Source organism: Salmo salar, chromosome ssa14 (assembly GCF_905237065.1).
Source record: "Salmo salar chromosome ssa14, Ssal_v3.1, whole genome shotgun sequence".
Taxonomy (NCBI): Eukaryota; Metazoa; Chordata; class Actinopteri; order Salmoniformes; family Salmonidae; genus Salmo; species Salmo salar.
Window position 1 is genome coordinate 70,279,709 of NC_059455.1, and position 288,358 is coordinate 70,568,066.

The 288,358-nt window shown below is 41.5% G+C and overlaps 9 protein-coding genes across 13 annotated transcripts; 7 read left to right on the forward strand and 2 right to left on the reverse strand.

Annotated features, from left to right (window-relative positions):
• The first annotated feature begins 77,260 nt into the window (after positions 1–77,260).
• Positions 77,261–120,153, forward strand: LOC106570232 (partitioning defective 6 homolog gamma). The gene is made up of 3 exons (XM_014142331.2): positions 77,261–77,686; positions 81,811–82,033; positions 117,023–120,153. Exons 1-3 carry the CDS (start codon positions 77,612–77,614, stop codon positions 118,084–118,086), a joined length of 1,362 nt encoding a protein of 453 aa, XP_013997806.1. The 5' UTR covers positions 77,261–77,611; the 3' UTR covers positions 118,087–120,153.
• A 196-nt stretch (positions 120,154–120,349) lies between these two features.
• LOC106570231 (biogenesis of lysosome-related organelles complex 1 subunit 4) lies at positions 120,350–128,752 on the forward strand. Its single transcript, XM_014142330.2, has 5 exons — positions 120,350–120,727; positions 120,883–120,954; positions 121,792–121,893; positions 122,046–122,180; positions 127,818–128,752. The coding sequence occupies exons 1-5, from the start codon at positions 120,434–120,436 to the stop codon at positions 127,911–127,913; spliced, it is 699 nt and encodes a 232-aa protein (XP_013997805.1). The 5' UTR covers positions 120,350–120,433; the 3' UTR covers positions 127,914–128,752.
• A 320-nt stretch (positions 128,753–129,072) lies between these two features.
• On the forward strand, positions 129,073–133,779 carry LOC106570230 (nuclear transport factor 2). The gene is made up of 5 exons (XM_014142329.2): positions 129,073–129,208; positions 129,755–129,875; positions 130,860–130,931; positions 131,039–131,137; positions 133,440–133,779. Exons 2-5 carry the CDS (start codon positions 129,777–129,779, stop codon positions 133,554–133,556), a joined length of 387 nt encoding a protein of 128 aa, XP_013997804.1. The 5' UTR covers positions 129,073–129,208; positions 129,755–129,776; the 3' UTR covers positions 133,557–133,779.
• Positions 133,780–136,098: 2,319 nt separating this feature from the next.
• LOC106570229 (activity-dependent neuroprotector homeobox protein 2) lies at positions 136,099–149,127 on the forward strand. 2 transcript variants are annotated; one of them, XM_014142328.2, is made up of 4 exons: positions 136,099–136,252; positions 144,615–144,736; positions 145,065–145,178; positions 145,368–149,127. In XM_014142328.2, exons 2-4 carry the CDS (start codon positions 144,629–144,631, stop codon positions 148,035–148,037), a joined length of 2,892 nt encoding a protein of 963 aa, XP_013997803.1. In that variant the 5' UTR covers positions 136,099–136,252; positions 144,615–144,628; the 3' UTR covers positions 148,038–149,127. The 2 variants fall into 2 exon arrangements, with proteins under 2 accessions (XP_013997803.1, XP_013997802.1); XM_014142327.2 differs by having other exon boundaries at positions 136,114–136,405.
• Positions 149,128–149,297: 170 nt separating this feature from the next.
• On the forward strand, positions 149,298–153,974 carry LOC106570228 (thioredoxin-like protein 4A). 2 transcript variants are annotated; one of them, XM_014142325.2, is made up of 4 exons: positions 149,298–149,441; positions 149,699–149,877; positions 152,036–152,139; positions 153,554–153,974. In XM_014142325.2, the coding sequence occupies exons 2-4, from the start codon at positions 149,725–149,727 to the stop codon at positions 153,723–153,725; spliced, it is 429 nt and encodes a 142-aa protein (XP_013997800.1). In that variant the 5' UTR covers positions 149,298–149,441; positions 149,699–149,724; the 3' UTR covers positions 153,726–153,974. The 2 variants fall into 2 exon arrangements, with proteins under 2 accessions (XP_013997800.1, XP_013997801.1); XM_014142326.2 differs by having other exon boundaries at positions 149,322–149,441; positions 149,718–149,877.
• On the forward strand, positions 149,331–168,738 carry LOC106570226 (thioredoxin-like protein 4A). 2 transcript variants are annotated; one of them, XM_045694746.1, is made up of 4 exons: positions 149,331–149,441; positions 166,959–167,137; positions 167,248–167,351; positions 168,058–168,738. In XM_045694746.1, exons 2-4 carry the CDS (start codon positions 166,985–166,987, stop codon positions 168,227–168,229), a joined length of 429 nt encoding a protein of 142 aa, XP_045550702.1. In that variant the 5' UTR covers positions 149,331–149,441; positions 166,959–166,984; the 3' UTR covers positions 168,230–168,738. The 2 variants fall into 2 exon arrangements, with proteins under 2 accessions (XP_045550702.1, XP_013997798.1); XM_014142323.2 differs by lacking the exon at positions 149,331–149,441 and adding an exon at positions 166,317–166,426 and having other exon boundaries at positions 166,958–167,137.
• Positions 168,671–170,146, reverse strand: hsbp1l1 (heat shock factor binding protein 1 like 1). Its single transcript, XM_014142324.2, has 4 exons — positions 169,928–170,146; positions 169,512–169,647; positions 169,357–169,423; positions 168,671–169,033 (listed from the first exon to the last, which is right to left on the reverse strand). The coding sequence occupies exons 2-4, from the start codon at positions 169,554–169,556 to the stop codon at positions 168,939–168,941; spliced, it is 207 nt and encodes a 68-aa protein (XP_013997799.1). The 5' UTR covers positions 169,557–169,647; positions 169,928–170,146; the 3' UTR covers positions 168,671–168,938.
• A 303-nt stretch (positions 170,147–170,449) lies between these two features.
• slc66a2 (solute carrier family 66 member 2) lies at positions 170,450–196,719 on the forward strand. 2 transcript variants are annotated; one of them, XM_014142321.2, is made up of 5 exons: positions 170,450–171,469; positions 171,760–171,893; positions 173,897–173,947; positions 179,288–179,504; positions 193,908–196,719. In XM_014142321.2, exons 1-5 carry the CDS (start codon positions 171,267–171,269, stop codon positions 194,116–194,118), a joined length of 816 nt encoding a protein of 271 aa, XP_013997796.1. In that variant the 5' UTR covers positions 170,450–171,266; the 3' UTR covers positions 194,119–196,719. The 2 variants fall into 2 exon arrangements, with proteins under 2 accessions (XP_013997796.1, XP_013997797.1); XM_014142322.2 differs by lacking the exon at positions 173,897–173,947 and having other exon boundaries at positions 170,451–171,469.
• A 4,585-nt stretch (positions 196,720–201,304) lies between these two features.
• Positions 201,305–233,771, reverse strand: kcng2 (potassium voltage-gated channel, subfamily G, member 2). Its single transcript, XM_014142320.2, has 4 exons — positions 233,275–233,771; positions 225,369–225,672; positions 224,629–225,214; positions 201,305–202,695 (listed from the first exon to the last, which is right to left on the reverse strand). Exons 2-4 carry the CDS (start codon positions 225,560–225,562, stop codon positions 201,874–201,876), a joined length of 1,602 nt encoding a protein of 533 aa, XP_013997795.1. The 5' UTR covers positions 225,563–225,672; positions 233,275–233,771; the 3' UTR covers positions 201,305–201,873.
• Between the last annotated feature and the right edge of the window lie 54,587 nt (positions 233,772–288,358).

Here is a 288,358-nt window from a genome sequence, read left to right on the forward strand (position 1 = left end):
TATATACAGTATTAACCGTGTAGAGGAGGTACATACAGTATTAACCGCGTAGAGGAGGTATATACAGTGTTAACAGAGTAGAGGAGGTATATACAGTATTAACCGTGTAGAGGAGGTATATACAGTGTTAACCGTGTAGAGGAGGTATATACAGTGTTAACCGTGTAGAGGAGGTATATATAGTATTAACCGTGTAGAGGAGGTACATACAGTGTTAACAGAGTAGAGGAGGTACATACAGTGTTAACCGTGTAGAGGAGGTATATACAGTATTAACCGTGTAGAGGAGGTACATACAGTGTTAACAGAGTAGAGGAGGTATATACAGTAATAACCGTGTAGAGGAGGTATATACAGTATTAACCGTGTAGAGGAGGTATATATAGTGTTAACCGTGTAGGGGAGGTATATACAGTGTTAAAAGAGTAGAGGAGGTATATACAGTATTAACCGTGTATAGGAGGTATATACAGTGTTAACCGTATAGCGGAGGTATATAAATTATTAACCGTGTAGAGGTATATACAGTGTTAATAGTATAGGGGAGGTATATACAGTGTTAACCGTGTAGAGGAGGTATATACAGTATTAACAGTGTAGAGGAGGTATATACAGTGTTAACCGTGTAGAGGAGGTATATACAGTGTTAACATTGTAGAGGAGGTATATACAGTATTAACCGTGTAGAGGAGGTGTATACAGTGTTAACCATGTAGATGAGGTATATACAGTATTAACCGTGTAGAGGAGGTATATACAGTGTTAACCGTGTAGAGGAGGTATATACATTATTAACCGTGTAGAGGTATATACAGTGTTAATAGTATAGAGGAGGTATATACAGTGTTAACCGCGTAGAGGAGGTATATACAGTGTTAACCATGTAGAGGAGGTACATACAGTGTTAACTGTGTAGAGGAGGTACATACAGTATTAACCGTGTAGAGGAGGTATATACAGTATTAACCGTGTAGAGGAGGTATATACAGTCTTAACCGTGTCGAGGAGGTATATATATTGTATTAACCGTGTAGAGGAGGTATATACGGTATTAACCGTGTAGAGGAGGTACATACAGTGTTAACTGTGTAGAGGGGGTACATACAGTATTAACCGTGTAGAGGAGGTATATATAGTATTAACCGTGTAGAGGAGGTATATACAGTCTTAACCGTGTAGAGGAGGTATATACAGTATTAACCGTGTAGAGGAGGTATATACGGTATTAACCGTGTAGAGGAGGTACATACAGTGTTAACCGTGTAGAGGAGGTATATACAGTATTAACCGTGTAGAGGAGGTATATACAGTGTTAACCGTGTAGAGGAGGTACATACAGTGTTTACAGAGTAGAGGAGGTACATACAGTGTTAACCGTGTAGAGGAGGTATATACAGTATTAACCTTGTAGAGGAGGTACATACAGTGTTAACAGAGTAGAGGAGGTATATACAGTATTAACCGTATAGAGGAGGTATATACAGTCTTAATCGTGTAGAGGAGGTATATACAGTATTAACCGTGTAGAGGAGGTACATACAGTATTAACCGCGTAGAGGAGGTATATACAGTGTTAACAGAGTAGAGGAGGTATATACAGTATTAACCGTGTAGAGGAGGTATATACAGTGTTAACCGTGTAGAGGAGGTATATACAGTGTTAACCGTGTAGAGGAGGTATATATAGTATTAACCGTGTAGAGGAGGTACATACAGTGTTAACAGAGTAGAGGAGGTACATACAGTGTTAACCGTGTAGAGGAGGTATATACAGTATTAACCGTGTAGAGGAGGTACATACAGTGTTAACAGAGTAGAGGAGGTATATACAGTAATAACCGTGTAGAGGAGGTATATACAGTATTAACCGTGTAGAGGAGGTATATATAGTGTTAACCGTGTAGGGGAGGTATATACAGTGTTAAAAGAGTAGAGGAGGTATATACAGTATTAACCGTGTAGAGGAGGTACATACAGTATTAACCGTGTAGAGGAGGTACATACAGTATTAACCGTTTAGAGGAGGTACATACAGTATTAACCGTGTAGAGGAGGTATATACAGTATTAACCGTGTAGAGGAGGTATATACAGTATTAACCGTGTAGAGAAGGTATATACAGTATTAACCGTGTAGAGGAGGTATATACATTATTAACCGTGTAGAGGTATATACAGTGTTAATAGTATAGAGGAGGTATATACAGTGTTAACCGTGTAGAGGAGGTATATACAGTATTAACCGAGTAGAGGAGGTACATACAGTATTAACCGTGTAGAGGAGGTATATACAGTATTAACCGTGTAGAGGAGGTACATACAGTATTAACCGTGTAGAGGAGGTGTATACAGTGTTAACCGTGTAGAGGAGGTATATACAGTATTAACCGTGTAGAGGAGGTACATACAGTATTAACCGTGTAGAGGAGGTACATACAGTATTAACAGTGTAGAGGAGGTATATACAGTGTTATCCGTGTAGAGGAGGTATATACAGTGTTAACATTGTAGAGGAGGTATATACAGTATTAACCGTGTAGAGGAGGTGTATACAGTGTTAACCATGTAGATGAGGTATATACAGTATTAACCGTGTAGAGGAGGTATATACAGTGTTAAAAGAGTAGAGGAGGTACATACAGTATTAACCGTGTATAGGAGGTATATACAGTGTTAACCGTGTAGAGGAGGGATATACATTATTAACCGTGTAGAGGTATATACAGTGTTAATAGTATAGAGGAGGTATATACAGTGTTAACCGCGTAGAGGAGGTATATACAGTGTTAACCATGTAGAGGAGGTACATACAGTGTTAACTGTGTAGAGGAGGTACATACAGTATTAACCGTGTAGAGGAGGTATATACAGTATTAACCGTGTAGAGGAGGTATATACAGTCTTAACCGTGTCGAGGAGGTATATATATTGTATTAACCGTGTAGAGGAGGTATATACGGTATTAACCGTGTAGAGGAGGTACATACAGTGTTAACTGTGTAGAGGGCGTACATACAGTATTAACCGTGTAGAGGAGGTATATATAGTATTAACCGTGTAGAGGAGGTATATACAGTCTTAACCGTGTAGAGGAGGTATATACAGTATTAACCGTGTAGAGGAGGTATATACGGTATTAACCGTGTAGAGGAGGTACATACAGTGTTAACCGTGTAGAGGAGGTATATACAGTATTAACCGTGTAGAGGAGGTATATACAGTGTTAACCGTGTAGAGGAGGTACATACAGTGTTTACAGAGTAGAGGAGGTACATACAGTGTTAACCGTGTAGAGGAGGTATATACAGTATTAACCTTGTAGAGGAGGTACATACAGTGTTAACAGAGTAGAGGAGGTATATACAGTATTAACCGTATAGAGGAGGTATATACAGTCTTAATCGTGTAGAGGAGGTATATACAGTATTAACCGTGTAGAGGAGGTACATACAGTATTAACCGCGTAGAGGAGGTATATACAGTGTTAACAGAGTAGAGGAGGTATATACAGTATTAACCGTGTAGAGGAGGTATATACAGTGTTAACCGTGTAGAGGAGGTATATACAGTGTTAACCGTGTAGAGGAGGTATATATAGTATTAACCGTGTAGAGGAGGTACATACAGTGTTAACAGAGTAGAGGAGGTACATACAGTGTTAACCGTGTAGAGGAGGTATATACAGTATTAACCGTGTAGAGGAGGTACATACAGTGTTAACAGAGTAGAGGAGGTATATACAGTAATAACCGTGTAGAGGAGGTATATACAGTATTAACCGTGTAGAGGAGGTATATATAGTGTTAACCGTGTAGGGGAGGTATATACAGTGTTAAAAGAGTAGAGGAGGTATATACAGTATTAACCGTGTAGAGGAGGTACATACAGTATTAACCGTGTAGAGGAGGTACATACAGTATTAACCGTTTAGAGGAGGTACATACAGTATTAACCGTGTAGAGGAGGTATATACAGTATTAACCGTGTAGAGGAGGTATATACAGTATTAACCGTGTAGGAAGGTATATACAGTATTAACCGTGTAGAGGAGGTATATACATTATTAACCGTGTAGAGGTATATACAGTGTTAATAGTATAGAGGAGGTATATACAGTGTTAACCGTGTAGAGGAGGTATATACAGTATTAACCGAGTAGAGGAGGTACATACAGTATTAACCGTGTAGAGGAGGTATATACAGTATTAACCGTGTAGAGGAGGTACATACAGTATTAACCGTGTAGAGGAGGTGTATACAGTGTTAACCGTGTAGAGGAGGTATATACAGTATTAACCGTGTAGAGGAGGTACATACAGTATTAACCGTGTAGAGGAGGTACATACAGTATTAACCGTTTAGAGGAGGTACATACAGTATTAACCGTGTAGAGGAGGTATATACAGTATTAAGCGTGTAGAGGAGGTATATACAGTATTAACCGTGTAGAGAAGGTATATACAGTATTAACCGTGTAGAGGAGGTATATACAGTATTAACCGTGTAGAGGAGGTATATACAGTATTAACTGTGTAGAGGAGGTATATACAGTATTAACCGTGTAGAGGAGGTATATACAGTATTAACCGTGTATAGGAGGCACATTCAGTATTATCCGTGTACAGGAGGTATATACAGTGTTAACCGTGTAGAGGAGGTATATACAGTGTTAACCGTGTAGAGGAGGTATATACAGTATTAACCGTGTATAGGAGGTATATACAGTATTAACCGTGTAGAGGAGGTATATACCGTGTTAACCGTGTAGATGAGGTATATACAGTATTAACCGTGTAGAGGAGGTATATACAGTGTTAAAAGAGTAGAGGGGGTACATACAGTATTAACCGTGTATAGGAGGTATATACAGTGTTAACCGTGTAGAGGAGGTATATACATTATTAACCGTGTAGAGGTATATACAGTGTTAATAGTATAGAGGAGGTATATACAGTGTTAACCGTGTAGAGGAGGTATATACAGTATTAACCGTGTAGAGGAGGTACATACAGTATTAACCGTGTAGAGGTGGTATATACAGTGTTAACCGTGTAGAGGAGGTATATACAGTATTAACCGTGTAGAGGAGGTACATACAGTATTAACCGTGTAGAGGAGGTACATATAGTATTAAACGTTTAGAGGAGGTACATACAATATTAACCGTGTAGAGGAGGTATATACAGTATTAACCATATAGAGGAGGTATATACAGTATTAACCGTGTAGAGGAGGTATATACAGTGTTAACCGAGAAGAGGAGGTATATACATTATTAACCGTGTATAGGAGGCACATACAGTATTAACCGTGTAGAGGAGGTATATACAGTATTAAACGTGTATAGTAGGCACTAACAGTGTTAACCGTGTAGAGGAGGTACATACAGTATTAACCGTGTAGAGGAGGTACATACAGTATTAACCGGGTAGAGGAGGTATATACAGTGTTAACCGTGTAGAGGAGGTATATACAGTGTTAACCGTGTAGAGAAGGTATATACATTATTAACCGTGTAGAGGTATATACAGTGCTAACCGTGTAGAGGAGGTATATACAGTATTAACCGTGTATAGGAGGCACAAACAGTGTTAACCGTGTAGAGGAGGTACATACAGTATTAACCGTGTAGAGGAAGTATATACAGTATTAACAGTGTAGAGGAGGTATATACATTGTTAACCGTGTAGAGGAGGTATATACAGTATTAACCGTGTAGAGGAGGTTCATACAGTATTAACCGTGTAGAGGAGGTATATACAGTGTTAACCGTGTAGAGGAGGTATATACAGTGTTAACCGTGTAGAGAAGGTATATTCAGTATTAACCGTGTAGAGGAGGTACATACAGTGTTAACAGTGTAGAGGAGGTATATACAGTATTAACCGTGTAGAGGAGGTACATACAGTATTAACCGTGTATAAGAGGCACATTCAGTATTATCCGTGTAGAGGAGGTATATACAGTATTAACCGTGTAGAGGAGGTATATACAGTGTTAAACGTGTAGAGGAGGTATATACAGTGTTAACCGTGTAGAGAAGGTATATTCAGTATTAACCGTGTAGAGGAGGTACATACAGTGTTAACCGTGTAGAGGAGGTATATACAGTATTAACCGTGTAGAGGAGGTATATACAGTATTAACCGTGTAAAGGAGGCACATTCAGTATTATCCGTGTAGAGGAGGTATATACAGTATTAACCGTGTAGAGGAGGTATATACAGTGTTAAACGTGTAGAGGAGGTATATACAGTGTTAACCGTGTAGAGGAGCTATATACAGTATTAACCGTGTAGAGGAGGTATATAGAGTATTAACCGTGTAGAGGAGGTATATACAGTATTAACCGTGTAGATGAGGTATATACAGTATTAACCGTGTAGATGAGGTATATACAGTGTTAACCGTGTAGATGAGGTATATACAGTATTAACCGTGTAGAGGAGGTATATACAGTGTTAAAAGAGTAGAGGGGGTACATACAGTATTAACCGTGTATAGGAGGTATATACAGTGTTAACCATGTAGAGGAGGTATATACATTATTAACCGTGTAGAGGTATATACAGTGTTAATAGTATAGAGGAGGTATATACAGTATTAACCGTGTAGAGGAGGTATATACAGTATTAACCGTGTAGAGGAGGTACATACAGTATTAACCGCGTAGAGGAGGTATATACAGTGTTAACAGAGTAGAGGAGGTATATACAGTATTAACCGTGTAGAGGAGGTATGTACAGTGTTAACCGTGTAGAGGAGGTATATACAGTGTTAACCGTGTAGAGGAGGTATATACAGTATTAACCGTGTAGAGGAGGTACATACAGTGTTAACCGTGTATAGGAGGTATATACAGTGTTAACCGTATAGCGGAGGTATATAAATTATTAACCGTGTAGAGGTATATACAGTATTAATCGTGTAGAGGAGGTATATACGGTATTAACCGTGTAGAGGAGGTACATACAGTGTTAACCGTGTAGAGGAGGTATATACAGTATTAACCGTGTAGAGGAGGTATATACAGTATTAACCGTGTAGAGGAGGTATGTACGGTATTAACCGCGTAGAGGAGTTATATACAGTGTTAACCGTGTAGAGGAGGTATATACGGTATTAACCGTGTAGAGGAGGTACATACAGTGTTAACTGTGTAGAGGGGGTACATACAGTATTAACCGTGTAGAGGAGGTATATACAGTATTAACCGTTTAGAGGAGGTATATACAGTCTTAACCGTGTAGAGGAGGTATATACAGTATTAATCGTGTAGAGGAGGTATATACGGTATTAACCGTGTAGAGGAGGTACATACAGTGTTAACCGTGTAGAGGAGGTATATACAGTATTAACCGTGTAGAGGAGGTATATACAGTGTTAACCGTGTAGAGGAGGTACATACAGTGTTAACAGAGTAGAGGAGGTACATACAGTGTTAACCGTGTAGAGGAGGTATATACAGTATTAACCTTGTAGAGGAGGTACATACAGTGTTAACAGAGTAGAGGAGGTATATACAGTATTAACCTTATAGAGGAGGTATATACAGTCTTAATCGTGTAGAGGAGGTATATACAGTATTAACCGTGTAGAGGAGGTACATACAGTATTAACCGCGTAGAGGAGGTATATACAGTGTTAACAGAGTAGAGGAGGTATATACAGTATTAACCGTGTAGAGGAGGTATGTACAGTGTTAACCGTGTAGAGGAGGTATATACAGTGTTAACCGTGTAGAGGAGGTATATACAGTATTAACCGTGTAGAGGAGGTACATACAGTGTTAACAGAGTAGAGGAGGTACATACAGTGTTAACCGTGTAGAGGAGGTATATACAGTATTAACCGTGTAGAGGAGGTACATACAGTGTTAACAGAGTAGAGGAGGTATATACAGTATTAACCGTGTAGAGGAGGTATATACAGTAAGTCGCTCTGGATAAGAGCGTCTGCTAAATGACTTAAATGTAAATGTAAATGTATTAACCGTGTAGAGGAGGTATATACAGTGTTAACCGTGTAGGGGAGGTATATACAGTGTTAAAAGAGTAGAGGAGGTACATACAGTATTAACCGTGTATAGGAGGTATATACAGTGTTAACCGTATAGCGGAGGTATATAAATTATTAACCGTGTAGAGGTATATACAGTGTTAATAGTATAGGGGAGGTATATACAGTGTTAACCGTGTAGAGGAGGTATATACAGTATTAACAGTGTAGAGGAGGTATATACAGTGTTAACCGTGTAGAGGAGGTTCATACAGTATTAACCGTGTAGAGGAGGTATATACAGTGTTAACCGTGTAGAGGAGGTTCATACAGTATTAACCGTGTAGAGGAGGTACATACAGTATTAACCGTGTAGAGGAAGTATATACAGTATTAACCGTGTAGAGGAGGTATATACATTGTTAACCGTGTAGAGGAGGTATATACAGTATTAACCGTGTAGAGGAGGTTAATACAGTATTAACCGTGTAGAGGAGGTATATACAGTGTTAACCGTGTAGAGGAGGTATATACAGTGTTAACCGTGTAGAGAAGGTATATTCAGTATTAACCGTGTAGAGGAGGTACATACAGTGTTAACCGTGTAGAGGAGGTATATACAGTATTAACCGTGTAGAGGAGGTACATACAGTATTAACCGTGTATAGGAGGCACATTCAGTATTATCCGTGTAGAGGAGGTATATACAGTATTAACCGTGTAGAGGAGGTATATACAGTATTAACCGTGTATAGGAGGTATATACAGTATTAACCATGTAGAGGAGGTATATACCGTGTTAACCGTGTAGATGAGGTATATACAGTATTAACCGTGTAGAGGAGGTATATACAGTGTTAAAAGAGTAGAGGGGGTACATACAGTATTAACCGTGTAGAGGAGCTATATACAGTGTTAACCGTGTAGAGGAGGTATATACATTATTAACCGTGTAGAGGTATATACAGTGTTAATAGTATTGAGGAGGTATATACAGTGTTAACCGTGTAGAGGAGGTATATACAGTATTAACCGTGTAGAGGAGGTACATACAGTATTAACCGTGTAGAGGAGGTATATACAGTGTTAACCGTGTAGAGGAGGTATATACAGTATTAACCGTGTAGAGGAGGTACATACAGTATTAACCGTGTAGAGGAGGTATATACAGTATTAACTGTGTAGAGGAGGTATATACAGTATTAACCGTGTAGAGGAGGTATATACAGTATTAACCGTGTAGAGGAGGTATATACAGTGTTAACAGTGTAGAGGAGGTATATACAGTATTAACCGTGTATAGGAGGCACATACAGTGTTAACCGTGTAGAGGAGGTATATACAGTATTAACCGTGTATAGTAGGCACTAACAGTGTTAACCGTGTAGAGGAGGTACATACAGTATTAACCGTGTAGAGGAGGTACATACAGTATTAACCGGGTAGAGGAGGTATATACATTGTTAACCGTGTAGAGGAGGTATATACAGTGTTAACCGTGTAGAGAAGGTATATACATTATTAACCGTGTAGAGGTATATACAGTGTTAACCGTGTAGAGGAGGTATATACAGTATTAACCGTGTATAGGAGGCACAAACAGTGTTAACCGTGTAGAGGAGGTACATACAGTATTAACCGTGTAGAGGAAGTATATACAGTATTAACCGTGTAGAGGAGGTATATACATTGTTAACCATGTAGAGGAGGTATATACAGTATTAACCGTGTAGAGGAGGTTCATACAGTATTAACCGTGTAGAGGAGGTATATACAGTGTTAACCGTGTAGAGGAGGTATATACAGTGTTAACCGTGTAGAGAAGGTATATTCAGTATTAACCGTGTAGAGGAGGTACATACAGTGTTAACCGTGTAGAGGAGGTATATACAGTATTAACCGTGTAGAGGAGGTACATACAGTATTAACCGTGTATAGGAGGCACATTCAGTATTATCCGTGTAGAGGAGGTATATACAGTGTTAAACGTGTAGAGGAGGTATATACAGTGTTAACCGTGTAGAGAAGGTATATTCAGTATTAACCGTGTAGAGGAGGTACATACAGTGTTAACCGTGTAGAGGAGGTATATACAGTGTTAACCGTGTAGAGGAGGTACATACAGTATTAACCGTGTATAGGAGGCACATTCAGTATTATCCGTGTAGAGAAGGTATATACAGTATTAACCGTGTAGAGGAGGTATATACAGTGTTAAACGTGTAGAGGAGGTATATACAGTGTTAACCGTGTAGAGGAGGTATATACAGTATTAACCGTGTAGAGGAGGTATATACAGTATTAACCGTGAAGAGGAGGTATATACAGTATTAACCGTGTAGAGGAGGTATATACAGTGTTAACCGTGTAGATGAGGTATATACAGTATTAACCGTGTAGAGGAGGTATATACAGTGTTAAAAGAGTAGAGGGGGTACATACATTATTAACCGTGTATATGAGGTATATACAGTGTTAACCATGTAGAGGAGGTACATACAGTGTTAACTGTGTAGAGGAGGTACATAGAGTATTAACCGTGTAGAGGAGGTATATACAGTATTAACCGTGTAGAGGAGGTATATACAGTCTTAACCGTGTAGAGGAGGTATATACAGTATTAACCGTGTAGAAGAGGTATATACGGTATTAACCGTGTAGAGGAGGTACATACAGTGTTAACTGTGTAGAGGAGGTACATACAGTATTAACCGTGTAGAGGAGGTATATACAGTATTACACGTGTAGAGGAGGTATATACAGTGTTAACCGTGTAGAGGAGGTATATACAGTGTTAACCGTGTAGAGGAGGTATATACAGTATTAACCGTGTAGAGGAGGTATATACAGTATTAACCGTGTAGAGGAGGTACATACAGTATTAACCGTGTAGAGGTATATACAGTATTAACCGTGTAGAGGAGGTACATACAGTATTAACCGTGTAGAGGAGGTATATACAGTATTAACCGTGTATTGGAGGCACATACAGTGTTAATGGTATAGACCAGGCACACATTTAACCAACAGGGGCTTTAGAATCTCATCCCATCCATCAACACTGTCCTATTTAGTCTGGGCCTGTCTTCCACCGCAGACTGTTCTGGCCCAGGCTAGGTTTTTCGCCACCTGGGGAGTGTTGTGAAAGCTTGTTGGTGTGTTTACTCGTGCATGTATGGTGTATGAGCATATGTACACCACAATATCACAAATAAAGAGAAAAACAAGGCCTTGGCATCTTCTGGACACTACTGCCATGGAAATACCCTGCGTCCTGCAATTGTGTTGTTCAGTCACCTCTGTTGTGTTTTGTCTCTCTCTCTCTGTCTGTCTGACTCTCTCTCTCTCTCTCTCTCTCTCTCTCTCTCTCTCTCTCTCTCTCTCTCTCTCTCTCTCTCTGTCTCTCTCTCTCTTTCTCTCTCTGTTTATTATCAATGAATCTGTATTAATTGGATTTGTTAATTATCTCCAGTAATAATTGTTAACTGATACCAGAGTGGTGTTCTCCTTTCACTGCTCACCTCTCTGATGCTGGGTCAATACTGAAAGACAGACTCATATTTAGATCATTCAGGGACAATAGATCAATCAGGGACAATATATCACTCAGGGACAATAGATCACTCAGGGACAATAGATTACTCAGGGACAATAGATCACTCAGGGACAATAGATCACTCAGGGACAATAGATTACTCAGGGACAATAGATCACTCAAGGACAACTCTCAAGACTCTTCTCTTATAGGGGGTCTGACTTTTAACACATTTCACAAACGTCAGTACCCCCTGAAACAAAGCCCCTGTAACCTTAGACGAGGGCAGTGTAACCTTTGTGTATCAGACACAGGTAGTTTTAATTACCCCCCACATCCTGTCTCGCCTCAGGCAGCCCCCTTCCACTCCATCTCCCCCCTAACCCAGGCAACACCCTCCACCCCATCCCCCCCACAACCCTCCCAGCCTCCAGCATCACATGGGGATTATTATGTTCTGTATTTAGCAGGCAGCAGCAGCAGGAAACAGACTGATAGGATATTCCACAACAATAGCCCCGTAATCACGTCTACTCTGCCTTAATCTGCTCCCATGTCTCAGTTTGTTCCTCTCATCATAAAGTCAAGAGTTGTTTTTCAGCCCTTGTGGGCAATTTGTTCTGCTAGCAGCCAGACAACTGCAACACAATCACCAATCAGCTTGTCTCCTCTAATAAGCACTTATCCTGCGTCAGTAAGAAGACTGGCCTTTGTTTATGTGATTGTGTTTCAGGGGGAGTCCACTGGGGAAGATGTTACACTGTTACATGTGGAGGTGGAGGTGGGGAGGTACTCAGGAGCATCTTGTCCTTTGTAATGAAGAGAAGAACTTTGCACCAAAATGTAGAGTTTCTATAGAAACAGCAAAAGAAGGGAAAGTCTATTCAATACAAAATGAATAACCCTGGAACGAAGAGAGGTTTATTCAGAGTACATTAGAATACACTGGGGGAAAACCGCTCTTCAAGCCGTTGAAGTTGACTTGTTGTCTCTTGTCCAAACGCCCGTCAGAACCATATGGAACCACACAACCTGTCATGAGGGGGAAGTAACCACGGTAACACGTACCACCTGTTTCCTTTCCGCATGGTTGAAACACTCTTTAAGCCCAAAGAAGCATGCTGTTGATCTTCAAAGAATATAGAGGCAGGACTCACACGCACAGAGAGAAATTGGCAGTGCCATGCAGGCAGAAAGGGAGACAGACAGGCAGGCGGGTAGAGAGGCAGGCAAGCACAGGCAGGTACAGGCAGGCAGACAGAGATACAGACAGACAAACAGGCAGGATTTATAGTAGTGAGACACTGTGAGCAATGACTTTATAATGAGGCCCATCAGTGTAACTAGCTACATCACAGGAAATGGGTTTCTATGTATCCTGCAGCCAGAACCTTTTCTCCAGCCAGGCAGAACATGCAGTCTGTAGAAATAGTCTTCTCTAGTAGGTCAGTTAGTCATTTGTCTAGCCACTATATGTAGATGATACCAGACGGCCATCATTCTTTGCATGGAGCTGGACAGTGAGGAAGATGGTAATGTAATGAGATCCACATGGCAGAGGACAGCCAGCCACAGAGCATGCCACCGTTCTCCTCTGACAGGCCACACTGTGAGGAAACAGCCTTAAGTAAACAGGAGAGAGAGAGAGAGAGAGAGAGAGAGAGAGAGAGAGAGAGAGAGAGAGAGAGAGAGAGAGAGAGAGAATATGCAAGGAGCTACAGATGCAGGGTCTTAATTTAACCAGCTCCTCACAGTAGGAAAATAATCCTGCAGTAACAGGAAATATGAAATATTGTGTGGATTATAATTCATGAACTATTTTGTAGGTGTTGATACATTTTAAGTTAGGGCAAATCAAGTCTGACATTTTAAAGTGGAAATTACAAACATTAGAATACTTTTAAACCTCGAATACACTACAAGTTCGTATTTCCAGCAACAACAGGGTGATCAAATTAAGATCCTACATGATGACTATCCCTAGGGAAAGTTGCACTCTGCAGTAGATGTGTCCTACATAACAAAGGGCTGGACACTTAGTCACAAGCTACTTCCTTGACCAGCCATACATCTTAGGAAACGAACCTGACTAGTAAGGCAGCAGCTCTCTAGAATAAAACGTTTTTTAATCAACACTTCTTTGAAAGGCGTTTAGGTTACCTCAGGGGAGTGGGTTACTCCCTGTCAGAACCATCCCGATCATCATTACACCTGTTCTGTTGGCTCTTGTCTCCTCAGGTGGGAGAGACTAAACTTACACCACCAGTCTCCCAAGCGTTACCGTTTTTTGTTAGAAATCATTTGGAATGATAAATGGCAAATGTATGGTAAAAGAATCATCTCAAACTATTTCTGTCTTCAAAATTGCAATTAGCACCTTATCAGATTCACTGTCCTCACAGAAGAGCCAAAGTTAGAGATTTTCGGATATTTGCAACAAAACAAATCAACACTGTTGTCAGTTATATTATGTATTCAGTTATTCCCATTTCTCTCTGTTTTGGTTGAGTGTCTGCATTTCAATATCAGCCCAGGCTGTCACTGTGATTTCAGGTGAGGTGTGGAGCTGAACACCACCCAATAACAGAGACTGGCAGGCATGCTATATCCTTTGTCCCATCAGTGAATATACTCATGTAATAGATAAGGACAAGTTCTATTATATATAAAGTGATAAAAGCCTGGTACCTGAATTATGTTTAAGAATATGCATGTTGTGACAGTCATTTCTAGCTGTTGGTGTAATGGTGGGTAGAAATCATTTGAAAGCATTTATGGATTTATATTCATTATCCTTTATTGGCTATTGAATTGAAATTATGTTTTTGTTCTCGGTTACCTTCTATCACAAAAGACTGGCGTAAGTCTACAAACACAGCCCCCCTCCTCTCTCTCTCTCTCTCTCTCTCTCTCTCTCTCTCTTCCCTCTCTCTGTTGAAATCCCTCCTATTGTTCAGTCTTTTACTCCTCCTATTCTAATTAAACATATGCAATCACCCTCAGCATCAAATTGTGACATTTCCACCCATTCATTTGCCAGAATTATTCAATTTCAGGTTTATCTGACTGTAACATCAGTGGGTGGGCTCAGCCACTCTGGTCCTCCTGTCAATCATCGGAAATCTGTGTCACTGCTTCTTTTTGATACTAATTGTTCTTTCTGTCGTAAGTCACATTTGTCTTTCATGTCTATGTATAAATTCTATTGATCGCTTTCTTGTTTGATCTTTTGAGGGAATTGAATCTGCCTTGTTGTTTTCACAGATAGCCTGGATAATGTTGAATGGTGATATTGATCAACGGACCCACTTTTCAGAGGTGAGGTGCCGTGTGTACTAGTTAATGGCTAGTGTAACCCTGGCATTAAGGTGTCTGTTGTCACCGTGCCAAAATCTTTCCCTGGTCGCCTTTTGACATATGGAGATAAATTCAGTCTGGAGAGTATTGTGCTGCTGACACACCCCCATTCAGTCCCATTGGTGTGTGTTGCAGACCGAACAGCAGGGAATGCAAATGAAACAGGCCTTCTGATTCCAACTGATAGGCAGCGGGGGAGATATTAACATCAGAAAACCTCTGTTATTGTTGGACAACATGTTTCCAACCTCGGTTTTATTTCTACCAGTTAGCCTGTTGCACTCCGATCACAATCACTACACAACAATCTTCTTCCTGTTGAAAATATGAACATTTAGCGACTGTAACTTTATTTGTTGAGGTTGTTGGGGAGAAAGAGGGATTGCTGACCTTTGACCTTAGCGGAGGGGGCTGATATGGGCTGATGGGGGAAGGGGTGGCTGACCAGAGGCCTGGAGCAGGAAGCGTAAGCTGATATCTGAACCCCCTCATTTGGGTCTGAAATAATGCTCTCCTCATTTCTATGGGTCTCCCATCCATGACGCCTCAAGGAACAAAACTCAACTATGCATCTCCAAATATTCTAGCTACAGCCATGATGACTGGATCATTCAGGTCTCTATAATCCCCAGGCTTGGTTTCTGAAGACAGGGTGAATAAGAGGGCGAATAGGATTTGTCCTGCGAGCGTGTATATGTTCAACAGGCCGGTGGCTGTTATGCGTGGCTCTAGAGTGTTTCTTTACCTCCCAGTCGACCGCTTGGTGTTTCTGTTACCATGAAGACAAGATCAGTGTAAGCTAATAGGTATACTCCTGGGTGGACATACAGCAGGACTCCACAGATGAAGGCTTGGTGAGACATGGCAGTTTCAGAAATGTAACCATTACACTGTTTCCTTTGGATTAGTAGGAGCCACGATGAGAAAACAAATCGGAGATTTTGTAAGTGAGAATAGTGACTGGTGTCTCCTTTTAACATTTTCCAGCTTAGTCTTGTTAATCGTCATACAAAGGGGAATGCATCTGCCTCGAGGAAATACAATGTGTTGTTATTTTAGACATTTTTTAGATTGGTATTTATCCCTTGTTTATCCAAGCGAGTCCCATTTGAGATAGAAATGAGCATGTTTTACCAGGAAGCCCTGTCCAAGCAGTCTCTCACGTTCAAGGCACAGCACGCCAATCTATAGTTCTGAACAACACACCATGACTTCAGGTTCAGCATCGTGACGTTAGTTGTTATGTCACTGTTCAGTGTACTGAAGGTGTGCAGTGTTCCTCCACCCCTGTAACGCTCCAGTTTTATATACACTATTAACTCCTTTACATTGTTCTCGTTGACAAGGCGTTCATTCCCTCCTATGCTGTTTGCTTTTAAGGCGTGATGTCTCCCTGCGTTAAATGGTTGAGAGGCTGAGTGGGTGAGAGGCTCTCCGCCAAGAGGATAAATACATATGGTAATATAGGTTGAATGTAAAGGACGAACAGGTTAAAGCACCTCAGTGGTTGTCCTGTAGCGTCCTGACCTCACCTTTCTATACTCTCTGTATACGTCACAGACCCAGTCAGCCCCACGAATCAATCAACCTATTACATCACTATATAATGTGTAAGCACTTCGCTATTGACTGCCTAGAATGCTGAGTTTTCCTGACTCCAGTGACAGGGCAAGATGTAGTGTGTGAGCCCAACATGCCCTGAGCCTGGCTGTTCGTTATGTATGCACACAGTCATTATTCTGAGTTTATAGTGTGTTTTATGGCACTGAGCACTGCATGTTTTATACCAGTGAATTACAGAGGTAGTAGGTCAATGATTAGGCCATACAGCTAGCTAATGGACCCACCTAGCTTTCTTACCTTAGTCACTATTGACTAGGCTGTTTTATATAGGGCAAAGTATTTGTCCACAAATGGACACAAATATGTAAATCTTGAACACTTTTTAGTTGCTTTTTTTTTTTTTAAAAGCTTACATTCTTTAAAACAGCTAGTCCACAGTATAAATGCTCGTTGAGAAGGAAAGTTTATCCCATTCACAGGGTTTTCTCTTACTTTGGTGTTCACAGGATATTCTTCTCTCGGCTCTGAGGGCACAAAGGTTGAAAGGTTTGAAAAATGATTCCTTAAAAGGGTCGGAGCATAAACACCAGCTTAGCAGGCAGGGTATGTTTTGGCTACTCAGCGAAGATGGATCATACCTCGGTTCAAAACAGATTTGTTTTATTGCATTATTCTTTGAGCGTTTTCTTGAGCCTGCCTTGAGTGACAGATGGGCTGGGTTTACACTTCTGGGACTATTCAATTGGCCCAATTGTGCCAGGCCAGCTCAATCAAGATTAGCTAAAGAGTTTGAAAGAAGACAAATGCTGTTTGAACCCAGCAGTTCTTGAGACGTATGGAGGTGAATAGAGAGCAGGCCTGATGCCATGATACCAGTCTGAGCGCCAGTGTACCTGGCACCATGACAACTGGCACAGCAAGGTGCTTAGTGAATTACAGTACTGTCAGCGAGAACATTACAAACCCCGACGCCGAGACGTGTTTCCATTCAAACACCTCCATTTATCACTCCAACAGGAGGGGGTGTGTTTTAATGGCTCTGAGAAGTCCGTTCTGTGCGTATGATTTAAGGCTAGTTACTGAGCCATCCAAGCTTTTGTCTTGTCAATGACGCCGTCCCTTTTAGAGATGTGTGCTGTAGTGTGGTCGAAAACAAGACTCTTAAATGTGACTTTCGTTTTTAGCACAGCTGATTGATTCTTTCCTGATTTTATTTCATTGCGTGGCTCTGACATTTATTGGGTAGAAACAGATCCCTATAACACACTGTAGAACTCTGGCAATTCCATAGTTCTTAAATGCACTTAATCTCATAAATTTATGAAAGACTGAGCCGGCAGCCATTTTGTATCCTACATAACAGAGCTAGTATAACAGTGAAGAGGAGAGTTCCATGGCGTTCCCATTCAAGCCTGTGGTCCACAGATGTCCAGTCAAGGATCATTAAGCCTATAGAGTCCAGCCAGCGAGCAGAGCGGTCAACTATAGCCTGCGGCTGTACGCTGACCGTGTGTCTGCAGGTGTGTGTGTGTGTGTGTGTGTGTGTGTGTGTGTGTGTGTGTGTGTGTGTGTGTGTGTGTGTGATCCACAGGTGCAGGGCCTGGTCTGGACGGAAAGGGAACATTAGCCTCGGGCCGCGGAGGCAGAGAGGCAGGAGGGGAACTGTTTCAAATGCAAATCACCTCCCAACTCCACACAAGAAACGTCCTCTATTGAAGCAGCTTGTCAGATACAGCACCCCGTGGCTTCAGTCATAGAAACACATACTGGCCGGCCACGGCCAGAGGACTGAGTGGCCCCTAGAACTACTCACCCATATCAGGGAAGAACAGGGAGCCCTTTTCTTGGAATATCAGTCATGTAATACGATGACTAATATCATCTGACCGGTGTAAAGAGCTCCCTGGGACATCCTCATGGCTGTAGACTGTGTGTGGACCTGCTTTCTGTTATAGCAGTGGTATGGTGGAAACGGGGCCGACGAGCGTGTTGGAAAGTGTCTTTATTATTAAGAGTCCCCAGAGTCAGCCTGTGGATACATAAAGACAGAAGAGATGTCGAGTTAGACGGTGTGCATACAGTCATATGACACACAAGCACAGTGTCAAGTCCGTCCGATCCCGTGTTATAGTCAGCTTCAGAACATAGGGTTACATAGACTGGTCCTTCTTCTCCCCGGCGCTGTATAACACAGTGGTCTATAGGGTCTATAAACTAACATAGAGGAGTGGGCTACATCCAATCCCCAGTCAGTCCACCCTGTGTTGTTATTTATGTCAGTCCCCTGACAGCAGTATTACCCCAGTATTACAGCAGCCTAGAAACAGAGAGAGGTCTGAGAATCAGGAGACTTTAAGAGACTTTCCCAGGGTGCACTGGCAGAAAAAGCACCATAGGGCCTGATGGACCAAGCAGATGTTTCTCATATTATAGACGCCCATAGACCGTGTCATAAAGATAGGCCTGTGTCTGAGTCACTCCAGTACACATAAGGAACTGTACATTTAGACCTAACTGAAGCCCCGCATTGAGTTTGTGCTTAGTACAATCTTATCGTTTAAAGTGACTCACAGAGCTCTGTGATTTGACGTGTTATCCATTCTGCCATGCCTTAGCTGCAGTAGTCAGATGCACAGCAGCAACACCAGACAGGCCTGACCCCTATCCCCCCCTCATATCTCCCCTCGTCATCACTGTGTTTGAGTCAGAGACACAAAACAAAGATCAGTCTGACAGGTTCTGCTGCCAGTCTCAGAGCCGTTACGGAGAGAGACTGACTCGCTCCGGAGGAAGAAAACAAAGAGGAAACGTTCAGATATTTTCTTCCTGCTTCATGAGGCCTTTCTCTACTGTCTCTTAAAGAGGAGAAAAACACAGTGGTCGTATTTGGTTTGACAGGTCAGACTGGTACTGAACATCACAGAGCTGGTAGAGTCAGTCAGTCAGTGTGTGGAATCAGGCATTGTATTTTCTTACACTCTTCAACCTCTAATGGCAGACTGAAAGCTGTGATATATACAGACTGATAACCAGCTCACAGTAACATCGGGTCAGATATTGATTGTTGTTGAGATCGTTGTTCAGACTTCCTTACTAAATCTCCTCCCAGGATTAGCAAAGAGAAAAGAACATTGGTTTCCCCTTATCAGATAAAGGCTCCTTATGGCTTTAATGAAGCAGGCCATGGTTAGATGGCTCCACATGGCTGGGTGGACTACTAATAGAGGCCTCATTGTGTTGGTCTATAAAGAGCCATAGAGTAGTTGTTCTCTGGGGTAGTCATGAGACTTCTGGATGAGCATTCCTCTACAGATATCACCAGCCCTCGTTTAGAACTCATCTAACGTGTAGATTCTCCGGAATCATCTCTAATGTGACGCCTGTCCAGGAATGGCCTCCAGACTAACAGACATCCTCTCTACGCTCAAACACAGAGCAAGTTTATAAATAACAGCTCTATTGTCTCTGTCTTCTGAGGCCTCTGCTGGTAGGGTTATCAGTCATAATTACTTGGTGCGTTAGTCACGTGGAAGGATTACTGGGTTGAAGAATAGAAGTTGGAGCTGAGACCTGCCTGTTCTGTATATCTGATCTTGTTGACTTTTCATAACGGCTGACCAGGTCCACTCATGTTCCGTCTGTGTCACTGAGCAGTCAGCGCAGACTTTCAGCATGTGCCTGAGGTAGACAGTCCAGCCTTCTGCTAGGCTTTGGGCCTCAGAGGGAATGTTCAAACAGGGTCAAGAACAAAGCTTTTTATTGCTGAACCCCAAACCCCTCTGCTGCTCCTTCAGACTGGTGTTGTTCTGAGGACGACTCTGGAGGGTGATGCTCAGGAGTCAGGTTGTCTGTTTCAACAGGCTGCCTGGGGGACAGATCCGCTCGGCTCAATTTGGACCGTGTCTCTAGATAAAGGTTATGTGGCTATTGGGGGGCTAACTGCAGCTGCACAGCCTCTCTCTGTAGAACTGAGAAAGAGAGAGCAGAGCGAGAAAAATGGAAAGAAGGAAAGAGATAGAGAGACTGCAGAGTATCTTGGCCAACATTCAGAGAAAGGAGAGATGAAGGGTGTTGGGAGGAAGAGCTGTCACAATCACTCTGCTACGCGTGAGATGACAGTTTGAGAGACGAGGCGTTGTGGTTTCTCTGAGCTAAATATAAGAACCTGGAAACTGCTTTTTGCATGGCTGTTTCTGTTGAGCATGTTTCTCTGGTCACATGCTGATGTACTGTAAGTAAATGTCACACCCATAGGCAGACATCATAGTGCTACATGACAAAAGAAGGCAACTAGTATTCTAACAAAGTTTGTGACTTTCGCCGGACCAAGAACAAAACAACATTACACAATAAACTCGTTCTGTTTTCCACTGGCATCCAGACCTGGGCAGAAAATTGTTGTATTTTGTAGTTTACTTGAGAATATCAACTTTTCAAATACAGGGTCGTCTAATATAGTTTATATAGAGTTTATATAGAGTAACTAAAAGGCAACTATTTTGAATACCTCTCAGAAAACCAAATATTATTTGAAGGTATTTGAATATATGCAAGTTATTTGAAAGAGGAAAAAAAATATTTTGATGGCTGCCAAATATTTAATAAAGAACCGAAATCTACAGCAATTAGTTGAATTAGTCTAAATATATGATCAAGCAGATGGTTGGAGGGCTCTTAGATATACATCTTCATTTAGCCTATAGCCTAGAATTAAATACATGAGGGATATGGAATCAGCTCAACATTAAAGTAGACCACTTTTGCAGCTTCAAAATGACTAACAAATACATGTTCATAATGAGTATTGCAAGGTAATACAGTAACAATTGATATCAAGTTCTTATTCATGTGTAGTAACTTTGTGATCATTACAATAGCAACATTGTTGTTACATAGGACTTTGGAAATTGCTTTATAATGGCATAATAATGGAGTTATTACATAAGTGGAATAAGAAACAGTTGCTATTCCTCTTGTGTACAGAAGCAAAGAAAAATCAGCTCATTGCTATGCAATTCAAATACAATTACCAAAACATTTTGCTCCAAAAGTAATTCCAGTTTTATTACACAGGCACAAGAACAGTTTAATGTAACATGTGTGAATACTAACTGTAATAAAATATTGCTATTAAGTGTCAAAGGAAACAAAATATCACTTGGTTTGGTTTGACTTGATTATGTACACCTGGGGCAATGGACATTTACAAAATGCTGAGATAGAAATGTATTGTGTGGATCAAATATGACTGTCAGATAGATTGGAGTAGTATACGATTAAGTATAAGAGATTGTGTGTGCTCTATTCATTATATTTCAAACTGCAGTTCCAGATACAGCACTGCCATTAGTTGAAGGCAGCCAACCCAATAGTTTCAAAAAAGTAGTTGATTTGTATTGAAATTGATTAAAAACAATATTGTATTCAAATAGTTTTAAAAATTTGAATTTTTGGGTGATCTGTATTCTAATACTTGTAGTCATCTCCAAAGTAATGATTTGTTCCCCCGGGAAAATAGTTACTTTCCACAAAGCATAGTTAAAACTATAGTTATCCCAGGTCTGCTGGCATCCCATTGACATACACAAAATAATCCTAAAAGATTCCAAAACGAATGCTGTACAGTACGAAACCTACATTTACATCTAGTTATGCTCTCTATGTATAAAAATAGCCATGCTCCTCTGGTACTTCTCACATATTAATTAAATCAAGCTCATTACCGTATCATCATTGTTCTCAGGAAACAACAAATTAGTCAGGATACATTTATTCACAATGATTAAAAAGCATCAAACATGTTGCTGTTATCGATGTCAAAGATAAAAGTAAATTCTTGTTTTTTTATTTGTTAATTCATGAAGTACAGTTCATTATGATTACAGAGAAAGCTACAGATACCAAACACATTAGAAATGTACAGTATAATCAGAACTGCCAGAACGGAATCCAAATCACCAGCGGGGAAATTAAAACAAATAGCTGTGTGTGTGTGTGTGTGTGTGTGTGTGTGTGTGTGTGTGTGTGTGTGTGTGTGTGTGTGTGTGTGTCTGTGTCTGTGTCTGTGTCTGTGTGTGTGTGTGTGTGTGTGTGTGTGTGTGTGTGTGTGTGTGTGTGTGTGTGTGTGTGTGTCTCTGTGACTGTGGGCCTGGGTCTGTTTCTGTGTGTCTGCGGGCCATGGACGAGAGACGAAGAGAGGAGAGGAAGAGAGGCACGAGATGTCCTCAACAGGGTTAGTTAGGCCCTTGAAGCCCCTCGAAATCACAAGACCTTGTCTCCTCCTCCTCCGACACATACATACGCACACAGTCACAGGAAATAAGCTGTAGGCTGCTCCTGCTGAAGGTGAGAATGTTAGATTGCCGCTCTCTAAACTCTAACATCATCTAGATGCAGAACAAAGAGCACTGGAATGTTGGTTCCTTGTTGACTGACTGACAACTTGTCCTTGTGAGTCTGTAGCAAACCATTAATAGATCATTTGGATTTGTCTGTTTATACCATTCGGCATTTAATGGATTGCTTTTAATGGAAGCTATAGTAAAATGTCATTTTTCATCCAAAAAATGGAATGTGATTTTCCCCCCCCTTAATGAAAAAGCTTAACTGTCATAATGTATAATATCATGTATGAGTTGTGCATAATGTTAAAGTCCCATCTGTTCTGCCCTGCCAAGCTGAGTGGATGGTTAAATTGTTATGTACACTGCATGGGAGATAACACTATTATAATATAATTGAAACGTTATCTGAATTCTATCTAAGATGATTATTTAAACACAATGTTTCTAATGCATGTTGAATTAGGTAATTACATGTGTTTAAGAGCCGGAGAATAGACTGGCTGAATTTTAAGTGTTTCTGCCAGAGTGTTGGGGTCAGAGTGCGCTCAGCGCTTATAGGCATATTAGCCACTTGGTTATGATAAATTATGACGGTGTTGCCATGACTACCAAACCCCTTCCCTTTCCCCCGCCCAGGCACCAAAATACTGAATTAATGAACTTGCAGATAATAGACTTACGGTAGTACTACAGATGGGATAGATGCTCTTTACTGCATCCATAGATACAATTTTTATAAAAAACTGTAAACCGGCCTTTTAAACAACCATTTAAACATCTCAGAAAATCTATTTGTGGGGGTTTTCTGCAGCTCTGTGATTCTCCTATGACTGTGTATTAAGGCTGGATTCCTCTATATCTTTCTGTCTGTATAGCATGTCTGCTGCCACTTATTCTGCAGTTATTCCCTACCAGCTGGAGGTTGATTGCGGGGTCTGGAAGACAGGGGGTCTGGGGGTCTGGAAGACCAGCGTTGTCACTCAGCCTCGTCCCCACTGAGCCCATTAAGGAAGTGTGCCGGCTGGCTGATTGGCTGTGTTAAAACGCCAGGGACCACCCTCTACTCACGCTATGCATGAGAGAGGGGGGGTGCATGTACGTGTGTGAGACTGAATACGTGTGTGTGTGTTGTGTGTGTGTGTGTGTGTGTGTGTGTGTGTGTGTGTGTGTGTGTGTGTGTGTGTGTGTGTGTGTGTGTGTGTGTGTGTGTGTGTGTGTGTGTGTGCATACGTACATGTACTCCCACTGCTCTGCATGCATGTCATGTGCTCTATGATGTTGTGATAAGCCATCATATCATTACCATATAACCAGCTCCACAGATTCATTCATGTTGTAATTGGAGATTACTGAGTTTCCTGTTATACTGTTCTAACCAAACAAGTGTCTCCTGCACAACTACCCAGGATGCTGTGGGGCAGGAGAGAGAGAGCGTGATGAGAAGTATAGAGAGTTACCAGGCTGTTTCCTCGTTGCTCTATATACCAGGGGAGTGTTGTTGTCTAATTACAGAGAGGACTGGAGCAACATGCCCACTGTTGGCCCCTGGGAAATGCTGAAGATTCTGGGTCACTCGGCGCTTAGTCATCATGATGATGACCCAATTCTGGACTTCAAACACTCTGGTGGTTGTACAGTTATTATACCCAGACACGACAACACTGTTGGTTTTGACTCTATTTGTTGGTCTGGGAGGTCGTTCCAGTTAATATATTAGCAGTGGTGTAAAGTACTTAAGTAAAAAAAAATGAAAGTACTACTTAAGTCGTTTTTTGGGCATCTGTACTTTACTATTCATATTTTTTACTTTTACATTCCTAAAAAAAATAATACATTTTTCCTGACACCCAAAAGTACTCGTTACATTTTGAATGGTTAGCAGGACAGGAACATGGTCCAATTTAAGCACTTATCAAGAGAACAACCCTGGTCATCCCTACTGCCTCTGATCGGGAGGACTCGCTAAACACAAATGCTTAGTTTGCAAATGATGTCTGTGTGTTGTAATGTGCCCCTGGCTATCCGTCAAAAAAAAGACAAGAACATTGTGCCTTCTGGTTTGTTTTATTTTTTAATTTATTTATTTATTTCACCTTTATGTAAGCAGGTAGGCAAGTTGAGAACAAGTTCTCATTTACAATTGCGACCTGGCCAAGATAAAGCAAAGCAGTTCGACACATACAACAACACAGAGTTACACATGGAGTAAAACAAACATACAGTCAATAATACAGTAGAAAAATAAGTCTACATACAATGTGAGCAAAAGAGGTGAGATAAGGGAGGTAAAGGCAAAAAAGGCCATGGTGGCAAAGTAAATACAATATAGCAAGTAAAACACTGGAATGGTAGATTTGTAGTGGAAGAAAGTGCAAAGTAGAAATAGAAATAATGGGGTGCAAAGAAGCAAAATAAATAAATAAATAAATACAGTAGAGGAAGAGGTAGTTGTTTAGGGTACATTATAGATGGGCTATGTACAGGTGCAGTGATCTGTGAGCTGCTCTGACAGCTGGTGCTTAAAACTAGTGAGGGAGATAAGTGTTTCCAGTTTCAGAGATTTTTGTAGTTCGTTCCAGTCATTGGCAGCAGAGAATTGGAAGGAGAGACGGCCAAAGGAGGAATTGGCTTTGGGGGTGACCAGAGAGATATACCTGCTGGAGCGCGTGCTACAGGTGGGTGCTGCTATGGTGACCAGTGAGCTGAGATATGGGGGGACTTTACCTAGCAGGGTCTTGTAGATGACCAGGAGCCAGTGGGTTTGGCGACGAGTATGAAGCAAGGGCCAGCCAACGAGAGCGTACAGGTCGCAGTGGTGGGTAGTATATGGGGCTTTGGTGACAAAACGGATGGCACTGTGATAGACTGCATCCAGTTTCTTGAGTAGGGTATTGGAGGCTATTTTGTAAATGACATCGCCGAAGTCGAGGATCGGTAGCATAGTCAGTTTTACGAGGGTATGTTTGGCAGCATGAGTGAAGGATGCTTTCTTGCGAAATAGGAAGCCAATTCTAGATTTAACTTTGGATTGTAGATGTTTGATGTGAGTCTGGAAGGAGAGCTTACAGTCTAACCAGACACCTAGGTATTTGTACTTGTCCACATATTCTAAGTCAGAACCGTCCAGAGTAGTGATGCTAGACGGGCGGGCAGGTGCAGGCAGCAATCGGTTGAAGAGCATGCATTTAGTTTTACTTGTATTAAAGAGCAGTTGGAGGCCACGGAAGGAGAGTTGTATGGCATTGAAGCTCGTCTGGAGGGTTGTTAACACAGTGTCCAAAGAAGGGCCAGAAGTATATAGAATGGTATTGTCTGCGTAGAGGTGGATCAGAGACTCACCAGCAGCAAGAGCGACATCATTGATGTATACAGAGAAAAGAGTTGGCCCAAGAATTGAACCCTGTGGCACCCCCATAGAGACTGCCAGAGGCCCGGACAACAGGCCATCCGATTTGACACATTGAACTCTATCAGTGAAGTAGTTGGAGAACCAGGCAAGGCAATCATTTGAGAAACCAAGGCTACTGAGTCTGCCGATGAGGATGTGGTGATTGACAGAGTCGAAAGCCTTGGCCAGATCAATGAATACGGCAGCACAGTATTGTTTCTTATCGATGAAGGTTACGATATCATTTAGGACCTAGCTCGTGGCTGATGTGCACCCATGACCAGCTCTGAAACCAGACTGCATAGCGGAGAAGGTACGGTGGGATTCAAAATGGTCGGTAATCTATTTGTTGACTTGGCTTTCGAAGACCTTAGAAAGGCAGGGTAGGATAGATATAGGTCTGTAGCAGTTTGGGTCAAGAGTGTCCCCCCTTTGAAGAGGGGGATGACCGCAGCTGCTTTCCAATCTTTGGGAATCTCAGACGACACGAAAGAGAGGTTGAACAGGCTAGTAATAGGGGTTGCAACAATTTCGGCAGATAATTTTAGAAAGAAAGGGTCCAGATTGTCTAGCCCGGCTCATTTGTAGGGGGTCCAGATTTTGCAGCTCTTTCAGAACATCAGCTGACTGGATTTGGGAGAAGGAGAAATGGGGAAGGCTTGGGCGAGTAGCTGTGGGGGGTGCAGTGCTGTTGACCATGGTAGGGGGAGCCAGGTGGAAAGCATGGCCAGCTGTAGAAAAATGCTTATTGAAATTCTCAATTATAGTGGATTTATCGGTGGTGACAGAGTTTCTTATCCTCAGTGCAGTGGGCAGCTGGGAGGAGGTGTTCTTATTCTCCATGGACTTTACAGTGTCCCAGAACTTTTTTGAGTTTGTGTTGCAGGAAGCAAATTTCTGCTTGAAAAAGTTAGCCTTGGCTTTTCTAACTGCCTGTGTATACTGGTTTCTAATTTCCTTGAAAAGTTGCATATCGCGGGGGCTGTTCGATGCTAATGCAGAACGCCACAGGATGTTTTTGTGTTGGTTAAGGGCAGTCAGGTCTGGAGAGAACCAAGGGCTATATCTGTTCCTGGTTCTAAATTTCTTAAATGGGCAGTGTAATACAGTGCATGCGGAAAGTATTCAGACCCATTCCCTTTTTTTCACATTTTGTTACGTTACAGCCTTATTCTAAAATGGATTAAATAAAACAATGTCCTCATAAATCTACCCACAATACCCCATAATGACAAAGCAAAAACAGGTTTTCAGAAAAAACTGAAATACCTTGTTTACATAACTATTCAGACCCTTTGCTATTAAACTCTAAATTGAGCTCAGGTGCATCCTGGTTTCATTGATCATCCTTGAGATGTTTCTACAACTTGATTGGAGTTCACCTGTGGTAAATTCAATTGATTGGACATGATTTGGAAAGGCACACACCTGTCTATATAAGGTCCCACAGTTGACAGTGCATGTCAGAGCAAAAACCAAGCCATGAGGACGAAGGAATTGTCCGTAGAGCTCCGAGATAGGATTGTGTGGATCTGGGAAAAGGTACCAAAACATTTCTGCAGCTTTGAAGGTCCCCAAGAACACTAGCGCTGGCCGCCCAGCCAAACTGAGCAATAGAAGGAGAAGGGCCATGGTCAGTGAGGTGACCAAGAACCCAATGGTCACTCTTGCAGAGCTCCAGAGTTCCTCTGTGGAGATGGGTGAGCCTTCCAGAAGGACAACCATCTCTGCAGCACTCCACCAATCAGGCCTTTATGTTATATAGGCAAGACGGAAGCCACTCCTCAGTAAACGGCACATGACAGCCTGCTTGGAGTTTGCCAAAAGCCACCTAAAAGACTCTCAGACCATGAGAAACAAGATTCTCTGGTCTGATGAAACCAATATTGAACTCTTTGGCCTAAATGCCAAGCGTCACGTCTGGAGGAAACCTGGCACCATCCCTATGGTGAAGCATGGTGGTGGCAGCATTATGCTGTGGGGATGTTTTTCAGTGACAGGGACTGGGAGACTAGTCAGGATCGAGGGATAGGTGAACGGAGCAAAGTACACAGAGATCCTTGATGAAAACCTGCTCCAGAGCACCCAGGACCTCAGACTGGGGGCGAAGGTTCACTTTCCAACAGGACAACTTCCCGAAGCACTCAGCTAATACAAAGCAGAAGTGGATTCAGGACACGTCTCTGAATGTCCTTGAGTGGCCCAGCCAGAGCTCGGACTTGAACCTGATCAAAAATCTCTGGAGAGACCTGAAAATAGCTGTGCAGCGACACTCCCCATCCAACCTGACAGAGATTGAGAGGATCTGCAGAGAAGAATGGGAGAAACTCTCCAAATACAGGTGTGCCAAGCTTGTAGCGTCATACCCAAGAAGACTTGAGGCTGTAATCGCTGCCAAAGGTGCTAAAAATTTGAGAAACTTGTTTTTGATTTGTCATTATGGAGTATTGTGTGTAGATTGACGAGGGGGAAATTAATTTAGAATAAGGCTGTAATGTAACAAAATGTAGATAAGGTCAAGGGGTCTGAATACTTTCCGAATGCACTTTACAAGCAATTTGAAATGATTTATACTTGTACTTTTACTTTTGATACTGAAGTATATTTTTGCAATTACATTTACTTTTGATACTTAAGTATATTTAAAACGAAATACTTTTAGACTTTTACTCAAGTAGTATTTTACTGGGTGACCTTCACTTTTACTTTAGTCATTTTCTATTAAGATATCTTTACTTTTACTCAAATATGACAATTGGGAACTTTTTCCACCACTTTATATTAGCAGTCCACCTCTAATACATGGTGTCATATGATTTGAATTATATATAATAACAACTGTAATGAATGGATATATTATTCCTAATTAGATGTGGGCCTTGGGGTGGTAGTGGGCCGTGGGTGAATGGGGACAATCACATGGTTCTGCTGATAGACTTTTATCATTCTTGTAAAGGAAGTATGAAGGATGGTCTTACATCGAGGAGAACAACTGTCCTAGTCTGGTCTAATCTGTGTTTTAGCTCCCATCGTTTGTCTCTAATGTGCTCATCTCAGTAGGGTTTGGAGAGGAGGCTGGTCTGGTGGGAGCGTGGGTGGGTGTGGGCGGGGAGAGGGTAGAGGGTAGGGGAGTTAGAGTTTTGGTCACACATCCTGTGGCAGCCCATTAAAGCTGTGGCATTTTTACAGTCTCATTCTGTTTAAATGGTCTCTAATACTAGAAGGCCAACAAACATCCCTCTACTTCCTCTGTCTGGCTCCGCCACCCCTTTGGAGTTGACAAGGCTTTTTTTTCTGAGCAGGAAACTCTTTCCCCCTCAAGAACAGGGTGAGAGTGAGAAAGGAGAAGGGAGGAGGAAGAGAAGAGAGAAGGGGGGGGTCAGTAAAGTGCATCACATTGATCATTGCTAGAGCTCAGCCTTGGGAACAGGGAGAGCAGACAGCGTTATAGTTGAGAAAACACTATTCCACTCTTCCTCTGTTAACCTTCTACTGCAGTGGGCTAAATCAGGGTCATGCAGAGTGGTTCTTGGTAGTCTTGAACTAATCTATTTTGAAACAAAAGTATACATCTCACACACATGGTTATGGACTTAAAAAACACCTGTATCATGTCAGAGATAGAGTTGAAATGTATTACATTTTGAGTTTGCATCCTAATATTACACTTTATATACATCACAGATGACTGAAATATAACAAAACTGTTTGACATAGAAACACTGTATTTTCGTAAAAATAATCATAATATGTATCTGGATTAATTATGAAATTATGAAAAATATTAATAACATTCCACCCATGAGGCCAAAGATGGCACTTTTGGTCAATGACTGCAAGAAAGAGCTATGCTCTTAGAAAACCACCAGGTCCAGAATGGCTGTCCAGGAACACCAGAGATTAGAAACCTAAACACATAAACATCTTACCAAGCTGATTTATGGGAGGAAAACAGATTACAGAGTGATGCTGTATACTGGATGAGTAGAACATCTGTCCAGGCATAGGGATTGTTTGGACCTCTGACTGTGTTCCTGGAAGACGAGGGACCGCAGTGTCACAGAAGATGAGCCAAGCTCCTCTAGGCCCACTCAGCTCCGAGGCCCACTCAGCTCCGAGGCCCACTCAGCTCCAAGGCCCACTGAGGTAGAATCAGATCCATCAGAATCAGGTCAGGCTTGTGGGGTCAGGACGCCCAGGAGGAAGGGATCAATGTTAGCTCTCTGTAGGGAGCACCAGCCATGTAGACATGTAGTCCCCAGGTCATAGTGTTTCCCACCAGGAGGGCCCAGTCAGTCCAACCACCAACCAGACCAGCGGAGCCAGCCTGGTATGAGCTCCCTGCCAGCCCCAGCAGCAGGAGACTAGACTGGGTTCAACCCAGACCCAAGACCCTTCACTGCTCTACTGCAGTCTAGACTGGACTCTACATTTATACAAGACGGTGCTGGTTTTACTTACAGTCAGGATCCAGATGCTAAGACAAAGGAGAGGTGTGTTGTGGGTGGGATGGAATGGAATGGAATGGTAGGCCTGTGGGTGAAAGGGGGGAGTAGGGGGGAAACCCCCACAGGGGAGGGAGTGCGTTGTTCGGGGTAGGGTGGGGGTGAGGATCAGCCAGGGAGACGGAGGGGGTATTGGTTTATTGACTGGCTTTACAGCTGGCAGGCTCCATATGAAAATGGATGTTCTCCAAGTGTTGATTGCACATCTGAGGGAGAGGGAAACAAAAGAAGTCCAAGAGACCCCCCCCCTCCTCATATCCCACCCTCCTCATATCCCACCCTACCAATAGCCTGAACCCCCAACATGGTCCAGAGAGCAGAGAGAGAGAGAGAGAGAGAGAGAGAGAGAGAGAGAGAGAGCAGAGAGGGAAAGAGAGAGAGAGAGAGATAGAGAGATAGAGAGAGTGATAAAGAGAGATAGAGATAGACAGAGATAAAGCCATTCTGCTCCATTAACTACATGCTAACTGCTGGATGTCCGTCTGGTCTTAAAAGTGCTCCGTGCCACGTTTCTCTAAGCAGGCAGCTCTCAAGGATCCTCTGTTCTCTTTTCACTGTTGATTTATGGAGTTTGCTTTTCTTCCATGAATTTTAATGCCGATCTGCTGTGCCGCACGTATTTGCCGTCAATATTTAAACTTCTCCAATTGCCTCTAATTTGCAGCTTGAATTTACACATTCACCCGAACTTGTTAAAATGTATTGAAAAAAATCGGACCTACATCAAATCTGAAACGAAGGAACCATTTAACACACATCTTTGAGAGGCTCTGGCTCAATGCTGAAAATGTCTGCTTGTTATTCTCTCTGATGGTAGTTTGTCTGATTACAGCTCAGCACCCGGTGAAACAACAACAAAAGAATCAGCCCCCTGAGGAGGTATCTGTCTGTCTGGAGAAGTGTTGGTGTGGAGGATCTGTGATGTGTTGTCCGAGGGCCTTTGTTTGGTTCGAGGGCCCTTTTGCCTATTGCCTCTTGCTCTGTAATCAGAGAGACCGGAGTCTGACTGGGACTCCTAACAGAGAGGCTAATGGGCAATCACCCAGAGTTACAAAACATGCAGCATCAAGGGGCTGTCTCTGTCCGTCAGTCTGTTTCTTTCTGACTCTTCTATTCTCCACCAACCTGATAATCATCCCTGATTCCTTCTCTAAAAGATAGGGACTGAGCAGGACAAAAATCTAAGAATCCATGTGTAACATCTGAAATCTTAGCTGCTATTGTCGATTACTAGGGGTTGGGTTTAGAGTTAGATTTGGGGTGATATGTGTTGTGGATAGCTGTCCAGGCAGTGAGGCGTTGTACCTTTAGCTCAGCTCTTTGTCAGCAGCTCTGTGTGTTGAGCGGTTAGATGTCAGAGGTCAGGGAGCGGTGACCCCAGTGACCCCTGGTTTTAGAAACATCACGTCCAATCAGGCCGAGGCAGAGAGGGGATCTGATTAATAAACTGTCCATTCTGCCAATCTGAGCCCTGCCTTCCCCAAAACTCTGGAGGTGAATCTAATGAACCTGTTTCTGAACGTTCACAAACTGCACCAGAGCAGTAACCACTACCCACAATATCATCTGAAGCTTTACAAGAATGATTTGTAATACTCATTATTCATGTAAAATATGTTACGATGAATCAACACTAGCTCACGTTAGCAGAGGAGGAAACAGATAGACTTAAGGACTATGCACAGGGATTTCAGTCCACGCAAGCAGCTCTATGTAGCTCCATTTGCACTGCGTTCCAAAACTTCAGCCTCACTAAAGTACGTAGAACTAGACTGTAGAGCCTTTTGGCTGTACAGCCTTGATTATAGAGGAAGCCAGGACACTGAACAAATGAGCTGTTTTACTGTCCAGTAGTTTGTGTTTAATGCCTCCCAGCTGCACACGGCTCGGTAGCCATATACTTTAATGGTCTGGTCTGCTCTGGGCCGGAGAGGTGGGGCAAGCCAGACCTGGGTTCAGATAGTATCTGAAACCTTTACAATACTTCATTTGTGTTAAAACATGTTCGTGTGGTGCAATGGAACCAATGACATAGTCCCCTAAAACCCCACCCATCTGACAGTCCAAGCAGGCTCAAGCAAACGCTCTTAGATTTGAAAGATGTCAAACCCTGTTTGAACCCAGGTGTGTCAAACGGTCTGGTGTAGGTCTGGTGGCGGCTGGGCTCAGGTATGTGGCAGGTCAGGTCCCCTAGCCGGCTATGTGGGGCTCCAGTCAGCTCCAGTCCCGGTCTCAGTAATGTAGATGTGGGGCTCAGTAACATGGGGCTCAGTCAGTAAAGCGTGGAGCAGCTTTCAGTTGGCCTCCCACTGCTTCTCGTCTGCAGGCCGGGCCGACCGCTGAGCGCCATCTGTAGACCATTAGACCCTGTCCATCTAGAAGACTGTCCATGTAGTCTACAGGACCACAACTATAGCCGCATGACGAAAAACAACGTCCCCTCAATGTCGTCCGTATCATACATTGTTTGAACAGTACACACTCCATAAACCTCATGATATTATATTAACAACACTGTATTAACAAATAAATCCCTGAAGATAAAGTGTAATCTCACCTTCGCTTGGTCAGAGTCTGGCTAGCTGTCTGACTAGCTGGCTGGTTGGCTGGCTGACTAGCTGGCTGACTGGCGCTCACTCTCCCAAGGCCACATGACTCCAGTAGGATTAAAGGTCACAGGTTTTGGGGGGCTTGGTGCAACCCCAATCAGCGCTAAATGGGGCTTTTTCAAATAGTTAAAAATATCCAGATGACGACCTTTGAACCATGTGGCTCAGTGATGTGGAAGTCCCCTCTGGGGTCGGAGGCCTGAAACACCTGTGTTATTCTGCAGGATTAGTGAGGGGTTCAGAACACAGCAGCCTCTCTTTCTCCCTTCATATCTCTCTCTCGCTTTCTCTCCTCCTCTCAATATCTCTCTCCCTTTCACAATTCCTTGCTCCCTAACTCTCTCTCCTTCCCTCTCTGTCTATCGTTTGCTCTCTCTCTCTCTCTCTCTCTCTCTCTCTCTCTCTCTGTCTCTCGTTTGCTCTCTCTCTCTGTCTCTCATTTGCTCTCTCTCTCACTCTCTGTCTCTCATTTGCTCACTGTCTCTCTCTCTCATTTGCTCTCGCTCTCTCTCTCTCTCTTTCTCTCTCATTTGCTCACTCTCTCTCTCATTTGCTCACTCTCTCTCTCATTTGCTCTCTCTCTCTCATTTGTCTCTCTCTCTCTCTCTCTCTCTCTCTCTCTCTCTCTCTCTCTCTCTCTCAATATAATAGACAATAAAGCATAATATATCTTGTCCTTTATTGAACCCTGTAGGCTATTCTGTTGGAAAGTTGGCTGTCTCTAACTCTAAGTTGTTTACATTTATTTCCAGAAAATATCATTTAACCTCAGGGTCTCAGACAGTCTCAGATAAGAGGCCAAACAAAACAATTAACAGCTCAGAACTGCCATGAAATCCTGTGGAGAAAGAGAGAGAGAGCAAGAGAGAAACAGAGAGAGAGAGAGAGAGACAGAGAGAGAGAGAGAAACAGAGAGAGAGAGAGAGAGACAGAGAGAGAGAGAAACAGAGCGAGAAAGCGTACGTGCGTACCAGAACAGTGCAGAAAGACATGCTGCTGTTTGCTGAAGTACACATATTCCAATTCAGTTTGTAATCTAAATGAATTGAGCAGAATAAGAAAGCCACAGTTACGTCAGACCTGAATAAATATTGGACCGTCTCTGTAAACATAATAAATGGAAATCAACTGATCCACATTGATTTAAGGACAGTGTATATTTTTTTTTACTGTGGACACATTTGTGTTGTTATGGTATCTGCTGACAGTCAGTCAGACAGCAACATAATACCTCTGTAATGTAAATATGATGCTGCTAATCTAGAGGATAAGGAGCTGAAATCATTCTGAGCCAATCAGGCAGGCAGAAGCTCCTAGATATATAATACCGTTAAATCTAATTGGAGTTCAGTGTTGCCGGAACAAAATCCAACGTGTGTCTCTGCATCGAGGTAATTCAATAGGAGTAAAGAGTAAACATAGATTCATTTGGGTAAAAATGATCCATTCTACATTTTTTGATAAACATTTACATAATTTTTTAATTTTTATACCAGTTTATACCAAGGCTGGGTGAAACGTGACATCCTGGCAGCGCTGAGGTGTTGTCGAGGATATCATGCCTGTTTTATCTGGGTAAACACATTTCTCCCATTTGTGTTGGCAGATGAATGGTTGTACATGATGCCAGCCCCTGTGTCTGGCAGGGTGGCACTCTGCCTACTGTAACGTCTGCCCAGTTTCAGGAGGCAAGGCTGGTCCACCATCTCTCTCTCCATCTCTCTCTCCATCTCTCTCTCCATCTCTCTCTTCATCTCTCTCTCCATCTCTCTCTCCATCTCTCTCTCCATCTCTCTCTACATCTCGCTCTCCTACCTCAGATAGTTGTGTCAGTTACTGGTCTGGGTGCCTCCATATTCATTTAAAAGACACAAAGGAAGATACAAACAGACATCATACAGGTATATAGCATCATGTCTGTCATTTCACTACTTTCATTACCTATTCAAGATAAACATTAGCTGTGATGGTTGTATGGGTACTTTTATATCCAAATTAAAATTCAATATATCAGTCCTAATGATTATTCTGACAGGACCATAGAACTGGACACGTTGCTGGTCTTAATGAAGCAAAATATTTTTCATGTAGAACTGAACTGAATGGAACTGAGTGAATCTGGAATTAGACCTGCGTTCAGCATCAGTATTCAAGGAGAACAATGTCCATCCCCCTGGCTCCCCTCCTCTCACCCCTCCTCCCCCCACGTCCCTGGGGGACTGCTCTTAAGGCCCTGGGCCTCTCCGCTGAACTCAGCTCTTTGTTGCTGAACCGGGCCCCTTCTCCTCTTCCCTCTCCTTACAGAGGTGCTCCCTCCCACCCCTCACACACACACACACCCACGCACATACTGCAACGCAGCGCTCACACACACACCATACACACACCACACACACACACACACATACAAAAGAGCCAAGACATCCATTAATTACCAGCCTATATCTTCCTCAGATGGCTGTACTGTTGGAGGTCGTTGTTTCTGGATGGAGTGGATCATTTTCACCCACATCATTTAGTTAACGAACAGCAGACCAACCTTCCACAATCTAAGACTAAACTCATATCCATAATGCTTCCAAAGCTCAACATCATTCAGCTACAGTCTTCAGGTCAAAATCACCAGTTAATAGCATCAACTAGGATGAACGCATGGTTGTAACAGTTGTTGCTCTTAGGACCACAGGACTCCCCATGGGCAAGGCTGGGCTGGGCCTGGGATGGGGCTGGGAGGGCCTGGGCCTGGGCCTGGGCCTGGGATGGGGCTGGGGCTGAGGCTGAGGCTGGAGCTGGGGCCTGGGGATGGGGCTGGGATGGGCCTGGGCCTGGGCCTGGGATGGGGCTGGGGCTGGGGCTGAGGCTGAGGCTGGGCTGGGCCTGGGCCTGGGCCTGGGATGGGGCTGGGATGGGCCTGGGCCTGGGATAGGGCTGGGGTGGGGGCTGGGGCTGAGGCTGAGGCTGGAGCTGGGCCTGGGGATGGGGCTAGGGCTGGGGCTGGGCTGGGGCCTAGGGCTGGGATGGGGCTGGGGCTGGGCTGGGCTGGGGCCTGGGGCTGGGATGGGGCTAGGGCTGGGGCTGGGCCTGGGGCTGGGATGGGGCTAGGGCTGGGGCTGGGCCTGGGGCTGGGATGGGGCTAGGACTGGGATGGAGCTCTGGGCAGGTAATAGACCACTCCTGCTCTGTGGAAAACATCTCTGGGACTGAAGCAAAATGCTAACACCACATGGCCATGCTCCTCTTAGATGTTGGATGTGCTGCTATTTGTCCTACACACCCAGGCCACCAGCCCACAAGCCACCAGCCCCCCAGCCTCAGCCCTGGTCCACACCCCACCCCACCCCAGCATCAGCCCATCCAGGCCTGCTGCCTGCTTTCTGTGGGTTCCTCTTCTTCTGGGTGGTCAACAACCCAAGATGTGATTTGGGATGAGTCATGTGTGCTCCACATTCAATCTTCAGAGCAAGGGAATAAGAGAAAGCGAGAAAGAGGGAGTTGAAGGAGGGGAGACAGATTTGCTGAAACAGTATAGAACTGTCAGACATAATTACATTAGAGAGGACCTTGTAGTGACCTTGTAGTGAGCTAGAACTTACTTCCTGATCTAGATTTCTCTGTTTCCTGCAGAAGCACATGGAAGGAAATCGTATTTTTTCTTGTAAGTTTTGCAGGCAACTTGCAGACATGGTTTAGTATTGTACTGACTTGTATCATACTGTATCATCAGACCCGTAGCCCGCGGACCACATGCCACATCAGGAGCAAGTGATCAAGTTAAGAGCTGTGTAAAAGAAAGAATCGCTGAGGCAGCGCTGCCTTCCAACAGCTCAGGGTAGCTCAGGGTAGTGAAGAGGCAGTACGATGCATTAATTCACACCAGGCACTTGGTTCAAATCCCTGAGCCAACGAAGTGGAAAACTCTGCTGCTCTGCACTTGAGAAAGGAATTTAACCCCAACAACAACTGCTCCCTGGATGTTGATTAAGGCAGCTCCCTGCACCTCTCTGATTCAGAGGGGCTAGGTTAAATGCGGAAGGCACATTTCAGTTAAAGCAGGAAGCACCAGTGACTAGATCAATAAAAAAAAGTGGTCAGATGAAGCAGGACTGTTTTGCTAGCACAGACTGGAATATGTTCTGGGATTCCTCCAATGGCATTGAGGATACACCACATCTGTCATTGGCTTCATCAATAAGTGCATCGATGACGTCGTCCCCACAGTGACCGTACGTACATACCCCAACCAGAAACCATGGATTACAGGCAGCATCCGCACTGAGCTAAAGACTAAAGCTGCTGCTTTCAAAGAGTGGGACTCTAATCCAGAAGCTTAAAAGAAATCCTGCTATGCCCTCAGATGAACCATCAAACAGGCAAAGCATCAATACAGGACTAAGATCGAGTCGTACTACACCGGCTCTGATGCTCGTCGGATGTGGCAGGGCCTGCAAACCATTACAGACTACAAAGGGAAGCACAACCGAGAGCTGAGCAGCGAGCCTACCGGACGAGCTAAACTACTTCTATGCTCGCTTCGAGGCAAATAATATTGAAACATGCACGAGAGCACCAGCTGTACCGGAAGACTGTGTGATCACCCTCTCCGCAGCCGATGTGAGTAAGACCTTTAGACAGGTCAACATTCACAAGGCCGCAGGGACAGACGGATTACCAGGACATGTACTGTGAGCATGCGCTGACCAACTAGCAAGTGTCTTCACTGACATTTTCAACCTCTCCTTGTCCGAGTCTGTAATACCGACATGTTTTAAGCAGACCACCATAGTGCCTGTGCCCAAGAACATTAAGGTAACCTGCCTAAATGACTACCAACCTGTAGCACTCACGTCTGTAGCCATGAAGTGCTTTGACAGGCTGGTCATGGCTCACATCAACACCATCATCCCAGAAACCATAGACCCACTCCAATTTGCATACCGCCCTAACAGATCCACAGATGATGCAGTCTCTATTGCACTTCACACTGCCCTTTCCCACCTGGACAAAAGGAACAGCTATGTGAGAATGCTGTTGATTGACTACAGCGTTCAACACCATAGCGCCCTCAACACTCATCAACAAGCTAAGGACCCTGGGACTAAACACCTCCCTCTGCAACTGGATCCTGGATTTCCTGACGAGCCGCCCCCAGGTGGTAAGGGTAGGTAACAACACATCCGGCACGCTGATCCTCAACACAGGGGCCCTTCAGGGGTGCGTCCTCAGCCCCCTCCTGTACTCCCTGTTCACTCATGACTGAACGTCCAGGCACAACTCCAACACCATCATTACATTTGCTGATGACACAACAGTGGTAGCCCTGATCACAGACAACAACGAGACAGCCTATAGGGAGGAGGTCAGAGAACTCTTCCTCAACGTGATCAAGACAAAGGAGATGATTGTAGACAACAGGAAAAAGAGGACTGAGCACGATCCCATTCTCATGGACGGGGCTGCAGTGGAGCAGGTTGAGAGCTTCAAGTTCCTTGGTGTCCACTTCACCAACAAACTAACATGGTCCAAGCACACCATGACAGTCGTGAAGTGGGCACGACAAAACCTATTCCCCCTCAGGAGACTGAAAATATTTGGCATGGGTCCTCAGATCCTCAAAAGGTTCTACAGCTGCACCATCGAGAACATCCTGACTGGTTGCATCACTGCCTGGTATGGCAACTGCTTGGCCTCCGACCGTAAGGCACTACAGAGGGTAGTGCGAACGGCCCAGTACATCACTGGGGCTAAGCTTCCTGCCATCCAGGACCTCTATACAAGGCGGTGTCAGAGGAAGGCCCTGAAAATTGTCAAAGACTCCAGCCACCCTAGTCATAGACTGTTCTCTTTGCTACCACATGGCAAGCGGTACAGGAGCGCCAAGTCTATGTCCAAGAGGCTTCTAAACAGCTTCTTCCCCCAAGCCATAAGACTCCTGAACATAGATGGCTACCTAGACTATTCACATTGCCCCCCTCCCCTCTTCACACCACTGCCACTCTCTGTTGTCATCTATGCATAGTCACTTTAATGAACTCTACCTACATGTACATACTACCTCAACTAACCGGAGCCCCCACACATTGCCTCTGTACGGGCACCCCCTGTATATATTGTTATTTTTTACTGCTCCTCTTTAATTACTTGTTATGTTTATCTCCTATTCTTATCCGTATTTTTTGAAACTGCGCTGTCGGTTAGGGGCTCGTAAGTAGCATTTCACTGTAAGGTCTACACCTGTTGTATTCGGCGCATGTGACTAATAACATTTGATTTGATTTGAGTTGAATGCGTTCAGTTGTGCAACTGACTAGTTTTTCCCGCATGGCTGCAGTTTTATTACGTCAGTTGGCGTTTTTTTCAAGGCATAGCGCTAAACCTCAGGAACGCTCAAACAATTCATTTGAGCAGAGTAGAGCCAGCAGAGCTATCGGACACGCTTTTTGAAGAGCCTCATCCGAATTCCATGGCGCTCGCTGGAGTGTTCCACACATGGGGGGGAGGGGTGATGTCAGAGGGAAAGAAACAGAGGAGAGAGGAGGAGGGGTGGGAGGGGGGGTATGGGGGGGCTTTATATGGTTCTGGGGATTCTGTTGCATTTAAATCTTGAGTTATGTTACAATTAATTTGACTCATTTAACCCTTAGGATTAGGAAAAATTGTGCATGAGCTGACTAAATTAGGATTAAGGTTTACATCCCTTTAAAGATTAGATTGAGGAAAGCAGTCAAACCACACTAGACAAATCCGGGGCTGAGTATCTACATCATTAATACCAATGCAAACCATTTAAATAACATGTAAACACGGCTAGGATACATGGTTAGGGCTATATATCCTCCCACCTGGGTAAAGATCTGGGTTGATCTGGGTTGAGCTGGAGGCTTTCAGGTTCCAAAGGCTCTGGTTAGGACTAGGAGAGGCCTGTAGGGTATACCTTATTAGGTTTAATAAAGATTACACGTGTCATCACATAAAGCACTGACTGCTATTCTACATCCAGTAATGCAGGGCAACATAAATATTACGTTAGTAGTAACACACGACTACAGCGCCAGGTTTGACACTTCATTTAGCCATGGACAGATATAATTAGCTACTCTATGTCTAAAAGGTTAATTATTTTCTCTTTCCCTCTCTCTCTCTCTCTCTCTCTCTCTTTCTCTCTCTCTCCCTCCCTCCCTCCTCTCTTCCTCCCTCTCCCCCCGCCTCTCTCTCTCTAATAGTAAATGTTTATTTGCATTTCAAAGAGCAAGTGTTGTGCATTTGTTCAAATTGTTTATATTGATGTATTTCTGCACAGGCAAGATACACACACACACACACACACGTATGGTTACGTCAGTGTGTTAAGTGCAGACTGATTAGTACTAGGGTCTGAACGGCCTGGGGTTAATGATGATTAATTAACGTTGATACATATTAATTAGCCGTGAAAACACTTTGATCTTTTAAATCACCTCCAGATGGATAAATGAGTATATATTTAGTACTAAATGATCAACATATGCATAAAGAAGTATATATATTTAGTAGTGAAAGATAGTTCTGCACATACATAGAATGGACAGAATTCTGCCTCCTACTGCAGCTCTTGTTTGCCTCAGCTAAGAAAAGCTATGGTTTCAATGGATAAGAAAGGGTAAGCCTTCAAAAAATAAAAACATTTATATAGAAAACAGATTCATTCCATTTATAGAACTCATAATAAGCCACTGGCGTATGCACCTTCAAAGGAAAGGCGGGAGTGTTCCTCTCTAGGAGAGACTGGGGTGTGTTCCTCTCTAGGAGAGACTGGGGTGTGTTCCTCTCTAGGAAAGACTGGGGTGTGTTCCTCTCTAGGAGAGACTGGGAAGTGTTTCTCTCTAGGAAAGACTGGGAAGTGTTCCTCTCTAGGAGAGACTGGGGAGTGTTCCACTCTAGGAGAGACTGGGGTGTGTTCCTCTCTAAGAGAGACTTGGGGGGTGTTCCACTCTAGGAGAAACTGGGGTGTGTTCCTCTCTAGGAGAGACTGGGGAGTGTTCCTCTCTAGGAGAGACTGGGGAGTGTTCCTCTCTAGGAGAGACTGGGAAGTGTTCCTCTCTAGGAGAGACTGGGGAGTGTTCCTCTCTAGGAGAGACTGGGGTGTGTTCCTCTCTAAGAGAGACTTGGGGGGTGTTCCACTCTAGGAGAAACTGGGGTGTGTTCCTCTCTAGGAGAGACTGGGGAGTGTTCCTCTCTAGGAGAGACTGGGGAGTGTTCCTCTCTAGGAGAGACTGGGGAGTGTTCCTCTCTAAGAGAGACTGGGGAGTGTGCCACTCTAGGAGAGACTGGGGAGTGTTCCTCTCTAGGAGAGACTGGGGAGTGTTCCTCTCTAAGAGAGACTGGGGAGTGTTCCTCTCTAGGAGAGACTGGGGTGTGTTCCTCTCTAAGAGAGACTTGGGGGGTGTTCCTCTCTAGGAGAGACTGGGGAGTGTTCCTCTCTAAGAGAGACTGGGGAGTGTGCCACTCTAGGAGAGACTGGGGAGTGTTCCTCTCTAGGAGAGACTGGGGAGTGTTCCTCTCTAAGAGAGACTGGGGAGTGTTCCTCTCTAGGAGAGACTGGGGTGTGTTCCTCTCTAAGAGAGACTTGGGGGGTGTTCCACTCTAGGAGAAACTGGGGTGTGTTCCTCTCTAGGAGAGACTGGGGAGTGTTCCTCTCTAGGAGAGACTGGGGTGTGTTCCTCTCTAGGAGAGACTGGGGAGTGTTCCTCTCTAAGAGAGACTGGGGAGTGTTCCACTCTAGGAGAGACTGGGGAGTGTTCCTCTCTAAGAGAGACTGAGGTGTGTTCCTCTCTAAGAGAGACTGGGGAGTGTTCCTCTCTAAGAGAGACTGGGGAGTGTTCCTCTCTAAGAGAGACTGGGGAGTGTTCCACTCTAGGAGAGACTGGGGAGTGTTCCACTCTAGGAGAGACTGGGGAGTGTTCCACTCTAGGAGAGACTGGGGAGTGTTCCACTCTAGGAGAGACTGGGGAGTGTTCCACTCTAGGAGAGACTGGGGAGTGTTCCACTCTAGGAGAGACTGGGGAGTGTTCCACTCTAGGAGAGACTGGGGTTCTCCAAAGGGTTCTCTTATAGGGACAGCCGAAGAACCCTTTTAGGCTTTAGATGTCACTTTTTTTTTCTAAGAGTGCAGAATGGAAGGGGGAGTGTTCCTCTAGGTTTGAGTCCATCAGTCTCTTTCCATGTGTTTTTGGCGAAGCCTCCTGCCGGCCCAGAGAACATGCTGTGTCGGATTATTACAAATCAATATGGCTGCTCTCTGTGTTTAAACCGGACCATGTGTGAATTTGAAATGGGGAGGGGACCCTGCCCTCCTGTGCTAAGCCCTAAGTCACATGCGGTTTGTCAAGCTTTGTCAGGAATAGAGAAAACCACCCTACCCCCTATATACTCCTACCTCCTATACCCTCCTACCTCCTATATCCTCCTACCCCCTAAACCCTCCTATCCCCTATACCTTCCTACCTCCTATACCCTCCTACCCCCTATACCCTCCTACCTCCTTCCCCTGACATTAAATGACCCCTGGAGGCCAGAGAGGGCAAAGGACACGACCCCTGTCGCCTTGACAACGTTGTTCCCAGGGAGAAAATTCCCACCAGTGTGGGGTTACAGAGCTGCTGTGTATTAACCTCCTAGAGTCTATTGACGCACTGATGCGTCAATCTAAGTAACATAATAAAATAATCCCCATCAAAATTGGTCAATTTAAGTCCCATAGGGCGGCGCACAATTGGCCCAGTGTCTTCTGGGTTAGGGAAGGGTTTTGCCTGGGGGGCTTTACTTGGGTCATCGCGCTCTAGTGACTCCTTGTGACTGTCCGGGTGCCTGCAGGCTGACTTCGGTAGTCAGTTGAACAGTGTTTCCTCCTACACATTGGTGCGGCTGACTTCCGAGTTAAGCGGGCGGGTGTTAAACAAACAAAGAAAAGGTCAATTTAATCTAGAGATATCTGCTGTGGAAGGTGGCCGAGCTACAGCAGTGTTTGTCAGACCTTGAGACATCCCAAGAATCAGTCTTCTCATGAAAATGTCGGTAGTGTCCAAACAGTTTGGCCTATAAAACTAATATGACCACTCTATGAAAAGATGAGACTCTTACTCTCACAATGGTGGTCTCAATTTTGCTTGTCTGAAGGTACGCAGTACCGGTGTAACGCCCTGGCCATAGAGAGGGGTTTTTGTTCTTTATTTTGGTTAGGCCAGGGTTTTACATTGGGTGGGCGTTCTATGTTCCTTTTTCTATGTTTTTGTATTTCTTTGTTTTGGGCCGTGTGTGGCTCCCAATCAGGCACAGCTGAAGCTCGTTGTTGCTGATTGGGAGTCACACATAAGGACCATGTTTTTCCTTTGGGTTTTGTGGGTAATTGTTTCCGTTCAGTGTGTTTCCTGTCAGTACTGTTTGGCTGTCGGTTTTCCTGTTTTTTTTGTATAGTGTTCTCTTTGTTTGAATTAAATGTAAAGATGAACACTAACTCCGCTGCACCTTGGTCTTCTTCCGACGACAGCCCTTACAGAATTACCCACCAAAAATGGACCAAGCAGCGGAGGAAGGAGAGGCACCAGGAGAAGGACTCATGGACTTTGGAGAAAATGGAGAGGATCGTTTAGGATTCCTGGAGATGGGAGGAATTACTGGACGAAGGTGGACCATGGGCTCAAGCTGGGGATTATCGCCGCCCGCATTGGGAGATCGAGGCGGCGAGAGCTGAGAGGCGTTGGTATGAGGAAAGGGAGCGCAGCAGAGACGAGAGGCAGCCCCCCCAAAACATTTTTGGGGGGCACACGGGGAGATTGGCGGAGTCAGGCGGTAGACCTGAGCCAACTCCCCGTGCTTACCGGAAGCAGCGTGGTACTGGTAAGACACAGTGTTATGCTGTGGAGTGCACGGTGTCCCCAGTGCGCGTTCAAAGCCCGGTGCGCTACATACCAGCCCCCCGCAAGTGCCATGCGAGTGCAGGCATCGAGCCAGGGCAGATGGTGCCAGCTCAGCGTGTCTGGTCTCCAGTGCGCCTCCTCGGTCCAGGTTATCCTGCGCCGGCGTTGCGCACTGTGTCTCCAGAGCGCTGGGAGGGTCCAGTTCGCCCAATGCCTGCTCTCCGCCCGTGCCGGGCCAAAGTGGGCATTCAGCCTGGAGTGTGGGTAAAGAGCGTCCGTACCAGAACTCCAGTGCTCCCCCACAGCCCGGTTTATCCTGTGCCTCCTCCTCGGACCAGGCCTCCAGTGGGTCTCCCCATCCTGGTCAGTCCTGTGCCTGCTCCACGGACCAGGTCTCCAGTGGGTCTCGTCATCCTGGTCCGTCCTGTGCCACCTCCCAGGACTAGGCCTCCAGTGGGTCTCCCCATCCTGGTCCGTCCTGTGCCACCTCCCAGGACTAGGCCTCCAGTGGGTCTCGCCAGTCCGGAGCCGCCAGAGCTGCCCGCCAGTCTGGAGCCGCCAGAGCTGCCCGCCAGTCCGGAGCCACCAGAGCTGCCCGCCAGTCAGGAGCCGCCAGAGCTGCCCGCCAGTCCGGGGCCGCCAGAGCTGCCCGCCAGTCCAGAGCCGCCAGAGCCGCCCGCCAGTCAGGAGCCGCCAGAGCCGCCCGCCAGTCAGGAGCCGCCAGAGCCGCCCGCCAGTCAGGAGCCGCCAGAGCCGCCCGCCTGTCCGGAGCCGCCAGAGCCGCCCGCCTGTCCGGAGCCGCCAGAGCCACCCGCCTGTCTGGAGCCGCCAGAGCCGCCCGCCTGTCCAGAGCAGTCAGAGCCGCCCGCCAGCCCGGTGAGTCCTGTGCCTACGCCTAGGGCCAGGCCTCTTTCATGTCTCCCCAGCCTGGTGAGTCCTGTGCCTGTGCCCAGGGCCAGGCCTCCTTCATGTCTCCCCAGCCTGGTGAATCCTGGGCCAGAGCCGCCAGAGCCTACCGCCAGCCCGGAGCCGCTGGAGCCGCCAGAGCCGCCCGCCAGACTGGTGAGTCCTGTGCCTGCGCCCAGGGCCAGGCCTCCTTCATATCTCCCCAGCCTGGTGAATCCTGGGTCAGTGCTGCCGGAGCCGCCAGGGACGCCCGCCAGCCGGGCGGGCGCAGTCAGGGACACCCGCCAACCAGGGTCGCCCACCAGCCGGGCGTAGCCATCGCCGCCCGCCAGCCGGGCGCAGCCATCGCCGCCCGCCAGTCGGGCGCAGCCATCGCCGGGCGCAGTCAGGGTCGCCCACCAGACCTTCGGCGCAGCCAGGTGCGCCACCAAAGAGGGCGACGCCAAGGGTGGAACAGAGGCCACGTCCCGCACCTGAGCCGCCGCCGTAAGAAGGCCCACCCGGACCCTCCCCTTCAGTGTCAGGTTTTGCGGCCGGAGTCTGCACCTTGGGGGGGGGGTACTGTAACGCCCTGGCCATAGAGAGGGGTTTTTGTTCTTTATTTTGGTTAGGCCAGGGTGTTACATTGGGTGGGCGTTCTATGTTCCTTTTTCTATGTTTTTGTTTTTCTTTGTTTTGGGCCGTGTGTGGCTCCCAATCAGGCACAGCTGAAGCTCATTGTTGCTGATTGGGAGTCACACATAAGGAGCATGTTTTTCCTTTGGGTTTTGTGGGTAATTGTTTCTGTTCAGTGTGTTTCCTGTCAGTACTGTTTGGCTGTCGGTTTTCCTGTTTTTTTGTAGTGTTCTCTTTGTTTGAATTAAATGTAAAGATGAACACTAACTCCGCTGCACCTTGGTCTTCTTCCGACGACAGCCCTTACAACCGGTTAAGAAAATGTATGGAAGTATGGAGGTAAGTGCATCTAAATTTCATGATCTGAAACAAGGGTCCCACTTAAAACAAATTAAAACTTATGAAGGCTTGATAAAGCATACATAAAGTCTTCATAAACTTTAGTTTCTTCACAAATCATCTATAAACTAATATCATACTCTATAAAGGGTGACATAACAGCGCCCTGCATATGGTGCATTGCATACTCATCAGGTGGTCAGGGGGGACCCTCGCAATCATCCTGTCCTTGTTTGATGATGTATCATATCTCCGTAACCTGTCACAGCCAAACAGTTGCCAGCAGTAACAGCCACACTGTGCCATGATGAATGTTCTTCTTTCATGTCAGCCTTTTGAACAAAGATATCAACTCTAAGAAATGAAATGATGAATTGTTCATATGCTTTAATATTAAAATCTGATGTCAGTCTGAAAGTCTAGAACTATCAATGCTGTATAGGACTAAAGAAACACATTAAACAAACTCCTCCTACACCTCTTCCCCTTCCCCCACCTCCTCCCCCTCCTCTTCCTCTCAGCACTTGGGCCTGGAGTGAGGGGAACAGAGGGAGAGAAAATAGTCTCACGACAGTCCCGTTCCCGCCCTCTCTCTCTCCTCTCCTCCCTCCCTCAGCTCAGACGGGGCACCACAGCATGCCTCAGACACAGTACAGACATGTTCGACACAGAGGTGACATAAAGGTGAACCCTGACTCAACTGTACAGAGGTAGAGAGGCAGAGAGAAACCTAAAACCCAACGCTGTTGAAACAACAGGTCGAACCAGAGGAGAATGAGAGGAGGGGCTGTGGTTCTGTTTCTGCTTCTTACGCTGTAAATTCTAGAGGAGAATATAGCAAATGGCTACACTGTCAACTGCGATTTATCATGTTTGTTTTGACTCATCGGGAGCTGAGTGGAGTCAGAAAGAGCAGTACAGTGGTGAAAACAATATGGCTCTGAGTGGAGGAGGTTAAGAGAAGCACTAGCATGACTGCCACCGGCACCAGCATGCCCGATCACTGATAAAGACTGATGCAACCCAGCACTGAGAGGGCAGAGGGATCCAGCTCCAACACAATGAGACACAGCTCCAACATAACTGCACTGGATCCTTTGTGAAAAAAAGGACAGTCTGTGACTCTGAATTCAGTTGTCAATCATTAGGAATCCTGTTGTTGGTGCTGGTCCATGCTCCATGATGCATTGTGAGAGTCCTCCCACAGATAACCCTCCTTTTTTTCATACATTCTTTTTTTTCTTCCTTGTTTTCTCTCTCACCCCAGGCCAGAGGAACAATGTAGCAGGGCAATAGTAACAGTGTGGATTGTGTAAATCCGTTTATGGTTTCTATCCGGTATGATCTGTAGTGGAGTGATCGGTGGAGTGATCTGCTGCCGATAACAATAATTGAAATGCACTGAGAATGTTCCGTCAGGGAGTATTATATTGTCATACAGATTAGTGGTGTGTGTCTGCTGTGTCTGCTGCCTGGTACATGGAATGATATATCCTGTCGGTTTGTCTAAGGCAAGCAAGAAGCAGCTCTGATGGGTTGCTCCTCTGACTTACTCTTCTCTTCCATCCATCAGAAAGTATTAGATTTACCTCTGTTCCTCAGCCTCTCGTCCTCTGGCTATAGCACTGCTACATCACTGCCGAGGAAGATCAGATTTGACAGGAGAAGCAACGGTAATACGAACTGAGATTCATCATTCTGAACTTTCGGTTGCTGAGGCGACAGTTTGTGTTGATAGTGTTATGACAAAGCTTAAAATCGGGGGAAGAAAATACTTCCGGGACCTGAAGGTTTGGTAATAAATGGATGAGGATGAAGCTGGGGTTGTTTAAAGACAGTGAAGAGACGTTCATAATAACTGTTTAGTGATAAAAGTGTGTTCTGTCAGGGCTGATGTCAGTAACCTCTAAACGAGTAAAAAAAAACGGATGTCCTTACCATCGCAGGATGAGAGGAACAACACACAAACACAGCTCACACACACACAGCTTCTGTCTCCAAACAGAGCCGCTTTCATATCAGTCTGTCTACAAGGCTGTTCTTATCTTGTTTGTTCAGAAGGAACTGAATATTTCAGCCAGGAGGAGAAGCTGCTGCATTAGTTATATCTCTGCAGTGATGAGTGAAATAAAACTCTGTGGTTGACAGTCAGTCTGCTTCCTCTCTCAGGTATCTATCTCCACCAGGGCCCTCCTACCCTGTTCCTGAATAGCTACCTTCCTGTAGGTTTTCGCTCCAACCCCAATCTAGCGCACTGGATTATAATAATTAGCTGGTTTATAAACTAAACCAGGTTAGTGACAACTGGGGTTGGAGTGAAAACCCACAGGAGGGTATTTCTCCAGAAACAGGGTTGGAGAGCCCTGCAGGTATATCAGGTGCTGTATGTCAGTGATGCATCTGATGTCATCCAACCATTGGACACCAAAAGGGTTGGGTAGGTAACTTTCTAAATGTAATCCACTACAGTTACTAGTTACCTGTCCAAAATCTTAATCACTAACGTAACTTTTGGATTACCCAAACGAAGTAACATAATTTGATTACATTCAGTTGCTTTTAGATTACTTTCTATCAGGTATGAAGGTAAGACCCAGATGCCGACAACGTCAAATTAACAATGGTTTAATAATCCAACAGGGGCAGGAAATAGACAGGTCAAGGCAGGCAGAGGTCAATAATCCAGAGGTGGGCAAAGGTACAGGTTGGCAGGCAGGCTCAGGGTCAGGCAGAGTGGTCAGGCAGGTGGGCTCAGAGTCAGGACAGGCAAGGGTCAAAACCAGGAGGGCGAGAAAAAGAGAGACTGGGAAAAGCAGGCGCTGAGACATAAAAACGCTGGTTGACTTGACAAACAAGACGTACTGACAACGGACAAACAGAGAACACAGGTATAAACACACAGGGAATAATGGGGAAGATGGGCGACACCTGGAGGGGGTGGAGATGAGCACAAAGACAGGTGAAACAGATCAGGGTGTGACACTTCCCCTTAAGAGCCATTCAAAATTCAAAAGGCACTCGCACATCTGAGCAAACATTTTGCAGGTGCATGGCAACAATTGAACAAGATGAATGAAAAGGAAACCGCACACTGCTCTTGATAGTATCACTGATCTTTAATAACCTTACTTCCAAGCGTTTATTCATGTTGGATAATCTTTGGATGCCGACAGCAGTCATACCATTGGAAGACAGCTTGGACTGTAGCCTACAAAAGCCTATTCCTGCTCTTTTCCCGCGATCCATCAAACACATTTGGTGTGTCATCATAGTGGTCTCTGACTTGTGGTCTGACTCGCTCGGGTGGAACAAACTTAAATTTGTGCCTTTTTTCAATGCTGATTGGAATGTCATTGAGAAAACAGAGAAGTGTATTTTTGCTGGTAACATAACGGATTACAGTTACCGTTTCTTTGTAGGCCTAATCCCTTACATGTAACAGATTACATGTAATCTGTTACTCCCCAACCCTGGACACCAACATATCTACTGTCACGACTTCTGCCGAAGTCGGTCCCTCTCCTTGTTCGGGCAGCGTTCGGCGGTCGACGTCACCGGTCTTCTAGCCACTGCCGATCCACCTTTCATTTTCCATTTGTTTTGTCTTGTCTTCCCACACACCTGGTTTCAATTCCATCATTACATGTTGTGTATTTAACCCTCTGTTCCCCCATGTCCTTGTCCGAAATTGTTTATTGTAGTGCTTGTGCACGTTATGCTGGTGTGTGACAGGTTTTGTACCCATTGATTTATTCTACTGTTAACGGTGGTTTTATTTATTAAACTGCGCCGTTGTAAATCAGTTTTTGCTCTCCTGCACCTGACTTCTCTGCTGCCAGTACGCAGCCCTTACATCTACTATACATTCCTTTTTTTAGCCCTTTTTCTCCCAAATTTATCCAATTGGTAGTTGGTCTTGTCTCATCGCTGCAACTCCCGTACGGACTCGGGAGAGGCGAAGGTCGAGAGCCTTGCGTCCTCCGAAACACAACCCAACCAAGCCGCACACCTTCTTGACACAATGCCCACTTAACCCGGAAGCCAACCGCACCAATGTGTCAGAGGAAACACCATACACCTGGCGACCGTGTCAGCGTGCACTGCGCCCGGCCCGCCACAGGAGTCGTTAGTGTGTGATGGGACAAGGACATCCCTGCCGGCCAAACACTCCCCTAACCCGGACGAAGCTGGGCCAATGGGTCTCCCGGTCGCGGCCGGCTGTGACAGAGCCTGGACTCGAACCCAGAATCTGTACATTCCTCTAAACAGAGATCCTGGTAAGATACTAACCACACCCTGCACCTGTCCTGCCCAGCAACCAACAAGCAGAAACCACCTGATAAATGTGTTGAATATTCTATTGGAGGTTAAATGTACAAATCAACATGTGTGAAATAGGAAACGGTGTTGCTAATTTATGCACATTTCAACAGATGTCACACTTAGGGGGGGAAAAAAGAGAAATACAGTAAATGTGTTGTAATTGTATAATAATTATAGAAGGTGGAATAATAATCTGTCTATTTGCGGTACAGCTCTAAAAGGAGTGTCTGAAAGGTGATAGATTTTAGCGTGGTCACAGGGGCCAGACAGACACACAGCAGAAGGAACCAATGATCAATGTTTGCCTCCCAGCTAGCCAGGCTGTAGGTATTAACATCTTAATCTCCACCCTGAACCAAATGAACTCTTCTCTAATGTGGAAGAATGGAGCTGGATGGAAGACTTGAAACACAGACAGAAACAGAGCATGGAGAAAGGGCAAAGCTCACCCAGAACCCACAAAATGGCCCCTTGACTTGTATGCACTATTCTTTACGATGAAGATAATTTAAAAAAGACGTTGAACATTTTAAAGATTTGAAACAACAATGACCATTGGCCTTCTCAGTGTTTGGGGTGCCTGGAAATTGTCTTTGGCATTTTAAATTATTTTCTCAGCAGTTCATTGTCTGCTCAGCATTGACAGATAAACGTGTTACTTTCATGACTGTTTCAGGTTTTGGTCTCTGGGTAAAACTGGTGTGTTGTTGTTGATGTTTTTCTTGTTGTTGTTGTTGTTACACAGGGTGCTTACAAGGCACTGTGATCAATCACACTTGTGTGTGTGTTGTATTGTGGCACAGCGGTGGCTTTACATTTATTTTCCAGAGCAATCACAAAGACAGGAAGTGAGATGAGCAGAAACGCGCTGTGTGAGTTTAAACTGTTCTACAAAACCCTACATAGCTGCAGTATTTATAGTATGTTTTACTGATCTATATAAAACACACATATTGTCACACCCTGATCTGTTTAACCTGTCCTTGTGATTGTCTCCACACCCCTCCAGGTGTCGCCCATCTTCCCCATTATGCCCTGTGTATTTATACCTGTGTTCTCTGTTTTTCCGTTGCCAGTTTGTCAAGTCAACCAGCGTTTTTGTTTCTCAGCTCCTGCTTTTTCCAGTCTCTCTTTTTCTCGCCCTCCTGGTTTTGACTGTTGCCTGTCCTGACTCTGAGCCCGCCTGCCTGACCACTGCCTGCCCCTGACCCTGAGCCTGTCTGCCGACCTATACCGTTCCCCCACCTCTGGTTTATTGACCTCTACCTACCCTGACCCTGAGCCTGCCTGCCGTCCGGTACCGTTGCCCCACCTCTGGTTTACTGACCTCTGCCTGCCTTGACCTGTCTATTTCCTGCCCCTGTTGGATTATTAAACCATTGTTAATTTGACGTTGTCTGCATCTGGGTCTTACCTTGATATTTGATACATATCCCAGACAGAACCCTACACGACTGCAGTATCTATAGTATGTTTTACTGATCTATATAAAATACACATATCCCAGACAGCTTACTAAGGATAAAGAGGATGAATAGGCCCCCATGGAAGAACAGAAAGCTGAGTTTTTATGGGACCAACTGACTTATGTTAATACCATAATAACGTATGAATTCCATTTAATAGTGTCTACCAGATCAACTGAGGGTATTAGGGTTAAACAATAGAATCTCACAACCTAAGCTGTTGTCTTACTGTGTATGAAATGGGCTAATGGACATACAGTATATTACAGGACTAATTGAAGTGTAGTGTAGGTGGGTTTTTATTCCTATAGTAACTAATGATGGCAAGTGAAATCCTTAAGCCACAGAGCATACAATTGCATGTGTACAACATCTAAAGACCTGCATCACTATACTGAGAGCTTTTCCGTTTCTAAAAGGACGTATTTTTTATTTATTTTTTTGCTTTTGTTCATGTTCTTTTCAGAGCCCCCGTACTGCACAACGAGGATAAGGAAGTGAATCGCTGGTTGGGGTAAGTTTCTCAAACACAAGTGAAATCGACCCCAAAAATTCTGGACACTTCTATAACATTCCATGTCCATAACAACTAGAGATGTGGTTGTAAAAAAGCCACATTCTAATTTAAGACAAGCCTTTTCTTTGCACCAGTTAGAACTGCTAACCACAGGTTTTTTTGGTTTTAACGACAAAAGCATTAAATTGACTAAAATAACTTTCTGTGTTCCTTTAAGATGTGTGTGTGTGTGTGTGTGTGTGTGTGTGTGTGTGTGTGTGTGTGTGTGTGTGTGTGTGTGTGTGTGTGTGTGTGTGTGTGTGTGTGTGTGTGCGTATGTGTGCGTGTGCGCGTGTGTGTGTGCGTGCATGCAATAGAATGCAGTATAGGTGCAGCAGAGAGAAGTCGAGAAGAGAGGGAAACCTCACTCACTGCATCTATCTTTTACCTTGTAGTGGGCCTCTCTCAACAGTGTCTTAAGCACATACAAGCACACACACACACACACACACACACACACACACACACACACACACACACACACACACACACACACACACACACACACACACGTACACACGAACACACGAACACACACACACAAATGAAAGCGTAAAGCCTCAGAAGCAGCCACATCCTGAGGCCGGGTGGGAGGTGAGCTGGTCTACAGAGGCTCTGTGAATGTCAGGCGTAGGAAGACACTGCGGTGTGTGTGTGTGCGCGCGTGCATGTGTGCGTGTGAAAACTGAGCCTCACAGAGACCGAGGGGCTGTAGGCTTCAAAGGCTGTTTGTGGACCAGCACAGGGCTGCAGACAGAGACAACCTGAGAAACAGACATACAGAGCAGAGCCAGTGAGAAGGCTGGACCTCACAACAACCAACACCCCAACCAGACAACTTCCTGTTGACACTAACAAACCTCTCTCCAGTATAGGACTGAAACCAGACAACTAAACCTGTAGACGTCACCTCTCTACAGTATAGGACTGAAACCAGAAAACTAAACCTGTAGACGTCACCTCTCTACAGTATAGGACTGAAACCAGAAAACTAAACCTATAGACGTCACCTCTCTACAGTATAGGACTGAAACCAGAAAACTAAACCTGTAGACGTCACCTCTCTACAGTATAGGACTGAAACCAGAAAACTAAACCTGTAGACGTCACCTCTCTACAGTATAGGACTGAAACCAGAAAACTAAACCTGTAGACGTCACCTCTCTACAGTATAGGACTGAAACCAGAAAACTAAACCTAACCCAGCTGTCTGTACTGTAGAGGAGCTCCGTAGTAATCTAGGTTGGCACTGGTCCACCTCCGGACGTGCCTAGATGTGATGAAGACGCTTTGTCATGGTAGCGTCAGGGTAACGTCAGGATAACACCTTACTAACAACCACTGTCTCCACTGGAACCTGCCCTGGACTCAGTCACAGCACTCAATACTGCCTGGATAGCTAATAGCACATATTTCCACAGCACCTTGTTTTGCCTGTGCTGAATGATCCAGACCAGCAGATGGTGAAATGTAGACCTGCGGGATTCCGTCCAGGACCCACACAGTTATATGACAATCCAGGACCAGGACAGATCCAGGGATGGAAGGCTAGAGGACTGGGGCTGGGGCTAATCCTGGGGCTGGGAGGAGTGGTGCTCTGGGGGTCTGGGTTGACTTACTTTGTGCTGCTGCTGCTAATGTGAACCAGACCTGCCTCGTCCGTCTTCAACCGCTGACACCTCGTAACACTGGAGGGTTTCAGGTGGAGGGGGTGTGAGGGAGGTGTGTGTGTGTGTGTGGGGGGGGGGGTAAAGAGTGGGAGGGGTTGTGTGTGGGAGGGGGTGTGCGTGTGAGGAAGGGGTGAGAAGAGGGGAGTGAAGAGGTGAGGGGTGAGTCCATATGTTCCTGCAGGAGACAGGGGAGAAGGAGGAGAGGAGAGCTGTTTTTTTGCAGAGTCGGCAGGCTCTCCCCTTCCTGGGCTGGTCTAAACCCGGTGCCATATCAAATAAAATAAAGTGAAGACCTTACCGTGAGATGCTTACTTACAAGCCCTTAACCAACAGTGCAGTTCAAGAAGAGTTTAAAAAATAAACTAAAGTAAAAAATAATAAAAAGTAACACAATAACATGACAATAACGAGGCTATATACAGGAGATACCGGTACCAACTCAGTGTGCGGGGGGTACAGGTTAGAGGTAATTTGTACATGTAGGTAGGGGTGAAGTGACTATGCATAGATAATAAACAGCGAGTAGCAGCAGGGTACAAAACAAATGGAGGGGGAGGGGGGGAAGGGTCAATGTAATAGTCCAGTGGCCATTTGATTAATTGTTCAGCCGTCTTGTGGCTTGGGGGTAGAAGCTGTTAAGGAGCCTTTTGGTCCTAGACTTGGCGCTCCAGTACCGCTTGCCGTGCAGTTGCAGAGAAAACAGTCTATGACTTGGGTGACTGGAGTCTCTGACAATTTTATGGGCTTTCCTCTGACAACGCCTGGTATATAGGTCCTGGATTGCAGGAAGCTTGGCCCCAGTGATGTACAGAGGGCCGTACGCACTACCCTCTGTAGGGCCTTACGGTCAGATGCCGAGCAGCTGCCATACCAGGCGGTGATGCAACCAGCCAGGATGCTCTCGATGGTGCAGCTGTAGAACTTTTTGAGGATCTGGGGACCCATGCCAAATCTTTTCTGTCTCCTGAGGGGGAAAAGGTTTTGTCATGCCCTCTACACGACTGTCTTGGTGTGTTTGGACCATGCTAGATCGTTGGTGATGTGGACACCAAGGAACTTGAAACTCTTGACCCGCGCTTGCAAAAGCTTACTTTGGAGATTTACAATATTAACATAATTAAAATAATAATAATCAATATTGTCAACAGGACAAAAGTAACAACAAAAATATAAGTTTCAAAATAACCATACACTGAACAATAACAATAAGCATAGAGGACATGTGCAGGTTGGTTGGTCTGTCAGACACTGTCCCTCATCTTATGGCAGCAGCACAGTGTAGTGTGCTGCCAACCCACAGCTCTCTGCGTCCTCCCCCAACAGGACGGGTAGCCTACTCTCATCAGAGAGGTCTTTGAAACCTTGAATAAGGGTTTCATATTTGGGGAAATGACACTCTCTAATTGTTTTATATTTTTGACATTTTGTCTACAGCCCCATTGATGTTAATGGGGGCCTGTTCGGCCCGTCTTTTCCTGTAGTACACGATCAGCTCCTTTGTCTTGCTCACATTGAGGGCGAGGTTGTTGTCCTGGCACCACGCTGCCAGTTCTCTGACCTCCTTATAGGCTGTCTCATCAGGCCTACCACTATTGTGTCGTCAGCAAACTTAATGATGGTGTTGGAGTTTGGCCACGCAGTCGTGGGTGAACATGGAGTAAGCCTTCCCTGTAGCTCAGTTGGTAGAGCATGGTGTTTGCAACACCAGGGTTGTGGGTTCAATTCCCACGGGGGGCCAGCACAGAAAAAAAAAAATGTATGAAATGTATGCATTCACTACTGTAAGTCGCTCTGGATAAGAGCGTCTGCTAAATGACTAAAATGTAAATGTAAAATGAGTACAGGAGGGGATCAGCGTGGCAAATGTGTTGTTGCCTACCCTTACCACCTGGGGGCGGCCCGTCAGGAAGTCCAGGATCCAGTTGCAGAGGGAGGTGTTTAGTCCCAGGGTCCTTAGCTAGTGATGAGCTTTGTGGGCACTATATTGTTTAACGTTGAGCTGTAGTCAATGAACAGCATTCTCACATAGCTGTTCCTTTTGTCCAGGTGAGAAAGGGCAGTGTGAAATGCAATTGAGATTGTGTCATCTGTGGATCTGTTGGAGCGGTATGCGAATTGGAGTGGGTCTAGGGTATCAAGGAGGGTGCAGTTGATGTGAGCCATGACCAGCCTTTCAAAGCACTTCATGGCTACCGACGTGAGTGCTACATGGTGGTAATCATTTAGGCAGGTTACCTTCACTTCCTTGGGCACAGGGACTATGGTGGTCTGCTTGAAACATGTAGGTATTTCAGACTCAGTCAGGGAGAGGTTGAAAATGTCAGTGAAGACACTTGCCAGTTGGTCCACGCATGCTTTGAGTACAGGTCCTGGTAATCTATCTGGCCCACAGCCTTGTGAATGTTGACCTGTTTAAAGGTTTTGCACACATCGGCTACCGAGAGCGGTATCACACAGTCATCCAGAACAGCTGGTGCTCTCGTGCATGCTTCACTGTTGCTTGCCTCGAAGCGAGCATAAAAGGCATTTAGCTTGTCTGGTAGGCTCGCGTCACTGGGCAGCTCGCGTCTGGGTTTCCCTTTGTAGTCCGTAATAGTTTTCAAGCCCTGCCACATCCGACGAGCTTCAGGGCCGGTGTAGTAAGATTCAATCTTAATCCTGTATTGATGCTTTGCTTGTTTGATGGTTCGTCTGAGGGCATAGCAGGATTTTTTATAGGCGTCCGGATTAGTGTCCCGCTCCTTGAAAGCGGCAGCTCTAGCCTTTAGCTCCATGGCTTCTGGTTGGGATATGTACGTACGGTCACTGTGAGGACAACGTCGTCGATGCACTTATTGATGAAGCCGATGACTGAGGCGGTATACTCCTCAACGCCATTGGATGAATCCCGGAACATATTCCAGTCTGTGCTTGCAAAACAGTCCTGTAGCGTAGCATCCGCGTCATCTGACCACTGACCACGTGTGGACTGTTACTCCAGTGCACCCAGCGGACTGCTCTACAGCCTGACAGAGACAGAGATGCATACATAGCCAGGCCTCATACTCCTCCTCCATGCAGATATACTGCAGATGGTTTGAATATAATGATATACCTTTCTATCTCGTTGAATGCTTTATGACAAAATTAAAGTCGGGTAACACCTAAATTCATAGCAAAGTTGGGTAACATTTTCAATGAGGTCCTGAAGTGTTAATTCAGGAATAAAAAGGGATTATGTTGTTTTGGAGAGCCCTGTCCCCTGCGGCCCCCTGCTACCAGCTGAGCTTTGATGGAGTGTGTGTGTGGTGTGTGTGTGTGTGTGTGTGTGTGTGTGTGTGTGTGTGTGTGTGTGTGTGTGTGTGTGTGTGTGTGTGTGTGTGCATATGTACATGTGTGTGCAAGTGTGTGATGGATTGTGTTTGGGCCTGCATAATGAAAGAAAATCAGCCAGCAGCCTTTTTAAATGAAGGCAGCACTGCACTGGGAGTAAAAGAGAGGAGAGACAGAGAGAGAGAGAGTGCGAGTGAAAGAGAGAGAGAGAAAGGAGAGAAAAGTAGGGAGAAAAGCAGCAGAAGAAATGGGGGCATGTTCTCTAGAGGCCTCTGCTCCGTGCCCTTACTTGGTGGGAGTGAGGAGGGATGAGAGGCGGGTGAGTAGGGGTGAGGGGATTTTCAGCTCCTCTCCCCAGGCCTGTTGTGTTCAGCAGGGTTTTCCGTAAAACACATTAAGAGAAGCCAAATCAGGCCCCAGTCAGAGAAAAAAAACACACTGCACCCTTCTGCCCCCACCAGCCTCCTCCTTTCACCCACTTCTACCCCCCTTTACACACACACCCAAAACCCCCTGCCAACAATGAGGGGTGAGGGGAGGGGTAACAAAAAAAGCACGAGAGAAGGAAAACCCACGCTTTACTAAGTCCTGCATTCAGACTCTGTGGTTCTTTCTCCTTTCTCTAGTTTGGAATGAAAGCAGCATTACTTCTCTGAACAGGACCACTCTCTGACCTTGACATCAACAGCACACACACACACACACACACACACACACACACACACACACACACACACACACACACACACACACACAGGGGTCTGAGAGGACAGAGGGCAGTGAAAGGTTCACTGGCCCTGGGCTGCTGATCACAGATTGATGTTGTTTTGGTTCAATCAGAGAGTCAGAGAGCTCCAGTCTGCAGATAAACACTGACTGCTGGGATCCTGCTGCAACATACACACAGCACCTCTCCTCTCCCCTCCCTCTCTCTCTCTCTCTCTCCCTGCCTCTCTCTCTCTCTCTCTCTCTCTCTCTCTCTCTCTCTCTCTCTCTCTCTCTCTCTCTGTCTCTCTCTCTCTCTCTCTCTCTCTGTCTCTCTCTGTCTCCCTGCCTCTCTCTCTCTGCCTCTTTCTCTCTCTCCCTGCCTCTCTCTCTCTGCCTCTCTGCCTCTTTCTCTCTCTCTCATCTCTCTCTCTCTCTCTCTCTCTCCCTGCATCTCTCTATCCCTCTGCCTCTCTCTTTCTCTCTCTCTCTCTCAATTCAATTTGCTTTATTGGCATAATGTAACAATGTACATTTTGCAAAAGCTTACTTTGGAGATTTACAATATTAACATAATTAAAATAATAATAATCAATATTGTCAACGGGACAAAAGTAACAACAAAAATATACGTGTCAAAATAACCATACATTGAACAATAACAATAACAATAAGCATAGAGGACATGTGCAGGTTGGTTGGTCTGTCAGACACTGTCCCTCATCTTATGGCAGCAGCACAGTGTAGTGCGCTGCCAACCCACAGCTCTCTGTGTGGTGTACTGTCGATTTAGGGCCAGATAGCACTGCATTTTGCTTTGTGTTTGTGCTTGTGTTTCCCAATAAGTAATGTAGTTTTGTTTAGACTGTGTTGCAATTTGGTTTATTCTGATTGATTGGATGTTCTGGTCATGAGGCTTCAGTGTGTTAGTAGAACAGGTTTGTGAACTCAGCCCCAGGACCAGCTCAATGAGGGGACTTTATTCTTTGCTCAACTCTTGGCATTGCAGGTAGCCTAGTGGTTAGAGCATTAGGTCAGTAACCCAAAGGTTGCTGGATCGAATTCCTGAGCTGACAAGGTAAAAAATCTGTCGTTTTGCCCCTGAGCAAGGCAGTTAACCCACTGTTGTCGCCGATGACGTGGATGTTGATTAAGGCAGCCCCCCACACCTCTCTGATTCAGAGGGGTTGGGTTATATGTGGAAGACACATTTCAGTTGAAGGCATTCAGTTGTACAACTGACTAAGTATCCCCCTTTCCCTTAATGATATGAGAGCGGGTCACTGTATTTTAGATGTTTCCAAAACTTAATTGCTCTTTTTTGAGTTGTTATTATTAGTGGATATTGGCCTAATTCTGCCCTGCATGCATTGTTTGTAGTTTCCCTCTGGACATGTAGGACAATCTTACAGAACTCTGCATGCAGGGCTTCAATTGGGTGTTTGTCCCATTGGGTGAAATCTTGTTTTGCAAGTGGACCCAAGACCTTGCTGCCATAAAGTGCAATTGGTTCAATGACACATTCAATTACTTTTAGCCAAATTTGAATAGGTATTTCAATTTGAATTTGTTTTTTATTAATGGCGTAGAATGCCCTGCGTGCTTTCTCTCTCAGTTCATTCACTGTTTCATTAAGGTGTCCAGTTGAGCTTATTTTTAAACCTAAGTAATTGTAGTGTGTGCAGTACTCCATATAGTTTGTACCAGTTGAGGACTTTGGTCTAATTCCCTGAGATCTGGATCTTCTCTGGAAAATGTGTACCTTTGGGCTTCACTGCAAGGGCCAAGGTCTGGCAGTTCTGCTCAAGCTGGTCCAGGCTCTGCTGTAGGCCATGTGCTGTGGGTGACAGCAGGCACAGGTCATCTGCAAAGAGTAGGCATTTAACCTCTGAATTATGGAGGCTAACGCCAGGGGCTGAGGATTTTTCTGGATTTGTGGCCAATTCATTGATGAAAATATTCAAGAGTGCAGGGCACAGATTGCAACCCTGGCGAAGGCCCCGCCCCTGGTTAAAGAATTCTGTTCTTTTCTTTCCAATTTTGATGCTGCATGTATTTCCAGTATACATTGATTTAATTATGTCATATGTTTTATCCCCTACATAAATCCAATTTGTTTTTTACTCAAGACATTGTGCTTATTAAGGAAGTTTAGAACTCTTACATTTATAATACTACAGAAAACCTTCCCCAGGTTACTGTTCACACAAATGCCTCTGTAATTGTTAGGATCAAATTTGTCACCGTTCTTAAAGATTAGGGTTATGTCCTTGATTCCAGATGTCAGGGAAATAACCTACACTCAGGATCAAATTAAACAGTTTTAATAGAGCCAATTGACATTTTGTTCTAGTGAATTTGAGCATCTCATTTAGGATGCCACTAGGTCCGCATGCTTTTTTAAATTTAAGGGTCTGAAGTTTCTTATAGAGCTCCTGGTCAGTAATGGATTTTGATTGTCCTTTATAGTTTTTTCTAATCCATTCAACTTCTCATGAATTTGGCGTTGTTTTGTGTTTGCATCAATTTGAATGGTGTTGTAGATTGTTTTAAAATGGGCTGTCCATATGTCACCATTTCGTATCGCTAATTCCAATTTTGCCAAAAGTTATTTGTGTTTATGGACTCCTCAATTAGTGTCAGCTGCTTGCTGTTGTACTGTGCTTTTTTGGTTCTGAGTGTATGTTTATAGAGTTTTAAAGTCTCACAGTAATGAAGGCATAATTAATCATTATTTGGGTCTTTGTGCTTTTGGTTGGATAGTGTTTTAAGTTTTTTCCTTATAATTTTACAATCTCCGTCAAACCAGTTGTCATTTGTGGCCTTTTAAAAAATTGGTTTTTTATCAATTTCAGTTGTGCTTCTTTTGCCATTTGCCTGAATATATTGTTGGTGTTTTTTACTGCTAGATTGATGCCTTCTTTACTGTGAGTGGATGTGGTGTCCAGAAAGTTATCTAAGTGTGTTTGGATATTTTGGTTCCAGGTTGCTTTCTGGTATTCTTCTGTGCTGTTTTGGGCTCATCTGTATGAATTTCTGATGTTGTACAGCTTACTGGGCTGTGAATGTGTGGTTGTTTCCTTGTCTGTTCTTTTGAGGAACAACGTAATTTGGCTGTGATCAGACAAGGATGTTAGTGGCTTGACAGTGAATGATCTGAGAGAGAAAGGGTCTCTCTCTGCCTCTTCCCCTACCTCTCTATATATATATATCTTTCCCTGCCCCGCTTTCTCTCTCGATCTCTCTCACACACACAAATGTAAACACAGAATGACACAGTGTAACAGTTCCTGGCTGGTTCTCCAGCTAACTTTTCATGCTATAATCAGATATCTGTCTAACCCAAACACTCCAACCCTCTGTGACTCTACCTCTTGGTGCAGTAAGCCTGCTGTGAGGCAGCAGGCATATCAACCCCTAACCATCTTATATTCTACCTCTAACCTAACTGCTGTCAGTCCCTGTCCAGATGACTGAGTTCTTTGATTGCTGTTCATACACTTTCAGTAAGCCTCTCCACTTAGGGGAGCAGTCTGGTATAGGTCTGGTGTGTGTGTAAAGACAGAGGACATATTTTTTTGCAGTACACTGAGTAGATCAGGGGATATGTGTGTAGCCCTGGAGATGTTTGTTGTCATGTTTACCATTGTGCTCAGCACTGTTTGCTCTGTGTGCCCACACCACCCTGTAGAGGGCTACTCAGACATCTTCCTCTCATCTGTCCCGGCTATGATGTGCTCAGCAGGATGTGTTTGCTCTGCACTCTGTGTCGGCTCCTCTCGGGCTGCGCTCGCCACTTTGAATGAGGGAGCCCGTTGAACAAATGAGGCTGTAGCAATAATGACGATGATTATTATGGGACACAGTGAGAGAGGACGAGATAGATAACCGAGTCGAAGCAAGGAGGGAGCGGGTTCCCGGGGTTATAGAGCTGTATAGGGAGAGGCAGGATCCTCCAGTCTGGTAGTAATTTACATGAGAGCAGGTAGACAGACAATTAACTTCACTTCCTGATGATGTCACTTCCTGACAATGTCAGAACCTGCCCTCCGGAGTCCTGAGAAGGAAGAGTAGGAAATGATCAACTTAAAAAACACACAGACGAGGTGAGAATGGACTTCCTCTGTGCTTTTATGTTGCAATTTTTCTCCTAACTCTGCTGTGGTCTCAGAGAAGAGAGACAGACAGACAAACAGACCGACAGATAGGTGACATAGCTGGCCAGAAACAAATTACTACCAGACTGGAGGATCCTGCCTCTCCCTATACAGCTCTATAACCCCGGGAACCCGCTCCCTCCGTAAGAGTATAGTGACAGAGCTGGCCAGAAACACGGACTCTGTAACTTCAGAGGGTTTCCATCCAGCGGCGCACAGACGATGTCTCACACCACCATGCCTGCTCCCATTTCATCTCCGTCCCGACCAGGACCCGGAGACCATAACACAGCGGTATAAAAGTCGACAGTGCAGCACTAGAAATGTGTTCTCAATCACTGCCGCCTCTGGAGGAGGCCGTAAGAGTATAGCTTTGCTTACGTTGAGCAGCTCCACTCTGTCTCTCCCTCTATGAGATCATCCTCATGACTTCCACACAGAGACAGTATCACATACGGCAGAACGCCCTAATCAGAGAAACAGAGATTCAGAGGGTAGAGGGGCGGAGTGTTAGAGGGGTTGATTTGGGAGGTCCCCCCTCATTCTCATGACTAGCTGGCAGCGTAGTCGTCTAAATACATTCTAAACATTTCCGGATGTTCCTTTGTGATTCAACATAGCTGGATTAGATCTCTTCAGATCAGTTTAATCTTCTGGGATCCCGTTTCACCCAGAGGGACCAAATGACTCTGACATGTGGGCCAGAAATGGAGAAAATAAAAGTGGCTTTAAGACTCAGGCTGTTGCCTGCCTTCAGGGGCTACGTCTTTGTGTAACCCTGAAACCATTTAGAGGGAAGAAAAAGAAAAAGAATGATCCTCTTCTAAAAGGGAGTTACTGTACTTCTGCTTTCAGGCAGGGGCGGAAATCACGGGGGGGGGGGGGACACGACCCCCCCATCCTGGGAAAAATATGATTTGTCCCCCCCAATATATCACTGAAACATAACTATGTAATTTAAATAATATTAATAATACGCAATGAAAGCAATTGTGCTGATTATAGACACTTAATAGCGCGTTTTTAAGTTTCAAAAGATTGCGACCCCCCCACCCTTTTCCTCACAATGGTTTGATCCACTGGCAAGGTAACAGAGGGGTCGTAGCCACTGTCTGAAAGGCACTCAATGAACGTAACTGACGTGAGGTTAATCCAGTCAATCGCGCACACACACTAGCTGAATATGCAGAGCTAGCGCGCAAATATGAACTATTAAGCTAGCTAGTACCTATTCCATTTATGTGTCCTCGTCAAAGATGGAATCTTTGCTATCGTCAATTTATTCCAAGATCAGCATGCAGATGATGTAAGTTAGTGCTTCAAAGTCCCTGTGATAAGGTTAGCGATAAACTGAAGTCCAAACTGAACAGAACTACACTCTGTTCTACCATTGTCTTAAATATATTTAATGGTCTCGTTGCAAAAGCTAAATTGTCGCAAGGGAACTTTTATTTATTTATTTTATTTAACCCGGGTAGCAAAGATTATAGCAAACACCACTGAAACTGAATTGGTGCTCGCTAGCTTTGCAAATTCAGCTATTGTTGGAAGCCAGCCAATATGAAACAAACTATTAAAATTACAAAAGGTTGCAGCATATGTTGTGTAAATGGTGAACTCATACAGCTGTCAACTCTTGTGATTTAAATCCGTTTCACATTTGCTAGCTACCTTTTAGATCGAAGCCCAAATAGAATGATAAAAGATAAGATGATAGAAGCCCATCTCCTACTGTGTGTGTGTGTAGCCAGCCAGCCAGGTAGAAAAATGGCAGAAAAATAAAAGACGGACATCAGAGTATTTTTCAGTACACCAAAATGCAAAGTAAGAACCCTAGTAGCCTAATATCTCAAAGACTAGTTGATAAAATGTTCATAAGAAAGAAATTAAATTCTAATGGAAATGTTTCACAATGATGTCATTAGGCAGATTAGGCAACAGATGGCACACAGACAGCAGAGTTGGGGACAGATATGCAGGGACAGACTGGCAGAGACAGGGAGTCTCAGGTAAGTTTGTTGAGTCTTTGTTTGGCAACATTATGAAAGGTTCTCCATTTTTTTACTTGTAAAATAGGAACATAATTGGAAAATGCCATGGATACCCCCACTCTCAACTTAAACTGGTGACTGAACTAAGATTTGTTAAAGGCAATGGTATTGCTGTTGTGAGTAGTTGTGTAGTTTTGGGTACCAGTAGTTAGGAGTACGGCAAACACCTTATTTCTTTGGTTCCTCAATATACATTTACCATATTACAATGTAGGCTATGTGTTACAGCACTACTTTTGGTGTCCCCCTCAGGAATTGCTCTTGAGAAAATTTAATGTAATTGTCCCCCCCAAAGTTGATATCAGATTTTCGCCCCTGCTTTCAGGGAACTCAGAACTCTGGAGTTCTAGCTCCAGAAGTAGTTAATGATGTGTTTACTCTTGGCCAGAACATTGTTGTTCTCTTTGCCGCTGGAAACAGACAGCTGGATAATGTGGATGATGTGTAACATGTTTGCTGTGTAAAATTGTCCGTGTTTGTTCTCTATCAGCGCGTCTGCTGAGCAAATAAATAATGTTTTTTAATAATGTAATAATGTAGGCTGGTCGTGTAATATGTGATTGTGATTGTAAACACCTCAGGGCAATGCTACGTCTCTCTCGCTCTCTCCATTCATCACTCCCTCCCCTCCCTCTCTCTCTTTCTCTCTCTCTCCCTCAACATCACTTTGTTTCTCTGCCTCACTCCCATGAATGTAAACATTGTTCGGGCTACTGATTTCTAGTGTCAGGGGGAGAGAAGAGAGTTGTTACGCTAATATTGTCCTGTCAGACAGTAGAACGCTCTCAGCAGCTGCTGCAGTCACAGTAACATTCTCAGAACAGAGAGAATAGTATCTTTGAGTGATGACCGTTTGGCCTGGCAGAGACATGCGCCTCCAGACACTCCAAATTAGTCTGACCTCTATTTATGTTTCTTGGCTGGAAAATAGGATTTTATGAAACAGATGTTGAGTTTTGCTAGTCTTTAAACTTAAGTGAACTTTCCGCAATGGTGTTATTGGAGCCTTATCAGGACTGAGCAAGCACGCTTCGGGATTAATCAATTAAAAATGGCTGGAATAATCTGTATAAATTTGTTCTGTGTTGAGCGATCAGTTTTCAGGCCTCATTATCTGTGGTTATAGGGACCTCTGTTGGCCTTGTGATATATTGTAGTTTTGTATCTTTCAGAAAATATATTTTGTTTTGAAAGCTGAAACAACAACTAGTTTTAGTCCATTCACTTTATATGTTTTTTGTACATCAGTGAAAACGTGTGGAGCCGTGAGCTTAGCATGTTCTCAAATGAGAGTTGGAAACGCACGTTTTGTTGATCTGGCTTCATCCTCCATGCAGGTTGGATGAATCCCTGTCCTGCAACAACACACTTCAATACAAACATATGAAGTACGGTCTATTTTTGCTCATAAAATGCAATAGTGAAATAAAGAAAACTGTGGACTTAACGGTAAGGGTAGTTTTTTAGATCAAACCCCTAATTGCACCTACAGTGACCACTGCTGCAATTGCCACGAGAGCTGCAATTGCCACGAGAGCAGGGCCTGTAACTGAGCAAATTGCTGCTTTTCTGGAACCACTAGCGACTGCAACAGACACAAATCATCTGGAGAAAAAAATAATACTTGATTAAACTTTCCAACATTGTTTAAATTGAACACTTTCCCGTTATAAGCCATCAGTAAACTATCAGACTTTATACGGGTGGTTTGGAATTCCCATTGTTAGAGCCTCTACGGCCCATGATATATAAGACAATATACACATTGCCATGTTCCTATAAAGTGGCCATGTGGCTATGACCACATCACTGCCATGATAAAAATGTCATAACACATGGCCTCATGTATTTCTGCTTAAATATTCAGGCAGGCAGACAGAAGGCAGCTAAGTGAGATTGATGAATAGGTAGAACTGACATCAGGCAAAGGCATATCATTCTATTGTCCTTGTAAAATAATCATTTCACAGACAAGAGTAGGCTAATGCAACAGAGATGATGGAACAAATTACACACCCATCCATTTTTTGTTCAGTTAAGTTTAGTTCTGTCTGGATAATTGTTCTAGGTCAGTGTTTCTCAACCCTGGTCCTCCAGTACCCCCAACAGTAAACATTTATATTGTAACCCCGGACAAGCACACCTCATTCAACTTGTCAACTAATCATCAAGCCCTCAATGAGTTGAATGAGGTGTGTTTGTCCAGGGTTCCAACAGAAATGTGTACTGTTGGGGGTACTGGAGGACCAGGGTTGGGAAACACTGTACTAGGTGATAGCTCTGACAGTGCTCCCTCCTAACAATTGTCTAGATTGGTTTCAATTTCCAAACACTTGTCTCAGGTGTGACACATGAACCTGGCGTTGAACAAAGGTCACAGTGGTGCTACGTGACTTGGGCCCACAGCTGGACTGCTGGGGTTGCTGCGGGGAACAGAAGATTGCAGGTTTGAGGGCAGAAAGGAAGACATAATCTTCCCTGTTACACACACTTATAGGAACGTATTCCCGCAAATGTATCTTTATACTATAAATATAATATTGTACTGATACTGTCTTTGACTCAGTCTGTCCTTAGTGTGATCTGTTTTTTACTATTTTGTAAGGACTCTGTGTATTTTATTATGTTACCCCTGCTTGCAAACCAAATAAAGTTTGTTTGATTGATTGAAAATGAAATTGCTACATGATGTGTGATTGTAAACACCTCGGGGCAACGCCACATCTCTATCTCTCTTAAGATCTGTTTCTCTGCCTCAATCCAATGAATGTAAACATTGTTCGGACTACTGATTTCTATTGTGAGATATTTTGTTTTTCTCCTCTATAACCCTAAGTGAACTCTCCATGGTGGCGTTATTAGAACTTAATCAGGACCGAGTCAGCTTGCCTTGTGTTTAATCAATTAAAAGTTGCTGGACCAAACTGTAACTGGGTATTTCCTTGGCCTGTTGGGTTGAGACTAGCCTTCGTCCCTCATTATCTGTGGTTATAGGGACCTCTGCTGGCCATATGATATATTCTAGTTATGTCAAATCAAATGTTTATGTTTCGATTGCAGAAATGTATTTTTATTTTTAAAAAGGTGCAACAACAATAACCACAATACACAAAGAACAGCAAAACGCCTTGATTTAGTCAAATGTCTTTATTTACTTTTGAATGCATCAGGGCAAAAGTGGAGCCCAAAGTTTTTCATGGTGTCAAAGGAGAGCTGGAAATGTCATTTCAGTTGATCTGGCTTCATCCCCTATCAAATCAGTGGTTAGGCTGGTTAAATGCTGGTTAGGCGGGTTAAAATCCCCTTTCTGCAACAACAAAGTTGGTATTATTCATCAACAATCAATACGCATATATAGTGAGCTCCAAAAGTTTTGGGGCAGGGAACATTTTTATTGTTGTTTTGGCTCTGTACTCCAGCACTTTGGATTTTAAATGATACGATGACTATGAGGTTAAAGTGCAGACTGTCAGCTTTAATTTGAGGGTATTTTCATCCATGTACAAAAAGTCCATGTACCCGTTACGGATGAAAATACCCTCAAATTAAAGCTAACAGTCCGCACTTTAACCTCATAGTCATCGAAACATTTTAATTCCAAAGTGCTGGAGTACAGAGCCAAAATAACAAACATTGTCACTGTCCAAATACTTTTGGAGCTCACTGTAAGTACTGTCTATTTTCCCTCATCAAATGTTCAGATATCCACTGCCTCTGGTGCAATGACAAAAGTATCTTTCAGGACATTCTGAAATAATTTCATTTAAATGCTTTACAGTAGGCTGCATCGTGTACTGTATACGCTAACTAGTTCAATACTTAATACGTAACTTGTCGTCTTCGCTCGTTCGTCATCTCCTATGACGTAATGGCCGTCCGCAAACAAACTTTAAAGGGTCATGCCGCCACCTACTGTGCTGAAGTGTATGATCAATCACGGTTTACAACATGTCTAAATCCTCCTACCTAACTCAGTACTCCTGAGAAAATTAAAAAGTGCCCTACTAACTTCTAATCGCTAAAATCCCTTCCAAACCCGTCCAACCTCAATGACCCTACACTTCAATCTTTCCCTCTCTTCAACATACTTACAACAATATAACAACACATGCTCCACCGTTTCATCGACCATACACTCCAGACAAACCATTCACATGCTGCCAACCAGAAACACCGGTCCTTGGGCTCAGAGTCCCATCTCTTCTGCCACACTTCTATCAAAATGGCTTTCATTTCTCCATAATAACATTAATACCTCCAATAGTAAGTCCCTCCTATTAGATTTACCAGATGATAAACTATTCGATACAGACAGAGAATCTGAACAGGTTGTATGTCTTCCACCCAGTGGAGGGGAACTACTATCGCCAACAGTTCAGCTGAGTATACTGACAGTTCATCTATTAGTCTTCTACATATCTGCACATCACATTCAGGAAGGTAAACACCTGCTCTTGTACGCCCACTATCTGGGTCCTTGGATCCATCTGTGAAAAGCGGTAAAAATGAATAAAAACTTCTCCCAGTGAAATTGTTAACCAGTTTCCCTATACCACTGACTTCTGACCGATCTTTCCTTTTTTCTACCAAGGTTAGATCAACAACAGGATCTGGGAGTAACCATGGAGGAACGTCCCCTATCACCACAGAAGGGCCAACCTCCAACTCCTTCAAACCACTCTCATCAGCAAGCTTTCCAACTGTCCAACCAAAACCACTGCCTTGTCTACTAGTATATTCCCAACAGTCATCTAGAACAGTAGCAGTGAGATGCTCTACCTCACAGCCTTTCAACCCAATAAGCTAATGACAATTTTTTACGCCGTATAGGCATCTCACCTGCCTCCACTAGTAAGGCACATAAAGATGTTGATTTAAATGCACAAATACATATCCTTAACGCAATATACTGGATTCTGTCCAGCCTCTAAAGCCAAGCCTTTGCCGCTGTTCCATAAACTATACACCGTAATACAATTGTTGTCCTGATCAGAGCTCTATAAATATCCATCAACAATTGTCTGTCAGCATCCCATTCACAGCCAGAGACCGAGTGCATAAGATTTACCACCTTCTTACACTTTGTTTCAACATTGATGACATGATCTTTCCATGCACAGTACCAGTCAGATGTTTGGACACACCTACTCATTCAAGGGTCTTTCTTTATTTTTGCTATTTTCTACATTGTAGAATAATAGTGAAGACATCAAAACGATGAAATAACACATATAGAATCATGTAGTGACCAAAAAAGTGTTAAATAAATCTTAATATATTTTTGATTATTCAAAGTAGCCACCCTTTGCCTTGATGACATCTTTGTACTCTTTGAATTCTCTCAACCAGTGTAATGAGGAATGCTTTTTCCAACAGTCTTGAAGGAGTTCACACATATTCTGAGCACTTGTTGGCTGCTTTTCCTTCACTCTGCAGTCCAACTCATCCCAAACCATCTCAATTGGTTGAGGTCATGTGATTGTGGAGGCCAGGTCATCTGATGCAGCACTCCATCACTTGGTCAAATAGCCCTTACACAGCTTGGAGGTGTGTTTTGGGTCATTGTCCTGTTGAAAAACAAATGATAGTCCCACTAAGCGAAAACCAGATTAAATGGTGTATCACTGCAGAATGCTGTGGTAGCCATGCTGGTTAAGTGTGCCTTGAATTCTAAATAAATCACAGACAGTGTCACCAGCAAAGCACCCCCACACCATCACACCTCCTCCTCCATGCTTCACGGTGGGAACCACACATGTTGAGATCATCCGTTCACCAACTCTGCGTCTCACAAAGACACAGTGGTTGGAACCAAAAATCTCAAATTTGGACTCTTTAGACCAAAGGACAGATTTCCACCGGTCTAATGTCAATTGCTCGTGTTTCTTGGCCCAAGCAAGTCTCTTATTATTATTGGTGTCCTTTAGTACTGGTTTCTTTACAGCAATTCGACCTGATTCACACAGTCTCCTCTTAACAGCTGATGTTGAGATGTGTCTGTTACTTGAACTATGTGAGGTGCAATCTGAGGTGCAGCTAACTGCCAATTTCTGAGGCTGGTAACTCTAATAAACTTATCCTCTGCAGCTGAGGTAACTCTGGGTCTTAATTTCCTGTGGCGGTCCTCATGAGAGCCAGTTTCATCATAGCGATTGATGGTTTTTGCGACTGCACTTGAAGAAACTTTCAAAGTTCTTGAAATGTTCCGTATTGACTGACCTTCATGTTTTAAAGTAATGATGGACTGTCATTTCTCTTTGCTTATTTGAGCTGTTCTTGCCATAATATGGACATGGTCATTTACCAAATAGAAGAAAAGAAAATCCACCATTTACCTTTTAACAAGGCACACCAGTTAATTGAAATGCATTCCAGGTGAATACCTCATGAAGCTGGTTAAGAGAATGCTAAAAGTGTGCAAAGCTATCATCAAGGCAAAGGGTGTTGAGGATCAGCATGGCAGATGTGTTGCTATCTACCCTTACCACCTGGGGGCAGCCCGTCAGGCAGTCCAGGATCCAGTTGCAGAGGGAGGTGTTTAGTCCCAGGGTCCTTAGCTTATTGATGAGCTTTGAGGGTACTATGGTGTTGAACGCTGAGCTGTAGTCAATGAATAGCATTCTCACATAGGTGTTCCTTTTGTCCAGGTGGGAAAGGGCAGTGTGGAGTGCAATAGAGACTGCATCATCTGTGGATCTGTTAGGGCAGTAGGCAAATTGGAGTGGGTCTAGGGTTTCTGAGATAATGGTGTTGATTACATAGCACAACTGATCATGACCCGGGGCTGTATATCCACAGCCTATTAAGGCTAAACACATCTCATGTATGGTAAAAACAGCATCCAAAGAAGAGTCAGCAGTATCCTTTTACTTATACACATTAACATGAGCATTTCAAATCTCACACCTGCGTTGCTTAAATACTTCATCCAAAGTAACCCCACTATGTACCTTAGCAAATGTCTTCCCCAACAAGTCAGCTTTTTCTTCATCAGTTAAGGACATTGTTTTCACCCACAACCAAAACTTGAATTTGAGTGGACTTGCTTATTCCAATCATCTTCTTCAACATAGACCGTACATCCCCCAGCTCAGTATCCCTGCCTATTGTAGAGCAGAACGGTCTCCAGGCATTTCTCTTGACAGACTTAATGACCCGACGTACTAACGCTCTTTTCCTTCGGAAATCAACTAGATCCTCAGGAGTCATATTCCTACACAACACTCTGTAAGCCCTATTTCCTTCTCCGATAGCCGCAGTGCACTCTTCATTCCATTAAGGAACCACTTTCCTTTTCTCACCCACTGGTATATTTAAAATCACAGCACTCAAAATCAGAGAGGTCACAGCGGCAGCACGTACATCAACCAGCCTCTCTAAAGACAACTCTCCAACAGACTTTAAGCAATGATCACCAAACTGTTCTCAGTCTGCTTTATGAAAGCCCCATCTTCTGAATGACACCCTATCTGCAATAGGAACATCATATCTTCCACAATAGTACCATTAGCATCTGTATGTGTGCTTCCCCATAAACTGTTATGTGTATTAAAGTTACCTCGCCATATCTATCTAGAGCCCAATCCTCCTGATATTTCATCAAACGTCGCGACAGATAGTTGACGACAAGGGTTGTAAAGATGCTGTAACTTAATATTACTACCTGCACTGTATATATCCACCATCACACATTCGTATTAAGATGGGACAGGTATTTTTCCCTTATGAACGTAGCACCACCACTCTGTCCAATTGATCTGACAGATCTGATTGAGCAATAACCAGAAATAAAAAAATCAAGATGTGGTCAAAGCCACGTTTCTTGAACACATATCACATCAGGTTTGATCTCTAAATCAATTAAAGATTTTTTAAACTCCTGACCGTTAGCAATAAGGCTTCTGGCATTCCACTGAAGGATAACAAAAACCATAACTCTAATTGTCATCATACTGATACATTCCATCATTAGCATTATTAGGAGTCAACATATCAACAATCATGGCGACGGTCACATCTGTTACTCCTAAAAACTCTGTTGCTGCTTCCACAATGATCTTCAACTTTGCAGTTTGCACAAACGCAGTCAGGTTGATAACCTTTCCAATGAAGGCTATAATGTCAATCTGATTAACTAATTAAGGTGTCCTTTGAAATGGCACATTTGTGTGAGCATGATTTCTGAGCAGGTCTCGTATCCATGTCTGGACCCTATTATCTCCATCATTCTGCCTAATAGTTCCACCAATCTGCCTTGCAGCCTCTGCATAAGAGACATTATGAGTGATTTTATATCTTTGGGCCTCTCTAGCCTCTTTCTGCACCTGGCATCTACCAAATGCTTCACTGTATCTCCCCCACCCACCACAATTACAACCTCTAACCTTGACATTGTGGGACAAACTCTCCAACAGTGAAATCCAGGAAGCCCATCTGTACTTTCTTAGGTAAAACCTTCTCAAACATGAATAGTAGGCTATTTACGGCCTTTTACTTCTATGCCCCTCTTTCATCATCCCCACCCATACCATCAGTACTATCATCCATGTCGGCCACAGTCCAGCTGTTGCTATACCACCAACTATGGATTCTATTTCGCTTCTCCCTACAGCTTCCTTCTCGTGCTCGTCGTCGCGTGTGCTACACGTTTGAAACGATACTTTTCCCCCGAAACGTCTTCTGTAGTTGAAACACAACAGGTACTTGGTTGAAGAATTCCTACTGTCGACCAATCGCCGACTAGGGGGCGTAGACTTCGGCAACCGACTTCGGTTCCCTCGAGAAAATGTTTCTGTGCCCGTTCAGCCGAAAAAAAACCTTACCGAAGTCCAAACCTCCCAAAAACGTCACAAAATGTCTTCATAATATATGCACGTACTGTTCCGAACTGAACTGTTTCGGCTGGGAAGCACACGGACGTCGAGGGCTAGGGGCAGGTGTGCTGACGTAATAGAGCCCAACAGCCTGGTGTCATAGACTACCGTAATATAACAAACGCAAATCTGGCACGCTTACATTAGTATAATACAGTATGTTATGTAGTGTATGGTTACATAAGACAAAGGGTAATTTAAGGCAATAACACAAACATCTAGCAACCCAAAGGCTGCGATTATAGAAACTTTTCCACTACTTACTACTTTGCAACTACTTGGCATGAAACCTATCCCTTCCCTAACCTTAACCCTTTTAGCTAACCCTTCCCCTAACGCTAACCTTAACTATTTTAGCTAACCCTTCCCTAACCTTAACCCTTTAACCTAACTCCTAAACTTAACCCTTAACCCTAACCCCTAGCCAGCTAGTTAACATTAGCCACCTAGCTAGAATTCGTAACGTATTATACATTTTGCAAAATCGGAACATATACTACGTTTACCAAATTCCTAACATATAATATGAATTGTAATTCGAAACATATGATACAAAATGGATGAAGACATTGAGAAATTGATACGTGCCATACTAAATGGACATCCCTGATTTACATACATAATAATACGAAATGCTCTGAGACTAGGTTGCAGCCAGTCCAATTTCAGCTGGAACAGACATTGCTTCTAGTCCCATGAGAGCAGGGGTTGTAAAGGTGACATACACTACCATAAAAAAACAATACCTCGGAGTCATTGGTGAGATACGGACAGAATCTACTCTGTTACAAACACTTACAAGAAAAGTCATAAAATATTCCTGCAAATTAATCTTTATACTAAACTCAGCAAAAAAAGAAATGTCCCTTTTTCAGGACGCTGTCTTTCAAAGATAATCCGTAAAAATCCAAATAACTTCACAGATCTTTATTGTAAAGGGAGCGGTCGTTAAGACACTAACAGCTTACAAACGGTAGGCAATTAAGGTCACAGTTATGAAAACTTAGGACACTAAAGAGGCCTTTCTACTGACTCTGAAAAACACCAAAAGAAAGATGCCCAGGGTCCCTGCTCATCTGTGTGAACGTGCCTTAGGCATGCTGCAAGGAGGCATGAGGACTGCAGATGTGGCCAGGGCAATAAATTGCAATGTCCGTACTCTGAGACGCCTAAGACAGCACTACAAGGAGACAGGACGAACAGCTGATCGTCCTCACAGTGGCAGACCACGTGTAACAACACCTTCACAGGATCGGTACATCCGAACATCACACCTGCGGGACAGGTACAGGATGGCAACAACAACTGCCCGAGTTACACCAGGAACGCACAATCCCTCCATCAGTGCTCAGACTGTCCGCAATAGGCTGAGAGAGGCTGGACTGAGGGCTTGTAGGCCTGTTGAAAGGCAGGTCCTCAACAGACATCACCGGCAACAACGTTGCCTATGGGCCCAAACCCACCATCGCTGGACCAGACAGGACTGGCAAAAGTGCTCTTCACATGACAATGCCACCAGCCATACTGCTCGTTCTGTGCGTGATTTCCTGCAAGACAGGAATGTCAGTTTTCTGCCATGGCCAGCAAAGAGCCCGGAACTCAATCCCATTGAGCACGTCTGAGACCTGTTGAATCAGAGGGTGAGGGCTAGGGCCATTCTCCCCCAGACATGTCCAGGAACTTGCAGATGCCTTGGTGGAAGAGTGGGGTAACATCTCACAGCAAGAACTGGCAAATCTGGTGCAGTCCATGAGGAGGAGGCCACACCCGATACTGACTGTTACTTTTGATTTTGACCCTCCCTTTGTCCAGTGACACATTATTCAATTTCTGTTAGTCACATGTCTGTGGAACTTGTTCAGTTTATGTCTCAGTTGTTGAATCTTGTTATGTTCATACAAATATTTACACATGTTAAGTTTGCTGAAAATAAACGCAGTTGACAGTGAGAGGACGTTTCTTTGTTTGCTGAGTTTATATAGAATATCATACTGATACCGTCTGTAGTGTATAGGCAATTTTATCAATGTCTGTCTGTGTCCTCATGCCAACCGTGCCAACCTAAAAAACACTATTGGCACATGTGCAATGACATCCACAGGCCACTGGAGGGCAGTCTAAGCTGGGTACAGGTAGTTCTTGATACATCATCAAGTAGTTTGTAAATTGGTTCAATACCAGACAAATATGAACTACATTACATAATATCTGATTTATTTATTTCTGATCAGTCCATATTACTGCATTTATAAAAAACTGTTATGATCTCAAATAATAAAATACTATAGATCCTACATAACATAGCAATATAAAAGTTATGTTTTTTTTCAGATGTAACTTCAGGCCTCACTTCCACATTCTGTTGAGGCCTTAATCAAAACGAACTGATATTGACTTTTGGTCTAGAGTAGGCCAAGAGTAGGCCAAGAGTAGACAAATATTGTGTTTAGAGTAATGTTTACAGTGTGAGGGGAGGAGGTAGTGTCATACACAGAGAGTCAACAGACACCCAGCAGGTCAAGAGATGCTCCCGTTGCCTCACAGCTTGGACCAGAGGGCTGGGCTGCAGCTGTTCTGTCCTGCAGGCGTCTCCATGCCGCCAGAATGCAGACAGTAAACCTGCCAGACAGACAGACAGACTCCCGTGTGGCGCAGTGGTCTAAGGCACAGCATCTCAGTGCTAGAGATGTCACTACAGACCCTGGTTTGATTCCAGGCTGTATCACAACCACGTGTGTTTGGGAGTCCCATAGGGTGGTGCACAATTGGCCCAGTGTCGTTAGGGTAGGCCATCATTTAAAATAAGAAGTTGTTTTTAACGGACTTGCCTAGTTAAATAAATGAAATAAACACACAAACACCATGACCATGTTGCTTCTGTTAGGGTTGAACTGGCTATTAGTATGCATAACCTTTATAATATACTGGGGAAGCTATGCTAAGTACATAAACTACGAGTAAATCAACTGTTGAAGACAAGAAGAACTACAACCGGCAACAGGAAGTGCGTCACGACGCTGGGATCAGCCTACACGCCGATGACAGGAGGAGCAAGTTTAAACCACGCTCCTCCTCCCTCGGACAGGCCAGCATTGAGCGGGAAATATCTCTCAGTATAAAACAGAGAACAAAGGAGGTGTCGTGCTCTTCTTCTGTTTTGCCCTGCGAGGTGTCACAGAGAGACCGTATACGAACGACACATTTACCATACACGTGTTTGCATTAATTAAAGTACAGCTAAATCAGAAGTTACTATGTGCTGACTATTTTGTTCTGTTACCAGAAACGAACTGTCGCAACATTAACACTTCTCAAACCTCATGGCTGGCCCTGAATAACTTGGTGTCTTTCTTGGCTTATTGTATGGATCTCTACTAAGTTTACATCTATAAATTATTTCTAGAGAGGAAACAGGACAAAGGGATGTAAACCAGTTTGTATTATTCAGTGAGTGAATGCTGCATGATTTATAAACTAGGTTATTGTCAGAGATTGCTCTCAGTCAGATTGAATAGTTTGAAAATACTAGGCCCGAGTGAAAGTGCCTGTACACAGCCCTTAGTCATGGTATATTGTCCATATACCACAAACCCACAATGCGCCTTATTGCTATTATAAACTGATTACCAACATAAATAGAACAGTAAACTAGTATTTTTACATCATAGCCCTGGTATATTTAAGCAATAAGGCCTGGGGGGTATATTGCCATTGTACGAAGGCTAAGAGCTGTTCTTAGGGATGATGCAACTCGTCCATGAATGCGGATTGGCTGATATACCATGGGTATGACAAAACATGACTTTTTACTGTTCTAATTACGTTGGTAACCAGTTTATATTAGCAATATGGCACCTCAAGGGTTTGCGGTATATGGCCAATATTCCACTGCTAATGGCGGACTCCACATTGCATCCTGCTAAGAACAGCCCTTAGCCATGCTATATTTGCCATATACCACAAACACCTGAGGTGCCTTATTGCTATTATAAAGTGGTTTCCAACGTTTGCCACACCTCCTCGGCCATTATTGCATAATAATAATGAGATGTTTTTTTTTGTCATTGACAGTATTTTTATGGATTTCTATACACCGTGCTGGCCTCGCGTCCCTGGCGTCTCGGAGGACTGGTGTTTTGGGAGGGTTGAACGCTGAAAACATTCATGGAGGAGCTCGGTGATGTCATCTGAAAACTCACTCCCCCAAGTCAAACGCGCCGATTTGTTCTGTTCTTTTTTTTATTTTCGCCCTAGAGTTTCTCCAATGCGTCGCGGACCACAGCACAAAAGGTAGTCAAATAACGAGGTAGTCAAATAACTAAAGTTAAACTGTAGATCCGCTTTGCTGTCTAAACGACGTGGGACTAAGGGGGTTTGGCGACTGGACATAGAACCAAACAGCCCCTTTTCTGTGGGCGAGCGCGTCAACTTTTATTCGAACCCCAAAAATGAATCGGAGTTTAAATAAATCCCAATCTTCCCTGCAATACTTGGACTGCATCGCGGTTGAAGTGAAAAGCAAGGTAAGCAGACTACCCTATCGAATGCACCCATTTAGACACCATCGTGGCATTTTTTTCTCAAATTAGGCTAAACTACTTCACATACTCTGGAATGGGGTTTGCGGCAAAAGGGACTCGGGGGTGGTGGAGACTGCAGACCATACAACTACTTGTCTAGATTTGACCTGGCACATGTTATGGGAACTTGCACTCTCAACAATTAAGCCAGTTGTCTAAATGAACAATTGGTTGTAAACTGGTTTTCACAAGGCAACTTCTAGGGAAAAACCCCCTAAGGACTAATCATGTAAATCCTTATGCCATGGCAGCAGGATTTTTCACTACTGTCACGATTTTCTAGAAAAACTGGTTTTGCAATGAGGAAAGTCCTTTTTAAACGTGTTAATTATTAGAACGAAAGACTCCTGTTAATTTGCAAGAGAGTAAGTAGAGTCAAGACATGGATACTTTCTGAAACTACACTTTTGTTGTTGTTGTTGTTGTTGCTACTAAGTAACCTAGTTGACACTGACAGCGTGTGGATTTCAATAGCACCACGGCAATACACCGACCGACTTTACAATATATATCATAGCTGTGCTTTCTCAAACAAAAACATGCCAATACATGTCCTAACATCAATTGATTCAGTTATTTTAACAAATCTGTTCTCATTGTTACAAAACAACAATCTAGTCATCTATCGATTTGGGCCAGAAACGGTGTGTGTGTGTGTGTGTGTGTGTGTGAAGTATTCACAAAGATAGTGTACTGGGCTTTAATAGTCTTGTATTAGTGGACCGATATAGCCATCTGCAACTCCAGCCCCAAAATACTTTTCGCAGCAATGCCAAAAACCCGAGACATTCAGTGTTTTAGTTATTAGGACACGGATCTCTTGACCTGGTGGGGGTCTGACTCTATGTGAAGCTACCTCTTCCCCTCACACTGTAAACATCACTCTAAGTCTGGAGTATCTATCTGCCTGCCTGCCTGCCTGCCTGCCTGCCTGCCTGCCTGCCTGCCTACCAACAGACAGACAGACTGGTGATAAGATGAAAAGGTGCTGTTGAAACTGTTTGAGTGGAATAGATAAATTCAGATACTAGATCTCTAAACTACTGGCCCATGTCTTGCCTTTCCTCCATCCTGACATGTCAAGATATTGTACTGATAGTGTGTTCTTTTACTACTATGATATGTTGCTCAGGTTCCTCCATCATTCCTCCCTATCCTCCTCTTGTATAAGCAAGGTTTAAGATGGAACTGGAGTCTAGTGCATTTGCAGGTGTCGTGCACAGCCTGCCCACTTAGGCAGGTTGTATAATTTTTGTTGTGCAGTATTGGAATTTGTGGCTGGCTGTGTTTTGATGAAGGCTCAAGGCTCTCCTTGGTGAAGTGCATCATGGCACCATGCCCGCTGCAGAGCCAAGCCCCTCCGTTGTCTCAGAGGGCTGAGTGAGTATTCAGCCTAATTCAGAGTTAGTATTCAGCCTCACTCTAATTCATACCAGGGCTGGAATGCTGCTGACCCACTGTCTCTCTGTCTGTGGTGAAAGGAGGCCCTGTTTCAGGAGCCCGAGGAGAGAGTTAGGGGCCCCCCTTCTGGGCTCTCTCTCCTGGGAACCCCTTAAGGATCAAGCAGCTTTTTGTTTTGGGGTGTTTTAAAACACAACCTCGGACAGGTTGAGGGGGAAACTTTAGGAGAAATGTGTCATCGAGAGCCCTAGTGGGATGGGCTAGGTTGGGCAGGACTAAACGTGTCATCACAGAACTGTCTGTAGTAGTGATAGTGAGTCAGCCAGTGTCCTCTAGTGACACAACATCCATACTCACCATCACCACTCTATTCAGGCCTGTTGGAGTGTTACATCACCCAGGCACCACTACCTGATGGAGTGAGTCGGTATCCGTCTCCTGGGGATGTCATAAAGGGTTTTAGTTCCTGCTTCTCACTGACCCAGGATGAGAACCTGTTCTCAGGGGAATCGTTCTGTTTCTGACAACCCCAGACTACAACAGAACAGACTAGAACAACAGGGCTTCTCAAAGGCCAGCTGTGTTGCAGAGGGCTGGTTTGTCTCTGCAGCAGGTGTTATCTGCAGAGGTGTAAGATGATACTGTTAGCATGTCTTTTCTCACCCGACAGAATCTACCTCACCCTCTTCCCTCCCTCCCTCACCCATCATGGTTCATCTCTCAACCACTGGCATTTTCATCTCCATGCAAAACTGTCCACAGGTTAGCCGAGCAGGGTAGACTAACTGTCACACGGGAGAAACGTGATAAGACCGAAGCCGTTGGCGAGCTTAGACTAGCCTCCATGTCAGTCAGTGTGTTGGCCTAATGGTTGAGCAGTGTAGTCTGTACCTGTCTGGACCCGCTGACGTTCTGCTGTGGGGGGGTTCTTTGTTAGTGTGATGTATTACTTTCAGGTTTTGATTCAGATTTAGCTCATGGCCTTGTCTAGACTTGTAGCTGGCCCCTTTAGGGCCTTTTCAGTTTTAATACACAAGCTGTTCTAACAGCTCAGTCACATGGATGACACAGTAACCTACAAAAATGGGGGGGAATAAGGTGACGACCTACTTTCAACGACTAACATATCTAGCACTTCTAGAATTCTGTCTTTGAATCCATTTGATTTTATATTTTTCATAACTGTCATGTTAGGAGTTTTTTCACAAGACCGCATTAGCCCAGAAGCTGAGAGAGAACAGTCTGTCACAAACTCATCACTTATTGCTTAATGGAAGGCTCAATTGCCGATTTATTTTAGTGTGTGCTCATATGCGACTTTGCCTGTGTGTGTGTGTTTATTTGCGTTTGGCATCAGTATGAGTTGGATGGCACACCTGGCGTTGCACTGCCGCACCAACATGCTCCGATGATATTTAACATTGTAATGGCAGCCTTCATGACAGGCCCAGTCTAACAAAGGTCTCCCAGCAGTCTAACCCAGGCCTCCCTCTAGGACAAACTGCCATTCAGACCTTGGTCTCTGAGCAAATAATTACCGGACCATCGCAGAGTGCAGCACATCGCGCCACCATTCACAAATGACTGAGGTTGTAATGTGACAGTGCTATGTTGTAACGTGACAGTGCTATTGTCAGAGACAAAGCCTAGCTTGTTATGCAGGCCCAGTGCCCACGCATACAGTACTAGAGTTTCTACTGGCCGTGTCAGTCACATGACCACAGCTGTGACCCCTAGGTCAACCCAGCTGCTCTCCGTGGTGGTCCAGTCACACACACACACAATGACACGCCAGTACAGACAATCACGCCTCTAGGCATCCTGTCTGAGCAAACATTGTGTGTGTGTGTGCGCACGTGCAGTCAGTTTGTCCATATAATATTGCTCAGACAAAGACAGTGTAAAATTTTGTTCTGATGTTAACTGTGTTCGCGTCATCTCATCCAGATAGGCCGGTTTACTGCTGACTCATTCACCTGCATTGTTCCATTTTTGAAGTCTGTTGTCCAAATGGCACCCTGCTCCCTATATAGTGCAAGTGCACTACATTTGACCTGGGACCTTGGTCAACAGTAGTGGACTATATAGGGGAAAGGGTGCATTTGAGACAAGCCTAAACCTCCACTTCCCTCTGTTGCTTCAGTGGGATAAATCAAAGACCTGGGCGTCGCAGTCACATTGTAGCAATCTGGCTCAGTTTTTACGGGTGTCGTCACTTGTTACATTGTGTACACAGTTTTATATTGGTTAGACTGTCTGTGAAGGTCAGTATCATGTTGTTCAGATGTCGTGAATGAATATTGTGTCTGTCAGACAAAACAGAATTGGCACTCTGCCAATTCAATTCAGAACGTCATATAACCTTAGTGGTAGATTGTTCTCCAATGTGAATCCGTTGTAAATCACTTCTCTTCATACTTGCTGTAGGTTAAGTGTCCTGAAAAGGTCACCCTTACATGTTACATCTCTCAGTCTTGTGACACTGTGATTGCTTCGCTTTTTAGGACTCTTTTCCACCGAGGTTTATTTATGTCTTCCTATAAGTTTATAGGCCAGATCGATTAGATTGAGCCGACCTTCTACTTGAGTCTCAATCGGGGTTCAGTGCTGTGCTCTGTCACCCATAGCAACTCTTGCTAAGTCATCCCTATGTGTTGTCCCTGCAGTATGGAGCAGAGTTCCGGCGGTTCTCCGTGGACCGTGTCAAACCGGGGAAGTTCGAGGACTTCTATAAGCTCATCATGCACGTTCACCGCATCTCCAACATGGAGGTCATGATTGGCTACGCTGACATCCACGGAGACCTGCTGCCAATCAACAACGACGACAACTTCTGTAAGGCGGTGTCTACGGCCCACCCACTGCTCCGAGTCTTCATACAGAGACAAGGTGAGGAGGAGCTCGACTAGACCTGTATGGTGTTACACTTTTCTCTATCAACGACAACTGTTTTCTTTTACCTCGTCAGTGGTTATGGAATGAATAGGGTCTGATTTCTCACCACTAGCTGTCGGGATCCTTTTGTTTGCCTCACACTGGAGGGGTGGCTGTCCTGTACTGCTGGCCCTCTGTGTGTGTGTGTGTGTGTGTGTGTGTGTGTGTGTGTGTGTGTGTGTGTGTGTGTGTGTGTGTGTGTGTGTGTGTGTGTGTGTGTGTGTGTGTGTGTGTGTGTGTGTGTGTGTGTGGGGTTTAGTCCTGTGTGCTATCTTAAAGTGAAATGCATGCAGGCGAATGCAGCCAATAGAAAGAAGTCGATGGGAGCCAGTGTGCTGACATACCAGACATTACTGAGAACAAAAGCCCCGCTTGAATGAGAGGTTCCTCTCTGTGTAGGTCTGAGCTGAGTGCTGCTCATCCAAATGCAACACTCCTAAACACTGAATGGAAGCCCACCCCCCGTATACACAAGGCATGTGGAGGCTGCTTCCCCCTGTATACCAGGCATGGGGAGCCCACTGCAGCCGGCCCCAGCATACAACTGACTCCATCATTCATGTTTCATGTGAAATCCTCAGTGGAATGTTCACGTCATTGGCTGTGTTGTGTTTCCTGGTGTGCTGTCTCACTCCATACTGCTACAGTCCGTGTTATGACAATACTCCCACTGATTGTAATACAAGAGGCTGAACAAAGCGGGGTGTTATCATAGCACATTGCTGACACAAAGGATTTGTCTGTTGAAATGATGCCTCTCCAGTAGTCTATAATTTTATACAGAATGAAGAAGCCACAGGAAGATTATACACAGCCTCTACTAATAAAGAATGAAGGTTTTATTGGGTGTTTTGAAGAGTTAAGTAAAGATGGTGAAGTATTCATATGTGAGCGGCAGGGTAAGGGAACTTATTGCATTATAACTCATGGTGTAAGAATGAGTAGTATTTAGGGGATTTTGCTCTGTTGTTTCTTTGGGGATGAGTTAACATTCAGGAGCTGTGTATTGAGTAGAGGTCGGCCGATTAGGATTTTTCAACGCCGATACCGATTATTGGAGGACCAAAAAAAATGAAGCTGATACCGATTAATCGGCCGATTTTAATAATAATAAAAAAAAGGGGGAAATATAAAAGCAAATAAAGTAAAAAACATTAAATAAAAATACTAATAAAATTCATGAATAAAAAAAATTTACAAAAAATTTGAACAAAAAAAATACCATTTTGTAATAATGACTATTACAACAATACTGAATGAACACTTATTTTAACTTAATATAATACATCAATAAAATCAATTTAGCCTCAAATAAATAATGAAACATGTTCAATTTGGTTTAAATAATGCAAAAACAAAGTGTTGGAAAAATGCAATATGTGCCATGTAAGAAAGCTAACGTTTAAGTGCCTTGCTCAGAACATGGGAACATATGAAAGCTGGTGGTTCCTTTTGACATGAGTCTTCAATATTCCCAGGTAAGAAGTTTTAGGTTGTAGTTATTATAGGAATTATAGGACTATTTCTCTCTCTACGATTTGTATTTCATATACCTTTGACTATTGGATGTTCTTAGAGGCACTTTAGTATTGCCACTGTAACAGTATAGCTTCCGTCCCTCTCCTCGCTCCTACCTGGGCTCGAACCAGGAACACATCGACAACAGCCACCCTCGAAGCAGCGTTACCCATGTAGAGCAAGGGGAACAACTACTCCAAGTCTCAGAGCAAGTGACGTTTGAAATGCTATTAGCGCGCACCCGCTAACTAGCTAGCCATTTCACATCGGTTACACCAGCCTCATCTTGGGAGTTGACAGGCTTGAAGTCATAAACAGTGCAATGCATTGCGAAAGCTGCTGGCAAAACGCACGAAAGTGCTGTTTGAATGAATGCTTACGAGCCTGCTGGTGCCTACCACCGCGCAGTCAGACTGCTCTATCAAATCATAGACTTAATTATAATATAATAAACACACAGAAATACGAGCCTTAGGTCATTAATATGGTCGAATCCGGAAACTATCATCTCGAAAACACAAGGTTTTTTTCTATCAGTGAAATACGGAACCGGTCTGTATTTTATCTAACGGGTGGCATCCCTAAGTCTAAATATTCCTGTTACATTGCACAACCGTCAATGGTATGTCATAATTACGTACAATTCTGGCAAATTAGTTCGCAACTAGCCAGGCAATGAATTAACAGGCACCGCATCGATTATATGCAACGCAGGACACGTTAGATAAACTAGTAATATCATCAACCATGTGTAGTTAACTAGTGATTATGTTAAGATTGATAGTTTTTTATAAGATACGTTTAATGCTAGCTAGCAACTTACCTTGGCTTCTTGCTGCCCTCGCGTAACAGGTAGTCAGCCTGCCATGTAGGCTCCTCGTGGAGTGCAATGTAAGGCAGGTGGTTAGAGCGTTGGACTAGTAACCAGAAGGTTGCAAAAACGAATCCCCCCTGAACAAGGCAGTTAACCCCCGTTCCTAGGCCGTCATTGAAAATAAGAATGTGTTCTTAATCTGACTTGCCTAGTAAAGAAAAAAACGGCAAATCGGTGGCCAAAAATACCGATTGTTATGAAAACTTGAAATCGGCCATTCCGATTAATCGGTCGACCTCTAGTATTGAGGCCATTGTTCTACTAACTTCTAGTCACACAGGCAGGAATGCACCTCAGTATATCTGTGAGTAAATGGTCCCTGTGGTGACTAGCGCTGGGTCGTACCAGCCTACCAGTAGGGCACCAGGAGCACCGTGTTAACAAGCACCACAGGTTTCCCGTCCGTCACGCTGTCCAAGCGTCTCCGGACCACCCGGAGAACAATCCAGGCCTCTGTCAGAGACGGTCAGTAGTTAGAACAGGCCTCTCTCAGAGCCTCTCACAGAGACATTAGTTTGACTCAGAGTCACGACTCTGTCACTCGTATCCTATTCTAATGCAGTATGGGTCATCTGGACCTGCAGACTGACTGAACAAATACTTAACTAGACCTTAACCTCAGAGACAACAATGCTGCTCACAACAGCAACAGTCTTAAACATTCTTCTTCACTCTGTTTTGTGTGACCTCATACTTGGAGAAAGCTGGAAAGGAGATTATTTATGCAAAACACACCTCTGAGTGAAACTCTGGAATCGTTTTATAAGACTGAACAGAGCAGGTTCATTTCCCTGACAACGGCCCAGAACCCTTCACTGCCTGTCAGTTTATAGAGACTTCTCTCTCACCACATGAAATCTGACCCAGCCAATCAGAGTAGACATAAAGTCAGACAAGGCCCCAAGGGCCAGGTTAGGGGGGATAACTACATCGCCTCCATGGTCCACTGCCATGAGAAGGACCCATTGATGTGCTGCTGCACAGGTGCACATCACCCCTCCTCCTGGGATCCACGAAGACCCTCAGATCTCTGGGTAATGACTAATCTGAGTCCAGGGGGGTACTGAACCTGGAAGAGCCCCGCAGAGGTTCCACTTCCTCCTGGTTTACATTAGATTTTTTTGGGTACTTTTACCCCTTTCTCTCCCCAATTTTGTGGTATTTAATTGGTAGTTAGTCTTGTCCCATCGCTGAAACTCCCGTGCAGACTCAGAAGAGGCGACGGTCGAGATACATGCGTCCTCCGAAACACAACCCTCCCAAGCCGCACTGCTTCTTGACACACTGCTCGCTTAACCCGGAAGCCAGCCGCACCAATGTGTCGGAGGAAACACAGTACAACTTGTGACCGGCCCGCCACGAGCCACTAGAGTGCGATGGGACAAGGACATCCCGGTCGGCAAAACCCTCCCCTTAAACCGCTGCAGCACTCAGGAGGCCCCTCCTGGTTTAATTCGAACTCTTCCCCCCCAACTACCTTTCCCAACCCCCCCGTATGAGTGTGGGGACCTTGCTGCTGCTCTTACAATGTTGTCTCTCTCTGACTGGTAACAAGGCCTGTCGTTAGTGTAGAGGAATCAGTCAGTAGCCACATGCATCGGTGCAGCTGGCTTTCACCCGTCCTGCCTGTGTTGTCCATTGTTCAGTGAGTTGAGGTAGGATGATCAACTCAGACTGAGTGGGAGAGGCTTTAGGATCTTTCTCCACCTGCTATTATACAATATTTTCCTGTAAAACTGGGAGATCCAGGAAGTTGGAATAATTCCCTGATGTCATTTCCTAGCTCATCCTGTTACTGGAGCCACGTCTGTTTTGCAAACTAATGATCAATAAACTGCCGAGATGCTGAAGCTGTGGCCTCGACTAGTAATCTGGTCACGGAGGAAGAACAATATTAGGACTGTCCTGTAGACGTATAGAGCATAGACAGTGGGGAACTCTGGAACAGTCTATTCTAGTGTATGACTGTTACAGTTCGGGAGCTGGGGAAGATGCAACAGGAGTATAAGGACAGAGGAAAAATAGTTTGTGGAAAGCAGGCCTGTATTCAGGCTCCCTGCCTGAGACAGTGTGTGGGTGTGATTGTAGCTTTCCAGACATGGGGCCCTGCTGGTCACTCACATTAGCTCTGGGTCAGAGAGCTGTAGTGGGCCAGCTTTGTGTGGCCTCCATGGCACTGCAGTGGTGGAGCTTTAGGTTGGGTCTGAAATGTCACCCTATTCACTATATAGTCCACTGCTTTTGAAGAGGGTCATATAGGGTCACAGGCTTTAGTCTTTAGACCAGCTCTGGCCTGACAACTTCTAATGTAGCCCAAGCTGATGATAATGTCTGCATAGGGTTATTAAGGTTCAACATGTGAATTGTAACTTTTAATTGAAATTGATTCTAATTGCATTATAAATACAGAATGAAATAGCTGGCACACATGGTTTTCGTCAGGGGTAGGCAATAGATTCAGCTGCAGGCTGAATTCTTTTTTTTGTAAGTATTTTTTTAAAGTATTTCTTTTTCAGAGGGAATTGTCTGAGGGCCGGAACATAATTAGAATAAATTGACCAGAACTAAGGCCAAAAACAAATGTTATTTGAAAATAACAATTTCATACAGTTCCTTCAGGAAATATTCACACCCCTTGACCTTTTCCACATTTTGTTGTGTTGGAAAGTGGCATTAAAATGAATTTAATTGTCACTTTTTGTCAATGATCTACACAAAATACTCTTAATGTCCACGTGGAAGAGAAATTATAACATTAAAACAAAACACTATCTTCATTAGATAAGTATTCAACCTCCTCAGTCAATACATGTTAGAATCATTTTTGACGGTGATTACAGCTGTGAGTCTTTCTGGGTAAGTCTAAGCTTTTCACACCTGAATTGTGCAACATTTGCCCATTATTCTTTTCAAAATTCGTCAAGTGTTGTCAAATTGGTTGTTGATCATTGCTAGACAACCATTTTCAGGTTTAGCCATAGATTTTCAAGCAGATTTTCAAACGGATTTAATTCCAAACTGTAACTCGGCCACTCAAGAACATTCAATGTCTTCTTGGTAAGCTCCAGCGTAGATTTAGCCTTGTGTTTTAGGTTATTGTCCTGCTGAAAAATTTAATTCATCTCCCAGTGTCTGGTGGAAAGCAGACTGAACCAGGTTTTCCTCTAGTATTTTGCCTGTGCTTAGCTCCATTCTGTTTTATCCTGAAACTCCCCAGTCCTTAACGATTACAAGCATACCCATAACATGATGAAGTCACCACAGTTGATGAAAATATGGAGAGTGGTACTCAGTAATGTGTTGTATTGATTTTGACCCAAACATAACATGTTGTATGCAGGACAAAAACTTAATTGCTTTGCCATATTTTTTGCAGTATAACTTAGTGCCTTGTTGCAAACAGAATGCATGTTTTGTAGTATTTTTATTCTGTACAGGCTTCCTTTTCAATGTCATTTAGGTTAGTATTGTGAAGTAACTACAATGTTGTTGATCCATCCTCCTATCACAGCCATTAAACTATGTAACTGTTTTAAAGTCACCATTGGCCTCATGAGTTTGGAAGGATGCCTGTATCTTTGTAGTGACTAGGTGTATTGATAGACCATCCAAAGTGTAATTAATAACTTCACCTTGCTCAAAGGGATATTCAATGTCTGTTTTCACATTTTTACCCATCTACCAATAGATGCCCTTCTTTCTTTGCAAGCCATTGGAAAAGCACCCTAGTCTTTGTGGTTGAATCTGTTTGAAATTCACCACTCAACTGAGGGACCTTACAATTATCTGTGGAGTACAGAGATAGTCATTCAAAATTCATGTTAAACACTATCGTTGCACACACTGTCCATGCAACTTATGTGGCTTGTTATGGAAATGTTTAATTCTGAACTTATTTCAGCTTGCCATAACAAAGGGTTTAGTACTGTTTTATTCAAGACATTTCAGATTTTCATTTTCTATTAATTTGTACAATTTTGGAAAACATAATTCCTCTTTGACATTATGGGGTATTGTGTGTGTGTGTGTGTAGGCAGGTGACAAAATCTTAATCCATTTTTATATTCAAACAACATGTGGAAAAAGACAAGGGGTATGAATACTTTCTGAAGGCACTGTACCTTGATTACATATAGACACGATCACGTCTAGTTTTTTTTATTTGTGTGAATACTTGAACAGATTTCCTGAATTTAAACTGTTGATATTTTTTGGGGACCAAAATAAAAATCACTCGTGGGCCAGTTTTGGCACATGGGCCACCTGTTGCCAACCACTGGTATACAAGCAAAGCATAGATGGGTTTTTATTGTTTTGTGTTGGGACAATTCCACGGAAGTGGAATTACGCATTGACTCAGTTCTTTCACTTAAATGTATGCCAACCAAAAACCATTAATTTCTAAATTTAACAAACCATACAACTCTATGCACAAGGACTACTTGTAACAATTTCCACAAACATTTATAAAAACAAATTTTAATGGAAAAACTGTGCAGATGAAAACTTGTCACAGAATTACGGTAAAGTCTCCCTCAGGTTTTTGTTTGGCATACATTTTAAAATCTGAGTGTCAGAGCAGTTCTGTAACCGTGGAATTACCCATACCTTTTTTTTAAGACTTTTTTTCTTCTGGTAGATGTTTTCTAAGAGCCCTTATGCATCTTATCCAGAAATCAAAGCCTTTACTAATGCCACATTTTTTAAGATGGAAAATGCTTGAAAAATGTATTTGTGCCTTAATTTCCCCAAAATATAGACTTCGCTTTCATTTGACACCCAATTCGACATGCTCCTATGAACTTCTCATGTTGGTGCTCATGGGTCCTTTCAGATGGAAGTGCCCATAGGCAGAAATTAGGAACGCATTTCACTTAAGATGTTACTGGGGTGCCACACAGACAACATACGTTTGCCTTAGGGGGATTCATTAACCTCAATTTTCAGGTACAGCCAACTGTTGTTTTTTCTGGTTGAAAGCACTGCTTGTTTGATGTACCTGAATCCCCCCCCAGTGCACATAATTAATTAAAACAAACAGTCATGTAGAGTTAGAAAATGTAATGTTGAATGTGCTCCATCAGAATCCAACCTTCAACTACACTAATGTAGCAGACTTCCTGCCTTTAACCAAGCAAAATACATTACTTCTTTTTTCACACTAGTTTTGGGGGGAATGTTGTTTTTGAAGACAATGCCAGCGCCGAACACCGACTAAACTTTAAACAGACGACGACAGCCCCTCTTTCGCAAAACCCCCAGTTGAAATAAATACTGGGAAGTTGGGAGCGAGGAGGTGGGTGATTTTTAGGCCAAGGTCGTCGCAGTGTGGCCTGTTTTAACATGTGGTGTTATGTGTACATAACCTCAGTAACCTTCTGGAACCTCACCTGTGACAACTAGAGACAGGTAATGGTGTTAGCCAAAACAGTGGCTCTGTTACTCAGTACAAACCCACAGGACCGACTGTCAGAAGGAAACAGCTTTGTCCAAGTTTGTCTCTTAGTTTCACTTAATTTGGCAAGGATCATAGTGAACAAATTGGTATTATTGTTTTTACTGCTTTGAATTGGAATCGAGTTGTTTTCACAACAGACGTTCAGGGAAAGTGTTATTGTAATTGTAGACTCTATTTGAAGTATAAATCTGTTGAGGAATAAAACTTGGCATGGTCTGAATAGAGGAATGTCATTCACACTGCAACAGAACCCTGCCGTGGGGCGCTGTCTGGACTGGACTGATTATATAGTGAACCGGCTGCTTTGTTGTATTTCTGTCGTTACTAAACAAAGTGGGGTGGTGCTTTACTAAGCATTGAAACAAACAACCCTCTCCAGTACGTATAAGTTAATTCCCCAGAGAGGATGTGACTCCAGACCAGAGTATTGAAGAGAGCCAGTCTGTCAATTCTACAGAAAGCTGAGCCCAGACTGCAGACTGTATCACGACGTAGAGAAAGCCCCAACTGACAAATAGTCTTCCAGATGAGATCTAATTGAGTCGAAGTCATAACGACATAGAACTTTCATCAGTATTGCCATTTTAGATTTGAGTTGTATCCAAAGTTAATCTTCTGTGAAATGTTTCTTAGGTATGTGACTAATAGTCATTGGCTGCAACTTACAAAACATCCCGACCGACTTGCCTGTAGCTTCGCTGCACTATTAGTCTGTCATTGCATCCCTCCTTTGTACGCTGGGTGTTGTTTGTGTTTTTCTACCACCACAGCAGCCAGCCGCGGGGTACCGGCTGAACATCTGGTCCACCCAGACTCCTCATTACCACAGGGCTTCTGAGAACTCCCCCCTGGAACAGGAACACTTTGTGTTACCACTCCCATTGCACTGCAGTCTCCTCCTGAAGAGAGACCCGCATGGCAGATGTTTCACCTCTCCACCAGTGTTGTGTAAAAAGCTGTGTCCCCTGAGCATTTTAAACCAGGGTGTAGAGTCATTTAGCATCAGCCCTTTATCCACCCCCAGTCAGAACAGTGACAGCAGAGCAGGCTTAGGGATGTCACTCCCGTGCTGAGATCGGATTAGATGTCTGATTTTAGTTTAATGTAATATTTATTCATGCAAGAATTCCTTTCTCCTCCTCTCCTGGCCTTATGTCAGTATACAACCTTCATGCTGCCTGGTCAGAGGACTGCAGCATCCCTTGTATTATCGGCCATGGGAATGCATTAACTGTGCTGTTGACTTGTTTTATTGTCCATCTCTTGCTCAGATTTCAGGGATAAACGCCTGGTTCTGTTTGGGATAGAGTGGTTATGAAACGGGAAATGTATGTGCCGGGCCACATGTTGCTCTGGACAAACAGACAGGCTCTTGAAAGGGGAGGAAGAGAACCAGCTGTCAGTAACCCCTCTGCCCCTCCACTTCCACCACTCCGCTCCCCAGTGTGGGGTTTCTTTCCTCTCACTCTGGTGAAAGTGCTGAAGCTGACAGAATGACAGTTCAGAGAAAGTCTGAAAGAGGGAGAACCGAAAGGGAGAGAAAGGCGTCTGCAGGTTTAGGCTAGTCCAGTCTGCTGTGGTTCTGTTATTCCTCTGTCAGACATCAGACAGCCCTGTCTGGGTCATTGGTAATCCCAGTCATATCCAGAGAGGAGACAGCCTGAGCAGCACAGCACTATGCTGGACCATTAACTCCCAGAGAGGGGGGACACTGGCTGGCTGAACACACCTACATGCTGTTCATAGAAATAGTTTCTGCCTTCCTGTAGGTTGTTACAGCAGTTGTTTTGAAGGGGGATGATTGGCCTGGCTGGCCGGTCTGTGTTTGGCTTCCCTCTGCAGTATATTTGGTTATTCTGCCTGCTTCCCGTAGTAGGCTGTCCTGTGTGTGTTCCTGGACCATGCCAAGTGTATCTACACTACGGTGGTATGCTGGCCTGACCAGAGCAGTTAAAAGTGGTGTGTGTGTGTGTGTGTGGTCGTTTCCTCCTGTGGTCCTCACAGAGAGTGCAGTAGTTGGAGTGTGATGGAGCTGTGGCTGCCTGCTAGGAGCAGCATGAAGGGTTAGCACCATGCCTGATTGGGGCTGGCCCTCTGTCTGCCTCAGGCTGCCTGTTCTGTTGTAGCAGGACTATTATGAACAGTTTTTAGATGGGCCCTAAATGAACCCACTTGTTTGGGTGTCAGTCATGCCACACCACTCGCTCTTCCAGATACAGTAGTTTAGTTCACCCAAGCAAGCTTTTTCCATGACTTCCCCTGTTTGTGTCTTGGTGTTTGGTGGTATTTGTAGTTTAGTGGTTGTTTGTGGAGTCAGTATACGATCATGGCAATAACACAGCAGCTTGTTGTTCAGGAGCTTCACAGGAGAGGGGAGGATGGTTGGGAGGAGAGGGGAGGATGGTTGGGAGGAGAGGGGAGGATGGTTGGGAGGAGAGGGGAGGATGGTTGGGAGGATGGTTGGGAGGATGGTTGGGAGGATGGTTGGGAGGAGAGGGGAAGATGGTTGGGAGGAGAGGGGAGGATGGTTGGGAGGATGGTGGGGAGGATGGTTGGGAGGATGGTTGGGAGGAGAGGGGAGGATGGTTGAGAGGATGGTTGAGAGGATGGTTGAGAGGATGGTTGGGAGGGGAGGATGGTTGGGGGAGGATGGTTGGGAGGAGAGGGGAGGATGGTTGAGAGGATGGTTGAGAGGATGGTTGAGAGGATGGTTGGGAGGGGAGGATGGTTGGGAGGAGAGGGGAGGATGGTTGGGAGGAGAGGAGAGGATGGTTGGGAGGATGGTTGGGAGGATGGTTGAGAGGATGGTTGGGAGGAGAGGGGAGGATGGTTGGGAGGAGAGGGGAGGATGGTTGGGAGGAGAGGGGAGGATGGTTGGGAGGAGAGGGGAGGATGGTTGGGAGGATGTTGGAGAGGAGAGGATGGTTGGGAGGGGAGGATGGTTGGGAGGAGAGGAGAGGATGGTTGGGAGGATGGTTGGGAGGAGAGGGGGGAGGATGGTTGGGAGGAGAGGGGGGAGGATGGTTGGGAGGGGATGGTTGGGAGGGGATGGTTGGGAGGAGAGGGGAGGGGATGGTTGGGAGGAGAGGGGAGGGGATGGTTGGGAGGGGAGGATGGTTGGGAGGGGAGGATGGTTGGGAGGATGGTTGGGAGGAGAGGGGAGGATGGTTGGGAGGGGAGGATGGTTGGGAGGGGGAGGATGGTTGGGAGGAGAGGGGGGGAGGATGGTTGGGAGGAGAGGGGGGGTGGATGGTTGGGAGGAGAGGGGGGGGTGGATGGTTGGGAGGAGAGGAAAGGAGAGGAGGATGGTTGGGAGGAGGAGAGTAATCTGCACTCTTTCCTTTTATTAATCTCCCCATCCTTGGATCCCTCCTTCCTGGTCTCCTCTGTCTGCTCTAGAGATCACACACACACCTCTTTCCATCCTCTCTCTAAACTAGAGTGGAGGAGGAGTCTGTTCCCTTTAATTAAACTCTAAACGTCAGGGTTTTTTTCCCTCGCCTTGCTTCATTTTGCTTTACGACCTGCTTTGAAAAGGCCTCGGCTGAGTCGGCCCCCACAACTTAAGTTTCCAGACACACTGCCATGGTTCCTGTGTGAGTTTCTCTCCGACATGATCCGAGACTGTGTCTGTACCACTGCATGTCAGCTTACATGACCTGTTGTGATTCTAATAAATGCATCTGTCTGCCCAGCCCATTCCTGCAGCAGCCTGAACCTTGAGTGTGTTTTTAGACCAGGTAAAGGAGGGGAGGTTTAGCCTAGTGCAAGGCTATCGTTATTTATAGACCCAGCCAGGCGGTGTTTAGTGAAATTTGGACCCAACCCAGTCTCATGTGGTTTTGGAGAGAACTATCCCTGTGCTGGGCGGGACCCTGGAAGAGGTTAATTGTGGGTGCTGGGGGAGGGAGGTATTTGGCCTACTTTGTCTGCAGGCTGTTTGAGGAGAGGTTAGGGTTGGGAGCAGGCAGTGTCTCTATGCAAACCAGAAACCATCTCTCTCTAGTTCCTCTAATTACTGATCTAATGTAGGACAGGGCCAGACATCTGAGGGGTGTGTGTGCATGTGTGTGTCACAGCAGTGAACACCAGTGCATGCTTGTGTTGGGAATTATGATGCCCTTTTGAGAAGGAAATAGTTTACCTTGTTTTAAAGCCTCGCTGCATTCACTGAAATTGGGCGGGACATGCCTCGTCTCCTGTCGAGTGCTGAAACGGCATCCTTTATTCGACACTGAACAAAAATATAAATGCAACATTTTACTGAGTTACAGTTCATATAAGGAAATCAGTCAATTGAAAATAAATTAGGCCCTAATCTGGATTTCACATGGCTGGGAATACAGATATGCATCTGTTGGTCACAGATGCCTTAAAAAAATGTAAAAAGTAGGGGTGTGGATCAGAAAACCAGTCAGTATCTGGTGTGACCACCGTTTGCCTCATGCAGCGCAACACATCTCCTTCCTATAGAGTTGATCAGGCTGTTGATTATGGCCTATGGAATGTTATCCCACTCCTCTTCAATGGCTGTGCGAAGCTGCTGGATATTGGCGGGAACTGGAACACGCTGTCGTATACATCGATCCAGAGCATCCCAAACATGCTCAACGGATGAGTATGCGGGCCATGGAAGAACTGTGACATTTTCAGCTTCCAGGAATTGTGTACAGATCCTTGCTACATGGGGCTGTGCATTATCATGCTGAAACATGAGGTGATGGTGGCAAATGAATGGCACGACAATGGGCCTTAGGATCTTGTCACAGTATCTGTGCGTTCAAATTGCCATTGATAAAATGCAATTGTGTTCGTTGTCTGTAGCTTATGCCTACCCATACAATGGGCCTTAGGGCATGGGGCACTCTGTTCAAAACATTGACATCAGCAAAACGCTCGCCCACACTACGACATATATTTGGTCTGCAGTTGTTAGGCCGGTGGGACGTACTGACAAATTCTCTAAAAAGACGGAGGCGGCTTATGGTAGAGAAATGAACAGTCAATTCTCTGGTAAAAGCTCTGGTGGACATTCCTGCAGTCAGCATGCCAATTGCATGAGCCCTCAACTTGAGACATGTGGCATTGTGTTGTGTGACAACTGCACATTTTAGTGGCCTTTTATTGTCCCCAGCATAAGGTGCACCTGTGTAATGAGCATGCTCTTTAATCAGCTTCTTGATATGTCACATCTGCCAGGTATATGGATTGTCTTGGCAAAGGAGAAATGCTCACTAACAGGGATGTAAACAAATTTGTGCACAAAATTTGAGAGAAATAATGTAACTTTTTCTAGAATCTTATTTCAGCTCATGAAACATGGGACCAACACATTACACGTTGTGTTTATATTTTTGGTCTATATTTTTGGTCAGTGTAGTTCACTCACTTAAAATAATAAAAATGAATTGTTTATTTATTTTCGAGAGTTTTACTCTCATACATTGTGGTAAGGTTAACTTTTACTTTTAGCAGTTTCTTGTCTTTCACATAATACATATTTTTTGTATCTCTAAACAATTCTGGAATGCCATAAACATTCAAAACTCTGTCCCCTGTAGAATCCTGTAGAGTTGTGGTGGTTGATGACCAGGGATCCGAGAGTAGAGTTCTGTAGTAGTCATAATCAGCCCCATCTCTCCCTCTCAGGCAACACGGCTACATGTGCTACGCTTTCTGGGCGCTTTAATAGTCCCAGCCGCTTGTGAGCACATGGGGTTGAGCCGCGAGAAAAGGGAGTGAATGGAGCGGTGCAGGGAACGTTGTGTTCTGAACATCACCACTGCCGCCTCTGCCACTGTTTTATTTCTGGACTCCATAATTACTAAGGAGGGCCTCTCCTCCTCAGCTACTCACCACCTTAAACACTGGTCTATCTGGGAAGCCATGTTACAAACACGTCCAAAGCAGAAATGTGTCTTTGTCCACGTAGTCCCAACTGTAAACACCCCCGATGAAGTACGGACCGTGACACAAGTATTTAGAAGAACCATAATTGCTCTAGGAAGAGCTTTTTTTGTTTTTTGTACTTGGTTCTCTCCTATTTGGTTGCCGTATTGCCCACTACCTAGCATGTAGGGATCCACAAATCCCGTCGCCTGAAAGCCATCAGATCTTCATCCACGAGATCAGCCACCCTGCGGAAATGTTGGCGGCAGTCATTATCTAGTCCATGACCTTTTGACCTCGGTCAAAAGTTCATTGAAGCAAAAAACTATCACTGCATGGTCCCAAATTCACTTTGCCTGATAAAGCCCTGCCAGCTGCTGCGCCTGTCTGTTTTGTCTGTCTGTCTTGTCTGTCTGTCTGTCTGTCTTGTGGAACCCAACCAAGAGACAGGCTCTCTGCTCTGGCCAAACTCTCGCTACAGCCTCTTTCCCCCTCAGTGAACTAACACAAGTAGCCCCAATGCAGCAGTTCGGTGGGCACACGAGGGCATCACTCAATGTCTGTGGTTTTATATTTGCACGTCATGTAAACGTTGACATGTTTTTCCTAGAAAGGCTCAGTTGTGACTTCTGCAGGGTGTTTGACTCTTGTTTAAGTACTCTGTCAATCCCCCTGTGAAACAACCACACTGAATGTGACATTATTTTGTGGCTTTCATGTTTAGGGTGGGAGGGGGAATGTTCATCTGCTTTATTCTCATCACCATGGCGACAGCATGTTTCAATTCTGATTCTCTGATCTCCAAATGGTGCTTTGTGTAGATGAAATATGAACAGGCTAACACACAACACTCTTCTGACTGTAGTAGGACTTCCAGTCCACAGTCTGTGTTTGGGGGCGGCGGTTGGGGTTTGCTGAATCTGCTGAGGGGAATAAAGGAACAATTCATCTGAGTTGAGAATGTGTTCAGAGAAGAGGCAGATATAGGTCATCATCTAAAACAGTGAGACAGCCTGCCGTGCCGTAACGCCCCCCCCTCCCCCTTCTTAAATCTAACATCCACCACCCCACCAGGACCAGTCAGGCGTTTGGTCAATGTTAACTGACAGTGGAGTGTTTGATTGGCTGCAGAGGATCAGGAGAGCTGTCAATCACAAAATGATATTGGCTGAGCTGGGACATGCAGGCAGGCTACACACCTGAGCATGAACTTAAAAAAAAACAAAAAAAACTATGATGCCCTACCTCATATTGCAGAAAAAACATTTTTCGAGGAAAGCAATTTCAATAGGTTAGGCCTAATCCCATCCCTTGTTTACCTAATATAAACATCCCCCATACCTCTCTGTGGTCCTTTGCTCATAGAGGGCATGTGGTCTGATTTTTAGTTCTCTCTTATTGGCTTTGTGACTGCAGCCCAATAACTGACAGTAGACAGACGCAGGGAGAGAGAGATGATGGAGGAGACGGGCCCCTCTACAAACATGTGGGCTGTCGGCCAATCAGGCCAGCTCAGCAGTTCAACAGTTCAGGGCAGTAGGATGGGAGGAGGAGAAAAGGAGTTCCAACTCTTCTCAGATGACTAGTGGAGAATACACTAGAATATAAATAGTTTAGTTTTGTAGACTATAGATACTGACAGCTAGAGTGGAAGCAGCCTGGTTGTGTGGATGGTTCAGGTGTAGCAGCAGAGCTTCAGACCAGGCCTTTTGTTGTTTCAGGTGTAGTTCCAGCCCGGGCCTGTCCCAGCCTGCCTAACAGTTACCCAACAACACCCAAGGACAGAGGTTCTACTTGGGGAGGAGAGGGGCTGACACTGCCCCGTGTGGACAGAACCAGCCTCTCGCTGGCTCTTACACAATGTGAAATAATATTATGGCTAAGGCACATTGATTTAACATGTGCAGGATATTATCAAATGATCTCACATTGTTATGTAGATCTGCTTTATGTACAGTAAGCATATTCTTGCCAACCACAAAATAAGATGTCTCTCTCTGAGAGGGAATCACAGTGATGACAGTTTTACTGTGGTTGAGTGAAACCCTCCAATGCATTAGCTTACTGTGTGTGAGACTCTCTCTGCCTCCCTCTCTCTGTTTTGTCTTTCTCTAATGGTGGATGAAACCATGACGCTCTGTCACCATTAGTCTGCAGTTACCTGTCCAAATCCCTTCTTTCCCATTCCACCTCCCCAACCATCATTTAATGATGTGTAGCTAGCTCACTTCTCCCTGTGCCTGACAGGAAAACCTCAAGGCTGCAATCCCAACTCCACTTGGCCACTGGTGTAATTCTCACTAGTATGTGAGTTTGTGCTTGCCAGTGTGAGTTGTGTGTGTAAGTTGTGAGGGCTGGTGTGTGAATGTCAACCTGGACTGTTGTGATTGGACAGGCTGGGTATTAGGGGTAACTGGGCTCCTGGGACAAGACCTGAGAAATTAGAAACATTTTCCCCAATGTCGCACTAATGCAATTCCACACAAATACACAACATGTGTAGCAGCAGACTAGAAAAAAATAAAATGGCACATTATCCAAACAGGTTGTTGCATAGAAGCCAAAACGTAGCGTATTTGCCATAAATTCAAAGCACACGCATAATGGATACTGCTGTAGTGCATACGTATGCAGTTAATAAACCCTACAGGAAACCCCTATGGTATAGCCTATAAAATAACACGTGACTCTTCAAACGGTCACACATTTGATAGCCATATGCACAATTCACTACATGGGCGTCTGTCACAGACCATGAAGTCTGTTAACAATTCAGAGCGGCATGATGGAATTGTCCATCTTCTCCAGTCTTAGAGCCTAGGCTATTTTCATACATAGTCCCGATCCCACTGACACCCCAAATCCTGACTCCTGTGTGTGTGTGTGTATATATGTATGTATATATGTGTGTGTGTGTGTATGTATGTATGTATATATGTGTGTGTGTGTGTGTGTATGTATGTATGTATAAAAAAATAAAGGGAACACTTAAACAACACAATGTAAATCACACTTCTGTGAAATCAAACTGTCCACTTAGGAAGCAACACTGATTGACAATACATTTCACATGCTGTTGTGCAAATGGAATAGACAACAGGTGGAAATTATAGGCAATTAGCAAGACACCCCCAATAAAGGAGTGGTTCTGCAGGTGGTGACCACAGACCACTTCTCAGTTCCTATGCTTTCTGGCTGATGTTTTGGTCACTTTTGAATGCTGCCGGTGCTTTCACTCTAGTGGTAGCATGAGACGGAGTCTACAACCCACACAAGTGGCTCAGGTAGTGCAGCTCATCCAGGATGGCACATCAATGCGAGCTGTGGCAAGAAGGTTTGCTGTGTCTGTCAGTGTAGTGTCCAGAGCATGGAGGCGCTACCAGGAGACAGGCCAGTACATCAGGAGATGTGGAGGAGGCCGTAGGAGGGCAACAACCCATCAGTAGGACCGCTACCTCCGCCTTTGTGCAAGGAGGAGCAGGAGGAGCACTGCCAGAGCCCTGCAAAATGACCTCCAGCAGGCCACAAATGTGCATGTGTCTGCTCAAACGGTCAGAAACAGACTCCATGAGGGTGGTATGAGGGCCCGACGTCCACAGGTGGGGGTTGTGCTTACAGCCCAACACCGTGCAGGACGTTTGGCATTTGCCAGAGAACACAAAGATTGGCAAATTTGCCACTGGCGCCCTGTGCTCTTCACAGATGAAAGCAGGTTCACACTGAGCACGTGACAGACGTGACAGAGTCTGGAGACGCCGTGGAGAACGTTCTGCTGCCTGCAACATCCTCCAGCATGACCGGTTTGGCGGTGGGTCAGTCATGGTGTGGGGTGGCATTTCTTTGGGGGGCCGCACAGCCCTCCATGTGCTCGCCAGAGGTAGCCTGACTGCCATTAGGTACCGAGATGAGATCCTCAGACCCCTTGTGAGACCATATGCTGGTGCGGTTGGCCCTGGGTTCCTCCTAATGCAAGACAATGCTAGACCTCATGTGGCTGGAGTGTGTCAGCAGTTCCTGCAAGAGGAAGGCATTGATGCTATGGACTGGCCCGCCCGTTCCCCAGACCTGAATCCAATTGAGCACATCTGGGACATCATGTCTCGCTCCATCCACCAATGCCACGTTGCACCACAGACTGTCCAGGAGTTGGCGGATGCTTTAGTCCAGGTCTGGGAGGAGATCCCTCAGGAGACCATCCGCCACCTCATCAGGAGCATGCCCAGGCATTGTAGGGAGGTCATACAGGCACGTGGAGGCCACACACACTACTGAGTCTCATTTTGACTTGTTTTAAGGACATTACATCAAAGTTGGATCAGCCTGTAGTGTGGTTTTCCACTTTAATTTTGAGTGTGACTCCAAATCCAGACCTCCATGGGTTGATAAATTGGATTTCCATTGATTATTTTTGTGTGATTTTGTTGTCAGCACATTCAACTATGTAAAGAAAAAAGTATTTAATAAGATTATTTCATTCATTCAGATCTAGGATGTGTTGTTTTAGTGTTCCCTTTATTTTTTTGAGCCGTATGTATGTATGTATGTATGTATGTATGTATGTATGTATGTATGTATGTATGTATGTATGTATGTATGTGTGTATATATACACAGACAGACAGACAGATATTAGTTGAAGTCAGAAGTTTACATACACTTAGGTTGGAGTCATTTAAAACTCGTTTTTCAACCACTCCACAAATTTCTTGTTAACAAACTATAGTTTTGGCAAGTCGGTTAGGACATCTACTTTGTGTATGATACAAGTAATTTTTCCAACAATTGTTTACACACAGATTATTTCACTTATAATTCACTATCACAATTCCAGTGGGTCAGAAGTTTACATGCACTAAGTTGACTGTGCCTTTTAAACAGCTTGGAAAATTCCAGAAAATGATGTCATGGCTTTAGAAGCTTCTGATAGGCTAATTTACATAATTTGAGTCAATTGGAGGTGTACCTGTGGATGTATTTCAAGGCCTACCTTCAAACTCAGTGCCTCTTTGCTTGATATCATGGGAAAATCAAATGAAATCAGCCAAGACCTCAGGAAAAGAAATTGTAGACCTCCACAAGTCTGGTTCATCCTTGGGAGCAATTTCCAAATGCCTGAAGGTACCACGTTCATCTGTACAAACAATAGTACGCAAGTATAAACACCATGGGACCACGCAGCCGTCATACCGCTCAGGAAGGAGACGCGTTCTGTCTCTTAGAGATGAACGTACTTTTGTGCGAAAAGTGCAAATCAATCCCAGAACGACAGCAAAAGGACCTTGTGAAGATGCTGGAGGAAACAAGTACAAAAGTATCTATATCCACAGTAAAACGAGTCCTATATCGACATAACCTGAAAGGCCGCTTAGCAAGGAAGAAGCCACTCCTCCAAAACCGCCATTAAAAAAGCCAGACTACGGTTTGCAACTGCACATGGGGACAAAGATCGTACTTTTTGGAGAAATGTCCTCTGGTCTGATGAAACAAAAATAGAACTGTTTGGCCATAATGACCATCGTTATGTTTTGAGGAAATGGGGAGAGGCTTGCAAGCCGAAGAACACTGTGAAGCACAGGGGTGGCAGCATCATGTTGTGGGGGTGGTTTACTTGTGGAGGGACTGGTGCACTTCACAAAATAGATGGCATCATGAGGATGGAAAATTATGTGGATATATTGAAGCAACATCTCACGACATCAGTCAGGAAGTTAAAGCTTAGTCGCAAAAGGGTCTTCCAAATGGACAATGACCCCAAGCATACTTCCAAAGTTGTGGCAAAATGGCTTAAGGACAACAAAGTCAAGGTAATGGAGTGGCCAATCTCAAAGCCCTGACCTCATTTTGTGGGCAGAACTGAAAAAGCGTGTGCGAGCAAGGAGGCCTACAAACCTGACTCAGTTACACCAACTCTGTCAGGAGGAATGGGCCAAAATTCACCCAACTTATTGTGGGAAGCTTGTGGAAGGCTACCCGAAACGTTTATCCCAAGTTAAAAAATGTAAAGGCAATGCTACCAAATACTAATTGAGTGTATGTAAACTTCTGACCCACTGGGAATGTGATGAAAGAAATAAAAGCTGAAATAAATCATTCTCTCTACTATTATTCTGACATTTCACATTCTTAAAATAAAGTGGTGATCCTAACTGACCTAAAACAGGGAATTTAGGATTAAATGTCAGGAATTGTGAAACATTTACATCAGTTTGTGACTAAGGTGTATGTAAACTTCCGAATTCAATATAAATATATTTTTACCCTCTTTCTCTCCCCAATTTTGTGATATCCAATTTCAATCTTGTCTCATCTCTGCAACTCCCCAACGGGCTCGGGAGAGGTGAAGGTCGAGTCATGCGTCCTCCGTAACATGACCTGCCAAACCGTGCTTCTTAACACCCGCCCGCTTAACCCGGAAGTAAGCAACACCAATGTGTAGGAGGAAACACCGTACACCTGGCGACTGAAGTCAGCCTGCAGGCCCCCGGAACGCCACAAGGAGACACTAGAGCGTAATCAACCAAGTAAAGTGGCGTAAAACCAAACACTCCCCCTAACTCGGACGACACTGGGCCAATTGTGCGCCGCCCTATGGGACTCCCGGTCACGGCCGGTTGTGACACAGCCTGGGATCAAACTCGGGTCTGTAGTGACGCCTCAAGCGTTGCGATGCAGTGCCTTAGACCGGTGCGCCATTCGGGAGGCCCGATATGGATATACAGCTGGTCACCGTTAAGATGCCTTGAGATTTTTACTAATTCCACTCATCTCCCCATTATTCATGAGCTGATCTGCTATCTGTATAATCATCATCTCGATTTTGCCAAATTATAGGAGATATTCTGTCATTCATTAGAGGTTATCTAGCAAGCTTAACAACTTTGGTCACTTGAATTTTGTTTGACTGCTATTACAAAGTGTGTGTGTGTGTGTGTGTGATTTAAAAATAAAATTGTGGAGAACCCTGGCATAGTGACCATATCTTGGTTTTAAATGAGCACTTCTGATTTTTGTGGTATTTCCTGGGACTCTCGGGATAAATATGAATTATTCCCGGTATTAAAACTCTAGATTTTCTGGAAAATATTCATCCCCACTGGGTATAGAGCGCCATGTGATCTGGTAGTCAGACTCCCCGGATCCTCTCTGTAATGAGGGGGAGATGTGAGGTCAGGAGATGTGGGACGGGGATAAAGAGATATGGAGTGTCTGTTGGTGGAGATACAGTCCTTATCCTTCTCTCGGGGCCTGTTAGTTGTCACCCAGAACCTGGGGAGATTAGAGAGAGGGTTGGGAGGAGGAGGTTATGTTTAGGAGGTCTGGCTCTGCTCACTGACAGGCAGGCTGGTGAGGGGGTGGCGGGAGACCAGGCCAGGGAGAGGCTGTATCTAGTGTCCAGGATGGACCCTGATGGGTACACCCTCATTCACCACGACACAGTTTATCAGCAAACCCCCCCTCTGCTGCCAATGTAGATGTCTTGTCTAATTTGGTCTCACTGGGGACAGTGGTGGATAGTCTTCCCTCTGGAGTTCAGAAACTCTATTGGGCTTTAATCAAATGTCACCCTCTCACCACCCCCCATCCCCCTGCACTAATAAAGCCTTCTGATATTTCACCATTACTGGAACATCCAATGATGCACTTGGTTTACAGTCTGAGACTGTCTATGACTAATACAGCTCTGACTCTAGGCTTTGTGAGTGTAATGTATTAGGCCAGGGGTTCCCAAACGTTTTCACTCGGGGCCCCCTCGTCCAGCACACGTCACGTCTGTTTCTATGGGCACAAGATCTGTTCATGACACAAACTGTTCACACCCCTCTTGTTGGTGGAGAGAATTTTGCAGGTTTAAAGCTTATTTCCTGCAATTCTACACATTTTTGTCATATCTAAATCGAATCCAGTTTTATTTGTCACATACACTACTGGTCAAAAGTTTTAGAACACCTACTTATTCAAGGGTTTTTCTTTCTTTTTACTATTTTCTACATTGTAGAATAATAGTGAAGACATCAAAACTATGAAATAACACACATGGAATTATGGAGTAACCAAAATGTGTTAAACAAAACAATATATTTGAGATTCTTCAAATACCCACCCTTTGCCTTGATGACAGCTTTGCACAATCTTGGCAAAAATAAAGAAAAACCCTTGAATGAGTAGGTGTTCTAAAACTTTTGACCGGTAGTGTACATGTGTTTAGCAAATATTATTGCGAGTGTAGCGAAATGCTTGTGCTTCTAGTTCCGACAGTGCAGCAATATCTAACACGTAATATCTAACAATTTCACAACAAATACCTAATACACATAAATCTAAGTAAAGGAATTGAATAAGAATATATAAATATATGGATGAGCAATGACAGAGCGGCATAGGCTAAGATGCAATAGATAGTATAGAATACAGAATATACATATGAGATGAGTAATGCCAGATATGTGAACATTATTAAAGTGACTAGTGTTCCATTTATTAAAATGGCCATTGATTTCAAGTCTGTATATAGGCAGCAGCCTCTCTGTGCTAGTGATGGCTGTTTAACAGTCTGATGGTCTTGAGATTGAAAAACAGCTTCTATCTCTCAGTCCCAGCTTTGATGCCCCTGTACTGACCTCGCCTTCTGGATGATAGTGGGGTGAACAGGCAGTGGCTTGGGTGGTTTTTGATATTTTTGGCCTTCCTGTGACATTGGGTGCAGTAGGTGTCCTGGAGGGCAGGTAATTTGCCCCCGGTGATGCGTTTGTGCATCTGTAAAAGTTTTAGGTGCCAAGCCAAATTTCTTCAGCCTCCTGAGGTTGAAGAGGCACAGTTGTGCCTTCACCACAATGTCTCTGTGGGTGGACCATTTCAGTTTGTCTGTGATATGTACACCGAGGAACTTAACTTTCCACCTTCTCCACTGCTGTCCCGTCGATGGGGGTTGCTCCCTCTGCTGTTTCCTGAAGTCCACGATCATCTCCTTTTGTTTTGTTGAGGTTATTTTTCTGACACCACACTCCGAGCCCTCACCTCCCTGTAGGCTGTCTCGTCGTTGGTAATCAAGCCTGCAAACTTGATGATTGAGTTGGAGGTGTGCATGGCCACGCAGTCATGGGTGAACAGGGAGTACAGGAGGGGGCTGAGCACGCACCCTCGTGGGGCTCCGGGGTTGAGGATCAGCGAAGTGGAGATGTTGTTTCCTACCTTCACCACCTGGGGGCCGCCCGTCAGGAAGTCCAGGACCCAATTGCACAGGGCGGGGTTCAGACCCAGGGCCTCAAGCTTAATGAGCTTGGAGGGTACCATGATGTTGAATGCTGAGCTATAGTCAATGAACAGCATTCTTATGTTTTCATGTGATATTTGTGACTCTAACATTACAGCAAAATCTATGGGCTAAAAAAACTAGCAAAAAAAACGTTAGCTGACAAGGGCTAGTTGATCTGGACGTTTCTGCTTTCTAAGGTATGCAATGACTGACATGACATGTAGGGTTGCACAATATGGGGAATATTCAGAGGTGTAAACTTTCCATGGGAATTAATGGAAATATATGCAAATTAATACCATTTAAATGTAGATGTGTTTTGCATTGGATATATTTACCATATCATATGGAGACAGAAACATAAACCTTTTATCTTATCATAGGTAGACAATTGAAAATTATTAAATACTTCTAATAGAAAGACAAACAATTTAGTGACAAATTGAACTTTTAATTAAATTAGTTTACTATTTAATGGGATGATTTCACTGAACAACAAAAGAAAGGGAATATTGAATGATCCCCAATGATTCATCGTATCTCCCAAAAACGTTTTCAAGATGCATCTGTAAAATGATAGTCTAGAAACTAAAACTTTGGTTGTCTTCTTCTCAGGCTTCCATGTCTTCTCCCTGGACTTCCTCAATGTCCACCTCTTGAACATCAAACTCTGAGGCCTCATCTTCGCAGTCACTTTCCAACCTTGAGGATGGTTCGTTGTCAGGCTCAAAAAGCCTGAAATTTGCCCGGATGGCCATCAATTTTTCAACCCTTGTATTGGTCAGCCTGTTGCGCGTGTGTGTTCCCAAACAAGGACCAGTTGCGCTCTGAGGCGGCTGATGTTGGTGGGATTTGGAGGATGATGGAGGCAAAAGGGGAATGAGCCTCAGATCCACAAAGTCCCTTCCACCAGGTGGCTGATGAGATATGTTGGCACGACTGCCATATTGCATCTCCATCGCAAAGCCCTTGCTTGGAAGTGTACTTCGCCAGACTTCTAATAACCTTGCTCTTTTTCAGGCCAAGGTGACGAGACACGGTAGTGATGACACCATTGGCCTTGTTGATCTCTGCACCATACAGGAGGCTCTTTCCAGCGTACTTGGGGTCCAACATGTACGCTGCGGCGTGTATGAGCTTCAGGCAGAAGTCTTCACGCTTTTTGATGTATTTCAGAACTGCAGTTTCCTCTGCTTGGAGCAACAGTGAAGTGAGCAGGGCAGTATGGATTTCTTTTCTTACATCTGCAAGCAGAGTCTGAACATCGGACAGGATGACATTGTCTCCCTCAATCCGTGAAATGGCTACTGCCATAGGTTTCAGGCTGCTTACTACTCTCTCCCAAAATAAATCATCCAGGAGGATCCTCTTGATGGGCCTGTCCATATCGGCAGACTGTGGTGAACCAGTTGCATACACAGCTCGAGCAAGATATTCATCAGCATTTCTCTGACTACGTTCCTCCATTGAGTCAAAAAAACTTCTGATTCCAGGAGAACCATGAGCTGTTACTATCGATAAGGTGTCTGATTCATCATTTTCACCTTGAATAGAAGTAGAGGGACTTTTGTCAGAGGTTGCTTGTTGTGAGCGCTGAGGGAACTTTATGCACTTGGCCAGATGATTCTGCAGCTTTGTTGCATTCTTCACATATGATTTGGCACAGTATTTGCAAATGTACACAGCTTTTCCTTCTACATTAGCTGCATTGAAATGTCTCCACACATCAGATAGTGCCCGTGACATTTTCCTGTAAAGATTTAGGGGGATAAAATAGTTAACCTCTCTGGGCTAGGCGGGACGAATTCGTCCCACCTACGTAACAGCCACTTGAATCCTGTGGCGCGATTTTCAAAACCTTTGAAATGCTATTACTTCAATTTCTCAAACATATGACTATTTTACAGCTATTTAAAGACAAGACTCTCGTTACTCTAACCACACTGTCCGACTTCAAAAAGGCTTTACAACGAAAGCAAAACATTAGATTATGTCAGCAGAGTACCAAGCCAGAAATAATCAGACACCCATTTTTCAAGCTAGCATATAATGTCACAAAAACCCAGAAGACAGCTAAATGCAGCACTAACCTTTGATGATCTTCATCAGATGACAACCCTAGGACATTGTTATACAATACATGCATGTTTTGTTCAATCAAGTTCATATTTATATCAAAAACCAGCTTTTTACATTAGCATGTGACGTTCAGAACTAGCATACCCCCCGCAAACTTCCGGCGAATTCACTAACAATTTTCGAAATTACTCACGATAAACGTTCACAAAAAGCATAACAATTATTTTAAGAATTATAGATACAGAACTCCTCTATGCACTCGATATGTCTGATTTTAAAATAGCTTTTTGGTGAAAGCACATTTTGCAATATTCTAAGTACATAGCCCAGCCATCACGGGCTAGCTATTTAGACACCCGGCAAGTTTAGCACTCACCAATATCAGGTTTACTATTATAAAAGTTTGATTACCTTTTGTTGTCTTCGTCAGAATGCACTCCCAGGACTGCTACTTCAATAACAAATGTTGGTTTGGTCCAAAATAATCCATCGTTATATCCGAATAGTGACGTTTTGTTCGTGCATCCCAGACACTATCTGAAATGGTAAATCAGGGTTGCGTGCATGGCGCAATTCGTGACCAAAAAAATCTAAATATTCCATTACCGTACTTCGAAGCATGTCAACCGCTGTTTAAAATCCATTTTTATGCCATTTTTCTCGTTAAAAAAAGCGATAATATTCCGACCGGGAATGTCCATTTAGCTAAACAGAGGAAAGTAAACAAAGCTTTCGGTCGACGCGGGCACGAGCCTGAGTCTCACAGTACTGTAACCAGCCACTACCCAAACGCGCTACTTTTTTTCAGCCAGAGCCTGCAAAGCCACGATTCAGCTTTTTACCGCCTTCTGAGACCCTATGGCAGCCGTAGGAAGTGTCACGGGACAGCTAAGATCCTCACTCTTCAATAAACAGAGACAAGAAGAACGACACCTTGTCAGACAGGCCACTTCCTGCATGAAACCTTCTCAGTTTTTTTGCCTGCCAAATGAGTTCTGTTATACTCACAGACACCATTCAAACAGTTTTAGAAACTTTAGGGTGTTTTTTCTATCCATATGTAATAAGTATATGCATATTCTAGTTACTGGGTAGGAGTGGTAACCAGATTAAATCGGGTACGTTTTTTATCCGGCGGTGTAAATACTGCCCCCTAGCCCTAACGGGTTAAGCAGTTAGATTAAACAACTCCTTTTGTAAGATAAATGTTTTAAAATAAAACATGTATGGAAACAGGTGCAAGCTAAGCAAAAACTAACCAGCAGAAATTATTTAAACACACTTGGCTGTAGGCAACTATTTACTAGTTAACAAAAAATGATGTATATTATATAAAATATACTCACCCCAACCAGTATTGTCATCAAAACTTACCAGAAAGCATGTAATCCTTGGCTCAGACAGTGTAGTAGTGTGGGCTCAATAGCATCTCATTAGTGTGCAAGATCTTGATAATCAGCTGTACATGTGATGGAATAATGTACTGTGCAGGCAGAGGGTTGCCGTTCCATTGAATTGGGGATAGTTTAACCAAAATATGCCACAAGACCTAGAATTGCCTTATGTGTATCCCAAAAAAAAAGGTTTACTGTTAAAAGCTAACTTTTTTTTGTTGTTGCTGAATTTAAGCAAAATTCCTGGGCTTAACTTCCCATGGAAAATTTCCCAAAAAATTCCAGAAATTTACCAGAAAGTTCCCGACCCTTTGCAACCCTAATGACAAGAGGAACTGATGATGCACTACCCAATTTCGAAATTGCACCTTGTGCATTCTACTAATACAACTTTCAAGAGTAAGTTGAAAGCCGGACTAAACCACTGTATTAAGCTACTCCTCCTGTAAATGAATTCTAATGTATCCACTAAGGACACCTACTGTTCATTTTCTCTCCTAATGAACAGTGTACCAGATCCAGTCTTTCAACCTGGAGCTGGTTAAATGTTATTGAATAACTAAAGAGTCTTTCACCTCTAACTGTCCTCTGTCATTGTGCTATGTCTGTCGTCTCCTACTCTGTAGTGAAGTCTCTCTTCCTAAAGCTAAAATCTCTATTGTCGCAGGCGGTATCAGGCTAAAAACGGCAGCAGTCTCCTGCTGTTGTGGTTCAAATAACATCTGTCCCTAATCCACCATGTCTACCCTCACTCCTACTCTCTAGTGGACTACGATGGCAATGGGCTCGAAATAAGGCTTTTTTTTTCAGACTATTTGGGCCATGCTTATTGGATGCTATTAGAAATCACTTTTCTCCCATTTTGGAAAGTAGGGGGTTCGGTGGAGTGAGCCATTTGACATGAAGTGGCCTTCAGATAAATTCCCTCCCTGGAGAGGTTCAGACTCTGAGGGATGTCTATTAGGAGAGATGTATTCCTGTGTTTTCTCTCCGTGTCCCCCTCTTCTCTCTCTCCTTCCAGTCTCTCGCTCCCTATCCCTCTTTCCTATTTATCTTTCTCTCTCCATCCTCTTTCTCTTGTTTGTGAACAGACAGGTGGCCTGTGGCCCTGACTCCCAGCATACCGCTGTGATTTACGTCACCCTGCTCCGATACGCTGCCACAATCCCTAGATCTCACAATCCCCTCTGTTTCTATAATCTGCTGTGTCTGGCTGCAGCTGTAAATGTGAAGTGGACAAAACAGGAAAGCTCTGGCCTCTATTCACAGAGCGCCTCAGATCTAGGATCAGTTCCCTCCTCTTATTCATTATGATTTAAAAGGCAAACTGAGACCCTTTATGAATATGGGGCCCTGAACTCCCAATTTACTGCTGAAAGACTTTCCTTCTGTACTTTTGGGACATATGGATGTCGGTGTTCTCAGGGTGGCCATTTATCAGAGCGGTTAGAAGATGGCTGAATTACAAACAGTAGTAGTATATAGAGTACACGCAGTCTACTCATCTCTCTCTCGTGATGCATCTGAAGAAGAGGAGAAGGCTAATCCTCTGTCGTAGTGTTGCCGTTCCTGTTCTCCACCCTGATCTCTTCAGCAGCAGCCCTCTAACTGGTCCCAGATGTCTGGTGGTAACAGGCAGGGGGGAGGAGGGGGAGGGCTGTGCTGCTGAGTGTGCACTCTTAGGGAGCTAGAGCTCCTCCTCTCTTCCTTGCCCCGTCTGTCTTATGACAGTATTTGAATATAGTCAAATCTCCAGAGGCTTTCCTCTGTCTTCCCCTGCCTCTAGCTCTGCTCCCTGTTATAGAGGAGCAGTGGTTGTAAGGGCTCAGACTAATAGTTCCTGGGCACTTTTTTTGTGTGAGGATATGTATGTGTGTTTATTGGGGAGGGGGGGTGGAACTTAAAGGGTTTCTCCCTCCACCAGCCATTGACTATGTATGTTCTCAGGCCCCTAAAACATTCCTCCCTGACCCTGCTACCCTGGCAAGAATGTCAAATGTAAAAAATAAAAGAATAAACATTTTAAATGCTCCTTTTATTCTAGGTGATTTCCTTTTTCCATGTTAGTGTTAGAGGAATCAGGCATGTCCTCTGCTGCAACTCAGACCTTCCTGATGCGGTACGGACAGATGTGATCACACAGGTTTTAGAACCTCTAACTGGCCCTCTCCCTGCAGGTGATGCACAACATCTGGTGGTTGGTGTTGTGCTTTCTGGAGATGTGGATGGGGGATTTCTCCAGTAATCTCTGACCAGGGCCAGGCTAACCACAGCAGCCAGGGACATAATGGGAAAGGCAGCTGTGTGCCGTGCCCTCTATACCCTCTATACATGCTCTGTGGTGTTTCTGGTCTGTACTGGCAGTAAGTGCAGTTAGTCACTGTGTAGTCACTTTGTTCCTGTGGTGGTGTAAGAAAGACCCCTTGTATTGTCTCTCTGGCAGATCGATAGCCTAGCTGTGTTGCGTGAGCAGTCTTTGCAGTAGCCGGAGTACAGCCGGAGTAGTGCTTACCCATGCTGTTTTTAGAGGAGGCTCTTGATCTTTGGGGTCATGTGTTCCTCAGTGAGCTGGCTGTTCAGGCCTAGCAGGGGTCTGTAGCAAGGTCTCATCTAAATACTAGCATTTCTTCCAGGGGTCACACCCAGTTGCCAACCTTAACCCTAACCCAAGCCTGGCCTGGAGGAAGGATGTTCTCACCCTCTCTCCGTGAACTCTTACCTCCCACACCAGCCTGACAGAAACCTGATGTTCTGTTCTTGTGTGGCTGCTGCTGGCTGACCAACATGGTTCTGACGAGTCTCTGTTAAGTATTTAACTCAAACTGAAGGAACAATCAGGGTCTGGATCCCGTAGGCTACACATGGCAAACAGAGGAGATCCTAGAGGACTACAGTATACCTGGTAAACAGAGGAGATCCTAGAGGACTACAGTATACCTGGTAAACAGAGGAGATCCTAGAGGACTACAGTATACCTGGTAAACAGAGGAGATCCTAGAGGACTACAGTATACCTGGTAAACAGAGGAGATCCTAGAGGACTACAGTATACCTGGTAAACAGAGGAGATCCTAGAGGACTACAGTATACCTGGTAAACAGAGGAGATCCTAGAGGACTACAGTATACCTGGTAAACAGAGGAGATCCTAGAGGACTACAGTATACCTGGTAAACAGAGGAGATCCTAGAGGACTACAGTATACCTGGCAAACAGAGGCGATCCTAGAGGACTACAGTATACCTGGTAAACAGAGGAGATCCTAGAGGACTACAGTATACCTGGTAAACAGAGAGAGGTGCTGAGAGTCCCAAAAATCTCTGCATCATAGCTTTTGCATGACGTAGGTGTGACATGCCACATTTTGTCGTCAATCACAAATACCAACTAACCCCCAGCTCAGATCGTTAGTCTTACGTCAGACTAATTACTAAACAGATTACGCAACAGAACAAGTCCACATGTGATTTATGTTGCAGCAAAGGTGTTTCTTATTAACGTTCTGTAAAGCTAGTGTTTGGTATTTATTAACGTTCTGTAAAGATGGTGTTTGGTGTTCATTAACGTTCTGTAAAGATAGTGTTTGGTGTTCATTAACGTTCTGTAAAGATAGTGTTTGGTGTTTATTAACGTTCTGTAAAGATAGTGTTTGGTGTTTATTAACGTTCTGTAAAGATAGTGTTTGGTGTTTATTAACGTTTTGTAAAGATAGTGTTTGGTGTTTATTAACGTTCTGTAAAGCTAGTGTTTGGTATTAACGTTCTGTAAAGCCAGGCTAATGATTGGTTTGTCAGAGGTGTAGAATGTTCCCATTTTATAAACCAGTCTTTGTGTCGTCTGTACCAGTCTTTATTATCACATGTCAACAACAATACATCACACAATAAGCACTGTTCCTAGATTTGAACTGAAAAAAATTGTCTTAAAAATAGTGTCTCAAATGGAAACTGTTTTGTACTTTGTTTTTCATTGTGCCCTGTGCTGCCCAGTAGGCTACATTCACCTTGCTTGTGAATACATACATTCAGTACTAAACTTACTACAAGAGGTTTGAGATCAAAGCACATGGGGAGGCCTAATGACTGATCATAAAACTCTTTATATTCCTGCTTTTATTGGACTTAGTAAAAACCCAGTAGGACTTGAAAGGAGGCTATTTTTCACAGGTCCGGTTAACAAGAGGAGAGAAATGTAGGGAATAGGGTGCCATTTGGGATTCAGCCCACCCTATAGAGAGGATGGAGGTTTAGGACTAGCTGACAGACACTGAGTTAAGTTAAACCTGTCCAGAGATATCTCTATATCCATCAGGTGTCACATTCCTGACTGGTGAAACTCCACAGAGCCAGCCTGCAGTCTGACCAGATCGTGGGTGGAGGGCCTTCTCGGCCCTCTTACACACAGAGGAATGTAGGCACTTTACTTTTCACCTCTAAACCCTGACCTGTACTGGGATGGGAGAGCCAAGTCAGGTGACTGGCCAGCATCACATGGCTTCGTTGAGGCTGTTATTTTTTTGTACCTTAGCACTTCATTCACTGTGACTCCATCTGAAATGGCACCCTATTCCCTACATAGGCTCTGGTCAAAAGTAGTGAACTATGTGGATGCCAATTCAGATGCCTCCCAGTTCATTTTCAGACTAGTTTTCATGAGGAAGATGTTCAAGTTTATTGGGTTCGTGTCAGTGTTTTCAGTTTCATGCCCAGCTATTCAGCTGTATTCTCTTGACTCAGCATTAGTACCATTAGTAAATGTTTTGTGGTGCGTCGGTCAACATCGAGCTGAAGTTTATTGACTCTAGAAGCATTGACTTTTTCTAAATTCCTTTTACCCTGACGCTCTAGAAGCCACATCATCATGCTCTGATCATTCGATTTCATCCAACAGGGCTGCAGCGATCACATTACTGGGCTAATTCTCCTTCCATCTTACCCTCCAAGTATTTGGGTTTGAATGAATTGTCTTTCCATTCTAGTCAGCAGTCTGTTCATCCGTCCTGGAACTTGGTGAGACGCCACCCTTTTCCTTCTCTCTCTCTATCTCTCTCTCTCTCACTCACTCACTCACTCACTCACTCACTCACCACTCACTCACAGAATGTTCATAAACTCTTTCTTGACCCTCAATGTTCTGTTAGTTCGGAAAGGACATTGGGAGTCAGTTAGTTCTGATGTCTGGTAACGACCGGCGAACCTTTGATCAATGAGTTCACGTTTGCTTTCCCATCATGCATCAGTGCAGCGGGATTATTCTTGTCAGGAGTTGTTACGGCAGCCTGCGTGACTGGGCACGTTGGGCAGATGAAACAGACTGAGACCACAAGCCCAGCATCCTCTGCCTGTCTCTCTCTATGCCAGTCAGACAGTACTGGGCCTAGTCAAGGGGAAAGAATCCTGTTTTGATCCACTCTTGGCACAACAGGCAGTCGCTGGTCTGGTCAGGTGTTGTCTGGTCCAAACTGGCCTCTACCACGGCATGCAGTCCTGGGATGGAAACTCCAGCCGGCTGGTTGTGGGGCGGGCCAGCCAGCCAGGAGGCAAGCTGACAGAATAACGTCCTCAGATAAATCCTGGTTCTAGTGCCAGGACTCAGATCCCATTAGATCTGCTGCCAACTTCTCTTGTTATTGGGAATAGGTCTCTCTTTTTAGGAATATTGGATCCTGGGGCGGTCTGGGTCAAGGGGTTTCCTTACCGGGGGAATGTAGTTCCATCAGAGCGTGTCGCATGAGGTATGCCTGGGACACAGGCCTGCCCAGGGGCGAGGTGTGCCAATGATTTTGGGATGGAAGGGACATGTTGGTAGACCAGTCCACCTTGGTAATGAGATGGCTCAGTGCAGCCTCAATGTGTTTCCCATCAGCAGACTTGCACTTGTGGCATACATTCCTCCCCATAATAAAATCCTGTCTGGCTTCAATCTAAATGATCACGCTCCCTGCTACCTCGACCCACAACTAACAATAACTTCTGCACCATACTTTGATATTCAGAAGCTTTGGGAAGCATTCATAAATACAACAGTTGAAAGCAGCAGTGAAACAGGAACAGGTGTCTACAGGTATTTTTCAGCCTCTCTGACTGGTTGTGCAGGGCTGGGGCTGGCAGGGTGGGTTCTATGTGAAAATCAACAGTAGAGCTGGCCAGACGGAGTTCTGTGGCTTGTGGTTCCGTACCTTCGATAGCTGTGGCCATCTGTATCTGTAGCAAGGAGTGCAGCAGTTTGCTTTCAGAACAGCATTATTAAAACGGCGTGTTGTGTCCTGTCATTAGATTCCTTCATTAGTGGGGAAAGTCATTTAGTCAACAGAGTCTGCCTGGGAGTTATGGTTCAGTACAGTAGTGCATAAAACACTCCCACCGCGGTGCTGCTACACATTCCCACTGAAACTATTAGCACAGAGAGAATTGGCCAAAACAAATACTTTAGCATAGGAAGTGGCAGAGGGAACACATCCATACCATGTGACTATATGGTTATCCCACATCCATATGCTATATTGTTACACACACACACCGAGTTCCCAGGCAGGTGTCCACCCCAGTAGGGACTATGACTCGTGGCCCATTGTGCCATGGAAGTGTGTGTCTGTCCCAGTAGGGCTTCCTGTTCCTGCAGCACGGTGCTTCACACTGTACAGACAAACTTCATCCCTGGCTGTGGCTCAACACACAACAGACATGTCCTGAAAGGAAGGTCACAGGATGAGTTTATTATGCCTGAGCAGTCCTCTCACTATCATACTGTATCTATCTCCATCTCTCTCTGTCTCTTCCTGTCTTTGTGAATGCATGGTCTGAGAAAAGTGGTGACCTATTTCGGCTTGGGCGGTATCCAGATTTTCATAGTCATACCGTTCTTCTGCCATACTGGGATTTCTGGTATTACCGTCTTAACCCACAAGGGGCGCTAAAAACGCAACAGCAAAAAACGTTGGCCGTACATTACCAGAATGCTAACAAAATGTAGTACAAGTAATAGCGAAATCACATTATTAGCTATATGCTAACGAGCGAAAAGGAACAAACTAAATGAAAATCCAGCTCGTTAAGTTATTGAAGCATAGCTAATAGCTACCAAATGTAATTTTCGGTGGGTGTGGACATTTTTAAAAGCGAAAGCAAACGAGAGATTGTGCAAATGAACAAAGTTGTGATGCATGCTTTTTTGAAGGAAGGAGCAGAGGGGAGAACGGAGGAGGGGAAAAAACACTAGTAGGAAGCACAAGGAAAATATGGCAGCTGTTCAGAACTCATCCAGAGCTCTTTGACTGCTCCAACATGTCAGAAGGTCATTTTATAAGATGTCTCATACCAAACATTAGGTAGTGAATTGCATACACGTGTAAATTCATCACCTCGTGCGCCGCACAACAGCTCCCACTTTCTCCCATTGTGCTATTTACAAACAAACACGTGACTGGCGCAACTGTTCTTGGGAACTACTGTAAGCTTCCTAATGTAAAATAATGTGATGGGTGAAAGGATTTCTGAATGTATTGCACAAGTTGACTGCAGGTATTAACTTAAAAAGCAGCTATGAATATTGACATTTATTGAAAAACTTTAAATAGTTTCAACGTTATTGAAAAACCAAATACCCCGGTATACGGAATACAGCCTTGACATATTGGGTTGGTTTAAATACATTTTTATTTTTTGAAATATTTTTTTATTGTTTTGCATTATCACACTTGCTTGCAGACTGTGTTGTGTACAACTGAAGCTCAGAATGATTGGTATTCCAACTGTAATCCCATCTTGGTGTTTGGTTTGATTACAATTGTTCCTCCTATGGCTCTGTGTTCCACCCCACTGACTGCAGAGCTACACCAGACCAGCACAGCACCAATCAGGCTTTCTCTATGGCCCAGAGTGCAACAGGTTCAGCTACAAGTTCAGCCCAGTTAAATCTTTGTTCTGGAGTGGAGGGAAAGGATTTCACCCTAAACAAACTGAAGGGTTTTAATGAGAAACTTCCCATTGTCTTCAACTCCTTGTGTGGGTGTTTCTTTAGAGTGGGACTGGTAAACTTGTTTTACCCAGGGGTAGAGTTAGAGGAGGTTGAAGTAAGGCCTGTTTATGTGTATGGTAATGAGAGCTGCATAAATGTCTTGCTGCAAATAAAACCTTATGTATGATGTGTTCTTTCAAAGGCAACATCTGCTCACCATTTGAGGCTCATATGCTTCCAGTTAAATGTAGTGTTCCTGAGAGCTAAGCAGTTCTGTTCTGTGTTTCAGACAAGGTTCTGAGCAGTTTTCTCCTGTCTTCCAGAGGAGGTCTTAATGGGTTCTATATTTTCTGTGTTTTAGAGGAGATTCTAAGCAGTTCTGTTTCTCCTGTTCTGTGTTTCAGTTCTTAGCAGTTCTGTATTTCAGTTCTAATCAGTTATATTCTGTGTTTCAGTTCTTAGCAGTTCTGTTCTGGGTTTCAGAAAAGGTTCTAACCAGTTCTATTTCTCATGTTATGTGTTTCAGAGGAGGTCGACTACAGCAGCTACGGGACCCACTCTCTGACCCGGAAGAAGAAGGCTGTGGTGGCGCTGAGGAACGACGTCAACAGGAAGCGACCTCACATCCGCATCGGAATGCCGCAGGACTTCCGGCCAGTCTCCTCCATCATCGATGTGGACATCTTGCCGGAGTCCCACCGCCGCGTTCGTCTCTACCGTCACGGCTCCGACAAACCCCTGGGGTTCTACATCCGGGATGGGACCAGCGTACGGGTGACACCCCATGGCCTGGAGAAGGTTCCTGGGATCTTCATCTCCCGCATGGTGCCTGGCGGCCTGGCTGAGAGCACAGGCCTGCTGGCTGTTAACGACGAGGTCCTGGAGGTCAACGGCATCGAGGTTACTGGGAAGACACTGGACCAGGTGACTGACATGATGATTGCCAACAGCCACAACCTGATTGTCACAGTGAAGCCAGTGAACCAGCGGAACAACGTGGTGCGAGCCAGCCGGATCTCCGGCAGCTCCGGTCAGTCGTCAGACAGCAGCGGTTCCACCGGCTACCCCAGCCTGTCCACCACAGCCATGGTGACCGGTGCCCACGGCTATGCCGACGAGCTGGAGAGCGACGAGGAGTCAGACATCGTCATCGAGAGCAGCCTCAAGCGGCCGTCGCGGCGCTCCAACACATCAGTGGTGTCTGTGGCATCAACGTCACGCTCCCACACCCAAGCCTCTCCCCCAGCACCCGTGGAACACCCCAGCCCCCCTACCCGACCTCTCTCTGTGGTTTCCACCGCCTCCTTCCACTCCCAACCCTCCTTCCACTCCCAGCCCAGCCTCAACGGCCTCTCCCACCACGGCAGCCTCAGCTATATGCTGCACAGGGACCTGAACCTCCAGCACCCACAGTACCAGCCCCACACCCTCCAGCACCACCATTCCCAGCACCACAGCAGCAACCCAGCCCTCCGGGAGAGCAACGGCAGCCTCCATAAAATCCTCAGCACCATGAGGACGGACCCTCGACACAGCCTGGCCCTGCCCCGGGGAGGGGTGGAAGAGGATGGCACTGTCATCACCCTATAATACACACGCCTACACTTTTATAACACACACACACACACACTTGGATGTGAGCTGGAGCATCCCATGCCCGGTATATCCACCATGAGAATGAACATTGTTCCTCAAACCTCCTACTAATTTCTTTACATTTTTTCTAAGACAAATAATCCAGGAAACAAGAAGTTTATTCTGTATTGTTTGTTTGAAAGTTTTCTATGTCTTCTAAATGTCTTGATGGGATTCACCTGCTATCCTTTAGTGACCACTTTTAATCTGAATTGCCATCTTCTTTTTGGGACCAACCCTGAGCTTTTGTTTTTAAGAACAATTATGTGTCTGTAAAATGCTGCCTGTCTGTACTGATTCTCGATCTCTGTATTTTAACTGGAAGATTCTCATCAATCATCTGTATCTATTCCAATAAATTATTCTAAGCTTTAATGAGAAGTATTGGATTATCACATGTACTAAAACTCTTACTTCCCTTACCAGCAGTCATTTATACCTGGTACGTTTTGAACCGCTATCAAGGAATACTTCCTACACTGAATATGGGCCTAGTCTATATCCTGTTTCCTCTTCTCCACCAGTTCTGTTTGTGAAGCTCCTAAAATGGACTCCAGGAATGCAACATGCTCTTTGGAAAAAAAATACTCTTATCTTTACTGTTTACTCAAGACACCTCTGCTCAGCTGTGAACCCTGTTAGTTACAGCAGGCAGGGGGATGTGAACCCTGTTACACCAGGCAGGGGGATGTGAACCCTGTTACACCAGGCAGGGGGATGTGAACCCTGTTACACCAGGCAGGGGGATGTGAACCCTGTTACACCAGGCAGGGGGATGTGAACCCTGTTACACCAGGGAGGGGGATGTGAACCCTGTTACACCAGGCAGGAATGCTGGAGTGTGAAGGTGATAACACCTGAATTTGCGTCTGCTTAACCTCACTCATTCACTTTCCTACACTATTGGGCACACGCATTGAGATCCATGTTCGGATCCAGTTATACTTTCATTTACAAGCACAATCCATCCATCCATCCATCCATGATATGGTAGACTTTGAAGTATATGGATTATGTGGGACACTAAGCCATCCATCTGTGGTTAGATTTTTGTATGGGATTCTTCTCACCATTATTCACATTGTAGTTCAAAGCTTTTAAGCTGTCAAGGTTTGCACTTTTTTTTTTGTTAAACAGTCTTGTTTCAACTCTTTAAATCGCCATGTTAGTACTCCCAGGATTAATATAGGATTATCACCCCATTTTGGTTCACAAACATGTACTTTTTTTTGTTGCTCTTTCCTTTTCCTCTCACCAAAGGCTGCTCCGGTTACCTTGACAATGTGGTCTTCTGACCATATTGAGGTTATTCCCTGCATTTCTTCACTATGGACAGTCAGTTTAACCCTGTTGAGTAGTGCTATAATGTATTGGTCACTGCCCCCTCCTGGTAGTACCATCGACTCAGTGTGGGCCCACATATTCACACCTAAGAAATATTACAGGTTTTATATTTATTACAGAAACGTCTAGATTTTTTCTGGAATAATGTCTATTTTTTACTATCTTTTTAATGTACATAAGGATTTTATAATAGATTTTTACAAGAAAGACGATGACCTATGAACAAGTGATTCCATTAGGTATAATGGTACGAGGATAATTATGATTGGGAATATTTCTGCATGTCATGTAAACTGGACTGTTTTTATTCTATGTTATGATGATGTACAGATATTTCAATACATTCTCCACACATACATTGGAGAAAAGGTTTGTAAAACACTTGGTGCCTTTTTTAATTCATTTTAGCCCAGATATGTACTGAGCACTCAAATGTAAACAATAGTTGAATGGATATTAGGGCTTGATCTGTAATTGCTCAATCATTATTTAGTAGACCTAGTTGCTCTTTCAACGTAGCAAACTGTAAGTATCACTTCAACTAATTCCCACAATTGAAATTCAAACCCTTTATGCAATTAATTTGAATTGTATTGTGAATATTGTGCTCATTTTATTTTCTTACTGTTTTGTCATTTTTTGGGGAGAGAATTTTTGGAAATAAAGGTTTCAAATGCACTTGCTTTCCTGTTTTTCTTATTGTAGAACATTGTTGCAGGTGACTGATATAGAAAGAAAATGAACGTTTCCTGTGTGATAACTCAAAATCTCCATTAGAAACAATTATCAGACTGATAATTCAATTTGAGGGAGAAACGGCCCTGATTTTAAAATTGCGCCTTTTCGCTTAGTTCTACTTGACCCTTGTAAGCCGCCATCCACAGTTTCAACTACGTGATTTAATCATCTGACAATCATAACATTGTAGCAGAAGGTGACATCAGGAAACTGGGCAGAGATGGAGCCTAGGATGGAAAATAGGGTAGGTTTTCTCTCCCCGCTGGAGGAGTCCAGTGCCGAGGTGAGTCGGGACAGTGGCTTCGTGTCGCAGAGTGCGAGCAGTTTATCCATGTTGAGCGAGGCCCTAAGCAGTGGCACCGTGTCGCATAGCCCCAGCTTCGGCGCAGCAGTCTCGCAGAGTCCGAGCTTCAACTCCGCAGAGCCCGACCCAGACCACAACCAGGAGGATGAGATCCTGAGACACACTGCTCTCAGTTACTCCTCCTACATCAGAGCTACTGCTGGAGATGAGGTTAGAATTGATCAACCTTTCCGATAGAGGTAAAATACAGCATCCTATCTATGCTGAGTTGCAATATAGCAACATGCTAGCTATAACTGGATACGCGTGAACCAAGTTAAAGGTCACTTGACTGTGGTTATAACCATGTCCTTTCCATACCCCAGATCCTGTGTTTGGAGAAAAGTCTGGAGGAAATGCTGACTAGGGTGGATGAATTTGTAGGAATGCTTGATATGGTACGTGTTAAGAGATGTGCAGTATTTCTGTTAAATGTATGTGAAGTATGCATTTCAATTACTTCTGTGCAATTTGTAATTTGTATTACACTGAGTTGAACTACATGCCAATAGATTTTTTTAAGAAGATACTTTCGAGAGCTGTAATTTGTATTTTCACAATACAATAATACTTTTCTAGGTATACCATTTTATTTCTATAGTGGTTCACAATTGTGTAGCCCCTTCTCACCCTGCATTGGTGTGTGATGGCACTATGGTGTGATAAGAGCATCTGCTAAATTAACGAAATATAATTGTAGAGTTAACAATGTACAATTGCAAAGCATGCTGATTATTATTCTAATGAGCCAATAGTATCCAGTGTGCTTTGCAGTTAATTTTGGTATTTTCATATATACATTTGTCATTTAGCAGACACTCTTATCCAGAGTGACTTAGTCAGTGCATTCAACTACGGGAGATAAATAACAACATATCACAGTTCTAGCAAGTAAAAAGTTACAAGCATTTCCCTACACTCGCAATAACATTTAACCGTGTGTATGTGACCAATTAAAATTGATTTAATGTTTCTGTAACCGTTACTGGGAATGTTGTTGCTGTTCAGGCCAGCTACTTGCAAATGTATTTCTGTATTTTAAAATACAAAATACATGTATTTGAATGAAATACATTTCAAATTACAAGTATGTTGTAGTTTATTTTTGACACATTGATCTTTATGGTATTTTGTAATAGAATTTTGTAATTTTTGCCTAACCCTGTATGTGCTGTTCATGTCATCATCTGTGAAAGTGGGTGAGACATTTATAACTTTTCTTCCTCTGGTTATAGATCCGCAATGACACATCACAGATTGTCAACGAGAACTTACCTCAAATACATAGAAAATCAGAAGAGATGAGACAAATATACAGAAAGATTGACAAGTTGGATGTAAGTGTGATTTAATTCATGTAATTGATAATGACCAGGATGTTGTCATTGACATGACATGATCTGTGTACCAAATGGCACCCTATGTACTATATTTGGGACACTGATATGGTAGTACTGTATCTGACCCTGTTCCCTGGTGTTGTGTCTAGGCATTTGTAAAGATTGTAGGTGCCAACGTGAATGTCATGGAGGACCAGGTCACTCAGGCAGAGAGGGAACAAGGAACCCTGCCGGGCGCCTTCAGAAAGATGTTCCGCACCATGAATGTCCCAGGCTTTCTAAATGTGAGGATTTAATCAACCAACCAATCAATCAGCATTTCAGTCAAAAATTAAGGCATTTTCTATTTGAAGTGTGAAATCTGTATTCCTATACTTAATCATCGTCTCCCCTGAACACAGGAGGCTGCTGAGGGGAGGGCGGCTCATAATAATGGCTGAAACTGAGTGAAGGGAATGGCATCAATCACATGGAAACCATGTATTTGATACCATTCCACTATTCCGTTCCAGCCATTACCACGAACCAGTCCTCCCAAATTAAGGTGCTACCAACCTCCTTTGCCCCTGAACCAGTATCTGTGCGTTAGAGTCCTCTCTAAAGTCCAGAAAGCTCAGATTCAAACTCCCATTTACCAGCTCTGCAAGTGTTATGTCAAAATACATTTGTTGATCACCAAATATGGAGTTTCGCTGAACAACTACTATCTTAATTTGATCCCGTTACGACTGGTATGTACATCCAAAAAAAGTCTAAATAAAAATGTACAAGCAACTGAAAAAATGCCTATTCGGCACATCCAACCACTCATTACTGCCACACACAGGTCGTAAATATACAACAGCTCAACCGGCCGTAACGGGAGTAAATTAAGATATTCATCAACAAGCAGGACGCACAGGATGTACTTCAGACACCCGACAAGGCCAAAATCCCCGTCATTGGCAAGAGAAGGAGACGCAGCTACAGAGGACACAGAGCGGGGTGCCTCGTAAGGATCCGCCGACTGCCTTTACCGTCAGTATTACTTGCCAATGTACAATCATTGGACAATAAATTAGACGAGGTACGATCACGAATATCCTACCAACCGGACATCAAAAACTCATGTTTCACCGAATCGTGGCTGAATGACGACATGGATATTCAGCTTGCGGGATATACGCTGCACCGGCTATATAGAACAGCACATTCCGGTAAGACGAGGGGGGTGGTCTGCATATTTGTAAACAACAGCTGGTGCACGAAATCTAAGGAAGTCCCTAGATTTTGCTCGCCTGAAGAAGAGTATCTCATGATAAGCTGCAGACCACACTACTTGCCTAGAGAGTTTTCATCTATATTTTTCGTGGCTGTTTATTTACCACCACAGACAGATGCTGGCACTAAGACCGCACTCAGTCAGCTGTATAAGGAAATAAGCAAACAGGAAACCACTCACCCAGAGGCGGCGCGCCTAGTGGCCGGGGACTTTAATGCAGGGAAACTTAAATCAGCTTTACCTCATTTCAGCATGTTAAATGCGCAACCAGAGGGAACAAATTCTAGATCACCTGTACTCCACACACAGAGATGCATACAAAGCTCACCCTCCATTTGGCAAATCTAACCACAATTCTATCCTCCTGATTCCTGCTTACAAGCACAAAATAAAGCAGGAAGCACCAGTGAATCGGTCTATAAAAAAGTGGTCAGATGAAGCATATGCTAAACTACAGGACTGTTTTGCTAGCACAGACTGGAATATGTTCCGGGATTCTGCAGATGGCATTGAGGAGTACACCACATCAGTCACTGGCTTTATCAATAAGTGCACCAAGGACGTCGTCCCCACAGTGACCATACATACATACCCCAACCAGAAGCCATGGATTACAGGCAACATTCGCATCGAGCTAAAGGGTAGAACCTCCGCTTTCAAGGTGCGGGACTCTAACCCGGAAGCTTATAAGAAATCCTGCTATCCCCTCCGACGAACCATCAAACAGGCAAAGCGCCAATACAGGACTAAGATTGAATTGTACTACACTGGCTCCGACACTTGTCTTGTGTGGCAGGGCCTGCAAACTATTCCAGACTACAAAGGGAAGTACAGCCGCGAGCTGCCCAGTGACATGAGCTTACCAGACGAACTAAATCACTTCTATGCTCGCTTCGAGGCAAGCAACACTGAGGCATGCATGAGAGCATTAGCTGTTTCGGATGACTGTGTGATCACGCTCTCCGTAGCCGACGTGAGTAAGACCTTTACACAGGTCAACATTCACAAGGCTGTGGGGCCAGACGGATTACCAGGACGTGCGCTCCGGGCATGTGCTGACCAACTGGCAGGTGTCTTCGTTGACATTTTCAACATGTCCCTGATTGAGTCTGTAATACCAACATGTTTCAGCAGACCACCATAGTCCCTGTGCCCAAGAACACTAAGGTAATCTGCCTTCACGTCCGTAGTCATGAAGTGCTTTGAAAGGCTGGTAATGGCTCACATTAACACCATTATCCCAGAAACCCTAGACCCACTCCAATTTGCATACCACACAAACAGATCCACAGATGATGCAATCTCTATTGCACTTCACACTGCCCTTTCCCACCTGGACAAAAAAAACACCTACGTGAGAATGCTATTAATTGACTACAGCTCAGCGTTCAACACCATAGTGCCCTCAAATCTCATCACTAAGCTAAGGATCCTGGGACTAAACACCTCCCTCTGCAACTGGATCCTGGACTTCCTGATGGGCTGCCCCCAGGTGGTAAAGGTAGGTAACAACACATCCGCCACGCTGATTCTCAACACGGGGGCCTGAGGGTGGGTGCTCAGTCCCCTCCTGTACTCCCTGTTCACCCACGACTGCGTGGCCTGGCACGACTCCAACACTGTCATTAAGTTGGCACAACAGATGACATAACAGTGGTAGGCCTGATCACCGACAACGACGAGACAGCCTATATGGAGGAGGTCAGAGACCAGGCCGTGTGGTGCCAGAATAACAACCTATCCCTCAACGCGATCAAGACAAAGGAGATGATTGTGGACTACAGGAAAAGGAGGACCGAGCACGCCCCCATTCTCATCGACGAGGCTGTAGTGGAGAAGGTTGAGAGCTTCAAGTTCCTTGGTGTCCACATCACCAAGAAACTAACATGGTCCAAACACACCAAGACAGTCGTGAAGAGGGCACGAGAATGCCTATTCCCCCTCAGGAAACTAAAAAAGATTTGGCAAGGGTCCTCAGATCCTCAAAAGGTTCTACAGCTGCACCATCGAGAGCATCCTGACTGGTTACATCACTGCCTGGTATGGCAACTGCTCGGCCTCCGACCGCAAGGCACTACAGAGGGAAGTGTGTACGGCCCGGTACATCACTGGGGCTAAGCTGCCTGCCATCCAGGACCTCTACACCAGGCGGTGTCAGAGGAAGGCCCTAAATATTGTCAAAGACCCCAGCCACCCCCGTCATAGACTGTTCTCTCTGCTACCGCATGGCAAGTGGCACCGGAGCACCAAGTCTAGAACAAAAAGGCTTCTCAACAGCTTTTACCCCCAAGCCATAAGACTCCTGAACAGGTAATGAAATGGCTACCCGGACTATTTGCATTGTCCCCCCCAACCCCTTTTTTACGCTGCTGCTACTTTGTTTATCATCTATGCTTAGTCACTTTAACTATACATTCATGTACATGAACTCAGCAAAAAAAGAAATGTCCTCTCACTGTCAACTGCGTTTATTTTCAGCAAACTTAACGTGTAAATATTTGTATGAACATAACAAGTTTCAACAACTGAGACATAAACTGAATAAGTTCCACAGACATGTGACTAACATAAATTGAATAATGTGTCCCTGAACAAAGGGGGGTCAAAATCAAAAGTAACAGTCAGTATCTGGTGTGGCCACCAGCTGCATTAAGTACTGCAGTGCATCTCCTTCTCATGGACTCCACCAGATTTGCCAATTCTTGCTGTGAGATGTTACCCCACTCTTCCACCAAGGCTCCTGCAAGTTCCCGGACATTTCTTGGGGAAATGGACCCTCACCCTCCGATCCAACAGGTCCCAGACGTGCTCAATGGGACTGAGATCCGGGCTCTTCGCTGGCCATGGCAGAACACTGACATTCCTGTCTTGCAGGAAATCACACACAGAATGAGCAGTATGGCTGGTGGCATTGTCATGCTGGAGAGTCCTGTCAGGATGTGCCTGCAGGAAGGGTACCACATGAGAGAGGACGATGTCTCCCCTGTAACGCACAGCGTTGAGATTGCCTGCAATGGCAACAAGCTCAGTCCGATGATGCTGTGACACACCGCCCCAGACCATAACGGACCCTCCACCTCCAAATCGATCCCGCTCCAGAGTACAGGCCTCGGTGTAACGCTCATTCCTTTTACGATAAACGCGAATCCGACCATCACCCCTGGTGAGACAAAACCGCGACTCGTCAGTTAGGAGCACTTTTTTTCAGTCATGTCTGGTCCAGCGTCTGTGGTTTTGTGCCCATAGGCGAAGTTGTTGCCGGTGATGTCTGGTGAGGACCTGCCTTACAACAGGCCTACAAGCCCTCAGTCCAGCCTCTCTCAGCCTATTGCGGACAGTCTGAGCACTGATGGAGGGATTGTGCATTCCTAATGTAACTCTGGCAGTTGTTGTTGTTGCCATCCTGTACCTGTCCCGCTGGTGTGATGTTCGGATGTACTGATCCTGTGCAGGTGTTGTTACATGTGGTCTACCACTGTGAGGGCGATCAGCTGTCCGTCCTGTCTCCCTGTAGAGCTGTCTTGGGTGTCTCACAGTACAAACATTGCAATTTATTGCCCTGGCCACAACTGCAGTCCTCGTGCCTCTTTGCAGCATGCCTAAGTCATGTTCACGTAGATGAGCAGGGACCCTGGGCATCTTTCTTTTGGTCTTTTTCAGAGTCAGTAGAAAGGCCTCTTTAGTGTCCTAAGTTTTCATAACTGTGACCTTAATTGCTTACCGTCTGTAAGCTGTTAGTGTCTTAATGATCGTTCCACAGGTGGGAAGCATGGGAAACAATGTTTAAACCTTTTACAATGAAGATCTATGAAGTTATTTGGATTTTTACGAATTATCTTTGAAAGACAGGGTCCTGAAAAAGTGACGTTTCTTTTTTTGCTGAGTTTATTACCTCAATTAGCCCGACTAACCGGTCCCCCCGCACATTGGCTACCCGGACTATCTACATTGTGTCCCGCCACCCCCTCTTTTACACTGCTGCTACTCTGTTTATCATATATGCATAGCCACTTTAACTATACCTACATGAACGTGTTGCCTCTATTAGCCCGACTAACCGGTGCCTGTATATAGCCTCGCTATTGTATATAGCCTCGCTACTGTTTCAGCCTCGCTACTGTTACAGCCTCGCTACTGTTATTTTGTCTTTTTACGGTTGTTTTTATTTCTTTACTTATCTATTGTTCACTTAATACCAATTTTTTTACTTAAAATTTGGACTGTTGGTTAGGGCCTGTAAGTAAGCATTTCACTGTTAGGTCTACACCTGTTCTTTCCGCGCACGTGACAAACTTTTGAAGGTGCCGAAGAGGCATTTTGTTTGATTGCCTGTCTTTTTTTTTTAAATACCGGCAGTAACTGGAGTACATGAAGTTGGTTGCTCAGCTAAACTCCATATATGGTGATCAACGAATGTATTTTGACATTATAATGCTTGCAGAGCTGGTGAATGTGAGTTTGAACCGGAGCTTTCTGGGCATTGGAGAGGTCCCTAACACACAGATACTGGTTCATATCTCACTATGATCATCTGCTATTCATCATTTATTTTTATTGCTTTAGTAATGTTTTTTTTATTTTGTATTTAATGGTAGGTCTCATGGCCTATACATTGCTCTCAGTGGATATAAATTATGAACCATATTATTTATCTTTGCAGAAACCAGCCAGCCCCAGAAGGCATCAGCAGCATGATCAGGAGCTTCCCCCAGTGTTCAAAACAGATGATTATTTCACCAAACACCCAGGACACTGAAAGTTTGTCTGAAATGACACCCTATTCCTTTATAGTATTGACCAGGTCCCATAGGGCTCTTGTCAACAATAGTGCACTATATAGGGTGCCATTTAGAAGGTAACTTGAAACAGGCCTGCAACTCCCACACATCACACATGCAATGGTCAGCCTAACTCCTTCTCTAGGCCAGGGGACTTCAGTCTTCATGGCTGTCTGAACTGGACCAGAGCCATAGATTGAGATGGATATGGCTCTGGACCTGACTATCGGGACAATAATTCTAATGTGCTCTGGACTGGAGGATCTGAGGTGCAACAACTTCAACTAGCAATATAGTGTTGGCTCTCTCTCTTTCTCTCTCACAAGTGGCTGTGAAGACGCTGAAGAAATCAGACTCTTATTTATGCGGACACCTGAAATAGGAAAATTATGTTATTGATCTAAAGATTTATTTTTTAAGACAGTTTTTCCAAGTTCCTCCAAGTGTTTCCCCATTTCTGATTGTGTGGTCACATATTGAATTGCTGTCAGGAAAATTATATTAATCATCACACTTGTACTCTCACCAACAGTATGATTTGAAGTATATGATGTTCAAGCTTGACTAAACCTTAACATGATATGGTAGTTTTAGTGACATTCTGTCTGTAGACATCTTTTAAAATGCTATTGTTTCCTGATTGTATGGCCTAATGCTGGAGTGGAATTGGCTATTTGTAATTCTCCACACACTGCACCAAGCAACATTTATTTGTTTAACATACTCTTTTGTGATAATTGTATATTATTTTTTTACTTTTGTCACTAATGATCATCATAGCAAATAATTACAAATAAAGTGGTTTCTTTGTTCTTGATTGACTTTCAGTAAACCCTCATCTGGAAAGATGTTATTGAGTGTCACTACAGATATCAAAATATATGAGGTAGCAGTTATGCACAATTTTGTCACTTTCACTTTGGCTCCATAAATCTGTGAAAATAACTTCAAATTATTGTTATACAAAAGTATACATTGTCATATCCATTAACTCACAATTGTCCACATTTACTGACATAATATTGAACACAACTAATTTAATATTTATATACATTTTATTATCAATGAGCTGAAAATAATTGATTACCAAGGTTGGTTGCACTGAAGTAAAACGCCCTTTCGGGGGGCATTCACGCTCTTAGGTACCCGTCAATCGAACCTAGGCGCGCCTCTATTGGTCGTTTAGTCCTGTATATGACAGCACGACCTGTATTCCGGATGAAGCGGGAAAGGCGTGCATCCACACTGGATTGCTAGCTAGTTGCATATTAAGGTAAGTTTCATATTAAGTTTTAAACAACCATTAAGGAATAACCGCGTTTACCTTATAAAGGGAAATTATTACTTGCAATGCAAAGTGAAAGTTTAGCTGTCATTTTCTGAGTGGAATGATGTACTGACTTTAAATGAGTTTAGCGAGCTAGCTATATAGCTACGTTAACTTGCTAGCTAACTAGCTAGCGTTTCCATTTTAGTCATTTAGCAGACGCTCTTATCCAGAGTTACGTATATGTGCTATTAGGGTTAAGTGCCTTGCTCAAGGGGCACATCGACAGATTATTCACCTAGTCGGCTCGGGGATTTGAACCAGCAACCTTTTGGTTACTGGACCAATGCGCTTTTCCTATACATTTCCGAGATATAGGAAGCCATTCTCGTGCTGATGTTCTCTTGATAAGTGCATAACTTCCATTGATTGATTGTAATTGCAATAATTCAGGGTGATTCTGAAACACGTGGGGTGTGCTCATCACCAGGTATAAAAAATAAAGGATGTGCTGCTGACTACCTCATATTCATGGCGCGTTTTCCTCTTCAGATTCCAACCTGCACGTTGAACCATGGCAAGCAAACCGGTGTGGGAGCAGATAGGTGCAGGCTTTGTGCAACATTATTACCAACAGTTTGATTCTGATAGAACCAAACTTGCTGACCTCTATGTGAGTATTTTCATTTCAACACATTTAGAGATGTTTAATGGTGTTTCATGGACCAACTTTGTCATCTGGAAACCTTTGGGTAAATCTCAAGTCTCAATTCCTTGCATCCTCCCCTGGGACTACCCTCCAAATAGCTCTTAAACTCTAGAAGGCATTCTGCCCTCTCCCTACAGTTTACGCTGTTTTAACGTTTAGAAATGTCAATCATCGCTTGTGATAAGTTTTTCAAAACATGAACATAGGGCCGTTATCTTTCATCAAGAGAGCATCCTTCAAATAAAAGATACAATTACTGTAGCATTTTTTTTGCAGATCCATACAGCTATGGTTGCTTCCATCTGGCCAAACTACAGTTCTGCTACACTTCCTGAGTTACACTTACACACAGGTGTTTGTGGCATACTAGGTAGCACAGGTGGTCACCTCTTGTCATCTGTCAGTTTTCTGTAAACAAGCGCAGTAACATGGACATAACCCTATCAAGGTGTACATTTTTGTTTTTTGAAAATTATAAGGTACTTATCCTTGCGAAACTGTACTGCAAGTGACGTCAGCGTCTGGACTCTTAACAAAACTCCCCCGTATAGAAGGTGACTTCGTCCAATGACTCTTGTGTAATGTAATGGAACTGAGAGATGATCTAGGTCTATCCTTCAAACGGCTTTGATAAAGTGGCATGGATGAAGAGGAAACAAGGACTCAAGGAAATACTTTTGAGATGGACCCCTGGTGTGTTCATTAGTCAGATTCAGTTGTAAACGTTTTCCAATAGTAACCATTTCCTCCAAACGGAAAATGTTTTGCAACGATAACAAGAGTTTCTATTGGACAAATTCGGGTAGGTCCCTCCCCGTTTGGTACCTAGAGTAAATGCTAAACGGTTTCTGTTGCAAAGCTAATGGATACACCCCTGCTCATGTTGTTCAGTGTGTAACTGATAAGTTCAGTGAGAGCTCACTGTCTTAAATGACTGTGTGTTTCCAGACTGATGCGTCATGTTTAACATGGGAAGGAGTTGGTTTCCAGGGGCACAAAGCCATTATGGAGAAGATCACTGTAAGTGACATCTTCATTTAAGCTTCACATCATCAAACTAATTATAATGCATAACTTAATTATTTCACATGGTACAGACATAGACCTTGTTGTCTCCCTTACTGCAGAGTTTACCGTTCCAGTCGATCCAGCACAGCATCACCGCACAGGACCACCAGCCCACACCAGACAGCTGTGTGATGAGCATGGTGATGGGACAGCTCAAGGTAGGTTGTTTCAAAAGTAGTGGATGCACGTTCTGTGACTCGCTGGCATAAGAGTTCATACCAGAAACTCAACCACAGCTTAAGATGGTGCCAGTGATTTTGCATCCTTTTCAGTGACAGAGCTGGTGTATACGTTTTTACAGTTGGCGGTCACGTGTGTTAACTGTTTTTGCGAGGCAGAGGACCGTAGTTCAAATGAAGTCAGTGGCAAGTTGAGGGAAGAAATTAAGCTGCTAAGCTAGCACAGTGACACCTGTTCCACTGGGTATTGCTATCTGCACGCTGGGGCTGAAACGGTGCACGTTGAATTGCGGGAGCTTTTCATGGAAGGAGCTACTCCTGTTTTAATTTCAATAGCACCTGAAGATACTTGAGTTTAAAGGGATACTTTGGGATTTTGGCAATGAAGCCGTTTATTTACATTCGTACAGTCAGATGAATTTGTGGATACCATTTTTGTCTGCGTGCACTATGTAGGAAGTTGCTAACTAGCGTTAGTAAAATGACTGGAAGTCTATGGTATCTGCTAGCAGAAAGATAAAAATGGTTTCCACAAGTTAATCTGACTCTGGGGAACTAAAGGGCCTCATTGCCATATTCCCGAAGTATCCCTTTAACTATAATAAACTTTAAATAAATCAAATCGATGGGGCCTGTTATGGTTAATTTCTACTGTATGTAATGTAGTTGAGTAAACTACACTGCTCAAAAAAATAAAGGGAACACTAAAATAACACATCCTAGATCTGAATGAAATAATCTTATTAAATACTTTTTTCTTTACATAGTTGAATGTGCTGACAACAAAATCACATAAATTGGATTTCCATTGATTATTTATCAACCCATGGAGGTCTAGATTTGGAGTCTCACCCAAAATTAAAGTGGAAAACCACACTACAGGCTGATCCAACTTTGATGTAATGTCCATAAAACAAGTAAAAATGAGGCTCAGTAGTGTGTGTGGCCTCCACGTGCCTGTATGACCTCCCTACAATGCCTGGGCATGCTCCTGATGAGGTGGCGGATGGTCTCCTGAGGGATCTCCTCCCAGACCTGGACTAAAGCATCCGCCAACTCCTGGACAGTCTGTGGTGCAACGTGGCATTGGTGGATGGAGCGAGACATGATGTCCCAGATGTGCTCAATTGGATTCAGGTCTGGGGAACGGGCGGGCCAGTCCATAGCATCAATGCCTTCCTCTTGCAGGAACTGCTGACACACTCCAGCCACATGAGGTCTAGCATTGTCTTGCATTAGGAGGAACCCAGGGCCAACCGCACCAGCATATGGTCTCACAAGGGGTCTGAGGATCTCATCTCGGTACCTAATGGCAGTCAGGCTACCTTTGGCGAGCACATGGAGGGCTGTGCGGCCCCCCCCAAAGAAATGCCACCCCACACCATGACTGACCCACCGCCAAACCGGTCATGCTGGAGGATGTTGCAGGCAGCAGAACGTTCTCCACGGCGTCTCCAGACTCTGTCACGTCTGTCACGTGCTCAGTGTGAACCTGCTTTCATCTGTGAAGAGCACAGGGCGCCAGTGGTGAATTTGCCAATCTTTGTGTTCTCTGGCAAATGCCAAACGTCCTGCACGGTGTTGGGCTGTAAGCACAACCCCCACCTGTGGACGTCGGGCCCTCATACCACCCTCATGGAGTCTGTTTCTGACCGTTTGAGCAGACACATGCACATTTGTGGCCTGCTGGAAGTCATTTTGCAGGGCTCTGGCAGTGCTCCTCCTGCTCCTCCTTGCACAAAGGCGGAGGTAGCGGTCCTGCTGCTGGGTTGTTGCCCTCCTACGGCCCCCTCCACGTCTCCTGATGTACTGGCCTGTCTCCTGGTAGCGCCTCCATGCTCTGGACACTACGCTGACAGACACAGCAGACCTTCTTGCCACAGCTCGCATTGATGTGCCATCCTGGATGAGCTGCACTAGCTGAGTCACTTGTGTGGGTTGTAGACTCCGTCTCATGCTACCACTAGAGTGAAAGCACCGCCAGCATTCAAAAGTGACCAAAACATCAGCCAGGAAACATAGGAACTGAGAAGTGGTTTGTGGTCACCACCTGCAGAACCACTCCTTTATTGGGGGTGTCTATAATTTCCACCTGTTGTCTATTCCATTTGCACAACAGCATGTGAAATGTATTGTCAATCAGTGTTGCTTCCTAAGTGGACAGTTTGATTTCACAGAAGTGTGATTGACTTGGAGCTACATTGTGTTAAGTGTTCCCTTTATTTTTTTGAGCAATATATTTGTAGAGGATGATGTTCATCTGTTCTCTTTTCTTTAAAAGGCTGACACGGACCAGGTGATGGGATTTCAACAAACTTTCCTGCTGAAGAACGTGGACAACAAATGGATCTGCACCAACGACATGTTCAGATTGGCACTACATAACTTTGGCGCATAGGAGGAAATGGAAGGATCACGTACATTCCACAGAGTTAGCTTTTTATATTACATTTCAACTTTACATGTATGTGTTTTTGTTAGGGAATGCTTGTCAGATTCTATTGTCTTCAATAAGCTCATGTTAACCAATTTTAAGACTGTTCTGGACAGTTAACTGCAAACTGTTACAGTGATGGTGAATGATGCACAGGAACACAACAGAATAAATTCATTCCCAAATACGTTTGGTACAATTTGCGTTATTGTTATTCAAACTATCCCTATCAGTTCCCAATATTGGCTAACATTTCATCCATACATGCCTTGTTATTAGGACCATAATGTTGATGTTTCTATAGAAAGGGAATGGATGATCCTCTTAGTGATGCTTTTGGCATAATGCTACCATTCTGTGAACAATAAATTGCATATCTGAAATGGCACCTTATTCCCTGTATAATTTGTGTATAGTGTACATTTGACCAGAGCAATGCATCCAAAACGGCGCCCTATTCCCTATATAGGGCACTAGCCGTAGTCAAAAGTCATGCAGTATATAGGCTGCCATTTCGTAAGACATTTATTTTGTGTTGCAAGACAACAGACACACAGCCTGGTAAACTTAGGAGTTTACATGATGAATGACATACCTTACTATACTCGTGTATAAGGGTCAAGGGCTCTTCATAACACAAAAAGAAAACAAAACAGCGAGGATGAAGCTGGCTGGCCTTCATTTGAACATGTGCCTCCTGGATCAGCATCAAAATGCTATGAGGAAGCAGCTATATATGACACAGTCTGTACCTGGCTGGAGACTTCCCTATGGGAAGATCTCAATTGCACACGCCTCACGTCCGCTTTCCTCGTCTTCCCGTTCGAGGTCAGAAGGACCTCTGGCTTTCTCATCCAATGGGTTTTGAGGAGACGAGGACACAAGGTGTATGTTATTGAGCAAGTCCCTAGTTCAGTCTGCGTCTGAAATGGCACTCTTTATAGGGAATAGGGTGTCAGATGCAGACAAGCAAATGATGGCAGCAGGCCCTCTAGCTTGAGACCAAGACTAAAAACCCAGATGACCTATTGACCCTGATGGCAAATGCAACCCAAACACCAAATCCTCTCACAGAAAGATGTGCAAAACTTTGTCAACGCATTCTGCTACAGTACTTGGTTTGTCTCTTCGGAAACAATGTACACCGTATTCTCGCTATCTTCACTGGCACCTTGTTCACATAAGGTGCATATCGAGCAATTTCGCACTCAAGGCCATTGTTCTGAGTGTTGCTCTTAAATATATTTCCATCATGAGGAATACAATAATGAGTAAAGAATACTGACCGTTTTTATTTGAGAGGATGACAAGCCTGTAACAGTTTTAGGATAGGTCTGCAATATTACTGTTGGCCTCCAGGGGGCGATCACAGTTTGGCGACAATTCGCTAGAAGTAATTTATTTTCACCTGAAGGTGGTGATTTGAAGAGACAATGGCTGTGTCCGAATACTCATGCTAGTGTACTAAATAGTACGTGAAAAAAAGTTTTATAGTATGTGAAAATAGTACTCCGAATGCGTTATCTAATGCGTGATTGTGTTGACTCCCACCATTCATATTTTGGTACAGTATGACAATTTATCTGATTATCAGCTGTTGTCAAATGTTATTCATTAAAGACGAGTGAATTGTAAATAGATTAAACTCCGAAATGAGTATGCAATTTAGTATGTAGTACGCTAGTATGGGTATTCGGACACGTCTACTGTCACAATGCAACTGTTGACAAGCAAACCTGACTATAGGAGTGAAAGTTGAGGAAAGTTCAGCTTTAAAAATAAATGTATCGGCAATGGGCTTTCAAGAGATAGTCACTCGCCAGCCACTAGTAGACCATGGCGTTAGGGCACCAATCAATACATTAACAACCATATATGATGACCCAATTGACAATGTGTAAATCTGTGTTCATGTCTCGTTCCTGAAGATAGTTTTACAGAATGGAGTTGATTGAATAGCTTTAGCTGGCGAGCCAAATTTTGCTGTGGCTACAATTAGTAGATTTATTTGTTTTTGCGTAACATATAAAATATAACGATAAGAAATATTGTTATTCTTGATTCGTACCTTTCAAATACCATTGCAATTTTATTTTTGTCATTTCTAACACACTACTTTATTGTATTAAAAGGTAGCACGTAATTAAATTCTTGTTTTTTTCTTCAAATAATGGACTGGAAGGGAAGTCTACCATTGGCTGATGAACAGTGGCATGATATGAGGTCACCATAAAATCTTTTTGGCCCTCCCCTTTGCCTCAATTTCCTGACAGCCTATTGGTTGTTTTGAATTGTACCATGTGACTAGCTAGCTTTTTCCAGAGCCTTTATTCTGTCTGTAGCCACACCCACACTTCTTTTGTGCTCTTATATAATGTTTATTAGCCCAATTAACTCATCAATTAATAGTGAAATGGAAGGAAATCACTACGAAACTTCAATTATGTTTGGAAAGTTCCCCAATTTAGTCCACAGCTAACTTCAATCTCATTGGTCATCCTCCATATATGCTAATTAGGACCCAAACGTCATGTCCTGAACACAAGCGCCATTTTTTACTTCAGGAGGAGGGTGAAACAGCACAATACATCAATTATTTCACTTTAATGTGAATCATTATTTCCTGAATTAACTTTGGCGGCTGCATCTTGTCCGGGGAGGTGAGTGGCAGAGTTTCGTCCAGGTGGATTGATTGCACACTTTCGTGACACCGAGACTAAAGCGTTGGCGAATTGGTGAAACTATCCATACACGGTAAAAAAAAAAAAAGACGCGACAGCCATCCTTTTATAACCGGAGAAGCAAAAGCAAAGGTAATTGTATGTAGCCCGGTCAGTCAACATCTTCAACAGTTCATCACAAATCTACACCTATTGTAGCCATTGTCGACATTTGCGCAGATCCACTTCCATAAATCAGCCAACCAGGCATGTTTGTATGCAGTTCAACCAATGATTGATCATTGAGTTCAACACGGCTAGCTAGCTAGCATTTTAGCTTATTTTTATTCCCGCCAATGCATACAATTAGATGGTTTTAGTTATATTTTTGCTGTCGAGTCCACCGGCCGCTTTTGGTGACCCTTCGTGGCATAGGCGTCCCATTCGAATGACTGCCCTTTCAACTTCGATGGTAATTTCTGTGCCTACCATGGGGCATGGTGACCACGGGTGAGGGGGGGGATTCAGGATTTGTTTCCGGAGAGGGAGTCTGTAAAACGGCTGCCACATCCAAGGAAGGCACGCAGATGTTCAACTCCTGTGTCTGGGATCTACTTAGCTAGCCAGCTAACGTTAGCTAGCTAGTGACGAAAAAGAACAATACAGGACTCTTTCGAGTGACTGTAATTTGAACGAATACACTCAGGGCTGCCAACTTTTTAAGAACGCTTAGAGTGAGATTTGCTATGTGAATTTCATTTTTCCCTGGCACAACCCCTAGACATTAGGGACATTTTACTGTTTTAAAGTTAATTTCCTGCAATTCTACGTATTTTGACATGGCTTAGGCCTATGACCAGGGTGGAAAATAAAACCACAGGTCCGGTGTTTTTCAGGATACGTTGAACATGAAATTAACTTAATTTGCCGACTTTAACATTTCACACCTCCATTATGCATATGTTTGTGAAACCTTATTTAGGTTGATTGACACTTTATTCAGACAGTAAAGAAATAAAATGGGGAGAAACAGTATGAAGGTTGGAAACGGGGATTGATCCCTATTCTCAGATGGAAAGTATGTGACACGTGCAGGGTAGTGTTACCACTACACCAAGGCTCTGCACAGGAAATACTAACACTTTAATGGTTGATAGCAATGTGTAACCAAATCATAGTTTGCAGTCTCCTTGTCCATGGACTGCTTTCAAGGTAAATACAAACATTTTGTAATTTGGGTGAACTCTTTTTAAAATAAGGCTTGAAAAAAATCCTGCTTGCTCTCCAGGAGGGTTCACCACCCCTGATCTATGTTTCCCAAGTGCTGGGTGTTTGAAAATGTTCTTGTTATAATAATTCATATCTCAATCACCCAACTCTCAATCACCCACAATTGACTGAATATCAATATTCAGGTGGTTTATGTCTACTAGTTGAAGATCCTTGCCATAATCTTACTCTACCGAGATGAAATATTATGCGTTTGAGTTGAGTCCCCTACCATCTGCCTAGCATGTGCACAATACTAAAATAAAAAATGATTTGAGGCTTGGAGTATTTCATATCCAATGCTTATTTGTATGGTTTATTCAAAACTGTCCATGAATGGCTGCAAAAATACATAGCATCATAATTCATTTTCAAAGACACGTAGGTATATCTGACTTCAAATATGTGATTACACTGGCAAAATTGGAAAGAAGTGGAATAATAAAATACGTTTGGGGAATAAGTGTTTTTGCTGACAAGCACACTAATTCCCCAATATTTTAGCCCATTGTTAACAATGAGAATTGTTCCACTGATCAGGCTAAATAGTCAATAAAATCTCCTGAATACAAGATGCCATAAATCTGCCCCTACACCCTAACCAAAAAATATATATATATTCATTGTCCCCGCTCCAGAATCAAACTTACACTTTTGGGTTCACAATCTTTTATTTATTTTTTTTTTTCACCGCTTTTTTCTCCCCAATTTCGTGGTATCCATTTGGTAGTAGTTACTGTCTTGTCTCATCGCTGCAACTCCCGTACGGACTCGGGAGAAACGAAGGTCAAGAGCCATGCGTCCTCCGAAACAACCCAACCTAGCCGCAATGCTTCTTGACACAATGCACATCCAACCCGGAAGCCAGCCGCACCAATGTGTACACCTGGTCAGCGTGCACTGTGCCTTGCCCGACACAGGAGTCGCTAGTGCACGATGAGACAAGGATATCCCTGCCGGCCTAGCCCGGACGACGCTGGGCCAATTGTGCACCGCCCCATTGGCCTCCCGGACGCAGCCGGCTGCGACAGAGCCCGGGCTCAAACCCAGAATCTCTGGTGGCACAGCTAGCACTGCGATGCAGTGCCTTAGACCACTGCGCCACCCGGGAAGCCGCTTGGGTTCACAATCTTGACAAAATTATTTTCATAGTTTCAAATCATGTCACCCTACCAAACTTCCCTGCTAAAACATACTGTAGGTCTGTCTGCTGCCTTTTCGTTGTCACAGCCTAAATGCCAATCGCCAAATGAGGTGATTTAATGCAAGTGTGGATTAAATCGGTTTAAGTACATCATGTCAAAAGGCTGCATTCTGCAATCGGGACGGGAGTAACAGCAACCTAGTTTTGGCAAAATTGTACATAAAACAGCTATCAGTTTTATAAACGCAGTGGAGTACATTCTCTCTTTCTCTGTTTAGCTCCTCTAATCTTGAGGGACGTAAAAAAAAATCTAAAACTGCATCCAATCCCGTTGATCCCTTACATTAGTGGTTCCCAACAGCGGCGTGCCCCCTGGGGAGGGGGACAGGTTTTTATATAATTTAATTTTTTAAATACACACTTAAGGAGCTCAGTCCTGCTTTAAACTTACTCTTGAAAGTTGTAATAGTATGCAATTTCGAAAGTGGGCAGTGTATCATCACTTCCTCTTGTCATGTTAGTCATTGTATACCTTAGAGCTATTTATAACTTGTCAGAAATGTCCAGATCAACTAGCCTATGTCAGCTAATGTTTTTTTACTTAGATGTTGTAATATGTCACTCAAATCACATTAATACGCATTAGATGTGGCAAAATGTATAGAATTGCAAGAAAATTTGCTTTAAAACTATAAAAGGTTCTTTGCACCACATGACAAAATGTGTAGAATTGCAGGTAATAAGCTTTAAACCTGCACCAAGAAGAGGGGTGTGAACAGTTTGTCATGAACAGTTCTTGTGCACATAGGGGTGGTGTGGAATGTTCCAATGCTTGTAGGGGGGACCCAGAGTGAAAAAGTTTGGGAACCCCTGCCTTACATAAGTAGACCAATCATATGCTTCAATGTGCTGCGGTTCAGTGCTGTTGCAAGACAGGCCAATGATAGAGGTTCTGCTCGTGATAAGTTGCAGGCACAGAGTCAGATTTTCAAAACGATTTGGAGCACAGTTTAAAAGTTAACACACTGACTATACAATGGACTAATTCTACAAATAACAGCAGTACTTTTCAGTGCGTGAGATATAAGGTGTGGTGTAAGGAGGATCAAATGCGTGAGTTGGCAGCACCTGTACACTTCATAGACTTTAATGAGGATCCATTACTGATGTTTAGAAGCATTTTTCCAGTGGTCAGAAACTTGTGAAAGTGCTATTAATTATGTTTTAACAGTCAAATTTGACTGCCAGTTATATATTGTCCATCGGTATGACGTAATGTCCCGCCTCATGCTTAACAAATAATTGTTAAGCATGAGGCAGGTAACATTTGATCAATACACAAGTAAGAATTGCTTTTTTTGAAATTGAGGTTTAGTGAAATCACTGAATCTTACCCTAAATGTAATGGTGAGACACTTGGTTATCATCGTTATACATGCAAATAGTTTTTTAATTGAAATGCCAGAATATGATTACTGATTTTAAAGACAAAATAATTGACTATTTCGTTACTTCTATCATTCAACCTTTGTTAACATGTATTGTAATGTCACACCAGAGGACACGTTCAAGGCACTAATGCATGAAATGGTTCCTTAAATTGGATAAACTTAAAAATAGGTGGCTATATAACATTGTATTGTTTAGACAGTTTATTACAGCTATATGTTTGGCTTTAAATCTTTACATTTTTTACTTTTGTTTTGACCGTATGGAAACTACCCAAATGTTCATGTTATCTTGCTGTGTGGCGCATGGTGCTAGATTTGGCAAGAGTAGCTGTATTGGGTGAGGGTAACATGAAAGGCATTTCCAATTCTTGTCACTAAATCACATTTTATTGGTTGCATGCATATATTTAGCAGATATTGCGGGTGTAAATAAATGCTTGTGTTCCTAGCTCCAAAAATAATATCTAACAATGCACACGTCTAAAAGTAAAAGAATTAGGCCGTAAATGTAAACCAATAGCCTATGAGCCATAAACGCATTAATCCATAGGCTACATTCATGGATGTCAAAGCTCGATCTTTAACCAGAGATCACTTTTTTTTCTCTTTTTTTTTTTATTTATACACACACACTGTAAAACTATTTGGTGGAATGTGCTTTGTGGCTGCCCGAACAGACAAGTGAAATTGTCCTGTTTTAATTTTTTTGAAGATGTTAATTTGCTTTGACTCTAGTGCTCCATTTGTACATGTGCATTTGCAGAGCACAACAAAAAAAATAAACCAAGACAAGCATCACACAGTTCTCCTTAAATTCCCTTTCCCCTCTGTGTATCACTCACTCAATTGCGTTCCAACTGCTCCCTCTACACAGGTGTGCTAAGGGGGCACACAAACCCCTATTAGGCCTACAGAAATGAATGCCTAGAAAAACCTATCTAAATGATGGGATACACAAGCTACATTCCTTGCAAAATGACAGTTTTGTCACATTCAAAATGGACTGGTTGATTGAAGTAGGAAATGTGTTCCAACAGAGAGCTGCACTTTTGGAATAATTGTGTCCTGTCTATTTTCCACTTCGGCTACTTTGCGAACTGCTAGGGCCTTAAACATACAGGTTCCACACTGAAAATATGCAAAAACATTAGTTTGATAAAGACAGAGCGTATTTTCATCAGAATCATAAAGCCTAGGCCTCACCAAACAGATTTCGTGGCCGTAATTATTTTGTAATCCTGAAAAATTGCCAAGTTGAGCCACGTTTGAAACGATCACTCTGAATAACAGTTCCATATGCAAGATGCACTTCACTTCGCAGTGACTATTTTTTTTCATTTGGAAAAATATTCTGTTCTATTTTATTATATGACATGTTCTTTTTTGTTTTTTTTACTAGAAAATAGGTGTCTTGAATGCCCTTGAAAGGGCTTGGGAAATAAGAGCGTCATGTCGACTAAATTAACAAAGCAAGGCTATACCATTGCACAGCCATAGGCTTCTACAAGCAAGTGCAGTTGCTGCCTCCTTTTTAGAGATTGTATTCCACCATATAATATAACCAGTCTATTACCGTTTCAATAAATGTACCTTAAATGGCAATTTATTGACTGAATATACACTATATGACCAAATATATGTGGACACCTACTCAAACATCTCATTCCAAAATGAGCCTCCACTCTTCTGGGAAGGCTTTCCGCTAGATGTTAGAACATTGTTGTGGGACTTGCTTCCATTCAGCTACGTGCATTACTGAGGTCAGGCACTGATGTTGGGCCAGTCAAGTTCTTCCACACTGATCTCGACAAACCATTTCTGTATGGACCTCACTTTGTGCACGGGAGCATTGTCATGCTGAAACAGGAAAGGGCCTTACACAAAGTTGGAAGCACAGGATCGCCTAGAATGTATGCTGTAGCGTTAAAATCCCCTTTCACTGGAACTAAGGGGCCTATCCCAAACCATGAGAAACAGCCACAGACCATTATTTCTCCTCCACCAAACTTTACAGTTGGCACTATCCATTGGGGCAGGTAGCGTTCTCCTGGCATACGCCAAACCCAGATTCATCTGTCGGACTGCCAGATGGTGAAGCGTGATTCATCACTCCAGAGTTCAATGGCGGTGAGCTTTACACCGCTCCAGGCATTGGCATTGCGCATGGTGATATTAGGCATCTGTGCAGCTGCTTGGCCATGGAAACTCATTTCATGAAGCTCCTGACAAACCGTTATTGTGCTGACGTTGCTTCCGGAGGCAGTTTGGAACTCGATAGTGAGTGTTGCAACCGTTCTGAGCTTGTGTGACCTACCACTTTGCGGCTGAGCTGTTGTTTCTCCTAGATGTTTCCACTTCACAATAACAGCACTTACAGATGACCAAGGGCAGCTCTAGCATGGCAGACATTTGACTAACTGACTTGTTGGGAAGATGGCATCCTATGACGGTGCCACGTTGAAAGTCACTGAGCTCTTCAGTAAAGCCATTCTACTGCCAATGTTTGTCTATGGAGATTGCATGGCTGCTTGATTTTTATACACCTGTCAGCAACGGGTGTGGCTGAAATGTACGAATCCACTCATATGAAGGGGTATCCACATACTTGTGTATATAAAATGTATCTCATGCAAACTCTTGTATATTAAGTTTACATTTCACTCCTTGACAAGTCACTAGACTCAAAGCCATGAGGATAGAACACATTTCAAACTTTGCTTGTTAGGGGTAGTTAGTTGCAGAAACAATGGAATGGTTTAGTCGACAGTGCATTTAGAACGTTTGACCCCTTCCCTTTCTCCACATTTTGTTACATTACAGCCTTATTCTAAATAAAAAAATCTACACACTACCCCATAATAACAAAGCGAAAACAGGTTTGAATACATATTTACATATGTATTCAGACCCTTTGCTATGAGACTTGAGCTCAGGTGCATCCTGTTTTCATTGATCATTCTTCCGATGTTTCTGCCAATTGATTGGACATTATTTGGAAAAGCACACACCTGTTTTACGTAAGGTCCCACGGTTGACAGTGCCTGCATACTTTTTTTGTATATTTTTTTTTACTCAGTACTTTGTTGAATGTTTATCAAGGATCTCTCTGTACTTTGCTCCGTTCATATTTGCCTCGATCCTGACTAGTCTCCCAGTCCCTGCCGCTAATGAACATCCCCACAGCACGATTCTTCCACCACCATGCTTCACCATAGGGATGGTGCCAGGTTTCCACCAGACGTGACGCTTGGCATTTAGGCCAAAGAGTTCAATCTTGGTTTCATCAGACCAGAGAATCTTGTTTTTCATGGTCTGAGAGTGCTTTAGGTGCCTTTTGGCAAACTCCATGTGGGCTGTCATGTGCCGTTTACTGAGGAGTGGCTTCCATCTGGCCACTCTACCATAAAGGCCTGATTGGTGGAGTGCTGCAGAGATGGTTGTCCTTCTGGGAGGGTCTCCCATCTCCACAGAGGAACTCTACAGCTCTGCCAGAATGACTATTGGGTTCTTGGTCACTTCCCTGACCAAGGCCCATCTCCCCTGATTGCTCAGTTTGGCTGGGCAGGCCTATTCTAGGATGAGTCTTGGTGGTTCCAAACTTCTTCCATTTAAGAATGATGGAGGCCAACTGTGTTCTTGGGAACCTTCAATGCTGCAGACATTTTTTGGTACCTTTCCCCAGATCTGTGCCTCGACACAGACCTGTCTCAGAGCTCTACAGACAATTCCTTCGACCTCATGGCTTGGTTTTTACCTGACATGCACTGTCAACTGTTGGACCTTATATAGACAGGTGTGTGCCTTTCCAAATCATGTCCAATGAATTGAATTTACCCCAGGTGGACTCCAAGTTGTAGAAACAGCTTAAGGATGATCAATGGAAACAGGATGCACCTGAGCTCAATTTCAAGTCTCATAGCAAAGGGTATGAATACTTGTGTAAATTAGGGGTGGCAGGTGGCCTAGTGGTTAAAGCGTTGGGCCAGTAACCAAAAGGTTGCTGGAATGAATCACCGAGCTGACAAGGTAAAAATCTGTCGTTCTGCCCCCTGAGCTAGTTATAACCCACTGTTCCCTGGGAGCCAAAGACATGGATGTTGATTACGGCAGCCCCCCACACCTCTGATTCAGAGGGGTTGGGTTAATTGCGGAAGACACATTGCAGTTGTACAACTGACAGTTGTGTGTAGATTGTTTAGGGATTGTTTTTATTTAGTCCTTTTTAGAATAACGTAACAAAATGTGGAAAAGGTCAAGGGGCTCTCAATACTTTCCGAAGGCACGATATATTTATTAGGGCAATTAGGATTTGTTATATGTAATGGATATGATAAATTAGTCATCGTCACTCTTGGCATAGACATATGTGTACATAGGCCTATTTATTTTACATTTTGAGAACTAGGAAAAAGAATCATGCAAGTACTCAGTCAAATCCCATCCCTAGTTTGGATGTGTATAATATTACCTGGCCTAACATGAGGCCTCTCTCTTTCAGGAAGCTGAGGAACAATGTATCAGGTCCCGGTTGGAAACTTGGAGAACATCCGAAAAACAAGGAGAAGAGTGAAACATATTTTGAGTGATTTTGGACTGGAGGATTGCAAAAACCTTCTGGAAGTATGTTATTGTTGTGCAATTTTTATGTTTAAAACTATCTGTTTTATCGGTATCAGAGTATTGTAGCAACTATTGTTTGGGGGCTAGATGAGGCATAATTATTGCCATATTACCCATTGTTTATAGGCATGGATTGTACTTTTCCCATAACTCTGTACCAAATGGCACCCTATTCCCGATGGTCAAAGATTGTGCACTGTAAAGGGAATAAGGTGCCATTTGGTACAAATGATAATGAATGTTCAGAGATCATTGATCAGTGTTTTCTTCCCATGATACTTAGCTGTTTGTCCTTAACTGTATGTTGTTGTCTGTCACCAACTTCCAGGAGCTGCAGAAGAAGGAGAAGAACTCTGATGAAGATTCTGATTCTGATGAGGCATTCCAGGAGACTGAGTGGGTGGACCTCAGTGAGCCCTTCCCAGGCAAGAGGAAGAAAAAGGTAAAATGGCTCCTGGAAAGATGAGGACGTCTGATAGGGATGCATCAGTTAATTCAGTTCACACTTAATCAGCATCTGAAATGGCTATGTAGGGACACACTCCGTACAAAAAAATATAACATGCATTCCTTAGTGAAATGACGGATCAATATAAAATTATTTTGCTAATCATGCGTCTCCTTCCCCCAGTGGCCGTACCGCACGCGGCTGTTGTGCTGCTCCCTCTGCAAGTACTCCACCCGGAACTGGTACTCCTACAAGAGTCATCTACAGCGGAGCCATGAGTATGAGAGGAAACTGTGTGTCCTGGCTCCCTGCCAGATCTGCTCCTTTGTCGCCCACCCCCGACTCCTCAAGAAGCACCTCCTCCTCTTCCATGGCTCTCCAAACGTGGACCAAGATGCAGCGTCTCTGCATTCAACTACCAAGAAAGGGGACCGGTTTAAGTGTCGTAAGTGCCGATATGTGGACTCAAACCTGTTCTCAATGAAGAAGCACGTCCTGCTGAACCACCTGGAGAAGCTGTGGCACCACTTCTCAGGACGGATACCAGACACTAAGTTCCCCCATACAGCCTCCAGGCAGTTCTGTAAGGTCTGTAAGATGGCTATTGAAAGCACGGAGCACATGCTGCACCACATCCTGGCCTCTCCCACTCACCAGTGGGCCTGCGCTCAGATCAGGACCTGGATCTTGGAGAACACTCAGTACGCCAAGCCCACAAATTACCAAACACTGGCCCCTAAAAAACAGCTGCCACAGGTGTCCAGTCCTGAGCAGCTAGCAGGGCCCAACCAGAGCTTCCTCCCCCCCCAGGCCCTGGTTCAGCTGGCCGGTGCTGAGGCAAAGGGCCTCGTCCAGCCTGGTGCTACTGTCAAGCTGCAGAGTGCTCTGCCACAGGGGGCCATCTCAGCCACCATGCCCATCGGCCAGACCATGGTCAGACTGCCCTCTGGCGCCTCACTACCTGGTGCTCCTCGCAACCAGGTGCCTTTCGCCATAGGGGTCCAAGGTCAGCAGCAGCCCCAGCAGGTCTTCCTGCCCCCGAGGGTGCAGATCAGCATTCCAGGTATGTCCCAGGCCCTCATGGTGACTCAGCGCCTCCCCTTGAACCAGGGGACCCCCCAGGGTACAATGCTCCAGAGCAACCCTCAGGGCACCATGCTGACGTCCCAGTCCCTCCTCAGCCACCTCTTCCCCACGGGCAACAAGGTCAACGGCATGCCCACCTACACCTTCGCCACGCCGGTGGGCATGCCCAGCCAGGCGAGTAACATCCAGCTGATCAGCAAGGCTCCTCAACCAATCAAACCAGCAGGTAATCCTGCTCTCAACTCCAAAGCCAAGAAGTGGATCACCTGTCCCATCTGTAATGAACTGCTCCCTTCCAATGTCTATGAGGCTCACCAACAAGCTGCCCACAAGGCCCAGCCCAGAACAGCTAAGCAGCAGGGCCTGGCTGCCCGCGCTCCCTTCCTCAGGAAGATGCCTGACAAGACAGTCAAGTGTTTGAAGTGTAAGATCCTGCTGTCTGAGAAGGGCCTCTTTGAACACCTACTGCACGGGCTCAACTGCCTTTACTGTCCTGGGATGTTCTACTCCATCCAACAACTGGTTGAACACACAAACACACAACACAACCCCACACAGAAGGCCAACTGTGACTTCATGAGGCGGGAGTATAGACTGTACACAGACGACAGCGGTAACCTTCTGTTCCCCTACTTTGACATCAACACCATGGCCCCCAAAGAGATCCTGGGAGACGCAGAGCTGAAACTGGCTCTGGTCACCAACTCCCTAGACCTGATCTTCCTCAAGATGCAGCCTGGTGGTAAACAGGAAGTGTGTCGGAACCCCAGTAAAACGACGCGGACCGACTGCCCCTTCTGTGAAGAGAAGTGTGTCACAGTGGAGAACTACCAGGCCCATCTGAGTGGGAAGCACTGCATCGCACCCACCGTCCATGCCATCCTCAAGACCGCAGCATTTAAATGCATCTACTGCAACGGCGTCTACACAGGCAAGACCACGCAGAGAGCTATAGTAATCCATCTACAGCGCTGCCGCCGTGCCCCCAAGACCCCTAAAGACGCAGACAGACTCCAGCCTGCGCCCACCAACGGACGCCAACAGCAGGTCATGGCCTTTAAGCAGATGGTCCAGGTGCCAGGTCTGTACTCTGCCCAGCTCCCTCCAGTCCCCATGGCAGCGCAGGCCTCCATCCCTGTCCCCCTGCCCTCTGAGTCCCCTGCTGAGCTACAGAGCAAGCTGAGGCTGGAGGCGGCCTTCAGGGAGGCCATGGAGGCCAACAAGAAAGAGAGGGATGCGCGGGCAGCTTTCCGTAAGCAACGAGAGAAGGAAAAACGAGAGCAGGCACCCAAGATGGACCCCTATATTCAGCTGGCGCTGGACCCCAGTGGGATGGAGAAACGCCCCTCTGAGGAGCGGAAAGACTTCCTCACCAGATACTTCCACACCAAGCCGTACCCCACCAAGAAGGAGTCTGAGGAGCTCTCCAAGAGACTGTGGCTGACCCGGACTGAGGTGTCCACCCTGTTTGGAATGAAGCGCACCAAGTGCATGAAGGCCATTCAGAAGAACAGCCCTACCATCTTCATGGGCTTCAACATGACACAGCTGAAGAAACTTAAGCACGACCTCCTCATCCCAGAGGTGGAACCTGCAGAACCAGAAAAGATGGCTGACCAGGAAGTGGAACCTGACAAACCAGAACAGACGGATTCTCCAGAAGGAGAGAAACCAGAAATTTCTGTTCCAAAAGAAGATCCTTTAGAACCACATCAGATGGATGTTCCAGAGATGGATCCTTTAGAACCACAGCCAATGGCTGTCTGAGTTGTCACTTCAGAGTGCATGTACAGTCTGTATAGATACTTTTACCTGGATGACTGCAACAGACTGCAGTGCCCTGAAATGTATACTTTTATATTGATGTTAATCTCCCTGCTAGTAATTGTCAACTAAATTTTAGATGTTGACTTATTATTCTCCTTTTCGTAGAACTGTAAATCAAATGTTGACATTCTCACAGGCTACATGTTAAAACAAACCTCTGTATACAAGTGTAAAAAATGTAAAGCCAAGTGAGGACTGTATTAGTATTAGACACTGTTTTCAGGGGTTTGTTTCATACAACCACAGCACGGTTAAATCCACCATTTCCTCCTAGGGGGCATCTTTAAGATGTTTTCAGCCTAATGACCATGATTCAGTTTGAATAATATTTTGAAATGCTGTCAAATGTTAAAGCTATATAAAGACACCTGTATTTGGTATTATGTAAGTATTCAAACTGGGATCATTGACGGACTTTCAAACTACTACACCATTTAACTCTCATGTTCAGAATGTTAATGAACAGTATTTGTCAATTTTGTGTTTCTGTATCATAAGACTTATTTTCTGTATGTATAATAGTTATTGTCCTTTGTTCTCAATAGTAACTCAAATCTATTATGTGATTATATGAATCCATTGACCAGATGAGACTGAGTATATTCATAACTGTAAGACATTGTCCATCTTTTCAGAATGTGTATCGAGTGCTGTTCTTCCCGCTATTGGAACTATGTGGTGGCTCATTCAGTTTGCAAAAAAATACAGATTTTTGCCGTAGCCTCCATCACTTTCACCCTTGTTGCTTTTTATGTTTGTCCACTCATTTTGTTGTAAGTTATTTGGTGAACACGGGCAACCTCTCCTGGTGTTTTTACCATTATTTTCCTATGCTAATTCCCTTGTGGGTTTTTCTTCCTTGTTTCTACTTCTTCCTGTGTCACTTGCAATTGATTGTCAGGTTTTTATGTACTATATACCTGTTGGGTTTTAGATGGGTTCAGTCCTTCAGAAGCTAAAATGTGTATAGACTTGGAAGGTTTGAGCCTTCTGATGCATTGTGGAGAATAAACTTTTTCCAATAAATATTTCACTGCTTCAGCTTGCTCATTAATGGGTGTCTGTCTGAGAAAGCTTGTCTAACCAAAGTGGGCTATTGTAAAAGAAAGCTATTGCGTGTATGTCTATCTATAAAGATCATAATTATGTTTCTGTGTAGCCAGTGCATTGAGCCAGTGGCAGACATATTGACGCGATTGGTATGCGCCGTCCGTTTTTATTGTCGCTTTATAAGTGACAGTGACCGTAAACAGACGACGTTTTCCTGGTCTTCGTCTTTTCACCACAGACCCAGGCTACCCGTTTGTTTCAGTTTAAGGCTTTGGCTTTTGAGAATTTCATACGGTAAGTGTGTTTTGAAACCTAAGCACATTTTATATTTTCTATGCTTTAATATTAATGTCTTTCAACTTTGACTTTCTGTAAATGTCCGAACCAGCCATGCTAGCTAGCTAGCTAGTAGCTGGGCTTCTAATTTATATCTAAAGAAACGGGGTTTCTGCTGTTCCGAGAGAGTAACAACATTTGGCTCAGAAGAACAGTTGTAACAAGTCATAAACAAACGTGACTTCCAACATTTAATCTTACTGTAATTTCCCAAGATACGTGTTGACATTGCAGCATCAAGATGTCGTACATGCTACCCCATCTCCACAACGGCTGGCAGGTCGACCAAGCCATTCTATCCGAGGAGGACAGAGCCCTGGTTATTAGGTTTGGACACGATTGGGACCCGACATGTATGAAAATGGACGAAGTATTGTACAGTATAGCTGAAAAGGTAAGATGTATGTTATTATACCATTGTTGCTGTTTGTATTTCATAATGTGAATAGGGCTGTTACGTGACCGTATTATCGCGACACCGGCAATCAAATATCACGTGACCATTTAGTCACGGTAATTAGGCTTCTCCAAGATCTGATGCAGCTGATGGTCATTAGTAGCCTTCCGAACTTGCTAACTGCTTGGTATTCAGTACTCTTGTCCCTCTAATCACTCTGACAATGTAATTGAAAATCTAATCAAACAAGTAATGAGAGCACATAATGCACAACATTTCTATAGGCTATGCAATTGCACGAGAAAACGGCTGATGGCCTCTTAAAAAGAGCTTTCTATAGGCTAGGTCTACTATATATTTCTCAACTTTCCTAATATTAAGCACATTACTATAGCCTACCTGGCTGGCATGAAAATGAACCACAGGAAAAGCGTCCTCCATTCACAATAGATGTTTTCGAGACAGGTGCATGATAATGGTCCATTCTAAATCAAAACAAATTTCACACATTATTTAGTATATGTAAAGACAAGACTAAATCAAGAATGGTGTGTGACAGTATTAGCCTATCACTTGTGAATGATGCACAGCGTAAGGCAACAAAATGACTTTTTTTGGGGCCACTTTTTCGATTTGGTCGCACATCTCATGTAGCCTAGCCCATAGGGCTATATGTTTTGATAAGGTTTGTAATCACAATTAAAGTGGGTAAGTAACTTCTTAAAATTAAGCACATGAACCTGCTTTACAAGGGGTGTAGAGCCTAACTGGCATAAATAAGCACCGTGTGAGTTTCAAGTTTGGGGAAAATCATTTTCACCATAGAAATGCACCTTTATAATAAAAGCATTACATGCATAATCACGTTTGCGGTCACTTTTGATGTTTTCCCGCTAATGGAACATTTGCGCTTATAGCCTACTGCCGTGTGTGCATTGCTGAGCTTATAATGTGAAGAAATAGCCTATTAGTTTCTGAACATTTTAAGCTAAACGTTCTGATCTGTTGCATCAGCCACATTTGCGTAAAAAATATTTTTTGATGCTAGTGGTTGTATTAATTTGGGATCTATCGCATCCCACAACTGTCCCAGACTATGTTTGGAATATTTACTTCTCGCACAGAATAGGTCAACATTTGTACTATGGGGGATAGTAGACTGACATAGGCTAGTGCTTTTGCTGTTTGTTAGACCTACTCATCTTGTTGGCTGACAAACTAAATGTGGACATTTCTTCCAATATTTTCAATATGCACTTCAGAACTGGATAAGGACGCGCACAGTTGTGTAACTGATGTGTTACTGTTACTGTCATCACTTATAGCCTGTGAGAAATACCCAATCATGTGATGGAGAGTCATGAGTGAGGGGTACGTTTGAAATTTGAGGCATTATCAAGTGCTTGTCAAATTGTGAATGAGGTGAATGAGACTGCGCAAAAAAAAGCAGAGCTCATGCCTTTCAAGTTACTTTTTTCAAATCATTAGTCGCATCATGCAGCCTTACAATGTATTAAAAATCAAAACATATAGCCCAAAATTTGTAGAACAACTAAAGTTACATTAACTAAATTAAGCATATAGGAGTACCTATTTTGTTAACCGCTCAACACAGAATAGCTGCTTGTGGCACTCCCTCAAATCATTTGCCGAAAATATCCTTTCTATTTTATTCAGCTATGTTCAGTTGTATTCTTCATACTATAAAATAATGGCACGGTATTATAAGCAAATCTTGTCTGTTAAATGAACTAGTGTAGCCCACAGCCATTTGACATAGCCAGATCAGGACCTAACATAAGGACAACTCAGTATGCTATTCTGTTCTTCTGAAATAGACTACATTTTCTTCATATCATGTTTCTTCAGACCTGTCTAAAATAAATTATGGATTTATTGTGAAGGTGTAGGCTATATTACACAGATGTATTAGACGTTTTAAATTGTAGATGTTCCAAAGGTCTGCATCAGTTGCTTGTGGAAACCGGGAGATGCTAAATGTTTGTTATTTAATGGTAAATTACCGTGAGACCGACAGGTATTTGCTTGACAATCACCAGCTGACAATTTCGTGACCGCCACAGCCCTATTTGTGGAGACATTTCATTGAACGTTGTGATTTTTACAGTACAAACATCACTATCCCATCCTACAGGTGAAGAACTTTGCAGTCATCTATTTGGTGGACATCACAGAGGTGCCGGACTTCAACAAGATGTACGAGTTGTATGATCCGTGCACAGTCATGTTCTTCTTCAGGTGAGTTTCACGTTGTCGTCCTGTCTGACCTAGCCCTGCAAACCAATCTATTTTTGACTTGCTAAATTGTTGCAAATGTTCAACAAAAATGGGTGTAGCATATACAGGCTCTCATGCCATATAGGCTAGCTGTGAAAACAGGGATGCTTGCCGTCATGTATACAGGAGGTACAGTTTAACAGTACAGTAACGTGTTCCGCCTTATGGCGTAACATAGGAGAAGCATGTGAGATTAGTATTCGGCCAATGACTGTATTTGTTTTAGCAGCATGTGTCCTGTGTTGGACGGTATTTTTAATCAGTAGACATTTCTGATGGAAGCTCATTGTTTGCATCGTCAAGCAGTGCCCAAGAAAGTATTATATCCAATCTCTTTTCAGAAGCATTCCACAACTGTGCCAAGTATTTTTTTTAACTAACCCAAGATAGACCACAGCCTGCCATTTCCAATGGGGAACAAATGAGTCATAGTGGGCAGAAGAGGGGGGAGGGGCAGAGCCAAGCACCAGCTAGCGAGATCCTATTGGCACGTTCTAACGTGTATTTGCATATTTCCGGTAGGGAACACCTACCCTGAAGTGCGCGTGTGCAATAACTCAATTTGCCCTTGCACTCCTTCTAAACAACACCATTTTTTTTTCAACTTTGACAATTGGTGAAGTCTACAAAACGTAGTCCACTCTGTTTATAACAGATTCTAGTTTTGGGAACCAAAAACTGTTTTGAGCTCAAATGTTTCATCAATTAAATAATTTGCAGAATGTCTGCCAAAATCCATCTCATTCCATCTTCTCCTATTGCTGGTCACAGTGCTTCCTCTCATTACCGTATTTGGTAGTGAATGGAAATGCCAACCAGATGCTTCACATTTATACATCTGGTGAAATATCTGGCTCACTGTTCCATGTGTGACTGCACACGGATGGCATGCTTTCACCTTTAGACAAGTAAACAGACATGCACTTCCTGTGGTTCACATGCAGTAGCCACACAAAATGGGCACAGTGCTGCCACGCACTGGTCAACAAAATAACATCAATGTATATTGCAGCTAGATTTGAGTGGGTGGTGGTAGCGTCAAACAATTGGATATAATACTTTCTTGGGCACTGCTTGGCAATACAAACAATGACGTTTCCATCAAAACCATCTACCAATTATGAATACCATCCAACACGGGACACATGCTGCTAAACCGGTACAGCAACGGGTCGGGCGAAATCTTGCAAGCTGTTGCTATGGATTGCCCTTAGACCCGGCTTATTAATAAATGAAATGATTAATAAAGTTGTCTAAATCAGGGCTAAGGGATGCTCAACAACTGCCCCATGCTACTTCAGTTGACTGAGCACTCCCCTCTTTTAGTCCTGCATGACTCTGTGAAACATATTCCTTTTCCTCTGCACTGTTCCAGGAACAAGCACATAATGATAGATCTGGGGACTGGTAACAACAACAAGATCAACTGGACCATGGAGGACAAGCAGGAGATGATTGACATTGTTGAGACCGTTTACCGAGGGGCGAGAAAAGGACGAGGTCTGGTCGTATCTCCTAAGGACTACTCCACAAAATACAGATACTGATTGGTTCTTCCCTTTCCATTGCTTTGTGTGAAGCCCAATGGGAGCAAATATGTCCTTTCATTATGAGACTTTCTTTTCTTTAAAAAAAAATAATGTTACAGCCATGTCATATTTTTTCAACAGCAGTTATGAAAACCACCATTTAGTTCTCTGATTTAATAAATGTCATGTTCATATTTGATATCACTTCATAGGCCAGTTTCCTAGAATAAGGCTAGTCCTTTATTAAAAATAATTATCAATGAAAAATCTCCATTGAATGTGTTTTTCTTTTCAAGACAGGGCATCACCTGCCACCCCTTTGGAAAACTGGATGTTTTACCTGATATTGAGGCATGTCTTACCTTGCTCCAAAGTAGCCATGCCAGAAATCCGACCATAGAATCATTGGAATTATTTTATAAAGGCTTACTCATTGAAACCAGCATTTCTCTCCTGTTATTTTGGTTTTCATATTAACTTTATTTCGTTGTCCCCAAACTAAAAGCACAATCCTAGTCATATTAGCAACCCTTATCCTAGTTGTTGCATCTTCATATTTCCCCTCTTTCTAAATTTATAACAGGGATTTTCATTTGTCATAAACCGCTTGAATCAGGTTTGCTTTTAGAACAGTGTTTTCCGCAATTTGCGTTTTGGCAAATGTGAAATGATTGTGCTGCGTTATTACAGTAGCTGTATTTTCAATAATATAGCCTCTTGGCTGTGAGATGATAGGCTTCCTATTGTTGCTAGGCCTGTGACAGTCATGGTATTTTGGATGATGGTAATTGGCCAGCCAAATGACCACGGTCACTGTAATACTCGTTTGAATAACAAAACAATATATTGATGTACATTTTCTCCTCCCCGCCGCTCCTGACTGCATGTGCTGCCTATAAAATATAATGAATAGAACTGCCGTCCGCATTCATGTCTATAGGCAGGTTCCCATTGACTCAGGTTTATTCAACCAAAGCAATGTTGCAAAACAAAAATTGTTACGTAAACAGCAGATAAAGGATGCATTTTCGAAAGATCGACATCCGTTCGACAGGTGGATTCTTCTGTCGCACTTTCCGTATTGTAACAAATGATGGAAACGCTGTTTTTTAGAATAAATGATTGCTGGATAATGTTGAAGGTACGCGAGGCACTTAATGTTATGGCCCCAGTTGCATTTGCAAACACTTTCTGTACGAAATCCATAGCCTATGTAAACAGGGTGACTGTGAGCTAAATAACCAGATGGAAGTTTAAAAAAATTACTTTAGGCATAAATAAAATTGAATTGTATTGAATCAGAGCCAATGATTTAACTCCCGTAGGGTGGGGTGCCGCCATGTCCATTCTAAATTCCTACTGCTTGTGAAGTTACTTTTTTTCAAAATAAAAATGTTTATTTGCAGTTCAAGAATGCCTGAATTGCTTCACCGCTTGAGTGGATGCAATTTTCACCAACCACTTATTTCAGATCTACAGGAGTGCAGATTTCACCGTGGCGATTTGATGGCACATGATAATTATGGCAAATGGGCCCATCAATCGATTCTTGCATTCTATCCATTCTGGCTTTCACTGGATACCGGAGACATGACAGATACTGTAGGTGGGAGGGCATACAGATACTGTAGGTGGGAGGGAGGGCATACAGGCTGTCGCTAATTTATTAATGCAGAATTTGCCTAAAAGGGTAAAGGAAATACTTCAATCACTTCATTTTTATTTGACACTTAGGTTTTTGCGACAACTTTTTTATTTTTAGCTGTGATGTCATTGAGTCCAGCTGTTTTTATCGCCCCCAGAGAGTTCAATGGAAACTCACCGCAGGAGGCAATTGTATCTATTTTCTATGCTAACTTTTAAAATGTCGACAAATCACTGGAAAAATTCATTGAAACGTAGCTAGTGATGGCATAATGGTTGGACTAGCAGACATTGCAGGAAGTAAAAGCAGGAAGTGTATCCATCTGATTTGTTATTTCAACTCAACTGACATTACTGAAAGATTAGTGGAATCTGTGTGGGTAGCTGGACAGGTAGGATGACTGACAGTGAGGGTGAACAGGTGGTCATGGGTCAGGTGACAGAGGAATGGATGAGACTGAGGCAGGAATTCCTTTACTCAGTAAATATACCACTTTATGGTTAGTCTGCTGCATAACAAAGGAAACCGAATAACATGTATCCAATCAAATTCATAATCACAAAGATCAAATCATAATCATTCATTAACATAATTTAGGGGATTCAACAATCCAGTTCATGAAGTCAATAGGAATCATCTGTGAGTAATTTAGGCTCGTAACTATTTATCATAACTCATGAAAGAATAATACAAACAATGATCGGTTATTCAATCTATAATCGCCATTAGTTGGATATCAGAGTCGATCAGTTCAACAAACAATGACTTTCTTATTTCACCCTTTCAAGTGTCTTCATGTGTACATGTAATTTCATGACATATTAACCATATCAATTGCATAATTGGCCTATTATGATCCGTAGGTCCGTGATCATTGACCATTCACATTACACAATATGTTTGAAGCGTGCGCTCCAAGCCGCGCTCCGCGGTAATAACTCTAAACAACAACTGTGGGCTACTCTCCCCATCGCAACAGATAGTTCAGATGAAAGTTCAGATGAAATGTAACAGATTCGGTGGATTCATGGACATACAGAACTTCTGGATTAGACGGAGTTAAGGAAGAGAAAGCAGCGCGATCAGGCGATGGCGATTTCCTCCTTTTATGGAGTTGAGATCTGGCGGACATTTCCACCTGACCTAATTAAAGCGCTCCTGGCCCAGCAGAGTAAGTGGCAATGAATTAAAGGATTATTCCACCAACTCCATGGGCCTTTTCTACAGCCACCCTGGACATTTGTTAAATTCCACACTCCTCAAAAAAGGCTCATTGCTCCCCGTCCTCTGTCATCTCAGGGAGAGGAATTTGTCGGGCAAATGGCCGGATATATGTCCGGTTCTTTACCTGGATCTCCACTGATCTAACACGACCATCGGTCCCAGGCATGATCTTAGTGAGGCAGCTGAGGGTCCACCATCATTACGACTTGGCCAGTTTCCAGGCTGGCCATTTCTCTCCGCGCTGTAGACTTGGTAGGTAATCCCAAATGAATCGGGCCCAGAAATGGCCATCCAAGATCTGGCTGTGTCGCCAATGAGGTTGGTATCAGCATACATGGCTTGAGGAAGTGACGCATCTCGGCGTCCCATCGAGCATATTCGATGTAACCGGATAGGGGTCAGCGATGTCTGCAGAGAGATATCCCAAGGGTTTGGAGTTCATTATCCCTTCCACCTCTATCAGGACGGTCCGCAAGACAGTTTCAGTGACAGTTTGGTCCCCCAGGACGACTCGTAAGGCCATCTTTACAGATTTGATCTCTCGCTCCCATGTTCCTCCAAAATGAGGAGCTCCTGGAGGGTTAAATTTGAATGAGATTTGTTGGTCCATCAGCTGATCCTGGAGGCTAGGTTCCATGGCTTGGAAGGCTTCCTCCAACCTGGCTTCTCCTGCCTTGAAGTTTGTGTCTCTGTCAGCCAGGATCTCGTAGGGTTTCCCCCGTCGGGAGATAAACCGCCGTAGGGCCATGAGGAAGGCTTCAGTATCCAAACTCTCCAGTAGGTCCAGGTGGACACATCTAGTTGTCAAACACTTGAATAGAATGCCCCAGCGCTTTTCCACTCAACGACCTAGCTTGATCGTCAAGGGGCCAAAGCAATCGACTCCTGTTGACCAGAAGGGTGGTTTGAGGAGGCGCAAGCGAGCAGGGGGTAAATCTGCCATTTTGGGCACAGTGGCTCTGGCCCGCCATCTGACATTCCACACAGGCGTATTGGTGCTTACTTATGGCTCCTCGTCTTCCAAGTATCCAGTACTTCCGCCTCATCTCCCCAAAGACTCTCTCTGGCCCTGGGTGGAGAAGCCTCTCATCATAACTCTTGATGAGGAGGCTGGTAATAGGGTGTCTGGAGTCAAGGATAATTGGGTGGATAGCATCGGGATCCAAAACTTCTGCTTGGCGCAGCCTCCCTCCGACTCTGATCACTCCAAGGATTTGATCATATTCTGGGGCACGAGAGAGAAGATGGCTGTCCTTAGCCACCTCCCTACCGGCTTTCAGAGCTTTTAGCTCCTCAGGGAAGCTAACTGCTTGTGCATGCTGGAGGAGTAGTGTCTCTGCCGCGAGGGAGGTGGGTATGGAAGTCACCCCATCTGAGGTCTGGTTTGTGGCGGTGATCAGATCCGGCAGGGTTTGGAATTGTGTCAGGTCATGGAGAGCTGTTGTTGGTTCCGTAGAGATGCTGTAGCATTGGGCGGACTTCCTTAACTCATGAGCTTTAGTTGGTTCATGGACGCATAGAAAGCTCCGATAACTCTGTTTCCCAACAGATCCATCGTTCCACTAGGTCAGCCGGGTGGATCGGTTCATCACAGTCCCTCTTGGTCTGCCACAGGTCCTGGACTAAGACTTTGGCCCGGGTTGTGTATGGCAGAATATACCCAAGGGGATCGTATTGACTGGCCAGGGTCCGATAGATGGTGCGCAGAGTGGGGGGTTCGGTACTCACGGGCGGAGCGGTGCTTGTACACCAGGGTATCCGGTATGCAGCTCCATCTCAGTCCTAGAGTGGGCTCTTGTGGGTTAGCACCAGACTGTGATAGCCGTAGTTCACTGCTACTGGACCTGGCTTGTGGCGGGAGGTGCTGGATAACCTCCGCTCTGTTACTCGCACACTGTCGGACCTCAAATCCTCCTTTGGACAGGAGATTCCATACTTTATCAAGGAGTGCTTTCGCTTCAGCCGTGGATGGGACTCTCTGTAAGCAGTTATCCACAGAAGGCATTTTCTACTGAATCCCATACTTCTGGGTCACTGTCTGGGTGCTCCCGTGCGTGTCTCTGCAGAGCGTATATGGCACAGCAAGGACTGCAGGTGGTGCCAAATGGGAGTACTTAACATTCATAGATTGTGGGCTCTGCGTCTCGTTCCATATCTCGCCATATGAATCGGAGCAGTGTGGTGTCGGAAGGCAGCAGACGAATCTGATGAAACATGGCTTTAATATCTCCACTGATGGCTGTAGAGTGCTGATGGAACCGGAGAAGGACACCGAGCAAGGAAGGACCTAAATTTGGTCCGGGGAGTAGACAGTCATTCAGGCTTTGACCAGCTGCTTGGAATGAACAGTTGAAGACAAGTCTGTACTTCCCACTGTGTTGCTGGATAACATGGTGAGGGAGATACCAGGATTCGCTGAGTGCGTTTCCCTCTTCATGAGCTGTCACTTTGGTGACATAGCCTGCCTTCACAAGGTTATGAATCTCTCGGTTATGAACTTCAGCAAGCTCAGGATTCTTCACCAGGCGTCGCTCCGTTCCAGCAATAGTGGGAGTACAGCCCATGTCGTGGTTGCCAGAGGATGGTTGGGCACCCGTAGCAGTGGGGTCGCGTACCTCTGAACGCCATCCATTTCAGTGGTCGTGGTGCGCTTCTCCAGGAGGTATAATGCATAGGAGTCTTGTTTAGAGCGGGTGACCTCCTGTAGCTTCCGGTTGGAGATGGTGTCCATCTTCCAGAGCATCTCAACATTCCGAAGGAGGTCAGTGGCTGGACAGGGGTATGGAGCTAGATTGCTTCGGGTGAAGAGGACTTGCTGTGACTGTACAGCTTAGGTGGAGAGAAGTAAATGGGCTGGACCTTGCACAGCCCAACCCAAGGATGTATGGGCAGCAACGGGCCCGCCTTCTGGTCCAGCTCGTATAGGCTCAGTCGGGGTGACGAGATGTAGGTGGTCCGACCCAATCAGGATAAGTGGCGCTACTCTGGCCAGGCTAGGAAGAGGTAATCCTCGGAGATGAGGATATTGTTTCTGTAGAGCACTTACCGGGCAGGAGTGCTCTGCGAGATTCAGGCAATCTGCCGTGAAGGCATTGGTGATGGTATAAGCCACGTCCCTGTTTCCTGAAGGTGAAATGCTGAAGGTCACAGCAGAGCCTTTCATTTGGATAACATCATGTCGCACCGTTCTGAGATTAAGGGTCTCGGGGGTCCCCTCCAGGTTAAGCTGACGGGTGGCCGCCGGGAGAATGATTGTTCGTTCAGACCCATCATCTAGAATGGTGAATGTATCAATACTTCTCCCTTCACTTTGCAGAGTGACCTTGACCCCCTTCAACATGACCCTTGGAGACCGGTTCTGCTGGTCAAGGTAGAGCTCCTTTGCAGCTCCTACCATGAGCATACTCTGCTCTTTCTGTGCTTGGGGAATTACATCATGCAACACTGTGAGATGGATTTCCGTACAGCGATTGCAGGGTTTCCTCAATGTGCAGGTCTCCGCCTTATGGCTACGGGCACACTTGTAGCGTCGCTCGCCTGAAGTGATCCATGCCTTCATTTGAGGTTGAGTGAGCTTTTTTACCCTGGGGCATGAGCCAAGGAAGTGCCCCTTACTATTGCAATATGGGCAGTAAGGCTGGAATTTGATGTTCTTGCTCTTGAGGGGTCTTCTTCCCGAGTTCCTCCCCGGCTTCACTATTTAAGTACATAGTAGTGGGATTTGGCCTTTTCTGTCCCTCCTGGCGTTCAAACTCCTTCCTTCCCCCGTAGGCTATGTCTGAAATTGTGGCCTGGTGAGCGATGCTCTTCGCCCTCGCCTTCACCTGCAACCATGCGGCCAGGTCTCTGAGAGCATAGGTGCTTCTCGAGCCCTCTTTCAGGATGCCTTTGTTCAAACAATGTTCAATGAAACTGTCTGAGCGATGCTGGAAGCTTGCTAAGAAGCCTGTCCACGTGGAAGCCACATTTCAGCTCGTTCCCGTCTTCTCCTTCAACGGATTGGAGCATCGAGGTCAGGGATTGGACAGGCAGGGAGAACTCTTGGAAGGCAGCATGGTCTCCCATTTTAATTGGAGACGTGTTCAGGATGTTGTTTAGTTTATTCAGGACTAGCTGGCGTGGCTCACCATATCTCGTTTCAGGGCCTGGAGAGCGGCAGTGTATGGTGTTGTGGAGTGCATAAAGGATTGGGCCAGCTTGTATGCACTGGGAAACCGCAAGTGATCCATTAGTACTTGGTACTTGTGGCGTTCTGATAGATGATGGTGAATACCCAGTAGGCTCTCCAATGCCATTTCCAAAAGGACAAATTCACTCTCCTTTCCACTCTCAAAGTATGGCAGTTTGGGTCTGGGAATTACATAGGCTGAGGCTACTAGCAGTTTCATAATGTTGGCTCCCTCTTCTGGTTGCGTGAAGGATAAACCCGGGACTTCTGATGAGCCCACTGTGGCCTCATTGGGCCTGTCCCCTCTCGTCCCAGACCCTCCATTGGTGGCAGCCGGAATTGGGTGAGAGCCCTCCCACCTGCTGTTCCTGGCCCAGGCCCTGGACGAGAGGAACGATTTGCCGTGGTTGGTAATTGGCGGAAAGGTGAAGGAGTGATGCTTTGTCTAGATGGAGGAATGCTAACTTCTGTCACTGGCATAGAGGGCATTGGCGGAGTGGCCTGTCCCCCAGGCTCCGTGTTGGCTGTTGACCTCGGAGCCTCCGGGGACTGTGTGCCATGCTGTACCAGAGGGGCAGATTGGGAAAGAAAGGCAGACGGGTCAGGTCCATCTGGAGGGTTGGTCAGGTCAACTCCCTGTTCGTTCCTCTCCAGGAAGGATGAGACCATCCGTGCCTCCTCCAATTCCCTTCTTACTTGACGGTGCTGTCGCTGCTGTGCCAGGTCCTTGGCAAAGAATTCCCTCTCCTGTAGAGCTCTACGGACCTGCACATCCAATAGGTGACATCGTTCGTGAGCCTGTCGTTCCTCCTCAATCTGATGTGCAATTTCCGCCAACGCTAATAGTTTCATCCTCTTGTAGGACAGCGGTCTGTGAATCGCTGAGGGCAAGTGAATGGCGGCTGCCATGGCCACTTCCAAAGGGGTATCCACTGGTCGAACTCTCACTCCATCTAGAGTGCCTCGAAGATTTCCCTTCAGTTAAGGGGTAAGCGAAGCCTGCCTCAGGAAGCTGGTCGCCCTGTGCGGTGGGAGTTACCTCCTCCATAGGTTCTTCCTGTAGACCACTTTCCCGTCCCAAAGCCGTTTCTGGTCCTTGGCTCAGAGGGGATGGTTGATGGCTGAAACGTACAGTTGATCCATCACCACTTTGAGCTCTGGTGGGCTTGCCCTTTGATGTGGGAAACTCGACCACATAATCCTTAAGATTCTCCTGGTGCTGCTGGTGGTTGAGGATGAAGCCTTTGTTACTTTAGGCTTAGCTCCTGGATCTTTTCTTTGTTCCAAGACCTTTCCCTCAGCTGCGCTCTCTTCCTTTCTCCTTCCTTCCAGTGGAGACAATTCCTCCTTCTCCCCCTTCATTTCCTTTTCACCCGTCTTTGGTTCCGTCATCATCCGGCTCGAAGGACCATTGAAAGATTAGTGGAATCTGTGTGGGAAGCTGGACAGGTACGATGACTGACAGTGAGGGTGAACAGGTGGTCACGGGTCAGGTGACAGAGGAATGGATGAGACTGAGGCAGGAATTCCTTTAACCATAAAGTGGTATATTTACTGAGTAGTCTGTGCTGCATAACAAAGGAAACAGAATAACATGTATCCAATCAAATTCATAATCACAAAGATCAAATCATAATCATTCATTATTAACTTAGAATTTAGGGAATTCAACAATCCAGTTCATGAAGAAGTCAATAGGAATCATCCGTGAGTAATTTAGGCTCTTAACTATTTATCATAAATCATGAAAGAATAATACAAACAATGATCGGTTATTCAATCTATAATCGCCATTAGTTGGATATCAGAGTCGATCAGTTCAACAAACAATGACTTCCTTATTTCACCCTTTCAAGTGTCTTCATGTGTACATGTAATTTCATTACATATTAACCATATCAATTGCATAATTGGCCTATTATGATCCGTAGGGCCTGATCATTGACCATTCACATTACACAATATGTTTGAAGCGTGCGCTCCAAGCCGCACTCCCGGTAATAACTCTAAACAATAACTGATGGCCTACTCTCCCCATCGCAACAGATAGTTCAGATGAAAGGTAACAGATTCGGTGGATTCATGGACGCACCGAACTTCTGGATTAGACGGAGTTAAGGAAGAGAAAGCAGCGCGATCAGGCGATGGCGATTTCCTCCTTTTATGGAGTTGAGATCTGTCGGACATTTCCACCTCACCTAATAAAAGCCCCACTGGCCCAGCTGAGTAAGTGGCAATGAATTAAAGGATTATTCCACCAACTCCATGGGCCTTTTCTACAATTACAAAAAAGACATTCCATTCCATGAGGCACATCAGTTAACATAATTTAAATGAACATTCTACACTACAATAGAAATTATTGCGTCACAAAACCAAGTAGCCATTGCGAGGGTACCCAAGAGTTTACCAGTCGAATTGCCACACGACTGCCCTGCTGTCCCGTCTTAAATCAGCTGTTAGTTCCACAAAAAAAAAAATGGTTTACGGTTACAATGATTTGATTATATTGACGGTCTTTATTCATAACAGTTGGTTACACAGTTATACGGTAATTGTGCCAGCCCTAATTGTTGCACTCCTCAATTAAGCTCTAAATGAAATGTTACATGAATAGTATTTACAGGGTTCATACGCTCATGAAAATCTTTATTTTCCAGACTTGGAAAAGTAATGGAGGGTGCTCAATCATAGTGTCGAGGTGCAACCTAAAAATGTTAGAAGTCATTGGAAAGGAAAAGGCGCAACTCTCTCTTAAAAATTTGTCGTTTTATTAAGCCAGTTTAAAAGATTCAGTCTTCTTCAGAATAATTCCATTAAAGGACACCTGTGCTTCACTATGGAACTTGATGAGGGAGGACTAGACTTCCTGGATGTATGCATCACCAAAACGGGTACCTTCCTCTCATCTGATCTATTCAGAAAGAACACTGACAGAAACAATTTCCTCCACACTCAGAACTGATGTTCCTAGAGCACAACTACTGAGTAAGCCCACAAGCCCAAGAGATAGACATTCCATCCAACTGGTCACTACCTACACTCTATAAAGTCCAGAACTACTAGGCATCACAAAACATTGGCATATTTTACGCTCAAATTCAGCTCTAGGTAATTCATTTCAACAACCTCCTGCGGCCGCTTACCATAGAGCTAAAAACATTAAAGACAAAGTTGGCCGATCCGACGTCAGCCAAAGCGCAAACAATACCAGCCTCCTCGTTATTCCCCCTGGCAACTACATGTGGCAATTGTACGCAATACCAGTACACCAAACGTATAAAAGTTTCTCGGACCCCAGATTGGGTCGAGACATAAAAATCAAAAGTACCATCAATTTCAATTCTCGCAATGTGATCTATGTGATTCGTTGCCCGTGCGAGCAATCGAAGTGTCGGCCATTCGATGTGCTGACCCCAACAGCCCAGTGGCCCTCCATTTCAAAGAGCAGGACACTTGCTTTGTGAGTTATTTTATTTTGGAATTTAACAATTCAGCAAAAACAAACACTGTGGCGATGTTGACAAAGGCCCAGAGAGACGTTCTGGATCCATTCCTTAGATATTTTAGTTCCCAGAGGTTTTAACCTAGAGAAGGACTATAGTATGCTTTTGTGAAGGGCCCCATCCGTTTGTTGGTCCAGTGCCACACACGGAGGGAGCTTACTAGTGCACTAACTAAACTATTTGCCTAATCTTTTTATATTTGTTGCTATCTCTAGTTTTGCATAGCACTGTTTATTTTTTCAATACCCAACATATATTATATAGTAATGGTTGTATATCAATTACACCTACTCTAGTTGAAAAAATCATTCCCAGTTTTCCAATTGCTTTTTACTGGTTCTAATTCTGTATTTCATCACTAGGTGGAGACATTTACCATAGTACCCCACACCCTGAGTACCAACGTGTATGGTCTACCACGCCGTCTCTCAGTACCACCAGTTGAAGAGTTTTCTCCCTAATTGTCTTCCCCAAATCCATTCCCGCTATGATTATTCTGAAGGCCGAAACGTCAATTGCCTTCCCTGTGGCTCAGTTGGTAGAGCATGGTGTTTGCAACGCCAGCATGGTGTGTGCAATGCCAGGGTTGTGGGTTCGATTCCCACGAGGGGTCAGTACAAAAAGTACACTCGCTACTGTTAGTCGCTCTGGATAAGAGCGTCTGCTAAATGACTAAAATGTAAAAAATAAACGTTTTTAAACTTGCTTAATAAAACTAAGAATGTTAAATGGTGAGCGAGCATTGTGCCTTTTCCAATGATAATTTCTGTTGAGACAGTTATTTATTTTTATCAAATAATCAGCATATCATCCAGGATCGGTATGACACTTAAAGTGTTTGCAAGCATCACCTGCGTGTGTGCGAGACGAGTGGACCGTTGCTCAAGGAGAGAGAGACAGTCGGACATTGCAGTAGCAGGTAAGCCTAGTTTATACAATATGATAGAGAATAGACTAACTAGGTAGCCAATTCAAAACATATATTGTACCCTCTAGTTTGTTTAGCGATTGATAGCATGTATTAATGTTTTCGTCATGTCCCAAAAAACGTTCCACCGATACTTGCGAATAACGCATACAAATTTCATTAAATGAATCATGAATCCTTCAAAAAAGTTAAACGATTCTTGTTTTAACGAATGATTCACTTCGCTATTATATTAGTTGGGATCCAGTTCAATCGTGGTGAATCGAATAATGTGAATCATTAACATTTAATTTTAGGAAAAACGATTAGATGTAGCCTTTCTTTTGGATAATGTGGCTTCAGCACTTGATTTGTAGATGCCTCCAATTTATTTGGGCATTCAATGTATGGGACACTGCTACTCAATAGATGTTAGTCAGGCTCCAAAGTAAACACTTCTAAGGTAGCTAAAATAAATAATTGAAAAAGGAGAGCCGCACACTAGGAGCTCAGATGCAATAATTTAATAACGTTTTGACAGGCAAAGATAAATATGACTAAACTAGAAAAGGTACATATCCTGAAGAAATACTAACATTCACCTTTGCTTTCCTCACCCTTGTTATGTTGCGTTTTGTTTCTTAATTTGTTTTTGTCGAGTCTCTTTGTAAAATATTATTTTTGGGGAAAAAACAACCTCCCCTGGTGTTTTTAACTTTATTTTAATATGCTAATTTCTCTCTATGAATTTGTTTATTTCTGTTCTTTTTTCTACTTCTTCCTGTGTCACTTGAGTGTCAGTTTTCGTATGTACTATACCTGTTGGGTTTTATTTGGGTTCAGTCCTTGCGAAGCAAAACATTTATTTAGACTTGGTTTGAGCCTACTAATGCGTTGTTGCTGAATTGTGCAGAATACTTTTTTATTTCTTATGAATATTCACTGCTGTAACTTATATTTAAGAGAATTATCTGTGAGTTAGGTGGTCTCTAACCAAAGTGCGCTATTGTAAAAAAAAAAAAAGTTAAAAAAAAGACTGATGCATACTTATTTGTATCTGTTTAGCCAGCTAGCGGTATGTTATGCACCGTCTGTTCGTTTTGTCGCTTTTTAGTGATGTAATGCACAAGCGTAAACAACAGAAGTGTTTTTTTTTTTTCGTTCATCTTTTCACACACAATGGATCAAAGATAGCTTGGGTCTATTCAGACTGTAGCTACTAACAGTTTGGTTTAGTTAAGGCTTTGGCGCTTAATATAATTTCGTACGGTAAGCGTTTAAAACATATATATATATATATATATATATATATATATAGAGAGAGAGCATGGTGTTTGCACATATATATATATATATATATATATGAGTCCATTCATCCAGGATGTATCACAACCGGCTGTGATTGGGAGTCCCATAGGCGGCGCACTATTGGCCCAGCGTCGTCCGGGTTTGGCCGGCTTAAGCCGTCATTGTAAATAAGAATGTGTTATTTACTGACTTGCCTAGTTAAATAAAAAATGTAACTGACTTTCTAGCAAATCCCAAGCCAGGCATGCTAGTTAACGTTTGCTAGCTAGTTAAGCCATGTTTCTAGCTAGCGAGGCTTCCAATTATCAATATCGTAAAGAAAGTGGTATTCTGTTAGCGGCATTTGTTACTCTTTGTTGAGAACAACGTTGTACACAGTATATGTAGCTTACGTTAGTAAACATTTTTGACAAGATCCAGCCCAGATAAAGTATTTCGCTATAACGTTAGCTAGCTAGGCAAACGTGCTACTTCCCAACATTACTCTCCCAGGATACGTGTTAACACTGCAGCATCAAGATGTCGTACATGCTACCCCATCTCCACAACGGCTGGCAGGTCGACCAAGCCATTCTATCCGAGGAGGACAGAGTCCTGGTTATTAGGTTTGGCCACGATTGGGACCCGACATGTATGAAAATGGACGAGGTGTTGTACAGCGTAGCTGAAAAGGTAATGTGTATTTTACTGTACCATTGTTGATGTTTGGATTTCACATTTGTGAAGACATTTAATTGAACGTTGCTATTTTTACTGTAGAAACATCACTATCCTTCCTACAGGTGAAAAACTTCGCAGTCATCTATTTGGTGGACATCACAGCGGTGCCGGACTTCAACAAGATGTACGAGTTGTATGATCCGTGCACCGTCATGTTCTTCTTCAGGTGAGTTTCACGTTGTCATCACGTTGCACCTCCATTTCAAACCAATCTCTAGTTTTGATGCGAACATTTACCAGGTTCCAAAAATGGGTTTAGTAAACACAGACCCTGCTGGCCGTGACCGGGAGACCAATGAGACGGCGCCAATTGGCCCAGCGTCGTCCGGGTTAGGGAGGAGGGTTTGGCTGGCTGGGATTTCCTTGTTCCATTAGTACGTCGCGTATGTGCACTGTCATTGCTCTGCTGTGTGCATCTTGCTAGCTGTCACTCAAATGACGAGGGACTGAAGCTCATTGGCTAGAACTCAAATTGCTAGGGGGCAGACCCACGTGGGGTAAAATGTAGGGGAAATGGCGCAGCACAACGTTGCTTTCAAACTAGGGATTCCGTAGCTAATTGAGGTAAAAACAGGAATTCTGCTCCTAGGTTATACAGTATGGAAAAAGTACAAAAACGTATCCACTCACTACTGTAAGTCGCTCTGGATGAGAGTGTCTGCTAAATGACTAAAATGTAAAAATCTAATGCATGTATGAGCTACACATTGACACATCCAGCCCAAATCGGGAGGTTTAAAAAATACTAGTCGCCCAGGTTCCTGATCATGTCTTTAATACAACAGCTCCAAGCTGCTTCAGTGGACAGCCTGCTCCCATCTTTGCTGCCCTCTTTTTGTGAAAACTGAAATATTCCTTCTGTACTCTTCCAGGAACAAGCACATAATGATAGATCTGGGGACTGGTAACAACAACAAGATCAACTGGACCATGGAGGACAAGCAGGAGATGATTGACATTGTTGAGACCGTTTACCGAGGGGCGAGAAAAGGACGAGGTCTGGTCGTATCTCCTAAGGACTACTCCACAAAATACAGATACTGATTGGTTCTTCCCTTGTGAAGCCCAATGGGAGCAAATATGTCCTTTCATTATGAGACTTTCTAGACAGCTGGACATCAAAAAGGCTCAGATCGAGGTGGCCTGCTCTATTTTATGTTATAGCCAAGTTATCTTTTTTCAACAGCAGTTATAAAAACCATAATTTGGTCTCTTTGATTTAAATGTTATGTTATATTTTATATTGCCATTTAGTTATCACTTCACAGCCTGTATTCTTGGACCCAGATTGATTATTAAGTGGAGGACTAGCTTCTTTCTCAATAAGGAATCTCCATTGAAAGTGTGTTTTTAGTGTAGGACTAGGCTTAATCTGGGTCTGGAAAATTGGCCCATATGTTTAATCTGTACGTATATGTGACTTGTTTCTCCTGAAATGCTATGGGTAGTGCTGTGATGACAGGAAGATAGAGGAAAGACTTGGAATTATTCAACCCCATCGTATTGTTTATGAACAGTTGAATAAACATTTTGTTGTATTATAGAAAAAACGATGTATTGTGTTTACATGGTAAAATCCCCCACAGATTACATCCCGTTAAATGAGAAAGCAAATGCAATAGGCTGTTACATAACAATAGATCCGTAATAACCCACCTATGTGTGGATTTTGTCATGCCACATCTGTCTTTAGTGGAACCTCAGAAATCAAGTGAAGTTAGCTGATCTGATATGTGTTAATCCGATGGCTTGGTCACTTAGAAGTCTGCTGCTCATCCATACCAGCCTGGGTCATGAGGTCAGCAACATTCTTCTCCAGGTCATCAATTCGAGTCCCCATGTCATCCAGTGGGTTGGTTAAGGGCAGTCTTGCAATATATGTAGTTATTATTATACACTGTGTCTAGGTTGTACATGAAACATTTCTTTATAGAGAAAATAAATGAAATTCATATTTTATTCTCAAATCCACTAGATTAGGATTTTCATATAAAGCCTTTTTTTAAATCTGATTTAAAAAAAATAGCTGCAATTTTGAGATTCGGTCTTGCTTGAATATGTATGATTTCTGTTTACTATAATCTCACCTGGTAGCTATTAAATGCCGTTCTTCAATAGCAGCTAGTCATTCAATAAGACGGTTGCTAGTAGTAGGGTGTGATAAAGGATATTTTTTGAAACAATCTGGTCAGACATGCATTGAAATTTACTGTGAAGATTCTGCATAGTCGCTTCCATCTGTGGGAGACACAACACAAAGGATTATTTCTCAGATACCAACGTTACCATCGGCGTAAGAAAAACGCTATACAGAAAATAAACGTACAATTTCTGTTAATTCTTTTGCGGCTTTTGAGTTGGATTCCGTCATCCTGATTTAACTGTCGTTTCAAAATCAATGGGATTTGCCTTTGAAGTTGTGCGTCCCTGTCGCTGCGGGTCGTTCTTGGCAACAGTTTCAACTGAAATGCACAAGTGGGTGTGAAACAATACTTTCGGAGAACTTTACTAAAGGGTGTGTGTAGCCTCCATAAAAACTATAGTGTGTACATTTTTCATAAATCCTTAAGTAGGCTAACAATCAGATCAATCCGATATTTTTAGACGAAAGACATGTATAATTCAGCAACTTTAATAAGACATTGTGTAGTCCTAATAGGCGTAGTTAAATAGCACATAATGATTGTCAAACTGAAACTAAGTTTTATGAGAATGGACTACAAAACCGTAGGCTGAACTTACTGTTTCACGACATGCTTGCTACTGTTTGTATCGTTTAAAACATCAATTAGTTTCTGTTGCTGAATTTTCTGACTTTTCCCGAGATGTTCTAGCTTTGAGCTGTAGGCGTTTCCCTCATGACACCCAGTTAACCCATGATGCACCTTTCTGTGTTGAACTGAGCTCAATGGGTATTTCAGATCCTTTGGGACTCTCCATGCCATTTCTTTACGTAAGAGACCATCCATTTAGAACGTTGTTTTGTGACAAACAGATTACAGTCATCACGATTATGTAACCTCGGCAAAATGTCGTAATCCGGACTCACTGCAATCATCCCTTATTCTCAGAATGTCAACTGTTCATCATGATAATGATGGAAGAAAATAAAAATACAAAAACACATATATATAGGCCTATGTTCAATGTCTCAAAATAGGACAAGTACAATAGGATATACATAAATGGTTGAGCCCCCTTTAAACGTGATTCTGTCTAGGACCATGCAGCCAAACTCAGATGTTACCAAAGCAGGGAGGGACGATTTTGACGTAGAAGGAAGTGCTGCTCTAGTTTTCTGTTTGTGTGGCGGTGAGAGAGCATTGGGCGCAGGGGTTTTTGCACTTTCCGATAAATTCACACTCTTTCGATTTTTGCTGGAATTATATTTTCCAGACAAACGGGATTTGTTTTGTAAATGACAATCATGTGATGCACAGATTCATGCTGCTGTCCAGTTGTAACTACAAACCCACCCGGAAGACTGGGGATTTGAGTCGCTTCGATTAGACTGGGGACAACTGGAAAGCAAATATCGAGGGTTGACTATTTTAGTTTTCTTTACAAATCGCGAAAAGTCCAGTCAATTGAAACTGTTATTGAATAATATTGCATTCATTTGATTGGTCGACTGACAAGCTAGATTTCTCTGGCCGACTGTTGATGTTCTCAATTGTAGCCTAACATTCAACTTGTTACATTGTACATCTCATATAGTTACAATAGTATGAAACAGTAGCGCCGCTACTCGGGATTTCTGCTAAGGTAGAACCTCTGGAGTCTACTGTAAACTGTTCAATAGAACATCATTGATGGACATAGTTATTTCTGCTTTACATCCGGTTTGAAAGAAGGAACTTTTTTTCTATGGCAGGAACATATAATTCTGTCCCTTTCATTGGTTATTGATCCAAAAGTTGACTGTCAATAAGCATACGAAGGCACTGGTCAATTCACATTCTCTGACTAGGCTACACCACATTATTGAAAGGCAAGTGCAGCTCACTAGAACTTTGCGCAGCACCTTTGGCACTTCCCATGATTTGCTGTGACCTAGTAGACTAGATAACAGAGAGAGAACATGGAAGATGAGATGTTTGAGCAGCTCATGTATGTCCTGAACCAACTGGTGACATGGATCGCTGCGGGGGCTATGGTGTTTGGTGGAGTGGTGCCTTACATCCCCCAGTACAGGGACATCAGACGGACACAGAACGCAGAGGGATTTTCCACCTATGTCTGCCTCGTCCTACTGGTGGCCAATATTCTGCGTATACTGTTCAGGTAAGTTTTGCCATAGGTGCAGTAAACTTGCACTTTCATGTTATTGAAATGTGCATTGATGCATGTGAAGGCTGTAGCCTAAGTGCATTTGAAGAACAGACAGACTTCAACTGTTTGGCCCTTCAGATTTTACAGTGTTTATAAATGATACTGCCTCTCACGGGAATCCTTGTATTGGTTTGGATAGCAGAGTTTTTCTTTGGTTCCAACAGAAGCCTATTGTCTCCATGCAGAATAGTATTGCCACCCTGGAGCCTGTGCCCTGACTACTTCCTGTCTCCTCTTTCCAGGTTTGGGCGTTACTTTGAGACGCCACTCCTGTGGCAGAGCATTGTCATGATCGCCACCATGTTGATCATGCTCGACCTGTGTACCAACGTCCGCGTGGCCACCGAACTCCAGACTAAGCGACGTTCATTCACAGGTCGGTATCCTCCTCCCTGGCCTGTCCCTACTCTTTATAGCTTTATAATCAGTTTATAACCTCTGTTCACACGATGGTGTGAACTACTGATAGTGCTTGGTTGTATCACCAACCTCTGGAGAGTGTGTGTGTGTGTGTTACACATTCCTTAGTTAACCAATTGTCCTTCCTCTCAAAGGAACTCCTTCATGTTCGTAATATATTTTACAGCTTAAACACACAACTCAAATCTGACTGCACACCCACTCACAGAGATACACACCCAGCTAACCTCAAGGTGCTGCACAAATCTCCAAATCATTGAATGACAATCTAAACCAACCCAGTGCTATGGGGTGCATTCAGATTCTGTTGGGGTGCATTCAGCAGGGCATGATGTTGTGGAACGGTCAGTTAGAAATGTGTTATGTAGATCAAACATGCCTCTCTGACATGTAGGATAATGAATCATGTTGGCTCTTCATGACATTTCTGAGCTTCTGAGTGGCTCAGCGGTCTAAGGCACTGCATCTCAGTGTTAGAGGCGCCACTACAGACTCTGGTTTGATTCCAGGCTGTATCACAACCAGCCGTGATTGGGTGAGCCATAGGGTGGAGCTAAATTGTCCCAGCGTCGTCCGGGTTTGGCCGGGGTAGGCTGTCAATATAAATAAGAATTTGTTATTAACTTACTTGCCTAGTTAAATAAACGTTAAATAAATCAAACATTTATATCTGCAACATTTGACATTTGCCTACTGAATGTGGCCTTGTACTGTACAACTCTAGTTTGTCTTTGTCATTTCCATGTGAATAAAAGAGTTTGCAAAAAGGAGAACAATATCCCACACAGGAGCAGAGAGAATGGCTAACAGCCCTTAATATACTAATCAGACAGCACTGACCACATGTTCTGTAAACACCAGCCCGAGAGGCTTGTAGAAAACATAAAGCCAGTGACTTTGTTAGTGCCTACATAATCACACAGTGTCACAGAATACAGTGATAATCAGGGTGTCCTCGGCCCTTGCACCTCCAGTCTGGCGTCAAACACTATCAACAGATATGAGAACAATCCACAATATTCACACTGATGGAAAATTTAAGTAGGGGGCTGTCAAATGTTTTGACCCCTAGTTGCACCACACTTTCCCAAAACATCTTGCTGTTCATTGTGTAAATGTATGTATATAAACTCTAGTGCTTTGTGTTTTATGTTGTCAATGTGTCTGCAACTTTGTGTGCTGCTATTTTGGCCAGGTCTCTCTTTTGAAAGAGATTATTAATCTCCAATTCAACCCACACCTTGCACAAACAGAACACTGGCAGAATCATGTGTATTAAAGAAAGTGAAACATGTAGCATGTTAAACATTAACTTTATTCATCCTAAATATTCCCATTGCAGTCATAACAGGATGTTAATAATCTGTTTACGGAACTAGAGTGGGCTGGCGGCTGATTCTGGTTCATAACTCCCTTCCTCAGCCTGTTGATTGACTGACTGACCTACACCAGTTTCCTTGCCAACGGAATACTAGAACGTTGAATGCTCAGTGCTGCCATCATGTGGCCTCAATTCAGAGTTTGGTAGCCAATCAAATTGACAGGATCAGGGTAGGCGGGTCAGATGATTTGAGAAAACAGGCTGTTTATGATTAGTCAAACGTTGAGATTTCAACTCTGTCTGACGCCAAACAAACGTTGGAAGTTTCAACTCTGGCCAAACGTTGAGGTCCCTACTCCGGCCAACAGCTTAGGTTTCAACTCAGTCCGACCCAAACGTTGATGTTTCAACTCTAACTTAAAACAAACGTTGAGGTTTCAACTCAGTCAGATCCAAATGTTGAGGTTTCAACTATGTTAATTCCCACAGGGTAGTTATTGGGTTGTCCATTTGAAGTCACTAAACTTGTGTCAAAAATAAACTTCTCTTGACTTCAAACTGTGGGTCAGTTCTGGTCTGTAGCACAAGAGAAACCAAGCTCTCTTTCTCTGTTCCCTCTTCTTATTTTGTGTCTGTAGCAACAGACAGTAAGGACGAGGAGATCAAAGTCCCTAAGAAGTTCTTTCTGGGTAGGTACTGTCTCTCTCTCTCTGCCTTCCTCCCTTCATCTCTCTCTCTTTCCTTACCGCATGGTCTTGTGTGGCTCTCCCTCTCGTATTGCTCCATTCACAGTATTAACTGCCACTAACTCATCAGCATCATCATGCCTTAACCTGGCGTGGATCCTCCTGCATCGCATGTGATCCTTCCTCGTTATATCTCCATTTGTGATTCCTAAAGAACCAATGTAGTTGTTATAGTGTTCGCATGGAAGTTCACAATGCGTGTTAGCTATAGTCAATAGCTTTAATTGTTTCAGTTTGTAAAATGCTTTTTATGCTACTGATATTAGTTTACTATAGCATGCATCTACTGTATTGCAGTGATTGTGCATGGACATTTAATTTTGCTTCAGTTCTTTGAGTTGTCTGATTGTGATGACCATCAGATTCTGACTCAGAAAATGAAAATGCATGCATTCTAGACTCATATATTGATTAACCATATGTATTAAGACTTTTGATTGTTGCTATTTGCTTGCCATGTTATTGACCTTGACAGACTAATTGCTCGGCTATGTTTCTTGGTTTGAAATGAATTATTATTTTGTCAGCGCTACAGCAACAATTCTATTAAATGCTGCATGTGAAAGCTAATGTGCACTGCCCTCTGCTCCGTGGTCCTGTCTGGTAAAACAATGATGACGACTTGGATTCACACCAGCTTGCTAAAGATGCACAGACAGCTCACAGATGTGACAGTTTATGAGACTGTAGTCTTCCTAACTCTGTCCTGGTTATTCAACCTCTATCTTTGCCCTTTTGTTTCAACTCCCTCTTCTTGTTACTGTACGGAGCCCTCACCCAGCCAGTTGAGGCTGATGACCAGCAATCAATTGTACCTGTTTCATTGTGCTGAGAACTTTGTTTTTGTGAATAGCGTGTGATGCCCATCATAAGTATGCGTTTACTAACAATGGATCTCAATGTTGTGGTTAGTTCTGGTTAACACTGCTGCTTTGTAGTTGGGAAGGAGTTGCTATCCTCCGTGTGGACAGTAGGTGGTGCTGGGAAATAACAAAGGCCTACATTACCTGTGAAGACGCAATAATGCTCTGTGTTGTATGTTGTCCAGAGTCCTCACTGCCAGTGATGTAGTTTACCTTCTCAGAACTGCTATCCATCACACACTTTATTGGGTTCAATCGTCTTCTCTCTTAAAATCCATGCTTCATTCTGAGTAACATAATTCAAAAATCCCCATCAAAATCTGTTTGTTTAGTTTGATTGTGCATTGTAGAATCCAATTATAGTTGTAGAGAAAGGCACAGACTGTTGAAGATATTGATTTCAGCAATCAAAATGATTTTTGCCACCCTTTTATTCAGCCTCTGTGTTTGGAATTGAGTGTTGTGTGTTTGTGTCATTGGGAACTGGGAGTTGACTGGTGGAGTTGCTGCCAACTTCTTACAACTTATCAAAGTGTTTCCACCCAGCATGATGTTCTACAGCACAACTCTAGTGGTATGGTAAGCTGGCTTTCTTCTCATCACAGTAGAAAAAGCTTAATTCTGGTTTCAACTTACCTTATCAAAAGCTGGCATTTTGTGTCCCACGTGTACGTTCACTGTTCTGGCCTGTACATGAAACAGTTAGTACTTGGCAGCGGAACCAGAGCCAGGGTGTGTTCTCCTTAACCTCTTCCTGGCTTTGGGCTGCACAGGTCTGGATCTGGAGCTCTGCCTCCCTGGCTTTCTGGTTCTTTGTCTCCCAGACCCTATTCCTCTCCTCCCTGGCTCCGTCTCCCTCAGCCTCACTATTTGCCCCTGCCTGTTCCATAGCCATACACTATATATACAAAAGTATGTGGACACCTCTTCAAATGAGTGGATTCAGCTATTTCAGCCACACCCGTTGCTGACAGGTGTATAAAATCAAGCACACAGCCATGCAATCTACATAGACAAACATTGGCAGTAGAATGGCTTTCCTGAAGAGCTCAGTGACTTTTTCAACGTGGCACCGTCTTAGGATGCCATCTTTACAACAAGTCAGTCAAACGTCTGCCCTACTAGAGGTGGTCATCTGTAAGTGCTGTTATTGTGAAGTGGAAACATCTAGAAGCAACAACGACTCAGCAGAGAAGTGGTAGGCCACACAAGCTCACAGAACGGGAACCTCGAATGCAACAGTTTGGGGAAGGCCCTTCCCTATTTCAGCATGACAATATGCCCGTGTGCGCAAAGTGAGGTCCGTACAGAAATGGTTTGTTGAGATTGGTGTGAAAGAACTTGACTGGCCTGCACAGAGCCCTGACCTCAACTCCGCGGAACACCTTTGGGATGAATTAGAACGCCGACTGTGAGCCAGGCCTAATCGCCCAACATCAGTACCCAACCTCACTAATGCTCTTGTGGCTCAATGGAAGCAAGTCCCCGCAGCAATGTTCCAACATCTAGTGGGAAGCCTTCCCAGAAGAGTGGAGCAGCAAAGGGGGGACCAACTCCATATTAATGCCCAGGATTTTGGAATGAGATGTTCGATGAGCACTTTTGGCCATGTAGTGTGTGTCTGTTGCTCATCTGTCTGTTGCATAGACATGGGTCTGTTCCTCTATAGATTAATCCAAGGAGGAGAGGCATGTTGTAATCCACTATTGTTGGAAGGATGAAAGAGTACAGGTGGAGGTAAAGAAATAAAACAGGGAAGGAAAGTGCTATGTATGTATGGGATGTAAAAGAAGGAATTCATCAACAAACTACTCTTTGGTGAACTCCCTAAACGGCGGTTTGTCTAAATGTAGTTTGGGAGTAACAAATAGTTCTGACGTCTCCTTATCATTGTTGGGGTTTCAGGCTTTGATGAGGTTGGTTACAATTGAATATTTAAATATAATTTCACCTGCTTTCACTGAAGTTGTAAACATGAGTGTCAAACTGAGACAGACGAAACAACAGTATTCTGACACGTTATCATCGGACTGTCACACGGACCTGTTGAACCAGTATATTCCTGAGACTGTTGTGTGTGTGTGTGTGTGTGTGTGTGTGTTCTGTGCTTGTACCAAACTGTTTAATGTTCTGTGATGTTCAGAGCTGGCTTCCCTCCCTGGCTTCCCTCCCTGGCTTCCCTCTCTCTATGGCACCTCGTCTTGGATCCATTATCACAGCAGGTTCCCAATCACTCTGGAGAAATAACCACGGAGTGCAGGTGCGTTAAGCTCACCTCCCTGTGAGTTCAAACAAAGAACGTTGAGCAGTATTTAGCAGTACCAGATATGTGAGGGGGGTTGGTTGTTAGGCCTGTGTACTGTTAAAGGGACAATCAGGGAGGACAGGGGAACTGGGCATTGGGAATAGTCTATATTCTTCTTTCGATGCTTATTAGTCATCACAGTCTCTCCTGTATGGCGTGAATCTGACCGGTTCCAATGTATCATCTCCTACTCTCCTCACACTTCTAGCTTTTAGCCCCAAAAAGCAGGTTCTTTTTTCTGGACCATTTTTATTTTAGGTGGCTGTTGTTTTGCCTGCATGATTATGGACTATGAATGACAACATGTAACTGTGGGAAGTGTAGACGTGACCGGCTAAATGACAGCTTCTAAACTAATGTTCTGAGGAGACCAACGCATGCAAAGCAATATGACATGATTCCAGCCCTCTCTCCCCCCAACACACACACACACACACACACACACACACACACACACACACACACACACACACACACACACACACACAGACAGGGGCCCCGTGTCAGATTAAACAGAGGGATGAAAGAGGAGAGGAGATGAGGGAAGCGATGGAACGAGAGCGCCCCAGAGTAGATGAATGGCACAGTGGTGGTGGGGTACAGTGTGGTGTAGCATGCAAAGGTGCTGCTGTAAACACCCTGTAACAACACTCTTCTACCATTACAATAAGCCGTGTGTGTGTGCGCCTCTTTGAGCTATCCTCACCCCCCTCAAGGCATTGCTGTTATCAGCGAGGGCAAAACGGACTCACCCCACTCCATGATTAGGTGATTTAGTTGCAGACCGTAGACATGATAATCCATCATGCACACCCTGACTTCCACACATACTCTGATACTCACATACACACATACACCTGTCTGCCATGCGTATCAGAAATGCCATCTAAATCTCAGATCCGGTGAACATCGATATTTCAGCAAAATACATTCCATTGAATTCTGAAGTGCATTCTAAATTACAATCTCAGTAAGTCAGCAGGACACGTCATGTAATGTGTCATTCCTCTTCTTGTGGTTTGTCGAAGGAAATGTGATTATGGAGAACGGTAGGAAACCAAACCAACCATGTCATTCTAGATGAGATGTATGAGTTTACGTCCTCTTTTTATTTGATTCAGTTTAAGTGTGTTTGAGTCGCGATGGTTCACCAGTAGCTCCTGAAACGTTTTTTCTCCATAATCCTTCTGACGCTCTCGTCCCATACCCTGTTCCACCGGCCGCCTCAGAGGAGCTTGATGTTCCGATGAGTAGAATCTCATTTCAACATGACCCTGTACAATGTAGAGGTTTGTGTATAATCCTATGGAAGATGCTGCACAGCACGTTTCCCCTCCACCTCTTCTCCCCCCCCCCCTTTCAGCGGTGATTTAATCTCCTCCATTTATTCTTCTCTCCCCTAACGTCATTTAGAGCGCGGTCAGGCTCCGTGTATTGTTGTCTCAGTGAAGTTTTAAAACGCATTACGTGCAGCTCAGTGGTGACGTCATTGATTTACCGCAGGGAAAGGGAATGAATCAATAAAGACTAACATTTGACAGTTTAACGTAACATAATCGTCAACATGCCAAAGGAGGAGGCATCCTCATCACTAACCTTCTTATTCATACACTGATGGCGTTATGGTTGTCTTAGCTACTCCTATAGGTTAGAGGTCATAGGTAGTAGCAGCACAATGTAGTGTGGAGGCGCCCGTCTCCTAGCCGAGATGTTGTCGGATCACTAGAGATTGTATCGCAGGCCTGCAGTTGTACGACGATTTTCATCTTGAAGTCATGACTTCTTATGCCTCCTTCTTCCGTGAACTTGAACTGCACTTGTTTTTGTTTATTTCCCTGATGAAAAAAAACATTCAACCTTTAGGGTACATTTGGGAAGTCAGTGAGGCAGGAACATTTAGAGTAAATCATTCTGCATTTTCCAAATTCGTTCCAAATGAATCTTTCCATGCAGCTATGCCTCCTTGTTTCACGTCACATGCAATGCTTTTTATTACAGTCTTCTCGAGCCAGCGTGTCACGATGGAGAAAGATCGACCTGAAAAAGGTAAGAACCGTCAGTTTATCGGTGTTAGTATTGTGTCTTACTTTCTCTCCGCATGTCTGTCTGCCTCAGACTTTGACTGGAGCCACTTCTGGTCGTGGAGTCGTTTCGTGGACTACCTGCAGTGTGTGGTGGCGTTCACCCTGTCGGCGGCCTACGTCACCTACCTGCTGCTGGACTCGTCTGTGTTCGTAGAGAGCCTGGGCTTCCTGGCTGTCTTCACTGAGGCCATGCTGGGGATGCCACAGCTCTACTGCAACTACCAGAACAAGAGTACTGAGGGGATGAGGTGAGGACGTCACACATACACACTGAAGTCACCACAGTTGCCATTCAATTGTCTCCCCTTTCTCTCACTTGACATTCGCTGTCTTTCATCCCATCTCTTGCTTCCGTACTACTCATAGCCCAGCTGCTGACCTTCAGTGGTTTATTATGAGACCTATGACCTCAAACTGGTCTTTTCATTTGCACACCTGTGTATAAATTCAGTCTAATTTATGTAACACTTAAATACTTGGATATGTAATTCAGACGCCTAACTGGTACTGACTTTAGTTCATTCAGTGTAAGGATTTTCTACTAGACGTGAACATGTTCTTTGGTTTATACACTACATGACCAAAAGTATGTGGACACCTGTTCGTTGGTCATCTCATTCCAAAATCATGGGCATTAATATGGAGTTGGTCCCCCCTTTTGCTGCTATAACACCCTCCACTCTTCTGGGAAGGCTTTCCACTAGATGTTGGAACATTGCTGCGGGGACTTGCTTCCATTCATCCACGAACATTAGTGAGGTCGGCACTGGTGTTGGGCGATTAGGCCTGGCTCGCAGTCAGTGTTCCCTTTTCATCCCAAAGGCGTTCAGTGGGGTTGAGGTCAGGGCTCTGTGCAGGCCAGTCAAGTTCTTCCACAAAGATCTCGACAAACCATTTCTGTATGGACCTCGCTTTGTGCACAGGGGCATATTGTCATGCTGAAACAGGAAAGGCCTTCCCCAAACGGTTGCCACAAAGTTGGAAGCACAGAATCGTCTAGGACGTCATTGTATGCTGTAGCGTTACAATTTCCCTTCACTGGAACTAATGGGGCCTAGCCTGAACCATGAAAAACAGCCCCAGACCATTATTCCTCCTCCACCTAACTTTACAGTTGGCACTATGCATTCGGTCAGGTAGCGTTCTCCTGGCATCCGCCAAACCCAGATTCGTCCGTCGGACTACCAGATGGTGAAGCGTGGTTCATCACTCCGGAGAACCCGTTTCCACTGCTCCAGAGTACAATGTCAGCGAGCTTTACACCACTTCAGTCGACGCTTGGCATTGCGCATTGTGATCTTAGGCTTGTGTGTGGCTGCTCGGCCATGGAAAACCATTTCATAAAGCTCCCGACGAACAGTTGTTGTGCTGACATTGCTTCCAGAGGCAGTTTGGAGCTCAGTAGTGAGTGTTGCAACCAAGGACAGAAGATTTTTACATGCTTCAGCACTCGGCGGTCCCATTCTGTGAGCTTGTGTGGCCTACCACTTCGCGGCTGAGCCCTTGTTGCTCCTAGACATTTTCAGTTCGCGATAACAGCACTTACAGTTGACCAGGCCAGCTCTAGCAGGGCAGAAATTTGACTAACTGACTTGTTGGAAAAGTGGCATCCTATGACGGTGCCATGTTGAAAGTCACTGAGCTCTTCAGTAAGGCTGAAGTACTGCCAATGTTTGCCAGTACTGCCAATGTTTGTCTATAGAGATTGCATGGCTGTGTGCTCGATTTTATACACCTGTCAGCAACGGGTGTGGCTGAAATGGACAAATCAACTAATTTGAAGGGGTGTCCACATACCTTTGTGAATATATAGTGTATTATTTAAACTGAGACCTTATTTTGAACAGGATGCCTCCTTAGATTGTCTTTTTTAATTTAACTTATTGCCTTTTTACTGCATTCTCCCTAGCGATTAAATCCTTAGGCAGGATTCGCACAGACAATTAAATGTATATAAAACATGACGCTTCATTGTTAACGCTCCATTCTAATGCTGTTATTATGATGATGATTATATTATACCCATTTAGTGCCGTTGCTGTCATCATCATGGAGTTTTAATTGAGGATCTTCAGTAGTGTTTTCCGAGTTCCTATTATTAGTCACACAGTTGGGACCGAGTCATGACCAATGCACACACGCGTGTACACACACATACAGTGCCTTCACAAACTGTTCACGTCCCTTTACTTATTTCACATTTTGTGTTACAGCCTGAATTGAAAATGTGTTACATATATTTTCTTTCTCAACAATCTACACACAACCCCCATAATGACAAAGTGAAAACATGTGTTTTGACATTTTTCCAAATGTATTGAAAATGAAATACAGAAATATCGCATTTGCATTAGTGCTCACGCCCCTGAGTCAATACATGTTAGAATCACCTTTGGCAGTGATTACAGCTGTGTCTTTTTGGGTAAGTCTCTAAGAGCTTTTCACACCTGGATTGTACAATATTTACACTTTGTTTATTTTTTTAATTCTTCAACTTCTGTGAAGTTGGTTGTTTATCATTGCTTGACTGCTATTTTCAAGTCTTGCCATAGATTTTCAAGCCGAAACTGGAACTAGGCCACTCAGGAACATTCAGTGTCGTCTGGGTAAGCAACTGACTGAACCAGGTTTTCCTCTAGGATTTTGCCTGTGCTTAGCTCTATTTCGTTTCTTTCTATCCCAAACAACTCCCTAGTCCTTGCCGATGACAAGCATACCTATAACATGATGGAGCCACCACCATGCTTGAAAATATGAAGAGCGGTACTCAGTGATGTCTTGGAATTCCCCCAAACATAACGCTTTGTATTCAGGACATAAAGTACATTTCTTTGCCACATTATTAGCAGTTTTACTTTAGTGCCTAATTGCAAACTGGATACATGTTTTGGAATATTTTTATTCTGTACAGGCTCCCTACTTTTCATCATTGGTGGAAAAAGTACCCAATTGTCTTACTTGAGTAAAAGTCTCTAAAATTTCTGGGTTTTAAATATACTTAAGTATCAAAAGTACAACTGTAAATCATTTAAAATTCCTTATATTAATCAAAATAAAATGTTCACATGCACTGAATAAAACGGGCACAGACCTTACCATGAAATGCTGACTTACAAACCCTTAACCAACAATGCAGTTTTAAGAAAAAGATTTACTAAAGTAACACAATAATATAACAGTAACAAGGCTACAGTATATACAGGGGGCACAGGTACCAAGTCAATGTTGGTGGGGAACAGGTTAGTCGAGGTAATTGATGTAATATGTATATGTAGGTAGGGGTAAAGGGACAAAGCACACGGCACCATTTTCTTGTTTTTAAAATGTATGGATAGCCAGGGGCACACTCCAACACTCAGACATTATTTACAAAAGATGCATTTGTGTTTAGTGAGTCTGCCAGAGGCAGTAGGGATGACCACGTGTCCTCTTGATAAGTGCATGATTTTGACCATTTTCCTGTCCTGCAAAGCATTCCAAATGTAACGAGAACTTTTGGTTGTCAGGGAAAATGTAAAAAGTACAATATTTTCTTTAGGAATGTAGTGGAGTAAAAGTAAGTTATAAAAAATATAAATGGTCAAGTAAAGTACAGATACCCCCAAAAAAAGACTTAAGTAGTACTCTAAAGTATTTTTACTTAACAACTTTACACCACTGCTTTCCACTCTGTCATTTAGGTTAATATTGTGGAGGAACTACAATGTTTTAAAGTCACCGTTGGCCTCATGGTGAAATCCCTGAGCGGTTTCCTTCCTCTCTGGCAACTGAGTTAGGAGAGACGCCTGCGTCTTTGTGGTGACTGGGTTTATTAATACACCATCCAAAGTGTAATTAATAACTTCACCATGCTCAAAGGGATATTTTTTTAACCATCTACCAGTAGGTGCCCTTCTTTGCGAGACATTGGAAAACCTCCCTGGTCTCTGGTTGTGTCTGTTTTGAAATTCACTTCGACTGAGGGACCTTAAAGATTATTGTGTCTGTTTTGAAATTCACTTCGACTGAGGGACCTTAAAGATTATTGTATGTGTGGGGTACAGAGATGAAGTAGTCATTCAAAAAGTATGTTAAACAGTTATTGCGCACAGTCCATGCAACTTATTATGTAACTTGTTAAGGACATTTTTACTCCTGAACTTATTTAGGCTTGCCATAACAAAGGGCTTAAATACTTAGTGACTTAAGACATTTCATCTTTTCATTTTTAATGAATTAGTTAACCTCTCTAGGATAGGTGGCACCAAATCGTCCCACCTACGTAACAGCCAGTGTAATCCCGTGGCGCGTTATTCAAAAACCTAAAAAATGCAAAAACTTCAATTTTTCAAACATATGACTATTTTACACCATTTTAAAGACAAGACTCTCGTTAATCTAACCACACTGTCCGATTTCAAAAAGGCTTTACAACGAAAGCAAAACATTAGATTATGTCAGCAGAGTACCCAGCCAGAAATAATCAGACACCCATTTTTCAAGCTAGCATATAATGTCACATAAACCCAAACCACAGCTAAATGCAGCACTAACCTTTGATGATCTTCATCAGATGACAACCCTAGGACATTATGTTATACAATACATGCATGTTTTGTTCAATCAAGTTCATATTTATATCAAAAAACAGCTTTTTACATTAGCATGTGACTAGCATGTGACTAGCATTCCCACCGAACACTGCCGGTGAATTTACTAAATTACTCACGATAAACGTTCACAAAAAACATAACAATTATTTTAAGAATTATAGATACAGAACTCCTCTATGCACTCGATATGTCCGATTTTAAAATAGCTTTTCGGTGAAAGCACATTTTGCAATATTCTCAGTAGATAGCCCGGCATCACAGGGCTAGCTATTTAGACACCCAGCAAGTTTAGCACTCAGCAAAGTCACATTTACTATAAGAAAAATGTTATTACCTTTGCTGTCTTCGTCAGAATGCACTCCCAGGACTTCTACTTCAATAACAAATGTTGGTTTGGTTCAAAATAATCCATAGTTATATCCAAACAGCGGCGTTTTGTTCGTGCGTTCAAGACACTATCCGAAAGGGTAAATAAGGGTGACGAGCATGGCGCAATTCGTGACAAAAAAATTCTAAATATTCCATTACCGTACTTCGAAGCATGTCAACCGCTGTTTAAAGTCAATTTTTATGCAATTTTTCTCATAAAAAAGCGATAATATTCCGACCGGGAATCTGCGTTTAGGTAAACAGACAAAAGAAAATAAAGCATTCGGTCGACTCGGGCATGCGCCTAAGCCCATAGTACTCTTATCGGCCACTTGCCAAAAGCGATAATGTGTTTCAGCCAGAGCCTGCCTCGATATCGTTCAGCTTTTTCCCGGGCTCTGAGAGCCTATGGGAGCCGTAGGAAGTGTCACGTTAGAGCAAAGATCCTCAGTCTTCAATAAAAAGAGCCAAGATGAAACGCCACTTGTCAGACAGGCCACTTCCTGCATGGAATCTTCTCAGGTTTTGGCCTGCCATTTGAGTTCTGTTATACTCACAGACACCATTCAAACAGTTTTAGAAACTTTAGGGTGTTTTCTATCCAAAGCCAATAATTATATGCATATTCTAGTTACTGGGCAGAAGTAGTAACCAAATTAAATCGGGTACGTTTTTTATCTGGCCGTGTCAATACTGCCCCCTAGCCCTAACAGGTTAAAGTTTCCAAAAACACAATTCCACTTATTTGATATTATGGGGTATTGTGTGTAGGCCAGTAACACAACATCTCAATTTAATTCATTTTAAATTCAGGCTGTAATAAAACAAAATATGGAAAATGTCAAGGGGTGTGAATACTTTCTGAAAGCACTGTACACACACACACAACACAATGTAAATAGTCTCTGAATGATCATGCAACAGACTAAAAATAAACATCACTAAAAATAGAAAGATTGAGTAGCTCATTATCATATTGATTATCAAAGACTCATAATAAAAAATTAAGCCAAACCCCAGAACATGCCATTGCCATGCCAGTCAGGTCCAGAGATGGTTAATGACAACAGATCTGCATCCCAAATTGCACCCTATTCCCTATATTCAGTGCATTTGGAAAGTATTCAGACCCTTTGACTTTTTCCACATTTTGTTATGTTACAGCCTTATTCTAAAATGGATTAAATAAAATATAAAATCCTCATCAATCTATGCATACTACCCCATGATGACAAAGCGAAAACAGGTTTTTAGAAAAACAGAAATACCTTCTTTACATAAGTATTCAGACCCTTCTCTATGAGACTCGAATTTGAGCTCAGGTGCATCCTGTTTCCATTTATCATTCTTGAGATGTTTCTACAACTTGATTGGAGTCCACCTGTGACAGGATTGTGTTGAGGCACAGATCTAGGGAAGGGTACCAAAACATTTCTGTAGCGTTGAAGGTCCCCAAGAACACAGTAGCCTCCATTCTGAAATGGAAGAAGTTTGAAACCACCAAGACTCTTCCTAGAGCTGGCTGCCTAGCCAAACTGAGCAATCGGGGGAGAAGGGCCTTGGCCAGGGAGGTGACCAAGAACCCGATGGTCGCTCTGACAGAGCTCCAGAGTTCCTCTGTGGAGATGGGAGAACCTTCCAGAAGGACAACCATTTCTGCAGCACTCCACCAATCAGGCCTTTATGGTAGAGTGGCTAGACTGAAGCCATTGCTCAGTAAAAGGCACATGACAGCCCACTTGGAGTTTGCCAAAAGGTCTGATGAAACCAAGATTGAACTCTTTGGCATGAATGCCAAGCGTCACATCTGGAGGAAACCTGGCACCATCCCTATGGTGAAGCATGGTGGTGGAAGCATCATGCTGTGGGGATTTTTTTCAGTGGTAGGGACTGGGAGACTAGTCAGGATCGAGGGAAATATGAATGGAGCAAAGTACAGAGAGATCCTTGATGAAAACCTTCTCTAGAACGCTCAGGACCTCAGACTGGGGCGAAGGTTCACCTTCCAACAGGACAACAACCCTAAGCACACAACCAACACAACGCAAGAGTGACTTCTGGACAAGTCTCTGAATGTCCTTGAGTGGCCCAGCCAGAGCCCGGACTTGAACACCATCTTACATCTCTGGAGAGAACTGAAAAAAGCTGTGCAGCGACGCTCCCCATCCAACATGACAGAGTTTGAGAGGACCTGCAGAGAAAAATTGGAGAAACTCACCAAATACACGTGTGCCAAGCTTGAAGCGTCATACCCAAGAAGACTCAAGGCTGTAATCGCTGCCAAATGTGCTTCAACAAAGTACTGAGTAAAGGGTCTGAATACTTATGTAAATTTAATGTTTCCATTTTTTATTTTTAATGCATTTGCTAAAATTCCTAAAAACCTGTTTTTGCTTTGTGTGTGTGTAGATGATTTAATTTTGTTGATGTTTTTGAATAAGGCTGTAATGTAACAAAATGTGGAACAAGTCAAGGGGTCTGAATACTTTCTGAATGCACTATAGTGCACTACTTTTGATCAGGGCCTATTAGGGAAAAGGGTGCCATTTGGGACACTTGATGCAATTTTTTAAAAACATTTATTTCACCTTTATTTAACCAGGTAGGCCAGTTGAGAATTATTTTTTTTTCATTTACAACTGCGACCTGGCCAAGATAAAGCAAAGCAGTGCGACCAAAAACAACAACACAGAGTTACACATGGAATAAACAAACGTACAGTTAAAAACACAACAGAAAAATCTATATACAGTGTGTGCAAATGAGGTAAGATAAGGGAGGTAAGGCAATAAATAGGCCATAGTAGCGAAGTAATTACAAGTTAGCAAATTAACACTGGAGGGATGGATGTGCAGATGATGATGTGCAAGTAGAAATACTGGTGTACAAAAAAGTAAATCAAAACAATATGGGGATGAGGTAGGTAGTTGGATGGGCTATTTGCAGATGGGCTGTGTACAACTGCAGAGATCGGTAAGCTGCTCAGATAGCTGATGCTTAAAGTTAGTGAGGGCGATATAAGTCTCCAACTTCAGCGGATTAAAAAAACAAAACAATTGCAATTCATTCCAGTCATTGGCAGCAGAGAACTGGAAGGAAAGGCGGCCAAATGAGGTGTTGGCTTTGGGAATGACCAGTGAGCGATACCTGCTGGAACACGTGCTACGGGTGGGTGCTAAGGCGGAGCTTTACCTAGCAAAGACTTATAGATGACCTGGAGCCAGTGGGTTTGGAAACGAATATGTAGCGAGGGCCAGCCGACGAGAGCATACAGGTCGCAGTGGTGGGTGGTATATGGGGCTTTGGTGACAAAACAGATGGCACTGTGATAGACTGCATCCAGTTTGCTGAGTAGAGTGTTGGAGGCTATTTTGTAAATGACATCGCCAAAGTCGAGGATCGGTAGGATAGTCAGTTTTACGAGGGTATGTCTTCACCCTGCTAATGACAGGCTGAAGGCATGTGTTTGCTTTTCCATCACTTCCTGTTTATATTGACCTGTCAGAGCCAGGCGCAAGACCCCTTTAGCAGACAGTTACCAAACAGAACATTACTACAACACAAAGAGGAGGGGGACTGGGGGCTGTGGGTGACACAACATGGTTGCTCTAAAGGTGGATGTTGGGGTGGGGGAGGAGATAATGGGGGAAGCTTGTATACAGGAAGTGTATTCTGATCTGTCTTGTCATGGTTTGATGGGAAATGAAGTCCAAAGTGGATGTAAATGTAGTCCTCCTGTTCTATAGTTACAGTACAGCTACAAATCACATATTTACTTCAAGGATGTCAAGTCAACCTCAGTAAAGAACAGATCTCTGCTTCTCGCTCTCCCTCTCTGCCACTCGCTCTCTCTCTCTCTTTCTGCCTCTCTCTCTTTCTGCCTCTCTCTATCTCTTTCTGCCTCTCTCTATCTCTTTCTGCCTCTATCTCTTTCTGCCTCTCTCTCTCTCTCTCTGCCTCTCTCTCTCTTAAACGTAGCTCCATGGTCAAAACAAGATACATTGTCTAATGTAGCTCCATGGTCAAAGACAATTCATTCGAATTTGAGGCTTAATTATAGGGCTGTGTGAACTGTTTGAAGTTGAGAACTTACGAAACACACATTATGTAATCCTGCTGAATTTATCACCTGTGGTCACCTTGGATGAGATGTATTATATTGTGAATATTTCCTGGTGTGGTGATTTAGCATGGGGTTGGTTTGCCCAGTGGTTTTGGAGATGGATGTACTTAGTTATTGTGGTCTTCCCTCCTCTCCTTTCTGTGTGTGTCTTCCCCCCCTATTAGCCTCTCTGTGTGCAGAATTAATGGCACTTTGGTCTAGGTGTGCTGGCATGATGTCAGGTCTCCAGCGGTGTGTGGGCGTGTGTCTGTGTATGTAGCAGGGCAGCAATGAACATAAACCGACAGGAGCAGTCAAACTAATGACTGGGGTGGGAGGCGGGGGAGGGTAGCTAGGCGGGGGATACCTGGGGTGCTGGCGTTGATGTCTGGGCCCCTGGCCTGAGATAAAGGTAATGGAACATGGAGAGACAGGCTTTGCAGACCGCCTACTGACTGACTGTCCTTATAAGTCCTCTCTGTGTGAGCTGTTTCCCATGGACAGATAACACGCTCAGAGGGAGTGCCTTATTTAGCCTGCCTGTTCTTTGACCAGTAAATTCAGTCAGTATACAAGTCTATATACAAGTCTGTCTCTGCATTCACAACACTGCATCACTACCTTGTCAGACTAGTATATGACAACTTGCCCACCCACCTGGGCTGTGGAGTTGCTGATTACCTGATGAAATGCAGAGGGTCTTCCATCCTCCTCCACCTCCGATGCATACAGGCTTTTTTTACCTCCCAGTTAGTCTTCTGTAAGTGGCTGGGGACTTTTAGAATCATCTCCCAGGCATGTTCTGACCCCATCCCTGACCTCCCAGCATTCTCTCTGAGGCTGCGTCCCAAATGGCACCCTATTCCCTATAGAGATGGGCCTTGGTCAAAAGTAGTGCAGTACATAGGGTGCCATTGGAGACGCAGACCGAGTTCTCAGGAGGGCTGATCAAATCCTCAACCCTGCTCTCACATCATTACACACAGAGCTGGCCCAAACTCTACGTCAGCACTCAGAGAGAAATAAATAAATGTTCATCCTCTTCCCCAGAACTAACAAGCTTCCTACCTTGTATGGATTTGGAGGGAGAGGGGGAGGATGGAGGGAGAGAAAGATGCAAGAAGGGAGGTAGTATGAGTAGATGCATGGGAAGGTTATTAAAAAGGGTGTTACAAATGAAATGAGTGAAGGGGAGCGAGGTGAAGCTGGAGACATGAATAATATAGAACGTTTGACAGGTCTCACCCCTTCCTCTTTCCTCCCCTCATCCTGTGGGTGCTACAGTTGAAGTCGGAAGTTTACATACACTTAGGTTGGAGTCATTAAAACTTGTTTTTCAACCACTCCACACATTTCTTGTTAACAAACTATAGTTTTGACAAGTCGATTAGGACATCTACTTTGTGCATGACACAAGTAATTTTTCCAACAATTGTTTACAGACAGATTATTTCACTCATAATTCACTGTATCACAATTCCAGTGGGTCAGAAGTTTACATAAACTAAGTTGACTGTGCCTTTAAACAGCTTGGAAAATTCCAGAAAATTATGTCATGGCTTTAGAAGCTTCTGATAGGTTAATTGACATCATTTCAGTCAATTGGAGGTATACCTATGGATGTATTTCAAGGCCTACCTTCAAACTCAGTGCCTCTTTGCTTGACATCATGATAAACTCAAAAGAAATCAGCCAAGACCACAGAAAAAAATTGTAGACCTCCACAAGTCTGGTTCATCCTTGGAAGCAATTTCAAAACGCCTGAAGGTGCCACGTTCATCTGTACAAACAGTAGTGCGCAAGTATAAACACCATGGGACCACGCAGCCGTCATACCGCTCAGGATGGAGATGCGTTCTGTCTCCTAGAAATTAATGTACTTTGGTGCGAAAAGTGCAAATCAATCCCAGAACAACAGCAAAGGTCCTTGTGAAGATGCTGGAGGAAACGGGTACAAAAGTATCTATGTCCACAGTAAAACAAGTCCTATATCAACATAACCTGAAAGGCCGCTTAGCAAGGAAGAAGCCACTCCTCAAAAACCGCCATAAAAAAGCCAGACTAGTTTGCAAGTTTGCAACTGCACATGGGGACAAAGATCGTACTTTTTGGAGAAATGCCCTCTGGTCTGATGAAACAAAAATAGAACTGTTTGGCCATAATGACCATCGTTATGTTTGGAGGAAAAATGGGGATGCTTGCAAGCCGAAGAACACCATCCCAAAGGACAACAAAGCCAAGGTATTGGAGTGGCCATCACAAAGCCCTGACCTCCATCCCATAGAAAATTTGTGGGCAGAACTGAAAAGGTGTGTGTGTGAGCCAGGAGGCCTACAAACCTGACTCAGTTACACCAGCTCTGTCAGGAGGAATGGGCGGAATCAGGAGGAATCACCCAACTTATTGTGGGAAGCTTGTGGAAGGCTACCCGAAACGTTTGACCCAAGTTAAACAATTTAAAGGCAATGCTACCAAATACTAATTGAGTGTATGTAAACTTCTGACCCACTGGGAATGTGATGAAAGAAATAAAAGCTGAAATAAATAATTCTCTCTACTATTATTCTGACATTTCACATTCTTAAAATAAAGTGGTGATCCTAACTGACCTAAGACAGGACATTTTTACGAGGATTAAATCTCAGGAATTGTGAAAAACTGAGTTTAAATGTATTTGGCTAAGGTGTATGTAAACTTCCAATTTCAACTGGACCAAGCAGACAGCTTGAGACGGGGTGAACCTGTACCCTGTAATCAGCCTGAAGACAATTACCTCTGCTAAGTGGCTTCTGCTAGACAATAGTCTTCGTACTTTGAAGCCACCAATGCAGCAAATCTTCATCAGTTCACTTGTATGGATCATTGAACGTGTTGCCTTGCCAATAACATTGATACAGGGTCAGACAAATGACATAGGGAGAGTGGTACTATATTAGAGGTATTGGCAGTGTAGTCAATACTTGACAGTACTGTATGGTTATGACCCAGTCATAACGTCAGAGATGCAGTATAATATTCATCGGATGTGTGTTGGATTTATTATGGATTCGTTTATTGGGCCTACTACTGCATACCATGATGGAATATGACATCAGTGTATTTGCTTAGTGCAAAAACCCATTCCCTGAAACGCCTAGAAAATGTCTGACTAATTATTTGGATTTTTAAACGTACACAGCAACCATACAAAACCCTTTACAGGGACTACAAAGGGAAACTCAGCCACGAGCTGCCCAGTGACGCGAGCCTAGCAGGCGAGTTATATGCCTTTTTATGCTCGCTTCGAGGCAAGCAACATTGAAGCATGCATGAGAGCGCCAGCTGTTCCGGATGACTGTGTGATCACCCTCTCCTTTGCCGATGTGAGCAAGACCTTTTAAACAGGTCAACATTCACAAAGATTACCAGGATGTGAACTCAGAGCATGCGTGGACCAACTGGTGTCTTCACTGACATTATCAACCTCTCCCTGACCGAGTCTGTAATACATGTACAAATTACCTTGACTAACCTGTACCCCCGCACATTGACTCGGTACTGATACCCCCTGTCCTCTATTGTTATTTTATAGTGTTACTTTTTATTTTATTTTTAACTTTATTTTATTTAGTAAATATTTTCTTTACTTTATTTCTTGAACCACATTGTTGGTTAAGGGCTTGTATAAGTAAGCATTTCACAGTAAGGTCAGCATCTGTTGTATTCGGCGCATGTGACAAATAAAATGTGATTTGATTTGACAGGTCTTCCCTTGACACCAATTAGATTAGGCCTCTCCCTCACCCTTTAAATGTGTTTATATTCAGATTAGCATTCTGTCCTTTGACTAACCTGTGTTGTTTACACATGAATGGAAAGTGCTGACATGTCAGGATTGGCTCTGGCACTCTGAGCAGGGGTCCCTACTCCAAAATGTCACGACACGAGGCAGGTAGTATTAAGAACAGCAGATGGAGGATGCCTCTGCGTTCAGAAGGGAGTGTTGTTGTGGGAATGTTGTTGTGGTAGGCGGTTTATTGTAAACACTTCTGAATGCTGTTAGCTAACTGTGTTTGTGCCTCAGTCCTTCCTTTGTCAGCGTTTACCTTCCGTCCTCGGTTTCAGTACAAAGCCTGGGGAGAAAAACAAAGAGTCCCAAAGATGAGAGGGAGGTTGGAGGAGAGGGATAGCACTAGCTGGGGAGACTGTTTGTCTGTCTGTGATTTATCCATAATCACCAACCCTTTGTCAAGACTTTTCTCATTATAAAAACTAACTTGGATGTTTTAGAAACATGGAGCGGAGATCCTGGGAGCCCAGCATGCCAAGAAACCTTGCATATACCCATTTATAATAAGCAACGCTGTTTTCTCCATCTAAAAAGTAGAGGGCTTTCAAAGCTCGGTCTTTGTACAGTAGACAACATACCTAGAGACCTCCTGCTGTACTGCCCTTCTACTGTCACTGTTAGTGTGTTACTTCCCTATCGCCTCATTATAGTTCACAATCCTGCAGAGTAACACAGAGAGGAGGGGCCACAGCCTAAAGTTGGGCTCTCCAACACTGTTCCTGGAGAGCTACTGTTCTGTAGGTTTTCGCTCCAACCCTAATCTAGCACACCTGATTCTAATAACAAGCTGGTTGTTAAGTTGAATCAGGTTAGTTACAACTGGGGTAGGAGCAAAAATCTACAGGAGGGTAGCTCTCCAGGAACAGGGTTGGAGAGCCCTGCACTAAAGGAACACTTGAAACAAACCACAGAGTTGTTCTAAAAGCTATACTGCTGAACAACAGAACTATAGTTGTTCATTTACTCTGATCAGCCTAAGCAGCTCCCTGAGAGAAGAGGGAGAAGTGCTGCTGCAGAGAGCAGATGGGTGAACTCACCGCACCGTGAGTCTGAATTTATAAACCTCCCTGAGAGGAGTTCTAAACTCCAGAAGAGTTCTGGCAAATGAACTTGAATGAATTCCATTTCTTTCCTTTTAGTAGTTTGTTCCGGAAATAGTGGGTCAGTATCCACACCTGAAACGATGTATTTGGTCTGTTATTGTGTTTCATGATTTCCTAATGTCTCTTTTCTGTCATGATTTAAGGTAGTGTTCATGTGTGTCACCGGCCGTGTCCAAATACCTGTACTTGCGTTCTAAATAGTAGGCTTTTTGGTAATGCAAAAATATAATTTTTTATAGTGTGAAATTTCTTGTATCCTTTAAATGCCAGAATGTCATACTCGTTTAGACTTTTCATCTAGTATTTACTGCACTCTATGGAGGAATAGAAACATATTTTCAGACCCACGTGTGTTTTGACAACAGCTGATAATCGGCTGATAAGAGGACAGGCTGTAACAAAAGGAACGAATGGCGGGAAACGCAATTGTGCATTAGGTGACGCATTCTTAGTATGGGTGAGCCTAGTATGTTGATTTGTTGCTTACTGCATGCATTTATACTAAACAGCACGTAGTATGATTTAGTACACAGTATGTCATTTTAGTAAGTAGTAGGCAAGACAGATTTTGGACACAACCACTGTTTCTAGCTCTGCTAACAGTGAAATGTTTATCTCCCCCCCTCTCTTCTTTCTCCTCCCTTTTCTCCCTGTAGTATAAAAATGGTGATGATGTGGACGAGTGGGGACACCTTTAAGACGGGTTACTTCCTGCTGACCGAGGCTCCTGTCCAGTTCTGGACCTGTGGTCTGCTGCAGGTGGGAGTGGACGTTGCCATTCTATTCCAGGTGTACTACTACAGCCGCTACCCGCAGAAACCCGTGTCACACACCGTGTCACACACAACCAGCACCAAGGCACTCTGAGACCCCCTAACACACACACACACACACACACACACATCGTTACCAATCGGTCATGAGCACACAAACTAGTTAGAGTTACTTTGCCTGAAGAACGTTGCTGAATGACACTTGTTCCATTTCTTTTCAAAACAGATAGGACCTCCAGTTATATATGTATTTGTTTGTATGTTGTGCAGATGGTTATACAAGTATATCCCAAGAATATATCCCTGTATATGAATATACCTGAGCATACACACACAATCTTATGCACATGCATCAGTCTACATTGCAGTCATATGCACTGTGTATGGATGGACGCTCAAGGAAATGTGGACCAGCTTTCCTGTCCATAGATCTGATGATTGTTGCATGAAAAACCTTAAAAGACTTTCACAAAGGGCTGGTTACTCAGCCAGTGATCACAATGTACAACGGCTCATCGAAGTAACTAACAGAAACCTTACTGAATGTACAATGGAATTATTATTTTTGGGGAAATTAGATTCTACATTTAATTTAGATAGCTCTTTGTTCTATGTTCTCCACGGGTCTGGTCTGTCTGATCTCTTAGGCCTCTTCTGGTCTGGTTGGAAGACCTCCTGCTGCTGCTGCTGCTTGGAAAATTCACAAGATTAATTCAACTGGAAGCAACAGCAGTTTTACCAAAAATGAAAAAGGCGGTCTGGGCCAGAGGCCTGGTTCCTGGGAGCCCAACACGTTTCCTTCAGATGACTCTGAGGTAAAGCTTAAGGACTCAGTGGTTCAGTGGACAACTGTGTTGCTGGTATTACGGACAGTAAGGGAGTCAGTGGAGAGAGGGAGGTAGGACATTGTGTGAAACAAATATTATGTTTATGTTACTGTTTTCATTTAAAGGAGTAGCAGCCATGTTTGTAGGCCAGGGAACTGGATGGACCTTCTGTGTTTTTTATGGTAAACAACAACAACGCATCGGGAAGGACATTAAGTACAAAGCTCCTGTCTTTAGCACTGTTTATACCTGGTTCTAACATGCATCCTTTCTCCTGTCCACATTCTGATCGTGCCCGCATTTTCAGACAGGTGTAGACGATTTAAAGACACATATGTACCATGTGTAGACATATTTCTGGAAATATGGGCACAATCAGAATGTGGACAAGATCAGGACAAAGGTCGCATGTTAGCGCCAGGTATAAACAAGGCTTCTGAGGACCTAGTGACAGTCTGTTTGCTGGTCTATGGACAACTCAACTCATCTCCCTGCTCCTCTCAGCCTCAAGCACCCCTAGAAACCTTTTATTTGTTTAAATAGGACCTTTAGAATTTTATATGAATATTTCTTTCTTTAGCTTTCTTCAAATGTTTTAGATGTGTGCTTTGGGTGGAGACGTGGGAACAGTGGTTGAATCTGGAATCGGTCGGGCGTGGACAAATCTTATCCTGCCGAGGGCTGGTGTGGGTGCAGGGTTTTGTTCAAGCCAAGTAGTAGGCATGTCCAGACTCAACCTCTTGAAGTGTTTGACCACATGGTAAGTTGAATCTCTCTGGGTGTAACCAAGACGATACCAGCACTACAGCTGTTATATTCACTTCTGAACTGCTGGCTAAAACGTAGTTGGTGGTTGCGTCCAAAATGGCGTCCTATTCCCTGTTTATTACACTACTTTTGACCAAGTAGTGCACTCTATAGGGAATAGGGTGCCATTTCAGACGCAGATAAAAATGTTTTATGCTGGATACTCTGGGAAATGTTATTTTAATCACTGGCGATGTGGAATATTTGTTTTGTTATGCTATCCATCTTTTTATAATCCTGAAACGCTTGTATAATCACAAACCTTGTACACTTGCCCTTTATCCAGCTCTTTTTTACAATGATGAGGACGGTGACGCATGTCACATGGTGACCGTTGTTGTCATTGTATGAAGAAGTTGTGCACCTAGTAAACTCTGGTTGTGTAGTATCAACCGGGCCAAAATTACTCACTGTTTCTGATGTTAAGTTGTATCATTTTGGTGGTTGTTCAGTTTTAGTTGTTCATGGGTAAAACTGCAAAACTATTCCTCTGTTTATGTAGATGCTGATCAAACAATGCCAATCCTTGTGATTTTTGAATATTTTTTTACATAGTTTTAGGTCAGGATTCAATCTAAGTTGCGTTATAGAACACTGCACGGGACTGCCGACAATGCCACTTTTAAATGCAATTTACACCAAAGCCGGCTTTCGCCGTATCCATACCATGAATTCGATCTCTGCGAACGCGGGGGTAATTGCCTTTTAAAAAGCGCATTGTCGGCAGTCCAGTGCACTGCTTTGTAAGGCACCTTGGACTGAATCACAGCCTCAGTTTATGTACCCCAATTTTTTTTATGGTTATCAAACCATTTGTGTTATACATTTTTTGGCCATTTTTATATTTGATGACCTTTTATTACCACGTTGTGTCTTTTGTTGTTTTTCTACACAGTACATTACCACATTTCTTTCCATGGAATGGCCAGTTCTTTCTATAGAATTGCCAGTTCATCGTCAATAGACAATTTAATTCAACCTCTGCCTGGTATGCTGTTACTTGTTGCCAGTATTCATGAAAGCTCTGTGGCGCTGTCATTAAAGGCCAAAATGAGAATTTCTACTGTGCTTTGTGTAAATTCATTATGCTAGTGATGTTTGTAGTGTGCAATATAGGGTACCATTTCTGACGCAGACCTATTAGCTCTGTCTTGATAATACTATTCCATCAGCTGTGGAGACCTGTTAGCATCATCTGTCAGAGGAACCACTGGCTCACCAACCACAGTCTGTTTGGGCTCCAGGCATGTGGCCTCAACAGCTATCAACAACACTTACATGGTAATGCACCTGCGCTGTGTCTTCACAACAAGCACTGTGTTGACCACACAATACCAACATTAGTCGACAGGGTTTATGTAAAGCGTATTCTAAACAAACAGGAATGTGGCGGCTAGCCTCAGCAGAACTAGTCCAGAGAAAATTAGACCGGGGGTCTGTTCCAAATGGTACCCTATTCCCTACATAGTGCACTTCTTTTTACCAAAGTCCTATGGGTCCTGGTCTAACGTAGTGCACCGTATAGGATATAGTGTTCCCTTTTGGAAAAGAACTGGGAGGAACTTGAGATGTTTCTACAACTTGATTGGAGTCCACCTGTGGTAAACTCAATTGATTGGACATGATTGGACACCCGTCTATATAAGGCGCCGCAGGTGACAGTGCACGTCAGAGCAAAAACCAAGCCACGAAGTCAAAGGAATTGTCCATAGAGCTCCGAGACAGAATTGTGTCGAGTCACAGATCTGGCGAAGGTCCCCAAGAACACAGTGGCCTCCATCATTCTTAAATGGAAGAACTTTGGAACCACCAAGACTCTATGGTCACTCTGACAGACCTCCAGAAGGACAACCATCTCTGCAGCACTCCACCAATCAGGTCTTTATGGTCAAGTGGCCAAACAGAAGCCACTCCTCAGTAAAAGGCACATGACAGCCCACATGGAGTTTGCCAAAAGGCACCTAAAGGACTCTCAGACCATGAGAAACAAGATTCTCTGGTCTGATGGAACCAAGATTGAACTCTTTGGCCTGAATGACAAGCGTCACGTCTGGAGAAAACCAGGTACCATCCCTATGGTGAAGCATGGTGGTGTCAGCATCCTCCTGTGGATATGTTTTTCAGCGGCAGGGACTGGGAGACTAGTCAGGATCGAGGGAAAGATGAATGGAGCAAAGTACAGAGAGATCCTTGATGAATACCTGCTCAGGACCTCAGACTGGGGTGAAGGTTCACCTTCCAACAGGACAACAACCCTAAGCACACAACCAACACAACGCAAGAGTGACTTCTGGACAAGTCTCTGAATGTCCTTGAGTGGCCCAGCCAGAGCCCGGACTTGAACCCAATCAAACATCTCTGAGAGACCTGAAAAAGCTGTGCAGTGACGCTCCCCATCCAACCTGACAGAGCTTGAGAGGATCTGCAGAGAGGAATGGGAGAAACTCCCCAAATACTGGTATGCCAAGCTTGTAGCGTCATACCCAAGAAGACTCAAGGCTGTAATTGCTGCCAAAAGTGCTTCAACAAAGTACTGAGTAAAGGGTCTGAATACTTATGTAAATGTGATTCGTTTTTTATTTTTAATAAAACTTGCAAAAATGTCTAAACCTGTTTTTGCTTTGTCATTATTGGGTATTGTGTGTAAATTGATGAGCAAAACAAACTATTTAATACATTTTTGAATATGCCTAATGTGGAAAAAGGGGTCTGATACTTTCCGAATGCACTAACTTTGAAAATGTGGCATTGTTTCAAAAGTACAAATTCAAGATTTGTCTGAAATTTGGTTTCCATGAAATAATCCTGTGGTTGAAATGTCACCCTCAAAACAACAGTTTTGTATTTTCCATGTTGGGCCAGTAACTGAAAGGTTGCTAGATCGAATCCCAGAGCTGACAAGGTACAAATCTGTCGTTCTGCCCCTAAACAAGGCAGTTAGCCCACTGTTCCTAGGCCGTCATTGTAAATAATAATTTGTTCTTAACTGACTAGCCTAGTTAAATAAAGATTCCACATCACAATACGTTGTCAAAATTATGTTGAAACAATGTTGATTCAACCAGCTTGTGCCCAGTGAGAATGTATTGCTTTTTAATTCTTGAGGTCTGTGTTTCTTAACTGAGCCCTGTTTACTTGTTGCGAACATATGCGTCCATTGTCCTGAGCCTGTCCACATTCAGATTTTGCCCACATTTTTAGATGGGTGTAGACGATTATAACTGATCATCTTCCTGACCACTTCCGGAGGTAGTCGGGGACGAATTGATTGGTTGGATGAAAGTTGTGGGCAAAGCTTAGTGACAGGTCAGTTTGTGGAGTTTGCAGGTGAGAGTCAAATAATGGAATGTCTCGAAGGGAGGCAGGTTGGAGGGCATTAAACACAAGTTTGCCAGTTCGAATCACAATGCACCTTTTGTTTTCCAACCTTAGCCAACATACTGAAGGGCAGCTGAACTCCACTAACTTCGCTGGTTGAAAACGGCCTGTTGCATCATTATTAGTCAGACATTGATTCTAGTGAAAAAATGTACTAAACTCAGCAAAGAAAGAAACGTCCTCTCACTGTCAACTGCATTTATTTTCAGCAAACTTAACGTGTAAATATTTGTATGAACATAACAAGATTCAACAACTGAGACATAAACTGAACAAGTTCCACAGACGTGACTAATATAAATGGAATAATGTGTCCCTGAACAAAGGGGGGGGGGGTCAAAATCAAAAGTAAGTCAGTATCTGGTGTGGCCACCAGCTGCATTAAGTACTGCAGTGCATCTCCTCCTCATGGACTGCACCAGATTTGCCAGTTCTTGCTGTGAGATGTTACCCCACTCTTCCACCAAGGCACCTGCAAGTTCCCGGACATTTCTGAGGGGAATGGCCCTAGCCCTCACCCTCCTATCCAACAGGTCCCAGACATGCTCAATGGGATTGAGATCCGGGCTCTGCGCTGGCCATGGCAGAACACTGACATTCCTGTCTTGCAGGAAATCACGCACAGAACGAGCAGTATGGGTGATGGCATTGTCATGCTGGAGAGTCATGTCAGGATGTGCCTGCAGGAAGGGTACCACATGAGGGAGGAGGATGTCTTCCCTGTAACGCACAGCGTTGAGATTGCCTGCAATGACAACAAGCTCAGTCCGATGATGCTGTGACACACCGCCCCAGACCATGATGGACCTTCCACCTCCAAATCGATCCCTCTCCAGAGTACAGGCCTTGGTGTATCGCTCATTCCTTCGACAATAAACACGAATCCGACCATCACCCCATGTGAGACAAAACCGCGACTTGTTAGTGAAGAGCACTTTTTGCCAGTCCTGTCAGGTCCAGCAACGGTGGGTTTGTACCCATAGGCGACGTTGTTGCCGGTGATGTCTGGTGAGGATCTGCCTTACAACAGGCCTACAAGCCCTCAGTCCAGCCTCTCTCAGCCTATTGCGGAAAGTCTGAGCACTGATGTAGGGATTGTGGGTTCCTGGTGTAACTCGGGCAGTTGTTGTTGCCATCCTGTACCTGTCCCGCAAGTGTGATGTTCGGATGTACCGATCCTGTGCAGGTGTTGCTACAAGTGGTCTGCCACTGCGAAGACGATCAGCTATCCGTCCTGGCTCCCTGTAGCGCTGTCTTAGGCGTCTCACAGTACAGACATTGCAATTTTTTGCCCTGGCCACATCTGCAATCCTCATGCCTCCTTGCAGATGAGCAGGGACTCTGGGCATCATTCTTTTGGTGTTTTTCAGAGTCAGTAGAAAGGCCTCTTTAGTGTGGTAAGTTTTCATAACTGTGACCTTAATTGCCTACCGTCTGTAAGCTGTTAGTGTCTTAACGACCGTTCCACAGGTGCATGTTCATTAATTGTTTATGGTTCATTGAACAAGCATGGGAAACAGTGTTTAAACCTTTTACAATGAAGATCTGTGTATTTGGATTTTTACGAATTATCTTTGAAAGACAGGGTCCTGAAAAAGGGACGTTTCTTTTTTTGCTGAGTTTATAGAGTGCATAGAGAGCATCATTTTTCATAAAGTCAGTATCTTCCAAAACTGAGATTTGAGAGACATAGGGAAGTGGTTACATCCCTAGATCCATTGGCTATTTGAGCGTTGTGTTTTGATTTAACGTTTGCCCACCAACACGGGATGGTAACGCCTAGCTCTTAAACTCTTGAAGGCATTCTGCCTTCTCCCTACAGTTTCCAGCCATTAGCTTTGCCCACGACTGGCTCATGTGAACTACAATTCCGACGCTGTGTTTTAACGTTTAGAAACGTCAATAATCATCGCTTGCGACACAGCTTTCAAAACATATGGCCCTTATCTTTCACCAGCGAGCAAAAATATACATTTACCGTAGCAGTTTCGTACAGTAAATGGGTGCCTCCATCCAATGAAACCACTTCCGCTACACTTCCCAAGTTCCGCTTACACACACACACGGGGGTTTGGTGCATGCTAGATAGCTAACAAAACTGCCCTATGCAGAAGATGCCTACTTCCAATGACTCTTGCGTGTCATGTAACCATGCCTGAAAGCAGAACCATTTATTAGTCAGAGATGTGCAACTGGGGGGAAACCTAACAGAATCATGGGTTGAAATTCATTCAATAAAGTTGTGTAGAAACATTACATCAGCCGAGGTCATAGTTTCCTTACATTTATTAAAATATGCAGATCCCGAGTCTAGATAGAAGCAAACTAAGCATTCAGAAATCTGTAAAATGTGTTAATCGTCAATCTTTCTTATTGCACTTATCTTATTGCAATCTTTCTTATCCTAAATATATACCAACATTATAATATTTTAATCAAAGGTGTTTTTCCACTAAAATAATATCTTTACCATACTGAATATTTGTGAGAGAGAAGCTTTCTCCCCATGCTGTGTTGCAGGGCTATTCTCCTGTGTTGTAGGGCTTCTATACTCCTGGGTGAAATGTCCTTTGACCACAGAGAACTTGTCTTTTTATCTTCTGGTCAGCTCTTCACCAATAATGTCAGCAAAAATACTTTTGCAGCTGTCTTATAAAATCTTAGAAACTCTATTGACGTCTGATGGACAGAGCTATGAGGATCACAAACGCCGGAGCTCCTTTTCTTCTTAAGCTCGAGAAAAACATCCAATCCCTGTTTAGAGTCCTCTAGCTTTAGTAGTCGTTTCTCACAGAGCACTGCACAACCTCAGGCTCTCACATTGCACACACACACACTCAGTCTTGAGTCTGCATGGCCCTCCTCTGTGACGCAATGGCGATGGACTTCTTGCGTAATGCTGAGGCGGCGGCCTCAGTGATGCCATGATAACTGTCGGTCTCGGCCGAGTCCTCGCTGTTCTGAGACTTGGTGGAGTCCTGGAAGTCTGGTTTCTGTCTCAGCGTTCTGTTCTGCTCCTCCTTCAGCTCCAGGTAGGCCCGAGAGAACGTGTGGAAGATGGAGGTGACGGGGAACGCCATCAGGAGGATCCCACTGAGGATGCTGCTGAGCGCCACCACCTGACCCGGGATGCTCCGCGGCACCATGTCCCCGTACCCCACCGTTGTCATGGAGATCACCGCCCACCAGTAGGTGCCAGGGATGCTGGTGAAGTCATACTTGGCGCCCATCTCGCTCTCCGCCAGGAACACCAGAGGGGAGAAAAGTGCCATGGCAACACACAGGAAAAGGAGGAGCAGACCGAACTCGCGGGTGCAGCGTCGAACCGTCAGGCCTAAGGTCTGCAGCCCCAGGGAGTGGCGCGCCAGACGCATCACGTAGAAGATCCTCAGGGCCCGGAGTATCCGCAGCACCAGGCCCACCTTCTCCAGGTAGTTGTTCCCGCCGCTGGGCTTCTCCCCTCCCTCAGACAGAGAGTCTACGATCAAGGTAATGTAGTAGGGCAGGATGGCCACCACGTCGATGATGTTGAGGGGCGTCTTCAGGAACACACACTTGCTCGGCGTCTGGATGAAGCGCAGCAGGAACTCCAGAGAGAACCAGGCCACACACACCGTCTCCAGGACAAAGATATTGTAGCACCTCTGAGAACACTCACCCTGGAAGACAGAGGAAACCGTGTTAAGAAAAACACAGTGGAGGAGAGAGAAGAAAAAAGTGTTGTTGAAAAAGTTATGGGGTAAAAGTGTTAAGGTGAGCAACAATTATAATGCAAGACATTGTTAGGAAAGGACAACACATTCACTATTATAAAACACTATGGACAACTGTCTCCTAAATCACACAAGTCAGTTGTTCCTATCTGGCTCAAAGGACCAGTTCAAGAGCCACCTCCTCTACACCAGCGTGGGGGTGCTGGGGAGAAGAGGAGAGGGAGGGTGCCAGACTCCTCTACACCAGCGTGGGGGGGCTGGAGAGGGAGAGCTGGAGAGGGTTTTGTACAGAGCAGCACACAAAACAATCTGAATGTCCCTGTTAGTTGATTGGGATCAACAGGAAAAGAGATCAGAGTCTTTGATCAAACAGCCAGAGGGAGATGTCAATTTGTCTTCCTTTGTATTATAAAATAGACAGGCAGTCTGTCGGCAGTACTTTACATGATTTATAAAGGTAAGAGGAGAGGCTTTGACGATTCATTGAGGTTGAACACTGACTGAGGAAACATTATTCCCTTCCTTTAATTGACAAGTCAGTTGGGCTATACAGTACAATGTACAACTCTTTTAGACAAACCACCCTGGTAGCAATATCTGGTCATACGTACAGAATCTTTGTACCCAAGATATAAATTACTGGTGTCCATCCACACCAGTAATCTCTCTCTCTCCATTAAGTGAAAATTATTTCCTTCCTGGGATCAGCAGGGACAAAGCTAAAGCCAACTATGATTATAAATATATTATACATATAAATATACATTATAAATATATTAGACTTTCATTTACTTCTGACATGCTGAAATATCCTTACTTCCTGTAGCGTAATACATTTTCCATCTGCTCTAAATTGGTCCATAAATATTATATAACTGTAATTACATGTGATTATGAAAACAGGCCCAGAAGGAGAACTGTGAGAAAGGGGGCGTAAAGCCATCTATTATTATTTATTTGTATAAATAAATAACCCAAGCTGTTGGTCTCTCCTTTCATTGCACTCTCACTCTGGGAACCCTAGCTACGCTTCATCAACATGTTTAAGAACAAGTGAGCATAAAATAATGTCTTAATTACTTTTGCCAACTTTTTGTGACTTCCCTCTAGTTTCCTTCCGTTTCATTATACATTCTACCCAATTACTCCTTAAATGTTATTAGGGAACATGTGTCTTTGAGCAGCTGTTGAGCTCTAACCTGTTAGAGAATCATCACTTGTGAATAAGATGCAAGAGGTGCTTAAAAACCAATCCAGTGTATCCTTGGAAACATACATGGCATAGTGAGGGAGCGTAAGAACAGAGCTGGGGGACAATTTAGATTCTCAGTATTCTAGTAAATATCATTTAATCAAAGCAAAGCTGTGTATCTGAAAGGCTTAGAAGGCAGAACAGAAATAAACATTCACAAATATATCAACCAGAGGAACATAAACCGTTCTTCCATGTTTACTAATTCAGACAACATGCAACCACGTCACTATGCTTGGTTATTCACAGAGCACAACAATAAACCCACTGGCACAGACGTCTGGTTGAGTTATCAACTAACGTGAATTCAACATGACGTTAACAAAAGATGCCACCATGACATTGGATTTAGGTTAAAAGTTGGGTAAAAATAAATAAAAAAATTCCCTTGAGTTGATGACTTTGGTAAATCCAATCAGTTTTCCACGTTGATTCAACGTCATCACATCGTTGTTTTTTGTTTGTTAAAATGACATGGAAACAATGTTGATTCAACCAGTTTTTGCCCAGTGGGAAGTGTGCGTGTGCACACGTGTAAAACATATTTACAATTTGGCCTGTTGTTGTTGTAGTAACGTTGTCCTTTGCTGGGAATCTTTCTAGTTGAGTAGGCTACCTCACCGCAGACCCCTGTCCCCCTTCCCCATGCCCTACAGTGCTCTGTGATACACAGACACGGCTACAGTGGATCAAATTAAAAACACACAATTATCCGATTCAGCAAACATGCTACTCTGACCATATCAGAGCTCCAAACAGGCGTGCAGCAGCCATGTAGCGTGTTAACCAAACTTTTTCCACTCAGGCCCCCCTGCGTGCGCCACGTCTATTTCTATGGGCACAAGCACTGTTCATGAAACAATCTGTTCACACCCCTCTTGTTGGCGGAGAGAAAATGTTGCAGGTTTAAAGTGGGGTGAGGAGACGAGTGTTAATATAGCAGCTATGAACATGGCAGCCATTTTTGAATTTCAAGACTTCCCCATCTGAGAACACACATTTATTTGGTCTAGATTCTCCACCTTCTGTTTTAAATAAGAGCTGTGGTACATTCTCTATGTGAAGGAGTAGTAATCACTCATGTTTAGGAATGTATTTATGTTGTGTATATATACTGTATCTAGGATCCTAAAATGTCAAGTCATTGTCACATGTAATTCCAATTAATTGACCTTTTCCAATCAGCTCAACCTTTTCCTGTTTGTTTTAATGTTAGACTGAGTGGAATCCCTCTGGGTACACCACATCAATCCAACGGATAATTGGGTAATATTTGGTGGAGACGATCAATGACTACAGCCTATATTCACCCACTCAAAAAAGTAAGCTAAAAGTTAGTTGAATTTCCAATGTGTTATCACATATGCTTTCAACCATTTAAAAGCACAGCAAAGTTTAAATGGGAATGCAATGTCAGATATTTTGTTTATTTAAACAACAGATGAATGTGTTAACACTTTGCTTCATTTAATAGCAGAACCAAATGACCTGGATTGCATTTGAGATTACATTAAAAAGAATATGGTGCAAGTGATTAATGCCATTCGAGATTTTGCGCAGATTATAAAAGCAATTGTGAAGATCTCCACAGACCTAAGACGACCTATGCATGCTACCTTGAAGATGCACCTTTATAGGATTACATAAGAAGGAATTTAAAGTTACAGTAACCTCAATGTGGCCATGGATGCGTTACTCATTTTAAGGTTGAGTGTTACATTCGTATGTAAGTTGATTACCTTTAGGCTATTTACTGTGTTATAAAAGTAATATTGAATTGTGTTTGGTTGACAATGCAAATATCAACATTTAAAGGAAATGTATCTACTGCTTGGATAGTTCCATCTGTACCACTGGCTTAATCCCATTCTTTAATTTTCATTTTTGGTTGAGTTGCAGACATGAATCCAACATATCTTTTGTTAACTTGACGACAAGTTAATCGGCTATATATTGTTTTTCAAAAGTGATTCACGTCTCCATTTAAACAAAAAATCTAAGTTAAAGAATAGGACTAAATCAAACCAAACTTTAAATACACTTTCAATAATGTTTAATTTGATTTAGTCCTATTCTTTAACTATTTTTGGTTAAGATGTAGATGTGACTCCAACATATTAATTATTAATTTGTAGACAAACTCCTTCAAAATGTTATAATTGATGATATATGATGTATTAAGTATGGTTACAATTCATTTGCTCTGTTAAACCTACCCTTTGGAATGACTTGGATAGCAACAGTGAATCTATTTAGTTTTAAGTGGGGATCTCATTAGTTATTCTCATGATAGCACAGTCAGTGACAAAATCATATCTAAGCAGGGCTGGGCTTGGTTAAAACCCTGGATGGGAGACCAAAGTAGATGTAGATAGATCAATTCTCCACTAGGTGGTGCTGCCCAGCCTATTGTTATTTTTTCTGATACTGGATATAATATTGAAGATCTGACGTTGTTTTAAAGGTACAAGTGCAACAGAGAAACCTTGTTTAAAATATGTTGACATTTCAAAATGGGAAAGCTGTTTTGAATGTGGCAGTGGTATCTAGTGGAAATCGCTCTGTCATTTCCCTTATTGCAAAAATGTTACACTGTTCGCTCAATTTCAGACTGTAGGCTGACACTTGGTAGTACATGTAGACTGTAGGCTGACACTTGGTAGTACATGTAGACTGTGGACTGACAGTTGGTAGTACATGTAGACTGTAGGCCGACACTTGGTAGTACATGTAGACTGTAGGCCGACAGTTGGTAGTACACGTAGACAGTAGGCCGACACTTGGTAGTACACGTAGACTGTAGGCCGACACTTGGTAGTACACGTAGACTGTAGGCTGACACTTGGTAGTACACGTAGACTGTAGGCTGACACTTGGTAGTACATGTAGACTGTAGGCTGACACTTGGTAGTACATGTAGACTGTAGGCTGATACTTGGTAGTACATGTAGACTGTAGGCCGACACTTGGTAGTACACGTAGACTGTAGGCCGACACTTGGTAGTACATGTAGACTGTGGGCTGACACTTGGTAGTACATGTAGAAGGTAGGCTGACACTTGGTAGTACATGTAGAAGGTAGGCTGACACTTGGTAGTACATGTAGACTGTAGGCTGACACTTGGTAGTACATGTAGACTGTGGACTGACACTTGGTAGTACATGTAGACTGTGGACTGACACTTGGTAGTACATGTAGACTGTAGGCCGATACTTGGTAGTACATGTAGACTGTAGGCTGACACTTGGTAGTACATGTAGACTGTAGGCTGACACTTGGTAGTACATGTAGACTGTAGGCTGACACTTGGTAGTACATGTAGGCTGACACTTGGTAGTACATGTAGACTGTAGGCTGACACTTGGTAGTACATGTAGGCTGACACTTGGTAGTACATGTAGACTGTGGGCTGACACTTGGTAGTACATGTAGACTGTGGGCTGACACACCTGGTCATATACAGAGCCTTCAGAAAGTATTCACATCCCTAGACTTTCCCACATTTTGTTGTGTTACAGCCTGAATTGAAAATGGATTAAATTGATATTTTGTCACTGGCCTACACACAATACTCCATGTTTTTTGTTGTCGTCATTTTTACAAATTAATAAATGAAAAGCTGAACTGTCTTGAATCAGTAAGAATTCAACTCATTTGTTATAGCAAGCATAATTAACTTCACGATTAAAAATGTGCTTAACAAGTCACATAACTTGCATGGACTCACTCTGTGTGCAATAATAGGGTTTAACATGATTTTTGAATGACTACTTTGTCTCTGTACCCCACACATACAATTATCTGTAAGGTAAATAATGACTCAACCACAAAGACCAGGGAGGTTTTGCAATGCCTCACAAAGAAGGGCACCTATTGATAAGGTAAACAAACAAAATAATATTTGGATGGTGTAACCATACACCCAGTCACTACAAAGATACAGGCATCCTTCCTAACTCAGTTGCCTGAGAGGAAGGAAACATCTCAGGGATTTCACCATGAGGCCAACGGTGACTTTAAAACAGTTACATAGTTTAATGGCTGTGGAAAACTGAGGATGGATCAACAACATTGTAGTTACTCCACAATACTAAGCTAAATGACAGAGTGAATAGAAGGAAACCTGAATAGAATAAAACTATTCCAAAACATGCATCCTGTTTGCAAAAAGGCACTAAAGTAATACTGCAAAAAATATGGCAAAGCAAATAACTTTTTGTCCTGAATACAAAGTGTTATGTTTGGGGCAAATACAACACAACACATTACTGAGCACCACTATCCATATTTTCAAGCATAGTGGTGATGGCATCATGTTTTGGTTATGCTTGTAAATCGTTAAAGACTGGGGAGTTTTTTAGGATAACAAAGAAAGGGAATGGAGCTCAGCACAGACAAAATCCTAGAGGAGAACCTGGTTCAGTCTGCCCTCCACCAGACACTGGGAGATTAATTCCCCTTTCAGCAAGACAATAACCTAAAACACAAGGCCAAATCTACACTGGAGTTGCTTACCAAGAAGACAGTGAATGTTGGCAGAGTTACAGTTTTGACTTAAATCTACTTGAAAATCTATGGCAAGACCTGAAAATGGTTGTCTAGCAACGATCAACAACCAATTGGACAGAGTTTGAATAATTTTTAAAGAATAAAATGGGCAAATGTTGCACAATCCAGGTGTGGAAAACTCTTAGAGACTTACCAAGAAAGACTCAGCTGTAATTGCTGCCAAAAGGATTTCTACAAAGTATTAGCTCGGGGGTGTGAATACTTAATTTAAATATGTCGGTATTTCATTTTCAATACATTTGCAAAAAAAAAGTAAAACATGTTTTCACTTTGTCATTATGGGGTATTGTGTGTAGATGGGTGAGAAAGAAAATGTATTCAATCAATTTCGTATCAGAGAATTCTACAGGAGAATGTCAGGCCATCCGTCTGAGCTGAAGCTGAAGTGCAGCTGGATCATGCAGCAAGACAATGATCCAAAACATACAATCAAGTTTACATGAAAATGGCTAAAAAGCAATACATTTGAAGTTTTGGAATTGCCTAGTCAAAGTCCAGACCTAATCCCAATTGAGATGTAGAAGGACTTGAAACGAGCAGTTCATGTTTGAAAACCAACAAATGTCGCTGAGTTAAAGCAGTTCTGCATGGAAGAGTGGGCCAAAATTCCTTCACAGTGAAGTGAGAGACTGATCAACAACTACAGGGAGCGTTTGGTTGGAGTCATTGCAGCTAAAAGGTGGCACAACCAGTTGAGTGTAAGGGGGCAATTACTTTTTCACACAGGGGCATTAGTGTTGCATAACTTTTTTAATTAAATAAGTATGTAATTGTTGTGTCATTTGTTCACGCAGGTTCCTTTTATCTAATATTAGGTTTTGGTTGAAGATCCGATAACATTCAGTATCAAAAATATGCATAAATATAAAATCTGAAAGGGGGAAAATAATTTTTCTTCACGGCACTGTATACTGTATGCAAGAGAGGAGACAGAGGGAGGGAACAAGCAATAATTGTATTAATTCAAGACTAAAGTATCCCAAAGTCTCATGAGGAGGATTCAGAGTAAAGAATATGAGTTATTAGTATTCCATTTACGAACAGAAAAGCAACAATTCAAGGCAGAACAATTTAAAGATTTAAAGTAATTTCCCCTTGTTCTTTTTCACCTGTAAAGATGGTAACCTGAAAGCTCAGCTCTCCATTAAATCAGCCAGAGATCTCCCCAGTTATTTATCAGAGAGATGAAAATGGATATAACAAGTCCTACATTTCCACAGACATTACAGGGGGAGAAATAAGCCATTTTGACATTGATGAAATTGACATCCCAATTCTACTCTCTGAGGAGATAACTCTGGGGACACATTACATAGAGGACACACACCGTTTTTAAATCCTCTATTCATCCAGATAGAGACAATAAGCAGACCCATAAAACTGTGTGTGTGTGTGTGTATGCATGCAGCTGTTATGTGGCCCCGAATCACTCTCAGAGCAGTATTAGAACGGTCAAGCTAAGTGCTTTAAAATCACCATCATCACCTTGGATTTGTCCTCTGACGCTTTTACACAAACCACAACATTGTTTCTGTTTCAATGGATCCACACCTGCACAGAGGCAAAGGGATGTGAAAGTTAGAGCCTAACTGGAGTCAGGAAGACAAGGGTTGTCGGAACATCTCTGAGCAGGTGAGACAAGCCTGTCCTCTGGACGGAGGAACAAGCTAAATTCCTGAACAGAATGTAACATTTAACATGGTTGAGGATGCCAGCTCTTAGTGTAAGACTACAAATGTACAGTTGAAGTCAGAAGTTTACATACACCTTAGCCAAATATATTTCAACTCAGTTTTTCACAATTCCTGACATTTAATCCTCGTAAAAATCCCCTGTCTTAGGTCAGTTAGGATCACCACTTTATTTTAAGAATGTGAAATGTCAGAATAATAGTAGAGAGAATGATTTATTTCAGCTTTTATTTATTTCATCACATTCCCAGTGGGTCAGAAGTTTATATACACTCAATTAGTATTTGGTAGCATTGCCTTTACATTTTTTAACTAGGGATAAACGTTTCGGGTAGCCTTCCACAAGCTTCCCACAATAAGTTGGGTGAATTTTGGCCCATTCCTCCTGACAGCGCTGGTGTAACTGAATCAGGTTTATAGGCCTCCTTGCCGCACACACTTTTTCAGTTCTGCCCACAAATTGTCTATACGATTGAGGTCAGGGCTTTGTGATGGCCACTCCAATACCTTGACTTTGTTGTCCTTAAGCCATTTTGCCACAACTTTGGAAGTATGCTTGGGGTCATTATCCATTTGGAAGACCCATTTGCAACCAAGCTTTAACTTCCTGATTGATGTCTTGAGATGTTGCTTCAATATATCCACTTAATTTTCCTTCTCATGATGCCATCTATTTTGTGAAGTGCACCAGTCCCTCCTGCAGCAAAGCACCCCCACAACATGATGCTGCCACCCCCGTGCCTCACGGTTGGGATGATGTTCTTCAGCTTGCAAGCCTCCCCCTTTTTCCTCCAAACATAACAATGGTCATTATGGCCAAACAGTTCTATTTTTGTTTCATCAGACCAGAGAACATTTCTCCAAAAAGTATGATCTTTGTCCCCATGTGCAGTTGCAAACCGTAGTCTGGCTTTTTTTAAATGGCGGTTTTGGAGCTGTGGCTTCTTCCTTGCTGAGTGGCCTTTCAGGTTATGTCGATATAGGACTCGTTTTACTGTGGATATAGATACTTTTGTACCTGTTTCTCCAGCACCTTCACAAGGTCCTTTGCTGTTCTGGGATTGATTTGCACTTTTAGCACCAAAGTACGTTCATCTCTAGGAGACAGAACGTGTCTCCTTCCTGAGCGGGTTGACGGCTGCTTTGTCCTATGGTTTTTATACTTGCGCACTATTGTTTGTACAGATGAACGTGGTACCTTCAGGCGTTTGGAAATTTCTCCCAAGGATGAACCAGACTTGTGGAGGTCTCCAATTTCTTTCTGAGGTCTTGGCTGATTTCTTTTGATTTTCCCATGATGTCAAGTAAAGAGGCACTGAGTTTGAAGGTAGGCCTTAAAATACATCCACAGATACACCTCCAATTGACTCAAATGATGTCAATTAACCTATCAGAAGCTTCTAAAGCCATGGCACACTTTTCTGGAATTTTCCAAGCTGTTTAAAGGCACAGTCAACTTAGTTTATGTAAACTTCTGACCCACTGGAATTGTGATACAGTGAATTATGAGTGAAATAATCTGTCTGTAAACAATTGTTGGAAAAATTACTTGTGTTATGCACAAAGTAGATGTCCTAACCGACTTGCCAAAACGATAGTCTGTTAAAACAAGAAATTTGTGGAGTGGTTGAAAAACAAGTTTTAATGACTCAAACCTTAGTGTATGTGAACTTCCAACTTCAACTGTAGTAGATTTTTATCCTGCTGGTCTAGTTGTTCATGAGTTTAGCTTATTGCTGAAACATCACATCATGATAAACTGATTCTGAATCTACATCTCAATAAAGAAAGTGTTCTGGGGATTTAATTTAATTCGTTTCATTTGCAGCCATAGTGGGAAGATCTGTGCCATCAGAAGCCTGCTGTTAATGGATATTAGCTAAATGGAAGAGGATGGTGGGTGGACTCCATTCAAAAAAGGTTATTAGCTCTGGCTAATGAAGATAGTTGATCTGGATTTCACTAAAGTGTTTAGTCACAATATTGTTCTGCTTAACAATAACACATGAAAATACAGCCCACAGCATAACCTACACACCTACAGCATGGGACTACACAACTCTCCTTCACCCCCCCCGTTACGAAAAAAGATCGCAGTCAGAGTGCAGTATAACTGCACCGTTTTCTTTTACTGCAGTCATTTTTGAAGTGTAACTGAAGTTAGAGTGCAGTATAACTGCAGTTCAACTGCCGTACACTGCAGTTATTCTGCAATTGCTGCGTCCAAAATACCAGTCGACTGCAGTTACTGCACTTTTACAGCAATTACAAAATGGCAATCTTTTTTTGTAAGAGTCCAAACATCGAGATGGGAACACACAGAAAACAAGGGAAGGTCTTGGTTTGGGTAGTTAGCTCGCTAACGCTATCCCTCTTTGTACTGTAGCTAACCCTCCATGTAGCAGGCTCTCTAACCATCCATATAGCTACTGTAACTAGGGACTACAGACAATCATGGATGTATATGTGTAGGGAAGTATTTAAACACTTGCTTAGGTCCAACCTCTGATCTTTCCAAGCATTTTTTATATGCTAAAACAGGATATAAATTGTAAGAAAAATAAGAAAACATATCAAATCATACTACTGTATGTAAACGTTTCCCTCAAAACCTTCCCCACAGAGACCGATGTCTTTCATCCGGATTGGCTAAACACATTCTTCGCACGCTTTGAGGATAACACAGTGCCACCAACGCAGCCCGCTACCAAGGACTGTGGGCTCTCCTTCTCCGTGGCCGACGTGAGTAAAACATTTAAACGTGTTAACCCTCGCAAGGCTGCCAGCCCAGACGGCATCCCTAGCCGCGTCCTGCAGACCAGCTGGCTGGTGTGTTCACAGACATATTCAATCGCTCCCTATCCCAGTCTGTTGTCCCCACATGCTTCAAGATGGTCACCATTGTTCCTGTACCCAAGAATGCAAAGGTAACTGAACTAAATGACTATCGCCCCGTAGCACTCACCTCTGTCATCATGAAGTGCTTTGAGAAACTAGTCAAGGATCAGATCACCTCCACCCTATCTGACACCCTAGACCCACTTCAATTTGCTTACCGCCACAATAGATCCACAGACGATGCAATTGCCATCACTCTGCCCTATCCCATCTGGACAAGAGGAATACCTATGTAAGAATACTGTTTATCGACTATAGCTCAGCATTCAACACCATAGTACCCTCCAAGCTCATCATTAAGCTCGAGGCCCTGGGTCTGAACCCCGCCCTGTGCAACTGGGTCCTGGACTTCCCGACGGGTCGCCCCCAGGTGGTGGGAAACATCACCGTCACTCCGCTGATCCTCAACACTGGGGCCCTACAAGGGTACATGCTCAGCCCCTTCCTGTACTCCCCGTTCACCCACGACAGCGTGGCCAAGCACGCCTCCAACGCAATCATCAAGTTTGCAAACGACACAACAGTAGTAGGCTTGATTACCAACGATGATGAGACAGCCTACAGGGAGGAGGTGAGGGCTCTGGGAGTGTGGTGCCTGGAAAACAACCTCTCACTCAACAAAACAAAGGAGATGATTGTGGACTTCAGGAAACAGCAGAGGGTGCACCCTCCTATCTACATTGACGAGACTGCAGTGGAGAAGGTGGAAAGCTTCAAGTTCCTGGGCATAGACATCACTGACAAACTGAAATGGACCACCCACACAGACAGTGTGGTGGAGAAGGTGCAACAGAGCCTCATCAACCTCAGGAGGCTAAAGAAATTTGGCTTGTCAACTAAAACCCTCAAACTTTTACAGATGCACAATTCAAAGCATCCTGTCGGGCTGTATCACCGCCTGGTATGGCAACGGCAACGCCCGCAACCGCAAGGCTCTCCAGAGTGTGGTGCGGTCTGCCCAACGCATTACCGGAGGCAAACTACCCACCCTCCAGGACACCTACAGCACCCGATGTCACAGGAAGGTCAAAAAGATCCTCAAGAACATCAACCACCCGAGCCACTGCCTGTTCACCCCGCTATCATCCAGAAGGCGAGGTCAGTACAGGTGCATCAAAGCTGGGACCGAGAGATTAAAAAACAGCATCTATCTCAAGGCCAGACTGTTAAACAGTCATCACTAGCACATTAGAGGCTGCTGCCTGTAGGCATAGACTAGAAATCACTGGCCACTTTAAGGAATGGAACACTAGTCACTTTAATAATGTTTACATATCTGGCATTACTCATCTCATATGTATATACTGTATTCTATAGTATCTTAGTTACTTAATAATGTTTACATATCTTGCATTGCTCATCTCATATGTATATACTGTATCATAGTCCATTCCGCTCTGACATCGCTCGTCCATATATGTATGTAGTCTTAATTCATTCCTACTTAGATTTGTGTGTATTGGGTATATGCTGTGTAATTTGTTAGATATTACTTGTTAGATATTACTTGTTGGATATTGCTGCACTGTCTGCTAGAAGCACAAGCATTTCGCTACACCCGCAATGACATTGGATAAAATTGGATTTGATTTGAACTAGCTAACCCTCCTTGTAGTTAGCTCTCTAACCATCCTTGTAGCTACTGTAGCGTGTTACCCTTACAAAAAAAGATAGCAGTAATTACAGCATACTGCAGTTATACTGCACTCTGACTGCATTTGTTTTGTAAGGGTAACCCTCCTTGTAGCCAGTGGCGGTTCTAGACCATTTCAACTGGGGGAGCCAAGCTGGGGCCAGTTGTACTGTTAGAGGGGCAGGTTACATTAGACGTTATTGTTGTCATATCGTTTTCTTCACTCATTAGCAGGCAAAAGACCATGTTCATAATCATTCAACAATTTATTTGCATTTTCTGTCTAATAATAGGGATGTAAAAAAAGAACGATTGCAAAAATGTATGTAAAAATTATTTCATACTCCACATTTAGGGGGGCCACAAGGGGGTCCAAAATTGTTGTCACAGGGGCACTGCTCCCCCCCCCCAGAACCGCTAGTGCTTGTAGCTACTGTAACTAGCTAACCCTCCATGTCGCTAGCTCACTAATCCTCCTTGTAGCTACTGTAGCTTGCAATCCCTCCTTGTAGCTACTGTAACTAGCTAACCCTCCTTGTAGTCAGCTCTCTAACCCTCCTGGTAGCTACTGTAGCGCGATAACCCTCATAGTTACTGTAGCTCACTAACCCTCCTTGTACTCCGATTAATTTCCCCTTTGAAGATACAGCACTTCCTCAGTCCCCTCACCCCCCTCTCCATCGTTCTTTCACCCCGACGTGGAGGTCTCTTTGATAGTGGGAGAAGCCTGCAGAGGTTCTCTTTAATCATTTTAAAGCTTTTTTGATGTCATTCAGGAGATTGTCAGTTTATTCCACCACAAAGACACTCCAGCAGGAACCCTGAGGTCTCAGAGGCACAACTACTAGTTCAGAAACACCCAAAAAAGATGATGATATAATTACTTCATATAGTTACTTCTCTCAGGCTGTCAGTGGAATTGATGCAGTAGCATTAAGTGGCCAATTTCTAACCCCTATGCGACCCCCAAGAGAACAATCTCTGGCTCAATGTGCCTTCAGAAAGTATTCACACCCCTTGGCCTCTCGTCACTGGCCTACACATAATACCCCATCATTTCAAAGTGGAATTATGTTTTAAGACAGTTTTACAAGTTAATTAAAAATTATAAGCTGAAATGTCTCGAGTCAATAAGTATTCAACCCCTTTGTTATGGAAAGCCTATAAGTTCAGGAGTAAAAATGTGCTTAACAAGTCACAAATTGCATGGAATTGCAATAATAGTGTTTAACATGATTTTTGAATGACATATAATTATCAGTGAATTTCAAACAGAACCACAAAGACCAGGTTTTCCAATCCTTCGCAAAGAATGGCACCTATTCGCAATAATTATGTGAATTCTGCCATCTACTGTGCAGGTGGACAATAAATTAAATAATGCAAGGTAAACATTTTTTGATATATACACATTGCAGAATAATAGTAAAGACATCAAAACTATGAAATAACACATATGGAATCATGTAGTAACCAAAAAAAGTGTTAAACAAATCAAAATATATTTTATATTTGAAATTATTCAAAGTAACCACCCTTTGCCTTGATGACAATGTATTAAAAATGAAAAAATAAGTGGAAATATCACATTTATAAAAGTATTCAGACCCTTTACTCGGTACTTTGTTGAAGCACCTTTAGCAGCAATTACAGCCTCGAGTCTTCTTGAGTATGATGCTACAAGCTTGGCACACCTGTATTTGGGGAGTTTCAAGCTCTGTCAGGTTGGATGGGGAGTGTCGCTGCACAGATATTTTCAGGTCTCTCCAGAGATGTTCGATTGGGTTCAAGTCCGGGCTCTGGCTGGGCCACTCAAGACATTCAAAGACTTGTCCCGAAGCCAATTCTGAAAAAGAATCCAGCACCTTCTTCACCATCCTCGTGACTTCAATAGGGCTTCTCAAATCAAATGTTATTTGTCACATGCGCCAAATACAACCCTTAACTACATTTTCTAAACTGCATTGTTGGTTAAGAAAATGTTTACTAAAAAACTAAAGGAAAACATAACTTAGAAAAAAAGTAACACTAAATAATAATAAGAAGAATGAGGCTACATTATATACAGGGGGGTACTGGTACCAAGTCAATGTGCGGGGGTACAGGTTAGTCAAGGTCATTTGTACATGTAGGTAGGGGTAAAGTGTCTATGCATAGATAATAAACAGCGATTAGCAACAGTGTAAAAACAAAGGGGGAGGGGGGGGCTGTCAATGTAAATAGTCTGGGTGGCCATTTGATTTATTGTTCAGCAGTCTTATGGCTTGGGGGTAGAATCTGTTTAGAAGCCTCTTGGACCTAGACTTGGCGCTCCGGTACCGCTTGCCGTGCGGTAGCAGAGAGAACAGTCTATGACTTGGGTGAGTGGAGTCTTTGACAATTTTTGGGGGCCTTCCTCTGACACCGCCTAGTATATAGGTCCTGGATGGCAGGACACTTGGCCCCAGTGATGTACTGGGCCGTACGCACTACCCTCTGTACCGCCTTACGGTCGGATGCTGAGCAGTTGCCATACCAGACGGTGATGCAACCGGTCAGGATGCTCTCGATGGTGCAGCTGTAGAACTTTGAGGATATTTTTATTTAACTAAGCAAGTCAGTTAAGAACAAATTCTTATTAACAATAACGGTCTACCAAAAGGCCTCCTGCGGGGACGGGGGCTGGGTTTAAACATTTTAAAAAATATAGAACAAAAACATACATCACGACGAGACACCACAACACTACATAAGAGACCCAAGACAACATAGCATGACAGCAACACATGACAACACATCATGGTAGCAACACAACAACAACATGGTAGAAACACAAAATGGTAGCAGCACAATACATGGTACAAACATTATTGGGCACAGACAACAGCACAAAGGCCGGACTACTGCAATGCTCTACTTTCTGGCTACCCGGATAAAGCACTAAATAAACTTCAGTTAGTGCTAAATACGGCTGCTAGAATCCTGACTAGAACCAAAAAATGTGATCATATTACTCCAGTGCTAGCCTCCCTACACTGGCTTCCTGTGTAGGGAGGCTAGTGTAGGGAGGAGCAAGGGCTGATTTCAAGGTTTTACTGCTAACCTACAAAGCATTACATGGGCTTGCTCCTACCTATCTTTCCGATTTGGTCCTGCCGTACATACCTACACGTACGCTACGGTCACAAGACGCGGGCCTCCTAATTGTCCCTAGAATTTCTAAGCAAACGGCTGGAGGTAGGGCTTTCTCCTATAGAGCTCAATTTTTATGGAATGGTCTGCCTACCCATGTGAGAGACGCAGACTCAGTCTCAACCTTTAAGTCTTTACTGAAGACTTATCTCTTCAGTAGGTCCTATGATTAAGTATAGTCTGGCCCAGGAGTGTGAAGGTGAACGGAAAGGCTGGAGCAACGAACCGCCCTTGCTGTCTCTGCCTTGCCGGTTCCCCGCTCTCCACTGGGATTCTCTGCCTCTAACCCTATTACAGGGGCTGAGTCACTGGCGTACTGGTGTTCTTCCATGCCGTCCATGGGAGGGGTGCGTCACTTGAGTGGGCTGAGTCACTGACGTGGTCTTCCTGTCTGGGTTGGCGCCCCCCCTTGGGTTGTGCCGTGGCGGAGATCTTTGTGGGCTATACTCGGCCTTGTCTTAGGACGGTAAGTTGGTGGTTGGAGACATCCCTCTAGTGGTGTGGGGGCTGTGCTTTGGCAAAGTGGGTGGGGTTATATCCTGCCTGTTTGGCCCTGTCCGGGGGTTTCATCGGATGGGGCCACAGTGTCTCCTGATCCCTCCTGTCTCAGCCTCCAGTATTTATGCTGCAGTAGTTTATGTGTCGGGGGGCTAGGGTCAGTCTGTTACATCTGGAGTATTTCTCTTGTCTTATCCGGTGTCCTGTGTGAATTTAAATATGCTCTCTAATTCTCCCTTTCTCTCTTTCTTTCTCTCGGAGGACCTGAGCCCTAGGACCATGCCTCAGGACTACCTGGCATGATGACTCCTTGCTGTCCCCAGTCCACCTGGCCGTGCTGCTGCTCCAGTTTCAACTGTTCTGCCTGCGGCTATGGAACCCTGACCTGTTCACCGGACGTGCTTGTTGCACCCTCGACAACTACTATGATTATTATTATTTGACCATGCTGGTCATTTATGAACATTTTAACATCTTGACCATGTTCTGTTATAATATCCACCCGGCACAGCCAGAAGAGGACTGGCCACCCCTCATAGCCTGGTTCCTCTCTAGGTTTCTTCCTAGGTTTTTGGCCTTTCTAGGGAGTTTTTCCTAGGGAGTTTTTCCTAGCCACCGTGCTTCTTTCACATGCATTGCTTGCTGTTTGGGGTTTTAGGCTGGGTTTCTGTACAGTACTTTGAGATATCAGCTGATGTACGAAGGGTTATATAAATAAATTTGATTTGATTTGAACAATACATCACGCGAAAAAGCCACAACTGTCAGTAAGAGCGTCCATGATTGAGTCTTTGAATGAATAGATGGAGATAACACTCAAACTGGACAGTTTTTTTCTGCAGCTCGTTCCGGTCGCTAGCTGCAGCGAACTGAAAAGAGGAGCGACCCAGGGATGTGTGTGGGATCTGGGGATGCATGCCAAATCTTTTCAGTCTCCTGATGGGGAAAAGGCGTTGTCGTGCCCTCTTCATGACTTTGTTGGTGTGTTTGGACCATGATAGTTTGTTGGTGATGTGGACACCAAGGAACTTGAAACTCTCGACCCGCTCCACTACAGCCCCGTCAATGTAAATGGGGGCGTGTTCGGCCCTCCTTTTCCTGTAGTCCACGATCATCTCCTTTGTCTTGTTCACATTGAGGGAACAAGGTCACTGCCAGGTCTCTGACCTCTTCTCTATAGGCTGTCTCATCGTTTGCATGCTAGCTTGCTTGCCCCGGTCTGCTAACTGCTAGCCCCGGTCTGCCAACTGCTTGCTTGCCAGCCCCGGTCTGCTAACTGCTAGCTTGTTTAGCCCCGGCCTACTAACGGTTAGCATTGGCCTACTAACTGTTAGCATTGGCCTGCTAACTGTCTGAATCGCCGTATCCCCAGTCAGCCCAATCACACACTGGACCCATATGTTCACTTGGCTACGCATGTCTCTCTCTTATATCAATATGCCTCGTCCATTACTGTCCTGGTTAGTGATTACTGTCTTATTTCACTGTAGAGCCACTAGCCCAGCTCAATATGCCTTAACCAACCATGTTGTTCCACCTCCTACATATGCAATGACATCACCTGGTTGAAACGTCTCCAGAGACTATATCTCTCTCATCATTACTCAATGCCTAGGTTTACCTCCAATGTACTCACATCCTACCCTACCTTTGTCTGTACTCTATGCCTTGAATCTATGCTATCGTGCCCAGAAACCTGCTCCTTTTACTCTCTGTTCCGAACGTGCTAGACGGCCAGTTCGTATAACCTTTAGCCGTACCCTTATCCTACTTCTCCTCTGGTGATATGGAGGTTAATCCAGGTCCTGCAGTACCTAGCTCCACTCCCACTCCCCAGGTGCTCTCATTTGTTGACTTCTGTAACTGTAAAAGCCTTGTTTTTTTTACTCACTGCTTTAGCACACTCTGCCAACCTGGATGTCTTAGAAGTGTCTGAATCCTGGCTTAGGAAAACCACCAAAAACCCTGAAATCTCCATCGCTAACTATAACATTTTCCGCCAAGATAGAACTGCCAAAGAGGGTGGTGTTGCAATCTACTGCAAAGATAGCCTGCAGAGTTCTGTATTACTATCCAAGTCTGTACTCAAACAATTCAAGCTTCTACTTATACAAATTCACCTTTCCAGAAACAAGTCTCTCACTGTTGCCGCTTGCTATAGACCTCCCTCTGCCCCCAGCTGTGCCCTCGATACCATATGTGAATTGATTGCCCCCCATTTATCTTCTGAGCTCGTGCTACTAGGTGACCTAAACTGTGACATGCTTAACACCCCGGCCATCCTACAATCTAAGCTTGATGCCCTCAATCTCACACAAATTATCAATGAACCTATCAGGTACAACCCCAAATCTGTAAACACGGGCACCCTCATAGATGTCATCCTAACTAACTCGCCCTCCAAATACACCTCTGCTGTTTTCAATCAAGATCTCAGCGATCATTGCCTCATTGCCTGCATCCGTAATGGGTCTGCGACCAAACGACCACCCCTCATCACTGTCAAACGCTCCCTAAAACACTTCTGCGAGCAGGCCTTTCTAATCGACCTGGCCGGGGTATCCTGGAATGATATTGACCTCATCCCGTCAATAGATGATGCCTGGTTATTCTTTAAAAAGTTCCTTCCTCACCATCTGAAATAAGCATGCCCCACAAAAAAAATTTGAACTAGGAATAGATATAGTTCTTGGTTCACTCCAGACCTGTCTGTCCCTTGACCAGCACAAAAACATCCTGTGGCATTCTGCATTAGCATCGAATAGCCCCCGTGATATGCAACTTTTCAGGGAAGTTAGGAACAAATATACACAGGATATACACAGGCAATTAGAAAAGCTAAGGCTAGCTTTTTCAAACAGAAATTTGCATCCTGTAGTACTAACTCAAAAAAGTTCTGGACACTAAAGTCCATGGAGAATAAGAGCCCCTCCTCCCAGCTGCCCACTGCTCTGAGGCTAGGAAACACTGTTACCACCGATAAATCCACTATAATTGAGAATTTCAATAAGCATTTCTTTACGGCTGGCCATGCTTTCCACCTGGCTCCCCCTACCCCGGTCAACTGCCCGGCACCCTCCACAGCAACCCGCCAATGCCCCCACCATTTCTCCTTCACTCAAATCCAGATAGCTGATGTTCTGAAAAAGCTGCAAAATCTGGACCATACAAATCAGCCGGGCTAGACCCTCTCTTTCTAAAATTATCTGCTGAAATTGTTGCAACCCCTATTACTAGCCTGTTCAACCTCTCTTTCGTATCGTCTGAGATCCCCAAAGATTGGAAAGCTGCCGCGGTCATCCCCCTCTTCAAAGGGGGCGACACTCTAAACCCAAACCGCTACAGACCTATATAATTATCCTACCCTGTCTTTCTAAGGTATTCGAAAGCCAAGTTAACAAACAGATTACCGACCATTTAGAATCCCACCGTACCTTCTCCGCTATGCAATCTGGTTTCAGAGCTGGTCATGGGTGCACCTCAGCCATGCTCAAGGTCCTAAACAACATCATAACCGCCATCGATAAGAGACATTACCGTGCTGCCGTATTCATCGACCTGCCCAAGGCTTTCGACTCTGTCAATCACGACATTCTTATTGGCAGACTTGACAGCCTTGGTTTCTCAAATGATAGATAGAGTCCAGTGTGTCAAATCGGAGGGCCTGTTGTCCGTACCTCTGGCAGTCTCTATGGGGGTGCCACAGGGTTCAATTCTCGGGCCGACTCTCTTCTCTGTATACATCAATGATGTTGCTCTTGCTGCTGGTGAATCTCTGATCCATCTCTACGCAGACGACACCATTTTGTATACTTCTGGCCCCTCTTTGGACACTGTGTTAACTAACCTCCAGACGAGCTTCAATGCCATACAACTCTCCTTCCGTGGCCTCCAACTGCTCTTAAACGCAAGTAAAACTAAATGCATGCTATTCAATCGCACCTGCTCGCCCGTCCAGCATCACTACTCTGAACGGTTCTGACTTAGAATACTTGGACAACTACAAATACCCGGGTGTCTGGTTAGACTGTAAACTCTCCTTCCAGACTCACATTAAACATCTCCAATCCAAAATTAAATCTAGAATCAGCTTCCTATATCACAACAAAGCATCCTTCACTCATGCTGCCAAACATACCCTCGTAAAACTGACCATCCTACCGATCCTCAACTTCGGTGATGTCATCTATAAAATAGCCTCCAACACTCTACTCAACAAACTGGATGCAGTCTACCACAGTGCCATCCGTTTTGTCACCAAAGCCCCATACACTACCCACCATTGCGACCTGTACGCTCTCGTTGGTTGGCCCTTGCGTCATACTCATCGCCAAACCCACTGGCTACAGGTTATCTACAAGTCTCTGCTAGGTAAAGCCCCGCCTTATCTCAGCTCACTGGTCACCATAGCAGCACACACTCGTAGCACGCGCTCCAGCAGGTATATCTCACTGGTTACCCCCAAAGCCAATTCCTTCTTTGGTCGTCTTTCCTTCCAGTTCTCTGCTGCCAATGACTGGAACGAACTGCAAACATCTCTGAAGCTGGAGACTCATATCTCCCTCACTAGCTTTAAGCACCAGCTGTCAGAGCAGCTCACAGATCACTGCACCTGTACATAGTCCATCTGTGAACAGCCCATCTATCTACCTACCTATCTCATCCCCATACTGTATTTATTTATTTATCTTGCTCCTTTGCACCCCAGTATCTCTACTTGCACATTCATCTTCTGCACATCTACCATTCCAGTGTTTAATTGCTATATTGTAATTACTTCGCCACCATGGCCTATTTATTGCCTTAACTTACCTCATTTGCACTCACTGTATATAGACTTTGTTTTCTTTTGTTCTACTGTATTATTGACTGTATGTTTTGTTCATTCCATGTGTAACTCTGTGTTGTATGTGTCGATTTGCTATGCTTCATCTTGGCCAGGTCGCAGTTGCAAATGAGAACTTGTTCTCAACTAGTCTACCTGGTTAAATAAAGGTGAAATAAAAAAATTAATTAAAAAAATTGTTGATCAGGCCTACCACCGTTGTGTCATCAGCAAACTTAATGATGGTGTTGGAGTCATGCTTGTCCACGCAGTCGTGGGTGAACAGGGAGTACAGAAGTGGACTAAGCATGCACCCCTGAGGGGCCCCCGTGTTGAGGATCAGCACGGCAGATGTGTTGTTGCCTACCCTTACCACCTGGGGGTGGCACGTCAGGACGTCCAGGATCCAGTTGCAGAGGGAGGTGTTAGGCCCCAGGGTCCTTAGCTTAGTGATGAGCTTCGTGGGCTTATCCTTATCCAAAAAACGCATTTCAACAAGCAATGACTCATTTTCAAATTTTTTGGTTCAATTCTTGGGCTTCACTGTTATCTACTCATCTTTTTCACTAACTGTGCTTGACTCACTTTCAGCTTCAAACAACACTTCTGCTTCAGCCATCTCAACCTCTCCTCCATCAAAGATTCATCTCCACAGAGAACGAGTCACCCTGCCCAAACTCATTTGCCCACAGCTGTAATCGCTGCCAAAGGTGATTCTAACATGTATTGACTCAAGGGTGTGAATACTTATGTAAATTAGATTTCTGTATTTCATTTTCAATGCATTTGCTAAATGTTCTAAAAATATGTTTTCACTTTGTCATTATGGGGTATTGTGTGTATATGGGTGTGAAAACCCCCATCTATATTTCATCCATTTTGAATTCAGGCTGTAACAACAAAATGTGGAATAAGTCAAGAGGTATAAATACTTTCTGAAGGCAATGTTAATTACTAAGACCATGTGGGCAAATAAGATTCCTTTATTGCATGAATAAGAGCAAGACCAGAGTGCAGCAGCAGTGACCTGGCAAAGGGAATAATCTGGTATTCATGTAATTGAAGTTGTAGCGTGTAGTGTAGCAGTCGTCCCTGACAACATCCCTGAACCATCACACTACCTCTGTGATGATGAGTTACTATCAGAGGGAAGACTCACTATGCGGAGGTTGTCCCTCAAACATCATCCGACTAACAGCAGAATGCAGATATGGATGTACCCAGAGTTTTTCCAGGTCTGTAAGTCGGTCAGGTCAAACTCCTGGCCCAATATATAACCCAACTGAGTGTGACCCGGAAGTAAAAGCCTGTGAGCAGAAAATAAACAGGAAGTGAACTCACCCTCTCCTCCTCCTCCCTGAGGTCAGGCATGGTACTGATGCAGAGTGTTACCGCGGTGATGGCCACAAACACCACCGACAGAAAGGCAAAGATCTTCCCAGGAAGTCCAGATTGAGGGTTCTCCACCATGTCGTGGAGCCTGCGCATACACCCCGCTGTGCGGCTCTCCTCCTCCTCCCCCCCCGCCCCGGGGGGCCCAAGCCCATCCTCACAGCTTTGGGGGGTCAGGGTGGTGGTGAGCTCTGCTTCCTCCTCCTCCATCCTCAGCTGCTCCTTGAGCTCCTCCTGTCTGATGCGTAGCTTCCTGAGGCAGCACCACTCCAGCCTGGTGTCCTCCAGGCCCCAGTAGACAAGCTCCTCCTGGAAGGACAGGGCACACATCTCCCTCAGCAGTCGGAGCCGCCCTGCCGCCAGGAACGTCACAATGGTGCGGAACGCAGATGGGCTGCGGTCGAAGAAGAACTCCTGGCGCCCGTCGTCGTAGTCGTCACACACCTCCATGATCTCATCCAATGAGCTGCAGCTCCTCAGCCGGCCCAGCCGCGTCAGAGGGAACTCCTCCAGAACGGACCAGGGGATACGGTACCTGGTGGGAGAGGAAACATATGTTTCTGTGCCCAGTTTATATGCCTTTTAAACCTTGCACCGGAGGCCTCCCGAGTAGCGCAGCGGTCTAAGGCACTGCATCGCATTGATTATCGAGTTGAACACGCCAACTCCTGATTCTGTGGATACGGTACCTGATCCCGCCTACATTGATGACGGCTGACAGGTCGTTCTCCTCCTGCGCCTCATTGGGCCTCCGCAGCAGTCGTTGACGTTTAAAGAACACACCCTTCTTAGTGACCACCTCCTGCTGGTTCTCCAGGGGGAAGTGGAAGGGCGTGAACTCTTTTTCTGTGCTGCCCGCTAGGAAGGCCACCTCCTGGTACATCCCTGCTGCTCCTCTGGGGGACCCTGGTTGGGAGGAGAGGGGTGGGGGGTGTGTTTCACTGGCCGACTGGGTTGGCAGGGACCTCACCCATCCAGGAGCATGGCTGGTCTCTGTGGAAACAAAGCAGAGGAAAGAAAGTTCTGTTTTTTTTTCAAGATGAACTCCACAGGTTTATTGGGACAAATTTGGTCAGAATCTCAAGGTTAAGCAGTTTCTAAATCACTCTTCAGGCTCCCTCTCTCTCTCTTTCTTATCACACCCCAACAGCAGAAACCCTGATGCAGAGAGAGCAATTGGTTAAGTTCTGGTATTTTATGTCACTGAGGCCCTAAATGAGGTGCTTCTCTTTAAAGTATTGTTTATCAAGGTTCACTAAATTACAATAAATACAGACCAATTAACTGTGGAATTTCAACAAAGAAAATAACTAATAGGTTGGCTGTACCGGAGAATAACTTCCTGTGATTCATCTTTCATGGGCCATTGACTCTGTTTACAACAACAGAAAAAGGGCAATTAATTCTGCAGCAATAATGTCTTGTTTTAATCTTCTTCTTCCAATATATATTTTTAAGTTAGTATAACCACAGCTTCAACTGAAGAAACAAACCCCTAAGATGTGGCACTTTCTAATGACACCTTCCAGTCTTAAAACTGACAGAATGCAGCTCTGCTCTGCGTAGTGAGGGTTAAATGATTCATACCAAGCCAAATGAGATCACAGTGAACTACTATCAGCCACAATACTCCTCTTCATGACGCAGCATTACACTCTAAAACTTGTATCAGTTTCAATTAAGAGAAGTCATTCACAAGATCTGAACCTCAAAACTCTCGAGTGGCACAGCGGTCTAATGTACTGCATCTTAGTGCAAGAGGCGTCACTACAGTCCCTGGTTCGAATTCAGTATGTATCACATCCGGCCATGATTGGGAGACCCATAGGGCGGCGCACAATTGGCCCAGTGTCGTCCGGGTTTGGCTGGGGTATGCCGTCATTTTAAATAAATATTTGTTCTTAACTGACTTGCCTAGTTAAATAAAATTAAAAACAGGACACTGTGACTGTTGCTGGATAAGAGGAAAATATTACGAAATCTTTGAGAAATGATAGAATGTATATGTCCTTCATCAAACCCTAATCTCTCGTGTCCAATAATACAAATCCACTCCAAAGTCTCCAGAGACCAGAGTGCTTTGATGAGGTATTGATTTATTGTGATGTGTTTTACATTATGTTGCTGCAGATGGGTGAAAACATTTCAGTCCGGTCTACTGCAACTAAAGTAGAGCGCTGAAAGATGCCAGCCTAATGACAGAGATGACAGCCTAACGAGCTAGGGAGGAGACTTCAAATAGACGACAATGATGTTACCTACCTGTTACTCGTATGCATGAAAGACAACTGCAGATTTAGGAAACCTCAAAAAAACAAGATTGAGCCAGGAGTATCCATCGCCTGCTGATTAACCACAGTGAAATGTGTCAGTGCGCTCCATCCAGTGCCTGGCTCAGTAATGCTCCTTTCATACTGATGTGACAACCAAGGGGAAAATAAACTCCAGAAAAAAATTCACATCTTCTGCTGAAGCCTTATGTTCTAATGTATTTACCACTTGGTTTACCACATTCTCTTTGGTTTATTTTACAATGTACAAAAGGTGGCACAAAAATGGGGATGGATCCAGGGTCAAGTGCAGATAATTAGGCGTGTTTTTCCTATGGTGCGTATGTCCAGGGCTGGGTAGGTTACTTTCTAAATATAATCCGATAGGTATAGTAACTAACAAAAATATAAACGCAACAATTTCAACAATTTTACTAAGTTACAGTTCATATAAGGAAATCAGTCAATTGAAATAAATTAGGCCCTAATCTATGTATTTCACATGACTGGGCAGGGGCGGAGCCTGGCCCAGCCAATCATTTTTATTTTTTTTACATTTTAGTCATTTAGCAGACGCTCTTATCCAGAGAGACTTACAGTAATGAATGCATACATTTCATGCATTTTTTTTTTTTGGTACTGGCCCCCCATGGGAATTGAACCCACAACCCTGGCGTTGCAAACACCATGCTCTACCAACTGAGCCACAGGGATGAGTTTTGCCACAAAAAGGCTTTATTACAGACAGAAATACTTTTCAGTTTCATCAGCTGTCCGGGTGGCTGATCTCAGATGATCCCGCAGGTGAAGAAGCCGGATGTAGAGTTCCTGGGCTGACATGGCTACACATGGTCTGTGGTTGTGAGGGTGGTTGGACGAACTGCCAAATTCTCTAAAACGAAGTTTGAAGTGGCTTATGGTAGAGAAATTAACATTAAATTCTCTGGCAACAGCTCTGGTGGACATTCCTCCAGTCAGCATGCCAATTGCATGCTCCCTCAAAACTTGAGACACTTATGGCATTGTGTTGTGTGACGAAACTGCACATTTTAGAGTGGCCTTTTATTGTCCCCAGCACAAGGTGCACCTGTGTAATGATCATGCTGTTTAATCAGCTTCTTGATATTCCACACCTGTCAAGTGGATGGATTATCTTGACAAAGGAGAAATGTTCACTAACAGGGAGTAAACAAATTTGTGCACAAAATTTCAGAGAAATAAGCTTTTTGCCCGTATGGAACATTTCTGGGATATTTTATTTCAGATCATGAAACCAACACTTTGTTAAAAAAGATTGGTGTTTCGAATGACATAATCTGTGTGCATCGTGTGATTTTGACCAATTGTGAGTAGGCATTGCTACTAATTCGTTGATGACGTCTTTGGAAACACTTATCTTCATACTTTTCACTACAAAACATAGAAATGCACCATTTTCACATATGTTCATGTTTGGGTGGTGCTGGAGATGAATATGAAGTTGAACAATTTGGAAATTTCCCTTTAGAAGAATTAGAAGCATTAGAAGAAAACAACCCATCAAGCACATTTGGTGTCATCATAGTGGTCTCTGACTTGTGGTCTGACTCACGCAAGTGGAACAAACACACATTTACACCTTTTTTCAATGCTGAATTGAATGTCATCGACAAAACAGAAAGGTGTCAATGCATTTTTTTTCTGCAAACATCCTACACATCAGATGTCATTGGTTAGCATGACATCAATCTCTGGGGGCTCAGGTCTATAAATGCACAGATCACCACCCCTGAGAGGAGGAGGAAATGAACCGTGACATAACACCCAGGAGACCTAGAGGGCACAGACCATACAGTACCATCATTTACAATCACTTACAGGTGTAGGATCTTATATTTCATCACTTTTATTGCTGAGAATTTTCCAGCTCCACAGGAAATGCAGATGAGCTTTGTGATTTACATAAATTCACTGAAAACCCACACAATTACATTAACAGTATTGTACTTTTCATGTAGCCTACTTTTGACCAGCTAATAGCCTAACCACTGATCAAACAACATTATGGACTAAACGTTAAAATCCTGTTGCTGCAGGATTTTTTTCCTCGGACAATACTGGTCAAATTAAGATCCTACATCTGTATGATGGACCACGTAATCATACATATAGGGCCTTTGACTAGTCGTCAACATAATAAATGCTGAGACAGTAGCCTGGTCCCAGATCCGTTTGTGCCGTCTTGCTGGAAAACATCTGAGGATAGTACAATGCTTGGTCCTACATACAGGACTGCTGAGAGATATGACTTCAAACTATAGGTAGCCTTTCTCCGGTAGTGCTCACCAGTGGTGACCGCTGGAGGGACTACATTATCCTTCTAAAAAAAATAGCTCCTATGTAGTCTCTGTAGTAAGATATTGTATCATAGCATTATGTCTACTCTGAATATCCTGCCATACTGGAGTGATGTGGGCTTCCAGCTTAATCTGTGATAATGTCTAACAGTGCTCGGATGGTTTGGGGAAGAAGACAATATCCATATATGAATGAGTAAACTTTGATTTACTGAGAACAGAGCATGGCTGCTGCGCTGCCCTTTCAGTCATGGTGGTTGTAACATTGTGGAATTGATTCTTCCCTTCTTGCTGCTGCTGGTGTGTTTGACTGAACTATTGAAACATGGAAGCATAATCCTGCTTAACTGACCACTTCATAAATACACCTCATTACCATAAACATTCTGAACGCACAAAGATGGGTTCATGAAAATCGTCCGGACTTTATTTTTTACTACCTTTATTTAACTAGGCATGTCAGTTAAGAACAAATTCTTATTTTCAACGGCTAGATAATTGCGACCTATTTATGCAGCCCTTTAATGAAAGCAATTCTAAACTACACCAGGGAATAGTAACAACAAAAAGGCAGATGAAGGTATCCCCAATCTAGAGCTATTCTAAAATGTGACATGTGTATCAGATTTGAGCTATCTAGTGGACCAATACTCGGCACAGTCCTGACCAACAGTCCTGACCCTTGCCAAGGTCCCTCATCTGCTATATCCCATGCGTCAAGCTGCATGTGAAGCTGGAGAACGTGGGCGTAAAAAGCATAGGATAGTTCATCCTTACAGCCGTAGATGGGAGATATACTTTCAAGGTGGAGAGGAGGATGACAACATCGAAATAGGACATTGTAACAGAAAATAGCCATTTAGGGAGGGATTCATACCCCATGAGGAAGACAAAACAGCTCGTGTAAAAAGAGCTTGATGGTCTATTCAAACAGAAAGGTATGAAATCCTAGTGAGGTTGGGTAGTTTTTTTATTAAAAGTGCTGTACTTTGTAAATTTGCAAAGGGCTTTAGAGAGAATGCAAGGTACAGTATCAGATAAATAGCCTCAAGGTAGAGACTTAGAGGCTGTTTGATGCCCACTGAAATGTACAGTAGACCACTTGTTTCTGTACAGGCACCGGTATGAGAAGTCCATCCACAATAACACTCTCTATTCTTCCATACATTTGCATCTTTACACAGCCACACAAGGCAGTGGTTGCTTTTCTATTGTTAGAATGTGATTTGTGCAATGTATGTGATCTATAGTGGCTGTATCATGTCCTTCATGTAGTTTGGAGATAGTGCAGCTACAATGTCCAAGACACATTTCCCCCTGGAGGGCAATAATGTTTCTCTCGCCTTTAGAATGTGTCTTGAAGGTAATTATTTCTCCCTGCATGTCCTCAGATATTACATGGACTGTCTGTGTGTGGTTCCAGGACCTATAGGAGAAATGGGAGAATACTATTATGTGTAGCAGCATCAACCTCCCTGACCCCCGGTCTACATCCCTATACCTCCACCCTAACCCGACCCCCAGTCCACATCCCTATACCTCCACCCTAACCCGACCCCCAGTCCACATCCCTATACCTCCACCCTAACCCGACCCCCAGTCCACATCCCTATACCTCCACCCTAACCCGATCCCCAGTCCACATCCCTATACCTCCACCCTAACCCGACCCCCAGTCCACATCCCTATACCTCCACCTTAACCCGACCCCAGTCCACATCCCTATACCTCCACCCTAACCCGACCCCCAGTCCACATCCCTATACCTCCACCCTAACCCGACCCCCAGTCCACATCCCTATACCTCCACCCTAACCCGACCCCCAGTCCACATCCCTATACCTCCACCCTAACCCGACCCCCAGTCCACATCCCTATACCTCCACCCTAAACCCGACCCCAGTCCACATCCCTATACCTCCACCCTAACCCGACCCCCAGTCCACATCCCTATACCTCCACCCTAACCCGACCCCAGTCCACATCCCTATACCTCCACCCAACACCCCCAGTCCACATCCCTATACCTCCACCCAACCGACCCCCAGTCCACATCCCTATACCTCCACCCTAACCCGACCCCCAGTCCACATCCCTATACCTCCACCCTAACCCGACCCCCAGTCCACATCCCTATACCTCCACCCTAACCCGACCCCCAGTCCACATCCCTATACCTCCACCCTAACCCGACCCCAGTCCACATCCCTATACCTCCACCCTAACCCGACCCACAGTCCACATCCCTATACCTCCACCCTAACCCGACCCCCAGTCCACATCCCTATACCTCCACCCTAACCCAGTCCACATCCCTATACCTCCACCCAACCCCCAGTCCACATCCCTATACCTCCACCCAACCCCCAGTCCACATCCCTATACCTCCACCCTAACCCGTCCCCCAGTCCACATCCCTCTACCTCCACCCTAACCCGACCCCCAGTCCACATCCCTATACCTCCACCCTAACCCGACCCCCAGTCCACATCCCTATACCTCCACCCTAACACCCCAGTCCACATCCCTATACCTCCACCCTAACCCAGTCCACATCCCTATACCTCCACCCAACCCCCAGTCCACATCCCTATACCTCCACCCAACCCCCAGTCCACATCCCTATACCTCCACCCAACCCCCAGTCCACATCCCTATACCTCCACCCTAACCCGACCCCCAGTCCACATCCCTATACCTCCACCCTAACCCGACCCCCGGTCCACATCCCTATACCTCCACCCTAACCCGACCCCCGGTCCACATCCCTATACCTCCACCCTAACCCGACCCCGGTCCACATCCCTATACCTCCACCCTAACCCGACCCTCGGTCCACATCCCTATACCTCCACCCTAACCCGACCCTCGGTCCACATCCCTATACCTCCTCCCTAACCCGACCCCCGGTCCACATCCCTATACCTCCACCCTAACCCGACCCCCGGTCCACATCCCTATACCTCCACCCTAACCCGACCCCCAGTCCACATCCCTATACCTCCACCCTAACCCGACCCACAGTCCACATCCCTATACCTCCACCCTAACCCGACCCCCCAGTCCACATCCCTATACCTCCACCCTAACCCGACCCCCAGTCCACATCCCAATACCTCCACCCTAACCCGACCCCCAGTCCACATCCCTATACCTCCACCCTAACCCGACCCCCCAGTCCACATCCCTATACCTCCACCCTAACCCGACCCCCAGTCCACATCCCTATACCTCCACCCTAACCCGATCCCCAGTCCAGTCCACACGTCAACAAGTGAATGAGATGTGGGAGGAATGCATAGACCTATATATAGAGATTCCATACAGGCAGTAAAAGGAGAGACATTTGAGAGGGTAGGAGCTGTTTTAAAAGGGTGTATAACCCATTGACTTGTATGGAACTCAATCACAGTCCATGATAGGTTCAAGAAAGAGCTTAGCTGAGGGTAGAATAGAAACCTTTTTTTTATATACAATTATAGCCCCATTTGTTTTGGGGTTATACAATTATTGTCAATCAGAACGCTTGCACTGAGCCAAGACGGCCAAAAATCCAATATTCAAAGGTTCAAAACCCTATGTTTGAAATAAATCACCTATAGATTAATTTTATCTAGGCGACAACTTTAAACCTGGCTAAGTCAGATTTTGCACATCTTGCAAAAAAGAACCAGCTGCCATAGCCTACAGTGTTTTGGGATATGAGAGAGACACACCGTTGGACAAGTAGTTCATAGTAAGGGAAGGTTTGAAATGCATTACAATTTCTTCCACACAGCATACATCGTGAATAAACATTCGCGTAGACAGTTTATATGGATAGACATTAAAGCATAGACTCATTTGTGACAATAGCCGTCTAACCTAAGTGCGCCGCGCACTCCAACATTTAGAAAAATGTTATGGCTACTATGTAATAAATGCTGAATAAATATTTTTCAAAGTGTCTGTACAAACATTGAAATACCATTCATGATTACCACACCTACCCGCTGTGTTCGGCTTGTGTCCATCGGCAGAGAACTTCCCCACATTTCGATATCAGTTATGAAAGCGCATATTGTTCAACATGAAATACACGCTCCAATCGACTCCGTCCTCCGTATAAATGATCCTAACATGGTAATTGACTTTATACCAGGTGCACTCAATCCCAGGTAACGTCACGTGCTTTACTTCCGAATCATATGGAGCAAGTTTGAAGGTTCGGTAAACTTGCTGCGCACCCGCATTAGCAAGATCAAGGGGAGAATCAAAATACTGAAAACTACTTTGATTGTTTTAAGTCGAATGAAATGCAATAATTGCAAAAGAATCCGTCCAAATTCAACAAAATAGACTCACGAGAGAACAGTTGGGAAAGACACGGCGGATTTGAGAAGAGCCCAGCGTGAATGATTGGGTGTTGCCGCTCTGTGATAACTCCAATTTGAGGGCTCTGCTCTGACTGTCTAGGATGCCGACAGAGACCACTCCGCTCACGCGCAAAATCGCGCTGCGCGGGTTGTGCCATGCTCTGCTTCTTCCCCGAATTGAATCCTGCTTCCAACAGCCATTTCAAGTAGCTCACACTGTGATTGCAGAAGAAAAAAATTATGAGGCATACAAATGTTTAAATGCGCACAAATGAATGTATGCGCAGAAATAAAATATAGGTTACACATCATTTGAGTTTGTAATTTTCTTTGTGTTATAAAATATCGACGGGATAAACACAGCTAGGACTACTACAATGATGCTACTGCATTATTACATGCTTATAGCCTCCTCTCGTTTTCCTATAATGGTGTAGGCCTATTAAAGAAATGGTTTCAGAGTGATTGTGCATACAATTTATGGAAAGTGAAAGATGAGGGGAAGTGAAGGAAGACTAGGCAGTTGATCCTTCTTGATTGACTGGTGTGATGATAGGTGTCTCATTTACAAAGCAGGTAGCAGCCAGGCACAGCAATGCATCATTTGTCTGTTCATTTCAGTGCTAGTGTCTGTCACAACATATATCAATACTATGGGACCCATCTGCGTCACAAGGCTGTAATTGCTTCATGTGTTTGAATGAAGAAACAAAGCAAACCTGGTAATGATAACGTCACTAATGAGGGTCTGAAGGATGGACCTCTATAGATGAACAGCCTAGTAACAGATGAGGGTCGACACAGGGCAGGTGATGACACTGGCTTACATTAGGCCTACTACAATTCTAATGTTTACATTGATACTGTTATTCACCAGCACACCATTGACTGGAATGAACAATTGCCACATTCAGTTGGTGACTGGATGGAGTTCGCCGCTCAAGTAATATTACGGTAAATACAAATATAGAAACAGAGAGTTGGGGCCAGGAGTTTTTCCTGACCAGGTGACCCAGGTAAAACTCTGGACCCTAGTTATGATGAGGTCTAACTATGCTAGCCTGAGCATTGGTACCATTCACTGTAAAGTCACCAGTCAGCAAGTGACAGGTCCTAGACCCTCACCTAGACCCTCACCTCTAGAGGAGGGGTCTGTCCTACCATTCAGTGATGATTAAAAGTGCCAACCAGCTGTCATCACTATGCCATATCAATGACACTAAAGCCTTTTGTGAGTGAAGGATGCCTCAGGTTATGATGTGATTCAGCTTCACCTGAGGATGTGAGCCCCAGTGGAATCATTTGTTGAGGAAAAAGTTAATTGGGTTTTCTACGTTGTGAGGGACATCTCAAAGTCTCATCCCAAAGAAAACACCCCTCAGAAGTCTCCAGCAAGAGAGAATACGTATTTAGAAAAGATCTGGAGCAAATGACTCCTGTTGTCTAGGCTAAAGGTCATTCATCTCCATTCCTTCTCTCATAATGTCCCTCAGACATTAAAATGTCTCTTTATCTTCATGGTGATACCAATATGTCTCAACTTTGGTGGTAGGGAAAGAAAGTTCCAGATATTGTTCCCTAAAATTAAAGTTTGTTTGGTTTTACCTTGGCTCGAATTGCTGAGAGAGAGCTGACTGGTGGATGAGATTAGCCTTGAACGATATGAAGTGGGAAGAGAGGAAGTTGCGTTAAAAAGAGCTATAGTCTATTGATTGATTGTCAATCACTTGTAAATGCTTTTATGTCCTCGGAGGTTTTCTGAGTGCACATTACAGATTTACCTCTTCCTACCACACTGTACGAGAAAGCAACAAATCAGCAGAAACTAGATTACACTGTCTAAGATGAATAAACGTGAATTACATTACAGTGCTATTAAACGGCCGCTATGGTTTGTGACGTTGATGAATTACCGTGTTCAGAATGTCCAACATCAACTGATTCCACTGTGTCTGTCTCCAGTCCTCCTGTACAACCAACCCCTCTGAGGGAGAATGACTCCATCAGGGTCGTGAGTAATGACTTTATAAACCCCTGATTATGTTTACACACTCCCCGGGTTGTGTCGTAGGTTTAGGATCGAGTGATGGAGGAGGATGAAGAGGGAAACCCGTAGATATCAAGTATAGAAGAGAGGAAGACTGTCAGAACTCTGACAAACAGGACCTGTGAGTCTGTTGTGAGTCCCAAATGGCACCCTATTCCCTATACAGTGTACTACCAGAGGGCCGGTCAAAAGAAGTGCACGATTGGGAATAGGGTGCCATTTAAACCAGTGTGTTTCCACTAAGGTTAAAAATGCAGCTCTGTTTGCTCTGAGCTAATGATTCATAGTGATACCGCTCTCAGTATCAGGTATTGATTAAGCAGACTAGGCTGCTCCCAGCCATTAGGGATCAGTGATACACAGGAGGAGGGTGGTTTAAACCTTTAGAATGGGACTACCTTCTCCTACAATGGCATGCTCGCCAACCACACTGGAAACAGCACCAGATTAGGAATAATAAAGGAAAATAGATAAAATAGTTCATTCCAGTATTCAGGTCACGGGAAAGGTTGAGCAGCATAAAAGCTTTGTTCACTGAACCACCACACTCCTTTGCTGTTTGGACTAATCTCGGTTAACCCAGAACTAAAATCTTGCGTAATTTCATCAGATGTTTACGAAGTCTGTTCACAAGATATTATGTTTGGAGAAACCATCACTACTAAGTAGACAAAACATTATGAACACCTGCTCTTTCAATCACAGCCTGACCAAGTGAATCCAGGTGAAAGCTATGATCCCTTATTGATGTCACTTGTTAAATCCACTTCAATCAGTGTAAATGAAGGGGAGGAGACAGGTTAAAGAAGGATTTTGAAGCCTTGAGACATGGATTGTATATGTGTGCCATCCAGAGGGTGAATGGGCAAGACAAAATATTTAAGTGCCTTTGAACGGGGTATGGTAGTAGGTGTCAGGCACACCGGTCAAGAACTGCAACGTTGCTGGGCTTTTCACACTCAACAGTTTCCCGTGTGTATCAAGAATTGTCCACCACCCAAAGGACATCCAGCCAATTTGACACAACTGTGGGAAGCATTGGAGTCAGCATGGGCCAGCATCCCTGTGGAACGCTTTCGACACCTTGTAGAGTCCATGTCCTGACGAATTGAGGCTGTTCTGAGGACAGGGGGGGGGGGTGTTCCTAATGTTTGGTATACTCAGTGTATGTGCCCTCATTAGTAAGGCACGTACTTCTTCAGTTCTGTTCTGTGGAAGTAAACAGAGAGACATAAACACTATGACCACATGTCAGTGTAATTATGGTGCTCTTGACCCATATTAAAATGGCCACAATCACAATTAGCTCCAGAGCAGTGCTGACACAGGGCAGCTCTGCTCCTAGCTCCTAAGCTTTTACAAGCCTTTCGCTACATTCGCAATAACATCTGCTAAACATGTGGATGTGACAAATAAAATTTGATTTGATTTCACAGTGGACCAGACGCCATATTAATCAAAACACTTTATTGTCTACGTACACATATTGTACACACGCTTACACACACACACACACATGCACGGACACATGCACGCACACACACATAGTCTATCTTTCACAAATGCATTTCATAGTCACACATAATAATAATAAGAAATATTCATACATATAAACCAACACCCACACAAACATAAAAAGTACAAATCTCTACTCTAAATACCATTTATTCCTAAATCAGCCTTTTATTCTGGCTAAGCTTTCAAGCTTATTGCCTTCGCCCTTCATTAAAATAATAATATTTCCTCGGGAGAAGCATGGAGAGAAACTATCACTTAAATGCAGCATTCAACTTAATCATTACAAGATAATTACCCATAATAGTCACATCCATTTGAATAAAGTGCCCATTTGGATAATGGAAGTCGGAATCATAAAACATTTCTCCTTTTCAATCGTTCTCCTTTGAAATGTTGCCTCTGTGATGACTTGGAGCTGAGAGTGGATTCAGCAGGGATCATTCATAGACAGACCTTGGAGGGGAGAGCTGAGTGGAGCGGAGCAGAGGCGAGAAATGTTCATCCCTGCTTTTTACTCAAGGTCTCCGTCCATCAGAGAAAAATGTAAGGGTGCTGAAAGAACAAGTAATGTGATTGACAGGCTCTGAGTCAGCTGTATTAGTCATATTAACCTTCTCCTCTCCATAGCAGAGAAGAGAAAAGAGAAGAGAGAGATGTATACATGAAAGTATGTCTTTCCTTCCATTGCCTGCTGTGAGGTTGTAGCTCAACTAGGATCTAATCCAAAGACATACTATAGGCCTATAGATGAAGCCAGGTTGTCACTCCTTGTGCTCTGTCACATGACACGGAGTACAAGGAGTGGAATGTTAGCTAAACAGAGACTGGCAACCAGGCTACTATAGAGGTCTCAGAGAGAATCCCCTGTAGGTTACAGCTGAGATCTGTATGATGAGATGCTCAACAATGGGAGTTGTTGTCCCAAAGACGGGAAGGCAGGCGACAAGATTAGGTCCAAAATAAGCCCATAGAAAGGCATTAGGTTTATTTTGGACAGATTTTGGCGAGAGTGAAATATCTCACTTCGCCTCTTCCTCTCTGATTATATTGATAAAGACCCAACAGGGACCAACCCCTAACAGAGACCAGCTTTGCATAGAAATCCATGACTGTCGTAAAAATGAACACCATCCAATTCCATGAAATTTGACTTGATCAGATTAAGTTAGATTAGTAGGTGAACTCATTCAAAATCCCTTTCACTAAAATGGTACCATATATATATTCCATATTGTCAAACCTGAGAATAGAAGAGCAAATGTATAGTAGAAATGACTAGTGAGATGCTACGGAGTGTGTGTTTGTTACGGGTTGGAGAGCAAGAGAAGAGAAGACGAGAGAAAGAGAGATGAGAAGGGGAGTATGTCTCAGAGAGAAAGGTGTGTGTAGTTTGTATAGTAAACATGAAGGTGCAAGAGAAATTCAATAAGGCAGCATCTGACAGAGTATCTGTGTGATGTCAGAACACTTTAACTCCTGATTGGTCCTGTCTGACAGGGACACGGGTTGTGTAATACTGAAGAGCATTGTCTACACTGAGGGACGACTGTCACGTAGGACTGATGCCATCTGAAGTAAGACAATGACTGAAAAGAGGAGGGAGAATGAGAAGGTATGCCTACATGGGAAGGACCTTGAGACTGAAAAACAGCTTCTATCTCAAGGCCATCAGACTGTTAAATAGCCATCACTAGCTGGCTTCCACCCAGTTTTGCGACCCTGCACCTTAGAGGCTGCTGCCCTATATACATAGACTTGGAATGACTAGTCACTTTAATAATGGAACCCTAGTCACTTTAATAATGTTCATATACTGCATTACTCATCTCATATGTATTCTATTCTACTGTATTTTAGTCAATGCCACTCCGACATTGCTCACCCTAATATTTATATATTTCTTAATTCCATTCTTTTACTTTTAGATTTGTGTGTATTGTTGTGAATTGTTGGATACTACTGCACTGTTGGAGCTAGGAACACAAGCATTTCGCTACACCTGCAATAACATGTGTATGTGACCGATAACATTTTATTTGCTTTTGAATTATGTTGAAGGTAGGTTTACAAGGATATACGGTATAGTATGTACAGTATATGAAGGTGAAGGTATACAGTGCATTTGGAAAGTATTCAGACCCATTGCCTTTTTACACGATACAGCCTTATTCTATAATGGATTAAATGAATGTTTTTCCTCATCAATCTACACACAATAGCCCATAATGACAATGTGAAAACAGGTTTTTAGAAATTTTAGCAAATGTATATATATATAAATGAAATACCTTACATAAGTGTTCAGACCCTTTGCTATGACACTCGAAATTGAGCTCAGGTGCATCCTGTTTCCGTCGAGATGTCTCTACAACTTGATTAGAGTCCACCTGTGGAAAATTCTATTAATTGGACATGATTTGGAAAGGCACACACCTGTCTATATAAGGTCCCACAGTTACAGTGCATGTCAGAGGAAAAAAACAAGCCATGATGTCGAAGGAATTGTCTGTAGAGTTCCGAGACAGGATTGTGTCGAGGCAAAGATCTGGGGAAGGGTACCAAAACATTTCTGCAGCATTCAAGGTCCCCAAGAACACAGTGGCCCCCATCATTCTTAAATGGAAGAAGTTTGGAACCACCAAGACTCTTCCTAGAGCTGGCCGCCCGGCCAAACTGAGCAATCGGGGAGGTGACCAAGAACCCGATGGCCACTCTGTGGCGATGGGAAAACCTTCCAGAAGGACAACCATCTCTGCAGCACTCCACCAACATGGCCTTTATGGTAGAGGACAGACGGAAGCCACTCCTCAGTAAAAGGCACATAACAGCCCACTTGGAGTTTGCCAAAAGGCACCTAAAGGTCTCTCAGACCATGAGAAACAAGATTCTCTGGTCTGATGAAACCAAGATTGAACTCTTTGGACTGAATGCCAAGCGTCACGCCTGAAGGAAACCTGGCACCATCCCTACGGTGAATCATGGTGGTGGCAGCATCATGCTGTGGGGATGTTTTTCGGCGGCAGGGACTGGGAGACTAGTCAGGATCGAGGGAAAGATGAACGGAGCAAAGTACAGAGAGATCCTTGATGAAAACCTGCTCCAGTGCGCTCATGACCTCAGACTGGGCTGAAGGTTCACCTTCCAACAGAACAACGACCCTAAGCACACATCCAAGACAACGCAGGAGTGGCTTCGGGAGAAGTCTCAGAATGTCCTTGAGTGGCCCAGCCAGAGCCCGGACTTGAACTCGATCTAACATCTCTGGAGAGACCTGAAAAAAGCTGTGCAGCAACGCTCCCCATCCAACATGACAGAGCTTGAGAGGATCTGCAGAGAAAAATGGGAGAAACTCCCCAAATACAGGTGTGCCAAGTTTGTAGCGTTATACCGAAGAAGACTCAAGTCTGTAATCGCTGCCAAAGGTGCTTCAACAAAGTACTGAGTAAAGGGTCTGAATACTTATGTAAATGTAATAGTTCTTAATTCCTAAAAACCTGTTTTTGCTTTGTCTTTATGGGTGTGTAGATTGATGAGACACACAAAAAAAAAATCTAATTAGAATAAGGCTGTAACGTAACAAAATGTGGAAAAGTCAAGGGGTCTGAATACTTTCCAAATGCACTGTACTGTCTGGCTATCATTATAGTAGATCCTTTGATGGACTTTGATATCACATCAAGATATTTCTGTGGCTGGCAAATCAATGATATTGCTGAGAGGAATCATAACTCACTTCCAGCTAAAAAAGGAAAGATAGTAATTCACTCACCCAACTTTATTTACAGTAAAGTATTTATAATGAAATAAATCCACTATTTACTCATGACTGCTGCTTAGAGGGAGTTTTGTTGAGAGGCAGTATTGACCCTCCACCTTCTACAAAAAGACAGTCACAGGAAAGGTCCCAGCCTGTTTTGTATGCTGCTGCTGTGGGCGACTTCCCCCTCCTCCTCCTCCTCCTCCTCCTCCACCTCCCATGTCCTTAACCATTATAATGGTTAATGTGCCTCGAATTCAACGGCAAATCATTGAACATCAACGGGGAAAACAGCCATAAAATAGAGAGTTGCATGTGGGGGCGGCAGGTAGCCTAGTGGTTAGACTGTTGAGCCAGTAACCGAAAGGTTGCTGGATTGAATCCCCGAGCTGACAAGGTAAAAATCTGTCGTTCTGAACAAGGCAGTTAACCCACTGTTCCCCGGTAGGCTGTCATTGTAAATAAGAATTTGTTCTTAACTGACTTGCCTAGTTAAATAAAAATGCAACTTGTTTTAAATGTGCTGCATGGCTGAGACGTCTGTCCATAGATAATCTGTATACTACACCTTCTGTCAAGATTATTACGACACGTCTTATAAACAGAGCAGGCTGCAGATGTTAGAGAAGTCTGTCTTTCTTTCTCTTTTAATTTTTTCTTTCTCTTCCGCCTGTCTTCCTGTCAGCAGCCCATCCGCCATAAGGTTCTGTACTGTATGGCATGTGGTTGTTATGAAGTGTCAAAGTGTCACAACAGCAGCGTCCTAGACCTCAGCACTGTGAACTGCTAGTTTCTCAGTGAGGCTCAAGTATTCAAACATACACTGTGTGAGTTTCCAAGAAGTTGGGGAAGCCAACATTAATTAAGAGGCTACAGCACATGAAAAGGAACATCTTAAGTCATGATGATCTGTATGTCCAAACATTAAAGCCTCGCAGTTTCTCAAAATATCTCCAGGTGCAACACTACCCAAGGAGCTGCTCTGCGATTGAGCCTGTCTGGAGTGGTTTTCACTTTGGGGACTATCACATTGGTTCCATTTCACCAGGAAAGCTAAAACCAGCCCAGCTAAAGAATTTGAAAGAAAACCAAATCCTTTTTTAACACAGTTATGCAAAAGAATATCTACCCCCTGACTTCCACTTGAGTAGTGCAGTGGCAGTAAATGTTATCATTTCCTATAGTAGCTAAATGTTATAATGTCCTATAGTAGCTAAATGTTATCATTTCCTATAGTAGCTAAATGTTATAATGTCCTATAGTAGCTAAATGATATCATTTCCTATAGTAGGTAAATGTTATCATTTCCTATAGTAGCTAAATGTTATCATTTCCAAAAGTAGCTAAATGTTATCATGTCCTATAGTAGCTAAATGTTATCATGTCCTATAGTAGCTAAATGTTATCAATTCCTATAGTAGCTAAATGTTATAATGTCCTATAGTAGCTAAATGTTATCATTTCCTATAGTAGCTAATTGTTATCATGTCCTATAGTAGCTAAATGTTATCATGTCCTATAGTAGCTAAATGTTATCATTTCCTATAGTCGCTAATTGTTATAATGTCCTATAGTAGCTAAATGTTATCATTTCCTATAGTAGCTAAATGTTATCATGTCCTATAGTAGCTAAATGTTATCATGTCCTATAGTAGCTAAATGGTATCATGTCCTATAGTAGCTAAATGGTATCATGTCCAATAGTAGCTAAATGTTATCAATTCCTATAGTAGCTAAATGTTATAATGTCCTATAGTAGCTAAATGTTATCATTTCCTATAGTAGGTAATTGTTATCATGTCCTATAGTAGCTAAATGTTATCATGTCCTATAGTAGCTAAATGTTATCATGTCCTATAGTAGCTAAATGTTATCATGTCCAATAGTAGCTAAATGTTATCATGTCCTATAGTAGCTAAATGTTATCATGTCCTATAGTAGCTAAATGTTATCATTTCCTATAGTAGCTAAATGTTATCATTTCCTATAGTAGCTAATTGTTATAATGTCCTATAGTAGCTAAATGTTATCATTTCCTATAGTAGCTAAATGTTATCATTTCCTATAGTAGCTAAATGTTATCATTTCCTATAGTAGCTATTTGTTATAATGTCCTATAGTAGCTAAATGTTATCATTTCCTATAGTAGCTAAATGTTATCATTTCCTATAGTAGCTAAATTTTATCATTTCCTATAGTAGCTGAATGTTATCATTTCCTATAGTAGCTAAATGTTATCATTTCCTATAGTAGCTAAATGTTATCATTTCCTATAGTAGCTAAATGTTATCATTTCCTATAGTAGCTAATTGTTATAATGTCCTATAGTAGCTAAATGTTATCATTTCCTATAGTAGCTAAATGTTATCATGTCCTATAGTAGCTAAATGTTATCATGTCCTATAGTAGCTAAATGGTATCATGTCCTATAGTAGCTAAATGGTATCATGTCCAATAGTAGCTAAATGTTATCAATTCCTATAGTAGCTAAATGTTATAATGTCCTATAGTAGCTAAATGTTATCATTTCCTATAGTAGGTAATTGTTATCATGTCCTATAGTAGCTAAATGTTATCATGTCCTATAGTAGCTAAATGTTATCATGTCCTATAGTAGCTAAATGTTATCATGTCCAATAGTAGCTAAATGTTATCATGTCCTATAGTAGCTAAATGTTATCATGTCCTATAGTAGCTAAATGTTATCATTTCCTATAGTAGCTAAATGTTATCATTTCCTATAGTAGCTAATTGTTATAATGTCCTATAGTAGCTAAATGTTATCATTTCCTATAGTAGCTAAATGTTATCATTTCCTATAGTAGCTAAATGTTATCATTTCCTATAGTAGCTATTTGTTATAATGTCCTATAGTAGCTAAATGTTATCATTTCCTATAGTAGCTAAATGTTATCATTTCCTATAGTAGCTAAATTTTATCATTTCCTATAGTAGCTGAATGTTATCATTTCCTATAGTAGCTAAATGTTATCATTTCCTATAGTAGCTAAATGTTATCATTTCCTATAGTAGCTAAATGTTATCATTTCCTATAGTAGCTAATTGTTATAATGTTCCATAGTAGCTAAATGTTATCATTTCCTATAGTAGCTAAATGTTATCATGTCCTATAGTAGCTAAATGTTATCATGTCCTATAGTAGCTAAATGTTATCAATTCCTATAGTAGGTAAATGTTATAATGTCCTATAGTAGCTAAATGTTATCATTTCCTATAGTAGCTAATTGTTATAATGTCCTATAGTAGGTAAATGTTATCAGTTCCTATAGTAGCTAAATGTTATCATTTCCTATAGTAGCTAATTGTTATCATGTCCTATAGTAGCTAAATGTTATCATGTCCTATAGTAGCTAAATGTTATCATTTCCTATAGTAGCTAAATGTTATCATGTCCTATAGTAGCTAAATGTTATCATGTCCTATAGTAGCTAAATGTTATCATGTCCTATAATAGCTAAATGTTATCATGTCCTATAGTAGCTAAATGTTATCATGTCCTATAGTAGCTAAATGTTATCATGTCCAATAGTAGCTAAATGTTATCATGTCCTATAGTAGCTAAATGTTATCATGTCCTATATTAGCTAAATGTTATCATTTCCTATAGTAGCTAAATGTTATCATGTCCTATAGTAGCTAAATGTTATCATGTCCTATAGTAGCTAAATGTTATCATGTCCTATAGTAGCTAAATGTTATCATGTCCAATAGTAGCTAAATGTTATCATGTCCTATAGTAGCTAAATGTTATCATGTCCTATAGTAGCTAAATGTTATCATTTCCTATAGTAGCTAAATGTTATCATGTCCTATAGTAGCTAATTGTTATAATGTCCTATAGTAGCTAAATGTTATCATTTCCTATAGTAGTTAAATGTTATCATGTCCTATAGTAGCTAAATGTTATCATGTCCTATAGTAGCTAAATGTTATCATGTCCTATAGTAGCTAAATGTTATCAATTCCTATAGTAGCTAAATGTTATAATGTCCTATAGTAGCTAAATGTTATCATTTCCTATAGTAGCTAATTGTTATCATGTCCTATAGTAGCTAAATGTTATCATGTCCTATAGTAGCTAAATGTTATCATTTCCTATAGTCGCTAATTGTTATAATGTCCTATAGTAGCTAAATGTTATCATTTCCTATAGTAGCTAAATGTTATCATGTCCTATAGTAGCTAAATGTTATCATGTCCTATAGTAGCTAAATGTTATCATGTCCTATAGTAGCTAAATGTTATCAATTCCTATAGTAGCTAAATGTTATAATGTCCTATAGTAGCTAAATGTTATCATTTCCTATAGTAGCTAATTGTTATCATGTCCTATAGTAGCTAAATGTTATCATGTCCTATAGTAGCTAAATGTTATCATGTCCTATAGTAGCTAAATGTTATCATGTCCAATAGTAGCTAAATGTTATCATGTCCTATAGTAGCTAAATGTTATCATGTCCTATAGTAGCTAAATGTTATCATTTCCTATAGTAGCTAAATGTTATCATTTCCTATAGTAGCTAATTGTTATCATGTCCTATAGTAGCTAAATGTTATCATGTCCTATAGTAGCTAAATGTTATCATTTCCTATAGTAGCTAAATGTTATCATGTCCTATAGTAGCTAAATGTTATCATGTCCTATAGTAGCTAAATGTTATAATTTCCTATAGTAGCTAAATGTTATCATGTCCTATAGTAGCTAAATGTTATCATGTCCTATAGTAGCTAAATGTTATCATGTCCAATAGTAGCTAAATGTTATCATGTCCTATAGTAGCTAAATGTTATCATGTCCTATATTAGCTAAATGTTATCATTTCCTATAGTAGCTAAATGTTATCATGTCCTATAGTAGCTAAATGTTATCATGTCCTATAGTAGCTAAATGTTATCATGTCCTATAGTAGCTAAATGTTATCATGTCCAATAGTAGCTAAATGTTATCATGTCCTATAGTAGCTAAATGTTATCATGTCCTATAGTAGCTAAATGTTATCATTTCCTATAGTAGCTAAATGTTATCATGTCCTATAGTAGCTAATTGTTATAATGTCCTATAGTAGCTAAATGTTATCATTTCCTATAGTAGCTAAATGTTATCATGTCCTATAGTAGCTAAATGTTATCATGTCCCATAGTAGCTAAATGTTATCAATTCCTATAGTATCTAAATGTTATCATGTCCAATAGTAGCTAAATGTTATCATGTCCTATAGTAGCTAAATGTTATCATGTCCTATTGTAGCTAAATGTTATCATGTCCTATAGTAGCTGAATGTTATCATGTCCTATAGTAGCTAAATGTTATCAATTCCTATAGTAGCTAAATGTTATAATGTCCTATAGTAGCTAAATGTTATCATTTCCTATAGTAGCTAATTGTTATCATGTCCTATAGTAGCTAAATGTTATCATGTCCTATAGTAGCTAAATGTTATAATGTCCTATAGTAGCTAAATGTTATCATGTCCAATAGTAGCTAAATGTTATCATGTCCTATAGTAGCTAAATGTTATCATGTCCTATAGTAGCTAAATGTTATCATTTCCTATAGTAGCTAAATGTTATCATGTCCTTTAGTAGCTAAATGTTATCATGTCCAATAGTAGCTAAATGTTATCATGTCCTATAGTAGCTAAATGTTATCATGTCCTATATTAGCTAAATGTTATCATTTCCTATAGTAGCTAAATGTTATCATGTCCTATAGTAGCTAAATGTTATCATGTCCTATAGTAGCTAAATGTTATCATGTCCTATAGTAGCTAAATGTTATCATGTCCAATAGTAGCTAAATGTTATCATGTCCTATAGTAGCTAAATGTTATCATGTCCTATAGTAGCTAAATGTTATCATTTCCTATAGTAGCTAAATGTTATCATGTCCTATAGTAGCTAATTGTAATAATGTCCTATAGTAGCTAAATGTTATCATTTCCTATAGTAGCTAAATGTTATCATGTCCTATAGTAGCTAAATGTTATCATGTCCTATAGTAGCTAAATGTTATCATGTCCTATAGTAGCTAAATGTTATCAATTCCTATAGTAGCTAAATGTTATAATGTCCTATAGTAGCTAAATGTTATCATTTCCTATAGTAGCTAATTGTTATCATGTCCTATAGTAGCTAAATGTTATCATGTCCTATAGTAGCTAAATGTTATCATTTCCTATAGTCGCTAATTGTTATAATGTCCTATAGTAGCTAAATGTTATCATTTCCTATAGTAGCTAAATGTTATCATGTCCTATAGTAGCTAAATGTTATCATGTCCTATAGTAGCTAAATGGTATCATGTCCTATAGTAGCTAAATGGTATCATGTCCAATAGTAGCTAAATGTTATCAATTCCTATAGTAGCTAAATGTTATAATGTCCTATAGTAGCTAAATGTTATCATTTCCTATAGTAGGTAATTGTTATCATGTCCTATAGTAGCTAAATGTTATCATGTCCTATAGTAGCTAAATGTTATCATGTCCTATAGTAGCTAAATGTTATCATGTCCAATAGTAGCTAAATGTTATCATGTCCTATAGTAGCTAAATGTTATCATGTCCTATAGTAGCTAAATGTTATCATTTCCTATAGTAGCTAAATGTTATCATTTCCTATAGTAGCTAATTGTTATAATGTCCTATAGTAGCTAAATGTTATCATTTCCTATAGTAGCTAAATGTTATCATTTCCTATAGTAGCTAAATGTTATCATTTCCTATAGTAGCTATTTGTTATAATGTCCTATAGTAGCTAAATGTTATCATTTCCTATAGTAGCTAAATGTTATCATTTCCTATAGTAGCTAAATTTTATCATTTCCTATAGTAGCTGAATGTTATCATTTCCTATAGTAGCTAAATGTTATCATGTCCTATAGTAGCTAAATGTTATCATGTCCTATAGTAGCTAAATGTTATCATGTCCTATAGTAGCTAATTGTTATAATGTCCTATAGTAGCTAAATGTTATCATTTCCTATAGTAGCTAAATGTTATCATGTCCTATAGTAGCTAAATGTTATCATGTCCTATAGTAGCTAAATGTTATCAATTCCTATAGTAGGTAAATGTTATAATGTCCTATAGTAGCTAAATGTTATCATTTCCTATAGTAGCTAAATGTTATCATTTCCTATAGTAGCTAAATGTTATCATGTCCTATAGTAGCTAAATGTTATCATGTCCAATAGTAGCTAAATGTTATCATGTCCTATAGTAGCTAAATGTTATCATGTCCTATAGTAGCTAAATGTTATCATTTCCTATAGTAGCTAAATGTTATCATTTCCTATAGTAGCTAATTGTTATAATGTCCTATAGTAGCTAAATGTTATCATTTCCTATAGTAGCTAAATGTTATCATTTCCTATAGTAGCTAAATGTTATCATTTCCTATAGTAGCTATTTGTTATAATGTCCTATAGTAGCTAAATGTTATCATTTCCTATAGTAGCTAAATGTTATCATTTCCTATAGTAGCTAAATTTTATCATTTCCTATAGTAGCTGAATGTTATCATTTCCTATAGTAGCTAAATGTTATCATTTCCTATAGTAGCTAAATGTTATCAATTCCTATAGTAGCTAAATGTTATAATGTCCTATAGTAGCTAAATGTTATCATTTCCTATAGTAGCTAATTGTTATCATGTCCTATAGTAGCTAAATGTTATCATGTCCTATAGTAGCTAAATGTTATCATGTCCTATAGTAGCTAAATGTTATCAATTCCTATAGTAGGTAAATGTTATAATGTCCTATAGTAGCTAAATGTTATCATTTCCTATAGTAGCTAATTGTTATAATGTCCTATAGTAGGTAAATGTTATCAGTTCCTATAGTAGCTAAATGTTATCATTTCCTATAGTAGCTAATTGTTATCATGTCCTATAGTAGCTAAATGTTATCATGTCCTATAGTAGCTAAATGTTATCATTTCCTATAGTAGCTAAATGTTATCATGTCCTATAGTAGCTAAATGTTATCATGTCCTATAATAGCTAAATGTTATCATGTCCTATAGTAGCTAAATGTTATCATGTCCTATAGTAGCTAAATGTTATCATGTCCTATAGTAGCTAAATGTTATCATGTCCAATAGTAGCTAAATGTTATCATGTCCTATAGTAGCTAAATGTTATCATGTCCTATATTAGCTAAATGTTATCATTTCCTATAGTAGCTAAATGTTATCATGTCCTATAGTAGCTAAATGTTATCATGTCCTATAGTAGCTAAATGTTATCATGTCCTATAGTAGCTAAATGTTATCATGTCCAATAGTAGCTAAATGTTATAATGTCCTATAGTAGCTAAATGTTATCATTTCCTATAGTAGCTAAATGTTATCATTTCCTATAGTAGCTAAATGTTATCATGTCCTATAGTAGCTAATTGTTATAATGTCCTATAGTAGCTAAATGTTATCATTTCCTATAGTAGTTAAATGTTATCATGTCCTATAGTAGCTAAATGTTATCATGTCCTATAGTAGCTAAATGTTATCATGTCCTATAGTAGCTAAATGTTATCAATTCCTATAGTAGCTAAATGTTATAATGTCCTATAGTAGCTAAATGTTATCATGTCCTATAGTAGCTAATTGTTATCATGTCCTATAGTAGCTAAATGTTATCATGTCCTATAGTAGCTAAATGTTATCATTTCCTATAGTCGCTAATTGTTATAATGTCCTATAGTAGCTAAATGTTATCATTTCCTATAGTAGCTAAATGTTATCATGTCCTATAGTAGCTAAATGTTATCATGTCCTATAGTAGCTAAATGTTATCATGTCCTATAGTAGCTAAATGTTATCATGTCCTATAGTAGCTAAATGTTATAATTTCCTATAGTAGCTAAATGTTATCATGTCCTATAGTAGCTAAATGTTATCATGTCCTATAGTAGCTAAATGTTATCATGTCCAATAGTAGCTAAATGTTATCATGTCCTATAGTAGCTAAATGTTATCATGTCCTATATTAGCTAAATGTTATCATGTCCTATAGTAGCTAAATGTTATCATGTCCTATAGTAGCTAAATGTTATCATTTCCTATAGTAGCTAAATGTTATCATTTCCTATAGTAGCTAATTGTTATCATGTCCTATAGTAGCTAAATGTTATCATGTCCTATAGTAGCTAAATGTTATCATTTCCTATAGTAGCTAAATGTTATCATGTCCTATAGTAGCTAAATGTTATCATGTCCTATAGTAGCTAAATGTTATAATTTCCTATAGTAGCTAAATGTTATCATGTCCTATAGTAGCTAAATGTTATCATGTCCTATAGTAGCTAAATGTTATCATGTCCAATAGTAGCTAAATGTTATCATGTCCTATAGTAGCTAAATGTTATCATGTCCTATATTAGCTAAATGTTATCATTTCCTATAGTAGCTAAATGTTATCATGTCCTATAGTAGCTAAATGTTATCATGTCCTATAGTAGCTAAATGTTATCATGTCCTATAGTAGCTAAATGTTATCATGTCCAATAGTAGCTAAATGTTATCATGTCCTATAGTAGCTAAATGTTATCATGTCCTATAGTAGCTAAATGTTATCATTTCCTATAGTAGCTAAATGTTATCATGTCCTATAGTAGCTAATTGTTATAATGTCCTATAGTAGCTAAATGTTATCATTTCCTATAGTAGCTAAATTTTATCATGTCCTATAGTAGCTAAATGTTATCATGTCCCATAGTAGCTAAATGTTATCAATTCCTATAGTAGCTAAATGTTATAATGTCCTATAGTAGCTAAATGTTATCATTTCCTATAGTAGCTAATTGTTATCATGTCCTATAGTAGCTAAATGTTATCATGTCCTATAGTAGCTAAATGTTATCATTTCCTATAGTAGCTAATTGTTATAATGTCCTATAGTAGCTAAATGTTATCATTTCCTATAGTAGCTAAATGTTATCATGTCCTATAGTAGCTAAATGTTATCATGTCCTATAGTAGCTAAATGTTATCAATTCCTATAGTAGCTAAATGTTATAATGTCATATAGTAGCTAAATGTTATCATTTCCTATAGTAGCTAATTGTTATCATGTCCTATAGTAGCTAAATGTTATCATGTCCTATAGTAGCTAAATGTTATCATGTCCAATAGTAGCTAAATGTTATCATGTCCTATAGTAGCTAAATGTTATCATGTCCTATAGTAGCTAAATGTTATCATGTCCTATAGTAGCTAAATGTTATCATTTCCTATAGTAGCTAAATGTTATCATTTCCTATAGTAGCTAAATGTTATCATTTCCTATAGTAGCTAAATGTTATCATTTCCTATAGTAGCTAAATGTTATCATTTCCTATAGTAGCTAAATGTTATCATGTCCTATAGTAGCTAAATGTTATCATGTCCTATAGTAGCTAAATGCTATCATGTCCTATAGTAGCTAAATGTTATCATGTCCTATAGTAGCTAAATGTTATCATGTCCAATAGTAGCTAAATGTTATCATGTCCTATAGTAGCTAAATGTTATCATGTCCTATAGTAGCTAAATGTTATCATTTCATATAGTAGCTAAATGTTATCATTTCCTATAGTAGCTAATTGTTATAATGTCCTATAGTAGCTAAATGTTATCATTTCCTATAGTAGCTAAATGTTATAATGTCCTATAGTAGCTAAATGTTATGATTTCCTATAGTAGCTAAATGTTATCATTTCCTATAGTAGCTAATTGTTATAATGTCCTATAGTAGCTAAATGTTATCATTTCCTATAGTAGCTAAATGTTATCATTTCCTATAGTAGCTAAATGTTATCATTTCCTATAGTAGCTAATTGTTATAATGTCCTATAGTAGCTAAATGTTATCATTTCCTATAGTAGCTAAATGTTATAATTTCCTATAGTAGCTAAATTTTATCATTTCCTATAGTAGCTTAATGTTATCATTTCCTATAGTAGCTAAATGTTATCATTTCCTATAGTAGCTAAATGTTATCATTTCCTATAGTAGCTAAATGTTATCATTTCCTATAGTAGCTAATTGTTATAATGTCCTATAGTAGCTAAATGTTATCATTTCCTATAGTAGCTAAATGTTATCATGTCCTATAGTAGCTAAATGTTATCATGTCCTATAGTAGCTAAATGTTATCAATTCCTATAGTAGGTAAATGTTATAATGTCCTATAGTAGCTAAATGTTATCATTTCCTATAGTAGCTAATTGTTATAATGTCCTATAGTAGGTAAATGTTATCAGTTCCTATAGTAGCTAAATGTTATCATTTCCTATAGTAGCTAATTGTTATCATGTCCTATAGTAGCTAAATGTTATCATGTCCTATAGTAGCTAAATGTTATCATTTCCTATAGTCGCTAATTGTTATAATGTCCTATAGTAGCTAAATGTTATCATTTCCTATAGTAGCTAAATGTTATCATGTCCTATAGTAGCTAAATGTTATCATGTCCTATAGTAGCTAAATGTTATCATGTCCTATAGTAGCTAAATGTTATCAATTCCTATAGTAGCTAAATGTTATAATGTCCTATAGTAGCTAAATGTTATCATTTCCTATAGTAGCTAATTGTTATCATGTCCTATAGTAGCTAAATGTTATCATGTCCTATAGTAGCTAAATGTTATCATGTCCTATAGTAGCTAAATGTTATCATGTCCAATAGTAGCTAAATGTTATCATGTCCTATAGTAGCTAAATGTTATCATGTCCTATAGTAGCTAAATGTTATCATTTCCTATAGTAGCTAAATGTTATCATGTCCTATAGTAGCTAATTGTTATAATGTCCTATAGTAGCTAAATGTTATCATTTCCTATAGTAGCTAAATGTTATCATGTCCTATAGTAGCTAAATGTTATCATGTCCCATAGTAGCTAAATGTTATCAATTCCTATAGTAGCTAAATGTTATAATGTCCTATAGTAGCTAAATGTTATCATTTCCTATAGTAGCTAATTGTTATCATGTCCTATAGTAGCTAAATGTTATCATGTCCTATAGTAGCTAAATGTTATCATTTCCTATAGTCGCTAATTGTTATAATGTCCTATAGTAGCTAAATGTTATCATTTCCTATAATAGCCAAATGTTATCATGTCCTATAGTAGCTAAATGTTATCATGTCCTATAGTAGCTAAATGTTATCATGTCCAATAGTAGCTAAATGTTATCATGTCCTATAGTAGCTAATTGTTATAATGTCCTATAGTAGCTAAATGTTATCATGTCCTATAGTAGCTAAATGTTATCATTTCCTATAGTAGCTAAATATTATCATTTCCTATAGTAGCTGAATGTTATCATTTCCTATAGTAGCTAAATGTTATCATTTCCTATAATAGCTAAATGTTATCATTTCCTATAGTAGCTAAATGTTATCATTTCCTATAGTAGCTAAATGTTATCATGTCCTATAGTAGCTAAATGTTATCATGTCCTATAGTAGCTAAATGTTATAATTTCCTATAGTAGCTAAATGTTATCATGTCCTATAGTAGCTAAATGTTATCATGTCCTATAGTAGCTAAATGTTATCATGTCCAATAGTAGCTAAATGTTATCATGTCCTATAGTAGCTAAATGTTATCATGTCCTATAGTAGCTAAATGTTATCATTTCCTATAGTAGCTAAATGTTATCATGTCCTATAGTAGCTAAATGTTATCATGTCCTATAGTAGCTAAATGTTATCATGTCCTATAGTAGCTAAATGTTATCATGTCCTATAGTAGCTAAATGTTATCATGTCCTATAGTAGCTAAATGTTATCATGTCCTATAGTAGCTAAATGTTATCATGTCCTATAGTAGCTAAATGTTATCAATTCCTATAGTAGCTAAATGTTATAATGTCCTATAGTAGCTAAATGTTATCATTTCCTATAGTAGCTAAATGTTATCATGTCCTATAGTAGCTAAATGTTATCATGTCCTATAGTAGCTAAATGTTATCATTTCCTATAGTCGCTAATTGTTATAATGTCCTATAGTAGCTAAATGTTATCATTTCCTATAGTAGCTAAATGTTATCATGTCCTATAGTAGCTAAATGTTATCATGTCCTATAGTAGCTAAATGTTATCATGTCCTATAGTAGCTAAATGTTATCATGTCATATAGTAGCTAAATGTTATCATGTCCTATAGTAGCTAATTGTTATAATGTCCTATAGTAGCTAAATGTTATCATTTCCTATAGTAGCTAAATTTTATCATGTCCTATAGTAGCTAAATGTTATCATGTCCCATAGTAGCTAAATGTTATCAATTCCTATAGTAGCTAAATGTTATAATGTCCTATAGTAGCTAAATGTTATCATTTCCTATAGTAGCTAATTGTTATCATGTCCTATAGTAGCTAAATGTTATCATGTCCTATAGTAGCTAAATGTTATCATTTCCTATAGTCGCTAATTGTTATAATGTCCTATAGTAGCTAAATGTTATCATTTCCTATAATAGCTAAATGTTATCATGTCCTATAGTAGCTAAATGTTATCATGTCCTATAGTAGCTAAATGTTATCAATTCCTATAGTAGCTAAATGTTATAATGTCATATAGTAGCTAAATGTTATCATTTCCTATAGTAGCTAATTGTTATCATGTCCTATAGTAGCTAAATGTTATCATGTCCTATAGTAGCTAAATGTTATCATGTCCAATAGTAGCTAAATGTTATCATGTCCTATAGTAGCTAATTGTTATAATGTCCTATAGTAGCTAAATGTTATCATGTCCTATAGTAGCTAAATGTTATCATTTCCTATAGTAGCTAAATGTTATCATGTCCTATAGTAGCTGAATGTTATCATTTCCTATAGTAGCTAAATGTTATCATTTCCTATACTAGCTAAATGTTATCATTTCCTATAGTAGCTAATTGTTATCATGTCCTATAGTAGCTAAATGTTATCATTTCCTATAGTAGCTAAATGTTATCATGTCCTATAGTAGCTAAATGTTATCATGTCCTATAGTAGCTAAATGTTATCATGTCCAATAGTAGCTAAATGTTATCATGTCCTATAGTAGCTAAATGTTATCATGTCCTATAGTAGCTAAATGTTATCATTTCATATAGTAGCTAAATGTTATCATTTCCTATAGTAGCTAATTGTTATAATGTCCTATAGTAGCTAAATGTTATCATTTCCTATAGTAGCTAATTGTTATAATGTCCTATAGTAGCTAAATGTTATGATTTCCTATAGTAGCTAAATGTTATCATTTCCTATAGTAGCTAAATGTTATAATGTCCTATAGTAGCTAAATGTTATCATTTCCTATAGTAGCTAAATGTTATCATTTCCTATAGTAGCTAAATGTTATCATTTCCTATAGTAGCTAATTGTTATAATGTCCTATAGTAGCTAAATGTTATCATTTCCTATAGTAGCTAAATGTTATCATTTCCTATAGTAGCTAAATTTTATCATTTCCTATAGTAGCTGAATGTTATCATTTCCTATAGTAGCTAAATGTTATCATTTCCTATAGTAGCTAAATGTTATCATTTCCTATAGTAGCTAAATGTTATCATTTCCTATAGTAGCTAATTGTTATAATGTCCTATAGTAGCTAAATGTTATCATTTCCTATAGTAGCTAAATGTTATCATGTCCTATAGTAGCTAAATGTTATCATGTCCTATAGTAGCTAAATGTTATCAATTCCTATAGTAGCTAAATGTTATAATGTCCTATAGTAGCTAAATGTTATCATTTCCTATAGTAGCTAATTGTTATCATGTCCTATAGTAGCTAAATGTTATCATTTCCTATAGTAGCTAAATGTTATCATTTCCTATAGTAGCTAATTGTTATCATGTCCTATAGTAGCTAAATGTTATCATGTCCTATAGTAGCTAAATGTTATCATTTCCTATAGTAGCTAATTGTTATAATGTCCTATAGTAGCTAAATGTTATCATTTCCTATAGTAGCTAAATGTTATCATGTCCTATAGTAGCTAAATGTTATCATGTCCTATAGTAGCTAAATGTTATCATGTCCTATAGTAGCTAAATGTTATCAATTCCTATAGTAGCTAAATGTTATAATGTCCTATAGTAGCTAAATGTTATCATTTCCTATAGTAGCTAATTGTTATCATGTCCTATAGTAGCTAAATGTTATCATGTCCTATAGTAGCTAAATGTTATCATGTCCTATAGTAGCTAAATGTTATCATGTCCAATAGTAGCTAAATGTTATCATGTCCTATAGTAGCTAAATGTTATCATGTCCTATAGTAGCTAAATGTTATCATGTCCTATAGTAGCTAAATGTTATCATGTCCTATAGTAGCTAATTGTTATAATGTCCTATAGTAGCTAAATGTTATCATTTCCTATAGTAGCTAAATGTTATCATGTCCTATAGTAGCTAAATGTTATCATGTCCCATAGTAGCTAAATGTTATCAATTCCTATAGTAGCTAAATGTTATAATGTCCTATAGTAGCTAAATGTTATCATTTCCTATAGTAGCTAATTGTTATCATGTCCTATAGTAGCTAAATGTTATCATGTCATATAGTAGCTAAATGTTATCATGTCCTATAGTAGCTAAATGTTATAATGTCCTATAGTAGCTAAATGTTATCATTTCCTATAATAGCTAAATGTTATCATGTCCTATAGTAGCTAAATGTTATCATGTCCTATAGTAGCTAAATGTTATCATGTCCAATAGTAGCTAAATGTTATCATGTCCTATAGTAGCTAATTGTTATAATGTCCTATAGTAGCTAAATGTTATCATGTCCTATAGTAGCTAAATGTTATCATTTCCTATAGTAGCTAAATGTTATCATTTCCTATAGTAGCTAAATGTTATCATTTCCTATAGTAGCTAAATGTTATCATTTCCTATAGTAGCTAAATGTTATCATGTCCTATAGTAGCTAAATGTTATCATTTCCTATAGTAGCTAAATGTTATCATGTCCTATAGTAGCTAAATGTTATCATGTCCTATAGTAGCTAAATGTTATAATTTCCTATAGTAGCTAAATGTTATCATGTCCTATAGTAGCTAAATGTTATCATGTCCTATAGTAGCTAAATGTTATCATGTCCAATAGTAGCTAAATGTTATCATGTCCTATAGTAGCTAAATGTTATCATGTCCTATATTAGCTAAATGTTATCATTTCCTATAGTAGCTAAATGTTATCATGTCCTATAGTAGCTAAATGTTATCATGTCCTATAGTAGCTAAATGTTATCATGTCCTATAGTAGCTAAATGTTATCATGTCCAATAGTAGCTAAATGTTATCATGTCCTATAGTAGCTAAATGTTATCATGTCCTATAGTAGCTAAATGTTATCATGTCCCATAGTAGCTAAATGTTATCAATTCCTATAGTAGCTAAATGTTATAATGTCCTATAGTAGCTAAATGTTATCATTTCCTATAGTAGCTAATTGTTATCATGTCCTATAGTAGCTAAATGTTATCATGTCCTATAGTAGCTAAATGTTATCATTTCCTATAGTCGCTAATTGTTATAATGTCCTATAGTAGCTAAATGTTATCATTTCCTATAATAGCTAAATGTTATCATGTCCTATAGTAGCTAAATGTTATCATGTCCTATAGTAGCTAAATGTTATCAATTCCTATAGTAGCTAAATGTTATAATGTCATATAGTAGCTAAATGTTATCATTTCCTATAGTAGCTAATTGTTATCATGTCCTATAGTAGCTAAATGTTATCATGTCCTATAGTAGCTAAATGTTATCATGTCCAATAGTAGCTAAATGTTATCATGTCCTATAGTAGCTAATTGTTATAATGTCCTATAGTAGCTAAATGTTATCATGTCCTATAGTAGCTAAATGTTATCATTTCCTATAGTAGCTAAATGTTATCATTTCCTATAGTAGCTAAATGTTATCATTTCCTATAGTAGCTAAATGTTATCATTTCCTATAATAGCTAAATGTTATCATTTCCTATAGTAGCTAATTGTTATCATGTCCTATAGTAGCTAAATGTTATCATGTCCTATAGTAGCTAAATGCTATCATGTCCTATAGTAGCTAAATGTTATCATGTCCTATAGTAGCTAAATGTTATCATGTCCAATAGTAGCTAAATGTTATCATGTCCTATAGTAGCTAAATGTTATCATGTCCTATAGTAGCTAAATGTTATCATTTCATATAGTAGCTAAATGTTATCATTTCCTATAGTAGCTAATTGTTATAATGTCCTATAGTAGCTAAATGTTATCATTTCCTATAATAGCTAATTGTTATAATGTCCTATAGTAGCTAAATGTTATGATTTCCTATAGTAGCTAAATGTTATCATTTCCTATAGTAGCTAATTGTTATAATGTCCTATAGTAGCTAAATGTTATCATTTCCTATAGTAGCTAAATGTTATCATTTCCTATAGTAGCTAAATGTTATCATTTCCTATAGTAGCTATTTGTTATAATGTCCTATAGTAGCTAAATGTTATCATTTCCTATAGTAGCTAAATGTTATAATTTCCTATAGTAGCTAAATTTTATCATTTCCTATAGTAGCTGAATGTTATCATTTCCTATAGTAGCTAAATGTTATCATTTCCTATAGTAGCTAAATGTTATCATTTCCTATAGTAGCTAAATGTTATCATTTCCTATAGTAGCTAATTGTTATAATGTCCTATAGTAGCTAAATGTTATCATTTCCTATAGTAGCTAAATGTTATCATGTCCTATAGTAGCTAAATGTTATCATGTCCTATAGTAGCTAAATGTTATCAATTCCTATAGTAGGTAAATGTTATAATGTCCTATAGTAGCTAAATGTTATCATTTCCTATAGTAGCTAATTGTTATAATGTCCTATAGTAGGTAAATGTTATCAGTTCCTATAGTAGCTAAATGTTATCATTTCCTATAGTAGCTAATTGTTATCATGTCCTATAGTAGCTAAATGTTATCATGTCCTATAGTAGCTAAATGTTATCATTTCCTATAGTAGCTAATTGTTATAATGTCCTATAGTAGCTAAATGTTATCATTTCCTATAGTAGCTAAATGTTATCATGTCCTATAGTAGCTAAATGTTATCATGTCCTATAGTAGCTAAATGTTATCATGTCCTATAGTAGCTAAATGTTATCAATTCCTATAGTAGCTAAATGTTATAATGTCCTATAGTAGCTAAATGTTATCATTTCCTATAGTAGCTAATTGTTATCATGTCCTATAGTAGCTAAATGTTATCATGTCCTATAGTAGCTAAAAGTTATCATGTCCTATAGTAGCTAAATGTTATCATGTCCTATAGTAGCTAAATGTTATCATGTCCTATAGTAGCTAAATGTTATCATGTCCTATAGTAGCTAAATGTTATCATTTCCTATAGTAGCTAAATGTTATCATGTCCTATAGTAGCTAATTGTTATAATGTCCTATAGTAGCTAAATGTTATCATTTCCTATAGTAGCTAAATGTTATCATGTCCTATAGTAGCTAAATGTTATCATGTCCCATAGTAGCTAAATGTTATCAATTCCTATAGTAGCTAAATGTTATAATGTCCTATAGTAGCTAAATGTTATCATTTCCTATAGTAGCTAATTGTTATCATGTCCTATAGTAGCTAAATGTTATCATGTCCTATAGTAGCTAAATGTTATCATTTCCTATAGTCGCTAATTGTTATAATGTCCTATAGTAGCTAAATGTTATCATTTCCTATAATAGCTAAATGTTATCATGTCCTATAGTAGCTAAATGTTATCATGTCCTATAGTAGCTAAATGTTATCATGTCCAATAGTAGCTAAATGTTATCATGTCCTATAGTAGCTAATTGTTATAATGTCCTATAGTAGCTAAATGTTATCATGTCCTATAGTAGCTAAATGTTATCATTTCCTATAGTAGCTAAATATTATCATTTCCTATAGTAGCTGAATGTTATCATTTCCTATAGTAGCTAAATGTTATCATTTCCTATAATAGCTAAATGTTATCATGTCCCATAGTAGCTAAATGTTATCAATTCCTATAGTAGCTAAATGTTATAATGTCCTATAGTAGCTAAATGTTATCATTTCCTATAGTAGCTAATTGTTATCATGTCCTATAGTTGCTAAATGTTATCATGTCCTATAGTAGCTAAATGTTATCATTTCCTATAGTCGCTAATTGTTATAATGTCCTATAGTAGCTAAATGTTATCATTTCCTATAATAGCTAAATGTTATCATGTCCTATAGTAGCTAAATGTTATCATGTCCTATAGTAGCTAAATGTTATCAATTCCTATAGTAGCTAAATGTTATAATGTCCTATAGTAGCTAAATGTTATCATTTCCTATAGTAGCTAATTGTTATCATGTCCTATAGTAGCTAAATGTTATCATGTCCTATAGTAGCTAAATGTTATCATGTCCAATAGTAGCTAAATGTTATCATGTCCTATAGTAGCTAATTGTTATAATGTCCTATAGTAGCTAAATGTTATCATGTCCTATAGTAGCTAAATGTTATCATTTCCTATAGTAGCTAAATATTATCATTTCCTATAGTAGCTGAATGTTATCATTTCCTATAGTAGCTAAATGTTATCATTTCCTATAATAGCTAAATGTTATCATTTCCTATAGTAGCTAATTGTTATCATGTCCTATAGTAGCTAAATGTTATCATGTCCTATAGTAGCTAAATGCTATCATGTCCTATAGTAGCTAAATGTTATCATGTCCTATAGTAGCTAAATGTTATCATGTCCAATAGTAGCTAAATGTTATCATGTCCTATAGTAGCTAAATGTTATCATGTCCTATAGTAGCTAAATGTTATAATTTCCTATAGTAGCTAAATGTTATCATGTCCTATAGTAGCTAAATGTTATCATGTCCTATAGTAGCTAAATGTTATCATGTCCTATAGTAGCTAAATGTTATCATGTCCTATAGTAGCTAAATGTTATCATGTCCTATATTAGCTAAATGTTATCATTTCCTATAGTAGCTAAATGTTATCATGTCCTATAGTAGCTAAATGTTATCATGTCCTATAGTAGCTAAATGTTATCATGTCCTATAGTAGCTAAATGTTATCATGTCCAATAGTAGCTAAATGTTATCATGTCCTATAGTAGCTAAATGTTATCATGTCCTATAGTAGCTAAATGTTATCATTTCCTATAGTAGCTAAATGTTATCATGTCCTATAGTAGCTAATTGTTATAATGTCCTATAGTAGCTAAATGTTATCATTTCCTATAGTAGCTAAATGTTATCATGTCCTATAGTAGCTAAATGTTATCATGTCCCATAGTAGCTAAATGTTATCAATTCCTATAGTAGCTAAATGTTATAATGTCCTATAGTAGCTAAATGTTATCATTTCCTATAGTAGCTAATTGTTATCATGTCCTATAGTAGCTAAATGTTATCATGTCCTATAGTAGCTAAATGTTATCATTTCCTATAGTCGCTAATTGTTATAATGTCCTATAGTAGCTAAATGTTATCATTTCCTATAGTAGCTAAATGTTATCATGTCCTATAGTAGCTAAATGTTATCATGTCCTATAGTAGCTAAATGTTATCAATTCCTATAGTAGCTAAATGTTATAATGTCCTATAGTAGCTAAATGTTATCATTTCCTATAGTAGCTAATTGTTATCATGTCCTATAGTAGCTAAATGTTATCATGTCCTATAGTAGCTAAATGTTATCATGTCCAATAGTAGCTAAATGTTATCATGTCCTATAGTAGCTAAATGTTATAATGTCCTATAGTAGCTAAATGTTATCATGTCCTATAGTAGCTAAATGTTATCATTTCCTATAGTAGCTAAATATTATCATTTCCTATAGTAGCTAAATGTTATCATTTCCTATAGTAGCTAAATGTTATCATTTCCTATAGTAGCTAAATGTTATCATTTCCTATAGTAGCTAATTGTTATCATGTCCTATAGTAGCTAAATGTTATCATGTCCTATAGTAGCTAAATGTTATCATGTCCTATATTAGCTAAATGTTATCATTTCCTATAGTAGCTAAATGTTATCATGTCCTATAGTAGCTAAATGTTATCATGTCCTATAGTAGCTAAATGTTATCATGTCCTATAGTAGCTAAATGTTATCATGTCCTATAGTAGCTAAATGTTATCATGTCCAATAGTAGCTAAATGTTATCATGTCCTATAGTAGCTAAATGTTATCATGTCCTATAGTAGCTAAATGTTATCATTTCCTATAGTAGCTAAATGTTATCATGTCCTATAGTAGCTAATTGTTATAATGTCCTATAGTAGCTAAATGTTATCATTTCCTATAGTAGCTAAATGTTATCATGTCCTATAGTAGCTAAATGTTATCATGTCCCATAGTAGCTAAATGTTATCATTTCCTATAGTAGCTAAATGTTATAATGTCCTATAGTAGCTAAATGTTATCATTTCCTATAGTAGCTAATTGTTATCATGTCCTATAGTAGCTAAATGTTATCATGTCCTATAGTAGCTAAATGTTATCATGTCCTATAGTAGCTAAATGTTATCATGTCCTATAGTAGCTAAATGTTATCATGTCCTATAGTAGCTAAATGTTATCATGTCCTATAGTAGCTAAATGTTATCATGTCCTATAGTAGCTAAATGTTATCAATTCCTATAGTAGCTAAATGTTATAATGTCCTATAGTAGCTAAATGTTATCATTTCCTATAGTAGCTAATTGTTATCATGTCCTATAGTAGCTAAATGTTATCATGTCCTATAGTAGCTAAATGTTATCATGTCCAATAGTAGCTAAATGTTATCATGTCCTATAGTAGCTAATTGTTATCATGTCCTATAGTAGCTAAATGTTATCATGTCCTATAGTAGCTAAATGTTATCATTTCCTATAATAGCTAAATGTTATCATGTCCTATAGGAGCTAAATGTTATCATGTCCTATAGTAGCTAAATGTTATCAATTCCTATAGTAGCTAAATGTTATAATGTCCTATAGTAGCTAAATGTTATCATTTCCTATAGTAGCTAATTGTTATCATGTCCTATAGTAGCTAAATGTTATCATGTCCTATAGTAGCTAAATGTTATCATGTCCAATAGTAGCTAAATGTTATCATGTCCTATAGTAGCTAAATGTTATCATGTCCTATAGTAGCTAAATGTTATCATGTCCTATAGTAGCTAAATGTTATCATTTCCTATAGTAGCTAAATTTTATCATTTCCTATAGTAGCTGAATGTTATCATTTCCTATAGTAGCTAAATGTTATCATTTCCTATAATAGCTAAATGTTATCATTTCCTATAGTAGCTAATTGTTATCATGTCCTATAGTAGCTAAATGTTATCATGTCCTATAGTAGCTAAATGCTATCATGTCCTATAGTAGCTAAATGTTATCATGTCCTATAGTAGCTAAATGTTATCATGTCCAATAGTAGCTAAATGTTATCATGTCCTATAGTAGCTAAATGTTATCATGTCCTATAGTAGCTAAATGTTATAATTTCCTATAGTAGCTAAATGTTATCATGTCCTATAGTAGCTAAATGTTATCATGTCCTATAGTAGCTAAATGTTATCATGTCCTATAGTAGCTAAATGTTATCATGTCCTATAGTAGCTAAATGTTATCATGTCCTATATTAGCTAAATGTTATCATGTCCTATAGTAGCTAAATGTTATCATGTCCTATAGTAGCTAAATGTTATCATGTCCTATAGTAGCTAAATGTTATCATGTCCTATAGTAGCTAAATGTTATCATGTCCTATAGTAGCTAATTGTTATCATGTCCTATAGTAGCTAAATGTTATCATTTCCTATAGTAGCTAAATGTTATCATGTCCTATAGTAGCTAAATGTTATCATGTCCTATAGTAGCTAAATGTTATCATGTCCAATAGTAGCTAAATGTTATCATGTCCTATAGTAGCTAAATGTTATAATGTCCTATAGTAGCTAAATGTTATCATGTCCTATAGTAGCTAAATGTTATCATGTCCTATAGTAGCTAAATGTTATCATGTCCTATAGTAGCTGAATGTTATCATTTCCTATAGTAGCTAAATGTTATCATTTCCTATAGTAGCTAAATGTTATCATGTCCTATAGTAGCTAAATGTTATCATTTCCTATAGTAGCTAAATGTTATCATGTCCTATAGTAGCTAAATGTTATCATTTCCTATAGTAGCTAATTGTTATCATGTCCTATAGTAGCTAAATGTTATCATGTCCTATAGTAGCTAAATGTTATCATGTCCTATAGTAGCTAAATGTTATCATTTCCTATAGTAGCTAAATGTTATCATGTCCTATAGTAGCTAAATGTTATCATGTCCTATAGTAGCTAAATGTTATCATGTCCTATAGTAGCTAAATGTTATCATGTCCTATAGTAGCTAAATGTTATCATGTCCTATAGTAGCTAAATGTTATCATGTCCTATAGTAGCTAAATGTTATCATGTCCTATAGTAGCTAAATGTTATCATGTCCTATAGTAGCTAAATGTTATCATGTCCAATAGTAGCTAAATGTTATCATGTCCTATAGTAGCTAAATGTTATCATGTCCTATAGTAGCTAAATGTTATCATTTCCTATAGTAGCTAAATGTTATCATGTCCTATAGTAGCTAATTGTTATAATGTCCTATAGTAGCTAAATGTTATCATTTCCTATAGTAGCTAAATGTTATCATGTCCTATAGTAGCTAAATGTTATCATGTCCCATAGTAGCTAAATGTTATCAATTCCTATAGTAGCTAAATGTTATAATGTCCTATAGTAGCTAAATGTTATCATTTCCTATAGTAGCTAATTGTTATCATGTCCTATAGTAGCTAAATGTTATCATGTCCTATAGTAGCTAAATGTTATCATTTCCTATAGTAGCTAATTGTTATAATGTCCTATAGTAGCTAAATGTTATCATGTCCTATAGTAGCTAAATGTTATCATGTCCTATAGTAGCTAAATGTTATCATGTCCTATAGTAGCTAAATGTTATCAATTCCTATAGTAGCTAAATGTTATAATGTCCTATAGTAGCTAAATGTTATCATTTCCTATAGTAGCTAATTGTTATCATGTCCTATAGTAGCTAAATGTTATCATGTCCTATAGTAGCTAAATGTTATCATGTCCTATAGTAGCTAAATGTTATCATGTCCTATAGTAGCTAAATGTTATCATGTCCTATAGTAGCTAAATGTTATCATGTCCTATAGTAGCTAAATGTTATCATTTCCTATAGTAGCTAAATTTTATCATTTCCTATAGTAGCTGAATGTTATCATTTCCTATAGTAGCTAAATGTTATCATTTCCTATAATAGCTAAATGTTATCATTTCCTATAGTAGCTAATTGTTATCATGTCCTATAGTAGCTAAATGTTATCATGTCCTATAGTAGCTAAATGTTATCATGTCCTATATTAGCTAAATGTTATCATTTCCTATAGTAGCTAAATGTTATCATGTCCTATAGTAGCTAAATGTTATCATGTCCTATAGTAGCTAAATGTTATCATGTCCTATAGTAGCTAAATGTTATCATGTCCTATAGTAGCTAAATGTTATCATGTCCAATAGTAGCTAAATGTTATCATGTCCTATAGTAGCTAAATGTTATCATGTCCTATAGTAGCTAAATGTTATCATTTCCTATAGTAGCTAAATGTTATCATGTCCTATAGTAGCTAATTGTTATAATGTCCTATAGTAGCTAAATGTTATCATTTCCTATAGTAGCTAAATGTTATCATGTCCTATAGTAGCTAAATGTTATCATGTCCCATAGTAGCTAAATGTTATCAATTCCTATAGTAGCTAAATGTTATAATGTCCTATAGTAGCTAAATGTTATCATTTCCTATAGTAGCTAAATGTTATCATGTCCTATAGTAGCTAAATGTTATCATGTCCTATAGTAGCTAAATGTTATCATTTCCTATAGTAGCTAATTGTTATAATGTCCTATAGTAGCTAAATGTTATCATTTCCTATAATAGCTAAATGTTATCATGTCCTATAGTAGCTAAATGTTATCATGTCCTATAGTAGCTAAATGTTATCAATTCCTATAGTAGCTAAATGTTATAATGTCCTATAGTAGCTAAATGTTATCATTTCCTATAGTAGCTAAATGTTATCATGTCCTATAGTAGCTAAATGTTATCATGTCCTATAGTAGCTAAATGTTATCATGTCCAATAGTAGCTAAATGTTATCATGTCCTATAGTAGCTAATTGTTATCATGTCCTATAGTAGCTAAATGTTATCATGTCCTATAGTAGCTAAATGTTATCATTTCCTATAATAGCTAAATGTTATCATGTCCTATAGGAGCTAAATGTTATCATGTCCTATAGTAGCTAAATGTTATCAATTCCTATAGTAGCTAAATGTTATAATGTCCTATAGTAGCTAAATGTTATCATTTCCTATAGTAGCTAATTGTTATCATGTCCTATAGTAGCTAAATGTTATCATGTCCTATAGTAGCTAAATGTTATCATGTCCAATAGTAGCTAAATGTTATCATGTCCTATAGTAGCTAATTGTTATAATGTCCTATAGTAGCTAAATGTTATCATGTCCTATAGTAGCTAAATGTTATCATTTCCTATAGTAGCTAAATGTTATCATTTCCTATAGTAGCTAAATGTTATCATTTCCTATAGTAGCTAAATGTTATCATTTCCTATAGTAGCTAAATGTTATCATTTCCTATAGTAGCTAAATGTTATCATGTCCTATAGTAGCTAAATGTTATCATGTCCTATAGTAGCTAAATGTTATCATGTCCTATAGTAGCTAAATGTTATCATGTCCTATAGTAGCTAAATGTTATCATGTCCAATAGTAGCTAAATGTTATCATGTCCTATAGTAGCTAAATGTTATCATGTCCTATAGTAGCTAAATGTTATCATTTCCTATAGTAGCTAAATGTTATCATGTCCTATAGTAGCTAAATGTTATCATGTCCTATAGTAGCTAAATGTTATCATGTCCAATAGTAGCTAAATGTTATCATGTCCTATAGTAGCTAAATGTTATCATGTCCTATATTAGCTAAATGTTATCATTTCCTATAGTAGCTAAATGTTATCATGTCCTATAGTAGCTAAATGTTATCATGTCCTATAGTAGCTAAATGTTATCATGTCCTATAGTAGCTAAATGTTATCATTTCCTATAGTAGCTAATTGTTATAATGTCCTATAGTAGCTAAATGTTATCATTTCCTATAGTAGCTAAATGTTATCATGTCCTATAGTAGCTAAATGTTATCATGTCCTATAGTAGCTAAATGTTATCATGTCCAATAGTAGCTAAATGTTATCATGTCCTATAGTAGCTAAATGTTATCATGTCCTATAGTAGCTAAATGTTATCATGTCCTATAGTAGCTAAATGTTATCATTTCCTATAGTAGCTAAATATTATCATTTCCTATAGTAGCTGAATGTTATCATTTCCTATAGTAGCTAAATGTTATCATTTCCTATAATAGCTAAATGTTATCATGTCCCATAGTAGCTAAATGTTATCAATTCCTATAGTAGCTAAATGTTATAATGTCCTATAGTAGCTAAATGTTATCATTTCCTATAGTAGCTAAATGTTATCATGTCCTATAGTAGCTAAATGTTATCATGTCCTATAGTAGCTAAATGTTATCATGTCCTATAGTAGCTAAATGTTATAATTTCCTATAGTAGCTAAATGTTATCATGTCCTATAGTAGCTAAATGTTATCATGTCCTATAGTAGCTAAATGTTATCATGTCCAATAGTAGCTAAATGTTATCATGTCCTATAGTAGCTAAATGTTATCATGTCCTATAGTAGCTAAATGTTATCATGTCCTATAGTAGCTAAATGTTATCATGTCCTATAGTAGCTAAATGTTATCATGTCCTATAGTAGCTAAATGTTATCATGTCCAATAGTAGCTAAATGTTATCATGTCCTATAGTAGCTAAATGTTATCATGTCCTATAGTAGCTAAATGTTATCATTTCCTATAGTAGCTAAATGTTATCATGTCCTATAGTAGCTAAATGTTATCATGTCCTATAGTAGCTAAATGTTATCATTTCCTATAGTAGCTAAATGTTATCATGTCCTATAGTAGCTAAATGTTATCATGTCCCTATAGTAGCTAAATGTTATCAATTCCTATAGTAGCTAAATGTTATAATGTCCTATAGTAGCTAAATGTTATCATGTCCTATAGTAGCTAATTGTTATCATGTCCTATAGTAGCTAAATGTTATCATGTCCTATAGTAGCTAAATGTTATCATTTCCTATAGTAGCTAATTGTTATAATGTCCTATAGTAGCTAAATGTTATCATTTCCTATAGTAGCTAAATGTTATCATGTCCTATAGTAGCTAAATGTTATCATGTCCTATAGTAGCTAAATGTTATCAATTCCTATAGTAGCTAAATGTTATCATGTCCTATAGTAGCTAAATGTTATCATTTCCTATAGTAGCTAATTGTTATCATGTCCTATAGTAGCTAAATGTTATCATGTCCTATAGTAGCTAAATGTTATCATGTCCAATAGTAGCTAAATGTTATCATGTCCTATAGTAGCTAAATGTTATCATGTCCTATAGTAGCTAAATGTTATCATGTCCTATAGTAGCTAAATGTTATCATTTCCTATAGTAGCTAAATTTTATCATTTCCTATAGTAGCTGAATGTTATCATTTCCTATAGTAGCTAAATGTTATCATTTCCTATAATAGCTAAATGTTATCATTTCCTATAGTAGCTAATTGTTATCATGTCCTATAGTAGCTAAATGTTATCATGTCCTATAGTAGCTAAATGTTATCATGTCCTATATTAGCTAAATGTTATCATGTCCTATAGTAGCTAAATGTTATCATGTCCTATAGTAGCTAAATGTTATCATGTCCTATAGTAGCTAAATGTTATCATGTCCTATAGTAGCTAAATGTTATCATGTCCTATAGTAGCTAAATGTTATCATGTCCTATAGTAGCTAAATGTTATCATGTCCTATAGTAGCTAAATGTTATCATGTCCTATAGTAGCTAAATGTTATCATGTCCTATAGTAGCTAAATGTTATCATGTCCTATAGTAGCTAATTGTTATAATGTCCTATAGTAGCTAAATGTTATCATTTCCTATAGTAGCTAAATGTTATCATGTCCTATAGTAGCTAAATGTTATCATGTCCCATAGTAGCTAAATGTTATCAATTCCTATAGTAGCTAAATGTTATCATGTCCTATAGTAGCTAAATGTTATCATTTCCTATAGTAGCTAAATGTTATCATGTCCTATAGTAGCTAAATGTTATCATGTCCTATAGTAGCTAAATGTTATCATTTCCTATAGTCGCTAATTGTTATCATGTCCTATAGTAGCTAAATGTTATCATTTCCTATAGTAGCTAAATGTTATCATGTCCTATAGTAGCTAAATGTTATCATGTCCTATAGTAGCTAAATGTTATCATTTCCTATAGTAGCTAAATGTTATAATGTCCTATAGTAGCTAAATGTTATCATTTCCTATAGTAGCTAAATGTTATCATGTCCTATAGTAGCTAAATGTTATCATGTCCTATAGTAGCTAAATGTTATCATGTCCAATAGTAGCTAAATGTTATCATGTCCTATAGTAGCTAAATGTTATCATGTCCTATAGTAGCTAAATGTTATCATGTCCTATAGTAGCTAAATGTTATCATTTCCTATAGTAGCTAAATGTTATCATGTCCTATAGTAGCTAAATGTTATCATGTCCTATAGTAGCTAAATGTTATCATTTCCTATAGTAGCTAAATGTTATCATGTCCTATAGTAGCTAAATGTTATCATTTCCTATAGTAGCTAATTGTTATCATGTCCTATAGTAGCTAAATGTTATCATGTCCTATAGTAGCTAAATGTTATCATGTCCAATAGTAGCTAAATGTTATCATGTCCTATAGTAGCTAAATGTTATCATGTCCTATAGTAGCTAAATGTTATCATGTCCTATAGTAGCTAAATGTTATCATTTCCTATAGTAGCTAAATGTTATCATGTCCTATAGTAGCTGAATGTTATCATTTCCTATAGTAGCTAAATGTTATCATGTCCTATAGTAGCTAAATGTTATCATTTCCTATAGTAGCTAAATGTTATCATGTCCTATAGTAGCTAAATGTTATCATGTCCTATAGTAGCTAAATGCTATCATGTCCTATAGTAGCTAAATGTTATCATGTCCTATAGTAGCTAAATGTTATCATGTCCAATAGTAGCTAAATGTTATCATGTCCTATAGTAGCTAAATGTTATCATGTCCTATAGTAGCTAAATGTTATAATTTCCTATAGTAGCTAAATGTTATCATGTCCTATAGTAGCTAAATGTTATCATGTCCTATAGTAGCTAAATGTTATCATGTCCAATAGTAGCTAAATGTTATCATGTCCTATAGTAGCTAAATGTTATCATGTCCTATATTAGCTAAATGTTATCATTTCCTATAGTAGCTAAATGTTATCATGTCCTATAGTAGCTAAATGTTATCATGTCCTATAGTAGCTAAATGTTATCATGTCCTATAGTAGCTAAATGTTATCATTTCCTATAGTAGCTAAATGTTATCATGTCCTATAGTAGCTAAATGTTATCATGTCCTATAGTAGCTAAATGTTATCATGTCCTATAGTAGCTAAATGTTATCATGTCCTATAGTAGCTAAATGTTATCATGTCCAATAGTAGCTAAATGTTATCATGTCCTATAGTAGCTAATTGTTATCATGTCCTATAGTAGCTAAATGTTATCATTTCCTATAGTAGCTAAATGTTATCATGTCCTATAGTAGCTAAATGTTATCATGTCCTATAGTAGCTAAATGTTATCATTTCCTATAGTAGCTAAATGTTATCATTTCCTATAGTAGCTAAATGTTATCATGTCCTATAGTAGCTAAATGTTATCAATTCCTATAGTAGCTAAATGTTATCATGTCCTATAGTAGCTAAATGTTATCATTTCCTATAGTAGCTAAATGTTATCATGTCCTATAGTAGCTAAATGTTATCATGTCCTATAGTAGCTAAATGTTATCATTTCCTATAGTAGCTAAATGTTATAATGTCCTATAGTAGCTAAATGTTATCATGTCCTATAGTAGCTAAATGTTATCATGTCCTATAGTAGCTAAATGTTATCATGTCCTATAGTAGCTAAATGTTATCATTTCCTATAGTAGCTAAATGTTATCATGTCCTATAGTAGCTAAATGTTATCATTTCCTATAGTAGCTAATTGTTATCATGTCCTATAGTAGCTAAATGTTATCATGTCCTATAGTAGCTAAATGTTATCATGTCCTATAGTAGCTAAATGTTATCATGTCCTATAGTAGCTAAATGTTATAATGTCCTATAGTAGCTAAATGTTATCATGTCCTATAGTAGCTAAATGTTATCATTTCCTATAGTAGCTAAATATTATCATTTCCTATAGTAGCTGAATGTTATCATTTCCTATAGTAGCTAAATGTTATCATTTCCTATAATAGCTAAATGTTATCATTTCCTATAGTAGCTAATTGTTATCATGTCCTATAGTAGCTAAATGTTATCATGTCCTATAGTAGCTAAATGCTATCATGTCCTATAGTAGCTAAATGTTATCATGTCCTATAGTAGCTAAATGTTATCATGTCCAATAGTAGCTAAATGTTATCATGTCCTATAGTAGCTAAATGTTATCATGTCCTATAGTAGCTAAATGTTATCATGTCCTATAGTAGCTAAATGTTATCATGTCCTATAGTAGCTAAATGTTATCATGTCCTATAGTAGCTAAATGTTATCATGTCCTATAGTAGCTAAATGTTATCATTTCCTATAGTAGCTAAATGTTATCATGTCCTATAGTAGCTAAATGTTATCATGTCCTATAGTAGCTAAATGTTATCATGTCCTATAGTAGCTAAATGTTATCATGTCCTATAGTAGCTAAATGTTATCATGTCCTATAGTAGCTAAATGTTATCATGTCCTATAGTAGCTAAATGTTATCATTTCCTATAGTAGCTAAATGTTATCATGTCCTATAGTAGCTAAATTGTTATCATGTCCTATAGTAGCTAAATGTTATCATGTCCTATAGTAGCTAAATGTTATCATGTCCTATAGTAGCTAAATGTTATCATGTCCCTATAGTAGCTAAATGTTATCAATTCCTATAGTAGCTAAATGTTATAATGTCCTATAGTAGCTAAATGTTATCATGTCCTATAGTAGCTAAATGTTATCATGTCCTATAGTAGCTAAATGTTATCATGTCCTATAGTAGCTAAATGTTATCATTTCCTATAGTAGCTAATTGTTATAATGTCCTATAGTAGCTAAATGTTATCATTTCCTATAGTAGCTAAATGTTATCATGTCCTATAGTAGCTAAATGTTATCATGTCCTATAGTAGCTAAATGTTATCAATTCCTATAGTAGCTAAATGTTATCATGTCCTATAGTAGCTAAATGTTATCATTTCCTATAGTAGCTAATTGTTATCATGTCCTATAGTAGCTAAATGTTATCATGTCCTATAGTAGCTAAATGTTATCATGTCCAATAGTAGCTAAATGTTATCATGTCCTATAGTAGCTAAATGTTATAATGTCCTATAGTAGCTAAATGTTATCATGTCCTATAGTAGCTAAATGTTATCATTTCCTATAGTAGCTAAATATTATCATTTCCTATAGTAGCTAAATGTTATCATTTCCTATAGTAGCTAAATGTTATCATTTCCTATAATAGCTAAATGTTATCATTTCCTATAGTAGCTAATTGTTATCATGTCCTATAGTAGCTAAATGTTATCATTTCCTATAGTAGCTAAATGTTATCATTTCCTATATTAGCTAAATGTTATCATTTCCTATAGTAGCTAAATGTTATCATGTCCTATAGTAGCTAAATGTTATCATGTCCTATAGTAGCTAAATGTTATCATGTCCTATAGTAGCTAAATGTTATCATGTCCAATAGTAGCTAAATGTTATCATGTCCTATAGTAGCTAAATGTTATCATGTCCTATAGTAGCTAAATGTTATCATTTCCTATAGTAGCTAAATGTTATCATGTCCTATAGTAGCTAATTGTTATAATGTCCTATAGTAGCTAAATGTTATCATTTCCTATAGTAGCTAAATGTTATCATGTCCTATAGTAGCTAAATGTTATCATGTCCCATAGTAGCTAAATGTTATCAATTTCCTATAGTAGCTAAATGTTATCATGTCCTATAGTAGCTAAATGTTATCATTTCCTATAGTAGCTAAATTGTTATCATGTCCTATAGTAGCTAAATGTTATCATGTCCTATAGTAGCTAAATGTTATCATTTCCTATAGTAGCTAATTGTTATCATGTCCTATAGTAGCTAAATGTTATCATTTCCTATAGTAGCTAAATGTTATCATGTCCTATAGTAGCTAAATGTTATCATGTCCTATAGTAGCTAAATGTTATCAATTCCTATAGTAGCTAAATGTTATCATGTCCTATAGTAGCTAAATGTTATCATGTCCTATAGTAGCTAAATGTTATCATGTCCTATAGTAGCTAAATGTTATCATGTCCTATAGTAGCTAAATGTTATCATGTCCTATAGTAGCTAAATGTTATCATGTCCTATAGTAGCTAAATGTTATCATGTCCTATAGTAGCTAAATGTTATCATGTCCTATAGTAGCTAAATGTTATCATGTCCAATAGTAGCTAAATGTTATCATGTCCTATAGTAGCTAAATGTTATAATGTCCTATAGTAGCTAAATGTTATAATGTCCTATAGTAGCTAAATGTTATCATGTCCTATAGTAGCTAAATGTTATCATTTCCTATAGTAGCTAAATATTATCATTTCCTATAGTAGCTGAATGTTATCATTTCCTATAGTAGCTAAATGTTATCATTTCCTATAATAGCTAAATGTTATCATTTCCTATAGTAGCTAAATGTTATCATGTCCTATAGTAGCTAAATGTTATCATGTCCTATAGTAGCTAAATGCTATCATTTCCTATAGTAGCTAAATGTTATCATGTCCTATAGTAGCTAAATGTTATCATGTCCTATAGTAGCTAAATGTTATCATGTCCTATAGTAGCTAAATGTTATCATGTCCTATAGTAGCTAAATGTTATAATTTCCTATAGTAGCTAAATGTTATCATGTCCTATAGTAGCTAAATGTTATCATGTCCTATAGTAGCTAAATGTTATCATGTCCAATAGTAGCTAAATGTTATCATGTCCTATAGTAGCTAAATGTTATCATGTCCTATATTAGCTAAATGTTATCATTTCCTATAGTAGCTAAATGTTATCATGTCCTATAGTAGCTAAATGTTATCATGTCCTATAGTAGCTAAATGTTATCATGTCCTATAGTAGCTAAATGTTATCATGTCCAATAGTAGCTAAATGTTATCATGTCCTATAGTAGCTAAATGTTATCATGTCCTATAGTAGCTAAATGTTATCATTTCCTATAGTAGCTAAATGTTATCATGTCCTATAGTAGCTAAATGTTATAATGTCCTATAGTAGCTAAATGTTATCATTTCCTATAGTAGCTAAATGTTATCATGTCCTATAGTAGCTAAATGTTATCATGTCCTATAGTAGCTAAATGTTATCAATTCCTATAGTAGCTAAATGTTATAATGTCCTATAGTAGCTAAATGTTATCATTTCCTATAGTAGCTAAATGTTATCATGTCCTATAGTAGCTAAATGTTATCATGTCCTATAGTAGCTAAATGTTATCATTTCCTATAGTAGCTAAATGTTATAATGTCCTATAGTAGCTAAATGTTATCATGTCCTATAGTAGCTAAATGTTATCATGTCCTATAGTAGCTAAATGTTATCATGTCCTATAGTAGCTAAATGTTATCAATTCCTATAGTAGCTAAATGTTATCATGTCCTATAGTAGCTAAATGTTATCATTTCCTATAGTAGCTAAATGTTATCATGTCCTATAGTAGCTAAATGTTATCATGTCCTATAGTAGCTAAATGTTATCATGTCCAATAGTAGCTAAATGTTATCATGTCCTATAGTAGCTAAATGTTATAATGTCCTATAGTAGCTAAATGTTATCATGTCCTATAGTAGCTAAATGTTATCATTTCCTATAGTAGCTAAATGTTATCATTTCCTATAGTAGCTAAATGTTATCATGTCCTATAGTAGCTAAATGTTATCATTTCCTATAGTAGCTAAATGTTATCATTTCCTATAGTAGCTAAATGTTATCATTTCCTATAGTAGCTAAATGTTATCATGTCCTATAGTAGCTAAATGTTATCATGTCCTATAGTAGCTAAATGTTATCATGTCCTATAGTAGCTAAATGTTATCATGTCCAATAGTAGCTAAATGTTATCATGTCCTATAGTAGCTAAATGTTATCATGTCCTATAGTAGCTAAATGTTATCATTTCCTATAGTAGCTAAATGTTATCATTTCCTATAGTAGCTAAATGTTATAATGTCCTATAGTAGCTAAATGTTATCATGTCCTATAGTAGCTAAATGTTATCATGTCCTATAGTAGCTAAATGTTATCATTTCCTATAGTAGCTAAATGTTATCATTTCCTATAGTAGCTAAATTTTATCATTTCCTATAGTAGCTGAATGTTATCATTTCCTATAGTAGCTAAATGTTATCATTTCCTATAGTAGCTAAATGTTATCATTTCCTAAAGTAGCTAAATGTTATCAATTCCTATAGTAGCTAATTGTTATAATGTCCTATAGTAGCTAAATGTTATCATTTCCTATAGTAGCTAAATGTTATCATGTCCTATAGTAGCTAAATGTTATCATGTCCTATAGTAGCTAAATGTTATCATGTCCTATAGTAGCTAAATGTTATCAATTCCAATAGTAGCTAAATGTTATAATGTCCTATAGTAGCTAAATGTTATCATTTCCTATAGTAGCTAATTGTTATCATGTCCTATAGTAGCTAAATGTTATCATGTCCTATAGTAGCTAAATGTTATCATGTCCTATAGTAGCTAATTGTTATAATGTCCTATAGTAGCTAAATGTTATCATTTCCTATAGTAGCTAAATGTTATCATGTCCTATAGTAGCTAAATGTTATCATGTCCTATAGTAGCTAAATGTTATCATGTCCTATAGTAGCTAAATGTTATCATTTCCTATAGTAGCTAAATGTTATAATGTCCTATAGTAGCTAAATGTTATCATTTCCTATAGTAGCTAATTGTTATCATGTCCTATAGTAGCTAAATGTTATCATGTCCTATAGTAGCTAAATGTTATCATGTCCTATAGTAGCTAAATGTTATCATGTCCAATAGTAGCTAAATGTTATCATGTCCTATAGTAGCTAAATGTTATCATGTCCTATAGTAGCTAAATGTTATCATGTCCTATAGTAGCTAAATGTTATCATTTCCTATAGTAGCTAATTGTTATAATGTCCTATAGTAGCTAAATGTTATCATTTCCTATAGTAGCTAAATGTTATCATTTCCTATAGTAGCTAAATTGTATCATTTCCTATAGTAGCTGAATGTTATCATTTCCTATAGTAGCTAAATGTTATCATTTCCTATAATAGCTAAATGTTATCATTTCCTATAGTAGCTAATTGTTATCATGTCCTATAGTAGCTAAATGTTATCATGTCCTATAGTAGCTAAATGTTATCATGTCCTATAGTAGCTAAATGTTATCATGTCCAATAGTAGCTAAATGTTATCATGTCCTATAGTAGCTAAATGTTATCATGTCCTATAGTAGCTAAATGTTATCATGTCCTATAGTAGCTAAATGTTATCATTTCCTATAGTAGCTAAATGTTATAATGTCCTATAGTAGCTAAATGTTATCAATTCCTATAGTAGCTAAATGTTATAATGTCCTATAGTAGCTAAATGTTATCATTTCCTATAGTAGCTAAATGTTATCATGTCCTATAGTAGCTAAATGTTATCATTTCCTATAGTAGCTAAATGTTATCATTTCCTATAGTAGCTAAATGTTATCATTTCCTATAGTAGCTAAATGTTATCATTTCCTATAGTAGCTAAATGTTATCAATTCCTATAGTAGCTAATTGTTATAATGTCCTATAGTAGCTAAATGTTATCATTTCCTATAGTAGCTAAATGTTATCATGTCCTATAGTAGCTAAATGTTATCATGTCCTATAGTAGCTAAATGTTATCATTTCCTATAGTAGCTAAATGTTATAATGTCCTATAGTAGCTAAATGTTATCATTTCCTATAGTAGCTAAATGTTATCATGTCCTATAGTAGCTAAATGTTATCATGTCCTATAGTAGCTAAATGTTATCAATTCCTATAGTAGCTAAATGTTATAATGTCCTATAGTAGCTAAATGTTATCATGTCCTATAGTAGCTAAATGTTATCATGTCCTATAGTAGCTAAATGTTATCATGTCCTATAGTAGCTAAATGTTATCATGTCCTATAGTAGCTAAATGTTATCATTTCCTATAGTAGCTAAATGTTATCATGTCCTATAGTAGCTAAATGTTATCATGTCCTATAGTAGCTAAATGTTATCATGTCCTATAGTAGCTAAATGTTATCATGTCCTATAGTAGCTAAATGTTATAATGTCCTATAGTAGCTAAATGTTATAATGTCCTATAGTAGCTAAATGTTATCATGTCCTATAGTAGCTAAATGTTATCATTTCCTATAGTAGCTCAATTTTATCATTTCCTATAGTAGCTGAATGTTATCATTTCCTATAGTAGCTAAATGTTATCATTTCCTATAGTAGCTAAATGTTATCATGTCCTATAGTAGCTAAATGTTATCATGTCCTATAGTAGCTAAATGTTATCATGTCCTATAGTAGCTAAATGCTATCATGTCCTATAGTAGCTAAATGTTATCATGTCCTATAGTAGCTAAATGTTATCATGTCCAATAGTAGCTAAATGTTATCATGTCCTATAGTAGCTAAATGTTATCATGTCCTATAGTAGCTAAATGTTATCATTTCCTATAGTAGCTAAATGTTATCATGTCCTATAGTAGCTAAATGTTATCATGTCCTATAGTAGCTAAATGTTATCATGTCCTATAGTAGCTAAATGTTATCATGTCCTATAGTAGCTAAATGTTATCATGTCCTATAGTAGCTAAATGTTATCATTTCCTATAGTAGCTAAATGTTATCATGTCCTATAGTAGCTAAATGTTATCATGTCCTATAGTAGCTAAATGTTATCATGTCCTATAGTAGCTAAATGTTATCATGTCCAATAGTAGCTAAATGTTATCATGTCCTATAGTAGCTAAATGTTATCATGTCCTATAGTAGCTAAATGTTATCATGTCCTATAGTAGCTAAATGTTATCATGTCCTATAGTAGCTAAATGTTATAATGTCCTATAGTAGCTAAATGTTATCATTTCCTATAGTAGCTAAATGTTATCATGTCCTATAGTAGCTAAATGTTATCATGTCCTATAGTAGCTAAATGTTATCAATTCCTATAGTAGCTAAATGTTATAATGTCCTATAGTAGCTAAATGTTATCATTTCCTATAGTAGCTAAATGTTATCATGTCCTATAGTAGCTAAATGTTATCATGTCCTATAGTAGCTAAATGTTATCATTTCCTATAGTAGCTAAATGTTATAATGTCCTATAGTAGCTAAATGTTATCATTTCCTATAGTAGCTAAATGTTATCATGTCCTATAGTAGCTAAATGTTATCATGTCCTATAGTAGCTAAATGTTATCAATTCCTATAGTAGCTAAATGTTATAATGTCCTATAGTAGCTAAATGTTATCATGTCCTATAGTAGCTAAATGTTATCATGTCCTATAGTAGCTAAATGTTATCATGTCCTATAGTAGCTAAATGTTATCATGTCCTATAGTAGCTAAATGTTATCATGTCCTATAGTAGCTAAATGTTATAATGTCCTATAGTAGCTAAATGTTATCATGTCCTATAGTAGCTAAATGTTATCATTTCCTATAGTAGCTAAATGTTATCATTTCCTATAGTAGCTAAATGTTATCATTTCCTATAGTAGCTAAATGTTATCATTTCCTATAGTAGCTAAATGTTATCATTTCCTATAGTAGCTAAATGTTATCATTTCCTATAGTAGCTAAATGTTATCATGTCCTATAGTAGCTAAATGTTATCATGTCCTATAGTAGCTAAATGTTATCATGTCCTATAGTAGCTAAATGTTATCATGTCCAATAGTAGCTAAATGTTATCATGTCCTATAGTAGCTAAATGTTATCATGTCCTATAGTAGCTAAATGTTATCATGTCCTATAGTAGCTAAATGTTATCATGTCCTATAGTAGCTAATTGTTATAATGTCCTATAGTAGCTAAATGTTATCATTTCCTATAGTAGCTAAATGTTATAATGTCCTATAGTAGCTAAATGTTATCATTTCCTATAGTAGCTAAATGTTATCATTTCCTATAGTAGCTAAATGTTATCATTTCCTATAGTAGCTGAATGTTATCATGTCCTATAGTAGCTAAATGTTATCATTTCCTATATTAGCTAAATGTTATCATTTCCTAAAGTAGCTAAATGTTATCATTTCCTATAGTAGCTAATTGTTATAATGTCCTATAGTAGCTAAATGTTATCATTTCCTATAGTAGCTAAATGTTATCATGTCCTATAGTAGCTAAATGTTATCATGTCCTATAGTAGCTAAATGTTATCAATTCCTATAGTAGCTAAATGTTATAATGTCCTATAGTAGCTAAATGTTATCATTTCCTATAGTAGCTAAATGTTATCATGTCCTATAGTAGCTAAATGTTATCATGTCCTATAGTAGCTAAATGTTATCATTTCCTATAGTAGCTAATTGTTATCATGTCCTATAGTAGCTAAATGTTATCATGTCCTATAGTAGCTAAATGTTATCATGTCCTATAGTAGCTAAATGTTATCATGTCCTATAGTAGCTAAATGTTATCATGTCCTATAGTAGCTAAATGTTATCATTTCCTATAGTAGCTAAATGTTATAATGTCCTATAGTAGCTAAATGTTATCATTTCCTATAGTAGCTAAATGTTATCATGTCCTATAGTAGCTAAATGTTATCATGTCCTATAGTAGCTAAATGTTATCATGTCCTATAGTAGCTAAATGTTATCATGTCCAATAGTAGCTAAATGTTATCATGTCCTATAGTAGCTAAATGTTATCATGTCCTATAGTAGCTAAATGTTATCATTTCCTATAGTAGCTAAATGTTATCATGTCCTATAGTAGCTAATTGTTATAATGTCCTATAGTAGCTAAATGTTATCATTTCCTATAGTAGCTAAATGTTATCATTTCCTATAGTAGCTAAATTGTATCATTTCCTATAGTAGCTGAATGTTATCATTTCCTATAGTAGCTAAATGTTATCATTTCCTATAATAGCTAAATGTTATCATTTCCTATAGTAGCTAATTGTTATCATGTCCTATAGTAGCTAAATGTTATCATGTCCTATAGTAGCTAAATGTTATCATGTCCTATAGTAGCTAAATGTTATCATGTCCAATAGTAGCTAAATGTTATCATGTCCTATAGTAGCTAAATGTTATCATGTCCTATAGTAGCTAAATGTTATCATTTCCTATAGTAGCTAAATGTTATCATTTCCTATAGTAGCTAATTGTTATAATGTCCTATAGTAGCTAAATGTTATCATTTCCTATAGTAGCTAATTGTTATAATGTCCTATAGTAGCTAAATGTTATGATTTCCTATAGTAGCTAAATGTTATCATTTCCTATAGTAGCTAAATTTTATCATTTCCTTTAGTAGCTGAATGTTATCATTTCCTATAGTAGCTAAATGTTATCATTTCCTATAGTAGCTAAATGTTATCATTTCCTAAAGTAGCTAAATGTTATCAATTCCTATAGTAGCTAATTGTTATAATGTCCTATAGTAGCTAAATGTTATCATTTCCTATAGTAGCTAAATGTTATCATGTCCTATAGTAGCTAAATGTTATCATGTCCTATAGTAGCTAAATGTTATCAATTCCTATAGTAGCTAAATGTTATAATGTCCTATAGTAGCTAAATGTTATCATTTCCTATAGTAGCTAATTGTTATCATGTCCTATAGTAGCTAAATGTTATCATGTCCTATTGTAGCTAAATGTTATCATGTCCTATAGTAGCTAAATGTTATCATGTCCTATAGTAGCTAAATGTTATCATGTCCTATAGTAGCTAAATGTTATCATGTCCTATAGTAGCTAAATGTTATCAATTCCTATAGTAGCTAAATGTTATAATGTCCTATAGTAGCTAAATGTTATCATTTCCTATAGTAGCTAATTGTTATCATGTCCTATAGTAGCTAAATGTTATCATGTCCTATAGTAGCTAAATGTTATCATGTCCTATAGTAGCTAAATGTTATCATGTCCAATAGTAGCTAAATGTTATCATGTCCTATAGTAGCTAAATGTTATCATGTCCTATAGTAGCTAAATGTTATCATTTCCTATAGTAGCTAAATGTTATCATTTCCTATAGTAGCTAATTGTTATAATGTCCTATAGTAGCTAAATGTTATCATTTCCTATAGTAGCTAAATGTTATCATGTCCTATAGTAGCTAAATGTTATCATGTCCTATAGTAGCTAAATGTTATCAATTCCTATAGTAGCTAAATGTTATAATGTCCTATAGTAGCTAAATGTTATCATTTCCTATAGTAGCTAAATGTTATCATGTCCTATAGTAGCTAAATGTTATCATGTCCTATTGTAGCTAAATGTTATCATGTCCTATAGTAGCTAAATGTTATCATGTCCTATAGTAGCTAAATGTTATCAATTCCTATAGTAGCTAAATGTTATCATGTCCTATAGTAGCTAAATGTTATCATGTCCTATAGTAGCTAAATGTTATCATGTCCTATAGTAGCTAAATGTTATCATGTCCTATAGTAGCTAAATGTTATCATGTCCTATAGTAGCTAAATGTTATCATGTCCTATAGTAGCTAAATGTTATCATTTCCTATAGTAGCTAAATGTTATCATTTCCTATAGTAGCTAAATGTTATCATTTCCTATAGTAGCTAAATGTTATCATTTCCTATAATAGCTAAATGTTATCATTTCCTATAGTAGCTAATTGTTATCATGTCCTATAGTAGCTAAATGTTATCATGTCCTATAGTAGCTAAATGTTATCATGTCCTATAGTAGCTAAATGTTATCATGTCCAATAGTAGCTAAATGTTATCATGTCCTATAGTAGCTAAATGTTATCATGTCCTATAGTAGCTAAATGTTATCATTTCCTATAGTAGCTAAATGTTATCATTTCCTATAGTAGCTAAATGTTATCATGTCCTATAGTAGCTAAATGTTATCATTTCCTATAGTAGCTAAATGTTATAATGTCCTATAGTAGCTAAATGTTATGATTTCCTATAGTAGCTAAATGTTATCATGTCCTATAGTAGCTAAATGTTATCATGTCCTTTAGTAGCTAAATGTTATCATTTCCTATAGTAGCTAAATGTTATCATTTCCTATAGTAGCTAAATGTTATCAATTCCTATAGTAGCTAATTGTTATCATGTCCTATAGTAGCTAAATGTTATCATGTCCTATAGTAGCTAAATGTTATCATGTCCTATAGTAGCTAAATGTTATCATGTCCTATAGTAGCTAAATGTTATCATTTCCTATAGTAGCTAAATGTTATAATGTCCTATAGTAGCTAAATGTTATCATTTCCTATAGTAGCTAAATGTTATCATGTCCTATAGTAGCTAAATGTTATCATGTCCTATAGTAGCTAAATGTTATCATGTCCTATAGTAGCTAAATGTTATCATGTCCTATAGTAGCTAAATGTTATCATGTCCTATAGTAGCTAAATGTTATCATGTCCTATAGTAGCTAAATGTTATCATTTCCTATAGTAGCTAAATGTTATAATGTCCTATAGTAGCTAAATGTTATCATTTCCTATAGTAGCTAATTGTTATCATGTCCTATAGTAGCTAAATGTTATCATGTCCTATAGTAGCTAAATGTTATCATGTCCTATAGTAGCTAAATGTTATCATGTCCAATAGTAGCTAAATGTTATCATGTCCTATAGTAGCTAAATGTTATCATGTCCTATAGTAGCTAAATGTTATCATTTCCTATAGTAGCTAAATGTTATCATTTCCTATAGTAGCTAATTGTTATAATGTCCTATAGTAGCTAAATGTTATCATTTCCTATAGTAGCTAAATGTTATCATGTCCTATAGTAGCTAAATGTTATCATGTCCTATAGTAGCTAAATGTTATCAATTCCTATAGTAGCTAAATGTTATAATGTCCTATAGTAGCTAAATGTTATCATTTCCTATAGTAGCTAATTGTTATCATGTCCTATAGTAGCTAAATGTTATCATGTCCTATTGTAGCTAAATGTTATCATGTCCTATAGTAGCTAAATGTTATCATGTCCTATAGTAGCTAAATGTTATCAATTCCTATAGTAGCTAAATGTTATCATGTCCTATAGTAGCTAAATGTTATCATTTCCTATAGTAGCTAATTGTTATCATGTCCTATAGTAGCTAAATGTTATCATGTCCTATAGTAGCTAAATGTTATCATGTCCTATAGTAGCTAAATGTTATCATGTCCAATAGTAGCTAAATGTTATCATGTCCTATAGTAGCTAAATGTTATCATGTCCTATAGTAGCTAAATGTTATCATTTCCTATAGTAGCTAAATGTTATCATTTCCTATAGTAGCTAATTGTTATCATGTCCTATAGTAGCTAAATGTTATCATTTCCTATAGTAGCTAAATGTTATCATTTCCTATAGTAGCTAATTGTTATCATGTCCTATAGTAGCTAAATGTTATCATGTCCTATAGTAGCTAAATGTTATCATGTCCTATAGTAGCTAAATGTTATCATGTCCTATAGTAGCTAAATGTTATCATTTCCTATAGTAGCTAAATGTTATCATGTCCTATAGTAGCTAAATGTTATCATGTCCTATAGTAGCTAAATGTTATCATGTCCAATAGTAGCTAAATGTTATAATGTCCTATAGTAGCTAAATGTTATCATGTCCTATAGTAGCTAAATGTTATCATTTCCTATAGTAGCTAAATGTTATCATGTCCTATAGTAGCTAAATGTTATCATGTCCTATAGTAGCTAAATGTTATCATTTCCTATAGTAGCTAAATGTTATCATGTCCTATAGTAGCTAATTGTTATAATGTCCTATAGTAGCTAAATGTTATCATTTCCTATAGTAGCTAAATGTTATCATGTCCTATAGTAGCTAAATGTTATCATGTCCTATAGTAGCTAAATGTTATCATGTCCTATAGTAGCTAAATGTTATCAATTCCTATAGTAGCTAAATGTTATAATGTCCTATAGTAGCTAAATGTTATCATTTCCTATAGTAGCTAAATGTTATAATGTCCTATAGTAGCTAAATGTTATCATTTCCTATAGTAGCTAAATGTTATCATTTCCTATAGTAGCTAAATGTTATAATGTCCTATAGTAGCTAAATGTTATCATGTCCTATAGTAGCTAAATGTTATCATGTCCTATAGTAGCTAAATGTTATCATGTCCTATAGTAGCTAAATGTTATCAATTCCTATAGTAGCTAAATGTTATAATGTCCTATAGTAGCTAAATGTTATCATTTCCTATAGTAGCTAAATGTTATCATGTCCTATAGTAGCTAAATGTTATCATGTCCTATAGTAGCTAAATGTTATCATGTCCTATAGTAGCTAAATGTTATCATGTCCAATAGTAGCTAAATGTTATCATTTCCTATAGTAGCTAAATGTTATCATGTCCTATAGTAGCTAAATGTTATCATTTCCTATAGTAGCTAAATGTTATCATTTCCTATAGTAGCTAATTGTTATAATGTCCTATAGTAGCTAAATGTTATCATTTCCTATAGTAGCTAAATGTTATCATTTCCTATAGTAGCTAATTGTTATCATGTCCTATAGTAGCTAAATGTTATCATGTCCTATAGTAGCTAAATGTTATCATGTCCTATAGTAGCTAAATGTTATCATGTCCTATAGTAGCTAAATGTTATCATGTCCTATAGTAGCTAAATGTTATCATGTCCTATAGTAGCTAAATGTTATCAATTCCTATAGTAGCTAAATGTTATAATGTCCTATAGTAGCTAAATGTTATCATTTCCTATAGTAGCTAAATGTTATCATGTCCTATAGTAGCTAAATGTTATCATGTCCTATAGTAGCTAAATGTTATCATGTCCTATAGTAGCTAAATGTTATCATGTCCTATAGTAGCTAAATGTTATCATGTCCTATAGTAGCTAAATGTTATCATGTCCTATAGTAGCTAAATGTTATCATTTCCTATAGTAGCTAAATGTTATCATTTCCTATAGTAGCTAAATTGTTATAATGTCCTATAGTAGCTAAATGTTATCATTTCCTATAGTAGCTAAATGTTATCATTTCCTATAGTAGCTAAATGTTATCATGTCCTATAGTAGCTAAATGTTATCATTTCCTATAGTAGCTAAATGTTATCATTTCCTATAGTAGCTCAATGTTATCATTTCCTATAGTAGCTAAATGTTATCATTTCCTATAGTAGCTAAATGTTATCATGTCCTATAGTAGCTAAATGTTATCATGTCCTATAGTAGCTAAATGTTATCATGTCCTATAGTAGCTAAATGTTATCATGTCCAATAGTAGCTAAATGTTATCATGTCCTATAGTAGCTAAATGTTATCATGTCCTATAGTAGCTAAATGTTATCATTTCCTATAGTAGCTAAATGTTATCATTTCCTATAGTAGCTAAATGTTATAATGTCCTATAGTAGCTAAATGTTATCATTTCCTATAGTAGCTAAATGTTATCATGTCCTATAGTAGCTAAATGTTATCATGTCCTATAGTAGCTAAATGTTATCATTTCCTATAGTAGCTAAATGTTATCATGTCCTATAGTAGCTAAATGTTATCATGTCCTATAGTAGCTAAATGTTATCATGTCCTATAGTAGCTAAATGTTATCATGTCCTATAGTAGCTAAATGTTATCATGTCCTATAGTAGCTAAATGTTATCATGTCCTATAGTAGCTAAATGTTATCAATTCCTATAGTAGCTAAATGTTATAATGTCCTATAGTAGCTAAATGTTATCATTTCCTATAGTAGCTAATTGTTATCATTTCCTATAGTAGCTAAATGTTATCATGTCCTATAGTAGCTAAATGTTATCATGTCCTATAGTAGCTAAATGTTATCATGTCCAATAGTAGCTAAATGTTATCATGTCCTATAGTAGCTAAATGTTATCATGTCCTATAGTAGCTAAATGTTATCATTTCCTATAGTAGCTAAATGTTATCATTTCCTATAGTAGCTAATTGTTATAATGTCCTATAGTAGCTAAATGTTATCATTTCCTATAGTAGCTAAATGTTATCATGTCCTATAGTAGCTAAATGTTATCATGTCCTATAGTAGCTAAATGTTATCAATTCCTATAGTAGCTAAATGTTATAATGTCCTATAGTAGCTAAATGTTATCATTTCCTATAGTAGCTAATTGTTATCATGTCCTATAGTAGCTAAATGTTATCATGTCCTATTGTAGCTAAATGTTATCATGTCCTATAGTAGCTAAATGTTATCATGTCCTATAGTAGCTAAATGTTATCAATTCCTATAGTAGCTAAATGTTATCATGTCCTATAGTAGCTAAATGTTATCATTTCCTATAGTAGCTAAATGTTATCATTTCCTATAATAGCTAAATGTTATCATTTCCTATAGTAGCTAATTGTTATCATGTCCTATAGTAGCTAAATGTTATCATGTCCTATAGTAGCTAAATGTTATCATGTCCTATAGTAGCTAAATGTTATCATGTCCAATAGTAGCTAAATGTTATCATGTCCTATAGTAGCTAAATGTTATCATGTCCTATAGTAGCTAAATGTTATCATGTCCTATAGTAGCTAAATGTTATCATTTCCTATAGTAGCTAAATGTTATAATGTCCTATAGTAGCTAAATGTTATCATTTCCTATAGTAGCTAAATGTTATAATGTCCTATAGTAGCTAAATGTTATCATTTCCTATAGTAGCTAAATGTTATCATGTCCTATAGTAGCTAAATGTTATCATTTCCTATAGTAGCTAAATGTTATCATTTCCTATAGTAGCTAAATGTTATCATGTCCTATAGTAGCTAAATGTTATCATGTCCTATAGTAGCTAAATGTTATCATGTCCTATAGTAGCTAAATGTTATCATGTCCTATAGTAGCTAAATGTTATCATGTCCTATAGTAGCTAAATGTTATCATGTCCTATAGTAGCTAAATGTTATCATGTCCTATAGTAGCTAAATGTTATCATTTCCTATAGTAGCTAAATGTTATCATTTCCTATAGTAGCTAAATGTTATAATGTCCTATAGTAGCTAAATGTTATCATTTCCTATAGTAGCTAAATGTTATCATGTCCTATAGTAGCTAAATGTTATCATGTCCTATAGTAGCTAAATGTTATCATGTCCTATAGTAGCTAAATGTTATCATTTCCTATAGTAGCTAAATGTTATCATGTCCTATAGTAGCTAAATGTTATCATGTCCTATAGTAGCTAAATGTTATCATGTCCTATAGTAGCTAAATGTTATCATGTCCTATAGTAGCTAAATGTTATCATGTCCTATAGTAGCTAAATGTTATCATGTCCTATAGTAGCTAAATGTTATCAATTCCTATAGTAGCTAAATGTTATAATGTCCTATAGTAGCTAAATGTTATCATTTCCTATAGTAGCTAAATGTTATCATGTCCTATAGTAGCTAAATGTTATCATGTCCTATAGTAGCTAAATGTTATCATGTCCTATAGTAGCTAAATGTTATCATGTCCAATAGTAGCTAAATGTTATCATGTCCTATAGTAGCTAAATGTTATCATGTCCTATAGTAGCTAAATGTTATCATTTCCTATAGTAGCTAAATGTTATCATTTCCTATAGTAGCTAATTGTTATAATGTCCTATAGTAGCTAAATGTTATCATTTCCTATAGTAGCTAAATGTTATCATGTCCTATAGTAGCTAAATGTTATCATGTCCTATAGTAGCTAAATGTTATCAATTCCTATAGTAGCTAAATGTTATAATGTCCTATAGTAGCTAAATGTTATCATGTCCTATAGTAGCTAAATGTTATCATGTCCTATAGTAGC

Coding starts and splice junctions, on each gene's coding strand:
- LOC106570229 (XM_014142328.2), top strand. CDS start 144,629: ATGTATCAGGTCCCGGTTGGAAACTTGGAGAACATCCGAAAAACAAGG. Junction 144,737..145,064: donor ATTGCAAAAACCTTCTGGAA/GTATGTTATTGT, acceptor ACCAACTTCCAG/GAGCTGCAGAAGAAGGAGAA. Junction 145,179..145,367: donor CAGGCAAGAGGAAGAAAAAG/GTAAAATGGCTC, acceptor TCCTTCCCCCAG/TGGCCGTACCGCACGCGGCT.
- LOC106570226 (XM_045694746.1), top strand. CDS start 166,985: ATGTCGTACATGCTACCCCATCTCCACAACGGCTGGCAGGTCGACCAA. Junction 167,138..167,247: donor TGTACAGCGTAGCTGAAAAG/GTAATGTGTATT, acceptor TCCTTCCTACAG/GTGAAAAACTTCGCAGTCAT. Junction 167,352..168,057: donor ACCGTCATGTTCTTCTTCAG/GTGAGTTTCACG, acceptor GTACTCTTCCAG/GAACAAGCACATAATGATAG.
- LOC106570231 (XM_014142330.2), top strand. CDS start 120,434: ATGGAGCCTAGGATGGAAAATAGGGTAGGTTTTCTCTCCCCGCTGGAG. Junction 120,728..120,882: donor GAGCTACTGCTGGAGATGAG/GTTAGAATTGAT, acceptor TCCATACCCCAG/ATCCTGTGTTTGGAGAAAAG. Junction 122,181..127,817: donor ATGTCCCAGGCTTTCTAAAT/GTGAGGATTTAA, acceptor TTATCTTTGCAG/AAACCAGCCAGCCCCAGAAG.
- slc66a2 (XM_014142321.2), top strand. CDS start 171,267: ATGGAAGATGAGATGTTTGAGCAGCTCATGTATGTCCTGAACCAACTG. Junction 171,894..173,896: donor TAAGCGACGTTCATTCACAG/GTCGGTATCCTC, acceptor TTGTGTCTGTAG/CAACAGACAGTAAGGACGAG. Junction 179,505..193,907: donor AAGAGTACTGAGGGGATGAG/GTGAGGACGTCA, acceptor TTCTCCCTGTAG/TATAAAAATGGTGATGATGT.
- kcng2 (XM_014142320.2), bottom strand. CDS start 225,562: ATGTACCAGGAGGTGGCCTTCCTAGCGGGCAGCACAGAAAAAGAGTTC. Junction 225,215..225,368: donor ATCAATGTAGGCGGGATCAG/GTACCGTATCCA, acceptor CTCTCCCACCAG/GTACCGTATCCCCTGGTCCG. Junction 202,696..224,628: donor TCAGGGAGGAGGAGGAGAGG/GTGAGTTCACTT, acceptor TCTGTCTTCCAG/GGTGAGTGTTCTCAGAGGTG.
- LOC106570230 (XM_014142329.2), top strand. CDS start 129,777: ATGGCAAGCAAACCGGTGTGGGAGCAGATAGGTGCAGGCTTTGTGCAA. Junction 130,932..131,038: donor CCATTATGGAGAAGATCACT/GTAAGTGACATC, acceptor CCCTTACTGCAG/AGTTTACCGTTCCAGTCGAT. Junction 131,138..133,439: donor TGGTGATGGGACAGCTCAAG/GTAGGTTGTTTC, acceptor TTTCTTTAAAAG/GCTGACACGGACCAGGTGAT.
- LOC106570228 (XM_014142325.2), top strand. CDS start 149,725: ATGTCGTACATGCTACCCCATCTCCACAACGGCTGGCAGGTCGACCAA. Junction 149,878..152,035: donor TGTACAGTATAGCTGAAAAG/GTAAGATGTATG, acceptor CCCATCCTACAG/GTGAAGAACTTTGCAGTCAT. Junction 152,140..153,553: donor ACAGTCATGTTCTTCTTCAG/GTGAGTTTCACG, acceptor GCACTGTTCCAG/GAACAAGCACATAATGATAG.
- hsbp1l1 (XM_014142324.2), bottom strand. CDS start 169,556: ATGACGGAATCCAACTCAAAAGCCGCAAAAGAATTAACAGAAATT. Junction 169,424..169,511: donor CAAAAGAATTAACAGAAATT/GTACGTTTATTT, acceptor TGTCTCCCACAG/ATGGAAGCGACTATGCAGAA. Junction 169,034..169,356: donor TGACCAGATTGTTTCAAAAA/ATATCCTTTATC, acceptor TAACCAACCCAC/TGGATGACATGGGGACTCGA.
- LOC106570232 (XM_014142331.2), top strand. CDS start 77,612: ATGAATCGGAGTTTAAATAAATCCCAATCTTCCCTGCAATACTTGGAC. Junction 77,687..81,810: donor CGGTTGAAGTGAAAAGCAAG/GTAAGCAGACTA, acceptor TTGTCCCTGCAG/TATGGAGCAGAGTTCCGGCG. Junction 82,034..117,022: donor AGTCTTCATACAGAGACAAG/GTGAGGAGGAGC, acceptor TATGTGTTTCAG/AGGAGGTCGACTACAGCAGC.